The sequence below is a fragment of the Vipera ursinii genome (genome assembly GCF_947247035.1).
Source record: "Vipera ursinii genome assembly, chromosome: 1".
In the NCBI taxonomy this organism is placed as follows: domain Eukaryota; kingdom Metazoa; phylum Chordata; class Lepidosauria; order Squamata; family Viperidae; genus Vipera; species Vipera ursinii.
Genome location: NC_139512.1, coordinates 295,987,406 through 296,275,763, shown reverse-complemented (window position 1 = coordinate 296,275,763; position 288,358 = coordinate 295,987,406). Strand labels below are relative to the sequence as shown.

Genomic DNA, 288,358 nt, shown 5'->3' with positions numbered 1-288,358 from the left:
ATAAAACTGCTATCTCACAGTGATAGGTATCCCAATAGTACTGATACCAGGCAATGAAGCTTTAATTCAGGGACATAAAAGGGAAAACTTCTTCATATAGTACAATATATAGTTACTGAACAGGATTCTACTGGTCAATCATTTAACATTTTATTTTAATATTCTTGGTTTTAACTCTGTCATCTTTTTATTGTAAACCACAACAAAGAGGCAGCAGTAATTGGAGGAGTATTAAGTCTGAGAAATCAATCCTTCTGTAACAGTTGAAATTACAAAAGTCACTATCACAAGATGAAGTGACGGCCACAAACCTGGATGAATTTAAGGGGAAGAAATAATGTAATGGAAACAATAAAAAAAATCTCATTGGCTATTAGCCATGATGGCTACATTGTTGGAGAATGTGAATTAGTGTTAGCAGTGTTGGGCTTTTCATAGGCAACTGACTAAAATAAAAGCCTAATGTTGCACAAATCCTTCTAAATATCCCCGAAGTACATGTAGTAGAATACAACTTCTCTTTCAAACCCTCTTAAACTAAGCAAATGTTGCCTGCTAAATTGTTTGTCACTATGCTACACCTGGGAAACTCAATTTTGTTTTTCTTCATTCAGGCATAAATTACCCAGATCCCCTGAAAAAAATTGTTAGCTGAAGACCAATTATGGTCAAGACTTGAGAGCATGTTATACAAGAGAAGTGTATAAAAATAACAGAAATGATGGACTGGGGTCAACAAGTTGCAAATTTAGAAGTTTGGTTGTATAGGGTGTGTGTGTGTGGGGGGGGTGTTTCTGCCTTGCATTTGAAAAGGACTTCTTTCACCCAGCCCAAAATAATTTCAGAGTTTTCATTTAATTATACCATGTCATAACAAGCTGTTGCTGTATCAGAGAAATGTGGATGCTGATAATTATGGGAAGGCTGGTGTTCAGCAGGAAAAGCATACGTTTTGCCTGCAAAAGATACAAATCCAATTACCTGAAATATCCAAAGGAGGCTGAAAAAAATAGCTCATAAATGATAGAAAGTCATTGCAAATCAGTCTGTTATAGCAATCTTGAGCCTGATAGCACAATGGATTAATCTGATATAAGGATAAGCATTTCAATATTAGCAGGTCATTGTATTGGGAGATTAACAAGGCAAGGCAGTAGTTGTAGTACTATATATAACTTTGGATGATCAGCTTGCTCTGAAAGGATCAATGTGTCCTGTGATATTCTGACACCCACATCTTACACATATACATTAGTGGTTTCTATTGCTTGCCTGACTTGAAGCTGGACTACTGGGTTACCATTGCTAGTGCAAGTTCAGGTTTCACAGGTTGGATGTCTCTGGTATCACAGGCTCAGGAATTTCCAATTATATAGTCAATTCAGCCACTCATGAATTGGCACCCCAGGCTGTGGCTCTGCTCAGATCACTGCTGGACTCTTGAATTCACGACAACATGGCACATTCCTATGGATATGAATTTCTATACTGTACAACTAGAATAGTAAAGTATATACTATTCTTGGCTCACTGCTTTCCAACTTTTTTCAATTTTAGATTTTTGCATTCTGTTTCCATCATAATACTCACAATCTGTGCACAGGGCATCAAAAGGTTTATTGCTGTAACAGAATAATCATGGGTCTAATTATGCTGTTTTTATTACTTGAAATATTAAGTATGAAGTGAAAATTCCCAATCTGGCACCAATATACAAAAATAATATCACTGCTGGTAATGTAAATTGCCCTTACATTGCTTGAGGCCAAATGGATTTAATACAGTCTAGGTTCATAATCTTTGACTCCTCATCCCTGAAAAATTTACAATTTCTCAGTAGGAGTTAAAACTCATGAAATATGTTTCATAACAACCCAAAACAAAAGAATGGCAAACTCCACTCATAAGAAACTTTTTCTCTCTGTGCAATCCATTAAGCGTAACAAGGAGGCACAAACTCAAAGAGTAAATGGGATTTTTAAAAGAAAAGAAAAATCTCCCAGAGTACAGAATCTTCATCCTTAACTTTGATGATAAATTGGGAAAGAGGGGGTTGGCTTTGAAGAGCAACTCTTGTTGCTAAGGGTGTAGACCTTTATCACTGTGACAACATGTGAGCAGGCATGCAGCAGCATCTACTGTTCATCAGAGAGTAAAACAACTCTCTTAAAGAGCATGTATAATACCATCCTCCTTTCAAAAAACATCCATCTTTCAGATCTCCACCTTCTTGTGGCAACCAGCAGATCACAAGCTTAAGAACTGTAATTAGAAAAAGGTGATGCTGCTGAGTGCCTCCCCCCCTTCTATGGATCCATGTGGTTTTTTTGGTCAGGCTTTCTTGTGGTGTGGGGAGTTTCAAAACATTCATTTCAGTCTTCTGGACCCAAGAAGAAATCTTGTTGGCTAGCCTTCTTCAATCTAGTGGTTCCTGTCCTGAAATCAGTCAGGCTACAACTCCCTTCCTTCCTAACTAGCCCTTTCTAGCAGATCAGAATTGCAATCCCACATCTGAAGTCTATCCGGGTTTCAGGCCCGGATACAGCACGGAGACAGCATTGGTCGCGCTGGTGAATGATCTCTGGCGGGCTCGGGACAGGGGTTGTTCCTCTGTCCTGGTCCTATTAGATCTCTCAGCGGCTTTTGATACCATCGACCATGGTATCCTACTGCGGCGTCTCAGGGAGTTGGGAGTGGGAGGCACCATTTTACGGTGGTTCTCCTCCTATCTCCTGGGCCGTTCGCAGTCGGTGTTGACGGGAAGGCAGAGATCCGCCCCGAGGCCTCTCGTTTGTGGAGTTCCTCAGGGGTCGGTTCTCTCACCCCTCCTGTTCAACATCTATATGAAGCTGCTGGGTGAGATCATTTGTGGTTTTGGGGTGAGTTATCATCAGTACGCTGATGATACCCAACTTTTTCTTTCCACCCCGAACCAACCCAGCGATGCCCTTGCCGTGATGTCCCGTTGCCTGGAGGCGGTCCAGGTCTGGATGGGGAGAAACAGGCTTCATCTCAATCCCGCCAAGACTGAGTGGCTGTGCATATCGGCATCTCGGGCAAACCAGACTATTCCACTTCTAACGATGGGGGGTGAGGTGTTAACCCCCGTTGATAGGGCTCGCAACTTGGGTGTCCTCCTGGATTCACGACTCAATTTTGAAGACCATATAGGAGCCGTGACCAGGGGGGCTTTTGCCCAGGTTCGCCTGGTGCGCCAGTTGCAACCCTACCTGGACCGAGATGCCCTACGCACAGTCACTCATGCGCTCGTGACCTCCCGTTTAGACTACTGCAACGCTCTCTACATGGGGCTGCCCTTGAGGACCACTCGGAGGCTTCAGCTGGTGCAGAATGCAGCCGCGCAAGTTGTGATGGGGGTTTCCCAATACTCCCATGTAACACCTCTACTCCGCAAGCTGCATTGGCTCCCAGTTGCCCTCCGGGTAAGATTCAAGGTGCTGGTGATGACCTATAAAGCCCTAAATGGCTTGGGTCTGGGTTATCTGAGGGAACACCTGCTGCCGGCATCAAGCTCCCTTCGTCCAGTGCGCTCCCACAGGGAGGGTCTTCTCAGGGTACCGCCGGTAAGAGATTGCCGGCAGACAACACCCAGGGATAGGGCCTTCTCAGTGGGTGCGCCTGCCCTTTGGAACCAGCTGCCAGTGGAGCTTAGGACTGCCCCCGACCTCCGTTCATTCCGCCGGGACCTGATGACCTGACTCTTCGAGCTCTCTGGCCCAGGCTGAGAATTTTAATTTTAATTTTAATTTTAACTGGGGTTTTATTTGTTCAGGGATGGATATAATTTTTTTAACTGTTTTTAACTTTTGTATTTTTTGTTTTAACCACCCTGAGTCCTTCGGGAAAGGGCGGTATATAAATATAATAAAATAAAAAATAAAATATATATGGAGGTGTTGACTTTTATAGAAAAACAGTTTGTTGAATCAGAATAAACTTGGGGAGTTTCTGCCTTTAGTGGTTTTCCATAACAACTGTTTCAGATTTATTACAAGCTGCATTAAATCAACAGGTGGGGAACTAGGAACCACCAATAACACTCTCATCAACACTGACAGGGCAAGTCACTTGTAGATAAACAGAAACCTAAACCCACACAATTCTACAATGATGATGTTACCTAACTGGATAATAAAATGTCTGCAGGAAAACAACCAAGCTCAGAGAGCACTGAATACCCCACAATTCAACCCTGAGCTACAAAAATTCCCCGTAGCCCAAGCTTCCTTTAATCAATGTGGTGGGTCTCCTATTTTTAATTGCAGTAATAACCAGTGGTGAGATTCAGCCAGTCTAAACCACTTTGGCAGAACCGGTAGCTAATTTTTTGTTGCCCAGGCCCAGAATGGACTTCCGGAAGCGGCATCCACACAGAGAACCGGTTTTTCACATATTTGAATCCCACCACTGGTAATAACCTATACATTTTTGAAATTGTTCCTTTTGATTATCCTAAATAATGGAGTATTAAATTCTCAAAAACTAGTATAAAGCTGTATTGATGAAGCACTAATATTTCTATTGCCCAGAACAGATTTAAACTGATACCAAAAAGCCATAGCAGCTTACTATCTATTTGTCAATAAGTGAAAAAACAGGTTCAGATAATTGCCAACTCAGTAAGTCTGTTGGTGACATACAACTTTTGTATGAATAGAAAGTAAAATAGTAAGGAAAGAACAATGTGCAGCTTGAAGAAAACTTTTAACTGACATATCACATTCTAAAAGAGGTTCATCAACCCACCTTAATCCAAGGCCTAGGAGAAAAACCACTCACTGGAGCACAGATATCTGGAGGAATGCTGTTCAGTACACTACAGACAAATACAGTAACAGAGAAGAGCCACTTCTGGGATCCCATCAGATGTTCTATGATTCATGTGGCTCAGAACACGTCAATTCAGATCAAAGAAGATGAACAGCGATTATTGAGATAGACAAGCCCTCAGATACCCAGCCTTGTGCCATGAAAGTCTTTATAGGCGGTTGTTATGTACTGGGTTCGTTGTTTAATGACGAAGACGAGGCGAGTGAGTTCAGCAAAGATCATCATTTATTGCTTGCAGGATCTGAACTGGGAAACAGCGCTGCGAATGCAGCAATTTATACCCTGGCCTCTAGGCGGCGGCCAACAGGTTTAAAGCAACCTATTGCCGCCCTACAGGCAGCCAATGGCGGTGCTGGAGATGGGTTGTCTGAGGAGCTGGGAGCCATTAGCCAGCTTCCCTGCTCAAGCAACCTTTCAGCAATTACCCACGTGGTGTTCCCTTAACAAAACAAGGCCAATACATTACACCCCTCCCCCCTAGAATGCACATACATTATAGCAACAAAAGAAAGTAATTACAGCAATACAGTTTACAAAAGGTTTAACAATAGTGTAAGTTAACTTGTTTCCATCCTAGTTAATACAGGTGATTCCTAGCTAGCAGCGCAATAAAGGTACATACAACATTATAGCTTCATTATTTCAGGACAAACTCTTGAAGATAAGCAGGAGGTTTGCGAGTCCTTGTGGAATGCCTGGGGGACCCAGGCACTTCCTGGCCTACCAGCTTGCCCACCGGGCTGGGTAGACCAGTGTCTCTCAGTTCAAGTGATTCAGGTTGGCTCGGCAATCTCTGGCTGGCCCTTCCAGGTTGGCCCACCCCAGAGTCAGTTTGTTCTGCTGAGTTAGCACAGCGGCTGTAGTACTCAGGTTGGCTTTCTCCATCAGGGGACCCATGTTGCACTTCCGGGCTTTCCTCCCCTATGGCCATCTCCCCATTGTTCTGGCTGTTTTGGCACTCAGAGTCTATGCATGGACCGGCCTGGCTGCCAGTTTGCAGCCTGAGGCAAGGACCTGTGACGAAGTCGTTGCTTTGTGGCCATTCTGGAAAACGTTTCCTAAGCTGATCGATATGGCGATGGACAACTCACCCGCCCTCTAGGCCCACTTCATATGAGAGAGGGCCTGACGTTTTAGTGATTTTTCCTAGCACCCACAAGTTCCCGTGCCTGTAGTTCCTGGCCCACACCCTGTCACCCACTTGCAGCTCCCTCAGGGGTTTTGGGCGAGAGGCCTCTGCTGCCACTCAGTCTAGGTGCAACCTGTCCAGTTTCGTGATTAGTCGCCTCCCCCAGCACAGCTCTGCTGGGCTTTTCCCTGTAGCCGTGCATGGTGTGGAATGTTGGCAAAGCAAGAAGTCGGCCAGTCTGTGGTGCCAGTCCCCAGTCACTATATGCCTCAGTGACTCTTTTGTGGTGTGAACCATAGGTTCGGCTTGACCATTAGTGGATGGGTAAAACAGGGCCGATGTCGCATGCCTAATGAGGTTTGCTCTCAGGAATGCCTGAAATTCTGCCACAGTAAATTGGGCCCCGTTATCGGACACTACAACGTCCAGCAGCCCGTGCATGGCAAAGAGTTTCCTAAGCACATGTATGGTCCTAGCAGTAGTCATGTTTGTAATGGGTATAACTTCTAGCCATTTAGAGTGGTTGTCAACCACTATAAGAAAGAGCTGTCCCTGAAAGGGCCCAGCGAAGTCTATGTGAATTCTAGACCAGAGAGTGTGGGTCTCCTCCCACCTGTGAACTGGAGCGTGTGGCATTTCAGGCCTTGATTGCTGGCATGTGTAACAGCCATGCACCTGGGCCTCAATGGCTTTATCTAATCCTGGCCACCATAAATAGCTTCTAGCCAAAGCTTTCATGTGAACAATACCCGGATGACCTTCATGCAGTGATTGCAAAACCCTGTCTCTTAGTGAGGTAGGAACTATGACCCTGTTCCCCCAAAGAATACAACTCTTGTGAGCTGATAGCTCATGTCTCCTTGTAAAATAGCTCTTAAACTCAGGACCTGGGCTTTTATCCAGCCACCCTGTGTGTACCCACGATAGCACTCTACTTAGTGTCTTGTCTGCTGCCGTTTCTGCAGCTATGTCCCCTGCGTGGAGGAGAAACTCTGGCAAGTCCTGAATGGACAAAACACGGGCTGCTGGGGCTGGATCTGGTTCAATTTGTGGCAGTGGAAGCCTGCTCAGGCCATCTGCATGGCCCATATCCTTGCCGGGTTTGTGAATGAGCTTAAACGTATAAGCCGATAAAAAAATGGACCATCTAAGCATTCTAGGGGATAATATGTGGGGTGTCTACCTGTCTGTAGTGAATAACCCCAATAGCGGTTTATGGTCTGTGAAGACCATGAAGTCCCTGCCGTATAAGTAGTTGTGGAATTTTTTAACTCCAGCTACTATTGCCAATGCCTCTTTGTCAATTTGAGCATAATTACACTCAGCGGAGGATGGTGTCCTTGAATAAAAAGCAATTGGAACTTGAGTTCCAACTTTCTCTAAGTGACTTAAGACTGCACCCACCCTGTATGGGGATGCGTCACATGCTAAGCAGACTGGTTTATACTCTTTGAAATGAGTGATAGTGGAACTGACCGACAGAAGTGACTTCAATTCCTGGAAACTCTTTTCGTGAATACTAGTCCACTTCCATGAAGCATTTTTATCTAAGAGCCTGTGAAGCGGCTCCGCCACTGAGGCCTTGTTAGGAAGGAACACGTGGTAAAAATTGAGGAGGCCCAGGAATGCCTGCAACTCTCCTTTTGTTTTAGGGCTAGGTGCCATCTGAATGGCTTTTACTTTGGACTCAGCAGGGTGGATACCATCAGCATCAATGCAAAACCCCAAGAATTCAGTTGAAGGGACTCCAATACTGCACTTATTCTTTTTAAGCTTGAGGCTTGCTTCTCGCAGCCTTTGCAGGACAGCTCTGAGCCTCCTTGCTAGCACCTCAGTGGATTCTCCAGCGATGAGCATGTTATCAAAATAGGGGCTAACCTCCGGAATGCCCTTGAGTGTACGTTCCATGACGCCCTGAAAAATTCCCGGGGCTACACTGACCCCAAATTGCAGGCACTTTACTTTAAACACACACACCCCTGTGGGTTACAATTGTCTGAGCTGCAGCCATGGCCTCATCAACAGGAAGTTGCTGATAGGCCTGAGCCAAATCTAATTTCACACAAATGGTGCCACCCTGCAAGGATGCCAGGATGTGACTTACTACTGGTACTGGATATGCATGTTGTTTGAGTGCCTGGTTAATTGTGCATTTATAATCTGCACAGATTCTGACCTCCCCATTGGCTTTTAGTGGTGTTACAATTGGGGTTTCCCACTCACCCCCATCTACTGGTTGCAAAACGCACTGTTCACCTAATTTATCTAATTCAGTGTCTATTTTGTGTTTAAGGGCAAATGGGACCCTATGAGGCTTAATCCTGACTGGTACTACGTTTGGGTCTAGTTTGAATGCTATTGGCAGGCCCATGTATGTTTCCAGAGCTGAATCAAATACATCTGCGAATTCCTTGCATACTGTCGCTAGACTCATGACTTGTGTCCGGTTGATTCCGGTTACTTGGATGCCTAGCGCATCAAACCAATTGAGCCCAATTAGGCTCATTCTCTAGCCCCCTCCTACGACAACATCCAGGTGCCATGAAAACCCCTTAAATTTAATGGCTAGTGTGGCTTCACCCTTGACTGCGACTCTGGCATTCTGAAAATCAATTAGTACAATGTCAGAAGGCCTCAGCTTGCCCCATTTCCTACTGCAACTACAAACAAAATTAAATGTTTCAAGGGAAATAATAGAAACAGCGGAGCCTGTGTCCAGTTCCATTTTGCAGGGGACCCCTTGCAGCTCCACCTGGAGTCTATACTTGGGCTTAATCGGACAGTGAGCCCCGGTACAGCAAATGCTTCTGCGGCTGGAGCAAAACCCCATGCTGTACTGCCCCGGGGTCCCGGTACCTCTCCTGGTTGGATCTTCCAACTGGTGATTCAATGGCTGGTCCCTCTGGCGACCTCTGCAGACAGATGCGATGTGGCCTGTCTTCCCACAGGCCCAACACGTGGCTGTCCAGAACCTACAGTCCAAGCATTGGTGGCGGCTGCCACAACCTGGACATCTAAGGAAGGGATCTGCCTTGTAAGTGGCCTCATGTTGCTTGTTGCTGCGACGCTGTTGGTCAGGTTGTCTGTGTAGGTTGTCGACTTCTGTGTCATCTTCGGGGTCTTCTGTTTGTTCGGCGTCTTCATGGTGGATGGCTTCTTCATGTTATGCAGTTTTGGCAGGCCGAATGGCTCGTACAGCCCCACCTGTGGCTTCATCTGCCATGACTTCCTTCTGTGCGTCTGAAAACGACAGAAGCTCTTTGGTGAAGAGTTTCTGCTGTAGCTCTCGGTTGCGGAGACCACAGACAAGCCGGTCTCGCAGTCTCTCCTCGACATTGGAGAACTGGCACAGGTGTGCGGCCTGCCTCAAGGCCGCGATGTACTTGGACGCGGTTTCATCTGGTTGCTGTATTCTTTGCTTGAAAGCATAGCGCCAAGCGATCACTGACAGCTTGGGCTGGAAATGTTCTCTGAGCTTCTTCTTCAAGTCCGCAAAGGATACGGACTCCAACGGCATTGGTGCAAACAGGTTCTCTGCTAAGTCGAACATTGCTGGGCCACACACACAGCCTTCAGTCCATCCTCGGTGACCTGGTTCGCTCAAAGGTAGTTCTCGACCCTGGACAGGTACAAGGGCCATTCTTCTGGCTGCTTAATGTTGAATTCTCTCAGCTTTCTGACCTTGGCCATTTCTGCTGGTCTTCGTGGCTGGTGCTCGGCGTCTTCGAATCCTGCTCCTCCATTGCCCAGGAACTGGTTCTCTGGGCGCATGGTCACTAGCATGGCTGTGCTAGCCGACCGTAGAGGGGGGGAATTGCTTTTCCCACCAGGCGTGCGCTGCCTCTCCCCTAGTGACCTTCAGCTCAGTTGAAGGAGCAGGATCCCACCTTCGTTGCCAGTGTTACGTACTGGGTTCGTTGCTTAATGACGAAGACGAGGCGAGTGAGTTCAGCAAAGATCATCGTTTATTGCTTGCAGGATCTGAACTGGGAAACAGGGCTGCGAATGCAGCAATTTATACCCTGGCCTCTAGGCGGCGGCCAATAGGTTTAAAGCAACCTATTGCTGCCCTAGAGGCAACCAATAGCGGTGCTGGAGACAGATTGTCTGAGGAGCTGGGAGCTATTAGCCAGCTTCCCTGCTCAAGCAACCTTTCAGCAATTACCCACGTGGTGTTCCCTTAACAAAACAAGCCCAATACATTACAGTGGTAACCAGCAATTTGAATTGTACCCAAAAGTCAATCAGTGTAGTTCATGGAGAAGTAGTGTTACTTGGGAATCAAGCCCATGCCACTATATTTCAGACCAGATGCAGTCTTCAAGGGTAACCCCATGTATATTATGTTCTCTATATTGCTCTAAAATGGCAAGAAAAATCAGGCTCTAGCAGACAATGCTTCAAACCACGGTTATGCATAAACTACTTCCATATCCTTTAGATCAGTGGTGGCGAACCTATGGCACATGTGCCAGAAGTGGCACTCAGAGCCCTCTCTGTTGGCACGCGCGCCACTGCTGCCAGCAGCAGGTCCATCAGGCTGCCCCACCCAACACAAAGGAGGCGAAGTGGCTGACTATCAAGCTCAAGTAGAGGTGGTAGAGCAGAGGACACCAACCATTGTCAATTGGCGGACTGGAAGAAAAGGGAGGGGAAAGCATTTTACATGTGTGCATGCACACATGGGGCTGCAAGCACGCATGTGCTGCAGATGGGATGGGGCTAGTGCCTCTGTGATACTCCCTAGTCCTGCCCCATTCTTGCGTGGTGCAGCACCTTGTATCTGCACCCCGTGGCGCAGCAGTGGCCGTTTTTACACCTTGCAGCACGATGGCCCATTGTTGTGCTCCTGAGGCGGCACTCAGAGGGGCCTCCCTGCCACCCCCCGAGGGGACCACAATGCTGAAACTTTCCAATAAATAAGTGGGTTTCGGATTGTGGTTTGGGCACTCGGTCTCTAAAAGGTTCGCTATCACTGCTTTAGATAGTATATCCAAGTAATGCCTTTTTTCCAGATAAATAGCATCTGAATACTGGTTTTCCCAGAACAGTCCTGAGAATTGGAAACAATTTGCCTCTTGGATTTTGGTTTGGAACAGGTATAGTGCCATAATAATGGAAGCAAACCTCAATATAAGGACATGGGTTTTTTTTTCTTGCATCCTACATATATTGCTATGCCTCTCTCAATCAGAGATATAAAGGATGTAATTGCTATGCTGGTCCAACAGGATTAGAGAGATGTTATCTCTTATTGAACCTGACATCTCCTCAAACCCCAGCTTCCAAGTAGGGCAGCTTTTAAAGGATCCTTCATGGGAGAGAACAGCCGCATCTTATATTGCCTTTGAAAACTGTTTATTTACAAACGTACAGACTGAGAAGGAAAGGGAGAGAGGGCCCGCAAATTGAAATGATGCCCAAAACATATGAGGCCCCAGAATGCAGTAAAAGATGGTTCTATCAAGCCACTGCATCCACATCAAACAAATGTAAGGATACTCGCTAAAAGAGAGCTATGCAAAGCAATATAATACCTATTGTTCTAATAAGTATGCATAGGAAGGCATCTCAAAGCCTCCCATTCTGTATTTGAGTCTATCCCTTTGCCTTCACACACTCTCACCCTTCAACACATTTAGCTAAACCTGTAGATTGAATATGGATAATGACTGACAACATTGAATGCCATTGATGTCATGTGGTGCAGACTCAATACAACTTGAAGTGTTACTGCTTATAGCTATAAATCTCCTTCAACAGAAACAACAATGACCCTTGATTCTGTTCCCGTATTTAAGCAACAATATATGTCATGAAATTAACTGAATCAGAAAATATCACAGCGAGTACTGGGATTTGTAGTTCAGTATCACCTGCAAAGCCAAAGTACTGTTATCCCTAAAATTGTTTTTAAAAACCTGGATGGCAACATCTGTGGCAGCTACCAAACAGAAGCATTCAACAAATATTTTACAGTCTTTTCTAGATCCAAAAGCTGGCAAGCAGGGCTGTCCAAGAGTTGTTGATGCCTAGAACAAAAGACAGGTCTCGCATTGCTAGTGTTTTGGCAGACAAACTTCCTTTCTATATTGAAAGGATGTAGAAAAAAGTTTCATACCAAATGGTAGGATAGCTCACAGAGCACAGGTTGTCTGTATGTCCTTCTCTTCCAACTTTCTGTTGCCTACTGAGATGAGTGTTTCACACAGCCTAATGATAGGACCAGGACTGCTGGTAGGTCTAAAGTTCAAGCATCCAGAAACCAAAGATTTTCACTGGGGATCTATTTTTTTTTTCTTATTTCCTGGAAATTCTATTTTATGTCTGGCTAGAAAATGTGGCCGTACATAAGTGTTTTGAGCACATAGATATAAATTTATTGTTACTTCCCTATCTTTGAGTCCATAGTGAGTCCGTAGGGATGTGGAGACTAGATCTGTTCTTCCATATGCATCCATTCCCAGTTGTCCCCTAAGTTACTGTAACTTGGCCATGGAGATTTGGAAGCTACATTCAAGAAAAGTCAGAAGGAATGAAGCATAGAAAAGGCATCAGTCTCTCTTTTGCAATCAAAGAATTACAAATCCTCTGTCATAATTTGGCTATACTTCTGTGGCTCTTCATGACCTCTCCCTTCATATGACACAGGATGAAAACCAACATTGCAAGGTCCTAAAAACTTTGCTTCCTTGTCACTCCTGAAAAACTTCCCCCATACCGTTTCATAAAGAGATGAATGATATTTGACCTGCATTATTTGCCCTGAAGGTGTTGTCCTTGTTCTCTCACTCTTTCTCAGTGTACAGTTTTCATGACCAAATATTATTATGAGAAAACTATTGTTTTAACCAGTGCTTTTTTTGTAAAAGAAAAAGGTGCCGGAACTCACACATGTCATATACAACCCACCTTGCCTACCCTACAAGGTTCCATCCAAAAAGGTGCCGGAACTCCGTTCTGAGCGTTCTATGAGAAAAAAAGCCCTGGTTTTAACTATCCTAATCTTGATTGTCATGGAAATATTCTTATGAACCTATCTAGTTTGCCATTGCCTTCCTTCCTAGTATTAATCTACTTCTTTGGTACACTGAGCAACTTCATCTATCCTTTGTGCCTAAGAAAGTAAAATCATTTGCCACCTTCACGTCTTTTCTGGCAAGTTTTAATTCATTTAAAATCCTGGTAGACATTATCTTTGTCTTCTTAATATTTAAGATTAACCAATTTATTTTCACTTTCCTTTTTATTTTGTTAGTAAACTCTTTTAAGTCTTCTTATTTTAGCTACAAAGGGACATCACAGATTCCAATAAAGGAGAATATTTGTAGCTCAGGGTTGAAATGAGGAGTCTTTGGTGCTCTCTGGTGCTACCACTGATGATGTTACCTAGTTTAGGTAGTAAAACATCTGCAAGAAAACAGCCAAGGTCAGAGAGCACCAAGGTCCCCTTATATCACAAGTTGCTTAGGTTTCAGCCTCCAGTTTTTATTTTAGTTACCATGTTTTTCAGATGTATTTGCTCTGCAGAAATAGTGTGCATCCTTGTCACCTTACTGTTTCTTAATTGTGAAACATTCTCAGAAGAATAATCACGTATTTTGCACACTCATCAGTCCTAATACATTGTATGTTCTGGCATATTCCACACAAAGACATTGTTGCAATTAATAAACAACAGTAAAAATCCTTCTTGTATTCTCTTGCTGTTTTCATTATCCATGATATGTTAATATCATATTTCATGCCCCTCTGTCTTTACTGAACTATCTGCATCTGCCATTAGTCTTGGCTTTATTTTTCTTTGCAACTCACTTTGTATGAGGAAGTAATGCAGTGGTTATTAATATGCATATTCTCTTGTATCCCTCTTCATAAATAAATATATATACACCAATCTTTTCCAGTCTCTGGCCCCATCTTATTTCACATTTGTTTACACAGAGCTGTTAGCATTTTAACAGCTTCTTCTGCAGCATTAAATAATTCAAGGTATATTTCTTCTGCACCTGGTGCTTTTCTAGTGAAGTCAATCCAGGAATATATTCTTTTTTAAAAAATGCTTCCATCATACTATAATCCCATTTGTAAAGGAAATTACTGTAGTCTTTCCATTTTTAATTAACTTTAATTTGCCTCTGTCAGATCTTTTCCTTGGTTATTCTTGAACAGTCTAATTTTAATATCAATTTTCCAGGGATTTCTCTGGCCTACTTAAAATCTATCCTTCATAATTCTTTGTTGTTTGTGGTTTTGCTGTTGACATTCTTGGCTTGAATACTTTGTAGATCAAGCAACAAATGTATGTTTTTGCAAATATCTGTGTGTTTTATGCTGGTCTTTAACCATAATAAATATTTGATTTGAATTGAATTAATATCTCTGTGTTAAGAAAATGAACCAGAAATGGATTTGCTCAGCTTTTTGTGAAGGAAGAAGAGCCCAATATAGTAATTAATAATTATTCTATTAATAATTAACTTATGGAGCACTCAGGGAGATAGATTCAACAATTGGCAAGGTTAAACAGTATGATGAGGAGTGGTTGTTTATAATTGTCTGCATACAAATTTTGGCTGGCTCACTGTTGGACAATGTTTGACTAAAGGTAGTCTCTATAAGCTCCAAAGTCAGAAACATATGGATAACAACAAGCTGAATATACTTTTGGATCTACAGATGATAAGAACAAAATGTAAGAAATTTGGGTTGATGGTGCTGCTATATGTCTATATATCTGGCACATTATTTTCTTATTCTTTTGGAAAAGCAGTTTGTTTCCAATTGTTGCATTTCTAAAACATTTCAAAATTCCCTGGGAACATCTCCTAATCTTGCTCCATAATCTTAAAACAGAAATTACAACAAGTCACAAAATTGCTGCTTATACATAAGGCCCTTTCATTTTTAACTAATTGCAGATAAGCAATTCCTCAACAGCATTGGTTCATTCAAAAGAGCCTTGGTGGAGCAGTGGGCTAATGCCTCCTTAAGTAACACCAGCTGCCTGCAATTAGTGCAGGTACGCATCCCACCAGGCTCAAGCTTGACTCAGCCTTCCATCCTTCCGAGGTAGGTAAAATGAGGACCCAGATTTAATTTAATTTAATTTAATAATTTGATTTCTATACCGCCCTTCCCCCGAAGGACTCAGGGCGGTGAACAGGGCAATACACAATAAAAATCAGATACAAAAATTAAAAAACCATTAAAAAACCATTAAACATCATGCCCATAAAATCAATACATATTAAGTTAAAAACTAATTTTAAAAACCCAACCCCATCCCGTCAGACCAGGCCAGCTTGTTCGAAAAAGAATGTTTTAAGATCGCGCCGGAAGGAGCGAAGGTCGGGGGCCGTCCGGAGCTCAACCGGTAAGCTGTTCCAAAGGTCTGGCGCGCCCACAGAGAATGCTCTTGTTGTTGGGGGCAATTAAGCTGACTTTGTAATAATGCCACTTGGGGGGGGGTGTGAAAGCCCTAATAAGCAGGCATATACATAGAATGAAGGCTACTGCTAAACTTGTAAGCCGCCCTGAGTCTTCGGAGAAGGGCGGGATATAAATGGAATTAAAATAAAAATAAAAAAAAAATTCTATTATGGAAGCAAATAATAATTTTAGTTGATGAATAGATCAAATTTGTAACTATTGTTTTTGTTTTGTTTTGTTTTGTTTTAATTTAGATTTTATTAATTCAATTTTATTAACTCAATATTTCAGTATGGCTCAATCACCTAAAATTTGACTCATAAAGATTGTAAAAGATACAGTTGGTGCTCTCTCTCTCTCTCTCTCTCCCTCTCTCTCTCTCTCTCTCCCTCCCTCCCTCCCTCTCTTTTCTTTTCTTTAGATTGTGTTTGTGTTCTGTTACATATGACCCAGAGTGAAAGGAAAGGAAAGCTTTTTAGAATTATTTAGGGTTATAAAAAGAATTTGTCCTGGAAAAATTCGTTTTCTATGTCTGTATGATATTGAAAAATAAGCTGCATAGATAGAATTTCCGTTAGGCTTCCTGATGAAAGGAAACAGGAAAAACAGATATCTTTTCCCAAATATTTTTTTCTACATACTTAGCTGCTCTACGTATCTTATCAAAAGAACACAATGAATTATAATATATTACTGTCAAACAATTATAATAGATGGATAGTAAAGTTCCAATTAAAAAGGTTAACTGCCTGAAAATTGATTTAAATAAAAAACTAATGCCATCCACCATCTCTTTCTGAATTTCCAATCCAGGAAGCAAGAGTCAACAAAACAAGCAAGGAGATGGCATGCAGCAGGGGTCCCCAACCTTTCTGGGGGAGAAAGTATGGCTGTGTGTGAGTGGCAAGTGCGCACACAAGTGAAGGCAGCTCCACTTCCACCACTCATGCAAATGGAGCTCGGTGCACATTCACCCACCTCTTGCACTGCCTGGTTCCGAACAGTTGGGGACCACTGGCATACAGGCATATGAAATCTGACACCATTTTCACCTAATGCTGAGAAATGCATTCAGTCTAGAGGTGCAATCTTAAGACTGGCATCTCACTTAATGTTTGAAGAACATTATTGATTAATTTTATTTTTTCCAGTTTCCTGATGACAAAATTTTGGAAGAGAATCTGAAAGCTTGCCTAATCTTCCTTCCTCGAACAATTGGTATTTCAGAGAATTTCTACTTGATTCTAATCATTTCCATCTTAATCATTTTTTAACATATAAGAACTGTTTTATGATTCAGCTTTAGTGTTTTGTATTTATATCCTGAAGTGATACAGGCTATTCAAATTTCTCTGGATTCTATCATTTCATTTTGCTACTTGTGGTACATCAAGTTTTAGTCCATTAAAAATGGGATATACCAATGTCTAGACTTCTAAATACAAATGCTAGAATAAATGTTTTGAGAAGTTGGGCATAATATCTCCAAGAGTTCTAGAACATATAATGAGCAAAAGGAGCCATGTTTCATTTATCATGGCCAGATATAAATCTTCATTGTAAGAGGCAAAAATACCTTCTCAAAGAACTATGTATAAAATAATGAGGAAAAAAATATTGTATAAGTATCTGATATGAAATAGTCTTTGCATCTCCAATTTAAATTCCTCTGTGCCCCCCACATAAGTTATTCTAGAGCAGGGGTGTCAAACTGCCGGCCCACAGGCCGGATGCGTCATGCGGAAGCCGCGCCCACCCCATTGCCAGCAATGGCAAAACTGTCCCGATACATTGCGCGATGTCACGTGACATCACGAGTTTGACATGTCTGTTTTAAAGTCACCTCTGCATATGGAAGCTTTGACCAGCCAGAATCAATGTGTTTTTCTGAGACAAGTATAATTAAATATCATCGTTCACATTGTAGAAACAGATAACTTTTTAACATTTGGTGATGCGTTTATCCAGCAGCAAGTTGGCATCACCTTCAATACAGACAGTGCCGTAGCGTGGGTTGTCAGCACCCGGGGCAAGGCAACCGGAAGTGGAAATAGAGGGGCGGGCGGGCGGTGACGTCACGGCACTGCTGAAAAGATGCACCCCGCAGCGGCGTAGACTTTCCAAGAAGAGTCGCGTGCATGCGGGATGCTTCCGGGTCCCTCTCGAGGGTGGCTGGGCGGGGCTCCGACCTGCAAGAGCCGCTGCATTCAAGCTCGCACGTGAGCCCCGCTAAATAAAGCCACGCATGCGCACAAAGCTAGGCCGGCCGGCCAGCGGGTCCGTCTTCGCTCGGCCAAACCTGCCAGGGCGCCTGCGGGGCGCTTGCGGTTGGCCTGAGCCTGGGCGGAGAGTTGGCCGCTTCTATTTATTTTATTCAGTTTATGTGGCCGCCCATCTCACCTGCCGGACTCATTTCGCTTTGCAAGAAAGAGCAGCTCGAGAGCGGAGCCAAGCCAACTCTGTGCAGCCCTTGGGGCTCCCTGAGCAGCTCAGTGCGAGCACGCCCCCCCCAGATGTTGCACCCGGTGCGGCCGGCCCCCCCTGCACCCCCCACGCTACGCCACTGAATACAGACAAGATCAATTATGGTGACATTTTTAATTTCCTAAAAATGGGAGTTACTGCAGCTTAAAGAAGCAGAAACAATTGAATTGCAATTCTGCCAGGGCTGAACTTTTTTTCCTGTTTATAGCTTAAAAAACCAACAGGAAGAGATGTTGTGATGTAGATTTTTGAAGAAAAAAGTACTAAAATAAAATGAAAGAAAAAAAAGGCCCTTGATGCTTTCTAATAGCAAGAAAACCGCATAGGTTCCAGATTTAGATTGGGTTTACAAAACACTATCAAAGTAACTTGTCATAAAATTCTATAGACAGTTGTGATGTCAGATCCACTGATCCCTCTGGGACCTTAATCTGCAAAATATGAACCCTTTTACAACCTTCAATCTCTTTTCTAATAGTAGAATATTGCTTCTAATCCTTTCTGCTCTTAGGTCCTAAAATATATTGCATCTGTTACTCCTACCCCATTTGGTATTGTTCTTGCAAAGAATATTGGAGTCTTGAAATAATTCAATATGAGGATGACAACAGACATTGAGGTGACCATAGACATAATGGAAATGTCACAGCTCCTCTTTATCCAAGGTTTGAAGCCACTTTCATTACATACCATGGGTTCCATGACAGATCAACTACCTTAATACTCTCTGCCTAATAATCCTAACCACTCCCTCATGTATGGGATGCCCCCACAAATGGGATGGCCCCCATCTTTCAAGAATATTTTAAAAACTTAAGGTAACATATTTATACTCAGTCAACTGTACTTTTGTCCTTCTTCTTCTCTAAAGGAATTACAAACATTAGGAGCTGTCAGTTTGCTCTGGGAAATATTGGTTCATGGAATCATGGATGCAAGCACATTAGTTGGCCTCTGCAGATAATTCCATTCCTATCTATTCATAGGTAGATAGAAATAGATATATAGGTATGCCAACCATAAAATTAGCTTTACAAAAAGCTCTCTTCTGAACAGAAGAAATACACCTCTTTCAGTAAAAGTGCCTCCAACATTCCCATGGTGGTCATTTATTGTAAACTATGTTGAATATGATTATGCAAATGAGGTTAGTCTCCTTGTTTGGAACAAACATTTTCAAGGATTTCGGGCTGCAAAATGTGATGTTTGTTTTATTTCGTGAACCGTGTACAGGAAGCCATTTTGCTTTTTGATATACAAAAACAGAAATAAGGTTATAATGCAAGGGAAGAAGAAAGCGGATTACGTGACTTGATCCTTAATGAGTCCCAGTAGGACTCTAGTGTTGCATAGTGTTATTTTGTTTCTGATTTTTGTTGCTGCAGAACTTGAGTATAGCAGTATTTTGTTGCAAAGACACTCCCATTACTGTGCATGCCACTGCACAACTCAGGATGGGAGGCAGCTGGATTTCTACATGCATTCCTACACCACACATATCTCATCAGAGCCTTTCCACTTTTCTCAACGCAGTGATTACTGGGAGCATAGACAAAGGTGACTCATTTACTTCTATGAGCGCTTTTTAAAAAATCAAATCAGAATGCTGAAATTTCAAAATGTTTCAAGTACAGCACAAGGGCTGATGGTCTAATATTGGGATTACTTTGATTTATGACAAAGGAAAAAGCTGTTATTAGCAAAGAAACTTGTAAGAATGAAATTTTGTGAAACTGGCTGATGCTGGGTAATTAATACCTATTCAAGGAATTCAGAGATAACCTTGAAGAAGGCAGGCAGCGACAGGTAAGGGAAAGTAAGAAGCAACTCAGTCCAGAGAAAGAGGAAGGCATAAGAAAGAAACTCAAAATGACCCTTTCTTGATTCTGTTTGAAATGAACCTTTATTGTCAAAGTACAACTATGTGTACATTGAGATTAGCTGAGCCTCCCTCTGTGCTCCCACCCCCCAACACACAGTGACAACAAACCCTCCATCTTACTACACCATGTGAACCAACCCTTTGGTATAAGAGGTGGCAGAGAGAAACTCTGGCAGGCTTTCAAGATTCTATTAAGCCCTACAATAATAATGTAGCATTCCTGTAATCCTAACATCATCTGTTTCCTGATCTTATTTCAAAAGGCTGACAATGTCTAAGGAAACATCCAAGCAAGGTAGCTGATAAATTAACCCAACAATGAGAAGCCTAAATAAGTAGAATTCTGTTTTTTGTTTTCCAAGGCCGCTTCTCCCATATCATCCTTCTACATAAAGATTCAGCTGGCAGGAAAATAGACCAACCCGTTAGAATTCCAGCAGGGCCATTAGGAACATGGGTTTGGTTGCTTAAGTGACTCAGTTTGCCAAGTAGAAAACTCAGGATACCATCAATTGAGCGTTTTCCTCAATTGGACAAAGCAACAGCCAGTCTCCCCAAAGGGGCTGGTTTCCACTTATCCTTCACATGCTCTAAAATTGAGGATAAGTGCTCATTAAGGCAGAAAGAAGAAAGGAGAAAGATCAGACAGGGCCTGCCTATGAACATCCAAATAGGAAGCCCAGATTTCTCTCTTTAATCATGCTCTGTGCAATGGGGGGAAAAAAGAATCCCCCAAGCGTTTATTCAAAGAAGTAATAAGTTTATCCAATTTAGCTACTTCCTCATTAAAAACCTTCCCCATGTTCAAGACTGCATGGCTACAAAGCTACTTCTTGTGTTTCAGAACTTATCGTTTGCTTTACTGGCTTTGTTTGGGAAGATCCAAAGTAATTTCCTTTCTATTTTCCTAAAGCTGAAATGAAGAGAAAAGTTTTGGGTTGAAGGGCTAAGAACTCCCTTATTATGTCAGAAAGTTCAGCCTGAACGTTAACAGCTTATTGTAATTGTCCTTCCCAGATCTGCCAAGGAAGTTTTGAATTATGCCTTCTTATTTGTAACAAGCATCTTTTAGAAAACTGTGTTGTTCGATGCATCTTTCCCCTGAATCACTAATTTCCAGAATTAGTGTCAAAAAGTAGAGAGGGAAGCTAGATTGTACACATGTAGGAGAAAAGATACTTGTTTGCCAGGATATCTGTTCTATCTTGGTCAACTAAGCAGCACAATCACAGGTCATTCAAGGCAGTGGATGCTCTTAGATCATTATGAATCATTATCACTGAATAAACTGGTGGGAGAGAAGAAAAAGTGATCAAAGTAAACTGTTGAAAGTAAAAAGCTCTCCTCAACCTTTTCTTTGAAAAATATCTTTACAAATGTATTTTTATTTAATCTTTAGTAGGCTACTGTGGGTCTAGGACAACTCACTGTGGCCAGGTCGATGCAGCTAGGTGGGTGAGTCAGGGTGGGCATAGACAAATGTGCACAGATGGATCTGCACAAAACAAGTTGCCCAAGACAATTAGAAGTGGGGACAACTTAGCGACCCACCAGCTCCTCCTTTCCCCGAACTTCTGGCAGCCGAGCACGGAACCTCAAAGGGAGAGGAAACTGTGAAGGTTCTGAGCCAACATGGGACCTCTAGGTGGCTGGGGAGGTAGCCCCACTCAATGCATCCCCTCAGGAAGTAGGCAGGCAGAGAAGACAAGGTGGGCCAGGTCAGGTGAGGAGGAGGAAGAAGACAATAGGGAAGTTGTTCTTGGGACCAGTGGATCGACCACTGCCAGTCTCCAGTGCAGGCTCTAGGAGCTTTTGCAAATTTCTCTCACTTTGATGCTGCAGCGCAAGGGTGGGGATGAAATGACACCCAGCCCCACGCTTGACTGCCAGCAGTTCAGGGAGGGGAGGAGCTGGTGGGACACTGAGTTGTCCCCATGTCCAGTTGGCCAGGGCAACTTGTTCCGTGCCAACTGTCTGTCCCCACCTAACTATAGGACTGCCTATAATAGCTTGGATCACACATCCCACTAAGGGAAAATCAAATCAGTTGCATTAGGGCAGACGTGTCAAACACAAGGCCCGGGGGCCAGATCCGGCCCACGAAGTGGTTTCATGTGGCCCGCGAAGCCATCCTGGAAACAATGAGGGAACGGCCCCCACTGCCTTGGCCCTGGCCCAGAGACCCTCCTTCTGCCAGAGACCCTCAGATCTGTCCACTCCAGCCCAGGCCCCCATAGGCACCCTTGATGCGAACAATGTAGAGCTGGCCATGCCTACCCAGTAGGCCATATGCACTCTAGCCACGCCCACCCAGTAGGCCACACCCACCCAGGCCACACCCACCCAGCCCCCTGAGGGCAACCGCAATGCTGATGCGGCCCTCAATGAAATTGAGTTTGACACCCCTGCATTAGGGCTTAGCAGTAGCAGCTCTTCAATGGGTGAACTTTACAGGGAAAAGAAAGAAGGGGGGGAATCTGTCCACTTTCCCCATGTCACTGAATCATTTTATAAAAAGTAATCATGTACCTTCATTAGTTATAGGTTACATAAATTTTTAAAAAGTATTAAGTGGTTGACTCTCTTGATGTAAAGAAGATCTATTTCCTTGATAATTTTTAAGTGGGGTTTTTTTCTGCAACTCTATTAATCCATTTTCAGGGTACGATGCCCATATCTATTAGACTGGACATTTCAAAGGCAGCAGTTCCATCTAAGCCTGCAACACTGTTTTTCATTCAGTTCCTTCCCGAATAATCTTCTGCATGCAACATCACTGGATATAGTTAACATTTTTATTAGGGCAAGGACTCTTGAATAGAGCTGGTCATTCAATGGTGGTGTTGCATTTATCGGTTGGGAGGTTGCGAGAATCAAGAAACTTATTAAAAAGCACACACAGGAAGATTCAATGCTAAAAGGTTAAAGCTTCATTTACAGATAGTGAGCATGAGGAAATGGAAAGTAAATGGGTTGCTGAAATGTTTTACATTCGTACTCATCACAGGCAAGGGGAGTCACCATTTTAATGAACAGAGATGTATCATCTCACTTATAGAGCTTTCTAACTGATGATAAAGAACCATGCATTAAGGCCTGCAGGATTAAACAGCCTGCAGATACAGATTATCTATTGTCATGCACCAAATGAGAACAAATTGTCCTTAAAAGTCATTCTTACATGGATAAATCAGCAAAAATGCTGAAGAATACTTGGCAAGAGCAGGAAGGGAGGTGAAATCCAGGTGTGTCTTTTAACTTCTTACTTAGAGGGTTATTCACAGTTCCCCAGAATAGGAACCTGCACAGTCTCTTTGGGAAGAAGTGTTGTGATTCAGGGTCAGCCTGTGGGTTCGGCAGTTGGGTCGGATGACTCAGAGGAGGAGGAGGAGGGAGGTGTTGAAGAACTTGCTGATGATGGCTTTGAGGCTCCGCAGAGCCCCCAGCCAGGACTCTCCTACCTGGTGGAGACCCAGCTGTGTGAGCCTGACAGCGTGGATGAAGATGACCCACAGCTGGCCCTGTTCAAGGACGCCCGACGCAGGAGGCAGTAAAGTAGGAGTAAACAGAGGAAAGCAATGGGGCTCCTCGGAAGGAGGCACAGAGAAGCCACGCCCTGAACTCTATATAAGGGGAATGTGTGGGAGGGCTGGTTTGCTGAAGGCAACCGCTTGGATTGTTCCTGCTTCTTAGCTCGTGTTTTATGGTTGGTGTCTTGTCTTGCTCTTGTTTTATGTGAATAAATTTGGCAGGCTTTATTCCAGCCTCTTGCCGTTTGTAAAGGGGTTGTCCCTGCTTTTGCTGCAGGGCCGGTAGCAGGCTGGTACAGAACAAGAAGCAGATAATTTACCATGGACATCTATGTTCATATTTATATTGCTGGATATTTGTAGAGTTACACATTTTCATTAATAATCTTCATCATTTTAATGAGTATAATCCTAGATGGGAAAGGGTCTATTGATTATGGCTTGAAGCAGTTCCAGGGGAGAGAACCACAAACAATTGGAGAAGGCCCATTGTGCTTTCATGGTTTGGTCCTGAGTTTAAATTTTCCAGCATCATTGGGATGTGCATTAAAATGATTTCACCTCAAGGCAGAATACAAACATATCCATGGTGAGTACTTCAGGTCAGAAAATAATTGCACATTGATATAATAGATAGCTGATAGCTATTTGCAAAAATGGTACCACTGCTATCTATCATAAGACAAAGAGCATTAAATTTGCTTGGGCTGTCATGTGAGAAGGCCACTAGAGGGCAAAGGGACTTTACACATATAGAGTCAGCCTTGCCAGAGGGCCAAATAGGTAATATTTTCACCCCAAAACCTCTGTTCTACTAAGATATCTCTAACTCTACCATCATCAGCCTAGTGCCATTCAAAATTGTGAAGACTTCTAGTCCCAAAAAATCTCAGCCAGCAAATAGCAATGTAACTTGAGGGCATAAAGTTGGAAAGTCAAAATTAGAGCACTGAACTAAGAAGAACTGGATTCAAATCACAGCTCAGGAAGTTTAGTAGATGGCAGATAACTTATGCGGATAAAAGGAAGAAAAAGATCAATCATGAACCCTGAGCAGTTTGAGGGAAGGACAGGAGATGAATCTATGAAAAAATCTAGACAGTGGCCAACAGATGTTTGGAAAAGTATACAAATATAAATGGTTAAAACAGATGTATGATTTGTAAGAAAACAAAGACAAGGGATGAAAAAAGACTACAAATGCCCACAAGAGCCATGGTGGCACAGTGGTTAGAATGCAGTATTGCAGGCTAATTCTGCTGACTGCCAGAAGTTCAATCCTGCCTGGCTCAAGATTGACTCAGCTTTCCATCCTTCTGAGATCAGTAAAATGAGGACCCGTTGGTTGGGGGCAATAAGCTAAACTCTGTAAATGCATAAAGAGGGCTGCACTATGAAGCAGTATATAAATCTAAGTGCTGTTGCTATTGCTATTTTTTTGCCCTAGCATTTACCCACAATGCACGGTTCACATTTTTTTAGATCAACCAAATGTTGATCCATTAATTAAGACAGGAACTAACCAACCAGCTTGTCATCTGAGCCTGATGTCATGGGCTGGGAGAGAGTGACAGTCCAAAGTAACCCAACTGGCTTTCATTCCTAAGGCAGGACAAGAACTCATGGTCTCCTGGTTTCTAACTTGGCACTTTAGCCTCTAGACCAAACTGGCTCTGTAACTAAAAATGCCTACATGTTTATTATTTTATGATTTGTACAAGGGATTTTTAGAAACAACCCAGTGGAGTAGAAGAAATCTATACCCACATGGCATTTAAAAATGTAGAAAACAAGTCCCTGTTTCCTAATGGCCCTATGACCGTATTCTGTTCTTCCACTTTCCACTACTTATGAGCTCCTTCAAGCTCCCTTTAAATGAGCTCAATTGTCTCATATTAATCATTCCTAATTTTTCACTTGACTATGTCACAATGAATGCCTTGGAAGAAAACAAATGCCATGTTCAGATCTGTTCATTACAGGCAATAAGATGAAGCATTCTCAGAGGTTGGACTGCTAAACCCAAATTAGAAGGAAACAATCAGTTTCCAAATGGCACATCCAAAACAACAGTGTATGCATGCTCTCATTACTGCCAGCTACTATTTCATAGAATGTCTAGGTAAGGCAGCAATGTCATTGTGTCTATCTTCTTCGATATTACTATGTGGTTTTAAAAATAGATCCTAATTCTTTAATACTGATGTCCACTCTGTAATTATCTGATTAATCCAACAGAGTGGTCATTTGCAAATCAAAAACAAAAACATTCAGAGGTTGGTCATAAAAGAATGGTATAATGATTATGATAAACGCTCCAGCAATATTAAATCTCAATATTATCAACTAGAATAGAAATAGAATGTGGAAAACCATGTATATCAGACCATTTAAGAAATCAGACATGTGAAAATGAATGCACATATATTCCTGTACACAAATATATAGAGAATTCAGGTTAATGCATAAACAAAGATCACAGCCACAAGTCATGCCAGAACTGAACCTCAGATCATTTACACATAAAGTAGATGTATATTGTACTATGTTGTGTTTTGTTATGTTACATTATTATGTATTTATTTGAACGAGCCGGCCTGGTCTGATGTTATTGTATTAATGTATTGAATTGGGCTGTAATATTTAATTTTTGTATGTTGTATTTTATTGTATTGCCCTGTACACCGCCCTGAGTCCTTCGGGAGAAGGGCGGTATAGAAATTAAATTATTATTATTATTATTATTATTATTATTATTATTATTATTATTATTATTATTATTATGTTTTGGCAAATCATAGGCATCTTCTGGTACTCTATGAATAACACCTTTTAAAAGCAACCTATCACTTGCTATATAACACTGTCCTTGCAAAAGCATTGCTGAGGCTTCCTGTATGCCATCTCATCTTATGAACCATCAGCCTTGTCTTCTTCCATTTACCTCATCTACAATTATCATCGTTTCTACAGATGTATTAGCCTGTATGATATGCTCATGTATGATTGTTTTCATTTGATAATAATCCTTCCACCCAACAAGCATTTAAGTTTGATTTCCTCCAATCACGAACAGTATCAAGATTGATTCACCTTTTCACCTAGATTTTCTCTTTTGCTCATGTCTTGACAATGGAATGCAAAGGTGGGAGGGGTAATGTCTAGGCAAATGAGTGTCAAGCTGCTTGAAGGAGAAGTGGACTGTTTCCATAACAAGAAGAAATATTATTATTGGACAATGTGAATACCCCGTGGGTGGGGGTGAGGGAATTTATCATTTCACTAAGCAAGCCTTTGAGCAGCAAAACCAGAGCTGGTTTTGTTTTCATCTGTGCCAATGTAATTTTTCAGTAAAGTATTACACTCTTGGTAAAATCATGTCCCAGGAGTTTCTTTTTCTGGAAATGCCACTGGACAGTTGATGAACAGTTGGTCCTTTGCACTGTCTAAAGCAGGGGTCTTCAAACTCGGTCCTTTTATGACTCATGGACTTCAAATTCCAGAATTCCTCAGCCAGTGTGCCTGGCTGAGGAATTCTGGGAATTGAAGTCCATGAGTCATAAAAGGGCTGAGTTTGAAGACCCCTGGTCTAAAGAATGTGAAGTCATGTCGTCCATCACAATGAGTCACTCTTTTTCCTTTCACTTTTGTCCAGAGTTCATCCCATATATCCATACAACATAGGAGAGAGAAACCAGTAAGTGGGCCTTTCTAATTTTTGTCCTAATTAAAATGTCACTATCTTTCGAGTTTATGTAGGTCACAAATGCCTTTTTGCCCATCAATATTCTTCTCTGAATCTCTATTGCACTCCTACTATATTTATCCATTCTGAAGCATAGAAAACTGAAGCTGTCAACCACATCTGTCATCTCAATGTTTATCTTAAATTCCTTTAGTTTTCCAGTAGACATGATCTTTGTTTCCTTGATGTTCAAAGAAAAATCCAGCCTCTTCACTCTCCTACTTTTCTTTTAGAATGATTATTCTTAGGTCAACACTATAATCAAATAGATTACATCTTATGTAGCAACAAATGGAAAAGTTCTCTGCTGACCTGAAAAATACGGCCAAGTAAGAGCCATGATTTGGGTTACTGAAAAAATGTGTTAGCAAGAAAAATATCATTTTCTGCACCGAAGGTTATCAGCCATTGTCTGTAGGTTCTTGCTGCATATTTTCTAAACGTTTACAGTTTCTTTTCCAACTTCTGCATCAAAGTTGCCAATGATTATTAGAACTTCTTTGGTGTTTGATTCCTCACTTGTTATAATCTTCTATAGAATTCGTCAGCCTCTTTTTCTGCATCATCATTGGTACATTCTCTGAGTTTCACATGATTGAATACTAATGGAGGTTGTATTATAGATGCAGTAATATGTTTTGAAACAATCATTACCACTTCATTCTATGGGTTTCATTTCCAGAAGAGAGTATTTTGAATTCATCTGACTGGAAATGTTCATTTTTGCCCATTTTAGTTCATTTATTTCAAGAATTTCAATCCTAACTTACAATATTTCCACTTTAACAATATCCTGTATTCCCTGGTTCATGCTGTGGATATTCCATATTCCCACAGTAAGTGTCAAGCTGTTTTTGGGTTTTGAGTACATCAGCAATGAGATATAGGGAAGGCTTTGGCTCAACAACAGCATACTGTTAAAACCTACATGATAATTTTTTTTTTCAAAAGAGACTTGTGTGTCATTTCTTAGCAACATGACATTCTTGTTTGCCATTGTTTTCTTCCTCATAATACCACTGCTGATGTTGCTACAGCCTTACGTGGGGCTGTTTGGTCATAGGCCCAGACAGAGTTTTCAATCTTGGCCCTATTTCAATACTGACTGTGGTCCATACTCGCCCTGCCATAGTGCTGTCCTTAGCTTTCTATGGCATTTTATAGAATTGCTCTTTTTCCCCATGGTTCACCGCATGCTACTGACTTAAGGTCCACAATTGCTTACTCATCAGAATATATCCCACTTATGTTTGCTGCTAACTTACATATTTTCAGGCTCTCTCATTATCTGAATGCACCTGGGATACTCAAACTAGGAATCTGGTTCAGAAGATATACTGTACCATTGTCTATTGTACATGTCAAAAATGGTTCAGCGATTCTTTGTGCTCCTATACCAGAGGTCAGCAACCTGAAACAGTGAAAGAGCCACTCGGAACCGGTTCCCTCACAAAAGGAAAAACTGGGAGCTGCAAACAATGTGTGCGCATGCACATACATGCGTGCATGCGTATAACAGGGTTTGACTGAAGAGTGGAGCCAAGGTGAGATATGCACCTACCCTCCATATTTGAATTGATTGGTTGAACTTTTTTAGTCCCACTTTTTTTTTGGGACTACACATAGCAGAGGACTGGGAGCCGCAGGAAATGGCTGAAAGAGCCGTATGCGGCTCCAGAACCGTGGGTTGCAGACCTGTGTCCTATACCCTAATAGTTATCCTCCACTTAAAACACATGGTCTTTCAAGCACGGATATGTAACAACCATCATCAGTGGTTATTAGACTAATTGTGGAAAAGTATGGAATGAAATCAAAAGAGATTTAGCTGGATGAGCTACATTAAAAATGTCTATGCTTGGTAGAATTTCAGTTATGAAAATGAATGTCCTTCAAAGGCTGCTGTTTTTATTTTAAACTATAACAATCAGAGCAATTGATATACTTTTTAGACAGTGGCAAAAATATATTTCTAAGTTTGTGCTGCAAGGCAAAAATCAAGAATTAAATACAAATTACTTGGAGATGTCAAGAAGAGAGGAAAGTTGGCCTTGCCTGACCTGAAATTATATTTTGAAGCATGTTGCTTGGTTTGGATAAACGACTGGATAATTTTAAAAAATAAAAAGCTATTGAAGCTAGGGGTCATGAATTGAGATTTGGGTGGCATGGTAACCTATGGTATGAGAAATTAAAAATGAATGTAGCATTTAAGAATCATTTTGTAAGATGTGCCATACTGAAAGAGTTTGGAGGGTATATAAAATAAGATTATTTCCTAACCTTTATGGGTGTATCCTCAAGAAACTTTTTTTAGAATGGAAATGATTGTTAAATAACCATGTATGAAATATGCTGATTTGCCAGTTCATGATGATATGGACTTTACAAGAGAAGAACTGGCAAGAAGGGTTATAATTGCTATTGGTTTATATATATGCAATTGTCAGAAAGATTTAAACTGGATAAAAAAATATTTGCTGCTGCAGATCAAAAAATGGAGTTTGAAGAACAATGTTGTACTAATAATGAACTAGTTATTGCAAACGTTTATAAAATATTATCATAGTTTATTGTTGAAGATAAATATGTGAAAGATTATGTGATTAAATGGTCTAAAAACTTGGTTTATAATATTATGCTTGATCAGTGGGAATATATGTGGACACAAGGTTTGAAGTTTACATTGAATTAAAATTTAAAAAAAAATTATAAAATGATGTAGCCGTGGCATATACCACTGATGAATTGTAAAAGATGTATAAGGAAATCTCAAAAAAGTGTTGGAAATTTAATCAATCTAAAGATACTTTTTACCATCTTTAGAACGGTAAGAAATTTTGGAATCAGATATCTATGTTGGTTTTGAACCCTGAAGATTTTCTTTTAGGAATGTCAGATAAACAAGTAGAGAAAAAGCATGGGGACACTGTATTTGTAAATGACATTGGCAGCTAGGTTGCTGTATACCCAAAGAAGAATATATACCCACAATGGAAGTAAGAAATTTGAAATTAATGGAGCTAGCCAAGATGGTGAAATTGATTGCTTTGCTTAGAGAAAATAATTTGACTAAATTTCTTGTGACTTAGAGACCATTGTTAGATTTCTTATAAGGCAAGGTGGAAAAAAATCATTGTTTGACTTTGGCATTTGAAAATCAGACTGGCTTGTACTATTGAAATATTGTAGCTTGTAAATATAAGGTGATTCACATTTGATTATTTACCATATTAGATAAAATGAAGAATATTTTCTGAATATTAGTTTTTTTAGTATGTTTATTAGTATTTCAAGATATTTTATAGATTGGTGTTATTTGTTTAAATTTGTAGACGGGTGGTTGTATTGTTGTTATCTCTGTACTAAAAGGAAATTGAAGGTCATTTTTGTTATAAATTAGCCTTATGTATAATTTTTGGTCACTTTTAATTTGTTCTGTTTTTCTTTTCTTTTTTCTTTTCCTTTTATGTTAGATAACATTTCAGTATTTGAGTTTGAAATGTAATAAAATATTATTAAAAAAAATTAGATGGTGGCTAGACTGCGTTCTACATTGGGGATGGGTGGTGGTGAAGAAACCTGGCAAAATAACACACCTATAAGCTGTACAGTTAGATTTGATACTGCTAGTGTAACAACTCCAGGAGTCATATCTGTCCCTGTTAACTTCATCCTTGTAAGTCAATTTAGTAGACCATTGGCTTTAAAAAGCTCTGCCCAATATAATTCACATTCATTCCTCGTTAGCATGGGCATCATTATTTTGTCCGTTTAGGTCAAGGTTACAGAACCGTTACAAGATGCAGACTTAAATTCATTGGTGCCATATAATTTTAAAGCCATAAGCAAAATGATACGTTTTGATAGCATTTTGCACTCCATGAAGCCCTTCCATTGGAACATCTCATCAGGCGTTGCTATTGTTAATTACAGTACAGCTCATCCGTGGTGAGTACAAGCCTCTCATGGCAGCCTTTTTACTGTAATTATAATTCCTTAGTGGAGGGGAAATTGGGGAAGGAGCTGATCTCTGGTTTCTTCTTCTCCTCTAAGCATGCCCTACTGGGAATCTATGAGAAAGTTTTAAATGAATACAAGGTTCCTTGCACTTTTGTTTCTTGAAAAAGAGGAGAATTGCTTCCATTCACAATTACAGGAACAGCTATAATCATATTGAACTCCATAGGAATAGCAATATTACCCCACAGCAACAAAAAAAGTTGGTTTTTGTTACAAGACATTTACTGTGGAATACAAGACAAACCATCCGTCTTTCCATATATATTATAGGCTAATGCCATTTCCCTTCTCCTCATGATCCTTAGCAGAGGCCCAGTGAAGCCTCTCCCTCTTCAGCTGAACTATGGAACAGCCTGCTACTTTGGTGAGTGGAGAAGAATAAAGGGAGCCACACACTGCAAAGAAAGCTTCACCCTGCTCCCCAACCCACCATAGGGCCCCCTCCTTCCAGGGAGGAAGAAGACTCATGCATCAACCACTGGTGCCCCCCCCCAGTCAGCCCTACCTCACCAGCAAGCATCCAAGTCCTCCCACCCCATCGCTCCCTTGCCACCCACCATGATGAAGTGATTTCAAATTTAAGACTTGCTTGCTGCCTCTCAATTGGGCACAGGGACCAGAGGGAGGAGGGAGGAGGATAGGAATATGTCCTTTCCATTTTCCCTTGTACCATGCAACCTACGGGTTTCTGGGAATTGTAGTCAGAAATCATGATCTTGTGACTGTGGCTTTCTGTGGCAATGCTGGGCAATCACAATTTTATAAATACAATTGGTGTGAAGATTCTTGAAATTGCAATTACATAGGAATAATGGATCCCAGATTTAGAATGCATTCTTTAAATTAACAGATTTGAGGCAACTTGATTCAAACATTTTTATACTATGATGAATTATTTGAAGGTTACAGACACATGAGGGTTTGAGTAGTATATAGATTCCATGACGTAGAAACCACTTCCTCAGCTGTAAGACGTATTGTGCTAAATTACATGTATTTATAAGCAATTATGACCAGTGAGATCACATATCTAAACCGTATACCCATACCTGTAAATTAGCATAACATTTTGTGCAGTCCATGAAAGCTTTTAACATAATTAATGCATTAGCCTTTAAGATACCACAAGATGGTTTGCTGTGTTCTTCTGTTAGGATGCTTGCAAACTAATTATTACGCCGCAAATTAACTGATTAAATGTTAAGCTCTGCTTTTTGATCCAAGGATAAAAGCAGCATTGGCAAAATGAAGATTGTTGTTTGCTCTGTTTGCTGTAGTCCTGGAGATAAAGAACTGTAATATGTTTGAAAATATACTCAGCTATTAGACCCAGCTAACATGCTTTTTGCTAATGGCAATTGGTTCTCTCTATATATGGTGCTGTATAGGGTGGAATGTGACCCCCATAGGGTGGAATGTGACTCATATTTATATCACTCAATTGGAAGAAGTTATTTGTATTCCCAGCTTCCTGCCCTGTAATCAGTTCCCTATGCAGTTCCCTTCGGTGGCATATAGCCATTTTTATCCATTGGAACAATGGTGAAAATTCATCTATCTGGTGGGTAACTGGGTTTTAGCTTGGCACTAAGCATAGAAGGGACGTGGTGGCTTAGTGGGTTAGGACGCTGAGCTTGTTGATCAGAAGGTTGGCAGTTTGGCGGGTCGAATCCCGAGTGCCGCGTAACAGAGTGAGCGCCTGTTACTCATCCCAGCTTCTGCCAACCTAGCAGTTCGAAAGCACGTAAAAATGCAAGTAGAAAAATAGGGACCACTACGGTGGGAAGGTAACAGCGTTCCGTGCGCCTTTGGCGTCTAGTCATGCTGGCCACATGACCACGGAGACGTCCTTGGACAAACGCTGGCTCTTCGGCTTTGAAACGGAGATGAGCACTGGCCCCTAGAGTCGGAAATGACTAGCACGCATGTGTGGGGGAAACTTTACCTTTACCCTTACCTTTACCTTAAGCATAGAAGACTGCAAACGTATCTCTGACTGGTAGAAGCAGCTTTTCGAACTAGGGGATACTTGATACTGTTTTCAGAGTGCTTCTTATCTTCTCAAACTGGGTATGCTTCTCAACCAACTGTTTTACAGCAGGACGCTATAGATCTCTCTTATTCTTTCATTGCAAAGAAATTGACCTGCGTGACTACTTCTGAAACAGCTAACCACTTGGGGAAATGGAAAGTGCAAAACATTAAATGCGTCAAATACAGTGTTTGAACCATCCCCAGCATTGTTTACAAATAACATTAAACATTCTACAAGCTTCTATTCTTGCAATCAGATGCTTCTAGTGTAAATAATGCCCAATTATCTTTCAGGCTATTTCCTCCCCCATTCCCTTAGAGTCTTTAAGGCAATGTTTCTCAACCTTACCACATTTAAGCACACTGACTGGGGAAGTTGGGGACTTGAAGTCCACACATCTTAAAGTTACTGAGGTTCAGCAGCACTGGGCTAAAGAATTGAAATAGGATGATGAAAGCTTTGGATTATATCAACTGTCAACCATGGGGATTTAATGGAAGACTTTTGTCCAGTCATTTTTTTTATCACAGTCTACTTAACAAGTTTGTTGTCATAGTGATAAAATGAGGGATGAATCCCCATTTAAGCTGCCTTGAGCTCTTTAAGGCAATATATTCATTCTAACAAATGAAATAAATTCCATAGTGACATTAACTTACATTCATTTCTTACTACAGAGATTCTCATACTGTGCAATCCCACAATCTTTTCAAATAATAAAAGGAGTTTATCCGATGCCCTAACCTCATGAATAAAAATAATGGTTTTATTTAGGGGGTAGAGATAAGCAAAAAATAACCTGCCACATACTTTTAGAAATAAAACTACCACTTATTTTTGATCATTAAATTTTAATAACTTTATTAATTTTTAATAAAGGAGGAGGCCCTCTACATGAAGCCGCTGGGTGAGATCATTCGTGGCTTTGGAGTTGGGTATCATCAGTATGCTGATGATACCCAACTTTTCTTTTCGACCCCAAACCACCCCAGTGATGCCCTCAACGTGATGTCCCGTTGCCTGGAGGCGGTTCGGGTCTGGATGGGGAGGAACAGACTCCAGCTCAACCCCGACAAGACTGAGTGGCTTTGCATACCTTCATCCCGGGTTTACTCGGACATTCCACCTCTGGCTATGGGGGGTGAACTATTACCCCCCGTAGATAGGGCTCGCAACTTGGGGGTCCTCCTAGATTCACGGCTCACCCTGGAAGATCATATAGGAGCTGTGACTAGGGGGGCCTTCGCACAGGTTCGCCTGGTGCGTCAGTTGCGGCCCTATCTTAGCCGGGATGATCTATGCACCGTCACTCATGCGCTCGTGTCCTCTCGTCTGGACTACTGCAACGCTCTCTACATGGGGTTGCCCTTGAGGACCACCCGGAAGCTCCAACTGGTACAGAATGCAGCCGCGAGGGTGGTGTTGGGAGTCTCCCGATACTCCCACGTTACGCCTCTGCTCCGTGAGCTGCATTGGTTGCCGGTTGTCTTCCGGGTGCGATTCAAGGTACTGGTAACGGTGTTCAAAGCACTCCATGGCATGGGGCCGGAGTACCTCAGGGAACATCTGCTGCCGGCATCAAGCTCCCTGCGCCCTGTGCGTTCCCACAGAGAGGGCCTCCTCAGGGTGCCACCGATCAGAGAATGTCGATTGGTGGCCCCCAGGGGGAGATCCTTCTCTGTGGGCGCTCCGGAGCTGTGGAATCAGCTACCGGTAGAGCTCCGGATGGCGCCCGATCTCCGCTCCTTTCATCGCGATCTTAAGACATTTCTGTTTGTACAAGCTGGCCTAGCCTGATGGGGATTGCTGGGGTTGTTTTATTTTTGGACTTTTAACTTTTCTTGGGGTTTTTAGCACTGTATTTTTATTGTTTTTAACTAGGGCAATTGTTTAATCTTTTTTTTAATGTTTGTATTTGCTATTTTATTCTGCCCTGTGAACCGCCCTGAGTCCTCAGGGAGAAGGGCGGTATATAAATGTTATTAAATTAAATTAAAATTAAATTAAATTAAATAGAAAGATAAAACAAAAACTAATAATCAAGAAAAAGAATAGTTTGCAATTCTCAAACAGTAACACAACTGCCTACAGCAGCAGGGATATCTGCAAACTATGGTCAAAAAAGATGAACTAGTGGCCATGATAGTGCAACTGAAAGTTTGCTTCACTTTTTTAAACCATAGCTTAGCCTATTCAGGCTTTTACAAGCAAAACAAGGATTAAAGCCCCAACTAAAATTTGATAGCATATTCATTCTGCTCAGGGGAGGGGTAGGCAACCTTGGCTCTTTTATTTAATTTAATTTAATTTATTAATATTTCTATACCGCCCTTCTCCCGAAGGACTCAGAGCGGTGAACAGGGCAAGAATAAAAACACAGAATTACAAAAGTTAAAAAATGATTAAATACATGCCCACTAAAAACAATTAATACATAGTAAAACCCCAATAAAATGACAGTAAAAACCCCACCAATCCCCCATCAGGCCAGGCCGGCTTGTTCGAACAAGTATGTTTTTAGATCGCGGCGAAAGGAGCGAAGATCGGGCGCCGTCCAGAGCTCAACCGGTAACTGATTCCATAGTTCCGGGGCGCCCACAGAGAAGGATCTCCCCCTGGGGGGCCACCAATCGACATTCTCTGACCGGTGGCACCCTGAGGAGGCCCTCTCTGTGGGAACGCACAGGGCGGAGGGAAGTTGATGCCGGCAGCAGGTGTTCCCTAAGGTACTCCGGACCCCTGCCATGTAGGGCTTTAAACACCATTACTAGTACCTTGAATCTCACCCGGAAGACAACTGGTAACCAATGCAGCTCACGGAGTTGAAGTCCACGAGTCATAAAAGAACCAAGGTTAACTACCCCTGGCCTATGTAAACTTCATCAGCTTCTTTAAAAGTTTTTTCCCCACCCTTCCAATACCTTGTGCATCTCGGGGAAGGAGTCTTTACTCACATATTTTAAGTTCCTGCTTTACTCCTACTCTGCATTCTCTGTTGTGCTTCGCTCTTACTTCTTTTCCTTTCCTCCTTCCAATATAAAAAGTTGATCTGTAAGCATGTTTGGGCAGAATGCTTAATGATTCTACAAAATTTCAAATGATCTGATGTTGTATATGCATTATAAATTCTAGTAATGTGTATGTATATGTATTATAAAATCCAGTAATGGTTTATAATAATGCATAGAAATTAGAAACAAAATTTCCCAGTGCTGGAAAACAACCTAACAGTATAAACAATATAAACATGGTCTTGGCAATCCATCAGCAGAGCCCACCTTTCTTTGGAATTTTGCTGTTATACTTGATACATTTCCCACCATTTCTACCCAAGATAGTCCAAGTCTCTATTGATCTCTATTGCAATATACAGAATAACAGAATTGAAAGGGACCTTGGAGGTCTTCTAGTTCAACTCCCTGCTCAAGCAAGAAACCCTATACCATTTCAGATAAATGGTTGTTCAGTCTCTTCTTAAAATCATCCAGTGTTGGAGCATTCACAACTTCTTGAGACAAATGATACCCTGATTGTTCTAATTGTCTGTAAATTTCTGCTTCTGGTTGGTTCTTTCTTTGATTAGTCTCCATCCATTGCTTCTTGTTCTGCCTTCAGGTGCTTTGGAGAATAGGTTGACCACCTCTTCTTTGGGGCAGCCCCTTAGAAATTAGAACACTCTTATCATGTCACCTCTAGTCCTTTTTTTTTCATTAAACTACACCTACCCAATTTCTGCAACTGTTCTTCATATGTTTTAGCTTTCCGTCCTCTAATCATCTTTGTGGGCTATTCTCTTCACTCTTTCTGGAGTCTTAACATCTTTTTTATATTGTGGTCACCCAATATTCCAAATATGGTACAAGGACATTCCAGGGATATCAGGCTGCATAAAGTCACAGTCCATATTTGATAGTGCCCATATTAGTAACAATGTCAGGGGAGAAGATAAAAAAATAAGATCCCTCCCTGCTGATCTAAATGGGAAGAGAGTGCAGCATGGGAGATGTGTGTATGTGTGCGTGTTTAAGTTCACTGAAAAACAGAGACATGCAACAAAAGTGCATACCTTATTCACTAAGGCCCTTCCCTCCCCTCCCACACATTCACTCAGACTTCTGTATTCTGGTGTTTACGTAGGCCGGGCAAGCAAGCCTGCAATCACATGGCCAAATCAGATGGTTCTCAATTACCGCAGGTTTGCCTAATGCAACCCAAAGTTCAGTTCATGCAAGTCTAAGGCAAGCACAACTGAGGCTAGCACATGGACAATTCTGGTTGGAGTTTTAGACACTGAGGCCTTTGAACTATGGTGCTGGAGAAGACTCCTGCGAGTCCCTTGGACTGCAAGGCGATCAAACCGGTCAGTCCTAGAGGAGATCAATCCTGACTGCTCTTTAGATGGCCAGATACTGAAGCTAAAACTCAAATACTTTGGCCACCTAATGAGAAGGAAGGACTCACTGGAGAAGAACCTAATGCTGGGAAAGATCGAGGGCAAGAGAAGAAGGGGACGACAGAGAATGAGGTGGCTGGATGGAGTCACTGAAGCAGTAGGCGTGAGCTTAAATGGACTCCAGAAGATGGTAGAAGACAGGAAGGCCTGGAGGAATGTTGTCCATAGGGTCGCGATGAGTCGGACACGACTTCGCAGCTAACAACAACAACAACTCTTCCTGTTGCTAAATGGAGAAAAATAAGATTCTGTGAGAGGAAAACAGTAATATGCAAGCAAAGAAGTTCACTCTCAAGGAATTTAAAGATACTGTACCTTATGAGCTGTAGAAGTCATGAAGCAAAAAATTATGAATGCTGATCCTAACCTTGATGGAAGCATGAAAATTCTCTGAGATATGGGAAAGCACTCTGCATATGTATGAAGTTTTAAATAAAGAATAGTTCATTCTACCTGTGCTAAAATATTTTGAGAAACAATAAAGATGTTTTTATCAGTGTAAATTGTTAGATTTATTTTTATTTTTATTTTGCTTTTTGTAACTACTTTGTGACTTTGTCAACCATATATTTAAATTATAAGAATATTCTTTTTTATCTTTTACTTAGTACTTCATTAATATACATATAAAATTATGTTTAAATTTGGTGGCTGGGTTACTCAATAGTTCAATAACAAAATCTTTAGTACAAATCTCAAGTTACAACACCAAATATTTCTTCTCTTTTTCCCTTAACATTTATTGTCTCGTATTTAAGCTAATACAGTTCTTATTATATCAACTCAGTAAAAACATCATTATTACATTTAACAATAAATTTTAGCTTATATGTATCTTAATTATTACATTCGATCTTCATAAATGATCCATATCCTGTTATTAATTTCCCCCAATTTTTAGTTTCCCATCAATATTCCAATTTAACCTTTGATATTTATAATTTTCAGGCTTTAGGTAACCAAGATTTCTCTTATCTTAATTCATAACAGAATCTAATATCCAAAATACACATTTTATCTATTTGAATATAATCTAAAAGTTATTTATTTCCCACCATATTAAATCATCTACTTAATAATGCAATATCCCCTTTAATAAATCAAAACCATTATATATATTATCTGGGTTAATCAATAAATCAAACATATTCATAATAATTATTTTCTTTCTTTTAGATCTAATTTTTAAATATTAAACAGATAAAATCCTTATTTTCAACTAATTTCCAAATATTTTAAATCTAATGACCAGAATTCCCCTTATCTCAACTTCTCCCTTTAACCCTCTAATTAATAATATGAAATTCCCTCTAATAAATCAAAACCCAATTTTCTTCAGCCTTATTCTGGCTTTCTTCCTTTGCCAACTAGGCTTCCATATCAATGCTTTTAAGTGTTAATGCTGCAAACATTGGCATGTTTTTGCACTAACAATATAAGAGACAGCCTTTTGCTTTAACTGTTTGGTTTTGAATCACTAAAGCACAGGAAGAATGCAGCCCAGATGTTTTGACAAGATAAGGGATAGCCGCTTCAGAAGGGAAGTGAAACTTTGTGTGTTAAATTAATTGGTAAATGTGATTCATGATGTGTAAATAAGGAATGGAAATTCTGTATGATGTGGTGTGTCAAGGGGAGGAGAATTCAGTTTCTGGCATCCACCCATGAGTGCCGATGCTCCATTTTCATTATTATAGACTTTTTTGAAATAAACAATTATGCAGTGTACTTTGATCTGTCTTATTAATCGGAACCATGACATCTAGATCATCAAATAGATCTCCCTCTATTATTATATATGTTATTTAAAACAAAGGAGACCATTTAATTGCCATTTTTTGGAAGGACTAGCCCATTTGTATTCATTAAGTTGTCTCCCTATTATTCCAATTCCCCAGGATTGCCTTAATATGTTTATCTTTCAATCTGTTCTTATTTTTTCTCAAATTTCTTCTGATTTATATAGAAAGTATTTTCCATTTTCAGTGTTGTCACTCCCTTTTCTGCATTTCCCATTACCCGTATTTGTTGTTCAATTGAGTCCTTTGTCTTAATATTTTATTGTTCCACTTCTTCTGAATCTTCTGTGTTATTAGTTCTTTGGTTGTAGTCAAACTTTGGGTTTGTGTATCTAAGCTGGTGTCTTGATCTTTTATGTTAGGTCTTATTTTATCACAAGCTGAAGGAATGGCTTCATGTATTGCTTTGAACATGGAAAGGATCTTGTCCTGGTCTTCATCCATCTCTTTCACATGTCTGTAAATAGTCTTTATAGTAGAAATCATTTCTCAAGCAAGATTTTAGAGTCCAAGGTATTTCATCATCTCATATAGTAACCAATATTCCTCAAATAAAGAGATAGGAAGGCACATATATAACTCCCCAAATATAACTCTGAAAGTCAGTAAAGGGTTACATTCACAGTTCAAGTAGGCCAGTTATGTTGCCCAGTTGTTCTCTTACAGCTGAGTTTCTCACAGGTGGTACCAAGGTCAGAAGAGTCTTATCTGAGGTCTGTGCTTCAAGCCAAGTCTCTTTTAGGAAATAATAAGTTGTAATACCAAACTTTGCCACAAGATGTCACCGATGCAATTTAAGGTTTTTTAAGTCCAAAATTTTTGTAATCCTTTTTCCAATTTTATTTCTTTTTTGTAGATAAAAGCAAAAGTCTCAAATAAAAATAGGAAAATTTTTGGTACCCAAGTTTCAGAAACATATAAATCCAATTAGATCAAAGTTGTTCTTTTAGAGCTTTAATTCCTCTGGGTAGTCAGTCGCCGCTATTCTTAGAAGGTGGGATAGAAATTCCCTTCCATCTCTCCTCACAGGAGGAAAGTTACTTCAGGCAGCTTTTACAGGAAAAGAAAGTACTTAGGGTAAAGAGAAGATCAGATCTCACCCAATTTCATCCACGCTGCTTTCAAAGTGCTTGGTGGTAAGTTTGACTTCAGCTATCTGCAGCCATGTGACGGGCCATATTACTATGGCCGGTCTTTCCTCCGCCATAGGCTGCCCTGGATCAAGCGGAAGGGCTGCTGCCCTCCTGCAATCAAGCGGGGATCCCCTCCTTGCTCATCGCCCCTACAAGGCAATTTTCAACCTTTTCACTCCCACAGCGGAGCAAAACTGAACACAGAAGACGGAGCTCACCTTCCAATGGCCACAGCGGCAAACCGGAAGTCATGTTTAAATTTTCTCATTGCCTAATTCCACCAAGTCGAAACCATTTACCCCATCTTCCATAAAAATATCACTTTGATTAGGGTAAATCTGAGTGTTTACTGGCTGGATGCCCTTCCTGATTCCTACGTGGAGTTTGCAGCAGATATTTTCTCTTTGCACCCTGATAGAGAAACATCTGTCACTGCCTAGGATTGAACTCTCAACCTTCCAAGTAGGAGGCAAGTGTCCTCACCTCTAGGCCATCATGCTGCTGAGCAGAATCAGAGTAGCCAAATATTATACCCATATTGCAAATATAGCTAAGAGTATTTCATCTGAATCCAACTAATAAGTCCTTGGTAGAAGTGTCATTTGATCCAAACAGTTCTCAGCTCCAAGAATATTAAGCCACAATACCCATCCACATCTACAAGATGACAGTAAATATGCAGAAAAAATATTTGTTGTTAATTATCAGAGACAATAGCTGATATGCCAAAAATTCACACCTTTCCTAAAGAGTCAGGCTTTTCACAGCTGTGGAATGTGTCAAAGGGCTTTGTTTGAACCTAAGTCTGAAATACCCCTCCCCTTTGCTTTGTTTTAATCTGAACTTTTAACTTAGAAAATACCAAGTGTTAGGTCTCAACCAGTATGAATGAATAGAGCCTTGAGCAATAGCACTTAGATTTATATACTGCCCCACAGTGCTTTACAGCATTATCTGGGCAGTCGGGCAACCGCCAACAATCTGGGCCCTCATTTTACCACCCTCAGAAGGATGGAAGTCTAAGTCAATCTTGAGCCGGTCAGGATCAAACTCCAGGCTGTGGAGTTTAACATACAGCAAAGATGTGATAAATGAATTAATTATTTAATATTTAAAACTTACACTGCTACTTTTAACCCAATGAAAGTAAATAAAAGCTTACCTCTTTCTTCTGAAGAGATACAGGGAAGCAGGGAAAAGAACAGAGAACTAAAAAATCTGTGTAAAATGTTAACCTGTTCAAGCAAAAAAAAATAAGTTGCCTCAAAAACAAACCTTATTCTGAAAAGGGAGGGGTAAAGAGAAGGGAAGGCAAAGATGATTGCCTTTTGATATCAAAGGCTACTGTGGAATGCATGGCAATTGTTTTTAGTTACTTCATTTCTCTGCTTACTTCTGTTCTTGACATCTTTGCTTTTCTAACGATGCTTTGATATTCCAGTCTTTATCCCCCACAGTAACCTCTTGAATGTGGAGGTAAATTTGCCTGCTACTTAATGAGTCAGCCCCCTCAATAATAGCCCTACACTTCTACCTCACTTTCCCTCTCTGCCAAATGGAGCTATTTCATATTTTGACAGGAAATCAATTCATTTCTACACCATTGTGCAAAATGAAAAGTATAGGGCTTTGAAAAGGAACATTTTTGATCCTTGGCATCAGCCAATGTACTCATGAATTTTGTACCTTAAGAACATAAAACTGGTGTGCTTTTTTCTTTCAAAAATATTGTTTGTCTACTGTTGTAAAGTATGTTTGAACTTTCTAAAAATAATTACTGTTTAAAAAAAAAGACAACTCCTATGGGGAAGAAGAGAATGACAAAGCCTGAATCTAATTCAAACGCAAGAGAGTGATTCCCTAGAGAGAAATGAGTACAACAGAGTCACTAATGGAGTTTCATTGTTTTCCCACTGCAGGGGATTAACATAGAGAATGTACTTTGTTGTGGACTGATTTAATTTGACCCTGTTTAGAGAAAATTTGTTAAAGCATGATGCACATAAAAGGTAAGGTAAAGGTTCCCCCGCACATGCGTGCTAGTCGTTTCCGACTCTAGGGGCCGGTGCTCATCTCCGTTTCAAAGCCGAAGAGCCAGCGCTTGTCCGAGGACGTCTCCGTGGTCATGTGGCCGGCATGACTAGACGCCAAAGGCGCACGGAACGCTGTTACCTTCCCACCGTAGTGGTCCCTATTTGTCTACTTGCATTTTTACGTGCTTTCGAACTGCTAGGTTGGCAGAAGCTGGGACGAGTAACAGGCGCTCACTCTGTTACGCGGCGCTCGGGATTCGACCCACCAAACCCACCGACCTTCCGATCGACAAGCTCAGCGTCCTAACCCACTGAGCCACTGCGTCCCTTTATGATGCACATTACCATTTCCAAATCTGGTGCCCTGAAGTCCCATGCCCTCAAATCATTGTTCATGCTGCCTAACAACAACAGATGTTCTAATTCTGCACATTTGGCAATTTTTAATACCACTTGCATCTTCTTCTGCAGATATGAATGTGTATTGGGGTATCCAGTTCACTGAGAGGTCTTCTCCAACCTGAGAACTTTTCAACATTTTGCATGATCATACTCATCAATAACAATGTTGGTTGAGGAGATGGAACTTGGATTCTTAACACATCTAGATGTTGGCCCATTGGGCTCCTTAATAGAACAGTGAAATTAAAAAAGAAAGTATATTTTAATAGCAAATGAGAAGGAATCCAACTTGCAGCAATTAACATCCAACATTCAGGAATGGAGTGTGTGTTTGTGAATGTCTCTGTGTAGCATACAGTATTTTAAGCTGAGATAGTCTATCCTATAATTACCTAGCTGTGTTGAAGTCCTTTCCCATACTTGAAATGGGCCTTGAATCATCAACTATCATGTATAGTAAAAAAAAGTATAATAATAATAATAATAATAATAATAATAATAATAATAATAATAATAATAATAATAATAATAAAGTTGGAAGGGACCTTGGAGGTCATCTAGTCCAACCCCCTGCTAAGGCAGGAAACCCTATACCATTTCAGACAAATGGCTGTCCAGTCTCTTCTTAAAAATGTCCAGTGTTGGAGCATTCACCACTTCTGGAGGCAGGTTGTTCCACTGGTTAGTTGTTCTAACTGTCAGGAAGTTTCTCCTTAGTTCTAGGTTGCTTCTCTCCTTGACTAGTTTCCATCCGTTGCTTCTTGTCCTGCTTTCAGGTGCTTTGGAGAATAGCTTGGCTCCCTCTTCTTTGTGGCAGCGCCTGAGATATTGGAACACTGCTATGAATGAATGCACATGACATGCCACATGCCAGAAATATACTGCTCAAAAAAATAAAGGGAACACAAGATAAGACATCCTACTACGGTATTTTTTTTATCTTTTTTTTTTTTATTGAAAAGTTTTAAAATACAATTTTCCTTTAAAAAACCCCCCTTCCCCCTCCCTCCTCCCCTCCCTACCTCCCCCCTATCTCCCCCCCTCCCCCTCTCCCTCCTACCTCCCCTGCCCCCCCTCTACTTCCCCTCCTCCCCCCCTCCCCCCCCCACTTCCCAGAGCAAAATACAAGGTATATATCTAAAAAGCAATCATAAACAATCATATACTAACAATTATAAACTCTAAAATCCATCACTCTCTAGCTTATATAGAGTAAGCCAATCCTTAACAATACTAAATATGTATAAAGAACTAAAATAAAAAAAACTAGCATCATTCCCATCTATGTTCTTCCACAATTCACTATTACCTAGACATATTCTCACTAACACACCACAAGCACCTATCCCTATTAACCTCTCTAGCCAAAATAGGCTATAATAGATAATTCTTACACAAATTAACCCGCATTAACCCACAAAACTTTCTTCCTCTTCCTCTGTAGTTAATTGTCCATTAATTCCAAATTGAAAATTCTGTTACCATACATAACGTCCCAAAACTCTTAAAAACCCAACTACCACTTGGCTATAAGTATATTGTGGAAGTTCCATAGATTTCTACTGGTCTTATTTTTTAGTCTTTTTTGAGCGTTTTAAGGCAGCACGCGTCACCCTCTGTTCTCTAAGATCATCCAAAAGAGTTGCAGCTTGATCTCCTCCTGTACCCTTCTCGTCCATCTGTCCATCTTCATCCTCTTGACATTCTCCTTCTCCAGATCCCTCTACAGCTTCCAGAAGTGTTGATGGGGTTGCTTTTAAAACATTGTTGTAAAAATCATGCGCTTGCTTCACAGTACCCAAACAGTACCTTTTGCCATCATACATGAAGCTCAACCCAGCTGGGATCTCCCATCTGAACCTTATATCTCTTTGCTTGAGCTCTTGCACAAGAAATATAAAGTCCTTCCTTCTCTTTAAAATCTTTGGAGGAATTTCTTTTAGAACCAAAACTTCTTGACCAGCAATCACAACTTTAGTATCATAGGCAGCTTGTATAACTTCATCTCTAATTTCCCTTTTTACAAAATAAACCACCACATCTCTAGGCAACTTTCTCTGCTTAGCAATCCACGAATTCACACGAAACACTTTGTCCATGCCTTGTTTTATTTCAGATGCTGGATGGTTCAATACCCCCTCAAGAGCCTCAGAAACCAGCTGCTTTAAATCTTCCTTAATATTCTCTTTTAGGCCTCTAATTCTAACAGCAAACTGCATCTGGTAAAATTGAGCCAAACTCTGTTCGCTATCCATTTTGTCTTTTAAATCTTCAATTTCCAATACTTTTGCTTCTAATATAGCATTCTTTTGAGTCAAATCTCCCACTTGATCATCCAGCACCTCCACACATTTAGCTACTTTATGCACTGAGGACAAAATGTCTACCTTCATCTCTCTAAGTTTCTGTTCCATCCTTTCTTCCATTCTCTGCTCCAATTTCCCCAATTTCTCCTCCATCTGTGCAAATTTAACACCCATTGACTCCAAAATTAACTAGGTATGTTTTTCAAGATCCTTCGATGTCACTACATCAGGAGAATGCAACGCCTGCAGTAATGATTGTTGTTGCACCGGAGAATTTCCAGCACTCCGAAAAGTTCTAGGGGGAGGTTTAGCCGCCATCTTTTACTTACAATTGTGACGCACTTTCACTTTAAGTTTTAAGCAAAGTCCATCAAGCTTGAGAGTAAAACAAAATAATCCTCTTCATCTCTTTATCTTTCCTTCTTGTACTGCTCTGCCTGCTCTTTTCCTTTCATAGTCTCTCCTTCAAGCAGGGATGGTCGCAGACGCCTGGCTCTGCTCCATGAAATCCGGAGCAGAGACGCTGGCCAGCTGGGAGCAGCCCAGGCTACGGGGGAGTTCAATCCTTCAGCCGCCCAAGCTCCAAGCTCAGGCAGCCCCGGAGAACTCTACCCCTACCTGGGGGCTCACCCCCTCCTCTTCTCCCGAGGAGGGGGCTTCAATTTCGCCCGAACAGCTGATCGGCGCTGTTTCGGGCGAAAAAACAACAGCTGAGCCGCGGGCAGCCCGGGAGGGCTGTCTCCGTCGCCGCGGAGCCACCGGAAGTCCATCCTACTACGGTATTAAATACAGTACATTGTGTTGTTTAAGTGTTCCCTTTATTTTTTTGAGCAGTATATATCTGAAAAATGCAGTGAAGACAATACATACTGCTTTAAGACTTTCATAAAACCAATGCAATACACCAAAATACTTGAAAAATATTAATTTGGTTCATTTCAATGTTTTAAGACAGGGGTCTTCAAACTTGACCCTTTTATGACTTGTGGACTTCAACTCCCAGAATTCCTCAGCCAGAGTGGCTGGCTGAGGAATTCTGGGAGTTGAAGTCCACAAGAGCCTTGGTGGAGCAGTGGGCTAATGCCTCCTTAAGTAACACCAGCTGCCTGCAATTAGTGCAGGTTCGCATCCCACCAGGCTCAAGGTTGACTCAGCCTTCCATCCTTCCGAGGTAGGTAAAATGAGGACCCAGATTGTTGGGGGCAATTAAGCTGACTTTGTAATAATGCCGCTTGGGGGTGTGTGTGAAAGCCCTAATAAGCAGGCATATACATAGAATGAAGGCTACTGCTAAGCTTGTAAGCCGCCCTGAGTCTTCGGAGAAGGGTGGGATATAAATGGAATAAAAATAAAAATAAAAAATAAAAAGTCATAAAAGGGCCAAGTTTGAAGATCCATGTTTTAAGAGTTGCATGAAACAGTCCATACAACAGTATTTCTTTGACCCAAGATTAAAAATGAAAAAGATTTTTTTTCCAGAGTAGAATATGTTAAGAGGCCTTTTGGAGCCCACCAGAAAATCCTAGATCTCAGGCTAGGAAGTTAATGCGCTTGATCTGACAAGAGCTCCCTCCATTCAGATTCATTAAATGCTGAGGGTGTTTGTAAGAGAGATGCTTTGAAGGCCAACATCTTCCGTTCTGACCCACAGTTAATTGATATGTGTAAAAGCAAAATTGCACCTGGGAAATCAGCCATAGAAGAAGGATTTAGTTTCATGCAAAAGCCTCTCATCCTATCTAAGACAAGGTGAGAAAAGCACTCACAAAATCAAAATGTCTTCACTGGGCTGCTATTCCAAGCTCGTTCTGTTGCTGGTTGTCAGTCTGTAGAATGCTCTTAACAAGATATTTGTGTCTACTGTTCATGATTCTGGCATCTACTTAAGGGCTGCAGCAGAAATCATGAAAAAGACAGCTTTCAATCATTTAAAAGCCAATTCTACAACTTAGTATACTGTATTTAACATTAAAGATGGATCCTTTTTTAAGGGTAAATAATTAAAGCAGGGTTAGATTCAGTTGCTTTATTCACAGACATCAGTCCGGCTAGTTTTGTGACAGGAATTGAAGATCACCTTGGTGTTTCCTCCCTTGAAAGCAGATGCACTTCTCACTTATAGCTTAGGTGGCTATGTTGTCTTAACATGGCTATTAACATCCAGCAGAGAATAGTTAATGCTTCTTTATATGAGGGCATTGTACTCACCATCATAAAGACAGTAAAGGTGTGGGGCTCTTTTAGATCAGGGGTGTCAAACTGCCAGCCCATGGGCCGAATGCGTCACAACAAAACCACGCCCACCCCATTGCCAGCAATGGGGAAAAAGCTCCAATATGTCGTGCAATGTCATGTGACGTCACGAGTTTGACATGTCTGTTTTAGATAGCACCTATCATATTCACTGTTTGCTTATTTTGAATCTGCAGATGGGTTTACATAAATACTAAGTCTACATTCAAATTTTCAGAAATAGTCCAAGTGTGACTTTGTACCATGTAGATGTTGTGTCAGCTTTTGTTCACTTCGGCCAGGGGTGTCAAACTGCCAGCCCACAGGCCGGTTGCATCACATGGAGGCCACGCCCACCAGCTCCGGCAACGCAAAAAAAAGTTGTGATACATCGCGACACGTCACATGACATGGTGAGTTCAACACCTGTGACTTAGGGATTCATTGAAACAGACCTCTTGACTTGGGAGCACCTAAAGATTTGTATGCAACTGCATTTCTTTCGCAGACAAGCATTGGGCAGGAGAGAATCCAGCTGTGTGTAGGCTCAAAAGAGGCCAATTATCTAGATCAGAGGTCTCAAATTCAAATCATCACAAGTACTGCATAAGGACTAGTTAATTAGCCTGAGTGAGTACAGCAACGCTGAAGCCTTGTCATAGATTAATATATAAGTCCCCAGTAAATCACATGAACAAAATTAAGAGTATCATGGTATGCACTAATTTTGAAAAAAAAAATGTTAGTAGGAAGCAGAGGTACTTATGAAACCAGGCTATGAAACTCTCATTTTGCTTTGGCCACTTAGCTGACAGTAATATCCATTAACCAGAACATCAATATTTGGTTTAATTAGTGGGTTGTAATAAATGTAATCTATTGTAAATGTAATTTTTTTTTCAAGATGATATCCAGGATGATAATCTCAGAAACCCATTCCACTAAGAACTGCTCAAATCCATTTTCTTCTCTGTCCTTGCTGAGCAAAGAGAGATTTCTTTGGTTGTGTTCTAGTCTGTTTCATTCCTCTTCTCTCTCTCTTTGCACAACAGAGTCTTCCTTTCCATCTTTACCTAGCAGGAATATCTTACTGACTTGCTATGTTTCCCATTCTTTGACTAGTAGAGGGAGTTTCCCAGGAGGACGGCCAAACACAGCCTTCCTCTTTATCTGCCAGCACCCTCATTTCCTTAGCCTAGCTTCCCGGCCCTTTTCCTTGGCAAAGCCTTGTCTTCCAACTGCTATGCCTACAGGGAGCCCAGAACCACCACAGAGGGCATGGACTATGAGTGTGTGAGAGATTCCTAAAGAGTGGTGCTGCTTACTTAGCATGAGAAGTCTTGTGCACTGACTATGCAGCCCAGCAATCAGTTTCCAGAAATCAACCGGTCTATATAGCATTCAGTGAGTTGGCTTGCTGGATAGCATACTCAATACTTACACAAAATATTAGGGTGAACCATAGAAAATGACTTGGAAGGCTTAAAATAGTTCAACAAAAAAAACAACATAACACAGTGTCAGCCTTGCAGAGCAAACCAGATAGGAAATACCATCAGGTAAGCTAATTCTACATCATTGTTAAGCCACATTGACAGAATCTTGCAAATCTGAAAGCATAATTCTTCCCGTCTTCTTCATAGCCCCAGAAACTAGGGAGGATCTTTTCTGAGCCTCTTATTTATTTATTTATTTTATTTTATTGGATTGATATACCGCCCTTTCCCGAAGGACTCATGGCGGTTTACAAGGTAATTAAAACATTGATACAAAAATTAAAAAGAATTAAAAAGAATTAAATTTAATCCCTGAAAAAATATAAAACCCCAATTAAAAACTCTCAGCCTGGGCCAGAGAGCTCGAAGAGCCAGGTCTTCAGGTCCCGGCGAAATGAACAAAGGTCGGGGGCGGTCCTGAGCTCCATGGGCAGCTGGTTCAAGAGGGCAGGCGCACCCACTGTCCACATCATCAGGGGAAACAGGATCGAACTCAGTCCAGATGGCATGCTCAAGACCGTCCGATTCCTCCACGTAAGACTCTGCCCGGAGTCCAAACTGGCCCGGATCTGAGCGATTTTGTCCATCAGATGATGACTAAATTCCTCGGCCTGCCCCTGCAAGGGCTCATCTCTCACCTCCTGATTAAGGAGGGAGCGAGTCACCCTAAACAGGGCGGCCAGGCGATTATCTGCGGACGCGATGAGGGCAGCGTCGTAATTAGCCCTCGCCGTCCTCATCGCAGCAAGATAAGACCTTATAAAGGTTTTTAGCTGCAATCGGTCAGATTCGGAACGGCTGGACCTCCAACCGCTCTCTAGACCCCGTCTCCGACACTTCATCTCCTGGAGCTCCACAGAAAACCATGGAGCCCAACGGGATCTGCGCCAGGTCAGAGGTCGCAAGGGTACAACACAGTTGAGTGCCTCAGTGGCCGCCTTTTCCCAGGCATCAACCAAGGCATCAACTGGGCTGTGAGTGAGGGCGATGGGTATAGACCCAAGCGCCATCTGGAACCTTCAGGGTCCATTAGGCGCCTGGGGCAGAACCATCTGGTCGGTTCCGCAGCCCAGCGGCAGGGGGTGGCATAACAGAAGACCAGCCGCAGGAGATGATGGTCGGACCATGACAGGGGAACAACGACCGGTGAACCCCCTCCCAAATCATCCAACCACTGTCCAGACAGGAACACCAGGTCGAGAGTGTGACCCCCCACATGAGTCGGGCCTTGAATTACCTGGGTCAGGTCCATGGCCGTCATGGACGCCATGAACTCCCGGGCTAACTCCGACGACCCTCCCAGGGACGGCAGGTTGAAGTCACCCAGCACTATAAGCCTGGGGAACTCCACCGCCAACCCTGAGAGGGTGTTGAGCAGCTCAGGCAGAGCTGTTGCCACACAGCTGGGCGCCAGGTATGTGAGCAACAAGCCCATCTGAACCCGAGGGCCACATCTCAGGAGGAGGGACTCACTCCTGCCAATCTGGACAATGGTGGTCTCCTGCGGACATAAGGTCTCCATAATAACCACCGCCACCCCACCACCCCTACCCTGAGCCCATGGCCGGTGTAGCACACGGAAACCTGGGGGGCATAACTCGATCAGAGGGACCCCTCCCTCCGAGCCCAACCAGGTTTCCATAATGCATGCCAGATCCGCACGTTCCTCCTCGATCAGGTCACAAATGAGGGGAGCGTTATTAACAACGGATCTGGCATTAAGGTAAACCAGCCTGAGCTCAGGGACCTGATCACCCTCACCCCCGGGCAAAAGGGTGCTAACTGGAGGGTCGGAGCGCATCACCGCTCACAGACAGCGGGGGCGCAATCCCGGATGTCGATACGGCCCTCCATGCACACACCTGCTGCCATTCCCTATCATCGTGGGGATTTGAAACCCCACCCCAACACATCCAGAACCAGCAACCTCTACCCCAAACCCCGTGCCGCCAGGACCCCTAACCGGCCCAGACTGAGTGCCAGTTAATAATTCCCTCCCCACCCTCACCCTCCCTAACCTTTTAAAATAACCGGCTAAAAAGTAAATCAGAGGCCTCTTAATGCGTTTCTGCTCGAGGCCCCTATCTAAGCCCAACCACCTCTTGGGGTCCCAACAATTGGGCCCATCATTAAGGGGAGTGCAGGAGAGGGCGGGAGGTCGAACCCAGGAGGAAGAAAGCCCCCTGAGGGCATACAAATCGGCTCCAGAGTAATGCAGGTAAACCATACAAAAGTAAAAATGTCCGCATAGGGCTGATGTTAATAATGGGTGGATCGATGATATTGATGGTATTAAGTCCGGTAGGTGTACCACAGTCCATTAGTCCAGCTCAGCTCTCACCTGAAGTGGTACTCTTGCCCCGCCCACTATTCAGCTGCCTCTGTACTGTCTCTTATTTGACTATTCCTTTGGCAGCATCACTTTGCCCAGTCTCCCAAGGTCATTCCCACATCTCCTTCTATGTGCTTTCAAAAGAATTTGTTTAAACAGCCCTATGAAACTTAAGGAGTGAATCCCCTTCTGTCCTTTGGAGAGACTTGCTGATTATTGATTTGGCTACCCAACATTCAAAAATGCAACTCGCGGAAATGTACAGCAATAATTAGAATAACATAAAAACATGAAAGCAAGCAAAACAAACATAGCACACAGTTGGGGCACCACACCCAACATTACATCTTGAGGAATGAGTTTATCAGTGTCCTGGTCCCAACTCACAAAGGCACATCTAGATCTTCAAAAGCTTCAAAAGGTTAACAGGGTCAGTCCCAGTTGAATCTCAGAGAGGAGATCTCTATCCTCATCTATCCTCATAGATCCAGCATCTCCTCTGAGGATTCCAGAAACTGGATCTTCTCAAGAGAATCTGCATTTTCCAAAGCAACCATTTAAAGGTAACAGACTACTATCAGCCCTTTGAGCCCAGGCCAGGAAAGAGATGCTACAAATCCAACTAGAACTCTACTTTATTGATATTGGCTTTTGTAATAGAATCTTGACAGACTTAATGAATTTTCCCCTCCCTCCTTCTGATATTAGGGTGAATTTCATCCAGCCTTGAAGTATGCTTTTGGCTGTGTACGTAATCATTGCTGCCTCTGCTTAGGAGCCCCAAGGTCATCTCCAAGGTCATCTCCGTGGCTTTCCACAGCTACTCATCCCCTTGCCAGACAGTCCAAATTCCTCTCCCTTTGGATTGCTTTCACTGTCTCTGTTCCTTCTTCCTGGTATGGGTGGCTAAGTCCATTTCTCCTCTCCCTGCCTTTCCCCCTGGCCCCTCTGGCATTAATCCCCAGCCAATCCACTGGGTGGTTCCTCATGACAATCCTGCCAGTCATTCCCATTCTTCATTGTTTGAATACTCACCGAAACTCTTACCTTCTTGCAGATTTCTCCTTTTTTGTCAGCAATTTTGTCTTTCTGGTTCCCCTCCTAACTGGCTCTCTACTTTTACATTTTTATATATTTATATTTATATTTTATATTTATATTTTTTATTCTTTAAGAAGAGACTGGACAGTCACTTGTCTGAGATGGTATAGGTTCTCCTGCTTGAGCAGGGGGCTGGACTAGAAGACCTCCAAGGTCCCTTCCAGCTGTATTCTATTCTGTTCTGTTCTGTTCTATATCCCTTTCTTCCTTTCATTGCTTTCCCTTCTTGATTTTCATTTCTTCATTTTACAGCTGTTTTTCTAATTAGCGTTCATATTTCCTGATGAGAACATTGAGTCACACTCACATTGCAAATCTCTCTGCAGTAAACACTCTGTTTCTTCTTCCAGTCTTTCCTCCTGTTTGCTTTGTTCCAACTCAAGAATAATAGCAGCAATCTTCTAGTTATAATCCCCTATATTAATTAGTCCTAGCCTTAATTGAAACCATGGGCTAAAAATTTTATCAGCATGTGGATGAGACTCTGCTCTGTCTCTCCTTTCTGTCTGAATCAAGGGATACTGTTACCTTAAGGCTGTAAGGGACTTGATGAGGGCAAACAAACTAAAGTTAAATCCAGATAATATGAGGAAACTATGGATAGATCTAGCCTGGGAAACAAGTGGAAAGAACAGATGCATAGCTTGGGGGTTTCCTTTAATTCCAATATATCACAAGAGGTTTTAAAGACAATGGGAGGCCATGTACAATTTTGGCTGCTGCACCAATTTTGAGCCTACCTGGATCATGACAATCTAGTCTTAGTGATCTATGTCCTCAAAACTTCTTTGATTGGATTACTACAATACACTCAACAGCTACTTTTGTATATTGTGCAGAAGCTATAATGTGTATAGAACATAATTGCTCAATTAAATGGAGCAGCCTAATGGAAACTATATAACACCAGTCCTGAAAGAAATTTGCATTAAACAATTGGTCCAGTTTGATGTATTGATGTTAATCTGCAAATCCCTAAATAGCTTAGACTCAAGTAAAAATAATAATAAAAAAACAAATTAAAAATGAAAAGATGGCTAAACTAGAGAATAATATTAGATTCAATCATTGCGTTCTGATTGTACAATCAGTAGCTTGCACATACCCCTAAAGTTCAGGCAACAGTATTTTAATTTGCAAGATACCCTTAATTAAAATTCCTTGATTAAAATTGCATAGAATAATGTGAATATATTTAGGATATGTTTAGGATAAAACTAGGCTTTGGTTGCATTTGTGAAATGCGACCAGAATACTGTATGTCAAAACAGGGCAATAGTTTTGTTAACATTAGCAAGGAATGCTGCAGGCATGGATATAAACAAAATCCACATTCTGTGTCTTATTAAAAAGTATTAGATGAATGCCTTGATTGACCAAAAGCAGAAATTAATACCTATGGGACCATATGATGTCAAGCACAGCATAAAGAAAATATGACTTGGAAAGTAAATGGCATGCAACATGAATTAACAAACGAAATGAAAAAACAAAACAAAACTAGGTAAATTGTGTGTATCTATAAAACTATGAAAAAAAAGAAATATATAGACGGAAATGGAAATGGTTTCATCTTATAGGTATCCATAGATTAGTGAAAGATGCATATCCTGCTATAATGATTGGCGATAATGGAAGATGAGTTACGGGGAAAATAATTGTACAACATTCTAAATAAATGGGATCTGGGGAATTTCGTTGTTGGTGATGATGGTGGCATGAATGGTTGGGTGGAAATGAAACAAGAGGGTCAGAAAAATGGTTTGGACCATTCTGAAACTCAAGAATGACTTAGAATGGTAAATATTTGATGGGGATCTATTTAGAAAAAGTTCTGTTCAGACCTAAGCTAGTATTACAAAAATTAATATAAATATAAAACATGATTGGCTGTTAATTATAGATCAAAATAATTAATGAAGGATACCGCGGTGATGAGGTATTCTGAATGGGAGACAGATCATTTATTTGCAAGTGGAAATAGCAAAAATTGTTGGGAGAAAAACCAGGCATGAAAAAGAAAGAAATGAAAGTGACTGCAAGAAGCATGAATTCTGTACGATAAAGTATTAGAAGATAGAGTAATTTCCCAACAGAATGAATAGAAAGTGGATTTAAGAAAAGATGTGGAAACTTTTCAAACAGCATGAAAACAATTATGTTACAGAGTGCTACAGAAATGTAGGGTGTTTCACTAATAAGAAGTATAAAAAAGGATCTTCGAAGAATAACAAAATGAAAGAGATTATGGCTGAAAATGCATATAAAAGAATTATTTCTGTGAAAAAATGAGATGAGAGAAAGTTATTGCATAATGTGTATAGAAGAAAAAAGATAGTTGCAAAAAAATGTAGCTCAAACAAGGAATGGTTAAGATTAAAAGAGGCAAAGAAAATGCAGGTTGATTTTGACAAGGATGAAAATTGTTTTGAAAAAGAATGAAGAAAGCTAAACATGATGCCTCCAGCACAGTAAACAGAAGTAAAAAATGAAAGTGATGAAATTATTTGGGATGAATCTGAAATTGGGGAATGCTGGGAGGGAATATTTTAAAGATTTATATGGGAAGAATAGCAATATGTCAAAGAGTGGAATATAAAAGAACGTTAGAAATGCTAGCATCCAATAAAAATAATGAAAAGAAATTATACATGCTATGAGAATGTTGAAAAATAGTAAAGCTGCAGTCATAAATGACAAAACTGGAGAAAGATTAAAATATGCTTGCAAAGTGGTTGTGTGACTTCTTTAATGTGTGTTCGATGGATGCATCTGTACCAAATTATTGGAATGCTGTTAGCATTCTCCAATACAAAGGGAAGATAGTAAGAGTGATATAAAAATTATAGAGGTATTTGTTGTTTAAGTACTGTATGCTTAAAGGAAGTAATTGTCAGAGTTCTGATTGAAAAAAGAGAAGTACCATTAAGAACAATTTGGGAAGTAGAGTGAGGAAAAAGTCAAATGTTTGTTCTTTCAGCAGGTTGTGAAGAAAGATATTGAGGTGAGAATTTTATTGTATATTTGTAGATTTAGGGAATACGTATGATAAAATGAACTGCCTTGAATTATGGAATACTCTGTGCAAGTAACGAATTGAAGGTGAGAGGTGGATATGCCAGGAAAAACATAAAAGAAAGTTAAATGCAGTGGGATTCAAATACTTAAAAAGTGTTTCTTTTTATAGCGATAAAAAGAGATGGAATCAAGAATAACTATCATAATCTGTACATATACTGTATAAGTTTAGAGCTGGTTTATGCTAAAATTTTGAGTCTTTTAAAAATGTTCTTAGTCTGTGGTAAAGACCAACAGCTTTCTTGTCTTATCACCTAAGATTAGTAAGGACAGAAAAATCATTCAGAGCAGTATACAGTACAATGTAGACATGCTTGAGACTGAGACATCAAAAGTGCTTTGCTATTCTCTTGAGTTGCTTTATCAGAAGTCTGAATACATTGGGGAGTTGGGGAATGCCAAATACTGTTTTGCTTTAAATGCTAATCTATTCCCAGAATCCATGCATGTAACCAATTATAGTCCTAAGTGTCTTTCCTCATTTATACTTAGGTATGGGTCAAGCATGGCATGCCGGTATTTTTTTTCTTCTGTGCTATCATGACATTCATCTCATCCCAAGGTCATGAATGTGACCATCCAAAAATCTATCTTAAAATACTTAAAATAGTATTTTCCTCCTTATTCTAACATTGTCAAAGAGAGCTACAAGGTGTGGAAATTCTGTTAGGCTTTCTAATCCATTAATTTAGAAGAAGTCAAATGAAACAAGCATTTGAGGCAAGGTAGGGATCAGCAATAAAGACAGCAAATTTCACATCAATATATTTTCTTTGTGGATGGTGCTTAACATTTCAACTCAGCAGTGAGCAAAGGCCTTAAAAGAAACAATCTGACATGCAAAAAAATATATATCCATCTGAGAGTGACTTTTAGACAAATGGGAAAGAGCTTCCAACATCTCCTAGGCTTATCTAGCTATCATTGTATAACAATAATGAAGACAAGTTTTCTATCAGAATTTCAATGCTAGCAGATGATGTTAGAAATTGTTACAAGTCACTGAGAACAAATAATCCATGAATTGCCATGACACATGTAGTCATGCTGGTCTCCATTCCTAGATTTATTTGGAGACAAATTAATGGTCCAGTTAAAAATCACAGTACGTTTTTCTGATTAATAAAAAAATATTAGCCATGAATGTATTTATTGTCTTTCGTTTGGCTGTTTGGTGAAATCATATTTTGCTTTGGCCCTGCTGTATACAAAAAGCTTCTAAAGTTTGCATATAAGTTATCAAAAATCTTAAATTTTGAACATGATGAAAGAAGAATTGCCAAAGACATAAAATGATCCTTATACCAAAGATTGCTGCTCTTTGCATAATTTATATCAAGATGCTAGTTTTCCTTATGTTACTGGTTTTAGAGACTGAATGTCTAGCTTGAGTTTAGACAACTGGCAGAGCACTTTAATCTCCTCTGTAAACTCATGGAGAGAGAATAGGAAGGGGATGACTTTATTAGCAGAGAGCAGCTCTGGCAGCAAGGCAGCATCCCAGCATGGTTTCTGGAAAATATAAGCTTTCAAATTGCTTGTTCCACGGAAGAGATAGGAGGAGATTTGAACTGATCTGAAGTTTTCTTTTTCTCCAAAGTGTCTCTGACTGGGATCCAAATAATTGGTTTAAATGGGAGGCCATTTATCAAAATTCAGGATCCACTAGGAAAAAAAATAGATCACCTTCACCTTTTCCACAGTGTCCAGAAGAAAGCCACTGAGGTCCCTACATCTGCTTTAAAGCTTTGCCTTGCATTTTAAAATTGTTTCATTTTATAGCCTTTAGGAACTCACAAATGAAGGCAAATATTCATGTTCCAGGATAATCCAGTCTGGGTCGGTCACCAGGACTAGAGGTTTACTTTTCCAAACTTTTGGACACGTGCTGGAGCCCATCTTCAGGGAATTCCTCTCTAGCAGTGTGTGCTTTGATGTCCAGATAAGTGCCTATGGGGTAAGAGTAAAATAGGCAATATATTTAAATAAATACATAATACAGATTCACAGCTTTGAAATCTGTCCTGGGTTGCCCAAGGCAATCAAATTTCAGCACCGAGGGATTGTTTTTTCAACCACTGTGCTTAAACAAGCATGCTGTATGTTGCAGCTGGATTGGAAGAACATAAACTGCTCTTATTTTCAAGTTGTCTTTGATTGGAGTGGGGAAACAAGTCTTTCTAATGCTGAATCCTGCAATAAAGCAACTCCCGTTTTGAAAGAGAAGGTATTTCATCTACAAAAATAATACCATAAAGCATGTCGATTACAGGCAGTATAAAGCAAGGGAAACCTCTAAAATATGCAAATGTAAGTAGAAACTACACAGATACTGGGAAATCAATCTCATGGTGAAAATTAGCTGTGCCCTCTGTTGCAGGCAAAAGTGCACAAAAGGCCACAAATGCATCAGGACAGAGGAAGAAAACCCTTTTTGTCTTCATGGGCAAACTGGGGCTCCAGAAGAAGACTCACATTTGCCATTTATCTTTCATGGATCAAGAGAGCAGAAGCAAGAGGAGAGGTCACCAAAAAAAGGCACACCGGTCTACGCAAAAGCAGAAGAAATCAGGGGGCACATCTTCTCTTCCCCAGACAACTTTATCTGCCCATGCTGTTCCCGATGAGTGTCCGCAACAATTGAAAGGGAGTATTTCAATCAGAAAACCATTTCTTTTAAGGGCTGCTTTTAGGAATGAGTTGGAACAGCAGCCTGCAATCTGCTTCCTAAGGCAAAATAATAATGAATCCAGCCTGAGCCAAGGAAATCGGCAGGAAAGAAAGCAAGTGCATCCCACCAGCACAGTCTGGGGTCAGAAAACCATCATACAGCTGACCGAAGTGCCAAGCAATTCAAATTTTAAGGTTCTCTACAGTAATATTAACTATGCCTCAATTTCTCACTCCCATCCCCTGACAATTATCTACTGAGGAAATATTGTCTGATCTGTGAATTGCATTCTAAGCACAATTGACAATGCTGCCTGAACTCCAGATACTGGTTTCTGTGGGCTTTTTTTTTACTTTGTTCATATTTTATTTTATATTTGGGTGGCTTCTTTATATTTTAGGAACTGTCATTCATAAATGACCAGCTTAATGAATAGAAAAGAGAACCAGTAAAAACTCAAAAAGCTGCATGGAGACAATGTGGGCTTTTTGTCTGGAATGCAAATACATTGACTGATGATATAAGAGACAGCTGATATATTGGACCTTAAAAGATGACAAGCCATCTGAGAGCAGCTAGATACAACAAAAATTTTGAGACCTATGCAACAGAATAGAAAAGTTTCCATCTGCAATCATGGTGTGCATCAATCCATTTTCTCTATTTTGTTTCACTTTCATTTTGGACTATTCAAAACTATTGATGTCTGAATCAATAGGGATAAGAAAGAATAGTTAACTCATGTTCCACATTTTGTATGATTCTCTATATATGTATGATTTGTCTACCAATAAAATACTATTGTGTCATATCTGGATGTTGGTCAGATACTTTGATACTTTGAAGCCACAGGAACCTTGGGAGGAAGTGATCATGCAATATTGGAATTCAACATTATGGAAGCACAAGCAATAGAACACAGTCAAACTAGAGTCTTGGACTTTAAGAAAGCTAATTTCAATAAACTTAGAAAGGGCTTGGGAAGGATTCCATAAAGGAGAACCCTCAAGGATAAAACAACTTAAAAAGCTTGGGAAATTTTGAAAAGTGAGATAATAAAAGCCCAGTCTAGCACAATACCAATGAAGAGGAAAAATAACAGCTCTCAAAAGAAACCAGCATGGCTGCATAAAGAGTTCTCTGACAAATTGAAAGATAAAAAGGACAAGTATAGAAAATGGAAAGAGGGGCACATAACTAAGTCAGATTATCAGCAAATAGCCTGAGCCTGCAAAAATGAAGTGAGGAAAGCTAAGGCTCAAAATGAACTAAGGCTTGCGACTAAAGTCAACAATAACAAAAAAAAGCTTCTTTCAACATGTAAAAAAACCAGAAAAAAGTGAAGGAAATGATTGGTCCATTAGTGGGTGAAAGTGGCAAGAAGGTGACAAGCAAGAGGGAGAAAGCAGAACTATTTAACTCATTTTTTGCATCTGTCTTTACACAAAAAGAAAAAAAACAGACCAACCTATCAAAAATAGTGCTATAAAAAACAGAATAGAAACACAGGTTAAGATAGGCAAGAAAATGGTAAATGAGCACCTGTCCAGCCTAGATGAGTTCAAATCACCAGGACCAGATGGATTACACCCCAAGGTTCTCAAGGAATAGGTAGATGTGAGCTCAGAACCACTGAACTATATTTTTCAAAGATCCTGGAGCACTGGGGAACTACCAGAGGACTGGAAAAGAGCTGATGTAGTTCCCATCTTCAAAAAAGGAACAAAAATGGATCCAGGAAATTACAGACTTATCAGCCTGACCTAAATACCTAGGAAGATTCTGGAAAAGATAATAAAACAATGAATCAGCGAGCACCTAGAGGCAAACAAAGTCATTACTAAAAGCCAACATGGGTTTGTCGAAAACAGATCATGCCAGACAAATCTTATTGCATTCTTTGACCAAGTGACAAAATTAGTGGATCAGAGGAATGCTGTGGATATAATTTACTTGGACTTCAGTAAGGCATTTGATAACGTAGATCACAACCTACTACTTGATAAGATAGAAAAATGTGGGTTAGACAGCATCACCACCAGATGGATTCGTAGCTGGCTGACCAGCCATACTCAGCGTGTGGTCCTCAATGGAACCATATCTACATGGAGGGAAATGTGTAGTGGGGTGCCCCAGGGCTCTGTTCTGGGCCCAGTGCTCTTCAGCATCTTCATCAACGATTTGGATGAGGGGATAAATGGGGAACTCATCAAATTTGCAGACGACACCAAGCTGGCAGGAATATCCAACATTCCAGAAGACAGGCTTAAGATACAGGAGGATCTGGACAGACTTGAACACTGGGCACTATCTAGTTTCAGGGTTTGGTTGCCTCACAAGGAAATATTAGGTGACTGAGGATGTTTCTGTAAGGTATGATCGATTATCACCAAATAGTGGGCTCCCCTTTACTTGAGAGGCCCCAAGGGCTAGTTCTTGAGGATTAATTTATTGGCTAATGGAAATTAAGACTAGTTAATTAACTCAAGGGCCATGATATTGCAGCCTTTTCCATCCTTCAATGAACATGTTGTCAACATCCAGCTCGAGAATCCAAATAAAACTCCAGTTTCATTCCGTTTCTGAAAGGTTTACTGTTTATTGGATACACTGCATTATGTCAAAGTGAAACTAACTCTGAGGTTCCAACACCAATTCATAGACTTAAAAATAATTTTCTCAGCCAAACCCCCAGTGTCTTATGTAGTGCATATCAGCAAGTTCACTTTGTTATGGGAACTGTCTGTTTTAAATCCACACCTTTTCTGGTGTCCTTGACAAGGCTTCAGGCTCCCACAGTCTTCAGCTGAATCAAAGAAATTTTGTTTCTTCTTCTTACCCACTTGAAAGTAACACCTCCGCCCCTTAATCTAAAGGCAAATTGAAACATAGAGGCTCATAGCTGCCAAAGTTTCCTCCCTAACACATGTCTTTAGTGAATCAAAAATGAAGAACTTCATGGTCTTTGCTGTCAAAAGGAATAACCTTTTTGCCCTTTCACTTCGGCCATGGAATTGGCTACATGATGATGAGGTTATTGTTATCACTACAGCTGGATATGTAAAGAATGGCTCTTGTAAAAAAGAAAGAAAGAATTACTGTTCTATGTATAAGTGTTGAAACTCCTGACAGAATTATCTTCTGCCCTGCGTCTATCATAGGCAGGGCAGAAGATCTATCTAACTATCTAACAAAATGAAATTCAATTGTGAAAAAAGTAAGGTTCTGCATTTAGGCAGGAAAAATCAAATGCACAGGTATAGTATAGGTGGTACCTTGCTCGATAGTAGTAACTGTAAGAGGGATCTCGGAGTCCTAGTGGACAATCACTGAAATATGAGCCAGCAGTGTGCTGCAGCTGCCAAAAAAGCCAACACAGTGCTAGGCTGCATTAACAGAGGAATAGAATCAAGATCACGTGAAGTACTAATACCAGTTTACAATGCCTTGGTAATGCCACACTTGGAATACTGCATCCAGTTTTGGTCACCACGATGTAAAAAAGATGTTGAGACTCTAGAACAGGGGTGTCAAACTCAATTTCATTGAGGGCTGCATCAGCCTCAAGGGGCCGGGTGGGTGTGGCCTGGGTGGGCGTGGCCTACTGGGTGGGCATGGCTAGAGTGTGTATGGCCTACTGGGTGGGCGTGGGTGTGGCTAGCTCTACATCATTCGCATCAAGGGTGCCTATGGGGGCCTGGGCATGAGTGGGACAGATCTGAGGGTCTCTGGCAGGAGGAGGGTCTCTGGGTCAGGGCCAAGGCAGTGGGGGCCGTTCCCTCACTGTTTCCAGGATGGCTTCGCAGGCCACATGAAACCACTTCGTGGGCCGCATCCGGCCCCCGGGCCTTGTGTTTGACATGTCTGCTCTAGAAAGAGTACAGAGAAGAGCAACAAAGATGATTAGGGGACTGGAGACTAAAACATATAAGGAACGGCTGCTGGAATTGGGTATGTCTAGTTTAATGAAGAGAAGGATGAGGGGGGACATGATAGCAGTGTTCCAATATCTCAGGGGCTGCCACAAAGAGAAGGGAGTCAAGCTATTCTCCAAAGCACCCAAAGGCAGGACAAGAAGCAACGGGTGGAAACTAATCAAGGAGAGAAGCAACCTAGAACTAAGGAGAAACTTCCTGACAGTTAGAACAATTAACCAGTGGAACCACCTGCCTCCAGAAGCTGTGAATGCTCCAACACTGGAAGTTTTTAAGAAGAAACTAGACAGCCATTTGTCCGAAATGGTATAGGGTTTCCTGCCTGAGCAGGGGGTTGGACTAGATGACCTCCAAGGTCCCTTCCAACTTCATCATCATCATCATCATCATCATCATCATCATCATCATCATCATCATCATCATCATTATTAAAATATTATTAATATTATTAATATTTTAATTGCCCCAATATCCAACGCCTATTGACTCCTATTGGACATAGGTAGAGCTTGTCTTTTCATCATTTCTCCACTTTAAATGACAGGTCCTTATACAAATTGCCTTTGACTTCTAAGAAACAGTGAATTTTGTCACACCCAAGGTCTGTGTATATATTTTTTTCTAACTGTATACACATCAGAAGCTATACTTCCTTTATGGTAGCATTATGTTTGAAATTATATGATATACTCCAGTTTAATGACAAAACAGCCAAAGTTCACTTTGCAGAAAAGTCCAAGGTGAGACTTGCAAAATGTTGGTGTTAATTAATATAATTACTTAGAATAAAGGTCTTACTGCAATCCTTGCCTTAATCTCTTCAATCACTTGTGTGTTAATAACTGAAACCTTCAGCAAGAGTGATCTGTTCCTTTCTTGGCAGCCAGCTGCAGGTAGAGAAAAAATGCAATGCAATAGAGAAAAAAAAATTGAGGGTGTCAGAATAGTGTGCTCAGCTATTTTCTGCCACAGGCGGAAAAGCAGGCAATAACTTTCAAAAATATGTATAGTAAATATTTTTCTGACCCTTGCCTAAATTTGCTTCAGCCCACTCTTGGCATGAACCATGGCCTGTAGCTCCCAACCTACTATACACAAAGGAGGGTGGCCCTCAAAAGCACTAAAATCGGCTGTCCCTGATATTGCATTGTCAACATTGCCTAAGATAGTACAGTCCATTGAAAAGGCTGAAACACATAAATGCCACATAATATGAACCTACCAGAAAGTTAAAGCAAGATTAAAAGAATAACAAAAGTCATAATCAATTGGGTTTTCAAAGACCTTAGAGACAAATCAAAAAATAATCTGTCACTCTGATCTGGGGAGACACTGATGCCACACAGCTAGAAAAAGTAACACAATCAAGTCTCCCACAGTGATCTAAGAAAACTAGGATATTTATACAGGAATGGGTGATCCATACAGTATACTGGAACCAGCCCATACCGCTCAGTCTAGCTAGCCCTAAAGTGTTATCCCTATCCCACAGAAACAGTTTAATTTCATATGTTCCAATTTACCACTGAAGGAGGCAAAACAGATGGTGTATACAGTTTGCAATTGTCAAGTCTAATATACGAGGCATAAATCATAAAAAAATTAAATCAATTACGTTCCATTGAAATCAACATGATTTAAAGTGTTTAAGCGTGCCTAAGTAGCTCTGACTTCAATGGAGCCAAACTGTATCTTATATTCTCTGAATAATATTTCATGCATAGGCTGGGGGGGGAGGGAGGGTGTCAAAATCAGCACAATGACAGAGCGTTGCAATGAAAGCCCCATACTTTTAATCCCCTCTGTGGATTCATATGGTTTTATAGCTTCTCCTTAAATTGGAATGTGTACAACATAGTCACAAGTTTCCCAGACTTTGAATTATATAAACACAAAGCTTTGCAAAGGTACAGTATGTCCAAATAACTGCAGGAATTAGAAATAATTGCTTGTCATTGAACTTCAACAATCCTGTTCTAGAAGTAAATGTTTGAGGGGGGGAACATCTGTTGGGGATTCAGTGTGAAATTCAGTGTTTCAGTGGTTGAAAAGTCCAGCTTGATACAGCCAAACTCAAACTCAACCCAGCACTATTTTTCATTGGAGATGAGATGCCAATTTGCCGTATCCTATTTTCTTCTCCTATTTCAAACTCACTTTCCAGTTCTATTTGTGCAGCAGGAAACTGCAGCACCTGCAGAACTGTGCCTAGGTTGGTAAATAATGCATACAGTCCTTGCCGCTATGCAGACAGACAAAGACAGGTACTGTATCAAAGAGTAATATTGTATTGCAAATTGAAGCATAAGAGCAGTAATTTAGTGCCCTGCAGGCAATCAGGATTCAGACAGTCCCATTGTCCTGCAATCTGTGCTGACTAGCAAGGTGACTGGAGATATAGCACACTGCTTGACCTTTGGCTTGTCTCCAACCTAAGTGAAGCTATAAAAAATTCAAGAGACTATGCTGTCTCCCAGCAAATGGGTGCTAGAATAGATTTTAGTTAGCATACCTGCATGGAGAGGATGAGATAAGGAACATCCACGCAGTATGCAGTATCCATTAGATCCCTCATCTATCAACTTATTGATCTATTTCTACCCAAAGCTTATTCTGGTAAGCACAATGAGGTCATAAAAGAACTGATCAAAAATTGGGTTAGCTAGATAGTGGCTGAACTTGGGTTGGCTAATGATTTGCATATTTTATTTTGTAATAGTTGCAGGCTGAAGGGAAAGTACGCAAGGATTCATTAGGTCTCTGAGAAGGTGCTAGGGGAGGGATTTTCTCCATTCATTTATAACTCTGTTTGTGTCCCTGAGCAAGGTGGATTTCAACTTTGTGGTCCGTAGGACATTAAGATGCATTGTCAGTTTCCCATTTTCAAGCACGTTTGTCACTGTTGATCATTCTGGGTTGTAGGCGTCTAGAGCTAGAAAAATGATATCGGGGGAAATATACAATTTCAGGCTCCCCACTAACTTCTTCATCATAGGCAGCTGGAAGCAGTGAACCAGGCATTCCCACAGAGCTCAGCAAAGGCCTGGAAGTATGTAATTACTTGGCCCTATTTAGAAAATATAAAATCATCACTGATTGCAGAGAGGTTTGCACTGATAGAAGCCTGGGTGTGCTGAGGCTTCCCCTTTCTTCATTCTCCTGTTTTCTCTTTGCCTCTCACAAAATGCTTAAGGGTTTGGTTCACACAGGCTGTAGTAGAAACCCTGTCTGGACTATATCACTTCAAACCTCAGGTGCAGGATCACAGGGTTTGTTACTTTGTGGTCGGCAAAAACTACATACAAAACTAAGATATGATGGTTAAGCTACAGCTTTATTTCTCAGATTCCCATTTGTTAATGCTCAGGAATGTGTGTGACCTGGTTAGTTGCCATTCATATGAGCTGAAAATTTAAAGCATTAATATTTAAAAAAGGAATCAACACTACTGATGTTTTACATGTGATATACAAGAGTTTGGTATATTTGGAATAAATAGACTAAACTGGTACTGTTATCAGACAGGCCTGCACTTGTCAGCTCTGTATGGAAGGGGGAAATTGAATTTTAGCCTTCAACAGTGCAGAGCTTGGAACACATTTCTGAGACTGTCTGTTAATAGCCACAAAAGAATGATCAATTTTAAGCAACTCTGGGTAACCCTCTGAAACTCTGAACCTTACTCCAAGCCTCTTCATACCCGATATCCAACCTCTTCTTTTGAACCAACTATAAAAGTTATTGCAAATTTATTAAGCTTAGAGAGGCCTGCAACTTTAGACCCTCCGCATATGGCACAAGTGAAGTTGAATGTAATTTTCTCCTGCATTTTTAATGCTGAAGTGACTCAAGTACCCCAAGGGATCCTTACTCTGTTTCTAGCCAAAGAATATTATTTACATTACTCACATTTGTAATTCTCGCAGAAAAGCCATATTGAACAGAACATTCATACATCATTTTAACAGCCGGTTCCTCTCAGTTTCTCTTTTTCATTATGACCATTTGGAGATTGAAAGTATTTCTAAAGGTGCTGACATAGTTGTTGTGAAAGATCCAGATGTTTCTTCCCAGCAGCTGAAATTAATATTCACCGTCCATAAATAAATTTGAGTTACAGACAGAGCCAAAGGCATAATAATTATAAGCCTTTCTTTTCCATTTTTTTCCTGAAATGATTACATCTCATATTGCCCCCAATGTACGGAAAGCATCTCTGTCATATACCTTTTCAAGTGTTTGAGTTCCAGTCCCCATCACAAACTCCAAGGATGAAAGAGACAAAACTTCATCAAAATGAGAGGTGTTGACAACTGTGATGAACATCAGCCCTGTCTACAGAAATACATCTTAAGAGAATTGCTCACTTTGTGGAACCAGGCAGCCTCATAGTGGGTGTGTGAATTAATTTAATTCTAATTAATTCTCTAATCTCAAGCTGTTCCTAAAACCTGCACACAGTTGTCAAGTTAGAAGCACAGAAGGTGACATAGAGGCAAACAGGGACCGAGTTCAAGGACTTCTGTAAATTCATCTCAGCCAGATAATGGGTTTGGGAGACAGTGCTGTCCAGTTTTGTACCATCTAACCTGGAGGACTCCTGCTGTCATTTTCTGCCATTTCCATAGTCACAGCATCCATTTAATGTTTTCTGTGTGGCCATGGGTAAAACATATTGCAAAGGTAAGCATATTTTATATCCAACTCTGCCAAAAAGCAAAACAAAAAGCCATTATTGGACTCATTCCGTCATATCTATGAATAGGGCTAACTGCCTGTAGGTGATGGCAGGTGATTAATTCAAAATGGCTAATATATTGAACTGATTGTATGTGTATGTATATATTACATTGGCCTCCCATATGACTTCAAAGGGTTCAGGACCCAACAACATTTGCCCAAATTATTCACATAGCTCCATGAGGTAGCTAATCTTGAGACCCAGTGATAGGCTTAGAGTCACCCAAGTAAGCTTCAATATTAAAAAAAAATAAAATCTGACCCTGGGTTCCTTCCTTCCTGTTCCAATTGAGTACCATATTGATTATTGCCCTCCTTTAGTGCAAAAAATATCCTACTAGTAGCCAGCCAGCCTGCACTGAAATACATACATGCTTTGTCACCATACAATACATTCAGTAGATATGCATCTAGAAACTAGAAAAGAATCCTCAAGTACAACATTCCAGCCACCTTATTAAGATCTCTTCAGTAGACTGATGCAGTAAGAAGTTGGATCAGATCACTTAATGCTTCTTCTCAATGCACACACCTGTTTTACTATTCCTACTAAAACTCCTAAATTTGCGTATTGAGCATATTATCCCCATTCATTTCTCTACCACTATTTTTCTGCTAAAATTCTATTGGCATTAATTCAATGGTTTCATTATTAGAGGAACAGCAACTGCCTCATATATCCCTATCAAAATATTCTTTGTTTGAGAAGAGAACTGCAGAGCTAATGCATAGGATCAGACCATTTCTCCAACTGTGATGTATGATGGGTGGATACATGATAGACAGACAGACAGATACCTGCCTCAGTTCTCTGAAGAAAAGTGAGGCATTGCAGGGACAGTTTTAAAGAAGCTACTTTCTTTGATTTCCAAATGACCATCCAATTGTTGGGCGTAGTATTTCATTTCCTACCACCAGCAATCACAGGATCACATTGCTCCATGGCCTTTTCTGCTACTGAGGCATTGTTTTGCAAACAAATGGAAACACAAAACATTCTTCCACAAAACATGAATATAGGCTGTTTTCCCCAAGCTATACTGTGACAATTAAATGATGAAATGATCCATCAGAAGATGGCAACACTAGACACTTCCATCCAGATGATGTTCCATATTTCTATGAATAAACAGCCAAACATCAATTGACTGAAGAAGCAAGACATTAACAGCAGTGAAACCAAGAAATAAATGCTAAAAAAACAGTGCTTACCCTTACAAAACTGCCTCATAGGACATTTTACTAATTGCTACACCAACATGCTTTTCCAGGATTGTAATTCTTTTTTTTTATTTATTTAAAAAGTTTTACAATACATTTTGACTTTAATCCCCCCCTTCCCCCACCCCTATCCAGCCCTCCCTATCCCTCTCCCCCATTCCCTCCTCCCCCCCCCGACTTCCCAGAGCTAAATACAGGGTATAAAATCGAAAAACAAAGGTAAACACCCCTATGTTATCAACAATAAACTATAAATTCTATCTCCCTCTAGCTCACATAAAATGAATACAAAGAATATTAATATTACAAATAAAGTAAAAAAGAAAAAAAGGAAAACAGAAAAAGAACTTTACTCAGAATAAATTTTCTTAATCCCAGTCCTTATTCATATTAATTTCAAAAAAAAAAAGAAAAGAAAAAAAAACTTTCACCTACTATTTGCATTCTCCCACCTTTCTCTAATTTCCAAACAAATTCTCCGTTACGCGCCAAAAGCGCCTATCTCTGTTAACCTAATAATCTCCGACCAAACTAAACTATGATCAAAAATAGTTCTTGCATGTATCACGCCAAATGTCTCGCAGTTCCTAATCATCCTTGAGTTCAAATAAAAAGAGTATAAAAAGAAGGTTTAGGCAGTCTCTAAGACAACTTATTGTTAATTAGGAGCTTGCGTACCCATTCTTAGTTCAACACATACTTTAAGTCCATAACCCTAATATACTTTTCTAGCAAGCAAATAACATCAATCTTAAATTGTGTAAAATATAAAAAAAAAACTTTCTTTCTCCTCTATAATAATTTTACTCCATTGACATTCTAATTTAAAAATTTAATCAGCAATCTTAACGCCCCAAAACTTTTGGAGCACATCTGTCATGAACCCCAAAACTTCTTTAGACTGCTCCCCTCCCCCATCTTCACTATAAGCACGCTTTGGAGATTCCATAACTTTCTGCTGGTCTTGCTCTTGCTCTCGTCTCGCTCTTCTTAGGGCGGCACGCGTCTTCTTCTGGCCTCCTGCAGCATCCGATGAGACTGTAACTTGATCCCCTCCAACACCATTGTCCTCTGTCTGTCTATCTGCAACATCTTGAAGCTTTCCCACTCCGTATCCTTTTGCAGCTTCCAAAAATGATAGGGGGGTTGCTTTTAACACATTACTATAAAAATCACGTGCCTGAGCCACAGTAACCAAACGATATCTTTTACCTTCGTGCGTCGCCACCAATCCAACTGGAATCTCCCATCTAAACTTAATATCACGTTTCTTAAGTTCCTGTACTAGAAATGCAAAATCTTTCCTTCTCCTTAGGATCTTCGGAGGGATCTCTTTTAAAACCAAAACTTCTTGCTCAGCCACTATCAATTTAGTATCATAAGCAGCTTGAATGACTTCATCTCTAATTACTCTCTTTGTAAAGTAGACCACCACATCTCTGGGTAACTTCCTCTGTCTTGCAATCCATGAATTTACACGAAAAACTTTGTCCATATTTCCCTCAATTTCAGATGCTGGCTGGCCCAGTACCCCTTCCAGAGCCTCAGAGATCAGCTGCTTTAAATCTTCTTTACCATTCTCCTTTAAACCCCTGATTCTAATAGCATACTGCATCTGATGATACTGAACAAGGCTCAATTCTCCGTCCATTTTATCCCTTATATTTTCATTTTCTAATACCTTTGCTTCTAATATAGAGTTCTTTTGACTGAGATCCTCCACTTTTACATCCAGCTGTTGCACACATTCAGCTACGGATTCAACCATAGACAAGATGTCCACCCTCATTGCTCTCAACTTCTCTTCCATCTTCTTCTCCAATTTCTCCATTTTCTCCTCCATTTTCTCCTCCAGCTTTTTCAACTTTTCATCCATCATATCAGACATCAATTGTGCATGCTTTCCAAGAGCATCTTGTAAATCCTTAAGCGTCAATACCGGGGGAGATGCAGGAGGAAGCAAAGCTTGCAATGAGGTCTCTTGCACCAGGGAAGACCCCGCATTCCGAAGAGCTTTAGAAGTTTTAGCCGCCATCTTCCCCCACTTTCACTTATTGCGCACTTTCACTTTAAAGCTATAAAATCCATTGAGCTAGAGAGTAAAAATAAAGAGTCCACTTCACCTTGACCTCCTGTACCGCTCTGCCTGCATCTTGATAATCAAAAGTATTTCCTTTTGGCAGGGGTGGTTGCTAACGCCTGGCTCTGCTCCAAAAATCCCAGAGCAGAGGCGCTGCGCAGCTCGGAGCAACCCAGGCTTCGGGGGGGCTCATCCTTCAGCCGCCCAAGCTCTCAGCTCAGGCGGCCCCAGAGAGCTCAACCCCTACCTGGGGCCTCACCCCCTCCACTTCTCCCGAGGAGGGGGCTTCAAATCCATCTAAACAGCTGATCGGCGCTGTTTACGATGGAAAAACACAGCTGCGGAGCGGGCAGCCCGAAAATGGCTGTCTTCGGCGTCGCGTCGCCACCGGAAGTCCGTAATTCTGTCTACATTCAGTAAAATTGCCACAAACCAGACCACAAGCAAGAAAAGAGCATAACATAGATAATAGAATACAACACTTTTGCAATATCATTGCCAGATTTATCCATAGGTGACTTCACAATTTTTTTTTCAAATATGAAGAAAAATATTAAGGATAAGGAGTCCTGGAGTAGCTTATTTCTATTTTTAATAAGATTAATTATCAGATTGTTTTTCTTTCTTTTTTAAAATGAACTCTGGTTCTACAAAGTCAAAGATCAAGCAGAATATTCTCCTCAAATTGGTGCTGGGATGGGGTGGGGGTATCCTTTGTCTCTTGTTCACATCTTTCCTTAAATTTATTTAACTAGCTCCAATTATCTTGGGTAAAATTCCAGCCACTGAAAGAGCCTATGGTCAATACCTAAGGGACTGTAGTTAACATTGTTAAATACAGGGTTTTAAGCTATTGCATGGGACAATAGCTTGATTCTTATTCAAGAATCAAGGCAAAAAGTGACTGGTATTCTGTAGTACAAGAGCAAGAAAAGACAAAACCTCCGCCTTATTTATCAGTGTATCATTTGGATGAGCGGCCAATTGAACATTAAATCATATATTTGTAACACAGGAACCATGTTATTCTCCAGGAGACATTCATTAGGGGAAATATGGGCTAGATCAGTACAGTAGACCTTTCCCAACATGGTGCCCTAAGTGATAGTTGAAAAAGTATGATGAAAATTACAATCCAAAATGTTTATAGAGCAATAAATGGTAAAAAATAACCAAATGAAATCTTTCCAAGGTCAGTAAAATGAGGACCCGGATTGTTGGGGGCAATATGCTGATTCTGTAAACTGCTTAGAAAGTACAGTACTGTACAGTACTGCACTATGGGGTGATATATAAGTCTAAGTGGCATTGCTATTGCATTACAAAATGCCATACATGTGGGCTAACTTCACCTCAAAGAGGATGGTGTTCAAGTGGGGGAAAACTAGTGTAGATCCACAGCACAAAAGACTATTCTCTTGGGACATATTAGATGGAATTCTCTAACTTATATTTCTTGTTTACAACTCAAGCAAAGTTATTTTAAAAAGGAACTTCTTAGCAGATGGGATCCGTAACATGCCTGTCGTGCTAGACCTGATAATCTGGACTCATGCCACAAAGGGCATTAAAATTAAAAACTACCACCTTAAATTGTATCCAGAAGCAAACTGGTAACCAATGCAGCACAGAGAACAAAAAAAAATTCTTTCTTCTAGAAACACTTATAAGTGCCCATATTGCTGCATTTCCCACTGGCAGAAATTTCCAGATACTATTCAAGGACAGCCCATGTAGCGTACATTACAGTAGTTCATTTGAAAAATGGCCAGAGCATGAGTAACTGTGAATAGAATGTCACAATCCAAGAATGGGCAGAACTGATGCACAACACAAAGTTTCACAAAAGCCTTCCTGGCCATTACTGTTCCTTCAGCAAGAGTCATGAGTCCAGAAGGATCCACAGATTGTATACTAGGTCTGTTTGGGGGCAACGTAACCTCATCCAGTGCCAACAATGGTAGAATCCCAGAATCAGAAAGTCCGTGTCAGCTGCAAACAGCCAGATCCACACATGTAGAATCCAAGCTAAATACTTAATTGTATTCTGCCTATAATACAGGAATCTCTTCAGTCTGCTTGCTTTCCTTTTGGTAGATAAGGTTCCAAAGAACTTAAGCTGAGTCCATCTTAGATCTCTTGCATCTGCACAACAATTCAAGGCTGAATCCCTGCTTGATTCCTCCTCCCTGCCTAGCTGGGTATTTCCCAAAACCACAAAACCACACAGTCTTACTAGGTTTCAGCTGAAGTCTGTTGTTCCTCATCCAGACCCCCATAGCCTCCAGGTATTGGAACAGGATATCATCAGCATCAGATAGTTCCCCAGGAGTGATGAGGTATAGCTGAAGTACCATCAGTATATTAATGATTCCTCATCCCATATGAGAGATTAACTCCTCCAGCTATTTCATATAGATGTTAAGGAGGGGTGAAGTGAGCATTATACCTTGTGATATCACACATAATAAGGGCCAAGGGTGGGACCTCTCACTCCTGATCAACATTGACTGGTATTAGCCCCATAGGAAATAAATGAACAACCAAATACAGCGCCACCCACTCCTAATCCACAAAGCCAATACAAAAGGATAACATGATTAATGATACTGAAAGCTACCAAGAAGCCAAGAATCAGAATGGCTGTACCACCCCCATCGTGCTCCACGTGAGATCATCCAAAAACATGAGCAATGTTCTTTCTGTCCCATGTTTACTATTTAGGCCTGAATCCTGGCTAAAAGGGGTCAACATAATTCACTTTATCCAGAATTCATTGTAGCTGCTATATGAGTACTTTCTTTCAACCTTTCCTAAAAAAATGGGAGGTTGGATACTGGTTGATTATCAGTATGGTGGGATCAAACAATGGCTTCTTTAGGAGGAAGGGTCAGACCAATGCCTTCTTAAGAGATAAAGGGACAACCTCTTCTCTCCAGAATGAATTCACCACTACACTAACCCACTACATATCACCCCTAGGATAGCATTAGCTAACCAAGGGCAGGTGGCTATACTCACAGTCATAAGGATCCTGTCCATTTCCTCAGGCCAAATAGGTTCAAACTGCTCCCATATAACTGGATGACTGTGCTCCAGACATCTTTATGGGTCTTGCTCCAAGCCTGGCACTGGGAACAAATTTGAACAATTTTGTCCAACAAGTGCTCTGAAAATTCTTCCATGTGGCCTTGTAGGGAAATCTCCCAGTTCCCCACCCTTGCTCAAAAAGGTTCATGTCCCTCAGAAAAATGGGTGACAATCCACTGATGCTATAAGATGTACAAAATGTTGTCACTTCACTACCCTAACTGCAACAAAGCATCCTTCATTGACTTCCAGCAGCACTCTAGACATCTTTTCCCAGTTTCATCTCTCTCATCTCTTCTGTAAATCACAGAGAGTGCCAGGATCCAGAGGAAGGGAAAGATCACATGGGTGCAATCTGATCCAAGGCCTCTTGTTCCAAGTGATGACTAAAGGCCTTCACCAGACCATGCAGCAGACGATCAGGAACAACCCCCAGTTGCCTCTGGAACCTTTACAGGTCCATCAATTCTTGAGGGCGGACCAATTAATAATAATTTATTAGGTACAGCACACAATATATTCCATTCTGTCTTGAAGGAATACCAGTTATTCCGTTTTTTTCAGCCTCATCCTGTCAAGAAGAGGACAATGCTAACATGTATGCTTTAAGTAGTGAGAGTACAGAAGCTCCATCACCGCTGAATCAATACTGACTTTTCTAAGGCAGCAATTTGTTTCTACAGAACTGATTGATGGTTTGCCCTATTAAAAACTACGACCTAAACAAGAGTAGCATCTGAAGCAAAACTCTTTCTTCATATATATGCTTTAATATAATTGTTGGAATCCCAGTTTGGTTTTAGCGTAGAACCTGGTGAATTTCCCCAAAATAGCTAGATTGAAATAATGCTCCTGGTTCTCATAATTTATTAAACAGACAGCAGGCAAAAAATGGGACCTCTGCACCTGCTCTATATCCAATCCAACTTGAAGAGATCTAAAAATCCTACTCTTCAATGGGATTCTTAAACAAGCATGGAAAGAATCACAACTGTAGGTCATTTTCAGCTGCAAACTTGTTCATTCGTTCATGTCCTATTCTAAGATAAATATAATGGTCCAAGTCACAATCTTGATTCCTGATTTTTTATGAATAGGAGCAGAGATTTATGGAAGGAAAATTTTGATGCATTGTACAATACACATAAAGCCAGAAACATGGCACAGCATTATTCATTTAAACAGTGTATTTCAAAAAGTCAGTGTTTCATGAACCTGAATCCAAGAAGCTGTTTGGCAAATTAGTTAGAACAGTTTTATGATTTGCACAAAGTTACACTCTGTTGTAAATCCAATATATATGAGAAACCTTTTAGTGAGTGAACTAATAGGCCTTATGTATTATTGTTATGTTCACTGAGAGGAGCAGACGAAAAAGAAAGAGTGAAATGAAACAAAGAGCAAAAGAGCAAATGAGACACTATCTTAAATACATCTTTTAATTTAGGTATGCACTTTTAAGAATGTGAATAACACTGCGAAGGGGGTATTCCTAGGAACATAGAAGCAAGAAGGATGAATTGCTTCATACTTTTTTCAACAGCCTGGCTTGGATCTTGAAAATCTTTCAGAACCGGTATTAGCTGGAACATCCATCATCACAGCTAGTGGGCTAGTTTTCCTTGATGCAGTCTCAGAGTGATTTTTCTTAAGAACACAAGGGAGGAAAGAATGGAATTTCTCTCCAGTAATATTCACCCTCTCCAGCTGATGTTACTGCATTAAAAAATGCTTTTACTAAGCAAGGATTCATTAACCATCTCAGCTACTTTGCAATTAACATCTCAGCTTATCTAAACATTGTTTGGATTTTCATTTCTGAACCATTTCCGCTTCTATTTTTATTTATTTTTTATTTTATTTTAATCCCATTTATATCCCGCCCTTCTCCGAAGACTCAGGGCAGCTTACAATCTAAGCACAAATCAAATGTGCTTAGCAATAGCCTTCATTCTATGTATATGCCTGCTTATTGGGGCTTTCAGCCCCATCTCAAGCGGCATTTTTACAAAGTCAGCTTATTGCCCCCAACAATCTGGGTCCTCATTTTACCTACCTCGGAAGGATGGAAGGCTGAGTCAACCTTGAGCCTGGTGGGATGCGAACCTGCAATAATTGCAGGCAGCTGGTGTTACTTAAGGAGGCATTAGCCCACTGCTCCACCAAGGCTCAAAGCTCAAGGCTCTATGAAAGGAAAATAATGCTATGAAGAGGGGGAAATGTCTATTAGAAATGAGGACTAGATTGATATAGAGCAAAAAAAGAAAGAAAGAAAGTTGATAAGCAAAACAGCCTCAAGGTCAACAGTTATGCTGATCTAAGATGAGAACAGTTGTACTGCCATGCCATGCATTTTGTGGAAGCCAGCCTGAGGAAGGCAGATTATAAGTAGTCCTTGACTTATGATTGTCTGCCATATGAAGTTATAGCAGACCCAAAAAAGGGGATTTACGACCCAGATCCAAAGTTCTGGTGGTCAGGTTTCCTCCTTAGTCATATGATCAAACTTAGGGATACAGCAACATGGCAACATTTACGGCTGTTTGCAGCATCATGTGGTGATGTGACCATGTTTTATGCCACTTCTGCAAAACAAAACAAAAACCCTAATACTTCCAGTTTTTAACAAAACTGTGCCCTAGCCAATCATTAATGACCGCAGCAATTGCTTAACAACCATCACAAAAAAAGTCATAAAATTGGGTCAAACACAGGACAATCATCCCAACATATAACCATAATGAGCAGGCTCTGTTACAATCATATGTTAAGGATTATCTGTAATAGGATCTAGGAAATAAAGAAAAAGGATTCAAATGCAAGGCAAAGCACATAAGATTTATTATAATGAAAAATTCTATGGAACGGAGAGAAAGAGGTTATTTGTAGAAGGGTGTCTTGCATAAAGACAAAACTCCCCAAGGTGCATTTTTAAAAACACCAATAAATGCATGAGAGTGGTGCTCAGTAATGTATTTACATATTAATGAGATGTTAATCAGAATTATGTTTCAATAGCTTTTCTGATTATATGAAAGCAATATTTTGATTCACTTTCACTTTGCCAAAACATCCATCCCTTTTTTTCTTAAGGAGTACCATTGCTTTATTTTCATTTCAGGCTATTTTGCCCCATCTGTTATAACAGATTATTAAGTTCTGCCCAAGAACACAAGATGGTTGTCTTTTAGTGGCAGCTTGTGTTGTTTTGGATAGATTTCCCAGTGTACCCAAAGGTACTTACCTGTCTAGTTTAATTATAAGACCCATAATTTTGAGAGTTTCTAGGCTGCTAGAAATATAAGAAATCTGTAGAAAGATGCTGGTTTTTTAATAAATATTCGATTAAAATTCTGTGTTGCATTGGTTGCAGGGGAGAGATGCATGCAGTATGCATATTAAAGGCAAGAAGCTGAAAAAACAAAGATGAAGATGTTTTTCATTTTTTAAAAAAAAATGCAAACTTGTTTCCTGTAAGAAGGAAACAAGTTTGCATTATTTTTTTAAAAAAATGTTTGGAGTTTATTTTCAATCCCAATCTCACTTTGTTCTCTTACTGTTTACTTGGTTCACATCGCTGCAATGTTAATAAAATCTAACAGGACTGAAATTATTGTATTGTATAGCTGACCCACCAGTGGTCCTAACATTTCATCCATACTGATCCAGATTAAGACTTGAATGCTCTATAGAATAATTTATATCTTTCATGCTGCTGTTTTACTTCCTTGTCTTACTATCATGACACAAAGTCTTAGATTTGTGGAATATTGGGATATATCCTGAAAGAAGGATCTCGGAGACCTAGTGGACAATCACTTAAATATGAGCCAGCAGTATACTGCAGCTGCCAAAAGAGCCAACACAATGCTAGGCTGCATTAACAGAGGGATAGAATCAAGATCATATGAAGTGTTAATACCACTTTATAACGCCTTGGTAAGGCCACACTTGAAATACTGCATCCAGTTGGGGTCACCATGATGTAAAAAAGATGTTGAGATTCTAGAAAGAGTACAGAGAAGAGCAACAAAGATAATCAGGGGACTGGAGGCTAAAACATATAAGGAACAGTTGCTGGAATTGGGTATGTCTAATCTAATGAAGAGAAGGATGAGGGGTGACATGAAAGCAGTGTTCCAATCTCTCAGGGGTTGCTACAAAGAATAGGGAATCAAGCTATTCTCCAAAGCACCTGAAGGCAGGGCAAGAAGCAATGGATGGAAACTAATCAAGAAGAGAAGCAACCTAGAACTAAGGAGAAATTTCCTGACAATTAGAACAATTAATCAGTGGAACAACTACCTCCACAAGTTGTGAATGTTCCAACACTGGAAGTTTTTAAGAAGAGACTGGACAGCCATTTGTCTGAAATGGTATAGGGTTTCCTGCCTGAGCAGGGGATTGGACTAGAAGACTTCCAAGATCCCTTCCAAGTTTATTGTTATTGTTGTTGTTGTTGTTATGAATGTGGAAATTACCTTTGGAGACAGGAGGAAGAGACACAGACTAGTCAACAGTCAGATAAGCAACAGCTGATTTTGGAGAAGGAATGTGGATGTAGAACCTACCTAGTTTCCTGGACTGTGAAAGCAATAAAGGAGTTATGTATTTTCAGACTTGCAGGATCCTGTTAACATAACCTTATAATAAATATAGAGCAAGTACTTCTGGGTGTGCTTTTTGTATAGCAAGATTAACAGATACTGACCTTTATTATCTTATAAAGGTAAAAGGTAAAGGTTCCCTCGCACATGCATGATAGTTGTTTCCAACTCTAGGGGCTGGTGCTCATCTCCATTTCAAAGCCGAAGAGCCAGCGCTTGTCGGAGGACGTCTCCGTGGTCATGTGGTCAGCATGACTAGACGCCAAAGGCGCACAGAACGCTGTTACCTTCCCACTGTAGTGGTCCCTATTTTTCTATTTGCATTTTTATGTGCTTTTGAACTGCTAGGTTGGCAGAAGCTGGGACGAGAAACAGGCGCTCACTCTGTTACGTGGCACTCGGGATTCAACCTGCCAAACTACCCAAATCCAGATTTCATTCATTCTCTACATATATTGTGAATCCATCAATGCATCACCAAGTATTTGAAATTTTATTTATTTATTTATTTATGAAATATATTTGTTGCCCATTTCATATCCAGTGACTCTGGCCGGCTTACAACAAAAGCATTAAAGCATTAAAAAACATTAAAATCATCAATCGTAGAAACACAGTAGACAAAAATATTAACAAAGTCATTAACACCAGATAGCAAAGGAAGAAGCCGGACACATTTGAGGGGGGGAAGGAGGGATTAAGTTTTAATTAGTCAACCACTTCCAGTATGAAGCTCCCCCATTGGGTCTCCAAGTCATCTGACAGAGCTAGCTCTTCAGGCCTTTACAGAAGGCCAAAAGAGCGGGAGCCAATCTCACCTCAGGGGATAAGGTGTTCCAGAGGGCAGCAGCCACAGCAGAGAAGGCTCTTCTCCTTGATCCGCCAGCTGAAATTCCTGGCTGACAGGATCCACAATATGCCACTTCTGAAAGCACAGGTGGGGCAAGCCAGTCCCATCAGGGTGAGATGGTTCCTTAAGTAGCCTGCACCCAGGGCATGCAGGGCTTGAAGCTGATGAGCCCACACCTTGATTTGCACTCCGAAGAAACCAACAACTAGTGCAGCTCATGATGCAGTGGTATAACACAGGCCATTCTAGGGGCCCTAAGAACTGCCTGCACTGCCACACTCTGCTGCAGCTTCCAAGTGCTCTTCAAGGGTGGCCCCATTGTAGTGTGCATTGCAATAGTTCAGATGTGAAATGACCAGGGCTTGCGCGAACAAGCACATTAATATCAATATCTATAGCTCTGCATGCATATGAAATCTATTTATAGCACAGACAATCCTATTACTACTGAATGAAGGAATCCAAAAGAGAGCACGCATTACCTTTCTGGGTGCTTTAGTTCCATCATCAAATTGCTCTTGTGAATTCCCCCCCCCCAATATTCAGGTTGATATGTGCATTCCTATAATGTCAATCTATTATTTTATGTCCTTCTGCGTGACAGCTTTTTAAATATTTGAAGAATTTTATCATATTGCTCCTCAAACTTCTCCTCTAAACCTAAACAGGTTGAGTACCCCCAATCTCTAGCTTCTGGTCTCCTGATCATCTTGTTACCCTTCTCTTGTACTTGAACTCAAGTCCTTTCTAAAATATACTGCTCAAAAAAATAAAGGGAACACTTAAACAACACAATGTACTGTATTTAATAGTAGGATATCTTATTTTCTGTTCCCTTTTTTTCTGAGCAGTATATAAATGTCCAGAATTATACTCAGTAAAGAAATTTGACTGATTTAGAACAAAATTAACTTTTTATCTACATTCTGTCAGGCACTTCAAATATATATCTATAGAACACCACTGATCAGTTTTTAAAAATATGTTTTCTATATTACAGGCTTATCATGCATACAACAAATGCTTGCATTTTAAAAAGTACATTTTTGTGGTTCATACCGGATGTTATTTCTTTTTTATGTTTGCGGCATCACAACATCATCAAACAAATTGTGTAATTTTCATACTTGCATCAGACATCACGATGCAATTGTTGTAAATTTCATAATTGCATAATTTGCCCTATGACATCATGATGGCTATATCGTCATTTCAATATCAGTGTACTTGTGGCAAATATCTATAGGGTCACACCTTGTTCTCCTGGAATTTAAACCTAGCCTAGCCAGCTAGACTTTGAATCAGGTAGTCTCAAGTGTGTTGATTGTAAGAATGAGTGGAAAGTCAGAGAGTGAAGAATAGAAGTTGTAAATGTACAGACTTGGTTGTTTGAACAGGCCGGCCTGGGCTGAGGGATTGGATTTTAGTGTTTAATTTTTTTAAAAAAATTTAAATTTTAGATTGTATTTATTACTTAGGGCTATTGATTTAATCTTATTTTAATTTTTATACCTTGTGTGTTGTTAGTGTTTTAATTGCCCTGTACACCGCCCCGAGTCCTTGGAGAGGGGCGGTATATAAATCCAGGGCTTTTTTTCTCATAGAACGCTCAGAATGGAGTTCCGGCACCTTTTTTGGATGGAACCTTGTAGGGTAGGCAAGGCGGGTTGTATGACATGTGTGAGTTCCGGCACCGTTTCCTTTTACAAAAAAAGCACTGTATAAATCTAATAAAATAAAATAAATCTGTTCTGTTGTCTTTGGATAAAAAAGAACAAATAACACTGGAGGTGTCATTAAGACTCTTTTTACAATCCTTTTCACAATCCTTAGTGTGACCCTCAAAGTCTCACTTTGCTGTTGTAGTAATGAAAGAAAACACCACTTGATAACACTGAATCACCTGCAAAGTATGTAAACCCAGCTGACGTGAGTGGTTTCTTCTTTTCTCTAAAAGGAACCAAAAGCACTCTGGGCACTTTCTACATTAGTTTGAAAGCAGTTGCTGACCTTTGCCGTCTCCCAACTTTGGTCGTGTTGGAAAGCTGAGCTGATTTATTTCTCAATAGCTGCAGTTCATGTCAAGCTACAACCAAATCTATTTTTGTTGTTTTGAGATGCTCTGTGGATCTTCTTCAAAATGCTGCAAAGTATATGGGGAGGGAGAACACTGGCAGTGGTTGGAAGTGCCTGCTGTCTTTGGGAAAAACATCAGACGTTTCAACATCTCCAATTGTCAAAAGGACAAAATGCAGTCATTTTCTAACTCTAGATCAGACATGTCAAACTCGCAACGTCACATGACGTCGCGTGACGTATCAGAACGTTTCCCCCATTGCCAGCAATGGGATGGGCGCGGTTTCGTCGTGACGCGTCCAGCCCACAGGCTGGCAGTTTGACACCCCTGCTCTAGATCATGGATTTCTGGGTTGCATTGACTGAAAAGGAATTGTCTTGGGCTACATAATATAGTAAACTATATTATAAAACATAATATAGTTTTATAATATAAATTCACATAATAATGTTAAAAGTTTATGATTTTGTGCAGCCTCATGATGAGCTGTCCAGAGTGAATTGAAGCCTAAAGGCCGAAGGTTGGACACCCCCCTCCCCACTGCTTAGATGGTTTCAAGACTGGAATTCAATGATAATTTAAACAAAAACCTCAGAAAAAAACCAAAGCCCAAACTCTAATATTTACAAACCTTTTTAATAAGGGCAGAGACAAGGAACCTGCATCATTAATTGTTACTAGAGGTTGCGAACTAAGAGAAAAGTAAATTTTTCTTCTACATTTGCATAAAAAAATAGCTTGGTTGCTTTATAAGAATGAAAACACAGCACCATTCATTTTGAGATTGGAAAACTGTTATAAATATTACAGCAATAAGACAGAATAAATATTTTTAAAATTAAAGAAATGGCCTTTAATTTCCAACAATTAAAATTTAACATCATTAGATTAAATTTCTGTCTATTATTAAGACAAAGGAAATAATACCATTAACTGTATCTCTTCTATCTTTTACAAAGGATTAGTAAAATGGGTACATTGCAGCTGTGTTCACAAAATTCTAATTATTACTCAGGGCTTGTTGTAGTGATTTCTTCATATATTTGTATGTCTTATACCTAAATGTTATCTAGCCTTAAATGAATAATGAACTCAATCACTGGCTGCCTGGAAAATGGATCCAATTAACAAAACATACTGCCCATCTTGCTTCATCAAAAAAAACCCCAGTCCTGCAAAACTGATGAACTTGGTTGTTTGATTTGATTGGCTTGAAACCAAGCCTTAGAGATTTTCTTTCTGAATTAAGTTGGTTTGCCCAAAAGAAGTAACAGAACATGGTAGGGACAGAAATAAAACATAGAAACCATGGAGATAGCTACTAGATGATAAGATTACCAGATAAGAAGGCATTAGGAAAGAAATACCTTCCATGCATAGTTCTGGAAAAGATGACATAGCTGCAAGAAACTCTAGTCATCAATGGTATTGAAAAGGGGCACATACAGTGCATTCAGAAAGTATTCAGACCCCCTTCATTTTTGTCAATTTTGTTATGCTGCAGCCTGATTCTACGGTTGTTGAAATTCATTTTTTTACTTATTAATCTACACTCAGTACCCAATAATAACAAAATAAAAACAGAATTTTAGAAATGTCTGTAAATTTATTAAAAAGAAAAAACTGAAATATCACATTGGCATAAGTATTCAGACCCCTTGCAACAACACATGAAATTTAGTTCTGGTGCCTCCCATTTCTCTTTATCATTGCTGACATGTCCTACACCTTGGAATCCACCTGTGGTAAACTAAATTGATTGGACATGATGTCATGTCCATAACGGTCCTGGCCTCCTCTAACACCAACACAGGAAAAAGAATGCAGGTAACCGAGAAACAGGAAGGCAAACCAAAACAGATGCTGAAATGTAAACAAAGTTAGCACTGGGAGTGGTTTGCTCCCAGTGCTACCTAAATACCCCTCCCCTGCTGCTCCACCCTTCCCTTCCCGGCAGACCAGCATCCTGTTAGTTAGGGTACTGAGTGTAGTTTAATGAGAAAAATAATTAAATTCAACAACAGCATAACAATATTGACAAAAGTGAAGGGGGTCTGATACTTTCTGGATGCACTATATAATCAGAAGCACAAACCAAAGAAGAAATGAAATAGTCAAAATAAAAATAAAATTCAAGTGTAGTGCATTGGTGGTTTTTTTTCCACTGCGCATGCCCATGATGGCGGACGTGCTGGGCTGAGCTCCGTGAGGAGTTTCAGCTCTAGTCGCAGTCTGGGGAGCCCTAGGGAGGTATTTTTTTTTAGCTTCCGTGATAGGGCTGGGATAGACAGATTGCCCTACCGCCACTGTTTTCCATTGCATTGTTGCCCTCCGTATCGGCAAAATGGGGCTTGGGAGCCGTGCGACCTGTTGAGAGGCCGCGGCCGAGGCCTGAAGAGCCGCGGCTTGAAATGCCCCAATCAGCTGATTTTCTGGGCGGATAGAGCCGCGGCTTGGAGCGGCTGGAAGAACTGCAGCAGGGGGGTGAGTTGAAGTGCTGCGGTTTGTTCCAGCATGGAGATCTTGTGGCCTGGAGCGCTTGTGCGTGACGGTCCTTGCTACTGACTGCCGGGCAGCGCACACCATCTTCGCATCGCCCATGTCCCGAGAGGCCAGCCAGACCAAGATCAGGCCCTGGTGGAAGATCAGTGGGGGATTTCTACCTGCCCCCCACCTGTCCTAAGGCAGCCATCGGAGACCGGCAAGGAGGAGACCCGGGTGGCCGCCGGTCAAGACTTGCTGCCTTTGAGGAACCTGAGACAGTTTTGGCTGCCTGCCAGGTTCGTGGCTGGGTGGGCGGCGTGCTGGCCTGTTTTTGGCTAGCATTGGCCTGCCAATCGCGCCCTGGAGTTGTGGCTTCCATGGCCCTCCCCTTTGTGGTGGGGTGTGCCGGACTCATGACTGTCGGCATGGCATTGGCCAGGGCCGGGCCCACTTGTTGCCTATATGGAGAAGGACTTTGTTTGCAGCCGGGACATCTGCCACCTGTGTCATCAAATGGCCTTTGTGCCCGTTGGACATATTTTCACTGCTTAGTGCACCCTGTCTCCTGTGACCCCAAGGACTCAGAAGGACCCGGGGTGATGAGTCGCTGTGAGAGGGCGGCTTAGACTTACCACCTGGTACCCTCCCTGGAGGTGAAAGATCCGCGAGGGTATGCTTTTTCCCCGGGGTTTGGATTCCATTCCACTTCCCAGATCAGACCTGTGGCAGTGGTGAGAGGATGGCTGCTGACCTGTTTTGGAGGTATCCAGCTCAAGTGAGAGTGGAGCTGGACTGGTGGATTTGGACTTAAATATTCCTTCTGATTTTATACCATCTTTATTTAACATCTGACTCCCTTCTGCTGGACCCACATGGTCAATCTATGGCTCGCCTACATTATATATGCACAGACTTGTGCGCCCTCAGGGGTGCCCCCCCCTTCCTGGGTGCAACCCGCCTTTCTCTCTACTCCTCTTCTTGATGACGGGCTCAATTGTTGGGACCCTGAGAGATGGTTGGGCATGGATTGGGGTCTCTGGTCTAAATCTAGGAAGAGGCCCCTGGTTTGTTTTTTATCGAAATATTTTAAGGGGTTAGGGAGGAGGGTTGGATCGCGGTTTGGGTTGGAATTTGGGGGGCTTCCACCAACCGATTTTTAGTCCAGGCCCGGGACAGGTCGCGGTGGGATGGGGCTTGGGTTGGGTGCCCCCAGGTCTCTGGAGTGGGGGGTGGGGTTGCAGATCCCCACAACAATTGGGAATGGCAGCAGGCGGCTGCACGGGGGGCCGTATCAACATCTGGGAGCGCGCCCCCGCTATCTTCAAGTGGTGGTACACTCCGACCCTCCGGATTTAACCCGTGTTTCCAGGAGCGGGGGTGAGCAGGCCCCTCAGCTCAGGCTGGTGTATTTTAATGCCAGGTCAGTAGTTAACAAGGCTCCTCTCATTCGAGAGTTGGTTGAAGAGGAGCATGCGGATCTGGCTTGCATTACGGAGACCTGGTTGGGCCCAGAGGGAGGTGTCCCTCTGACCGAACTTTGCCCACCAGGTTTCCGTGTGCTTCACCGGCCTCGGGCTCAGGGTAGGGGCAGGGGTGTTGCAGTGGTTGTGAGGGAGACCTTATGCCCATGGGAGGCTACCATTGTCCAGATACTCGGGTGTGAGTCACTCCTCCTGAGATGTGGCCCTGGGGCTCAGTTGGGTCTGTTGCTGGCGTACCTCTCGCCCACCTGCGTAGCAGCAGCCCTGCCCGAGCTCCTCAACATCCTCTCGGGGTTGGCAGTTGAGTTCCCCAGACTTATGGTTCTGAGGGACTTCAACCTGCCGTCCCTGGGGAGCTCGTCAGAGTTGGCTCGGGAGTTCATGGCCTCCATGCTGGCCATGGACCTGACCCAAGTAATTCAGGGCCTGACTCATGGGGGGGTGTCACACACTCGACCTTATCTTTCTATCTGGACGGTGGCTAGATGATCTGGGAGGGGGATTTCCAGCTATTATACCCCTGTCATGAACCAATCATCATCTCCTGCGGCTGGCCTTCCGTTTCGCCACCCTCCATTGCTAGGTTGCGTAACTGACCAGGTGGTTCTGCCCCAGGCACCTAATGGACCCTGAACGGTTCCAGGTGGCGCTTGGGTCTGTGCCTGCGATTTTCGCTCATAGCCCGGTTGATGCCTTAGTGGAAGCCTGGGAAAGGGCAGCCACAGAGGCACTCGACCTCATTGTGCCCATGTGGCCCCTGACCCAGCGCAGATCCCGGTGGGCTCCATGGTTTTCCGTGGAGCTCCGGGAGATGAAGCATCGGAGACAGAGCCTAGAGAGCTGTTGGAGATCCAGCCGGTCTGAATCTGACCGATTGCGGCTAAGAACCTTTACGAGGTCTTATCTCGCAGTGATGGAGGCGGCGAAGTCCAACTACTTCGCTGCCCTCATCGCGTCTGCAGATAATGGCCCGGCCGCACTGTTTAGGGTGACTCGCTCACTCCTTAATCAGGAGGTGAGGGAGGAGTCCTTGCAGGGTTGTGCCAAGGAGTTTAGTCAGCATCTGGTGGACAAAATCACTCAGATTCAGGCCGGTCTGGACTCCAACTGGGCAGAGTCTGACGGGGGGAGACGAGTGGTCTTAGGAATGTTATCTGGGAAGAATTCAACCCTGTGACTCTGGAAGAGGTGGACAGGATCATGGGGAGGCTGAGTTCCACCACGTGTTTACTGGACCCGTACCCCTCCTGGCTGGTGTATGCAGCTCGGGAGGGGACACGAGGCTGGCTCCAGGCAGTAATAACTGCTTCTTTGAGGGACGGTAGCTTCCCTGCCGCCTTGAAGGAGGCGGTGGTGAGGCCCCTCCTCAAAAAGCCTGCCCTGGACCCAGCTATTTTGAACAACTATCGTCCGGCCTCCAACCTTCGCTTTCTTGAGAACGTTGTTGAGAGCATGGTGGCACATCAGCTCCCTCTGTTCCTGGAGGAAACTGACTATCTGGACCCGTACCAATCGGGTTTTAGGACCGGGTACAGCACGGAGATGGCATTGGTCGTGCTGGTGAATGATCTCTGGCGGGCTCAGGACAGAGGTTGTTCCTCTGTCCTAGTCCTATTAGACCTGTCAGCAGCTTTTGATACCATCGACCATGGTATCTTACTGCGGCGCCTCAGGGGGTTGGGAGTGGGTGGCACTGTTTTACAGTGGTTCCCCTCCTACCTCCTGGGTTGTTCAAAGATGGTGTTGGCAGGAGGGCAGAGGTTGGCCTCAAGGCCTCTCATTTGTGGAGTTCCTCAGGGGTCAGTCCTCTCGCCCCTCCTTTTCAATATCTATATGAAGCCACTGGGTGAGATCATTCGTGCTTTTGGGGTGGGGTATCATCAGTATGCTGATGATACCCAGCTTTTCATCTCCACCCCAAATCAACCCAGTGATGCCCTCAACGTGATGTCCCATTGCCTGGAGGCGGTTCGGGTCTGGATGGGGAGGAACAGGCTTCAACTTAATCCCGATAAGACCGAGTGGTTGTACATACCGGCATCTCGGGTAATCCAGCCTATTCCATCTTTAAGTATGGGGGGTGAGGTGTTACCCCCCATAGATAGGGCTCGCAACTTGGGCGTCCTCCTTGACTCACAGCTCAGTTTGGAAGATCACATAGGAGCTGTGACCAGGGCAGCTTTTGCCCAGGTTCGCCTGGTGCGCCATTGCGGCCCTATCTGGACCAAGATGCCCTACATACAGTCACTCATGCGCTCGTGACCTCTCAAATAGACTACTGCAATGCTCTTTACATGGGGCTGCCCTTGAGGACCACTCGGAGGCTCCAGCTGGTGCAGAATGCGGTCGCGCAAGTTGTTATGGGGGTCTCCCAATACTCCCATGTAACACCTCTTCTCTGCAAGCTGCATTGGCTCCCAGTTGCCCTCCGGATGAGATTCAAGGTGCTGGTGATGACCTACAAAGCCCTAAATGACATGGGTCTGCATTATTTACGGGAGCACCTTCTGCCAGCATCAACTTCCCATCATCCTGTGCGCTCCCACAGAGAGGGCCTCCTCAGGGTGCTATCGGTCAGGGAGTGCCAGCTGGCGGCCCCCAGGGGGAGAGCATTCTCTGTGGGCGCGCCTGCCCTCTGGAATCAGCTCCCTGTTGAGCTCCGGATGGCTCCCGACCTTCGCTCTTTTCACCGTGACCTGAAAGCCTGGTTATTTGAGCTTGCCAGCCTGGACTGAGGGATTGGAATTTTAAATTTTAGAATCTGATTTACTTGGTTTGGGGCTAAATTTAATTTAATTTATTTTTAACTTTGTATGCCATGTTTTAATTGCCCTGTACACCGCCCCAAGTCCTTTGGGAGAAGGGTGGTATATAAATCTAATAAATAAATAATAAATAAAAGTGAAGGGGGTCTGATACTTTCTGGATGCACTATATAATCAGAAGCACAAACCAAAGAAGAAATGAAATAGTCAAAAATAAGTGTAGTGCATTGGTGTTTATGGAATAAGAAAACTTAGGTAGTCTGGAATTTAGCTACTTTAAATCAGATGTTACCTGATATGTAATTTAAGGAATGAATATATATGAATGAAGGATGACCACACAAAAATGGATATTAAAAAAGAACATTGCTAAATATGTGCTTCATTACAGCCTGATAAATGCCAAGTGTTTGTACTTTCTACAAACACATTACAAGAATTCTATAAGAAAGTGCATGAAATGTTAGATGCAACATCAAGAAAGGACACAGTATTATAGATGATTGAAATGCAGAAATTGGAAACATTAAGATTTAAATTGAATAAATACAGTGATGAAGGAGATAATAGAGTTTTATGAAGAGTATGCTTTATTGCCAACACCTGTTTCAAGCAACATAAATGCAGACTCTATACCTGGACATCACTAGATGGACAATTTTGGAATAAAATGGAGTACATAACAGGAAAAAGTAGGAATCATCCAGTCTAATCAGCCAGGACATTTCCAGGTGCTGTTGTCAATATGATTAGCAATTGTCAAAGACACATATCAGAAACTTCAAGAAAATAGGTGTGCACACTAGATATGACTTATGAAATATCAGAATATAAAATAAGCATCCAAACAGACTCAGTGTGCTTAGCTTATAAAAGGAAATCTAAATAGCTATGGAAAGAAATGAATCTCATCATGAAAAGCAAATTGTGAAAAAAATATTTTCAAGTTTTTATGGAAAAAATATCCAAGTAAGTCGCAGAACAAATAATTATTAGAATTTGGGCAAAAAAGAATATGAAAACTCTTGAGCAAAAATAAGAATATATATTGAGTTGTAAAGATAAGCTAGCACAAGGAAAGATATATCAATCAGTTTTACAAACAACATACAGGAGAAAAACAAAATGAGACATGTTTTTAAGAAGATTAGAGAAATCAGAGTAAAATGTAAAGTTAAGACAGAAATAATCAAGAGTTTTCTCAGAGGAGGTCTGAGAGTATACAGAAACCTTTTACGAAATGGCAGATACATTTGTGGAATAAAATGTATTCCTGAATCAACTCCAGTCAAAAGTTTAGAATAAAAGAAAAATATACCAGCTATTACATGGGAAAGCAGATAAAATACAAATTGAAGACTTCAAACATGAAAAAAGAGGCAGTTAAAGTGTTAACAGCTGTATGTCGACAAATATAAAACAGGTTTATGGTCCAAAGATTGGAAATGCTTGTTACAAAAGAAGGCAAATGCAAGAGAAAATGTAAATTACCAAACTACTACATTAATTGTTCATGCAAACCTATTTTGAATTGTGAGAAGTTGCTTATAGGAATGTCTGATCTCAGTGGCGTCTCCCTGTCATGTTAGATCCAGAGGGAAAGGCATGTTCCAGTTCCTATTCACAAGACAGTGTCACCCAACAAGACCCAACAGAAGAGCCTTTTCTATCATGGGAGAATATTATCAGAATAGCTTTTGGAACATTGCTCCCCTGGAAATCAGACTTGTCCGGATCCTGTGGCCTTTCACAAGGCATTAAAATTTTGATTTTTCCTGCTTCCGGTTCCGGAATTTCAGTGCTCCCAGACGTGCGAGGGATTCGCTCCTTGTGTCGCCTGGATTTCTTCATCAAGGGGGCCCTGTAAAGGGGTTGAAAGTTGCCCTGGAGGGGCGATGAGTGGGGGAGAGGTCTCTCCAGTTGGCGGTAGAAGAGCGGCGGCCCTCCCGTTGGCTTGGAGCTACTCTCCAAACCGAAGAAGAAAGGATCGGCCACTCCCATGGCCCATCATTTAGCCATTTCCTGCCAAAGCCAAAAGCACAACAAAGCACTTGAATGCACTTGAAAACTGGGTGAGAATTGCCTTCTTGTTTTCCTAATTGTCTACTTTCCCTGTCAAAAGCTAATTGAATTTGCTTCCCCCTGCGAGGAGAGAGGGAAGGGATTTTTTCCCCACCCTCCTCAAGAGCAGCCTTTGTCTACATTGGGAGAGAAAAGAATCAGCCTTCTACTAAATTATACTGATTTATTGGACTTACTGACTTTCTACTTTTGGCCCAAAGTTCCTATATTTACAGAAATGGACTATTCTACCTATTAGTCTAAAAAAGGGGACAAAAAAAGAAATAAATAAAAAGATACTGTCTTCTGAAGTACTCTGAGGAGAGGATTTTTAGTGAATACTATTGGCAAACAAGCTTGCTTACCTTGGCATTAAGATAAAAACCTGAAACACCTGGAGATGAATTTGGCTTAGACTTGTGGAGGTGGAATCTTTTTTTTAAAAAAAATAGCCTCCACCAAGGACTATTTATAATTATTACAAAATGGAGAAGGATCAGCCACAAACCTTGCTTGATTATAACCTCATACTTGAAACAATCTACAGAGTCACTGAGATGTCTATCTCCAGATTTAATAATTTACATGCTAACCTTAAGTCACAAATTGAAACCCAGACTGCAACTAAAGAATTTACACTTTAGAATATAACAAAATTGGAAGATATTACTAATTGAGACAGGATTATAAGCAACAACTATCCAAAGAACCGACAACTTTAAAAGTACAAGGAACTATCACCTATCAAATAACCTTAAGGACCAACAACATACTATGGGAAAACTTAATGTGCAAGATAGTGATGCTAACATAGAGGACGTGGAAGATCAACAAAGACAGTTTCCTGAAAGCCTGGATAGCCAAGCATTAATTACAAAATTGGATAAGACTCTCTATTTAAAGCAGATGAACCCAGATGGAAGAGGAATCCAGACCGAACTGAAGATAAAGTTTTTAGAGCAAATACAGAGACTAGAACTAACAGGGCAACAACATAATGATTACAAATGGTTTGGTTTTTGTGGACCACTGATGGCTAGATGGCCTCCTTCGATTCAAATAATATGTATTGGGGTGAAGGGAGACCTAGCTGGCAATTCAAAGGCCTTGGTCTGGAAACCTGATTGGCAAAAAAAAGGCAGAGTTAGATTTAAAAAATGAGTTCTCAGAGAACCATTAAAGGTTATCCTTTTAGTAATCAGTGACCTATCAGGATCTAAAATAGAAAATGTTTATGAGATAGAATTAGAATGTGTTTATGTATCTATTAGGCTTATTCTAGACAATTTGTGCACTGACATAATGGAAATTTGGTTTATAGATCCCATGTTTGATGTTAAAAGACGTTTAATTATTCTATTTAAGAATTAAGAATTAGCTAAAATTTAAAACAGAATCTGATTGTGTATAAATAGTTGTAGATTGATAAACATAGGCTGTGGTCCTGTCAGTAACGTGTGATGTATTAGGATGTGAAACAGACAATGTTTATTAGGTAGAACATAGCTACTCAGCCACTGTGTACATGTTAAATGCTATAGTTTTTGCTGTAATGAAATAAGGGAAATTTGGGTTGTGAATATTATTTGGGATGTTAAAGGCTAAATTTGAATAATATAATTAAAATTAAAATTAGGTAAACTTTTATAACAGGACATAAATATATCTCAATGAAATTGAATTGACAAATTTTTCAACTGACCATGCTATCTCTAGAAATTTATTAGTTTAAACTGGTTGTATGAAATGTTAAGGGAAATTGAGAAGGATGTTTTGATAATGTAACCTGAATTATGTACTGAAAACTCTGTTACTGAATCTCTGATTACCCAGTCATCATGATACTTTCTAAATATGTAGATTTTAACTGAAAAACCAATAAAACTTGTTTTTTTAAAAAATTTGATTTTCCCATCAAGCCTGAGTCCCTGATAATATGGTTGAATTCATTGTCTGGTTTATATTGATTGTAAAGTGTTTGGTTATTCTCAATTATTTTATGCTCTCTAGTGTCATTTTTTAAATCACTGCTTGGGTTTTATCTTGTTCTTCTTTTGTTTTAATTGTTAGCTGACTAGAGTCATATATATGAGATGGGTGGCTATCTATATTTTTTAAAATGAATGAATAATATTTTACAAAGACTATAGCCATTTATGATGAGCAAAGTTTCAGCAAGCAGATTTCAGAAAAGCCAAACCTGCGGGAGATCAGACAATTAATACAAGATGGATAATGAAGAAAGCAAGAGAATACAAGAAGGATTTCTATCTTTGCTTCATTGACTGTAGCAAAGCCTTTGAACATGTGACCATGCCTGCCAAATGGAATACAATAAGAATAAAAGATGTGCCAGAATTTCTGATGTTTCCTCTGAAAAATGTTTACAAGTGCTAAATGTGCAAAAATGAATTCAGAATAAGGAAGAGAATAAGCCAAGTTTTGTAATTCACCTAATCCAACCCTCTGCTCAGCATTAAAAAAATAATCAATAAACCATGCCCTACATGAAAATCTTCAGCAAGTGTGATAGGATTAAGTGAATGGTCTTCAAAATTTAATATTGAAAGAAAAATTTAAAATTTGAATCTGCTGTGCAATGGAAACTTACTGAGTAGCCAAACAAGCTTGCCAAAAAAACTACAATGGATTGGAACCAGGAATGAGTAGCATAAAGGAAGGATGTAAGATAAACAGGTAGGCAAAAATTAGCTGGGTCTCCAGAGTGAGAAAAGGAAGAATACAAGCTATGGAAAATCAGCTGAATGGAATAACAGGAAAACTAGCTGAATGAGATAATAGGAAAGGCATACTGAACTGAAAAACAGGAAAGAACCTATTGTTCTAAGGAGCCATAAAATATCCACAGAGCTCAAAACAACCATATGAATGTCTAATATTTTATATTATTAATGTACATGGGATTTGATTTAGTATGTTTAAGGAATGTATTAGGAAATATGTAGGAGGTGGTCAGAAAGAGTGTAACCTCATGGTACCTCAGCCAATGGGGAACGTGGCGGTCAGGACAGGGTTGTATAAAGAAGGGAATATTTTGGGTTGAAAGTTTGGAGAGAACCAAGCTTTGATAGCTTCTCTCACCACTTATTTCAATAAATGAAACAATAGGCCTTCACTGTGCTTGGCTGGTTATTGGTCAGGCAGGTTTGCCTCTGGTCACAAAGAAAAGTAGCCAGGAGCGCATAACAAGGGGGAATCCACTACTGGTCAAGGCAGTCTGTTCAGTCCTTGACTGATCTTATTGTCAGCAAATTCTTCCTACTATTCAAACTAAATATCCTTTATTTTAATTTCTACCCATTTGTATTTGTCTTCCTCTTGGGTGCTAAACAGAACACATCCACTCCCTTTGCATCTCACACCCTTTTAGGAATTTGTAGACCACTATCATATCACCTCCTTTGTAAAATAAACATGCCCTGTTCTTTTAAAAATTGTTTATACAGTTTGATTTCTAAACCCCTCACCTTTCTAGCAGCTCTCCTCTGAACCTAATCTAGCTTCCCCATGTCCATAAAAAAGAAGAAATTATAAACTTAAAAAATTCCATGCTTGGGATATGAAAAAAGAAAAGGAAATACAACCTGATCTCATTTACATTAGCACAGTATTTCTCAACTTTGGTAATATGAACATATGTGGACTTCAGCTTCCAGAATTCCAGAGATTACCTTGTATAAGCCAGGATATTGTTACCAACATTACCCCTGGCCAGTTGAGGATCACTGCATAACATCATTCTTTACAAATCACTATACCACTTTTTTTCAAGATCCATTGCTCATTCCACCCATTAATGATCTGTCTCTCAAATGCAGAACTTCTCATTTCCCCCATAATCTTCATTAACTCATAGTTTTTGAATTATTATTTTTCCATGTGTGTATAAATTGATATACTTAAATAGAACTTTTTCTAAGCATCTATTCATAAAAATCACCATTTTCATGATTCTCAAATCTCCAAATAGCCCAATCGCCTTTTGTATTCCCTCATTTTGTTCCCACTCATTCATATCACCTAACAGATCACGTTATTTGTCCATAATTCATCCCTGTTTCTTTCATTATCACTATATACCGCACTGCAACACACAAGTATCATCAACCTATGAATCCTATTTTCATATCCAATATTAATTTATACCTTCTGACATGTATTTTGGTCCTTTTCATCTTAATTAAATCTACACATTCACTTTCCAATATATATTCATCAATTACACCATAACAACAGACAGCTTTCATTCAATTCTATTATAGGTTCCACTCCCTCTTTCTCATAGTTTCTCATAACAATGTTTGCTTCTTTCATGAATTTGTTAATCCATGCTCTTTACCATGTACTTCTCTTAAATTTAAGTTTTTATCTTCCATAAGCTATAATTGTCCCCAGATAGACTTAGATATTGATTCTCTTTTGTCTGTGGTTTTGCCGAATCAAGGTTTTTACATAATACATTTGGATAAGAGAGATGTGGACTTGGTTACCAACTTTATTCTTACTATGGCCATATGCAGCATTCCCTACTAACATTATATATTTGACAATATTGGCCAGTTTAAGTATATTGTGGCCCAGTTTAAGTATATTTTAACCCATATGCCACAAGCACAGGCAAAGTTTGTTTTACAACCAAAGTCCAGTTTTAATCCAACTATGCTCCAGAAAAACATCTACTTCTGCTTCATTGACTATGCTAAAGCCTTTGATTGTGTGGATCATAACAAACTGTGGCAAGTCCTTAAAGAGATGGGCATACCAGACCATCTTATTTGTCTCTTGAGAAACCTATATGCGGGCCAAGAAGCAACAGTGAGAACTGGACACGGAACCACTGATTGGTTCAAAATTGGGAAAGGAGTCCGGCAAGGCTGTATGCTGTCGCCTTGCCTATTTAATTTATATGCAGAGCACATCATGAGAAAGGTAGGGCTAGATGAATCAAAAGTTGGAATTAAGATTGCCGGAAGAAACATCAACAACCTAAGATATGCAGATGATACCACTCTAATGGCAGAAAGTGAAGAAGAACTAAAGAGCCTCTTGTTGCGGGTGAAGAAGGAGAGTGCAAAACTTGGGTTGAAACTAAACATTAAGAAAACCAAGATCATGGCATCTGGCCCTCTCAATTCCTGGCAAATAGATGGGGAAGAAATGGAGGTAGTGACAGATTTTATTTTCCTGGGCTCCAAGATCACTGCAGATGGGGACTGTAGTCAAGAAATTAAAAGACGCTTGCTCCTCGGGAGGAAAGCCATGGCAAATCTAGACAGCACACTAAAAAGCAGAGACATGACCCTGTCAACAAAAGTGCGTATAGTCAAGGCTATGGTCTTTCCAGTTGCAATGTATGGCAGTGAAAGTTGGACCATAAGAAAGGCTGAGCGCCAAAGAATTGAAGCCTTTGAACTATGGTGCTGGAGAAGACTCCTGCGAGTCCCTTAGACTGCAAGGCGATCAAACCGGTCAGTCCTAGAGGAGATCAACCCTGACTGCTCTTTAGAAGGCCAGATCCTGAAGCTAAAACTCAAATACTTTGGCCACCTAATGAGAAGGAAGGACTCACTGGAGAAGAGCCTAATGCTGGGAAAGATTGAGGGCAATAGAAGAAGGGGACGACAGAGAATGAGGTGGCTGGATGGAGTCATTGAAGCAGTAGGCGTGAGCTTAAATGGACTCCAGAAGATGGTAGAGGACAGGAAGGCCTGGAGGAGCATTGTCCATGGGGTCGCGATGGGTCGGACACGACTTCGCAACTAACAACAACAACAACAATGCTCATTATAATCTATGCAAATTGGGATCCTAATCTAGATATTAACTTGCAAACCAAGATACTGTTACCAGTATCCCCCAATAGATAATTTTTAGTTTTCCTGACTAGAGATAGTTAATCAAAGTTGAAACAGTGAACTTGATGGAGCAAAGCAATAGTGGGTCTCCAAAAGGTCTAGTTTTCACTTATCTCTCCTAATTATAAAACTGCAGATAAACACTCAAGGAAGAAGGAAAAACAAAGAAAAAGACAAACAATGATGACCTGCAAACACACTTTTCTGCAAAAAGGCCAAATAATAGATTTCCAATGCATTTGAGCTAGAATCCAAGAGCATTTTCAAGATTATGTAACTAGTTTAACTAAATTGATTGTGTTGATTTTATTTTGAAAGCTCTGTATATGACTATTTCTTTGTGTTTTCTTAAATTCTATTTTACTAATGCCTAGAGATTTATTTTCAATGGCTTAATGCAAGAATTAAAACTTCCATACATACAAGACGCCTAATGTTTCAAGTTTAACAGGAGATTTGTTAAATCCTGGACTGCTGGGTGTTAGGCAGAAAAATCCAGACAACTGCCCTTTCTAGTTTCCTGGGTTGACAGGCTATAAGACCTTTAGAGAGGCTTCCCGGCTGCGAAGACTAGAGGTTGTCAGGTGAGTCAGCCTGACTGGTGACAACATATCATAAGAATATTTTACTGAACAACCTTTGAGAAAAGGTGTCTTTCAGTGGGGTCTCAAATTATCTGCCCTCTTGGTTTGTAATAGTTGTCTATTTTCATGACAACAAACACCAGAATTACAAAAATTATTTTTCCAGTGATAATATAACTGGGTGACCAAATAGCTGAAGATGCAATGTTTACCTGTTGCACAATTAGAAAGGAGACAAATAGGGGGAAAGGGGAAACACACTGATAGTTTGTTTGGTATCCAAAAATTACAATGAAAAATATGAAATTGCTTTTTCCAACACCAGAAAGACTAGGGGTTTTTTTCCGTTGCAGGAAAGTGCTAGAATTTTCAATTTGTAAGTGATTCAGGTCTTGTCAATTCAGGCAACAGCAGAACCAGCCAGAAGTACTAATCAAAGTCATAGATTGTAGCTTGTTAACTGTGGTTAATGCATATTGTACTAATAAAGCCCTGTGCCATGGAGAGAAACTGTTCAAAAAAAAAGAGAGAGCATAAATATTACACAAAAACCTGAACAATACAGTCCTTGATTTTAAGGCTGTCTGTCAGATGGTGGACATGAGGACAAAAAGATTGTCAGAGGTAACCCTAGTCAAACCTGAAAGAGCAAAAGGAACAAGAGATATGCCTTCAAAATTTAGGAGATAGTTATTAAGTTACCATCTAAAAGAACAGCCAATCAATCAGACCTGGATTAAATATAGAAGCTGTTTCCTTAAGAACAACAGCATAAGCCCAACAAGAGGCCCCTGATTAAGTTCTTAGTTAAGTTTTTTGTGGGGTTAGGGAGGGGGGAGGGAGGAGACTATGGTTGCGCGGGAAAGGCACGCCTTCCAGCCACCATAACGCATGCCAGGCCCACGGCCGTTCGCGACGGCGTACAACGAGGACCAGTCGCCGATAACACCCAGTGGCGTACTGACAAACGTCCCATCCCTAGGATGGTGGGGAATGGCAGAAGGTGCACAGACAGAGGGCCGTATCGTCACCGGGAGTGTCATCTCCGCTCTGTACAGGCGGTGAGACGCTCCGACCCTCTGTTCTCCCCCGGAGGACCCGGGAGCAAAGGTGCGCACCCTCCCATGCTAAGGCTGGTCTACCTGAATGCAAGGTCCGCAGCTAACAAAGCTCACCTCATTCGTGACCTAGTGGAGAGTGAGCATGCGGACCTGGCCTGCATCACGGAAACCTGGCTGGGCCCAGAGGGGGGTGTTCCTCTGGTTGACCTCTGCCCGCCAGGTTTCCAGGTACTGCACCAGCCCCGGGCTCATGGGAGGGGCGGGGGAGTGGCAGTTATCATCAGGGAATCCCTTAGCCCGCGAGAGACCACCATCCCTCAGATGGTCGGGTGTGAGTCTCTCCTACTGAGATTCGGCCCAGGGGCGCAGTTGGGTCTGCTGCTGGCGTACCTACCACCTAATCGTGCAGCGGCGGCCCTACCCAAGCTACTCGATGTCCTCTCAGGGTTGGTGGTTGAATTCCCAAGACTCATGGTCTTGGGCGACTTTAATCTACCGTCCCTGGGAGGATCGTCCGAACTGGCTCGGGAGTTCATGGCTTCCATGACGGCCATGGACCTGTTGCAAATAATTTCTGGGCCGACTCATGAGAGAGGCCACAACCCAGACTTGGTGTTCTTGTCTGGACGGTGGCGTGATGATGTCGGTGGGGGTGCCACAACTATTACGCCCCTGTCATGGACCGATCACCACCTCCTGCGGCTAGACTTCCCCCTTGCCACCCCCCACCGTGGGTGCACGGTGCCAGTCAGATGGTACCGCCCTAGGCGCCTAATGGACCCTGATAAGTTCCAGGCAGCGCTTAGGGACTCGCATGCACCCCCTGCTCACAGCTCGGCGGAAGCCTTAGTGGAAGCCTGGGAAAAGGCAGCCACGGAGGCTCTGGACCGAGTTGTACCCTTGCGGCCTCTGACCCGGCGCAGATCCCAGCGAGCCCCATGGTTCACCGAGGAGCTCCGGGAGATGAAGCGTCGGAGACGGGGCCTAGAGAGCCGTTGGAGGTCCAGTCGATCCGAATCCGACCGATTGCGACTAAGAATCCTCACCAGGTCTTATCTCGCTGCGATAAGGGTGGCAAAATCCAACTACTTTTCCACCCTCATCGCGTCCGCAGATAATCGCCCGGCTGCCTTGTTCAGGGTGACTCGCTCCCTATTAAACCAAGAGGTGAGGGAGGAACCCTTGCAGGGTCGAGCCGAGGAATTTGGTCAATATCTGCTGGATAAAATCGCTCGGATTCGAACTGGTCTGGACTCCAACTGGGCTGAGATGGAAGAACAAGACATGGACAGTCTTGTCGACGTCATCTGGGAAGAATTTGATCCTGTAACTCCTAAGGAAGTGGACAGGATTATGAGAAGGTTGAGCTCCTCCACATGCTTACTGGACCCGTGCCCTTCCTGGCTGGCCTATGCAGCTCGAGAGGCGACACGAGGCTGGTTCCTAGCGGTCATCTCTGCTTCTCTGAGTGAGGGTCACTTCCCCACCGCCTTGAAGGAGGCGGTGGTGAGACCTCTCCTCAAGAAGCCCACCTTGGACCCATCCTCTTTGAATAACTTTCGTCCAGTCTCCAATCTTCGCTTCCTTGCGAAGGTTGTTGAGAGCGTGGTGGCGCACCAACTTCCTCAGATCCTGGATGAAGCGGTTTATCTAGACCCGTACCAATCGGGTTTCAGGCCGGGCTACAGCACGGAGACGGCATTGGTCACTCTGATGAATGATCTCTGGAGAGCCCGGGACAGGGGCCATTCCTCTGTCCTAGTCTTATTAGACCTCTCGGCGGCTTTCGATACCATCGACCATGGTATCTTGCTGCGACGCCTCAGGGGCCTGGGAGTGGCAGGCACGGTTCTGCGTTGGTTCTCCTCCTTTCTCCAGGGTCGCTCGCAGTCGGTGCTGACAGGGGGACAGAGGTCGACCCCGAGGCCTCTCGCTTGCGGAGTCCCTCAGGGGTCGGTCCTCTCGCCTCTCCTGTTCAACATCTACATGAAACCGCTGGGTGAGATCATTCGCAGTTTTGGAGTAGGGTACCATCAGTATGCTGATGACACCCAGCTTTTCATCTCAACTCCTAACAATATCAGTGATGCCCTAGACGTGATGTCCCGCTGCCTGAAAGCGGTCCGGGAATGGATGGGGAGAAACAGGCTTCAACTGAACCCGGACAAGACTGAATGGCTGTACGTACCGGCAAGCCAGGAGATTCAGAACGTCCCACTGCTTAACATTGGGGACAAGTTACTTCCCCCTGTTGATAGGGCCCGCAACCTGGGTGTCCTCCTAGACTCGCAGCTCTCCCTGGAAGACCACATTGGAGCTGTGACCAAGGGGGCCTTCTCCCGGGTTCGACTAGTTCGCCAACTACGGCCTTATCTGGACCTGGATTCCTTACGTACAGTCACCCATGCCCTTGTGACATCTCGCCTAGACTATTGTAACGCTCTCTACATGGGGCTGCCCTTGAGATCCACTCGGAAGCTCCAACTGGTGCAAAGTGCGGCGGCACGGACACTCTTGGGAGCCTCCTGATACTCCCATATCACACCTCTCCTCCGTGCGCTGCACTGGCTTCCGGTTGCCTTCCGTGTGAAGTTCAAGGTGCTAACAATGACATTCAAAGCCCTACATGGCATGGGTCCGGACTACCTACGGGAGCACCTTCTGCCGATGTCAGCACCCCACCGTCCTGTGCGCTCCCACAGAGAGGGCCTCCTCAGGGTGCCACCGCTCAAGGAATGTCGGCTGGTGGCCCCCAGGGGGAGGGCATTCTCAGTGGGTGCGCCAGCCCTCTGGAACACCTTACCAACCGAAATCCGGATGGCCCCTGACCTCCGTACCTTCCGTCGCGACTTAAAAACTTTCCTGTTCCAGCAGGCTGGCCTGGCATGATAACGTTAATTGGGGTCCCAGTTTGTGTTCATTAGTGTTTCTTATTATTTTATTGTTGGTCTGTATACCTTCCTTCCTCTGTACACCGCCCCGAGTCCCTCGGGAGAAGGGCGGTTTATAAAAACTAATAAATAAATAAATAAATAAATAAATAAATAATGCCTGTAGATGGAGGACTAGAAAAGATGTTTACATTGGGAGGCTGAGAGGTGTAGAAGTCAACAGATAAGGAAATAAAAAAAAATTATTGGAATGCCCATGAAAGAATTGTAAGTACAGATACTCCAATATACGATCACAAACGAGTCCAAATTTTCTGTTGCTAAGTGAGAAATTTATTAAGCAATTTTGCCCCATTTCACAATCTTTCTTGCCACAGTTTTTAAGTGAATCCTCGTAGTTATAAAGTTAGTAACACCGTTGGAAAGTGAATCTGATTTCCCCGCTGACTTTGCTTGTCAGGTTACAAAAGGTGATCACATGATCCCGGGACACTGCAACTGTCAAAAATGGTTCAGTTGCCAAGCATCTGAATTTTGATCATGTGACCTTGGGGATGCTGCAATGGTCATAAGTCACTTGTAATTTTGAGCTGTCACTAAATTAACCATTGTAAGTCGACAACTACCTGTAATTGCCAGAGACAGATCAAGACAGCAATTCACCACACTATAGTTAACCAAGAACTAAACTTCACATGGATGACCCTATGTGTCACATCTTAAGTGTGTTTGGACTGTTTGGCTAGGAAATGTGTCTTTCAAATTCTGTCGATTTTTGTCTTACATGGATAACAGAATGTGATTCTTTATCGGTTTTTTTGGTCTTGCTGGGGGGGGTCACAGTTCTTACACAATGTCATTTATCTCTAATACATTTGTCTCAGACATTATTTCATTTTAATGGATCTTCTGGTCACGTTGCCCCATTTTTTCACATCATTCCTTCCTTGTTTTTAAAAAACATATATTTGGGAAGAACTCACAAGGAATACGTTTCTGGCGATCTAACTAATCACATTTGAAAAATTCTTTTGCAGGCTATATAAAATCCTGATGGTTACCCTGTATTTCACAACTTTAAGGACAGACGACAATAGTTCAGTAACATTTTATAATTATAGCTTGGTAAAAGAGCACCGCACGAGCCTTTTAAAAGCTTTCCAATGAATGTTAAGATCGATCCACGAACGAGACTCTTGAGGCAATTGGAAATTGAAGGAGCCGCCATCTAAATAATAATAATAATAATAATAATAATAATAATAATAATAATAATAATAATAATAATAATAATAACAACAACAACAACAACAACAACAACAACAACGCATTCCGCACATACACACAAACCGGTGGGTTTTGGAATGATTTTATTTTAAAGCGACTTCAATGCCAAAAAAAAAAAATCGGCTACACGACATCGACGATTGCCTAAGAAGCGTCGCAATCGCTTTTTCTTGAAATCTTGTCGCTTCGGGACAGTCAGAAAGCCGTCGCGAGGCCACGCCCCCTCGAACACAGCGGGGGCGCGGTCGGAAGAGAGGGCAAGCGCCGCCCGTGACAAAGATGGCCGCGGCAGTTGTCGAAGCCGAGGCTCTCTTAACCCGACGGGTTGCTACGTCAGCACCTGGCGTCTGAAAAGATCTGGCGAGAGAGGAGCGCCGTCCGCATGAGCCAACTCGGGCCGCGCGGAGGGAGGAAAATGGTTGAGAAACCAGAGGGTTTGAGCATAGCTCAGCAGGTGAGGAGGGCGGCACGCTGCCTTAAGCAACCAGAAGACCATCCTGGGGAGGCCTGGAGCAAGGAAGGAGGACCTGGCTGCGGTCCTGTTCAGGGGTCAAGTGAGAGAAGGTGAATTGTGTACCCGAAGGCTGGAAGGACAACAGAGATCCTGTGAAGTAACTGCGGTGTGTGTGTGTGTGTGTGTTGCAGTATATTGGCTGTATATGTGTACAAGCTGAGGAAGCCCTCAGGTTAAGGCACTTTGGTGGAGCCTTGGTGGAGCAGTGGGCTAATGCCTCCTTAAGTCAGCGTTTCCCAACCTTAGGAACTTGAAGATGCGTGGACTTCAACTCCCAGAATTCCCCAGCCAGCATAGCTGGCTGGGGAATTCTGGGAGTTGAAGTCCACGCATCTTCAAGTTCCTAAGGTTGGGAAACGCTGCCTTAAGTAACCCCAGCTGCCTGCAATTAGTGCAGGTTCACATCCCACCAGGCTCAAGGTTGACTCAGCCTTCCATCCTTCCGAGGTAGGTAAAATGAGGACCCAGATTGTTGGGGGCAATAAGCTGACTTTGTAATAATGCCGCTTGGGGTGTGTGTGTGAAAGCCCTAACGAGCAGGCATATACATAGAATGAAGGCTACTGCTAAGCTTGTAAGCCGCCCTGAGTCTTCGGAGAAGGGCGGGATATAAATGTAGTTAAAAAAAAACACTTTTGCAGATGAGCAGATTGAAGAATAACGGAATTTTAGGCCCCCGCCGCTCCCCACCCCCAAAGGCAGGAGCTTGGGAAAGAAGGGTGGATTGAAACAACAACAACAAAAAAAAACAGGACTAAACAACACTCCTCCTTCTGGACTCAGCCAGCAAAACACACTTAATGCGTTCACATAGCAACAACCCATGTCCAGGAAAGTCAGCCATTCCTTCACACAACACGCTGAGACAGTTCCTGGATTTCCTAGAACACGCTCCTGTTTTAATTTATTCTAGCGTAGCCGTATGTAATAAAACAGAATTCGTATAGGGCAGCGAGTAATATCTTCCAGTTTCGTCTGCCATTTGAAATATTGATGGAGGTATTATCTTTTGTTTTGAAATGGATAGTTACTTTTTAAATAACACGTTCAAAACAGTTTATAAAAAAAGTTTGCAACACAGTAAAAACGGTTTAAAGCCATCATATGAAGAATAAAAGATGGATTCCATTTATTCCAACAGGAATAGGCAATTAATCAATTTTATGGATTTAGGTTGCCTAATCTGTGGCTTCCTGTGATTTTTTGCTCACTTTATCCCCAGCCAGGATAACCGTTTGTCATGCTTGTGGTTGAACAACATTTAATGGGCCATTTCATTTTCTACATATTTGTAGTCATTATAAACCGGAGATTTGTGCTCCTTTGTGGGAGCACAAAGGGAGGCTCAGCTAATCTCAATGTATACATAGTTGTACTTTGACAATAGAGATTCATTCATTCATTCATTATAATTCAGTGCAATGGCTTGGATGTAAACTTAATGGGGGTTATTTTTGTTTAAAAACAAAATTACAGAAGATATAACATCCTTCCTTATCAGTTTGTGACTTTCTAAAGATTGCTTCCTGCATTACTGTATTACTTTAATTGATGTGCTGAAATGGAAGAATAAAAAACTTCCTTGGTTTAAAAAAAATTGCACAGTGTAGGAATTAGCCATTTTGGGTGAGAATCAAGAAGTCTACTTTAGTTCTGATAAAGATGCAGTGTTACTTATTGGACATACTGGCAAGCCACTTTGGAAAAGCTGCAGATGAATTCCTGTAAGCTAGAGGTGATGAACCTTAAGAGGACCATAATTGATATTTGCAGTAGCATGGATAACAGAATGAACTATTCAGTTTAAGATTGTAGCAGGGGAGAGGTATCTTTTTTTTTAATTTCACGTTAAGCCTTTCTGAAAATCGTCAAAAAAAATAACTAGGTCCTTTCTGTCTGATCTCCCAGTTTGTTTCTATTCCATAAGGAGAATTATAGTCCATTTCACCAATTTTGGGTAGTAAAATAGGGATTAAATGTTAGCTTATGGGAATTAGCATGGCTTGTAAAATTATTTCATTAGTTACCATTTTTATATAAATTTATATTTTATCCAGTTTTGAAAAAGTTTAGGTTAGAACCCATGCATATATTGCTCTTTTTGTTATTGCTCTTTTTGTTATTGTTATTTGTAATGTGCAATTTTATTATTATTTTTTTTGTTTGGTCTGGGAAGATTATTTGATTATAGGACTTTATATGGGTGTGTATAAGGGAACTAGGGGCGTGGTGGCTCAGTGGGTTAGGACGCTGAGCTTGTCGATCAGAAGGTCGGCAGTTTGGCGGGTCGAATCCCGAGTGCCATGTAGCAGAGTGAGCGCCTGTTACTCGTCCCAGCTTCTACCAACCTAGCAGTTCGAAAGCACGTCAAAATGCAAGTAGAAAAATAGGGACCACTACGGTGGGAAGGTAACAGCGTTCCGTGCTCCTTTGGCGTCTAGTCATGCCAGCCACATGACCACGGAGACGTCCTCGGACAAGCGCTGGCTCTTCGGCTTTGAAACGGAGATGAGCACCGCCCCCTAGAGTCGGAAACGACTAGCACACACGTGTGGGGGAACCTTTACCTTTATAAGGGAATTAACAAGAGCTTTCTTGGCATTCTTCCTCAACTAGTTAGACCATTTGCTTTTATTTCCATATTTCCTTTGTATACTCAGATATTAAATATTTCCTCATGTCTGTGACAAGGATGGAAATAAAATGTGGATTCCTATGCATTAGTATTTGTTGTGTGGGGGCAGAGTCAATATCAAAATTAACTCCCTTGTGACAAAACATGTGGGGCTCTTTGTACACACTGTTACTCTTTTTTCCTTGCTATGTTTGTTTTGATCACCATTTCTTCCTCCAACCCTGGCTTAGAATTCAGGGGGTAAAAAAGATTTTTTAAATCAGATGTTTCTGCTTTTTCCACACTTCCAACCACCATTCCCACTACTGACATTTGCAGTGTCAAGAGTCAACTCACTGGCATTCCTATCCTGTGTTGTAAAATCTTCACCTGGCTGCTGCGTTTCTTTTGAGCTTTTAAAAACTTGCCTCAAAGAGAAGCAGTGATATGTTGATTTAATCAAAAGAACTTGCTGATCTGAGCAGAGTTACCAAATGTTCACAAATGGAAAATCCTGGAATGAGAATGTAAGGTTTCAAGCTTCACTAATGAAGGTGACAGCCTGTTTTGCAGAAGCTTTAGTTCTCAATAATACAAGCAAATGTTTTCCTTTGTTGCATAGAAATCTTGCTTAAATCATTGTATAAACTGTTTTTTTTATGAAATGTCCCCCACCCCACCCGTCACCACCACCCCCCCGTATTATGCTGATACAGTAGTATGAATTCTAATTCCTATAGCAGTTTGCACATACTAGTAAAAAGGATGTCTATATGAACAATTTATTAAATACATCTTAAATATTAAGAGTGGAATCTATATACCGGTAAACAAAAAGCTTTTAAGAATCTGAACGTGTCTAATCAATTCCCAATGAACTATCAGAGTAATTCTTAGTTCATGCATCCAGAAAATTATATCTCACAGCAATCCCAGGATCATCATTCCCCCTAATAGCAAACTTGATAACTTCATTGAATTAGAATGTTGGTTTGAAATATAAAAAAATAAATCCTTTTTAAACAGCTCCTTAACCAACTGCCAACCTTTTCTAATCTAATATTCTCAGTATGTTCGAACTGCAGCTATCATCATCCCCAGACACAATATTCAGTGGTAGATGATAGCTTGGGAAACTGTCTTCCAATGTAATGGAATTCTGGGAGTTGTAGCCACATCATTCCTGGAATCAATCTAATGGGGCAATGTTAGTACCCCTGATTAAATTCAGAAGAGGAGTTTTGGAATATGCAGAAACACAAATGAAACACCTTTCTACAACTCATTGAAAGAGCTGTATCTTTTTCATGAATTGTGGGGATGCAGTAATAATTTATGCAGCCATAAATTATTCTTCAACTAATGTATTCATCAAGGTATCATTTGATGTCTACATCAGAGGGATTCTTCTGCTTTCAAGGGACTCCCACTCACTCTTTAATACCAGTGTATGTTTGCACTGACCTAAAAAAAATACATTACTTTTTCCTGAGTAATGTTGCCCAGTTGTAGTGGACATCAATTTTTATAAAACCCAAACCACCATATATATTAGCCCCACTGATGGGAAATTGTGGTGCAGTCAATGTGAAGGGTGCCAGTTTGGCATCATTAATTCAAATTATGCTGTTATTTGGGGGGGGGGGGAGAAACAAAGATTGTTTTGGAAAAGCTATGATCCTTATTTGCTCATTAACAATACTTTGGAGAAAGTTAGTACTAAATATAGTGAAATGTATTTCACTGAAAAGTCAGTGAAACAAAAATACAAGTAATAAAATTGAAAGGGGCTAACACTTAAACACTAACATGTACAGTCAAGCACGAAGCGAGATTTTGAGACTGTTACATATTGGCAATATAGCATTTTGCCTCAAAATACATAATTATATTGGGATCTTCAAGTGAGAACAACATTTAGCAGTGTTCTCTATTGTTACTAGATCTACCTAGGGCTCTGTTGAGTAGAGAAGTACAGCATACATTTCTCAGCAGATGGTTTCAATTAGAATAAGTAAAGGAAAGAAAAAAAAAGGTTTTAAATATACATAAAATTAAAAATCTGAATTTGTAGTAGGGACCCATTTACCTCCCTGCTTTTACTTCTGGTTTGGTTTTTGTTTTTCTGTTACCTCTTCGCTGAATTTTAAATTATTGCCTTCTTAGAGTAGTCATATCTTCTTTTGTACTCTATAAATAAACACTGTGTGTTACATAAATAGTAATAGTTGACATTCTCAACTTTTGCCACAATTTGTCTATAAAGATGAGAATATGTTTATTTCAAATGTTTATACTGATTTTCATTGTAAGGTACTATCTGTATTAATACTTCACTGCAGTCAAAGTCAACTGGATTGTGACTTCCATAATACTGAGGAAGTATTGTGACATTGTTCACATGACATGGATAACAGAAGGTTAAATAAGCATCTCAGATAAACTCCCCAATGGAATTAAATCAACCATTTAAACCTGAGGGGATTGAATTTATCTCCAAACATACCTGTTGCTGTTTGAAGTTAAATTATCTCCTGCCAGCAGGAGGATTGGACTATACCAGGGGTAGGCAACCTCGGCTCTTTTATGACTCATGGACTTCAACTCCCAGAATTCCTGAGTCAGAGTTGAAGTCCATGAGTTATAAAAAGGCCAGGTTTGAAGACCCCTGTACTAGAGGGTTGACTGCCCCTTCCAATGACCTTGACTAGAAAAAGGCTGCGAACAGGAGGACTCTCATAAGTGCTCCACCTCAATGGTGGTTGTTTTCATTTCTACTCTTTCCAATAGCAATATAGGGAAAGAGTGAAAGAGTGAGAGGAAAAAAGTAGGAGGTTTATGGCTATACCAAACGTGTCCATTCTGCACCCAACCTCAATTTTGACACTACCAATGTCCCTAGGGGAAGACTTCTTTTTCATAGTCTGAGAGGAATAAAAATGACTAGGATATCTACAATTTTTTCCTGTTCAAACACAAAGATGAATTTACTGTCTAGGTAAGATTAGCAGGGTCACCTGTATGTTTAAACATGTAAGTTGCAGTGTCCTACAAAGGCAAACTTTCTCCCTTGTGAAACTGGATCAAAATCTTGTAAAATCTGATATATTATTGCTTGTTTCAACTCTCCAATAGTTCAGAAGAGAGTAAACATATTAATTTATAAGTCCTGTACTTGTTGTGTGATTATCACCTTTGATGTACATCAGGCATGTCAAACTGCCGGCCCATGGGCTGGACATATCATCCAAAAAATGCACCCATCCCATTGCCGGCAATGGGGAAAAAAATGCAATACGTCGCACAACGTCATGTGACATCACGAGTTTGACATGCCTGATGTACATAGTCAAATGAACATGCATTGTGTTCTGCGGAACTTCTGACTTGTTATTGATCCAATCTAAAATTGCTGCCCTTCAACAAGGAGATTATAAATCCCCAATTCTTTCCTAGGGTATTTTGCTTTAGAGTGTTAAATATATGTGATTGTTATAACAGTATTTGATATTTTAAGTTAGTTCAGTTGTCCTACAGTCCTAGCAAAAAGTAATACGTTTGAATGAAATACATTAATGACGGTACAGAACTAAATCTTCACTATCCTGTACAGATAACTTCTTTTCCATATGCTTGTTTTACAACTATGAATTCCACAAGAAACACAAAGCTATGTTTTTAGTAAAAAAAATCTTCCTTTTTGAAGGAACTGGTTTAATAATACATTACTGGTGTATAACTGATGTATTGGTGTATAAGTCACGAAGGTATATGTTGGAGGGGATTTGTGTTTTGTTTTATTTTGGGGCATTCAAGTCAGTCTTGACTCCTGGTGACTGAACAGGTCCCTGCAGTTTTCTGGGTAAGATTTTGCACATCAGTGGTTTGCCACTGCCTTTTTCACAGGGCTGTGACAGAATGACTAGTCCAATATCACCTAGTTGCCTTAGTTCCTAAGGTGGAACTAGAATTCACTGTCTCTCAGTTTGTAGCCTGATGTTTTAACCACTACACCAAGCTGGCTCTTCTGTATTAGAGGGTTTTTTCCCCTACTGGCTTTGAACAGATCCTTTGTCTTGATTTTATATGAAAGCAAATTCTTGATATCAGGCTTTGTCTATAGATAGTGATCATTTGTTTATCTAATGTATTACCAAAATCCTATGTATATGAAGACATGCATTCGTAAAGGTAAAGGTTCCCTCGCACATGTGTGCTAGTCGTTTCCGACTCTAGGGGCCGGTGCTCATCTCCGTTTCAAAGCCGAAGAGCCAGCACTTGTCCGAGGACATCTCCGTGGTCATGTGGCCAGCATGACTAGACGCCAAAGGCGCACGGAATGCTGTTACCTTCCAACCGTAGTGGTCCCTATTTTTCTACTTGCATTTTTACGTGCTTTGGAACTGCTAGGTTGGCAGAAGCTGGGACAAGTAACAGGCGCTCACTCTGCTACGCGGCACTCGGGATTCGACCCTCCAAACTGCCGATCTTCTGATCAACAAGCTCAGCGTCCTAACCCACTGAGCCACCGCGTCCCTTATGCATTCATAAAAGACATCAAAATGAAGGGTGAAAAAAGAACAGCATAACAGAAGTAAGAATAAAATCATAATAGTAATGTAAATAAGACTCTAGAAAGAGTACAGAGAAGAGCAACTAAGAAGATTAGGAGACTGGAGGCTAAAATATATTTAAAACATGGTGGCTGGAATTGAGTATGTCTAGTTTAATGAAAAGACTAGCGGTGACATGATAGCAATGTTCCAATATCTCAGGGGTTGCCATAAAGTCCTTCGGGAGAAGGGCAGTATAAAAATTTAATAAATATAAATATAAAGAAGAAGGAGTCAAGCTATTCTCCAAAGCATTTGAAGGCAGGACAAGAAGCAACGGACGGAAATTAACCAAGGAGAGAAGCAACCTAGAACTAAGGAGAAACTTCCTGACAGTTAGAACAATTAATCAGCGGGATGACTCACTTCCAGAAGTTGTGAATGCTGAACACTGGAAGCTTTTAAGAAGAAACTGGACAACCACTTGTTTGAAATAGTATAGGGTTTCCTGCTAGAGCAGGAACCTCGAAGGTCCCTTCCAACTCTTGTTATTCTGTTATACCAGCATGTGGGCAGCTGCATTCTGCACCAATTGCAGCTTCCAAGGAGTCTTCCAAGATATTATTTATTATTATTTATTTGATCCTACCTTTATTATTTTTTAAAATAACTGAAGGTGACAAACATATCTAACACACCTTCCTCTTTCTGTTTTCCTCACAGTAACACCCTATGAGGTAGATTGGGCTGAGAGAGAGTGCAAAGTCACCAGCTGGCTTTCTTGACTCAGGTATCCCCAGGTAGAGCACATTGCAGTGGTCTGGCTTAGTGATGAGGTTATATTGGTTTAAGTGAGAAACAGAAGTGTGACAAATGTTACTCCTTCTCACTTTATCTTGTGCCTTTCCAGTGCTTTTCCAACATCCAAACAATTTATACGTTATGATAGACTTGTTAACAATGGGAGCATGAGGGGAAGCTGCCAGCAAAGGACATGGGCAAATATACTTGAGAGAGAAGCAGTTTCATTTCTCTTTTCAGAGGGTCAGAAGGTATGTAGCCTCATTATTTAATACCTTTGATGGTCAGAAAATGTGTGATGTAGCTAAATGTCAGGTTCTTCATTAAAGAACGTATAAAGGCAAGGGTGGATGCAATTTCTTTCATTTATTTATTCTTTTATTACTTTTAAAATAGTGACAGAGGAATTGGGGGGGAAACCCACAAAGATTTAAAAAAAACACATGCATTGTCAAAGAAAACAATGTTTTAAGTGGAAAAAAGAAAACAAAAAAGATGTATCATTTTAGCTGTAGTTACAATTCTGCGTATGGTTATTTAATGCAATTAGTCAAGTACATATATATATATATATATATATATATATATATATATATATATACATACATACATACATATATACATACATATACATACATATACATACATATATATACATATATACATACATATATACATACATATATACATACATATATATATACATATATATATACATATATATACATATGCCGGCTGGCGACCCCCAGGGGGAGAGCCTTCTCTGTGGGCACGCGCCGACCCTCTGGAATGAATTGCCCCCGGAGCTGCGGACGACCCCTGACTTTCGGTCCTTCCGCCGTGACCTGAAGACGTGGTTGTTCCAACAAGCGGGCCTGGACTGACTACGGTTTTAATTAGCTTTTTACTGGTTTTTAAATTGTCATATAATTATTGTATTTATTGTTTACTTCTTTTTAAATTTTCTATTTTATGTTTTAAATTTTTATTGTTATGCGCTGCCCTGAGTCCTTAGGGAGAAGGGCGGCATATAAATTTAATTACCGTAAATAAATGAATGAATGAATGAATGAATGAATGAATGAATGAATGAATGAATGAATGAATGGCTCAGCAAAACATGGAACCGAAGAAGACAGTCACATTGCTAGGACCTTGAAATCAGAGAGGACGACTATGTGCCTGGGGGTCAGTAGACTTGTAGTCCACTGGAGGGTGTCAGTTTAAGAAGAAAAAAATCTTCACCTTTTCTTTGGATCTCACACCTCCTCCTAAGTAGCTCATACAGACGATGGGAATTAAGTACATATTAAATTAAATCCATATGAATTCTCATAATAGCCACAGAAACAGCATGTATCTGAGAACAACATCTGCTCTCAGAACAGGAAAATTTGTGGCAGCATGGTCAAATTTGTGCAGAAAGGGTCTTTAAAGATCTATTAGATATGATGACACTCAGGGCTGGTTGCTAAGCAGCAAGAACAGCAGGAGTAGTTCTTTCCTTTATGTTTGTGTGCTTTCCATAAGTATTTGATTATTTGGGCAAGAAGGATGCTGGACTAGCTGAACCTTTGGTATTATCCTGAATAATTTTTCTTTGTACTCTTATTTGCCTTTTGCAGCAAAAGCAGAGGCCGGTGGCAACTTGAAGTTTTCTGCTCCTACCATTATTGTTGCTAAACACCAGTACTTTACATAATAACATTTCAACTGATCTATTTTGTCATCAGCTACTAGATCTACAAGGAAAGACAGTACCTTTTTTTTCCTGTAGCAGCTTGCTCTTCTTGGCATAAATTAGTCCCCCACCTCTGTTTTTCTCTCCTGTCCCTTGCCTGAGGCTAACTTCGCTTGCTTTCCCAAAGCAGAGTGTGAGAATTGCTAATTAGCCCAGAATTAACCCATAAAGTGATTAATCAGGGATCAGTAGAATTGATTCTCAAATATTACTTGTGGAAGGGATACATGCTGTGGTAGGAAATGTCTTTCACTTCTCCCAATTCCGTATTATCTCATCGGGCTAATGGGAGAGGCAGACCAGGTGAACAATCCCACTTTCCCTTGACTTTTGGGGGCAAAGGTGAGGCAGCATATGCAATGAAAAAGGGAATTGGAAAGGAAGCCGGCATGAAGTTTGTCGGCCATTTTTATTATCTTCTCATCATGCCAAGTGCCCTGTCTAATCCTCCTGAAAGGGAGAGAGAACACCTCATCCGGTGTTCGGACTGTAGCATCTCTGAATAAGAGCGCAGGACTCAATAAAAGGGAAAGAGTGAAATATTTGTATGAGTGGGTGTACTCTGCATGGCTAGATGGACAGTAGTTTGTAAGTTGATAAGATATTCTCCTAGCCAGCAAAGACCATATTCTTTGTACCCAGAATGACAAAACAGTGGTTTACCTTGGGCTCCGAACCGGTGAGAATCCCCAGGGCCCTTGTCCCTTTGGCGTGACTTTCTTTCCCTCCTCAAAACCTTGATTGCCTAGGCAGCCTGCTTCAGCTGTTCCTCTCCCTCTCTTGTCTTTCCACTTTACTGAAAAATAAATTAGCAGACTAATTAGATGACTATCTTAAGCAGCCAGCAGTTGCTTCCTGCCACAACTCCAGCTGAATACAAGATGATCACAGCAGTTAAAAGTATCCACTTGAGACTTAGAATTGCCCAAGTTAATTTGCCTGCTCCACCTGGGGCAAGTCTCTGGGCCTCTTCCAATGTCAGCTTTTTATTTTGAAGATGTAAAAAAAAGCAGTAAAGGTAGTATAAATGATGTCTTATTTCAGGGGGTGGGGGAATCCAAGCAGCTGGGGAAAAAAGCATATCAACATTTCACAGGTTGGGCCACCTGTATATTATTTTAATGACTGTGATTATATTCCATACCTATATGTTGTAACGTATATATTAACAATAACATGGGAGATTTCTCATTAATTGCTTGTAGGAAAATATGTGCATATTATCAGCTTCAAGAAGCAGAAGTATTTATTTTGCTTCAAAAACTGTGGACTGAGAAACTGAAGGTACAAATTGTTCTGAGTGTTTTAGTCCCCAAACATCTGGAGAGCAGAAGTAAAACTAAAAAAACTGATGTAGATCCAGATGTGCATCCATATCAGCTATGAGTTATTTTATGCTTTAATACCCTTAGCCAGGTTGAGACTTGTTATCTGAAGGGATAGTTTTTCTCTGTTTCCATTACTGGGGATACATGCATTATATAAAACAGCCCTTGGAATGCAAATAGTCTTTTTGGTCCTATCATTTGGCCCTTAGATTTAATTTCCAAATTTGAGAAAGGGGTTATGTAGCACAAGTAGGTAGTCCTTGACTTGCCACCATTTAGCAACTGCTCAAATTAATGACAATGCTGAAGAAATGATTTACAAACAGTCCTCACATTTATGACTGCCACAGCATCCCTGTGATCATCTAATCAAAATCTGGGCACAGCATAGAACAGGGCTTTACAACCAGTGGTACGTGTACCGCCTGTGGTACATTGGCACCTGGCAGGTGGTACGTGACCATCCTAGAAAAGTGGTAGCGGGGGAGGGGGATGAGCTGAACCGGTGGCAGCACCGCACAAGTCTGAGCGAGAGATGGCTGGAGCTGCAGGGCTGTCAGGGCTCAGCGGAAGCACCAGGATCAGCACCAGACTCCAGCTGGAGCTCAGCGCTGATCCCGGTGCTTTTGCTGAGCCCAGAAGAAGTGCCGATCATCTGGAATGTTGCAGCATCTCCAGGGTCTTGTGATTTACATTCAGATGCTTGGCAACAGATTCATATTTATGATGGTCACAGTGTCCCAGGGTCATGTGAAGGGACCAAAACCTGCTGCAACCACCCAGCAGAGGGGGAAAAAAATAAAAACCAGACACCCACCCCCTGCCCCACCCCTGCTGCCAATCCTCAACAGAAATGCTCACAACAATGAAAACCTCACACAGGAGGAAGAGGCCCACCTGGTGGGCAGGCAGGTGTCTTGCTTGGCTGTGGCTTGGGGGGCACTTTTCAGTGCCATTGTAACTTCAAAGTCACTAAGCGAACTGTTGTAAGTTGAGGACTACCTGTACTTCATCACTTTTTTCCTCTTTTTTTGTCATCAAGTTCTTGACACCTTGCTAGGCGACTTGTGGTACTCGGATGTTGCCATATCCTAAAAGTGGTACAGTGGGTGAAAAGGTTGCTATCAAGTGATCACCATTCGTAATCCAGCTTCCAACAAGCAAAGTCAGTGGAAAAGCCAGGTTCACTTAACAACTCTGCAATTCAATAATCATGACAAAAAAGGTGATAAAATTGGGCTTAGTTCACTTAACAACCACCTCGCTTAACAAAAGGAAGCTCTGTTCTCAGTTGTGGTCCTAAGTCAAGGACTACCTGTATGTAGCTTACCTGAAAAGATTACTGATCTTGTACCACTTTCTTCTCTAAGTAATTATCTTACTTATTGTTCGTTTCCATAGCTAATGGCAATAGGCACTCAGCAGTCTCTACACAAGGTCACTGGAAGCCTGGAGGTTCCCTTTTTTCCCATCCGTAGCAATTTAGCCTTCGTTAGCTCAGAACTAGTAATGTGTGATGTTCCTTAATTAGTTGATATGCTTTGACTCACAATTTATGTATATGCACTTTGATTCACAATTTCTGTAAACCCTTGCCATTGGTCAAATAAGTTATGAGTCATGAGAATTGGACTAAACAGTTATGGCAGAGGCAGCCACTGCTCAAACTTGAACTACCTGATAATTTAGTCAGCAGAAGAAATTTGTTCAGTTGCTGGTATATAAAACTAAAGCTGGGGAACTGGGCATTTTAATGTTAATCCCAGCTTATTTCTATTTGAAATTTGGCCCAAATTCAATTTCAGTTCTGAAAGCCTATGCCTGGATTCAGTGACTCTTGGAATGTTTAATTACAGGGATTGAAATCTTATCATTGATGCTGGATTGATCCCAATCTCTTTTCAGTCATGGTGGAGTTTCAACTAGAAAACCAATTTAACTTATTTAAATACTGCTGGTCCTCTATTATTTTTATTTTTATTTTATTTTATTTTATTTTTTTTATTACATTTATATCCCGCCCTTCTCCGAAGACTCAGGGCGGCTTACAAGCTTAGCAATAGCCTTCATTCTATGTATATGCCTGCTTGTTAAGGCTTTCACACACACCCCAGGCGGCATTATTACAAAGTCAGCTTATTGCCCCCAACAATCTGGGTCCTCATTTTACCTACCTCGGAAGGATGAAAGGCTGAGTCAACCTTGAGCCTGGTGGGACGCGAACCTGCACTAATTGCAGGCAGCTGGTGTTACTTAAGGAGGCATTAGCCCGCTGCTCCACCAAGGCTCTTTGTATTATGATCATTTGAGACCAGAATTTCTGTTGCTAAGCAGAGTGGTTGTTAAGTGAGTCGTGCCCAATTTTATGACTTTTTTAAAAAAAATTCCATTTATATCCCGCCCTTCTCCGAAGACTCAGGGCGGCTTACAAGCTTAGCAGTAGCCTTCATTCTATGTATATGCCTGCTTATTAGGGCTTTCACACACACCCCAAGCGGCATATTACAAAGTCAGCTTAATTGCCCCAACAATCTGGGTCCTCATTTTACCTACCTCGGAAGGATGGAAGGCTGAGTCAACCTTGAGCCTGGTGGGATGCGAACCTGCACTAATTGCAGGCAGCTGGTGTTACTTAAGGAGGCATTAGCCCACTGCTCCACCTGCACTAATTGCAGGCAGCTGGTATTACTTAAGGAGGCATTAGCCCACTGCTCCACTGCCATAGTTAAGCCAATCACTGCTACTAAATGAATCTTGTGATCATTGAACAAATCTGGCTTCCCCCATTGTCTTTCCTTGTCAGACTTGGGAAGGTGATAAATGGTGATCACGTGACTACAGGACGCTGCAACCGTCATAAATACATGGTGGTTGCCAAGCCCACAAATTTTGATCACATGATTGTGGAGATGCTGTGGTGGGCATTAAATGCGAGGAATGGTTGTACAAAACTTTTTTGAGAGCTGTTGTAACTTCAAACAGTAATTGAATGCTTGCAAGTTGGATTATCTGTAACCACTATTTTTATTTGTTCCTCCTGTCTGAAAATCAGAAGTTGTGTCTCTGGAATATTTCACAGAATTTGTAATAAAATTACCCCACACGAACAGATGAACAATAAGTATTGGAAGTGCAGTTTGAAGTACAGGTGGTGGAACAGAAGGTTATGGGCTCACTCAGAATTGTTTGCCTTATTGGTAATGATGGTTCCAATCCAGAGGTTTTGTCTGTTTTGCTCAGAAAATTTGGTCATGAGAATTTTAATTGCAGCAAATCCTCCAGCTAAACTGCAAGAGATGCGCTCTCTGGTCAAGTGCTGCTGTTTAATAGAATGGACCTCAATGAAATGTCTTGTCATTCTTACTTGTCTGTGTATTTCAGGTAGAGAGCCTAGAAGACAAGTTGACCGTTTGCAGGCAAGCCTTGGAAGAGGTGGATTTTAAGCTACGCAGAGAAGAACTAACATCTGCACGAAGGTACTATTAGAATTTGTTCTGGGTCTCTTCTACCTGCATATATCTGTGGCTTTCACAATATATTGGTTTGATTATTGCGTGCTGTTCTGGATCAAACAGTGATAAAAATGAGCTCATTTGTTTTAAAAAGGAGTATATTGAATTTTTATTTTTTATTTATTTATTTTAATCCCATTTATATCCCGCCCTTCTCCGAAGACTCAGGGCGGCTTACAATTTAAGCACAAACCAATGTGCTTAGCAATAGCCTTCATTCTATGCATATGCCTGCTTATTAGGCTTTGGGCCCCCCCAAGCGGCATTATTACAAAGTCAGCTTATTGCCCCCAACAATCTGGGTCCTCATTTTACCTACCTCGGAAGGATGGAAGGCTGAGTCAACCTTGAGCCTGGTGGGATGCGAACCTGCACTAATTGCAGGCAGCTGGTGTTACTTAAGGAGGCATTAGCCCACTGCGCCACCAAGGCTCCTATATATAGAGGACAAGGCAGAAATACTTCATTGAATTCTCTTTATTGGGAGATGCTGCATTGTATTTTGAATTTCTGATAGTTCATTTAAATATTTCTGTGGAGAATGATTTTGCTTTGACTGGACGCTTCGCAGATTGGATAAGAACTTTGCACAAATACTGTATTATATTCCACACTTTCCCAACGCATGATTTGTGCTCTGGCTGTGTAGTGTTCACTGTTCAGTTCTAATGAGCTGATAGCCAGATCTTGGTGAATTCAGCCTTTTTGTAAGTTCTGATATATTAAAAGGGGATATAATTTTTTGTCTTCCTCTAAAATTTCTTACACGCATTGGGGATTTGTGCAGCTTCAGCTTGGTTGTTCCCTGAATATATCAAGCTGCAGAACAAAGTTGTTGCCAAGCTCTAGGCCAATCTGTAAACAGTTGCTCCTGAGCATTAAGCTGCAGTGTCAGACTGAACTCTAAGCAGGGATCAAGCTTCTTATTGTGGCTCTTGGTTCTATGCAGCTGGATGTCACCATGGTTATCGCTTGTTGCTGCTGATGTTGCCCATCTGTTGCTCCCCATTTCATTATTATTATTATTATTATTATTATTATTATTATTATTATTATTATTATTATTATTATTATTATTATTATTATTTATTAAATTTATATACCACCCTATTCCCGTAGGACTCAGGGCGGTTTACAGGGAAAATTAAAAGCATAAAATACAAAAATTAAAATCAGTTAAAACAATTAATTATTTCAAGTCCCCAAAATTTAAAACTAAAACCCAATTAAAAATTAAAACCCCTCAGTCTGGGCCAGACAGCTCAAAGAGCCAAGTTTTCAGGTCCCGGCGAAATGAACGAAGGTCGGGGGCAGCCCTAAGTTCCGTGGGAAGTTGGTTCCATAGGGCCGGCGCGCCCACAGAGAACGCTCTTCCCCTGGGAATAAGTCGCCGGCATTCCTTAACCGGCGGTACCCTGAGAAGGCCCTCCCTGTGGGAGCGCACAGGATGATGGGAAGTTGATGCCATTGCTAATCCCATTGCTATCTTTTCTTCTGTTGACCGTCTGACCCATATAGTCTCTAGGTTAACTTTCCTTTTTCTATGCTGAGGGTATAGATGGGGCAAGATGGGATGTCGGCCTATTCTTGAAAAAGCTGGGGTGTGGCTAAACTAGCCAGCTATGCATGCTATTATGCCTGTCAAAAGACCTGGATGTGGCCAGTTAGTTGGCCGAGATCCAGTTAATGAATGCCTGTCAGTGGGTTTTTGCCAGTTAGCTCACCAGCAAAGCTCCTTCATTTGGCTTTCTGGCAAAGCCAGGACAGGACTAATTCTCACATCCTTTTCTCCTGAGGGATGTGAGGAGGGAGGCAGAAATTAGCTCAACTTAGCTTTGGGAAGGTCAGGAGAGGGCTACTTTAGTGCTGTTCTTCCCAATGCAGAGGAGCACTTCCAACCATGCTACTCTTTCCCTCAGTTTCCTTTCTAAACCATATGTTTGCTGCTGAGATGTTTTCCTCTCATTAATACTTAGAAGCCATTTAGAGTAGCTTCTGCCCTCCAGCTGCCTAGAATTTCATATTTTGCAGCACTTTATTTCCTCTAAGTGTGATAAAAAAAATCTTAATTATATTACATAAATTGTAGAGTTAAAGTAAGATAATCCAAAGCTAGAACTTCCCTGATAGATATTTTTCCTTTTCAAAAACCTTTTCCTTGTATAAAAATTTCCCTTGAGATTCCCCCGAAATTAACATTTCTATACCATGAGCCCACTAAGCATAATTTTGCCTTCTAAATCAGCAGAAAACAATTTGCCTTTCATCCATACAAGGTATCTAGAGATTGCTTATTGAGGCTCCTATTCCCCTAAATCAGGGGTCTGCAACCTTGACAACTTTGTGGACTTCAGCTTCCAGAATTCAACTATGCTAGCTGAGGAATTCTGGGAGCTGAAGTCCACAAGTCTTAAAGTTGTCAAGGTTGCAGACCCCTGACCTAAATAAACAAGCCCAATTACTCCTTTTCTATTTAGGGATAATTTTCCACCCTGTCTGTTACCTTCCTCTGAACCTGTGCTAATTTATTTACAATATATCTGTCCTGAAGTACCCCAAACTGAACAAACGCTTCATTGACATTTATGCTACCACAGAATAAAGTGGGGCTCTACTTTTAAAGAAGAAAAGCTATAAAAGTAAATTAATTGGTCCTCAGTAATTTTAGAGATTTAAAGTCCTGTCAGTCCAAGCAGAAGCTATTCTGTTCATAGTTATTCCTTGGCTTTTTATTGTACCAGTAGCATCTTGTCACCTCAGAGTCACTTTCTGGTGTCAATCTAGAACTAAGGAGAAACTTCCTGACAGAACAATTAACCAGTGGAACAACCTTCCTCCAGAACATCATCATCATCATCATCATCATCATCATCATCATCATTATTATTATTATTATTATTATTATTATTATTATTATTATTATTAATTATTATTATTCAGCACAAGAAAACAGCTGCTGACACTGTGGAATTCCTCTCCACAAAGTATTACTATTAAAGGATGTGACATGATGTAATTGCCCATTATCATTCAGATTTCAGGACAGAAAATGGCTTTTGGCAATAGCAAACATTGAAAGGTAGCTGCACCATGATGAAATATTCTGTGGGATTGGACTAAAGGCTTTATTCTGCTCCACTTTCTGGATTGTGGGAAACTCATAAATACCATATCAAAGAACTAAACTTTCTCTGTTTATGTTCCTCAGCAATTTTATTCAGGGGCATTTGGTGTTACTGAAAACAGTACACAGCCATCACAAATAATTTAGTCTTCCTATGACACCTACCCTAGGAGAAGGCATATGGATTACAAAGTTGGGGTTCCATTTCTTCTAATTCTCAAATTACTCTTCATCTCTACTTCTCAAGATTTTTTTATATAGAGAGGTAGTCCTCAACTTACAATCACAATTGAGCCCAAAATTTATGTTGCTAACTGAGAAATTTGTTAAGTGCGTTTTGCTCCATTTTACGACTTTTCTTGCTGCATTTGTTAAGTGAATCACTGCAGTTGTTAAATAGTATCACCGTTAAGTGAATCTGGCTTCTCCATTGACTTTGCTTGTCAGGTCACCAAAGGTGATCACATGATCCTGGGACACTGCAACCGTCATGAATGTGAAGCAGTTGTCAAGCATCCGAATGTAAAACACATGACCCTGGGGATGCTGCCATGGTTGTAAGTATGAAAAATGGTCATAAGTCACTTTTTCAGTGCCATTGTAACTTTGAACGGTCACTGCATGAACTGTTGTAAGTTGAGGACTACCTGTATTAGACACTCAGTAATTGTAGAATTGTCTCAATTTGACTGGGTTTTTTTTCTTCCAATACACTTCTAAGAACCCTGCTTTTGCTTTTCCAATATAACTTTATCCTGCGCTTCACCCTTAATTCACTCTGTGATCTAGTTTGGCACCATTTTCACTCTGGCTCTTGTTTCATTCTCTAGGGATAAAATGTATTGTACTTACTGCCTTTCCTAACTATACTAGAGAGCTTACTGGGAACTGACAAACAAACTGCTAGTGTATATTTATTTCCAGCTACACCAATGCTGCTGTGTTATTATGTGTTATTATGTGTTATCTGTGTTATAATGGAGCTGTTGATAGATTACTTTCAGATGTTTTGTTTTGTTCTCATGCTTTAAACTATGGATTAATTTTGTGCTAACAATATAAATCTTGGATTAATTCCTTTCTTGTTTAAAATTGAGTTTTTTTTTAATTTAGCTACAAGTTTTATAAAAAATGAAGCAGGATTAAAATGTGTATAGATTTCACCCAGCATGCACAAAAAAGGATTCCAAGCTGAATGTTCCATATTGTAAAGGCAGTCAAGAGTTTAAAAGTGAGAGAAAAAGATCAAATTTTTTCTTTGAGAGAATTTCATGATCCCATTTCCATGGCTTTTCTAAAAACTCTTTTTAAGGGGATGAACAAACTTGGTTTTAATTGTTACATATAGCAAGTACTGTAACAACTCACAAGTCATTTATGTCACTTCCAAATCAGAGAAGGAACCATAAGACTGATTTTAAAAAGTGTGCAGGAAAATTAACATAGCAAATTGAAAGCATGTTCAAAGGAACACTTAGTCACCTCCTAGCAAACAAGTAATATAACTAGGTTGTATCTCATCTGCTGCTGTAGGAGCTAACTAGATCTTTGTGGGCCAGAGACCTTTATTTTTTTTCCCCTAAGTCTGTCTTTCCCACTTCCTTGCAGAGAGTCACTGGAAAAAGAGAAAAGCATGCTAGAAACCAAAGCTGAAATTTATGGTAAGAAATATATAAATTTTCCTGTTATGGTGCCCTTCGGGTAGCTTGGATGTCACCCACCAGAATTTCCAGCCAAGAATTGCTGGAAGATACCACATTTGGGAAGTAATTAAGGTAATTTCCTCTGAAACTGAAAAAAATGCATTCAAAGTTATCTGAGGTAGAAACAGAGTTTTTTAAATAGTATTATTATAAAAAGTTTTTAAAAGTTTACAAATTCCTTGATACGTTAGATACGTTAGAAGTCTCATACTTTGTGACAATGGTCATAATTTGCCTGTCTACACTTCTGTGGAGTTACATTTTCAAAAGAAGAACTGCAAGTAAATAAAAAACTACAATCCAGAAAGGTGCAGAAGACACCATTAAAATGATTTTTTTACACATCTGGAAGGTTCAAGAGGTCCCTCCATTTAATTTGTAGGTGCAGAGGCAGATAAGGAGGTTTGGCAGCATTTATAGCACAAGTCAATGAAGAAATGAGAGAAGATGTTTCTGCCTATTCTAGCAGAAAACAACTGTTATAAGTTGCTATAACTGAAATACCTACGTAACCTCTGATGTTCACTGGCCTTGCTGTGTATCCCATCATTAAGAGGAGATTCTTGATCTAGGACCTTTTCTATAGCATTGCTCCACTTATGGGGCTCCCTCACCAAAAAACTCAAGCTCATTTTAATCCAGGCAGAATGTAAGTCTGTTTCATTTACACTGAGCTGTTATAAATGTTAAAAGTCAAGAGCATCGATGGAGATTTTTAAAAATGGCTTTATTACATTTTAAATCTGCCCAGAGCAAAGTACAAAACAAAGAATATTTAAATAAATATAAATAAAATGCATGTCTCCTGACCTAGAAAATTGGACTCTCAGGACTACTTAGATTTAAATGTGCAGCAATTTATCATTTGGGTTTCTTTAAAGAGAATACACTATGTTTTGTACCCCAGTAGCAAAATTTGGAGATCATCTGTTCTTATTTGTTTACATGCAATATTTGCATACTGCTGAGTCTCTGTGGACTTTCAAAGGCTTACAAGAATACATAGACAATTTATAATCACTAAAAGCAAGATTCAAAATCTGTCCCAGTATTCCAACAAATGATCACCATTTGTTTGAAAATCCTCAATAACATCACTTAAGATTACATATTAAAACATTTCCATATACTCTGTTTTGACTGTGCTTCTAAATATAATCAGGGAGAATGCCATCAGTATCTCTGTGGATAGAGTGTTTCATAGGAATGGGACATAATGCTGATAAATGCCATGCTCAAGATTATGCTGAGGGGAGAGGGCCCTCAGCATCCCAGCTCAAGATAAAATATATCTGAAGGTGCTAAGCCAGAAAGATCTGCATGGGTTAAAACCAACACTTTGAAGCATATTGGAGCCGTTGTAGTGCCCATAAAACCTCAATGCTTCTATATGCAGCACTGAAAACTGTCATCCAGCAGCATGTGGGACTTGCATTTTGCATCAATTGCAGCTTCCAGGTGGCCTTCAAAAGCAGCTCCAGGCAGCATTACACTCTAGAGGTGATAATAGCCTCCAGATACTGCCTGCACTTCATGCTCCCGAAAGAGACTTTTCGTCTCCCCCTGTCTGTCTGACAAAGTGCTACATAAACAAAATGGGCCAAGCACTTCACAATACTTCCTACAGCTGTCTGAACAGGTATAAACCCTCTTATTTTAGATTTGAAAATGACCAAGCTACTGAAATTAAATGACACTTGGAGGAGAATACCTATTAAGTGTGTTGAAAGAAAAGTCTTCATCGTGGTTCAGTCCTAGCCGGGACTAAACAACATGGCGACTGCTTTAGAAAGAAGGTTGCAGTTTATTGAAGAGGAGAGCCAGACAGAAAGATGGCTCTGGAAGAAAAGAGTGAGCACATGTAGGGAGTGGGTTTTTATATCCTCTGGAGTTTTTCCTGTGGCATGAACTTTGCCCTGAATCTGAGTGTGCCTTTCTGGTATTCTGATGGTGGTGGGTTAATCCCATTATGTCCCAAGGGTCATATCCTGCTTCCCTGGCCGATGACTGTTAGATTTTTGGTGTTGATTCTAGGGTTCTTTCTTCCTAATCCCAGTTTCCTGATTCCAATCTTTCTGACAAGATTATCACATCTGCAATTCTGCAGACTTGGTTTCTATTTGGGATAGAGAGACTGGGGGGGGGTCGGGGTTCTGCATTTAAATCCTTTAGGGAAACATATTCTGTCTTTTAAATATTTCCAAAAATATTTCTTTCTCTGGGAGGCGGGGGCTGACTTCCCACAAGTGTTATGATATTCAAAACAGGTGCTTTTTATCTGTCTTCTCATTTATTTGTTTTTTCCCCTTTTTTATACTGCTCCAGGGCAGACTTAAAATACATTTCTGGGTACTTGTGCAAAACAAATGTAATTTGACACTTCGGTTATTTGAAATAATGTGTGCCACCAGATGTACTTGACCTCTTCTGTAGTGAAGTGATTTTAGTTCCGTATCAGAAATAAGTACACATGCTCTAAAATACAAGTGAAAAGAACTGTTGGTTTTAATAAAGCTTTCTACAAGCTAAGGGCATTAACCTATCTGGAGAAAACAGGCTACATTAAGTTCACTGCAAAGAAAATCTGCATTGGGTCTTCCTTATAATAAAGGGAGTGTAAAATTGTCTGTCTTGTCTTGGCACTCCTTTTGTCCATCAAAGGGAAGCGGTTGTTTAGTGGTACCTTTGGGGAAACTAGTTTGTGCAGGATACACTTCTATCAGCTTTGATTTGTCCAGCACAAGAACCATTAGTAGAAGAAATGATGACGCTTCCCAATTCTGGATGCCCTGTGGTGAGAAGACGCTTGCATTTACATTAGATTCTGCATAAAACATTAAAAAGCATAACTCGAGTAGCCTCCTGATAAAAGAAGAACACGAATCTTCCAAAATTGTGTTCATGTTTTCATTTGTGGAAACTCCAGATAAAAAGGAAGCCATTAGGGTATAAAGCTTTTTGGTTGAAGAGGAGCTATCTTTTTTTTTACAAGTTGTGGCTCCCCAGATGGGTAAATTTAGTGCATTCCTCATCACAGCATGCTGTGTGGCATTGCTGAGAATTCTACTTCAATTGCACGGTGGGAGGGGGGGGAGCTGTGGGTTCCCAGCTCCTGATTAAACTAAAACTTTAGTTTGTATCAGACTATATCTTACAATCTCCTGGCCCAGAAAGGAACACAGTATCTTAGGATCAAGAGGTGATTGGAGACAGTTGAGTAATTGGCTGCGACAGCAGCGAGCGGTACAAAGATAAAGTCAATACAGCCTAATTGGGAAGAAACAGAAAAGTCTCAGAACTCCTGGAAAGGAATTCACAGTCCAGTAGTTGATAGTGAAGAATCAAAATATCTCCCTCCCTGCAAAGTGTCTCTCTCTCTCTAGCAGGAAATTATCAAAGAACAGCATTAGACTCCCCGAACTAAGTTCAAAAGCATTAGCAGGGAACAGCGCTGACACAAGGCGTCATCATGCCAGGGATTTTTATATTTTATTTTTGCATTTCAGAAAGGCCCAGACTAGTTAACGTTGCCTAACGCTGGAAAGAATACTCAAAAGGTTAAACCGGTTTTTAACTTACGTGTGTAGGTGATTGGACATACATACACCATATTGGTCAGGCGTTTATCATTGTACGCCCATTGTTTAAATCAGCAATTTTAATTGTAAAACACATTGCTAATTGAGCAATGGATACATTTTCACAGGAACCAAGTATTGAAGATTAGGCAAAGAAAAATGAGGGTTTGTACTTTTTTTTTAAAAGGTGACAGGCAGCAAATTCCTTTCCAGACTTGCCTTTTTTTCCTTCCTCCATAGATGCAAGACTGGTCTAATACCTTTGACAGCGTAAATACTGCCTTAATTCTTGCTTTTCTTTGCTGCATGGAAAGGTCCTAATGGATAATTGTTTTCCTACCATCTGTCCTTGGCTGTTTAGGTTGCACTGCCACCTGCTGGAATATTGAAAATTTCAGTATATTTTTCATGTATTTGAAAATATTTTTCAATACATAAGATTATATCTTAGAATCTGAAAGTAGCACCCAGGTTTGTAAATGTCTGTAGCCTCCATGAAAATGCATTAGTGATTAAAAATCTGAATTATAAAATCTGGGGCATTTTAACTGCCTCATCTTGTATAAGATTTTAAACAATATTGCTGGTTGTTAGCAATATTTTTCTAGGTCCCAAATAACTTTACTTTCAAGATTTTCTAACTGTAGTTCAACTGTACTTTTTAAAATCATTTTGTACGGTTCTTCCACATATTCATGGTTCTTTTTATCTGTCTACAGTACAATTTTACCATCTTTGTTTTTTATTATGCCCATATTTATATAAAATCTTCCTTCCACTGCTTGTTTCGTGTGCAACTTTGTCTCTTTTTGCTCATCTGTGGAACTTAGTACTTAGGAAGGCAAGTAGCACTGGCCCTTATTGAAGCTACTCAATTAATAGTAAATACATATTATATGAAGACTTATTTTTTAAAAAAAAAAACTAAGAAAATTAATAACCTCCTTGCTACAATATTATCTAGGAATGGTTCTGGGTTGGATTTCCCCCCCCCCCTAACAATTAATTTGCAGTATTTTCATGCCCACAATCAATACTACATTGCGAAAGAGTCAGCATTCAAAAGCGCAGAGAACAAGGAGAAAAAATCCCATAATAAATCTGGAGCTGCCATTCAGCCAAGGGCTAGAGACCTTTTGCCCATGTTTTAATGCACTGAGCTCTTCACACTAAAGCTGCCTCCCTTAGGGAGCTGGCAAATATAAAGGGACATCTGCCTGAGCTGTTATATTAACACCCAAGACTTCCCATTAAAATCATACTCCTCTGGCAGTCCCACGTTGAACTGCACTGACCTCTGCTGCCACTGCAGTCAGTAACAATGATTCTGTTGTCAAATAAGCCGTCCCCAAACTTTGACCTCTTCCAGAAATTACAAAACCACTGAAATGGTCTCTGAATGGGCTTGATTGCTGTATAGCAGCAGAAAATAAGATATATGAAAATGGTATGGTGCAGAGGTTGAACAGCCTTTGACTTTATTTTAAAGCAGCTTTTTATTACATTTGTATGTCACCCTTACCCTGAGGAACTACGAATATACAGAATGGCATTTAGCACCATACTATAAAATGGGATTTCTTTTTCCCCTGTGGGAAGTCCTCATATACCTAGATTATATAGATCAGCCTGCACAAATTCAGTTGACCACTGTCTACAATGATTCCTTTGGAAGCAACTTTTTTTCTCCATTCAAGGTGTTTTGTGCCACATAAGTACGTAAAATGCCTATGTATGAATGAGATCAGATCAAAAGTCATGTTTGTTTAGCAGTCTCAGGCTAATCTATTGGTAAACCTAAAACTCTTGGCTCAAAGGTTTAAATGCTTTAATTTTGAGGAGGAGCACCTTAATCATTGATTATACTTTATTCTACTCCCAACCCCTAAGTTGCTGCCCTAAAAATACATTTTTAAACATTTGAAATTTCAACCCTGTGAATATTATGTAAAGTCAATCAGAGCAATCCTACCATCATGGGGTTTTTTAAATCGTTTAGTGGGTTAAATTAAAATACTACGTTTTATATTCTTTTTTTTTTAAAAAAAAATTGGTCTACTTAATCTTAAAAGCATTAAGCAAAAGCAACAAGTATTGTCAGTATTCCAGCTTTAATTATATAAAGATACTTTCGAACATCTTGAGATTTCCTTTCATGAAATACAGTGGATTAACCTTGTTCATCTTTTGAGAGCAGTATGGAGATACCAGGCAGACACACAGTACATATAAAGTAAACTAAAAGCTCACAGATTTCATGCTGAGCCCTATTCAGGTTGTTATGAGTCAAGTGCCATGGAAAAATTTACCCATGTGCAAAATACATGACAGAAAAAGAAAAATGTAATAGGCAATTATAATACGGGGGGGAAAAGAATAGAAAATTACAATGATACTCCAAAGACAAGTGAAACGTTACTTAAGAAATGTTAAAATGGCCTTTGTTCTACAAGTTCTACAACTGCAACTGATGAGGTCCCTTCCTCTCTTCCCCCCCTCCCCCCCCCCAAAATCATGCTTCTTTTACTGTCCTCTCTGGTGCTTAAGAAAGACCTAAAATCCTAATGCTGTCCAGTTTAATAATACTACAAAAGGCTTAAGACAGAGAACCTTGATATTTAAAACAAATTACATTTTATTTTGAGAAGTCTATAGTGTCTTTACGATGTGTTTTTTTTTTTTTTTTTTTTTTTTTTTTTTTTTTTTTGCAGAGAAAGAGCTCAAAATGCTTCGTCACGAGAATCGGAAGACTGTAGTGCTCTCAGCAGCCATCATCCTCTTAGTGTTTGTTATTTACACCTGCTGGTCCATGTAACATTTAGGTGCTGAAATCTAATGACTAGACAGTGATGATTCTACCTCCCTTCCCAAATTGTGCCAAGGGTGAGATCAGCTTTCCATACCAATGTGCTCTGCAGCTTGGATCATCTTAAGGTAGACCTCACAAAGAACATCGATAGAAAATTAACCAAGGACAAAAGGCGGGCTTAGTTGGACCTTCCAGCTGATGGCTACGGATGGGACTCTGAGGGCAGATTAATTGCACCCCGATTATGGAATAGCCTTCAAAGGGATTGAGCTGGGGCCACTGCAATTTTTTTTAACGGCAGGCAATATATATATCTTTATAGAGGCTTCTATGTCTTTCATTAAGTCCTTTTAATCATGTTAACATGTTTTTAATTCATAGATCTTTTTGTAATCTTAGCTGACTACCAATTGTATTTTGTGAGCCAGTTGACTACTTTTATCAAACTGTATTAATTTTTTAAGACAAGAGGTTAATGTAGTTTTGCCTTCTTTGAAAAAAAAACATCAATCCAAGTGATTACTAATATTTGCATTTTGAACTGAAATAAAATATGGAAATTTAAAAATAAATGTGCTTCCCTTTTCCCCCCAAAAAAACCTTTTTCCTTTCCATTTTCCCAGCCAGGTCTCCCCTGTCAATTTTTTATCAGGAACACTTTGTAATTCTCCTTCCTTTCCTGACTTTTTAAGTTTTTCACCTTGCTCGAGTTAATTGGCTTGACATTTTCCTGACTGCAACAATGCCTCAAGTTCAGTACCTATTAGCAGTACCTATTAGCACCTCCGTTGTTGAAGGAAGAAGGCATTCTAATGCTGTCAAGCTGCTTTGTTTTGCTTTGGAAATACAGTCATGGTTCCTTTTAGTTTCTGCTTCAAAAATGCACTCAAGCCTCACTCCTTTTGTTTTCTACTTCGGCAATATAACCATTTTGTGTCTGTGATTCAGTTACAGTACATCTTTCTGTCCAAAGAAGTATATAAATCACTTTTGAACTTTGGTATTTTAAGTAAGAAGACAGAAATGCTGCTCTTACTTCCTTGCAAATAAATAAATTGCCTGTTTGTGTCTGTTGATTTAAATCCTTTTTCCTTAACATAATTTAAATATTAGGACTCTGCACATTTTAGAAATGACTTGCAAAAAGTACTTCAAACCAGATGTGATCCGAGCCCTTCTCTATACATTAAAGCACCTTATTTTTCAATCTTCTGCATAAACCTAAAAAAGATACTACAGCCTTAAGGAGTCAACTCATCAATAGTGACTATCACTCTTCAAGCAGCCTCCCCAGCAATGTAGTCAAGCATTTTGAAGATAAAACCTTATTTTGCCCAAATATCAGTTATACAAAGCGAAAGAACTATTTCCGAAAGTCTGTTAAAACTAGCAAAGCACCCATTTCAAGTGCTAAATGTGCCCTACTCTTCAGTTACTGATAGTCTATTCATGCATGCCCAAGTGGTATGCATAAGCAGACTTTCAGATAACTTTGAAGGAGCCATGTGAGGCTTCCAAAGGACATGGTACTTCAAGGTTTTGAGTAGAGCTGCTTTGGACATAGTTGAGTGGGCATTTATTTCAAATCTATATATACCCCAACTGTATACTCACAAGGGCCACAAAAATAATTGTTCTAATTTCACTGATCATCTGACCCTTTTCTGCAATCACTTAACAAATTATAAAGCTAGATAGGAAAAAACATGTTGATGTATTTATATATTGCAAATAAAAAGGGCATATTTAAGTTTTATCCAGAAGAGCCCATTTTCTGTGCAGTGTTCTTTCAACTGCATTTCCTAAAATTTGACTCCTACAGATTGGTTACGCAGAAGCTGCCTGTTTTCTGATGGGGTTTTGGCTCTATAAGGGAAACACATATTTTTTACCCCAAATTTAAGCTTTTAAAACAGTTTTTCTGTTTCTTCCTAATGTTATCCCCAGTTCCACCCTATGAAGCAGGTTGGGCTGAAACAATGGCAGACCTAAAGTCATGCGGGGAGCTCCAGAGTCAGATGGTGCCAAAACGTGTTCTTCCTGAGCCAGGGATTTATCACAAAGAGCTGGAATATTTAAGCCAAAAAGAAAACACATTTCTAAATTATAAGGATTGTATTGGCAATGCAGACAAAAACAGACAAGAAATTATCACAACTGGTACATGGGTTCAAAGAACACTAAACATTTCTTTCAGCAAAACATTTTTATCTCCTTCCCCTCACCTCAACCCTTCACATACCAGTAGGAGAACAAAAACCAGTTGAACCATCCACTGATCAAATCTAACTTTCTCTTTGTACTCTGGACATTTGGGCTCTGAATCAACATGAAGTCATTTTTCAGGACTGCTATAAATTTTTCTTTAAGGTTTCTAGGCACACACACTTTTAAGATTTTTAAATCCCTTAAATAGTTTCCCTAGAAGGCCACAAACCAAGGCCTTTAGTTACAGCTAAAGTGAATAAAGTAAAAGCAGATAATTTGTGTACCACTGAGACTCCATATACAACCTTATCTGCCAATCGCTCTTTAATAACAGACTAAAATCAGTCTTGCAATGAAATCTTCCTTCTGAAATATTCTAACCTGCGATGAGCTTCTTAACTAGAAATATAACCTGAAAAATTGATAACACCTTTTGTATGTAAAGCAAAATGACTCTTTAACCAATTGCTTGCATCATGATAGGAAAAAAATGACAAAGCCTCATCAAATTATTTTAAAACCAACGCTATGAACTGCAGATGTCAGAAATTTAATCATCATCATTTCCTATTGCAAATAAACACTCAGTTTGCTGTTTTATCTTTTAATCTGCTCAGGCCAACAATCATATTGTATGGGAAGGCAATTTGTTTTGAAACATGGCCCATTCTTGCCAAAAGAATCCTAAAACTAAATCTTTTGTTTTGGAACTCTCAAAAGAGATTTAGCAAATCTAAAACCCGATTTTCCAATATTAAGTGCTTTTGTATACTTCAGCCTTTGAGAGAAATGGGGAGCTTTAAACTTCCATTCTTCCTGATAATATTTTTTTTCAATAGAGGAATCTAGAAACAAGATGGCATGAGATGGTGGCAATTGAACTACATAACTGATATTGTTAAAATGCAGTAATAACCTATACTATTCTTGAAGTGACTGTGAAAACTAGAATTATTTATTTTAGCTAAGATTAAGATTTACTGGCAGTGGGCAAGCATTCTGAATTCAAAATATTTTGAGTTCAAAACAGTGATTTCAACCATTCTAAAAGTGTTCTGAGTTTGAAATATCCCATTATAAGCATAAAACTTGAGGCAAAATTGTTTTGAAACTTGAACAGTTCCAGTAAGGTTAGAACAATCATTCTAAACTAAGAACAATTCTTTTAATCTCAAAGCTTCTTGAATTCAAATATTTTTCCCATTTCTACAGCATGTAGAATTTAAAATTTCTCCTGCGCTAGTCAACTTCAATGGAGATAAAATCTATACAGAAACTTCTACTTTCCTACGTCAAATCTGGTTTTGACCATTTTCTTTAGGAGCTGAGACCTGGCTGATGCCTTCACTTACAGGACAGTCACATTTATTTAAGACACAGCCCAGGCACCACTCACTCAATTACAAAGTCAATATCTTCCTACCAATGTGTGCAAAGATTCAGTTTTAAATTTCTGCAGGCCAAAAGATGATCTCTTTAGAAGTATGCAGCTTTTTACATCTAATCTATATAGTTCCTCTAAAGCCAATTCTCTAAATTGAAAATCTTTACTTTCTGAAGGGAAAGTATTGGGTATAGAATTCAGAGGAAAAAATACTTGGGACTGGCATATTTGAAGGTGGAGAGTGAAAAAAGCATAATATATTTACTTGCATAGAAGCATAAAACTCCAACGTTGATGAGAGTCACATGTTATGTAGACAGCAAGCGTACCTAAGTTATTAATTCAAAAACTACCTGTCTGGTTCCTTCCTGCTAAGACCTGACCTCTCAAAATATCTAGGCTGCACCCACAAGCCAAATTACAAAAAACCAAATACGCTTCCCAGTGAATTCACAGAGAAAGGAACAAGAAGGATTACTAAAAGTATATTCATTTTTCTGTCCTCCTTTAAGTAGTTCTGTCAAAAGCTGTCTGGCCTCCCATTTTACAAAATGCCACCTGTTCAGTGCATCCTCTTCTTTTGTTGCCTACTAGTAGAGCTCAGAGGTCCGGGTGAGGGGGGAAGCCCTAGAAGATCCAGTGATGATCCATTCAGAAGAACGTGCACTGCTCCAGTCTTTATGTGGCCAGGAAGCAGGTACTTATATACTGCACTGTTTCCAATCCAAAGCTTTCTCCTATTTCTCTTGGACTGAGTCCTTATCATCCAATCGAACCATTTTGAAAACTGTTTTTCTCCATGGCTCCCTGCTGAATATTCCACGCCTGGGTCATTCCCCACACCCTGCGATACGATGAGAGAGTAATCACTGGGTAAAATGTTGTCTGATGAAGGACAGAACAGTTTCTTTTGATAGTTTCTCTGAATCTTCTTTGTTCGGAGAGTCGTGCATTTTGACACCATCATCCCATTCCCAGAAGAGGCGACCGAAGTAACAGATGCTGCATGCAAAAAAAAGACACAAAACAGTAAAAATATTTGGCCCAACCAATGGAATGACAATGCTTTTATTTCATTGGTAGATTAATATCCATCCTTTCCAACAGGACCATCATCCAATTTATCCCAACAACGACTATAAAGAACAGATTGGGCTGAAAGATAATGAATGGCATGAAGTCACCCCTGGAAGCTTCATTTACTATGGGTCTCCCTGGTCCTAATCTAACAGCTAAAATACCACTGGCATTGATTGCAAGTATAAAGACACCCCCCCCCCCAATCACGAACATTTCTAATTTCTCAAAAGTACCAGGGCAAATGCATCATGGACTATCAAGTTAAATCAGAGGGGCCCACTCTTGCAGGGCCTACGGACAAACTCTTTGAGGAAAATATAAGCACAATTACTTAAGGACTATTATGAGAGTTGGCTCACTTACAGAACTATTGTTACCGTAAACAGGATAAGCAAATGGTAACGCTAAGTATGATTAGCCTGAAATATAAAAATGCTCATCTGAAACCTGATGTTCTGATCCAAAAGAATGCCTGCCAATTTCTCAGAAGATGAAACGCTCCTTCTGCAAACAGCACTCTATTTTTACACTAGCCAATTCAAATTTATTTCTCCCTCTGCCAGGGCCTTTCCAGCATCTCCAAAGGAAATGTTCAGGCGGTCCACAGTCTTACTTTCTAGTGCTTCACACAATTAGATTGACTTGAGTCAATAATATATTTTGTGGCATTATCTTTACATTTCCCCATGAAAGTCCAGTTAGCAGGGGAGGGAGGGGAAATCTGCCCTCAACTGCAAAGTGGAAATGTCTATTTTAAGCTGGATTTGCCAACTTAGAGCAGTCAGTATCTAATCAAATGTGGATAAATTTTTGTCTTTGCTCTGTCAAGCACCTTAATTAAATGTCTAACTTCACCTAGATCAAATATTCTGCAATCAGAAGGACTGCTACTACAAAGGCACCCTAACTAGACATAGAAGATAAAATACCAGAAACTGTTTTATTTTTATATCAAGTCAGAACATAGATGGATGGGATGATAGCCCAAACATAGAAATCGAGAATGTTAAAGGAGCTGGCAAAGGAAATGAAGCAAACTCACAAGAATATATAAAAATGGTTCACACAGAAAGATCTGACAAAATAAATGCAGTCAGAACTATAAAAAAAAGGTAAAGGTTCCCCCGCACATGCGTGCTAGTCGTTTCCGACTCTAGGGGCCGGTGCTCATCTCTGTTTCAAAGCCGAAGAGCCAGCGCTTGTCCGAGGACGTCTCCGTGGTCATGTGGCCAGCATGACTAGACGCCAAAGGCGCACGGAACGCTGTTACCTTCCCACCGGAGTGGTCCCTATTTTTCTACTTGCATTTTGACGTGCTTTCGAACTGCTAGGTTGGCAGAAGCTGGGACGAGTAACAGGCGCTCACTCTGCTACGCGGCACTCGGGATTCGACCTGCCAAACTGCCGACCTTCTGATCGACAAGCTCAGCATCCTAACCCACTGAGCCACTGCGTCGGAACTATAGCAATGTGTAAATGCAGAAGTTTGATACATACTTAAACATGTGTGTGCTCATGCATGCACACCTGTCCCGTATTTTAAACCATCTTACTGAATAAGTGCTCCAGACCTCAGATTCTCTTGACTTGAGACTACTGTCAAATTGATAAAAACCAAGCACCTCATAGCAAGAAATTACAGCCAGGCCCAACAATTACTAGTATTTAATATTCACAGTCTATTTATTTACAGTATTTTAAAGAGATTGATTATTGGATTCAAAACATTGTGTCAAGAACATATATCAGTGTCTAATTATAAACACACTAAAGCTCACATGATAATGAAATGCATCCATTACTAAAATCAAACTCAGAATAATTCAAAAAGCTTCCTTTTATTAACAAAGTACTATCAGAAAAAGTATTCAGTGTGATGATAAAATAAAGAGGAAAGTTTGTACAAAACATTATTTACTGTACTTAGCAAAGAAAAGAGGCTCAAAGGATTCACAATATCTTGTCAAAATTCATCACTAAAAGAGGAGGAAAGCTATAAACAAATCAGGGATTTCACAAATCTTGGCAGTCTTGGATGTGAGAACTACATGCACCTTCATTAAAAAGAGAAACTAAAGTAAGAATGAAATATTTACTATGCTACCCTTCCATCCATCCAGTTACCCCTTTAAATGTTTTTTCCCAATATTCTTTTAATTTAAAAAATGGGATGCTGCAATACTGCAAAGATAAACATTAATATTTAGGATCATGTTTCTTGGAAAAAGTGCATCTGAATCTGTAAATAAAAGGGGGGGCAGCTGCATCTCACTGTTCTGTTTGAAAGCACACCCATCTGCACACTTTCTACATAACAAAAAGCATGATGAAAACCTAGAAGTGATAGCAGGAAACAAGATGGTACATAAGTGAAAGTTTTATGACTATCCATAATCATGATGGCAAACTATCTCCACTCCCACTCCAAATAATAGCAATTTTAGAAGCGCGCCCTCACCACATGAAGTGTTAATACCACTTTACAATGCCACTTTACAATATGAGCCAGCAGTGTACTGCAGCTGCCAAAACAGCCAACACAGTGCTAGGCTGCATTAACAGAGGGATAGAATCAAGATCATGTGAAGTGTTAATACCACTTTATAACGCCTTGGTAAGGCTACACTTGGAATACTGCATCCAGTTTTGGTCACCATGATGTTGAGTCTCTAGAAAGAGTACAGAGAAGAGCAACAAAGATGATTAGGGGACTGGAGGCTAAAACATATAGGGAACGGTTGCTGGAATTGGGTATGTCTAGTTTAATGAAGAGAAGGGTGAGGGGGGACATGATAGCAGTGTTCCAATATCTCAGGGGCTGCCACAAAGAAAAGGGAGCCAAGCTATTCTCCAAAGCACCTGAGGGCAGGACAAGAAGCAACGGATGGAAACTAATCAAGGAGAGAAGCAACCTAGAACTAAGAAGAAATTTCCTGACAGTTAGAACAATTAATCAGTGGAACAACCTGCCTGCAGAAGCTGTAAATGCTCCAACACTGGACGTTTTTAAGAAGAGACTGGACAACAATTTGTCTGAAATGATATAGGATTTCCTGCCTGAGCAGGGTGGGGTTGGACTAGAGGACCTCCAAGGTCCCAACATTATTGTTATTGTTGTTGCTGTTGTTGTTATTTTATTATTGTTGTTGTTGTCATGTTCTCAAGATGTCAAAAGTGTAAATATCAACTAAAAGATTTCTTGTCCCTGGCATGGCATACAAAGTGGGCAGAATGGCAAAGACTGGTTGGAAAGAGATGAGAAAAATTGCAAATTAGGCGCTAGTAAAATTGTTTGAACTATTTTGAGAAAATGGAGAAAAAAAGTTCTTACATTCTTACAGAAATTCACATGAGAGATTCAGGAAGAAGCCCCAAGTTACAGAGTAAGGAAATGGAAGAAAGATAATACAGAGAAACAGAGAAAGTTTCATCAGAAAGCTATGAATGAGAGAAGCATCTCTGAGAAATAAATTTGTACATCTCTAGCCTTCCTTTATGACACAAAAGCTTGGCAGAGGAAAGTGAATGGTTGAGCACACTTCTTACAGAAAGCAGTTGGAAATTTAAAGGAAGTCCACAAGATCAAAGACTGTCTTCTCAAAAGAACCTCAGGCAAGTAAATCGAAACAAGTTTTTCCAAAAATATAAAACAGAAAGGTTGTGAAGGAAAGTGATCACAGCTGACTGAGGGCTACAGAAGCTTCACAAATTTAAGATCATAAAGGATGAGTTTGGTTGTTGGAATGTTCACATCTTTGATAGAATTGTGTCCTCTCAAGTACTGATCAGGGGAAGAGATTTTTCTAAAAAAAAGTCTCTCCCAACGAAATGATGAATTAAGCTTAATCAAGCTGGGAAAGACACATCCCATATCCATTTCCAAAATATAGACTGAATTTATTTAGGCCAAGCTGTAAAACAATCTGTACTTCACAATGTTGTCTGCAAAATATCTTTAATGTGTCATCAGATGCAGAAAGTCATTTACAACTACAAAAAAAGTTCAGACATCCAAGATGGTTCTCTGATAGGAAGAATTATTGTAATTCAAGCCTAGGAAAGAAGCAAGGAAAGAGCTATGAATTAAAATATAATGTAATCCCATTATAAATTATAAACAAAATAAAAATGGAGCTTATTTATAAATGATATAAAGTAACTAAAACAGTTGATGCAAATGCAAATAGCAAATGCGATAGATGGTAAAATATGTAACAAACTAGATCTGGACTTGTAAGCCAAAGAAATTTGCTACAGTTCATTTAAGAAATTAGAAATGAACAATAATGAACTGCCTTCTTAGTTCTCCCTTAGTCTGAGGACTTCAAATTCACAACTCACTCCCTTTGACCAGCAGGTTAGTTGCAGGACCCAGGACAGAAACAAACCTTTCTGCTTGGAATAATGAATTACTAATGCATGTCTCTACTTTTGGCTTATATAATGTAAATATTTTTATTTGCTAAAGATATAAGCATCCAAAATTCCCAACCACTGCCAGAAGTGCTGATACAACTGTCTTCTCTTGGACTATTCCTACACTTGGAAACCAATTTCTGGTTTCCCATTCTTTAAATGAAAATCTAAATTACGTTTAATGTGCAATTTTTGTGAGAAATAAATTACCCAATCCCCATGTGAATTCTGCTTCACCTTTTTTTTCCTGTCATAAAAGGAGGAAAGCTGACAAGAATGCAGGATCCAAGTAGGCATCTGTACCGGAATCTAAAATATCTCGCCAGGATTTATCAGACCAAACAAATTTGGTCGACAAGGAATACAATGCCTTGGAAAGCCATATTGGTTCAGAATTGTCTAATGGGTTTTTATTTGCTTTCATTGTTTTTAAAAATTAGTACACACATTACAGAACAGAAGGGAAAATAAAATAAATAAAAAGTTCTAATGTGACGCTGCATCTAGCTTCCCCCTCCTGGATGAATTGCTACTATTTGCAAATTCAATACTCACTGAAATGGTGCTACAGACTCTGGAGGCAGTTCGTATGTGGCTTTCTGTGTTGCCTTATTGTAGAAAAACTTTCTGTTACAGGTTTTGCTGCGTGCCATTGTCCAGGGCTCTTTGAAGGAAACCAAGAAGATTAAATCAAAAACAAAAGAGAACTATTATATCAGATTTTGCATGACTAGAAATTGATTTACCGCTGACAGTCCGAACGATGTACAATCCAAAAGGTACAAAATGCCTGTCATCACGACCGGTGTAGGATAGCCGTGGAATTCCACCTGAGCTCTTGATAACCTTCATTTCTAACCTAAGTTACCAAACATATGAAGAGAGAGAGAGAAAGAAAGAATGAGAAACAATCATAGAAGCTCTGAGAGTCAATATGACTTGCTAGCAGGTAAAGAGGACTTGGACAAAGAGATCTAGTTTAAATTCTTGTTCAATACAAATTCAGTGTTGGCCAAATCAATACAATACCGTAGCTCTCTATCAGAAATAGTGATTTATCTCAGACAGATGCTGTAAAAATGAAGAAATTATAAGATGTTTGGATCACAATTTTTGTATGAAGCTTGGTACCCATTTTTTAAAAATGTAGAATTCTACTCTCCTCCAAGAATTAAGAGCCATGGTGGCACAGTGGTTAGAGTGCAGTACTGCAGGTTACTTCTGCTGACTGCCAGCTGCCAGCAGTTTGGCAATTCGATTGGCTCAAGGTGGACGCAGGCTTCCATCCTTCCGAGGTCGGTAAAATGAAGACCCAGATTGTTGGGGACAATATGCTGACTCTGTAAACTGCTTAGAGAGGGCTGTAAAGCACTGTGAAGCGGTATGTAAGTCTAAGTGCTAATGCTATTACTATTACTATTGGAGTCCTGCCCATAACATTATGGTACACCTTCCAACTTCAACATGAAATCCTGTGATAAATATGGCTGCTGGCTGGGTATTCTGAAGCCTCAAGAACTGCAGAGCTAATAGAAATAATTTGAAGTGTGCAGTTTGAGGAAATAAGTTTCTCATCCATTTCCAGAGGTTGGTAGAACCTTGAGGCCATTACATTCATCGGAGGTTGGCGAAATGCCCGCAAAGGCTTTGAATGAGGTATTGAGGGACTCAGAATATTATAAAGCATAATAAGCATAAAAACTATGAGGGGAACTAAGGTCAAATTCTTCCATGAATCTCTGCCATAAAGGAAATTCATAGCTTACAAGATGTAAAGTGATGAGGAATGTTGATGAAACATTTTTTAGCCCTAACTATGACTGCATACAGGTTACACTGTATGCAGCCTTTTTCCAATAGGTAAGCATCTATCCCACTCTTGTTTTAGGCAAAAGTGATATCGTCATATCAAACTGCGGTTGGTTTTTTTTTAACCGTATTGATTTGGCAACAAGGAATACGTGATTTTCCTTCCAATATACAGTCTATACATTTTCTTTTTTCTACAGGCTGATCAATTAGAACTTAATAATACTGCTTTCCCAAACAGAAGCAGAATTCTGAGTTTTCAATCTGCAAATTAAACTATTTTTTTAAAAAAAATCTGAGAACTTACCTGAGAAAGATCTTTTCCATATCCTCTAGCCTGTACACTTCCTTCACTCTGTGGAAGAAAATTAGTAAGCTGGATATGTAGGCTCCAATCAATAACTGTATCTAGACTTCCTATAAGCTCCTTATAGAAAGAGCTGGGAAGAAGCTACGGAACGTTTGCTGAGTATTTTCAATACCTTGCCCTTTAAGCATATGATGACCCCACAGAAAATGAGAAACTGTGGCCTTTGTGATTAAGGAGAAAAGACTCAAAAAGACTAAAAAAACAATATATAGTATACCACAAAGAGTAATTGCATATAGTTTTTAAATATTGTTTCACTCTCAAGATCATTACAGAATTGAATCTATAGATCTAAAACATGGTTGGACTGCGACAACACCCATCATCCATTTGGTAATTCCAGATAGCAAAGTCAAACAATTCTGCTGAGCGTGAAACCAACTTAACCTTGCCCCCAATGGCTGCTAAATCAGAAAAATGCAGAATTATTTGTGTAGAGAAAATTAAAGCTGGCTTTTTGAAAGTCTGTTCCAGAGTTATACAATATATGCTAAATAAAAATCATAAACGGGCTTGCTTTTGGGGGAGATGCCTTGGAGTCAGTGTGGACTGCACAAGTGCCTTGACGCATCCCTGTAGCGTCCTTGGCAAAGATTTTTCAGAAGTAGTTTGCCACTGCCTGCTTCCTAGGGCTGAGAGAGAGGGACTGGCCAGAAGTCACACAGTTGACTTTGTGCCTAAGGTGGGACTAAAACTCACCCCGTTTCTAGCCTGATGTTTTAACCTCTACACCAAATATGCTTTTTCTTCCAGGAGTAAAATGTTTATTTCCAATGTGAGAAAATCCTCCCAAAGTGCTGGAAAAGCCTTCTCGGAAGGCCAACCCCATCTGTACCCTTTGTCATTGTCCAATGGTAATAGAGTATGTCAAAATTCTACTCATTATACGTCATCCTCGTAACCTCAAAGCCAAGAAAAATCCAAGAGGACTTGTTCACCTGATGGGGCTCATATCTGGGCGGCTCGGTTTAGAGACAGCTTTCACAAACTTTTCTGCCAGCTGAATTCTGCAATCAAAAAGAGAGATTTATACATGGCAGAGTATTGGAAACAACTATTAGTAGAATTTATATGAGAATTTTCTGCAGTGTCTGCTGGGCAGATATTCCCAAAACAAACATTAAAAAATGATTGGATTTAATAATTCAAGCCTCTTTTGCAGAAAGGTGATTAGTTGTTACCTAGTCTTCTTTCCTACAGGCATGTCTCCTTTGATAAAATGGACAAAAAGAAAACACAAAGGTTTGCTACAAATACTGATCTGAAGAATTGTCTTGAACAAAGCAGATGAAAAGTCAAAAGGAGCCCCACTATCCCACAAATATATTTATGCAACAGTCTACCCTAACTCTACTTACCGCTGATTGAAATGCTGTTCTCTAACATCACTGCCATTCAGCACCAAAGCATCCAGGATGTGAATGGCATTGATTTTTCGCTGGGCTTTGCCCTAGAAAGAAAGGGAATTAGGAACATCTCAGAGTGCTACTCTTTGCAAAAGAAAAAGAAAAAGAAAAAAAGGCATGTCTGCATATAGCAGTAGTCCTCATGAGTGACCACAGTTTATTAATCTAAAATTTAATATTTTTCAGTTTGGACCAATATGCAGATTTTCAGGCAGAGTGATAGACTTTAGTTCAACTGGAAGATACTCAGAATAGAATGCAGTAAGTTAGGATCAGAAATTCAGTCATTAAGTGAAACCGTAACAATGCTTAATCTTACTTCAGGGTTTTTTTTCTTTACAAACCTGCAAAAGTCATAAATGCAAGGATTGGTCATAAAGTTATTTCTCATCACTGTCATAACTGCGAACAGTTGCTGTATGAGCCAGTTGCTAAGTGAGGTCTACTTGCATTCAATCTCATTGTTTATTTCAGTAAGATTAAATAGCGGAAATTTTAATCAAAAGATGCCCCTATCAATTTCTCCCCCACTACCTTCTATAAACCTTGAGGTGGAAAGTAATTTTAATCTTCTGACTGGCTTTTATATTTTTTTTTTCCTTTTTATTGATGTTTTATTTTATGGTGTGGCTTTGGATTTACAGAAAAGCTTAAGAGTCAATGAAGTTATTTCTCTAGAATTATCATGCCTGCAAATGCAAAACCACTCTGTCTTGGAAGTATGCAATCTGAATCTTTTCAGCCTCCAGCCACTGGGTCAACACTTCAACCACCTCACCTCTTTGGCCCAGGGATAAGAAACATTACGGAGTTTTTCTCTGAGACTCCCTCTGCTTTTCAACTATGCGGTGCTTATTTTAGGGATTATACTACAGGCCTTAAGTTTTTGATGTTTTTCCTACATCAAAAAAGTGGAAATACTGTATTTTTTGCTATGGTGGCCACAGTTAGTCTGCTTTCAGCCAACGTTTCTCAACCTCAGCAACTGTTACATATGTGGATTTCAGCTCCCTTAGTTGCCTGCTAGCACGCTGGAATTGCAGTCTATGCATCTTAAAGCTGCTGAGTTTGAGAAACTCCTAGCCAAACATAAGAGATCTTTTTTTCCGTCAAGGGCTAGATCTCCTGAGGGACACTTTACTGAGAGCTGCACAGTGGTTATAAATGGGGCCAGCAGAAATATTGGTTAGGGACTATGCCTTTGCTCTCTTCTCCTCTATCTTTTCATCCATCACACTATTCAGGGAAGGAAAGGAGCCAAAAACATTTTCGAAAGAAAAATTTCTGAAGGTCATCAACCTCTCCTTTCAGCTCAGGAACAATTTCCACAGAAAGAAGTGTATCCCGTGGCAGTTCTATCTTCAAGTCCAGTTTGGTCCAGCGATCTGATTGGCGACCAAGCCATGTGTATATCTGAAACTTCTGCATATAAGCAAAAAAGGAGGCAGACAGATTAGAGACAGAAGCAGTGCGCTGAAGAAACCACATGCTCTCAAACAGTTTGTAGTATTAACAGGTGAGAGAAATGTGCATCCAAACTAGGAAGATGTTTTAAGAAGGATATGAAACAGATATTATTAGGAAAGAGGATAAACAGTTTTCAGTTTACTTAACAAGCCTCTCTTAACTATTCCCAAAAATGTGAGACTTAATTTCACATAAGAAATATTAATTATTGCAACCAAACGTTGATGAAATGAGCAGATGTATTTCATCAATTTATGAAACAAAATTTTCATTTATCTCCACAATGACAAGGAGAATCCACTGGTCAAACTATCTTTTCATTCATTTTGGCTGTCTTTGAGTCAGTGTTGACTCCTGGTGACCCGTTGGACAACCAGAAAGAAAAAAATAAAAAATCTAAACAAATTCCATCTTACAAATTCCATCTTACTTAAAATATACTATTTCACCTACTGATAATTAACCAATATATTTAATTATCACATACCCCTAATGACAGAAGGAACCTCTGCTCACTTCCCGATACCATGCATCTGTAATCCAGCACTGGTCGAATTTTGTCCAAAGTTTTTGAGTTGAGAGGAGTTGGTTTATAACTAAAGATCTCTATGTTAGTACCCTAAAGCAAAATTGAAAGAGACAGAAAGAAAGATAATTCCACGGTTTATTTCAATATGGTGACCTCCAGAGATCTGATCTGTAACTTTCATCAATCACGTCTACTGAGCAAGCTGGCCAAGCATAATGAGAGCATCTGAAAACGACTTAAGTGGAGGAAAGTAAAAGGCTAAATCTGTTGTGATTCAGGGTCAGCCTGTGGGTTCAGCAGTTGGGTCGGACGACTCAGAGGAGGAGGGGGGTGTTTAAGAGCTTGCTGAGGGGGTTGGAGAGCTTGCTGAGGGGGTTGGAGAGCTTGCTGATGAGAGCCCTCAGCCAGGCCCCTCCCACCTGGTCACGACGGAAACCCAGCTGTGTGAGCCTGACAGTGTGGATGACGATGACCCACAGCTGGCCCTGTTCAAGGACGCCCGACGCAGGAGGCAGTCAATCAGGAGTAAACAGAGGAAGGCAATGGGGCACCTCGGAAGGAGGCAGAGAGAAGCCACGCCCTGAACTATATAAAAGGGGAATGCGTGGGAGGGCTGGTTTGCTGAAGGCAACCGCTTGAATAGTTCCTGTTTCATAGCTCCTGTTTCATGGTTGGTGTCTTGTTTTGCTCTGTTTTATGTTAATAAATTTGGCAGGCTTAATTCCAGCCTCTTGCCATTTGTAAAGGGGTTGTCCCTGCCTTTTCTGCAGGGCCGGTAGCAGGCTGGTACAGAACAAAATCTATGACTGGCATTAAAATACATCACTATGCTTTATGTACTGAGATAACACAATGTGCTACATTCAGAACCTATCAGCACGATAAATGTGTATCAGCCTGCCTATCTTAGCATCAAATAACTTCCATTAAGCTTGTTCTTTCTATATATCCCCTTTCCTATAGTTTTAGAAAAGGTCCAACCAATCGCACCTGACCATGGTGTCTAACTGAAAGCCTTTCACAGTGCCTTTCAAGCAGCAGCTTTACTGTTAACCAAAGAACAGCTGACCATTAAGTCTTGCCAGGTTATTTTTTTTTAATCTTTGCTTTCTACGATGGCACCACACAGGGCATGAATGCCCTCTGAACACCTCAACCCAGAAAGTGGGGCAGAAAATCTTACTTGAGTTAGTTCGTAGAATTTCGTCAAGGGATCAGAAGAGGATGGAGCAATTCGAGCTTGGTCTGGAATCTAGAAAGATTAGTTAGTTAGTTTAAAATTATAAATTACCTACATTTCCATGACTTTTATATTATGTAAGGGGGGGGAAAGCAAAGCATTTTACTATAAAGAAAAAAAACATTAGACAATTTTATCCTTGTAGATGCTATTGTTGAATCAAAAAAATTCCTTTTCCACATATATTTTTATCTTCTCAATCCTCCTTCCTCATGAATCCCACACAAAGAACAGTGGGAATTTTCTGTTATAATAAGCTACCTGCGTGGCCTTTGTCCATGCCTGCAAATTATCCAAAAGAATTAGGCAGTTCATTTAAACGTGAATGAGAATGAGAGTTCCTTTTCAAATCAATAAAATACCTTTCATGCAATACACCGCTAGCCTATAAAACATGCGGCAATAAAAATCCCCCAAATCCAAGATCCATGTAGAGAAACCATCCTGCAATGAAACTATTAGTTCCCTTCAACTATTAGTAGTAAACTATATTTAATTCTGCTGCATTATTTACTCTGTAATTTCAGTGAATATTTATTATATTTGGGGGGGGAAATACCCCGTAGAAAATATTTCAAACCTAAAATGTTTCAGAGATCTTTGCAAATTCTCAGCTAGCAATCTCAATTTGGAGCTATCATAACAATATCAAGATATTTTTTCTTACTCTGAGTTAATTAGTTGAGAAAACATTGTATTGTGATTCCTTGCTTATAATTGCATTTTTTCTAGATCAATGACAGGTTTTTTTTAAATCAGGTGACAAAACTGTTGCCATAATAACTGCATCATTCAGGATGGCAAAATATGTGCTGTGATTACAGTTGTGGGGTAAGTTAGATGGCAATTTTATTTTCGCTTCCTTTCTCCTAAAAACAAGGGATATATATTCCATGTCTCTCCATCATCTTTTTGGTCAGCTGGGCCAGCCAGCAGTTTTTCTTCTTCAACAATGAGTGCCGACCACCCATCCAGAGCTCCAGGAGCAAGAAATAGCAATCTCTGCAGCCTGTGCTTTTTGTATACAGAACTGGGTCTCTCTTACTCTCACAGAGACTAGCAGAGCAAGCTGCCATCTGAAGAAGAAGCAGGATTATCGATTCAGAGATGAAATGCTATAATTTTAACTTCCCAAGTCTTCTCTAGAGTGATAGGAGTAAAAGAAGAGTAACTCGCAAAAGGATGAGACTTTGCCTGTAAAATAGTAACTTCCAGCAGTGTTTCAGACATATATGTTTAATATTTTTTAACTTTTGTATTCTTGTATTTTTTATATCTCTGCTCTGTTCATCGCCCTGAGTCCTTCGGGAGAAGGGCGGTATATAAATAAAATTATATTATTATTATTATTATTATTATTAAGGAGGATTGCGTCAGCTGGATGAAGCTGACAATAGAACTAGTTTAAACAAATAATAGTGCCAGACTAGGTCAATTTGAACCTGCAATGTTATTAACAATTGACGTCATCTGGTTGCGAAGAGTCATCCTGAGCCTAGCTCTTGACCTTCTAAAGACAAAAGAATCCGTTCTGATAGAAAATATATGATGTTCTTATTTGGAATGCAGAAGCCTAGTTCTTAGGTTAAGAAAGTTGACAACCACAAAATACAGTGGGTGTAATATTTTGCTTCTTTGTCTTACTCACCCCCCAAAGTCGGAGGCACTCTTTTCGGATATCAGCCTGACGTGCTTCATTCAAAGTCCTAAAAGAATATATAAGTGTCTGTATCTTCCACCAAAAAAGATAGTTCAGGTTCTTTTTATCCCATCTACTCAATGATAACTTATTACTATCCATTCATCTAGTCACTGAGTCACATTGCTTGAGTTGGGTGACCTTATGAGTAATAAATAATACATAAAAAAACAGCACAGGTGTCCTCAACTTACAACTGGTTGCTTAGCAACCATTTGACGTTACAGCTGACCTACCTTGGGCTATTTATGACTCAGATTCAAACTTCCAACAGTTACCACCACCACCACCACCTCCCCACAGCTACATGACTGAACTTCGGACACTTGACAACACAGCCACTTTTTACCACCATCATGACTTACGACCATGATGGACAGACTCCATTATGGTCATAATTTGATGACTACCTGTAGTTTTTGAAACCCAATGCTGCCTCACATATAAACCTGTTTCCCTATTAGTATGGCATTCTTGCTTTTGAAAAAATTCAATCTATAGTAGCTCAAATAAGAAAAAGCCAACCTACCATATTACAGATTTGGGCCATAAAAAACACTGCTTCTACTGAAGGAAAATCAATAGGACAAATTTAGTGACAACACACTAGGTAGGGCCCAGTGACTTGAAAGACAATAAAATCCTACTAATTTAAATCAGTCCCACTGTAATCATACTATGGCTAAATTTGTACCTTACCACTACAAATGAAAATTATATTCATGTGACTAACTACGCATCTCAAATAATCCACACATTAATTTCCAGTAAAATCCTTAACTATAGTTTTGTAGAACACTTTGAAAATATCAAATCTACTTACGTGTCTTGAACAAAGGCATGAATTTTGGCCAGGGCTTTAATCTGAACAGCACAGAGTCTGCAAGAGAAAACAGGTCTATTCTAAAGCATTCAGAAGAACCTGTTAAATGAAAGTCTTATGAATCAAAATATGGATAAAAAAAATAAGAGGCATAACAAAAATAAAACATTTACTGTACATTTGTACCACATTATAACAAAACACACCACACTGATACTGTTAGAAATTGAGGAGCATTTCATTTACACTTTTTGCCCATGACAATTTTTCATTGGGTGAAATAAAAGAAAACCGAAAATTAATAGCCAGGTTTCTAGTGATTACTGGAGTTCTTATCACAACAGGGATACCTGCACCTCCAAAGAGCTGAAGCCAATGCTTTAGGCAGCAAAATAGTAGCACCTCTCTGTTATTTATTAACGCAGAACCTTTCTTTGGGCTGTCACAGAAGCAAGAAAGAAGACTTGGTGACTTTAACGCAGAAAACTAGAAAAACAAAGGGTCTACTCTCACGAGTACAGACGGGTGTTTGAAGCATTTCTTTCCAATCATTTTCAAGTGTGCACACGGGACACAATCAGCCTCCCAAAAACTTGGGTTAGCCTAGCCTCAGTAAGGAATCGGATATAATATTCTATTTCACAACTTGCCTTTTGCCAAACATACACAATGACTTAGGCTTCTTTAGCTTAAGAAAAAAATGAGTCTTGGAAAAGCGATATCTTGCCTATGATATCAGAATGGAAGACTAAATTTGGAGAAAATGCTGCAACTGAGAGTATATATGCACAACAGAAGTTTAACTAATTCAAGCAGGAGTGACTCCCTTATAGACAATATATTATAAAGCAAGGCAGATCTGGATACCTGGAACGTGTTTTTCAGGGCTCCAATAGAAACTAACAACATCTACTAATGCTTGGTGTAAAGTTCTACTATCTAATCTGTGGCCAGCGATTAGGGATACAAACAGAAGGGGATGGGAGAATAATTAAAAAGTGTTTTATCTTTTTTCACTGTGTTTTAAAATTCAGACATAGAGTCTTCTTCATATCATATTTCTTTTTTAACTTTCTTTGCATTTTATTACTTGCTTTTTGTATCTTATAAAGTATGTTGTTATGTAAACTTATTAAATTTAAAAAGATATTCAGTGAAGTAACTGATAATTTTCAGACAGCAAAAATACTTGGTAAAATCAATGGCAAAAAGAGTGCCACTGTGCAGACAAAATCCTTTATTTTTTCCTGCAGATAGTTTTTTTTTCTCTCAATGTATTAACCCACCTTTTATTTGAGTGGATCATATAGTCATAGAAATCATGATCGCCTCTGATGACTTCCAAAGGAACAACAAGATTAACATCTTGTTCAGAGTTGCGTAGCTGGTTGATTTTGATGTTCACTGTGAAAAGATAGTCTCTCACTTCTTCAATTCCAGCTTTTAAGCCACGGCATATTACATACCTGTAAAGGCACAAAAGACTTTTTTCCTTGTTTTTTGTGGGTGTTTTTTTTACACAATGGTTAATACTTTTTTGCTAGATTATAAGCTAAACCCATGCATATATGCTTCTGAAGAAACATAGATCATGCTATTAGAAACGTACAGTATTTCCTGTAGTCTAGAGTTTTTGAAGGACAATGAACCCAGAATCATCTAATGCTTTCTCTGACCTTGCTATTTTTCCAAACTATCTGCAACTGACAGGGGAAAAAAACTGCATGAACTAACAGTGGGTTCTGATCAATTGTAGATTGTGGTTATTTTGTCCCATTCATACTTTAATATGCCACCAAATATTAAGCTATCATAGATGATTGAAACATTTCCTACATGATTACTAATATATATCATTTTTAAAAAGTTTGGTGGCAAATAAAAAAAATAGTCTTACCCAGTGTCCCTTGTCTCCCCCTCAACTACCTTGCATAGTTCCTTCTCTTTCTCTGATTCCAAGAATGGAAAATTCACAGCCAAAACCAGTCATAAAACATGTGTCAAGATTACAACTACAGCCGATCTTTTATCACTGTTTCCTCATTCAAAAAGATTGCCTTCACAGTTCTCACATCTCACCTTTCTGAATTTGCAGGACGGCTTGTCACAGGTTTGAAAATTGACAGACGTTCAAAACAGCAATACAACAAATACACAAGGCCAACACTGAACGGTGTGAATAAGTCAAAGGTTTTGCAGAGAAAGTGCCCTCCTGGAGGAAAAAAAAACAATGAAAAGAGAAAAACACATACTATTTTTATATTCCATCTTTCCATCAAGAAATTGAGTTTATCTTTCTGAAACCTAAATGAAATCAAGACAAGAATGCTCTGGCTGTAGCTCCCTAATGAGTTTGGGCTCATCAAAGAACTGAGTGTATGTTTTCTCATTCTGTCCCAGGCTTTATTAGATATCCATCTGCTACATAATTTATCATAGCAATAAAACCTTACCCACAGACATCTTGAAAAATTAAATTGTGAAGATTTTGATGAGCTGGTGGTAGTCAAGGCCATTGCACAAATCCAATTGTGTCCTTTTTTGTTTCATGCAACCCTGGTTCAGGCATATCTTGTTCAGCTCTCATTTGGATTACTGCAATGCACTCTACATGGGGCTACTCTTTTAACACATTCAGAAGCTACAAGTTGTCCAGGTTGCAATGGCATAAGTACTTATGGACACATCACAATACATCCAATTTAACACTATTACTATAAAGGCCTCTACAAGAATATCTACATTTTAGAAACAGCAATTCACAATGACAAAAAAAAATAAAATACAAACAAAAACAGCCCAAACTGGAGAACCTTGTCACTTACAGTCCAAAGTTTGCACAAATACTTTCAAAGGAAAGGCTTCATAAATAGAGAAAGACAAAAGAGACTGGAGAATATCTACCACCAAAATCACAGAGGAGGATAAAATACAGAGGTAAGCCAAAATGGGACGGCACCTGTCCGTATAACAGAGAGTCCTGTGAGGAACTGACAAAGAGTCAGCTGCTTGCTTAAGATCTCTTGGATGTTTTCCTGCCCTTCTACTGAGAAGCCCTGAAACACACAAAGTTAAATACGTAATTGTTTAATATATCATCTATACAATAAAAAATAATGGCTCTTCAGTGTTTTTTTTTAGCTCTATCTTCCAACCAATCCACTATCAGAACTAATCTTTTCTTCTCTGGAGTGCCCTGTTTGCACCTTGGCCGACTGAGCAAAACATTTCTGCAACTTTCTCACCTCCCAACACCAACCACAGTAGAATGTGCTTGTCGCCTTTCTGCTTCCCTTCCCTTGTTTATTTTAGCACCAAATTACAACTGAGAGATGTAGATTAGGGATCGAGGGAGAGAACAGAAAATAAAAGCAGTAGTGAAGTATCTCCTCTCTGGTTATAAGCTGATGGGCATCATCTGTCTAAAGGATCACGTCTTCCCTTTCACCTCATTTTTCTGTATAATCCTATTACTGGACATTCCGGGAGTTGCTGCCCTTATGTAGATGGGGGTTATTTTATAGTAATTTTTAAGGAACCACTGCTAGTCTGTTGTAATACACTATCGGTTTTCAATAATGTCCAGTTCAATGACCAAGGTTATTCTGGCAGAGGACAACAGCACTCAGCTCTTGTACACTTGAGGTATATATGGAAAGGAAAAGGATGGAGTTCAGATTCATCTTACCTCCAGTGTCTTTTGGAACTTGGACATTAATGGGGAGATGATCATTGACTTTCATTGAGTTTCAAAGGCTCTTGACTCCAGAGTTTGCCGTGTTATTAAATATAGACATATTTCTCTGGAATATATTAAGAGCCTTGGTGGAGCAGTGGGCTAATGCCTCCTTAAGTAACACCAGCTGCTTGCAATTATTGCAGGTTCGCATCCCACCAGGCTCAAGGTTGACTCAGCCTTCCATCCTTCCGAGGTAGGTAAAATGAGGACCCAGATTGTTGGGGGCAATAAGCTGACTTTGTAATAATGCCGCTGGGGGGGGGGGCGAAAGCCCTAATAATAAGCAGGCATATATAGAGAATGAAGGCTACTGCTAAGCACATTTGATTTGTGCTTAGATTGTAAGCCGTCCTGAGTCTTCGGAGAAGGGCGGGATATAAATGGGATTAAAATGAAAAATAAATAAAATGAAAAATATATTGACTATGCATAGTTAAGTCCATATAATACTAGGAATCAAGTTCAATTCAAGATATTTTATAACTATTGCAGCTAGATAAACTTTGTCAACTATATCTCAGACCTTTCACAAAATGTACTTGTCTTGACCAAAAAACTCTCAAAGTGTTTTGCTTCACTTAGGACATAAAAATGTGTTTTGTCAACTGCCAATAGAGGCTCGGCATCTATCTACGTTCGTCAAGATCAGCAATATAATTACATCAAAGCTTACCTTTCTCAAGAACATCTGTAACATAAGTTGGTGACATTCAGTGAACATATTATGTTTATTTACATTTTTCATTTCAACACAGTTCATTAATCCAGTTCCAGGATAAAACAGAATGACCCAGGATGTTGTTTCAAAGGAAAGCATTATGGTTATTTGCCTAATTTGGCTGCATGTCACAGAATGCTATGAAAGGTAAGCTGAAGTTAATGCCCACAGGATAAAAGAAAAGGAGGGGGGAAAAACGTACCCCATCAGCCATTAAGAAATGCACCCCCTTCTGATCTGTATTGTCCAGCACAAATTGCTGAAAGGCAGAAATGTTCTCAGGACGGGTGATGTCACCATCTCCCTCAACACCTCCTTCACCTAAGTGGGAAAACAAGGATTTTGATTTTATTTATTTATTTATTTATTTTTGGGACTTTGAATCACATATATTAATACCATACTTCCCAAAGAATCATTTTTTAAAAAACCTGCTGTTTTAAAAAACAATTACCCACCTTTCAACAGAAAATATTTTAGAATGTTGATTAATAAAAGGAAGCCATTTTTTTATCCTAATACTGCCACTTTTTCCATAATAATAATAATAATAATAATAATAATAATAATTATTATTATTATTATTATTATTATTATTATTATTAAATTTATATAACGCCCTTCTCCCGAAGGACTCAGGGCGGTGTACAGGGCAATACAAGAAAATACAACATACAAAAATTAAAAAAATATTAAATATTACAGCCCAATTCAATACATTAAAACAATAACATTAAAATACCCCTAAACCCATCAGACCAGGCCGGCTTCTTCAAATAAATATGTTTTTAGGTCACGTCGGAAGGAGCGAAGGTCGGGAGCCATCCGGAGCTCCACTGGTAAACGGTTCCACAGGTCTGGCGCGCCCACAGAGAACGCCCTCCCCCTGGGGGCCGCCAGTCGACACGCTTTGACCGACGGCACCCTAAGGAGGCCCTCTCTGTGGGAGCGCACTGGACGAAGGGTAGTTGATGCCGGCCGCAGGTGCTCCCGTAAGTAACCCGGACCCATGCCATTTAGGGCTTTATAGGTCGTAACCAGCACCTTGAATCTTACCCGGAGGACAACCGGAAGCCAATGCAGCTCGCAGAGTAGAGGTGTTACATGGGAGTATCGGGACACCCCCACAACTCGCGCGGCCGCATTCTGCACCGGTTGGAGCCTCCGAGTAGTCTTCAAGGGCCGCCCCATGTAGAGAGCATTGCAGTAGTCCAAACGGGAGGTCACGAGCGCATGAGTGACTGTGCGCAAGGCATCCTGGTCCAGATAGGGCCGCAACTGGCGCACCAGGCGAACCTGGGCGAAGGCCCCCCTAGTCACAGCTCCTATATGATCTTCCAAAGATAGCTGTGAGTCTAGGAGGACACCCAAGTTGCGAGCCCTATCTACGGGGGGGGGGTAATATCTCACCCCCCATAGTTAACGGTGGAACAGTCTGAATTTCCCGAGACACCGGCACACACAGCCACTCAGTCTTGTCAGGGTTGAGCCGAAGCCTGTTCCTCCCTATCCAGACCCGAACCGCCTCCAGGCATCGGGACATCACATCGAGGGCATCACTGGGGTGGTTTGGGGTAGAAATAAAAAGCTGGGTATCATCCGCATATTGATGATACCCAACCCCAAAACCATGAATGATCTCACCCAGCGGCTTCATATAGATGTTGAACAGGAGGCGAGAGGACCGACCCCTGAGGGACTCCACAAATGAGAGGCCTCGAGGCCGACCTCTGCCCTCCTGCCAACACCGACTGCAAACGTCCCAGGAGGTAGGAGAACCACCGTAAAACGGTGCCTCCCACTCCCAATCTCCGAAGACGCCGCAGTAAGATACCATGGTCGATGGTATCAAAAGCCGCTGAGAGGTCTAACAGGACTAGGACAGAGGAGCAACCCCTGTCCCGAGCCCGCCAGAGATCATTCACCAGCGCGACCAATGCAACCATTCTTAGATAATTAACGTTCTTGCAGAAAACCATGCATCTATTGAGGATTTTTTTTAAAAAAAACGAAAACAATTTTGTGTGCTTACCATAGTAAGGCTCAAAAAGCTCACTAGATGCAGCATAGAAATCCTCCAATTTGAAATCATTTGGTCCTTTTAAGGTCATTCCAAAACCTTTTGCATGCCACTTCTTCCTCCAGAGGACATATTCTGAGAAACCACCAGGGCCAGCACATACATCAGCAAAATACAACAGTTCAGCACCACGTTCTTTAATTAGTGGTTTCTGCAAACAGAAAGGATAGAAATTTAATCACCGCAACTAAATCAATCTCCCAAGTAAATAATTGCATCAATCTGTTAAATTGCTTAGCTTCTGAGGTGCTTAATCAACTACCATTTTAATAAAGCTCAAAGGATTTTCCTACTCACTTTTCCCATTCAGAGAAGCCACCAGAGATACACAAATAAATGAAAACCCTCACCCCATGAGAATCCTTTGGGTTTGTAAACATGTGGTCGAAGACATAATCTATGTTTCCCATCTTCATTGCAGCTCTGTAAGTGTAAGATGGGCATTTGTTAAGAGTTTGCCCTTCACTGACCAAATATGTCGTAATGCGTAGTCTATTCTCTGACCTGTTTAGGAAGAAGGCTCCACGGATCATCTCGTAAGGATTGGATCTTGTACGAGCTCGGCGCATCTCCTCTCCATCCAGCACATCAAAAACACTCTGCAGGAAGAAATTAGAAAATCTAATCTAAGTGTGAAGGACAGCTAAACAGAACATTTTGCAGTTCCATACTTAGAACTTTATTTTATTTTACTTTACAGAACCCAATTATGGGGAGCAATTAGCAATGCAACATTCATTCTTTAATCAGAATGTAAGCTTCATTAAGTAGACAAGGCCAAAAAAAAATTCAACTCCAGATGATTGCTAAAAATACTTTGTTGAGATTGGCTACAATAACATAATAAAAGAAGAGAGCACGAGGGTATACATGTAGGCAAGGAAGACCAGGGCCGGAAGTGGGGAGGAGCTACGAAAGACAGGATGGGTCTGATATGTGAGCGGAAGGGTATGCTTGTGAGTGTGCTAGGAACAAAAATGGCCCAATGTATCACGCTGCCAATTTTCCTGTGCAACCTCAAAGCAGGAAGGTTTTTTTTCCTTAGCCGGATCTCAACAACTTTCAGAGGTGACCCTACTTGACAGTGGAGGCCTACAAAATGGCAGGTGGTTACACATATACCTCAAGTTTGATACACAACTACCAAAAATCCTGGATGATTAGACCCAGGATCTTATAAATCCAAAATGTCCTGTCACAGCTTTTCTGTGTGCCAGGTGTAGCGTTTCCTCTCGTAATTCCACCAAAGGCAAATAAAGGTGACCATGATAATGCAAGAAGCCATCCTCAGACTTAAAATAGTGGAATATTGGACTGGTCCAGGTTGCACTGGTGTTCTACAGCTGAGCCTGAGTGAAATGATTTCTTCCCGGCAGGTTTGAAATAAGTGCTGTCAGGGAGGTGACTCCAGGGTGGTTGCAAAGTTTTCTAGCTGCAAGACTGTGGCTGTGAATGGCATCTGCTCCATCATTTGAGAGTCTGGATGAGGCATCTTCCTGTTTGTGTGGGGGCTGGGACACACAGATCACAAAATAAAAGCATGAGAATAAGACAGACCATCAAACCTGGCAATGATTGAGTTTCCAGGCTGTGCATAGTTGCTCCGGGCTCTTGTGGTTGGGTCATATATTACTGGATACTTTGTGCCTTTAGGTGCTGCTTCCAAACCTTGAAAACACCATCACTGATTTCAACTGCAGCTAACCTTTTTAAGTAAAAGGAGCAGAGCAAAGGTGATTGATCTGGTGCTGTGCCCTGCAAGGGCAATGTTAGGAGCAGGCACTATAAAGATAGTGCTTTATACTGTCTTTTTACTGGAGTCTGGGTGCTGAAGAAGTATGGATACAAACATCTCTGGTTGTTGGAAAACCTCATTGGAATGGCTTTTCATTTCCCAGTAGCCCAGGGAAAGAAATAATGATATGCGAGAAAGCAGAAATAAACTGGTAACAGAAGTTTGCAAAAATCTATGAACCACTGCACATCTTCTTTGTTACTTGAGAGCTTTGTTACTGATTACTTGAACCTTCACAGGATCTATGCCCAGACTTCAGGTGAAAATGAAACAGCCCAGGAGTTCTATCTTGGCAAGATCAAATGTGCACTTTCCAGCTTGGAGTACAGACAATGCTTTTGGAGACACTACAGGATGAATTTGACACATAGTCCTGTGGTACCCTGGAGTAGATCAAGATGTTGTCCAAGCAAATAATCACTAACTGAAGATTTCATGAAAAGCTGGAAGACCATCAGGATTTACAGAGTGTGAATGGCATGACCAAGTATTTGAAATGGCTACAACTGATCTGGAAGGTGATAATCGCCTTTCTTGATCTAGATCACACAGTACACTCCATGAAGATCCAGTATGGCGGTGACAGTGGCAGAGAATAATTATTCTATGAGATCCAAGATCAGCAGAAGAGAACATTGGTTGCACCCAGTTATGTGATTTAGGTATAGCGAGTCATTACAAAGATGAAGCCTCCCTTGCAAATTTATTCTTCAAAAATAGGACAGAGACTCCTGCTGAGGAGGTAAAATGACAAGAATGCATTCACAGAGATCCATTGTCTCTAGAAAAGTACATATAGACAACATTTAGGATAGTTGTTCCAGGGACAAAATTTATTGTGCTGTCATAGAAGCAGTGTAGGGAAAGATTGTCAGTCTGCTTGTCACTGGATACATCATGGAACCCCACATTCCGGGCCAGTGGCAGTTTGGACAAGACTGAATGGTGCTTGAGTGGCCTGCGCGTTTCCACATTATAACATCTTAATGATATCCCTGCTCTATGATTACCTGATGCAGCTAGCAGTTATGATTGTTAATATGGCGATGTGCCTAGTGGGCACAATGGTCAGTGTGACACCAACACACCAAGCCAACTCTAGGCACATTGCCATATTAGCAATCACAACTGCTAGATGCATCAAGTGATCATAAGAGAATTGGGTTCTTTTAGTGACATTTTGTCAGCCAGACTGCATGGTGTTCATGTGGAGGAATAGGACTGGAAGCAAATGTTCATGGTTCAGTTTCAGAAACAAGGATGAATGCCGGAGCACTTGGCAACCAGGATACAGGCGCAGTGCATCCAGCTATGCACAGGGCTTTCTGAGGAGCTGGAGTCAAGCATACACCAGAGGTGTGCTTTAGGGTGTGTAGCTGACAACCAGGAGATGAAGATCAGGGTGTGAAAATGGGACACATGCAGACCAAATGAAGAGAACAAGATGAAGAAACAGGAGTGGAGTTGCTGGGAAGAAGACATGGAATGTGCATTTACGTGCCAGGGAAAATTCTAGCTAAAAAAGTATACTTGCCTGTGAATTTCTAGTTTCTGTAAATTAATAAGGCTATCTCATGGGAACATTACAAGGGAGAGAATCTCCCCCCCCTAGAAACACAGAATATCAGGTAGAAGCTACACATATCCTTCTAACCAAACTACTTTTCCAGTGAATCTGGTTTGAAACCCGAGGAATCCCTCAGGTAAGATTGTAGGCACGATTGCAAGCCTATCCCTCTACTCCTAGAATTAAAACGCTTTGCAAGTGAAACTAAGCACAGCTTTCCATATTGGAGAAGAACAGGAATTTATGGCTAAGTGCAACATTCTGCTTCTCCCCTCAAATGCAGGAGATTTGCTACTTGAGGATGTGAAAAAGCAATATACTCCTTTTTCCTGGGTGGACGAAAGGGGCCATATCCATAACCAAGTTTCATTCTGGCAATTAAAGCACTGGCCTGACAAAATTATCGGCTAAGAATCTTTCTATTTTGTATCATTTGGTAAAACAATGAAAGGAAAAATATGTTACGCTGCCAATATTTTCTAAAGGGAAACTCTCCCCAATGGTTGCACCCACTGGACAGAGAAGGACGACTTGTACGAGTTGAAATATTCTTATGTCCAATTCTCATTGGTGGGAGAGAAGGCCAAATGCTAACTGGAATGGTATGCCTCAATTTGGATTTGTTAAGAGCAGGGGTAGGCAACCTCGGCTCTTTTATGACTCATGGACTTCAACTCCGACTTCTTTTATGACTCATGGACTTCAATTCCCAGAATTCCTGAGTCAGCTATACTATGCTGGCTCAGGAATTCTGGGAGTTGAAGTCCATGAGTCATAAAAGAGCCGAGGTTGCCTACCCCTGGTTAAGAGTATATTCTAGAGCACAGCTTATTATAGCCTGAATGGTTAGGAATGGCCCTGTCACAGAATGATCAGAGTTTGATGAAGAGGAAATCAGTTTTTGGATTATAGGGATGTGCCTGGATGCATTAATTCACACTTCCCCACTCGTGACAGCATTTTTCTACAATGGCTCTGTTTTCTAGGGCTGAGCTCCAATAATACTTATTAGATACACTTATTGGACTCAAGATGCTTATTTGCCAGGCAAGAACTCAATTACTATTCAATTGCTTGAACAAGGTTTTCTTTTTCCTTGCTGCCACCCTCTCTAAGACAGTGTCTCCAACCTTTCTGGCTTGGGGGCCCCAGCGGCCGGAAAGAGGGGATGGTTCTTTGTAAGCGGTGGGCATGTGCACATGCAGCTCCATTTGTGCTTGCACAAATGGGAGATTTGCTCGCACGGCCCGGTTCCGAACAGGCCGTGATCTGGGGGTTGGGGGCCCCTGCTCCAGGAGACCCACTGCCGTGCTTTCTCTCCTTCTCTTTTGAATGTGGGCTCTTGTTCAGTGCAGGATCCCTGTAAGAGTCTGTCTCTGATGTCAAAGCAGGGAGTCAACTGAAGCTTCTGAAAATAAACGGGGAACTGGCCTCCACCACAAAAGGATGAACATCAAGTGAATATCAGGAATTCATATAAATCAAATCAGTATCAGACAACGTCAGTGCTTCGTATAAAAACTGGTGCTTTGCAGTCATTTTTCCTATGACTGGACTCAATAACATTGCATAAATATAGATTGCAATTTCACAATCACCCAACAACAAACTCTTCCTTAGCAGCACCCACTTCAATATTATCAGAGCGCCATCCTCAAAAGAGATTTCACTGAATGTGTTCTTCTGTAGAAGTCAAACTAGCTTCGTTCGAACAGGATAAGACTATTCTTGTATTCTGTTTGCTAGGGGGAAACGGGGGGGGGGGGAAACTAAGCTGAAATATACACAAGTTTAAGACTGTTCATCTAAAGCAACTCATCCAAAGTTCAGTCTGAGAGGAAACAAATAAGGGAGTCACTTAAGCCTCCATGTTACTGGAAGCTACTCTATTCTAACTAAATCTGTCACAACCATCAGCCCTCAGATTTTTCTGCCTTTGCACTGCACTGGTATTTCTCCTTCTACTGACAGGCCTGTTGTGGTTCCAGCAGATAAAATTCACCTTGCATTGGAGCATGCTGTGTAGGAGTTCTTTTCCACAGAATTCCGTTTCATCATCAATCACCAATTTCCTCTATAAAACAAAACGTGGGGGAAATGAATCAACATGTGCAAAAGCATTTGTCTTAAGATCAAGGGCTATGTAATGATCCCAGCTCAAAAAGAGAAAATGCGATTCAGAACCACGAAGGACCTGCAAACTGCATTTGGTGGTACCTCTTATATCAAACGTCTCTCTCTCTTCCTAGGATTGCTGGCAACAGCAGCCTAAGCCCTCCTTTAACGAGTTGCTGACTGGTGCAATTTGCATGAATCATTATTTCCTATTTGAATCTGAATCATTACACAGCCGTAATAAGATCATCACCTTTTTTTAGAAAGATGTATTCTTAATAAAATTTAAGAATGAACCAAAACTGTGAAGGCAGAACAATTTACAATGTAAAACCCATTAAGACAATGTGCACATTTTAGGTAGTGGGGCGGGGGCGGGGGGGGGGGAGAAATAGGAGTCCTTGAAATAAGAAATGTTCAGCCATTGAGCATGAGGAAAGGAAGCCCTAGCTCACCCTGACATAGTTTCACAACCACATCATCAGCAATGCATTGTTCCCGATTTTGGAACACCTGACCAAAAAGAGACACTTAATCTACATAAACACTTTTACTATAAAAACCATCATGGGGAGCCCAAACTGTTGCTTATCACATACAAATGTGTCCAAAAAAGTAAAGCAGGCAGGAAGAAAGGAATCTTATGATACTCTAAAAATTATCTTTGCTAACTGAAAATGTCCACGTGTGAAAATGAAACTGACACTTAAATGTTTATTTTTAAAATATATCTTATTAGTACTTCACAACAACAGAATGACTTACAGCAGCTGAACTGGAATAGTTATTCCCGCTGCAAAGTCCCTTCCCCTGATAAGGTCTCAAAAATCTACTCCATGGAATTCGGAGAGCAACATGGACAATTTATTAAGACTTTACATGAAATTGAGATTCCCCTAATATACATACGCAGGCTAATAAAATATTCATTTTATGGCTTCCGGTTTGCCGAGCCAGCCAGCATGGACGTCTGGAGGATGGCTCTCGTCTTCCACGTCCAGTTTCGCATCGCTGGGGGGTCCTAAAAGGGCCGAAGAGTCGCCCTGGAGGGGCGACCAGAAAAAAGGGGCTTTTGCAGAAACGTGGGGGAGCCGCAAACCCCCCCCCATTAGTGCCTGCATTCCCTTCATACCGGTGGATGAAAGACTTGGCCATAGTAGGCTGCAGACAGCCGAAGTCAAATTTACCATCAGGCAACATTAAAGCAGTGTGGAAGAGACAGGAGTAAGATTCCTCTCTTATACCTTAATCTTTTTTTCCCATCTAAATAAGCTGCTAAGTACCTTCCCCCCTGTGGAGAGGAAGGGGGGAATTCAACCCTCCCTTCAAACAAGCGGCGATCAAGCTCAGGGGTGGTTTTTTTTAAAATGTTGAAAAAAGAAACGGACTAAAAGAAAAGAACTTTCAAAGTACTTGGGGGACACCCAGTGGCTAAATCTAAAATTGCAATCTGATTTTTTTAAAAAAAATTAAGAAAACATTTAAGAAAAATAAGATAAGATTAACCTTGAACACCAGATGTAAAACTCCACCATGGAAGAGTTTCAAAAACAAATCTATGCTATGTGGGAAATATCCTACCAAACCTATCAGTTCCTTTCTGCAGCTGGCGATGAAATAAGAGCTTTTGGAAAAGAATTAGAAAGTATCTCGAAGAAACAAACTCAAATTGTGACTACAACCAATATTTTATCGGGACAGAACTTAACAGAAGAATCAAATACATTGGCAGAAGAAGTAACTACTCAACAAACACAGATTTTCGAAGACAAAAATGAGAAACAGATGGAACAAAATTTATTCAGCCCAGCACAATTATATCAAGAGGCAAAAATAATGAGAAGATTTGGCGTTGTTAACAGACCCCTCAATCCTTCAAAAATGGAGACTGGAGGGCTACTTATATATGATACAACAATACAAGAATGCTTTGAGGACCCTGAGGCAAAGAAGCGAAAAATGACATGGCAAAGGAAGAAAGCAAGAATAAGATTGAAAAAATATGGACATACTGAAGAGGCCTGAAATAGATAACACCAAAATAGATAGAATTGTACTTGAGAGATTGCTTTGATGAGTAGATAAAAATATTGACTAATTAAAAAAAATAGATGTATGAATACTAACATTGAAATATTGAACTCTTTAAATGAAATGGATTAAGATGTATATATAATGATAACTTTATTGTCACTTTGAATGTACACCAATCGGCATACATCAACATGAAATTTCGTTGCATACAGCTCTCAAAGGGTCACCACCTCCAATATATATATAATATGTGTGTGTGTGTGTGTGTGTGTGTGTGTGTTAAGAATGATACAATGTAACTAATACACTTGGATGTAGTAACATGAAAGGATGTGTTAAATGTTGAAACAGAGAAATTTTGGTTAATTTTTAATATGTGGAAATTATAAATGAGAAATAAGAATATTATATTGTCCTCCTCCTCTTCCTCCTCCCTGCAACTGGTATTCTAATGACTACCATTCTCATATTGTACTACTAACGTCGATATGAAAATGAGATAAATAATAAGTATATTTATATTACTAGGTATTGGAGAAAATTGTGTAAAGGGAAAGGAGGTTATTTACAAACATGAAAATGAGAAACTTTAAACGTTTAATCTTATTATTAATGTAAAATTAAAGCTGGAAAAATATATAAGGTGTTTTGATATCTTAAGGATGGAATGTTAAAATATAAAATATACTAAGGTATTGATAAATATAAGAAAACTATTAAATGACTGATGGATAGCAATGAGAAGTATGTTAATTTAGATAAGAGATAATATGTATTAAAGGAGAAAGGGAATATTAGTTACAACAACTTGGAGATCTGTAATTATATGTATTTGTCTGAAATGGAACTATTGTAACCCAGATACCACATTGCTTTTTAAAGATATTATTGTAATAGTGGAAAATTAATAAATAAATAAAAAATATTCATTTTATACCAGGGGTGTCAAACTCAATTTCATTGAGGGCCGCATCAGCATTGCGGTTGCCCTCAGGAGGCCGGGTGGGTGTGGCCTGGGTGGGTGTGGCCTGCTGGGTGGGCGTGGCTAAAGTGCGTATGGCCTACTGGGTGGGCATGGCCAGCTCTATATCGTTCGCATCAAGGGTGCCTATGGGGGCCTGGGCAGGAGTGGGACAGATCTGAGGGTCTCTGGCAGGAGGAGGGTGCCTGGGCCAGAGCTAGGGCAGTGGGGGTCGTTCCCTCAGTTTCCAGGATGGCTTCGCGGGCCGCATAAAACCACTTCACGGGCCGGATCTGGCCCCCGGGCCTTGTGTTTGACATGTCTGTTTTATACCAAGATAAATGCATAGACATAGACAATGCTAATAGTCCATATCTACATCTCCCAGACTTTTGGGGGGTTGGACAACATATAATTTTAACACATCATTTTCATTATTATTATCATCACCGTTGTCACTATCATTTATTTCTATTAATAGGAAATATGGTATACAGATATGGGAATAAAGAGTCTACCTTAACTGTATTTTTCAGTACATGAACAATGATAGATCCAATCACTGCAAGTAGCAGCCATGGCATATTTGCAGTCTGAGCAATATGCAGAAAGCAAGCTTATATAAACTCCCCTAAGAATACAGTATCTCAGTGATTGTCAGTACATCATTTAAAAATATGCCAATATCCAACGGAGGGGAAAAAACTATTCATCTCTCTGCTTACATACATTCTCAGCTACACTGCCACTTTTTAGAACATGTAAATATTGAAGAGCAGTGGTCTATGCCAGACAAATGTTATTCTATAAAATGCGGATATCATTGGAGCAAATGTGATTTCCTATTGCTGCGTTTAAACACCTTGTCAAGTTATTCAAGCTTTCACAAATACAGTAATCAGAGGAGTGAAGCGGCAGTATTATATAATTTGAAATTGACAGACAAGGCCAGCCAGCTACACACTCAAGTGTATCAACCTGCTTATTTCACAAGGAGTATGAGCTCACAAGGGCCTCCCAAGCACAATGCATGAATATGTATCTGTCACAAAAATATCCACAAAGCTTCTTTGGCACATAGGAAAATAAAACAGTTCTGATTATAGGTACTTTTCATAAAATAACGCTAAAGAATGATGACAGTTGCTATCCAGGCCTTATAGATTCTCAGTCCTATGGCTACAAAGTTCACTTGGCAAACATGGGCTAGATATAAAATAAAAATGGAACTATGTATGACACCCTGAAAGAGCAGAATTAAAACTTGGGGGGAGGGGAGGAGAGAAACCTTCAGTAGAAATTCATTTAAATAGGATTCCATTAAAATCATGTACTAAAATGTGAAGTTTAGGTCTCACCAGTAACTGTAATAAAAGATTAAAAAGCTCAAGATATTTTAATTATATTTACAGTTATTAAATTTATTTTTAATATGCTTTCATAGTTTCAGTTCAATTATATTTAATAAAACTTTGACTCACTTGGTGTAGTTTAAGACTATTACAATAATTTTCCACCTGAAGTATCTTTTTTAGTATACTTCGGCACCTTTCTGAATTTAGCTAGAACTTTTTCACTCTTAACCAACTCAGCATTTAATTTAATTTTCTTTGTTTACCTAAAGAAATTTACATTTACGTTCATGCTGTTATCATTGACAAAAATTAATAAAAATTATCCATCACTCTTTTATTCCTAGGGCTACCTAGCCGAACAATTACATTTATTTACAGTATCTCTTGAGTAGTTTTTTTTAAAAAAAATCACTGAACCAGAACATAAATATTTTAGTACTTGTGTATTATAAGTGTTCTATTTATTTTGCAGTCCCTGCTTAAGCATCTTCATAATACACTAACATATTTTCTCTTTCTTAGACCTTTTTTATTACTTCTGATTTATAGATCTCTTCATCTAGAATATTTTTGCTTTCTTTTTTAGATCTGTTCACTGTAGATGTCAGTAATAAAGATTTGGTGGTGATTATTTCCCTTGTTGTGCAACCTGAATACCTTTCCTATTGTCATCCAATCCTTCAATTCTTCAGCATCTGGAATTTCCGTGGTACATTCTGGGCACCAGTCCACTTGCTCATAAGCACTAGCCTGTGAACAAGAGAAAGAAGATTTCAAGAGAGTCGTAAGTATAATAAATCTAGCTCAGTGTACATCCATAGATCAGAAAACCAACCTCAATTCAATGTTTACTAGAATGCTTGGAGAGAATCTTGCTATTATTATAGGTATCAAAACATTATCTTCATCCAAGAAGAGAAATCAGTATCTGATTTCAGACAGTAAATCCTCAAATGAGGATTTTTAAAATGAACCTTACTCGAGTCACTAGCCCAGCAGTTCCCAACCAGGGGTGCGAGGCGATATTCCAGGGGGTGCGAAAACCTGGGTTTTCAAAATTATGGTGTATATGCATAATTCGTTTCCGTTATTTTGAACATTTGTAAGGGCTGCCAGAATGTATCAGAAGCATTCTGGGGGTGTGGGGTATGAGGACCCAGATTGTTGGGGGCAATTAAGCTGACTTTGTAATAATGCCGCTTGGGGTGCGTGTGAAAGCCCTAACAAGCAGGCATATACATAGAATGAAGGCTACTGCTAAGTTTGTAAGCCGCCCTGAGTCTTCGGAGAAGGGCGGGATATAAATGGAATTAAAATAAAATAAAATAAATAAATAAAAGGTTGGGAGTCGCTGCACTAGTGCAAAGGAAAGTATCTATCAGACCTCTTCACAATGGGACATTCTGAGAACAGAATATCAGAAGGAGGTTTAAAGGAAATGTAATTACCTCTGGCTCATCTTGCCAGTTGATGTTCATCTCTCCATCAAATCCTTTCAGAATGAGCCCCAATCCACGCCTTCCTTTTTGTTGTGAGGCCTCCACAATCTCTTGCCTTCCCTGGCCATATTTACCAAGACCTTCACCTTCTCGAAAGCCCATCTTAGCCTACAAGGTAGTAGAAAAGGTGTTTTATATCCTTCTGCTACTTTCAACAAAAAGCACTGGTCTGTCTGATTAAAAATATTTTTACAAACGATTTCCAGATTCTCCTTTCATATCTTCAACTTAATCAAGAGGAAAATTATATCTAGAAGCAGAAAAAAGCAAATAATAAAATAAACCTATTACAAATAAGCAACCTGCAGAGAACACAGCAGTTATTTCTTACTATACTTGTGAGGCATCTTCATTTCACTGTGTTCGGTTATCTTCCTTCAATGCTGAATTTCTTCTTGAACATAATAACATCGTTATCAAAAGAGATGGCAATACAACTTCCATATGCCAAATCACACATAAAGACAAAATGCCGATTTTGTGGAAGGGAAGATAAAGGCCCACATCCTATATAAAATCCAGAACTGTCTTCTAAATACACACCCACATTCAACTAAACCCTTACAAATACAAATCTATTTCAAAACGTCATCAAGAAATAATTAAAACAGATAATGCTATGGTCCAGAAAGATAAAAAGCAGGGGGATGTTCCACTTTAGGTGAGTTTATTGCATTCTTTTTTGTTGCCTATTGGCCAACTTTAGTTTTGATTAAAATATATTTTTCTTCCTATATTAAAGCTTTTTCATATCTTGGGCTGTAACAGTCAAACCTCAGTGAAATAAGCTAATCCTAATATTTTGACATCAAATAATGTAGCTCAAATGTTTTTGCGGATTATGAAAACTGAGATTAAGGGGTTAATTTAAATCATAGTCATTTCAATAATAAAATTTTCCAGATTCAATTTCTGTGATTCAAAATTTTTGAGGAAATTAAGAAGAAGAAGAAGAAGAAGAAGAAGAAGAAGAAGAAGAAGAAGAAGAAGAAGAAGAAGAAGAAGAAGAAGAAGAAGAAGTTGAAGTTGGAAGGGACCTTGGAGGTCATCTAGTCCAACCCCCTGCTCAGGCAGGAAACCTTATACCATTTCAGGCAAATGGCTGTCCAGTCTCTTCTTAAAAACGTCCAGTGTTGGAGCATTTACAGCTTCTGCAGGCAGGTTGTTCCACTGGTTAATTGTTCTAACTGTCAGGAAGTTTCTCTTTAGTTCTAGGTTGCTTCTCTCCTTGACTAGTTTCCATCCGTTGCTTCTTGTCCTGCTTTCAGGTGCTTTGGAGAATAGCTTGACTCCCTCTTCTTTGTGGCAGCCCCTGAGATATTGGAACACTGCTATCATGTCATCCCTCACTCTTCTCTTCGTTAAACTACACATACCCAATTCCAGCAACCGTTCCCTATATGTTTTAGCCTCTAGCCCCCTAATCATCTTTGTTGCTCTTCTCTGTACCCTTTCTAGAGTCTCGACATCTTTTTTACATCGTGGTGACCAAAACTGGATGCAGTATTCCAGGTGTGGCCTTACCAAAGCATTGTAAAGTGGTATTAGTACTTCATGTGATCTTGATTCTATCCCTCTGTTAATGCAGCCTAGCACTGTGTTGGCTTTTTTGGCAGCTGCAGCACACTGCTGGCTCATATTGAAGTGATTGTCTACTAGGACTCCGAGATCCCTCTCACAGTTACTACTATTGAGCAAAGTACCACCTATACTATACCTGTGCATTTGATTTTTCCGGCCTAAATGTAGAACCTTACTTTTTTCACCACTGAACTTCATTTTGTTAGATAGCGCCCAGTGTTCGAGTCTGTCCAGATCCTTCTGTATTTTAAGCCTATCTTCTGGAGTATTGGCTATTCCTGCCAGCTTGGTGTCGTCTGCAAATTTGATGAGTTCCCCATCTATCCCCTCATCCAAATCGTTAATGAAGATATTGAAGAGCACTGGGCCCAGAACAGAGCCCTGGGGCACCCAACTACACACTTCCTTCCATGTAGATGCAGTTCCATTGAGGACCACACGCTGAGTACGGCCTGTCAGCCAGCTGCGAATCCATCTGGTGGTGATGCTATCTAACCCACATTTTTCTATCTTATCAAGTAGTAGGTTGTGATCTACTTTATCAAATGCCTTACTGAAGTCCAAGTAAATTATATCTACAGCATTCCTCTGGTCCACTAATTTTGTCACTTGGTCAAAGAATGTAATAAGATTTGTCTGGCATGATCTGTTTTTGACAAACCCATGTTGACTTTTAGTGATGACTTTGTTTGCATCAAGGTGTTCGCTGATTTGTTGTTTGATTCAAAATCTCTCCTTAAAAATCATCTATGTTAATAAAAGATTATTTTGGCAAGGTTGTAATCAAACCAGTACATAGGATGTCAATCTGCTACATGTTTATCATCTCCTATGATAATTTTTGAGGAAACTGGAAAAATTACAAAACAGTATTTAATAACTAATATTAGTGTAGCTTTATTGCTTTATTGCTTTATTGCCCATATATCTGAAGGCAATAGCAAAACCTAAATTCTTATGTATATGTGTGCTGTTACCTGCCAGATTTACTGTAGTAAAACACTGGAAATCTGAATTACTTCCTTGAATCAATATTTTTAAAATTTAGGAAATAAAAAATTAAGTAATTTGTTTCTGTATACTTTGTTTCTATAAAACTGTATAGCTGCTTTTAGATATATTCTTACATTGATTAATGCTAATCTTTTAAAAAAAAAAAAATACAATTGCGTAAGAATATTAAAAACACAAAAAATATACACACTACAAAAATACATCCACACTTCCATAAAAAAAATATGAGAATAGGGGAAGTGGGTGGGTTTGGGGTGGGAGGGATTTGGGGATATATTGTAAAATTTTGTTTTTGTAAAACTCTTTAATAAAAAAAAATGAGAATTTACCTTTCAAAAGAAAATCCCAACACAAACATAGCACACTCCTATCCCTTTATCACAGGCATGTCAAACTGCCGGCCCGCGGGCCAGATGCGTCACACCTAAACCACACCCATCCCATTACCGGCAATGGGGAAAAAGTCGCAATACGTCAGGCAACATCATGTGACGTCACGAGTTTGACATGCCTGCTTTACCAGAAGGATATCACACCTTAGGTCACAATGATAAAACAAAACAAAACAGAACAAAAATAATGGCATATTTCTCCACATTAAAAAAGCTCAATCCACAAAATCCCCATAGACAAATTATACCATAAAGAGAAAATATTCACAATGACTAGTAAAACTGTCATTTACAGTTAACGTAAACTCTTTGATAGCAACTAATTACCAAGAGATAAAAATAAAAAATTTCTCATCTCCAAAGACTTGTTCTGGTTTATTTAAAAAACGATGACTGAACAAATCCCAATTTGCATAAAACATCCAAATAAAGTTGTTTCCCATGAATGGGTAAACCATAGCTTCTTAAACATAGGGATTATATCTTTTAGGAAATTCAAGGCTCATTTTCTACCAATTACCAACACTCAGAAGTAATGGGAAGAACACAACATTCTGCTTAACACACTAAAATATTTGTTAGGAAGTATAGTACATGTAGTACAAAAAGATTATATTTTGTAATGTTTGAAAGATCACATTGGACTTTCTGATAAAACAGACGTTCTGCACTTCATTACGGTTTTTGATGCTTGCCTAAAAGGAAATATCCTACATTTCAAAAAGGTCATGTAAATCTACATATTTTCATGCACCACATACGTACATATGTAACAAAGTATTACATAGATATTCATATTCATAGAAATACATTGCCAAAGAGCAATAAGGTCCCAAATAAGAAATTTCATTTACATTTAAAGATTCACTGAACTAGGAATGATCTATAGTTCTATCACTCCGATTGTTCTGTGCTAAATTTAGTTTCTAAAAAACAATAATTTCAATTAATATATTAAAACCATATGGGTAAACTCAGTTCATGTCTAATCTATGCCTAGAATACTAATAAATGTATAGAGTTGAATACGTACTGATAAATAATGTATGTAGCACAAAAATGTTCGAGATGACCACATAATTTTCTCCTAGGAGCTACTGAAAATCATACCCAAAATTATCTTTCTCCTAAGCCTTCAATTATGCTTTGCTTTTAAAAACTTTTTTTAATGTGCATACTTTGGTTATAGGCATCCTCTTAAAGGGTGACATACAATCTGTGTAAAACACAACGCAGTATAATCTACGATACTTAAAAAACATAACTGTTTTCAAAAATTAATTTAAATACTATAAAACCACCCAACCAATTAAGCAAGTCAATTTAAATTATCTGAAAATTAGCACAGAAAAAAATATGAAAGGGAAGTCACCCAGTTTGCTGAACCAAAACAGAAAATTTTGAGGTTCCTAGAAATTCCAATTGTTCTTCAAGCATAATGGAGCTAGAAGCTTATTCCACAGAGATTGCACTAAACCTCAAAATGCTTGAAAGTGGGGGGGAAAAGCCCATATTAAGCTGCTAGTTCCTGGAAATAAACAGAAAAGGGTAACTACAAGGTCCTGAATAATAGTAGCTTAAACTATTTTAGCCCTAATGCTCTGCCAGTAACACGTTTATGGTAGCTGAAGACATAAGAAACCCAGACTGTTGGGGGCAATAAGCTGACTTTGTAATAATGCCGCTTGGGGGGGGGAAAGCCCTAATAAGCAGGCATATACATAGAATGAAGGCTATTGCTAAGCACATTGGTTTGTGCTTAAATTGTAAGCCGCCCTGAGTCTTCGGAGAAGGGCGGGATATAAATGGGATTAAAATAAATAAAATAAATAAATAAATAAGAAAACAACGGAAAGACCAGTAACGTACAACTAAATGACAGAAGATTAAGGAAACTCCTCTATTACATTATTGTGAGATCCCAAGAATTTGAAGAGATGTTTTAGTAGTGTTGAAAATCAGGATCCAAAGATACCCTAACAAATAAAGATGATAAACTCTAGTTGTATTCTCAGGACCAAGCTGACAGATTCTACACAACAACAGGCATTCTGACCCACCATGAGCTTCTGGGACACACTGTTGTACATAGAGTAGCGGGAAGATGTGCCCTCCACAAGGGAATCTGCATTGAATTTATTGCTGAAAGTGCCAAGAGTAGGCCGCTTCCCGCTGTTCTCACTATCAGATTCACTGCTGCTTGTGGTGGAAGAATCTGAAAACCAAACAGAATAAATAGAAGCTTCAGTAGTCGGTGCTACAACAACATATATTGGTTGTGATCTAGGAACACAGGCTAACTTTTATCAAATTGGACTACCTACTTCAAAACTGTCTCAATATTGAGAGCAGTTCTCTGAGATTTTAGCTTTCTATTTCTAGCTAAAATGTCACATTCTGAAGTTGACATCAACTGCGTTCACATTAGGCGTCCTAATACAGAGCTGTGGAATCTGGAACATGTACATCTTAGGATAAATCTTTTCTGTTTCCAAACACATGAAGACTGAAAACAATCAATAGGAAGGATCTTTTTGAATAGAGAGAATGTGAGAAAGTGACCCTCTAGCTGCGGCCTCTTTCTGAAACAGGATCACATAACAACTAATTTCTGTAGGGTAACTGCAATCCATTATAATAAACTGTTACTAAAAATTAGTTGATTATAAAATCACATCAAGTAATATATTGATAATGTATGGATTGTATGGTAGTACATGTGTTTGAGTGCTCTCACTTTTAATCCTTCTGCTAGACAGAGTAGCTGAACCAACCAAGTTTAGCATTGGTTTCATTCATGGTTTAGCATTATGTGAAAATCTAACAAGCCGTGATTAGTTATGACCTGACATTTTAGGAGAGAAGGAGTAAACAAATTAAGATTTCTGGTTCACAAGGCTATCCTGATTAGGTTTCACCTTTTCATTACTAGTACAGGTTAAGCAGAAACAACTGAGCGACATAAATTAGCATTCTTACCGAGTCAGAATTCTAGCTACTTACAAACACTCCCATTCCCTCCTATTCCTCTGATTTTTCTCCCAAATCAACTTACCATTCATATTTCTCATTATAATGGCTTAGTGGTTTCATGTAGATGTTTAACAACCACAAGTATTACTAATGAATACACTTCAGGCATCTCAAAAGCTAAGAGGAGTACCATAGAATACAATAGCAAACAGAATGGGAAACCACTGATATGTCAAAGAGAACTTACTCATTTCCAAGCATCCCCACTTAGGGTGTTGATGTCTATTAGTCTAAATGTTTTTAATAATTTAAATACTTTAAAATGTTGTCTCCTCAAAACCATCCAATCCATACACAAAGAGCAAATAACATCCCTGCTCCTAGTCTAAATATTAAGATCAGTTAATGTGTGTTGAGAAGAAGGCTGTCTTGATGGCAGCTCCTAACTCCAGGCTGTTTTCAGCAACTAAACAGTGAGAGAAGTAGGACAAAAGACTACCATTTCAACTGACCATTAAACATGAACTTTGCTTTAAATGTCTGTACTTTTAATGTCTTTGCAACTTACTTACTTTATATTACTGATTAGACAACTCGTGACCTGTCAGTTATTGTGTATTTCCTTATCTAAAGAGAATCAGAATGACCAAAGGCCAAAAAAAACCCCAATGGGACCTGGAACAACTTCTGACTTCCTGCTGGCTTTCCCATTGACTTTCTTATAGAAATTTGGCAGGGAATGTTGGATAAGACAAGCACATGACTATGACTGACGACAGCGGCACAAGCATGCAGCAGCACTGAAGCCGATATATTTTGCCAACTTTCAATCCCATAGAAGTCATAGATACTAGATTCTGGATGCATTCTATAAATTAGCCCGTTTGAGGTATGCCGTTTCAAAATTGTTGCCCTGTGAGGCACTATTTCATCCAATTGAAGGTTATAAACAATCAAACAGACACAAGGGTTTTAGCTGTATATCGATTCTTTTTCATTGTTCTCTTGTGCACAGCACTGGGGTTCTTTGGAGCAAAAAGTGATACAATAACAGCAATATTATCCACCAAAGTAGCTTCCATTCCCAAATCCATCTTGAAAGTCACACTGGAATGAAAATAGATAGATAAATCCTTTCCAGACAGCTTGACATTTATAAACAACTATTCATTCTGAGTCTGGCTTAAAATTACAAACCAGGTATCAAACTAGTTTTTCCAAGTCATAGGATTTGTCTCCAACTCTTTCAAAGCCAATAGGATATTATCCCTCACTTATTTATTTATTTATTTATTTATTTATTTATTTGTTTGTTTGTTTGTTTGTTTTTATAAACCGCCCTTCTCCCGAGGGACTCGGGGCGGTGTACAGAATAAGGTAGGTATACAGATTGAACAATAGTGAAAAAAAACAATAGTAAAAACAAACTGGGACCCCAATTAGAGCTATCAGGCCAGGCCAGACTGCTGGAACAGGTAAGTTTTTAAGTCGCGCCGGAAGGTGCGGAGGTCGGGGGCCATCCGGATTTCGGTTGGCAAGCTGTTCCAGAGGGCTGGCGCACCCACTGAGAATGCCCTCCCCCTGGGGGCCACCAGCCGACATTCCTTGAGCGGTGGCACCCTGAGGAGGCCCTCTCTGTGGGAGCGCACAGGACGGTGGGGTGCTGACATTGGCAGAAGGTGCTCCCGTAGGTAGTCCGGACCCATGCCATGTAGGGCTTTGTATGTCATTGTTAGCACCTTGAACTTCACACGGAAGGCAACTGGAAGCCAGTGCAGCGCACGGAGGAGAGGTGTGATATGGGAGTATCGGGAGGCTCCCAAGAGTGTCCGTGCCGCTGCACTTTGCACCAGTTGAAGCTTCCGAGTGGATCTCAAGGGCAGCCCCATGTAGAGAGCGTTACACTAGTCTAGGCGAGAGGTCCCAAGGGCATGGGTGACTGTACGTAAGGCATCCAGGTCCAGATAAGGCCGTAATTGGCGAACTAGTCGAACCCGGGAGAAGGCCCCCTTGGTCACAGCTCCTATGTGATCTTCCAGGGAGAGCTGCGAGTCTAGGAGGACACCCAGGTTGCGGGCCCTATCAACAGGGGGTAGTAACTTGTCCCCGATGTTAAGGGATGGGATGTTCTGAGTATCCTGGCTTGCCAGTACGTACAGTCATTCAGTCTTGTCCGGGTTCAGTTGAAGCCTGTTCCTCCCCATCCATTCCCAGACCGCTTTCAGGCAGCGGGACATCACGTCGAGGGCATCACTGATGTTGTTTGGAGTTGAGATGAAAAGCTGGGTGTCATCAGCATACTGATGGTACCCTACTCCAAAGCTGCGAATGATCTCGCCCAGCGGTTTCATATAGATGTTGAACAGGAGAGGCGAGAGGACCGACCCCTGAGGGACTCCGCAAGCGAGAGGCCTCGGGGTCGACCTCTGTCCCCCTGCCAGCACCGACTGCGAGTGACCCTGGAGAAAGGAGGAGAACCAACGCAGAACCGTGCCTCCCACTCCCAGTCCCCTGAGGCGTCGCAGCAAGATACCATGGTCGATGGTATCGAAAGCCGCCGAGAGGTCTAACAAGACTAGGACAGAGGAATGGCCCCTGTCCCGGGCTCTCCAGAGATCATTTATCAGAGCGACCAATGCCGTCTCCGTGCTGTAGCCCGGCCTGAAGCCCGATTGGTACGGGTCTAGATAAACCGCTTCATCCAGGATCTGAGGAAGTTGGTGCGCCACCACGCTCTCAACAACCTTCGCAAGGAAGCGAAGATTGGAGACTGGACGAAAGTTATTCAATGAGGATGGGTCCAAGGTGGGCTTCTTGAGGAGAGGTCTCACCACCGCCTCCTTCAAGGCGGTGGGGAAGTGACCCTCACTCAGAGAAGCGGAGATGACCGCCAGGAACCAGCCTCGTGTCCCCTCTCGAGCTCCATAAGCCAGCCAGGAAGGGCACGGGTCCAGTAAGCATGTGGAGGAGCTCAACCTCCTCATAATCCTGTCCACTTCCTTAGGAGTCACAGGACCAAATTCCTCCCAGATGACGTCGACAAGACTGTCCATGCCTTGTTCTTCCAGCTCAGCCCAGTTGGAGTCCAGGCCGGTTCGAATCCGAGCAATTTTATCCAGCAGATATTGACCGAATTCCTCGGCTCGACCCTGCAAGGGTTCCTCCCTCACCTCTTGGTTCAGTAGGGAGCGAGTCACCCTGAACAAGGCAGCCGGGCGATTATCTGCGGACGCGATGAGGGTGGAAAAGTAGTTGGATTTTGCCACCCTTATCGCAGCGAGATAAGACCTGGTGAGGATTCTTAATCGCAATCGGTCGGATTCGGATCGACTGGATCTCCAACGGCTCTCTAGGTCCCGTCTCCGACGCTTCATCTCCCGGAGCTCCGCGGTAAACCATGGCGCTCGCTGGGATCTGCGCCGGGTCAGAGGCCGCAAGGGTACAACTCGGTCCAGAGCCTCCGTGGCTGCCTTTTCCCAGGCTTCCACTAAGGCATCCGCCGAGCTGTAAGCAGGGAGTGCATGTGTGTCCCCAAGCGCTGCCTGGAACCTATCAGCGTCCATTAGGCGCCTAGGGCGGTACCATCTGGTTGGCACCGCGCACCCACGGCGGGGGGTGGCAAAGGGGAAGTCTAGCCGCAGGAGGTGATGATCGGTCCATGACAGGGGCGTAACAGTCGTGGCACCCCCACCGATATCATCGCGCCACCGTCCAGACAAGAACACCAAGTCTGGGGTGTGGCCTCTCTCATGAGTCGGTCCAGAAATTATTTGCGACAGGTCCATGGCCGCCATGGAAGCCATGAACTCCCGAGCCAGATCGGACGATCCTCCCAGGGACGGTAGGTTAAAGTCGCCCAAGACCATGAGTTTTGGGAATTCAACCACCAACCCTGAGAGGACATCGAGTAGCTCGGGCAGGGCTGCCGCTGCACGATTAGGTGGTAGGTATGCCAGCAGCAGGCCCAACTGCGCCCCCGGGCCGTATCTCAGTAGGAGAGACTCACACCCGACCATCTGAGGGACGGTGGTCTCTCGCGGGCTAAGGGATTCCCTGATGATAACTGCCACATTTATCATCTAGTTTTACAATCTATTCGTATAGATTACAGTCTATACAGACACTCTTAACTGGCTACTAAATTCAAACTGCACAAGGATCCAAAGAATACGTAGCTGGCCTCATTTTTCCATACATTTGTCAATATCCTTAGACTGCACAAGCTAGAAACATTCTATTCTAGTCTGAAGGGAGTTGATTCCAGAGAAGCAAAAAAGACAGCGAAATTTAAGGTTTGTGTGGGAGAAAAAGAGTTAACACAGCTCTTCCTTAGGAATTCTCAGAGTGTATGTTTAAAGTAATCTACTTTAGTTTGGCAAGATTTCTGTATACAGGCAAGGAACAATAAAGGAAACTGCTTAGAAGAACCTCAACATGTCTTGATTTTTGGAATCTGACAGGCTTCCTTCTCTTCTCTGTGCAGTTAGTGTGACTGGATGCTGAATGTTCTTTGACTACTCAAACTACATACACCAAGATCTTGCTGGGCTGGGCTAAAATCATCAATATTCCATTACCATCTGATTCACAATCCTGATACTTCATAGTGTTTTTATTACAGTCTTCTCATTAATAATAATTCAACTAAGAACAGTGGGGAGACTGCTATAAATTCAATGCAACAAAGTTAGATAAATGTTTGAGCATGGGAGTTTTAAAATTATAACTTGGTGGAGCCTTGGTGGAGCAGTGGGTTAATGCCTCCTTAACACCAGCTGCCTGCATTTAGTGCAGGTTCGAGTCCCACCAGGCTCAAGGTTGACTCAGCCTTCCATCCTTCCGAAGTAGGTAAAATGAGAACCCAGATTGTTGGGGGCAATTAAGCTGACTTTGTAATAATGCCGCTTGGTGTGTGTGTGTGTGAAAGCCCTAATAAGCAGGCATATACATAGAATGAAGGCTACTGCTAAGCTTGTAAGCCGCCCTGAGTCTTCGGAGAAGGGTGGGATATAAATGGAATTAAAATAAATAAAATAAAATAAAATAAAATAAATAACTGCATTCTCCATCATACAATGTTCTCCAAGGTGACTGAAAGCTTCAGGAATTTATATAGTGATTGCTTCAGAAAGTACCTTGAGCAGCATGGTTAATATTAAGTTGGGTTTCATCGTCTGATGTGGAACTGAGAGTCAGGCCCAACTCTTCTATCCTTTTTTTCTGCCTTTTCTGTGGGCTGCTATATTCAGGGTCTGTTCTTCTCTTCATCTTTAACTGTAAGAAAACAGAGTATATTTCATCAACAAATTCATATACATAATTCTAAGGCAATAGAATATTCTAGTTTCCAATCTTTTTGTAAATATTTTACATAGAAAATTGGAGTGCCTCTGTGCATTTTAAACAACACTCATCTAAAAGAAAAAGAGTAGGAAAGAAAAAATAAAGCTCTACCCACTGTTTTTTTATAAAAAAACTAAAGAAAACATGTCTGAATAGGTTCTACAATTACCTTCCAAAACATTTTACGTTACCTTTTTGCACGTTATTTTTTAAAAAAATATTTCACTTATTTCAATATAATACTATTTCTCCAAAGTATTTTTAAAAAGTAAAAATGTTAAAATATTAAGCCTAGTCAAATGCCACTACCTTGTTTATTTCTAAATCATAATCATTTTCATTTTACTGAACTCAATGTTTTATATGTTAAGACCCTTTAAAATTCATTAGAGTATGATTTTTACTGGAAAGCATAAATATTTCATAATTTTCCAAAAAAATGGTAAATTAAGGGAGCATGTGATATCAAAACTAAATTTGATGTAAAATTCAGGTAGGTTTGGAAACTATTTTGGATAATCTAAGAAGTGATTTGGTAAATTTGGTAAATTTCTAACATCAGATTATAACATTTAGAATTTTTCCATTTTTGTTTCTGCTAAATTTGTTGATTTTAAAAAAATCTTTTTCAAACCAGATAGAATTTAATTGTAACAGTAGTTTTTGCCTTTTTATGATTTATAAACTGAATCATACTGTTATAGCTGTTACTTAAATTGTTTTACTTTAAAACTGAATCCAGCTTTCAAACTGATATACCTTAATACCATTTTCCCCCTATTTTTATTGTTTCTTTCTCTGATGATACTGAATCTTAATTAAAAAAATAAAATAAAAAGTATATTTGAGACTAAAATCATAAATATTTTTATGTTGAGCCCCATTTATACAATGGAATTGACTGCTGAATCAAGATTTGTACAAGGTTAGGGACGGGCCATATATTTAAAACCAGGAAAATAAGAGGGATAATAAACATACAACCAGTTTAGCTGGTATTTATATATTAAAAGCATGTATCAAAAAACCCCTATAGTTTCTTTACAGCTGCCTGTTGCAGCTGGATACTTATAGTTAAGTGAAGAATTCTTACATTGTTAATCTTTTGATAATAATGATATCTAGAAAAAGTATACTATCTCCTATATTATATACATTCCTTAATGAAAGTGAGGTGAAACAAACTACATTGTATTTTATTAACAAAGGTCAGTTCTATCATATTTATCCACACAGTTACATAGACACTTAAAAGGAAAAAATATGAAAATCAATGTTCTCATAACAGATCAATTTCCTTTACTGTGAGAATCAGATGAACAGCTGCCAATTACAAAATATACTCTGGTCAATTCAGAGAATGGCTCAAAGTTTGACTCCTCTGTAGTCCAATTTTATACAACAAATTCAAGTCTCATTTCATTCAAAAGGCCTTATTCCAGTACAATATAATGGAAAAAAATCAGCAAAAGAGCACTGACTTTTAATAACTTTGGAACATATAAAAATTTGCTAGAATACATTGCTAGATTTTCTAGTATGATGGAATATAATACCAGAACTTTGTTCTGATGTTGTTTGGCCTCAATGCCATGCCTATAACCTACCAATAGAAACAGGAAAAAAAGCGTGAACTGGATGGGCAGTCACTTTTTAAAGTATAAGGTATTCAGAATGATAAAGATAGCATTTTAATTTGGGTATTGGTTCTTGAGGGGCAGAAATATTTAACAAAACTTTGCAGAAGAGGGAAGGAATGCCTTTACAGAAGACAAGAGACATTAAAAAAAAATAAGCATGTAAACTTTACACACAGAGAGCAAAAAAAATGGAATAGGGAAGCTCCATGGGAAACTTCGGGAGCAAAAGGTGGTTGAAAAAAAATGTAAGTCACCCAGGGAAATTCAAAATGGGGAACCTTGATAGCAGGTGAAGCCCAAAGACGAACACCGCTGAGTCCCAAATAACCCATTTTCTTGAAAATAGGTTTAGATCCCAGGCTAACTCCTCGGAGAGGCCCCAAAAGCTCAAGTGAAGGCGAAGAGAGAAAGGCGAAGCAATGAAGGCAAGCTAAGGGAGGCGTGAGAGACGGCCAGCGAGCGACATGCGGGTGACTGCGATGGGAAAAGGTCATCAACAGGCTTATAACGGGCATAGAAGCAGGCAGGGAAGAGCGAGCGAGCAGCGTGGGATCCTCTCGTGTGGCGGGAACGCCAAGAGCGAACCGACAAGCCCCCTGGAAGAGCAAGAGGCGCGACCGGAGGAGGTGGCCGTCCACCGCGAGCCCCCAGCTTCCTTGGCTCGCTCGCTTTCCGTCCCCGGGCCCTTGCCTGCTACACTCACAAGGGGGAAGGGGTTCTGCTTCGGGCCGGAACAAAAGAGGAGAAGGGAAGAGCAGGGCTCGGAGCTGTACACAGCTGCGGCTGGGCTTGGCAGGAGGAACGGCAGCCCGACCCTCTCCAATTCTACTCCGCCACAGTTCACTTTCGTTTCCCGGCAGCTCCTCTCGGGGGCGGGTTCTTCCTCCTAGCAGGCGCGAACTGATGACGCAAAAAAAGGACGAGTGAAAGGAAAGTTTTGGTGCGGCTGCGCCTGGGACTGGCGCCCCTACTGGCGGGCGGTTAGAACTGAGCGACGAACAGCCCGAGCTTTATTCCAATTCCCGAAGGCAGCCGAGTTGCAAGTGTGCGAGCGGAACTAAGAGCTTAAAGCTTTATTTCGCAAGGTACCGGTATACTGTCAATTTTTGCAGCCTACGAATGAGGCAAGTTAGGGCATCTTCTCTGTTTTCCAACAGCTACTAATGCTTTCCCCGTGAGTGAGGCATTAATTTTAAACCTGGGGATTTAGATGTAACTATACAGTGAGGGGGAAAAAATCATTTGATTCCCCTACTGATTTTGTACTTTGCCCACTGACAAAGAAATTATTCAGCCTATACTTTTAATTGTATGTTTACTTTAACAGTGAGAGACAGAATAACAACAAAAAAACAGAAAAACGCATTTCAAAAATGTTATAAATTGATTTGCATTTTAATGAATGAAATAAGCATTTGATCCTCCAACAATTAGCAAGATTTCTGGCTCTCAGGTGTCTTTTATACAGGTAATGAGCCGAGATTAGGTGCACTCTCTTAAAGGGAGTGCTCCTAATCTCAGCTTGTTATCTGTATAAAAGACAACTGTCCACAGAAGCAATCAATCAATCAATCAGATTCCAAACTTTTCTCCATGGTCAAGACCAAAGAGCTGTCCAAGGATGTCAGGAACAAGATTGTAGACCTAAACAAGGCTGGAATGGGCTACAAGGCTATCACCAAGCAGCTTGATGAGAAGGTGACAACAGTTGGTGCGATTATTCGCAAATGGAAGAAACACAAAATAACTGTCAATCTCCCTTAGTCTGGGGCTCCATGCAAGATCTCACCTCGTGGAGTTTCAGTGATCATGAGAACTGTGAGGAATCAGCCCAGAACTACACGGGAGGATCTTGTCAATGATCTCAAGGCAGCTGGGACCATAGTCACCAAGAAAACAATTGGTAACACACTAAGCCATGAAAGACTGAAATTCTGTAGTGCCCGCAAGGTCCCCCCACTCAAGAAAGCACATCTATAGGCCCGTCTGAAGTTTGCTATGAACATCTGAATTATTCAGAGGAGAACTTGGTGAAAGTGTTGTGGTCAGATGAGACCAAAATTGAGCTCTTTGGCATCAACTCAATATGCTGTTTGAAGGAGGAAGAATGCTGCTATGATGACCCCCTCCCAAGAACGCTATCCCCACCTTCAAACATGGAGGTGGAAACATTATGGTTTGGGGGTGTTTTCCTGCTAAGGGGACAGGACTTCACTGCATCATGACAGATAGGACCGTGTATCATCAAATCTTGGGTGAGAATCTCCTTCCCTTCTATCCTGGATAGGTATTCCAGTATGGCAATGACCCAAAACACACAGCTAAGGCAACAAAGGAGTGGTTCAAGAAGCAGCACATTAAGGTCCTGGAGTGGCCTAGCCAGTCTCCAGACCTTCATCTCATAGAAAATCTGTGGAGAGAGCTGAAGGTTCAAGCTGCCAAACATCAGCCTCAAAACCTTATTGACTTGGAGAGGATCTGCAAAGAGGAGTGGGACAAGTCCCTCCTGAGATGTGTGCAAACCTGGTGGCCATCTACAAAAAATGTCTGACCTTTGATTGCCAACAATCACAATAAGGTGGCTTGTGTACACCCACCTTGAGAGCAATCCCGCTGCTGCGCCTCCACTTTCAACTCGGAGCCGAGGATCCACGGATGGCCTCTTAAGTGGGGAGGACGAGCTTTGCTGCTGCTGCTGGGCTACGTCTGGGCTACACCCTGCCACTGCCTCCCAAACCACCTTTGCCACTGGGGAAAGCAGCGGTGGGGCACTCCATGCGGTAGGGGAAGCAGCAGTGGCAGTGGAGCGCTCCATTGGGTGGGGGGAAGCAGTGGTGGGAGGGTGTTCCATGTGGGGGGGAAAGCAGCAGCAGCAGCAATGGAGCACTCCATTGGGGGATGGGGGGAAGCAGTGGCGGCGGGGCGCTCCATGCGGGGGGGAAGCAGAAGGGTTTTGTGGCTCCTGGTGTTTTTGGTGGGAAACAGTTCCAAATGGCTCTTTGAGTGTTTAAGGTTCCCGACCCCTTTTCTAGGCCATCAACCCCTTTTATTTATATTGCCAAAATTTAGCAATCATTTCTTGAGTTGCCAAAAATCAGTGAAAGATTCCTGTCATTTAAAAATGTATATGAAAAGACATACAGTACTCTCAGAACAATAGCAATGTAATATTCAAAGAATACTTACCTTAGTACCCAATTGTATTTTCATTTTAAAAAAAATCCCTGTGATACAGCCCTGCCTGCTTACATGATCATCCTTGCCCTGCAATCCTTGGCCGAACAAAACACTAAAACACCTTGGAAATAGTTCTTATATTACTTTGAAAACATTTTACACTTTCAAACATCTGGACATTTTACAGTGTGATTTTTAATTTTTCCTTTGTTGCTTTTCTATTGTATTGATTTTGATTGCAGTACACCTTTTTATGACTATTCCTTCTACTTTTAAAGTGAACTCTAAACTGCTCTGGAATAAGATTTTCTTGACCACAAGAATAAAACAAAATTAATTAAAGTGCTATGAAGCAACTAAAGTTTGCAGAATATAACATAGTTTATATAAGCAAAGATATTAAGGAAAGTTCAATCAGAAATACAAACCATATTAATTTCGAATAGAGGACATGGAGAAAACTAAAAATTAAGGAAAAAAAGTCAATGTTGGATGCATTCTACAAAAAAACTGGATTACTGCACCTATTTAATTTAAATTATCTGGAAGTTGAATTACCTGGGTAATCTCAAAAAACTAAGCTGGATTTATCATTTGGATCTGAATGGGAAACCTCAAGAAATATGAGGACTATAGGCCAGCCTGAAAAGTCAGAAAAATAACATGGAAGGCAGTTCAAACATTTTGTCAAGTAAACTATATATACATGTCTGTCACAAGGAATCAGTCCTAGCTCAAAGGACTTGCTAAAAAAAAACTTAAGGAAGAGTAGCTGGATTAAGTAATTCTCCTTCCCTGGATAACTTGCTGTGTAGATGCAAAGTTTAACTATTTCCTCCATTTTTCAGTGTTTAAAGATACAATTTATGATTTTATTGTCTTATTAGTGTTCACATAAATCTAGCAGAGCCAGAATTCAGTGAAGTTGTCACATGGGTTTTCATCTGTCTTTTCCCATTTCCTTATTATTTGCATTGTACCTTTTTTTTTACATTAAACATGCATGCAGCCATCCCCACTGCTAAGAACTGAATGGAAATGCAATATCAGTAGCAAAATACATCTGGTTGACCATTATGAGGTATTCTAAATTGGAAAAGTCCTTTGTACAGCACATTTTTTCTATCTTCAGTATTTGCATTAAGAAAGGAATTCTTGCCTTACTTTGGGACATAATGGTCAGAGAGAAAAACGTAAGAGAAAAAGTATAGAATACTTAGTGGTAAAGTTGTTCAGAAACAGCAGACCCTATTCTTGGAATATGATGGTAGAAAAAAATAGCCTTCTCAAATTTGATTGATGAACTTTCTTCTAAAAAATTTGTTTGCAGAACACTCTTATGATAGCTGATCAAGAACTAGTACTAAAAACCATTATAAAAATAATTGAACTGAAGAAGCTTCTTGAATGAGAAGCAAAATGTCAAGGAAAAACAAAGTCCAGTTACTTCTTGAAAAAGCACCTCCGAGCAAATACAATATTTTTGCTCATTTAATTAGGTTTTCTATTTTTGCAGAAATATTAAAAATTCAAAAAGCTACACAAACTTTTAAATACTACTTTGTCGACATATTGACATTTTATCTTCAAACAGTACAGGTGATGTACTTGAACGAAAAAAACTATTAAAAATTTGACTGTATATTTATTCCACAAAAACGTTAAAATTTCATTCTGTGGAAAAAGCACACCTTTGGCTCCATTACCTGGTTCTGCCCCCATTTGCAGAAACAACCTCAAATATGTATTTCTTATAACTGCCTAGCCCAGGGGTCAGCAACCTGAAACAGTGAAAGAGCCACTCGGAACCGGTTCCCTCACAAAAGGAAAAACTGGGAGCCGCAAAAAATGTGTATGCATGCGCGTAGATGCGCGCATGCGCAGAACAGGGTTTGACTGAAGAGTGGAGCCAAGGCGAGATATGCACCTACCCTGCATATTTGAATTGATTGGTTGAACTTTTTTAGTCCCACCTTTTTTTTTTTGGACTGCACATGGCAGAGGACTGGGAGCCGCAGGAGACGGCTGAAAGAGCCACATGTGGCTCCGCTCTGAAATCAGCTGAGAGGAATTTTCTTCCCACTCCTCCATGTAGAACTTTTTGAGCTGTGCAAAGTTCGAGGGGTGCACAACTATTGCATGCACAACCATTCCAAACTGCCCCCACAGGACCTCAATGGGATCTAGGTCCAGCTTTTGAGCCCTCTATTTTTCCCCCTCAGCTATTCCTTCACATGTTCATTGTCATGTTGCAAGGTTCACTTTTGACTGAGGTTCAAGCTTCAAACAGATGGTCTCACATTATCCTTAAATGCCCACAGATGGAATGAAGAATTCATAGTGGATTCTATGATAAACTACCCAGACCTTGATGCAGCAAATCACCCAATTTAAACATTTCCACATATCATGGTTTACAGTTGTTTTATCAGGTTCTTCTGGTGATAGATTAGGTTTTCACTAAACGTGTTTTCTGGTACTGTGGCCAAATAATTATCTTTGTCTCTTCTGTCCAGAGCACATTGTTTCAAATCCTGGTCTTTGCCTAGGTGTTCATGAACAAACTTTACTCTTGCCCCAATATTCTTTCTGAACAGCAAAAGTCTCCTCCTGATACACCTTCCATATAGATCTAATTTATGCAGCTTCTAATTGTAGACATGCCCTTTGACATCAGCAGGAGCGACAGCTACTTCTAGATCACACGATGAAATCCTGGGGTTCTCAGAAACTTCTTTCAGCAACTTGTGTTCCGCTCTCGGGCTGAACTTGCTGGGACAACCTGGTCCGGGTAAATTGGCAGTTGTTTGAAATCTTCTCTATTTGTAGATCTTCTGTACAATGAAATGATTAATGCCCAATTTTTTGGGGCAAGCTTTGTAAATCTCCTCCCAGGGTCACAGACAATTATTATCTTCTTTCTGAAGGCCTCAGAAATATCTTTTGATATAAGCATGTGTATACCACACACTTCAGCAACTAAGAGCAAAGCAAACTAAATGCCTTAGGTTTGAATAAGACAGGTTCCTCCCAAACCTTCTCTGACAATATTCTAATCATTTGCAGCAGATCTGGTGCACCTGAAACTAATTTTAGGTATTTGAGGTGATAAATGTAGCATACTTACTTTATTAATATTGTTAAAATTAAGATCAATTATCTATATTGAAATACGTTGAAAAAGACAAACATTTCAATGGGGGTGTACTTAACTTTTTTCACATGACCGTAACTCCACCAGTAAATTCTGGGCTAAGTAGTCTGAATAGGACCTTGTCACATACAAGTTTTGCTGCAGTAATGTATTGATAACTATTAAGGCTTCTTACAATTACTTGTAATGATACTTAACATTTACATTTGCAAAGTCCAGTTATTAAAGTGTTAAATTAATCATTCCTGTCAAAACCAAAATAGGTAAACTGAACTGACTGTACAAAAATTCATAAACAGAGAAATAAAAGATAATTTCTTTTTTATATCTTGCACCTTAATAAATAAACAAACAATGTCTTCAAGTAATATCAAGTAAAACAAAAGGCAGAATCAATTGCTTGATGGTCTGAATGCAAAGCCTGGAACGTGGATGTTGTACACTTATGACCGTAAAATTGTAGAACACTGGTATTGTGTGATCTTCCATTTGTTCAGAAATGCACCTTCTTCACTCTGCTTTTCCAGGTGGTTTTCTTCACTTTAATCTCAAGGAAGTTACTTTCCCCTCCCATAAAGTTTTGGATTAATTTTATTCTATACTGGCAACAGAAATTGAGGAAACAGATTTATATCCTTTTATGAAAAACACATGAACTTTAACTATTACCTTCAACGTGTTTTAAAGTTACAACTGAGGCTAGCATTCTTATTCTGCTTATGAACCATTAGACATATATATCATAGTATACAATTCAGTTGACCAACATTGTTAAAGTTACTGAGAGAAAATTCAAGCTTGTGATATTCAAGCTTGTGCATTCTCACCCACAATTTTTATTCAAGCTATGAAAACCTTTGGAAAAATCTGCTTCGTAACATACAGAAGCATGTATGAAGCACTACTCTTCTAATCAATAAACAGCTATGTTTTGCCAGGTTCACGCATTTGCTCTGGAAGCTATTCCTGCTTTTTTCACTTGAGTGTAGAAAAGAAAGAGCATGAATTTGGAGAAAAATACACTAGCAGTTTGGTTGATTCAAACAGGAGTCTTTCATTACGTGTTCCTTTATGCTGTGAAGCATCTTTCAAATAGGTTTGCATAGCCCTAGTTTTCATAGCAAGAACAGACATGGTTTAATCTCCATGAGTCCAGTGTGACAAATGAGTCATACAACTGAAAATTTGGACTTTTGGAAGTAAAGATACCCATGTATGCAATGAAGAAAAGAACAGGATCCTGCAAAGCTCCTTTAATCCACAATTTAAAATTCCACATCTTCTTTGTTCCAAATACCCTTTTTCCTCACAGAAACTATCCTGAGGAGATTTCAAAAAGCTGCACGCGTGCAGAGCAGACTTTCATATCACATGGGGACTATCGGAGTCATCCTCGTAATCATCGCTTTCAGAGCTGCTTGTGAAAATGCTACTGAGGGAATGCATAGATGGAAAGCTGCTGCTCTCACTATCTAATGTTGAGGTAAGACTGCTGCTCTCGCTGTCTGAAGAAGAGGCAAGACTACTGCTTTCACTGTCTGATGGTGGGCTTGGTGGAACAACCTGCTTTCCTGCAATTAAACAGACAAAAATACGGCAATTAGTTTATACAGTGTTTGTATGACTTAAAGGTAAAGGTAAAGGTTCCCCCGCACATGCGTGCTAGTCGTTTCCGACTCTGTGGGCCGGTGCTCATCTCCGTTTCAAAGCCGAAGAGCCAGCGCTTGTCCGAGGACCTCTCCGTGGTCATGTGGCCGGCATGACTAGACGCCAAAGGCGCACGGAACGCTGTTACCTTCCCACCGTAGTGGTCCCTATTTTTCTACTTGCATTTTTACGTGCTTTCGAACTGCTAGGTTGGCAGAAGCTGGGACGAGTAACAGGCGCTCACTCTGCTACGTGGCACTCGGGATTTGACCCGCCAAACTGCCGACCTTCTGATCGACAAGCTCAGCGTCCTAACCCACTGAGTGGGTTGTATGACTTAGGATGGTACAGATACCTTAATATATTAAAGTTATCTAATTTAAATATTTTTCAAATAAATCTCTTGTCACAAGATTACATACAAAAATATCTAGTGAAGGCTTGGACAAGGCTATTTCACCATCAGCTGTCTTAATGTTGTGGAGATACCAACTGGATAACTTTCATAGTCACAGGCCAATGGTTCTCAGCCTTTTCTTCACCAAGGATCCCCTTTAAATACCTTTTGTGGCCATGGACTATTGTCATGGACCCCCAAGACTTAAGATTTAAATCGTAACATTTCTTCAAGCCTTCACAGACCCCTTGTGACGACATGGCAGCCCCACAGAGGTCGGCGGACCAGAGGTTGAGAACCATTGGTCGTAGGCAGTTAAATGTGGAGGAGGAGGTGGGCCCTACCATGATTTCAAGTCAGATATAAACATACAGAGTAGAAGTCTATTAATCTCATGAATAAACATATTCAGATATGCACAGGTTTCATGTTTCTATGCAGATACATATGGTTTTACTCTAATATTTTATTACCTACAGTTGATAACATTTTATAACCTAATGAATCTATCAGAATTTATAGTTCCACTGCATTTGTGCTAGTTTTGCTGCCCTAAACTAGTAATGTTTGATCAAGAATTTTTTGAAGTTTTTCTTTTAACTGCACAAGGACAAAGTTTGAAAACTCTGCTGCTAATATAAGGCAAGAAAATTAGAACCATTTTTCTTTCATAAAAGTCAACTATTGTCAAATCTCGGGGCTTTTTTCAAGCAATATAATATTTATTCTTGCACCTACATCAGGAACCATCTTCAGTAACCTCACAGACAGTGAATGATCTTCAGACACTAGGTTGGGGTTCACTGCCCTACACCGATGTGTTTAATTTATTCTGAACACAAAATCTGCAAATTACTATGCTACCTTAAGAACTGATTCATAATACTCCAACAGTAATTATTGTTACTGACTTCTTAGTACATTTTAGAACGATTTTCCCACAAGTGTAAGAAAAAGTCTCATTTATATATGTATCCTATTTAATGGCACAACTATTCCAAGGAGAATATTAAGAAGAGGAGAGAGATCAGTTATTACAAAAAGGTGCCTACCCATTATCTCATCACTATATATCAGAAAAGTGGAGCAATATAAAATGATCACTAAATTTTAGCTGCAAACTACATTCCAGAACAGACACACCATTTCTTTACTTGCAAAGTGATACTTTAATCAGCTGATCCTGAGGACCTGGTTTACTTTGAAACCCAAGCTTATTTGGAGCCCAAGCAAAGCAGAACTGTATCTGGTCAGTCCTTGCAATGGAAGACCATATCTTCTATATCCATAATGGAAGAAAGTGAGATACAAACTACATACATACATGCTAGTATTAAACAATATGGATTAAATAGGGGGTTAACCTATTTCATACTTTTCTTAAACATCCTGGTAAGCTAGGCAACTTTACAATTTGTAAAATATGCGGCAAATTTGTTGTATTGTTCTCTTTTCAAATTTGAGCTCAATTCAATCCTAAAACTATAGCAGAGTTGCAGATAGAGATTTAATCATGAATAAAATAATTAAGTTAAAGAAGTATGTTCAGCTTGTTATTGATACATTTCTAAATTACTTCCTAAAATAAGCAGCTGACAAAAAAGATGCAATTGCTAGGAATGGAAGACCCACCTCTCACCTTTTCTCTCTTGAATAAGGGACAGGCGACGGCACTTTGTCTCATCGTCCAAGTTTTCCACCATCCTGTCAATACAGTTGTCCAGAACTAGTGACCGAGTCTTGGATAATATTGTCCCTCTACATATTGGACACTCCACCTTACGTTTCATCCATTCATCAATGCAATATGAGCAGAAGCTATGTGCACAATTTAGAGTGACAGCCTATAAAAACAAGAATGAAAGCAAAGTGCCACTTTATGGAAAGTCGTCTTTTGCTCATCACAGTTTATCCTAGGGAAGAATTAACTGTATAAAAGAAAACTCTTAAATATGAACCCAGCACTTTCCAGGGTTATTCTGCATATTTCCACTGTCCAGTATAACAGATTTTGTTAATATTTCTTACGTAGTACTATCTACATTTATATTAGATTAATATTTTGTATCATTCACAGACATTTGGGTAAAAAAACAAGACTTCAAATAAAAAAATATAAAAACACTACTATATAGTATTAAACCAATTCTGGTTTAGTTAATTTACATCCCAGGAGAGTCTAGAAGTGGTGGGGTCCTGGATCAGGCACAACAGGCTTTGCCTCAATCCAAGCAAGACTAAGTAGGACTATGTTTTTGGACCTTATGGTTCCAGGGATCTTCCATCTTTGAGTTTGGATGGGTGGCATTGGCCAGACAGATCCACTGGCCAATCTAGAGTCCTCCTGCACTCATGGCTCCTGCTTAAAGAACAGATGGCAGCCGTGGCTAGCAAGACATTTGCACTTAGGGTTGCGTGTTAGTTGTTCCTGTTCCTGGACTAGGGGACCCTATTCACAGCCACTCATGCTCTTTGCAAACTCCAGATCAGACTGTCGCAATTCCCTTTACAAGGAGCTGCTCTTGAAGAGCATTTGGATGCTTCAACTTCAACTTCAATTAGGGCAAAATGCAGCAACGTGGGCAGTTCCAGTCATTCGGCCCATGTAATACCACTGCTCCACAAGCTGCACTGGCTTCTGGTGTGCTTCCAGGCGCAACTGAAGATGCTGATTGTCACCTTTGAAGCCCCTCATGGCTTCTGTTACCTGTGGAACCATCTCTCCCTAATTGTTTCTACCTGTCCTCCCAGAGCTGGCAGGAAGGGCATACTATTAACTGGCTGGGCCCCTGAAGGAGAGCCTTCTCTGCTGTGACATGTGCCCTTTGGAGCATCCTCCTCTTTGAGATTAGATTAGCCAAATCCTTGTAGAACTTTTAAACTTGGCTTTCTGCCCAGGCCTGGGACTCTTAGAGTGGGTGAAAGCCCATCTCCTGGTTATGTGATGATAGGTTAGATTATGCCTTGCTGCTATGTGTTTTTGTTTTTATTTGTTTTCACACTGCATTTTTTTTAGTTGTTTAAGCTGCTTCGAGTCATATAAAAGTGAGATGGGTGGCTATATAAGTTGAATAAATAAATAGCCATTCCCCTCACAAACATGACTCTGGATGATTAACAGATTGAAACAATATCTAACCAACAAGGTAAAACCAATAATCAAAAATAAAAGAAACATAACATGGCATCCAAGAAGGCCAATAACCAACCCACCTGGGCTCAGCTAATCTTCTGTCTCCATGCCTGGGAAACAGACAGGTCTCAAAGGGGCAACAGCCTCCGTTTGAAGACCTCCAATAAAGCAGAACTCACCACTTAGTTTGGAACCACTTCCAAAGGCTCATCGGATATTACCTCCTAATGTCTAGCTTTAATTTACTTCCTTGGATTGAATGCCGCTTGAGGTGGGCCTGGGCTCGAGACCAGTCCTTGGCAGAAGTCATTGGACAGCTCTCATCACTGATATGCTTTTTGTGTGAGGCACCTCACACAGGTTAAGTCTGAAGTGTTGCTATTCTCTCATCCTTCAGACCCCAAAATTATATACTGTATTAATATGTTAAGTTCTAAGTCATAAAATGTCAGCATCGGAAAGAACCTTAGAAATCATTTAGTCCACCATGTTGCCTAGTACACGAACTAGTACATGTCGCTGACAGATAACCATTCAGGCTGAGTCCCAACCTTTCCAGTAAGGTTTACCACCACCCAAGGAAACTCTTTTTGATGTTCAACCAAAATTTACTCTTTTTTTAAAACTGAAATCCACTTGTCCTGTTTTCTGGAACAATTCTGCCTCGACAGACAGCTATTATGTCCCACACATTCTTCTCTTTATAAACCAGAACTTGGGGGGGGGGGGGGCGGGGGAGAATCCAAAATAATTAATACTGAGGAGAAAACGGGTATCTCAGCCAAGTCATTAAAAGCTCAAAAGAACTCTTCTAGAAGGATTATACAGGTAAGTATGATTACAAGAGGGGGTAGCACTGGGGACATGGAGATTCAACAATTTGTATGCCACCACCTGAAAACACACCCTCACAAATATCCATGTGTCTAATCTGGAAAAATGGGGCTAAGCAAAAGGAGGCATGTCAGAAAAACCTTTATCTATTTCTGATATTCTCATTTTTGCCTAAACTGATTTTTTCACTGACTGTTGCTAAATAGATTTGATATGCTCCAGTAGTTCTGTTCTACATTTTTAAAAAACTTTTTCTGTGAGATCTTTTGTATCTTATTTAAGCTTTCCTCACGGGGAAGCTTTAAGCTTTAATCTCCTCTCATATTTTCATGAAAATATGAAGAACAAACTGGTACTTTGCTCCGAAATTTTCTCCTTTACACAAAAGAATAATATTTATTTTTACCTCAATAAAGTGTTCAGAGCAAATTGTACACTGCAGCTCATTCTCCAATACATCGTTCATATGGCTCAGTGCCTCCTCTTTTTGTGCTCTTGCTTTCTCCTTCTCTTCCTATAGCCAAGACAGAACACAAAGACACTAGGAATGCAATCGCTGAAGCTAGGAAATGGAAAGCATGCTTCATAAGATGAAGTACCCTTTATTCAAAATATAAATTTTGCCTACATGATTAAATAGTTAAAATACTTTTTTCAGTCCACTACCATATTTAAACATAAGAAGGAGAAATGAAGGCAGTTCACACTATCAGTGGAAAGCAAGACAGGAGCTTCCTTAAGAAACCATATAGACATTTAAAAGAGGATTTGTAGAATGTCTGCACTATCCATTTTTCCATATGTTCATGGGGTCTGTTCATACCTTGGTTTCTTTCAATTCCCTATCCTTGGCTTTAATTATTTCTTCAAAATCTTTCTTATTACGGTTCAGTTCTTCCATCAGAGCCTGATGCTAAAAATTAGAAGCAAACAAAAACAGTATCAGCAGTATGCTGATTCAAATTAAAAACAGTATGCTGCATTCAAATTAATATCTCTGAAATTGATTGCCATGGAAATGCAGTTCTTCTGAATGTGCTCCATAAAATGTGCAAATAATCACCAATACAAGATTATCAAACTATCAAACACTAAAAAAGTAGAAGCCTATGGCAACAAAGAGCTATTAACTTTAAAAATACACACACACAGAGAAAAAGATGAAAACGGTATTGCGGTGTTGTGCTGCAATCTCCATTCCTTTTGTATATGCATGTAATGTCAGAAGACACACACAAAAGGCTAGGTCCTACATCACAGCATTGTTTTCACCATTCTGCCCTCTTTGCCCCCAACCCTGCAGATGCTGCTGTATGGGTATCTATAATGCAGATACACATATACATTAAAGAAATAGACTGTATACGTTCGGTACTTAAGTAAATTGCCTTCAGTACTGTCTCCTCCTGTTGCTGCCTCATTAGGTTGGACTAAGCCCCTCCACCCTCACAAATCCCTTCTGAAACCAATCACCCTAAAGGAAAAAAGGAAGAAGCAGAAAGCAAAGCAAGCGACCATCATTAGCACCATTACTTCTTCTTTAAATATGTTTTTCTTTATTTAAAAAGTTTTTATTTTAATAACTTGGTACTGTTCTGGCATTAAAAGTACTGGGACATGGTGGCTGAAGGATAGTATAAAATGTTGTTGAAAGATTAACCAATAAAATTTAAATTGCGAGCAAGAACAATTTCCTGAAAATGAACTGGAATATTCTAAGTGGCCATATTATATACATTTTGGTAATGTAGTTAGCCATGTCATTGCAATACTTTTGGGCAATTATTTTCCTCATAACGGTGAATGTCTTATTAGTAGTTGGCTACCTTTATCTCATAGAAGCCCACACTATAATGACTTGCATTACACCAAGATACAAAACTAATGTCCTAGCAATTTATCAGTGGTCACACCTCGGTTATCTCTGAATTATATAAACTTCGGGGGAAATATAAACTTGATAGGAAACCCATCAGGACGCAATACAGAGATGAGAAACAAACAAATATAAAATAAAACCAAACAGAATGAATGATGGAAAAGTATCAAGCAGGCTGTCAAACAATGGAAAATTGACAGCTTGTAGTATTAAAATTGTCAACACAGAATTATAGATGTCAGGAACTACTAGCTTCTTTAGTAGAGGAAGATAATTGGTCTGGAGATCAGGAAGATGTAGCAGTTACAACTACAGAGTAATTAAACAACCTGCAGTCCCTCACTAGAGAAACTCTTAAGTGACTGAAGCTTCACAACTGAATTTGTGGCAAACCAAAGGTTTTAAACTCTGTTCTCAATTTTTGACCAACAAGGTAAAGCCAATAATTATGTGGTGGAGATAGATGAATATTTTTATGAAAATAAGGCAAAAAATTCTTTTAAAAAAGATACAAATAGCATAGGAATGGCAAATCCAGTTAGATTGGCCCAGGAAAAAGATGGAATTGGCCACAAAGAAAGTAAAATCCTGAGTGAACATAGAGGTGATAAACAGAAAATAAAACAGAGCAGAATAAAACTAATTCCATGGAGAAATGAAGAGACTTCTATGAACCTAATAACTAAGCTTTCTGATTTAAGTGATAAAAACATAAAAATCTCTTAAAATTACCTGTAGTATAACCTGAGCTAGTTGGTCTTTCAGTCTTTCTTCTCCGTGTTCTTTGTTTGCTCTCTAAATAATAACAGGACATGAGTCACGAGCAGAAGAAAAAAAATTAATGTCAATTTGCTGGATATCATGTACAAAGGTTTTTCTTCACACATTTAGAAAATGCAACAGAAGAAAATTACTGGTTGTGAAAACTGAAATTTTAAAATAAAAATAAATCCTGAAAAATTATCTTTATTTTTGTCAAAGGTATATCCTGCTAAACACTATACTGTACTTTTAACATGAATTCGTCTACTGCTGAATGTTCAAAATGCTTTTTTTTTCTCTACTAGGGCTGTCTCTCTCTCTCTTTTCCACCCACCGAACAACAAATTTAAAGAAACAGATAAGGCTGTGAAACATCAATGGTTTTTATCATACTAGAAGAAGAAAAATACCTTCAGCTAAAAACACTTGAACCTAGTAGCTGCTATTGATTTTTTTTCTATATTAATATATGTTACCTTTTCCAAGAGTATTTTTAAAGTATTGTTTATTGAAAACTTGCAAGTTAAAATATCTTACAAAATATCTTCCCCAAGAAATAACAGGTATAATTACTCTGGAGAACTAGAGCCAGTAATCAGAATATAATATTCCATAAATATTTTAGATATTTTCCATTAAATGAAATTACTCTTTTATCTTAAAGGTTCTTTATAATTGAAAACTATATTTTAAACATTCGTTATGCTGTTTTATTCTTGAAAAACACCCCAGGGAACTACATCATTTCCCATACTGGCACACATTAGTCCCTCAAATTCCAATTTCTAAAAATAAACATATGAGGAATTCCCTAGAATCATCAAGACTGAAATTTGCAAAACCTATGGAGAGAGGAAACCTTTTCAGATTTTCAGGTTCTGTGGAGAAAGGAGAGGATGACTGAAATTGTATGACAGTGACTAAAAATCTGAAAAGATTTGCCAATATTAAAAAGGCAGACCTTTCCCTTCTCCCTCTGGTCATTCATGTTAGGGATGATCACTTTTTAGGAAGCCAAAGGATGTATTTACTCTTTCTTTGAATGAAGGGCTAGTAAGGTAAAGGTAAATGTTCCCCCACACATGCGTGCTAGTCATTTCCAACTCTAGGGTCCGGTGCTCATCTCCATTTCAAAGCCAAAGAGCCAGCGCTTGTCTGAGGACGTCTCCGTGGTCATATGGCCGGCATGACTAGACGCCAAAGGCGCACGGAACGCTGTTACCTTCCCACCGGAGTGGTCCCTATTTTTCTACTTGCATTTTTACGTGCTTTCGAACTGCTAAGTTGGCAGAAGCTGGGACGAGTAACAGGCACTCACTCTGTTATGCGGCACTCGGGATTTGACCCGCCAAACTGCCGACCTTCTGATCGACAAGCTCAGCGTCCTAACCCACTGAACATAAAATAGGCTTAAAAAGTTAAAAAGTATATAAGATGTAACTAATTTTTAAAAAAACATTACCTTTTTCAGGTCCACAAATCTTACTTTATTAAAATTAATACTGTACACCCCCCCCCAAATATTGGCATTTTCCAAGTTATACAAGTACATTGCAGTGCCCCCCCTTAGTTTAGGTCCATCCTAAAACTTTTGACTATTTTAAAAGATAAACAAAAGCTTATCGTGGTTATACCTACCTGTAGTTCCTCACAGAAAGTTTTCTCTAACTGTTCTACTTGGTGCTGCTGCTGCTGCTGCTCGGTACATAACTGTTCTTGCAGTTGTTGTAGCTCCCGCTCCAACACCTGAATCTCTTCTAGAGCAAGTTTGGGGTTTTCTTTTACAGTCAAGACGGCTGTCTGCTTCTCCTGCACTTTGGCTTTGAGCTTGGTCATGTCTTCCAGAGATTTTATGACTTGTTCCAAATTGTTCCAAGACTCTGCCAGACTTGGGTTTTTTTGTTCCTTAGAAATGAGAAACGCTTGATCGGGTTGAACTGAGTTGCAATGGTTTTTCTTCTTCTCCTTCTTGCTTGGTTTTGATGAGAACAGCACTAGGGTTTCCATGTTTTCCAACGGTGCTTTAGACAGGTCAGTACCGCCTTCCTGAGGTTTCCCCAAAGCGTCATTATCAGAGGATACTCGGTCTCTCTTGGATCTAGAATGGGAAGGCCCTTCGGCTCCAGAGGTCTCCGATTCCTCCAAGCTAATTTTACGTTTAGTTCTGTCCTTTACTTTCTCTGTCATCTGCTCATTTTTCAGTGCTAAAAATGGGCTAATCATCTTCCTTTCTTCCTTTATTACTGTATACTCGTATTCAGCAGTTTCTTTGTGTTTTAAAGGCACACCCAATTGGATGAAGTCCCCCTCTTGTAAAATATAGGCCCTTGAAGGTTCAACACGTTCACAGTTCAGCCAGACACCATTTAGACTCTGTAGAAATTTTTTAAAAAACATATATTTTTTTTAAAAAAAAGAGCTATGGAGAATTTATGGGGAAAAATACAGAAAAAAAAATTAGAAGAAAAAAAATAATGATCCAAACTAAAAGTGATCCCAGTGGATAAGCAGATTTAAGATGGCTATTAAGGGATTTATTTATTTTTATTTTTATTTATTTAATAAAGTTATCTATTTAGCCTGGCCTCTAATTAGCTAATAACCAGATAGAAATCTTATATAATACTGTTTACCAAACTCCTGCATGGGTCTATGACAATTTGCCACAGCTAACTCACCACGGCCAACTTGGTGAATTGGCAGCACCGAGTTGGCCATGGCGAGTTGTCCCATTCCCTACTTTACACCTTTGCTAGAAGCAAAAGTACCTAAACAGAAATCTGCTACCATGATTAAAATTTCAAAAAAAATCTAGCATCCAATTCTGATTGTGTAACGTGAGATTTTCTAAGAGCTATTGCTTTTGATTTCTTGGGAATCTTAACTACTTGGTCAAGCAAATCATGCTGGAACACTCCCACTCCAATGAGTGCGGCTTCAGAAGAATGCAGTGTTATGTAGGCATCTTCACTGCAAGACAAAATACAGTTAATTTACAAATTTGATTCTTTACTTAGGTGCTGCAAATATGTAGAAGTGACCTGTCTACCGTAACATCACACTTACAGAGATTGCTTTGAAAATACAGTATTGGAGAGGTATGGGCGGAGGTGCACGCGCAAACCTCCAAACGGGCCGCGGCAGCTTTCCCAACAAGCGGCGCCGCTGCCCGTTCCGAGAGGTGCGCGCACACCTCTCCGAACGAGCGGAGGTGCACGCGTACCTCTCCGAACGAGCGAAGGTGCGCGCGCACCTCTCCGAACGAGCCTGAGGTGCGCGCGCACCTCCACGCGAACGGGCAGCGGCGCCGCTCTTTGGGAAAGCTGCCGCGGCATGTTTACAGGCTGTCGAAGGCGGCAGCTCTGCAAACGGGCCGCGGCAGCTCTTCCAACAAGCGGCGCCGCTGCCCGTTCCGAGAGGTGCGCGCGCACCTCTCGGAACGGGCAGTGGTGCCGCTTGTTGGGAAAGCTGCCGCGGCCCGTTTGCAGAGCTGCCGCCTTCCTCCGAAAGCGGTAGCTCTGCAAACGGGCTGTCGCCGTCGCGCAACCGGTTCCATCATACATTTAAAGAATGGCAACTGCGCATCCGTGCATGCGCAAGAAAAAACATTTTGCGCATGCGCAAAACATTTTTTGCACATGCGCGTGCATGGACGCACGCACACGGCTCCCACTTTTTTGTGTGTGTGATGGAACCGGTTCCCAGTGGCTCTTTTCCTTTTTCAGGTTGCCGACCCCTGCCTTAGACACTCCCTAAAAGCAAGATAAATGCCAACCAAAAGGAAAGAAAAGTAATCAGTAGAAAATATGCTATGATGATGATCCTGGACAAGCAAATGGCTGGCAGAGCACTTAGCCATTTGTGATATCTGGGGCAAGGCAGAGTCTGAACTGGAAAACAGAGCTATCGCCTTCTACAGGAACCAACATCTCATCTTTCTATCTCTGCTTTTAGTAGGGGGGGGGGAGAAGAGGAAGGTATCCATACCAAAATGTCCAAGCTCTGAGATGGGAAAAACTACTGAGTTATTGAGATTTATTTAAAGGATTATACTCAATAATACATGACATAGGGTAAGAATTATCTCTTGTGCATTGGACCTTCCCATTTCCCCTGCATTGTTCCCTAAAATCTTTAAAACAACGGGGTCTCCTGAACAACATGAAACTAATCATGTGTCAGCTGGGGGATATGATCCAACCAAGCAAAGAAATTAAGTGATAAGGGGCCTTCCATTTTCATCAACCTTTAACTATTGTCCATTAAATATCTTCATCAATTCTTCAGGTAAGAAGTGAGCTATGAATAGCCCTTCAGAGGTTAACAGACTGGAGTAGCCACAAACCTTTATCATTGACCGTACTAGCTAAAGTTGATTAAATTTGAAATGCCCTTATCATCTTGCAAATCCCCAATCCAGATGATAAATTTAAAGTATACTGTAAAACATAATACTCTTGCATTCTGGATGACATTTTCACAAACAAAGATCCTGAATCTGTTTTATTTATTATAGCAGGCGAGTTTCCAAAAACTGCCTACAAAATAAATATATATTTCTATCATTAAAACTTATGGCTTTCCAAGTCATTTTTTTCAAACTGGTTTTCACATTTGCCTCTTTCACTTCTTCTGATTAATTTACCTTGTTATCCATCACGGTCCACTGGCCACTGGCATTTTGCTTGAAAACACAATGGTTCCGAGAGATCATCAGTGGACAGGATTTTGATGTCAGCTGGTAAGTGACACCACCTCCTCGACCTACAGTTACCTAAACAAAGAAATAGACAAAGTGTGTTTTAAATTGTAATCTAATGAATTATTATAAGCCAGAAGTGGAAAGCAGCATATGGGATATTTTCACTTCATTTACAGGGGACATGGCAAGTAATACAATTATACCACCAAAGTGAGCAGAATCATTTTTTTCAGTCCTTTTGCTGAGCAATATTTAAGTGTAATATATATATATATATATATATATATATATATATGTTTCAAATGTTAACTCTTTAGATTACCTTGCTAGGCCCCAAACATGGGGCAAATCTTTATTTCCTGTTTTCAGCCTATCTTGAAGGCTATCGAACAGGCAGTAGTCACACCGGACAATTCCTATATTTGTGTAAATTACTAACAAAGAATTAAAGGGAAACTGAAATGCATTTCTGACTCATTCGAATCTCAGAAGGGTATGGCTGGCTGATGACGACTAATGAGTCAGAAATGCATTTCAGTTTCCCTTTAATTCTTTGTTAGTAATTTACACACACACATATATATATATATATATATATATATATATATATATATATATATATATATATATATATATATATGTATTTGCCAAAGCACTTTTTTAAAAATCACACATTTACAAATTATTTTTAGTTTAATTATAATAATAGTTTAGAAGAACTTAAAAAGGTAATTATATACATAAAAACAAAATCTTTATTTAGCTAAATGGAATGCCAAAAGAGGTATTCTTTGTATATTTCTTTTCTGCTGTGGCTCCTGCCCTTTGGAATATCTTACCCTCCTGAGGTGAGATTGGCTCCCACCCTCCTAACTTTTCATCAGAGCCTTAAACCCTGGTTTGCCAGATGGCCTGGGGTCCCAATGGGGGAGTTTACATTGGAGATGGTTGACTAATTAAAAGGTAATCCAACCTTACCCCTACCCCCTTATATCCAGCTCCCTCCTTTTCCATCTTGTGTTAATGATTGTATTTTGTCTGTTCTTTCATTTTATATTCAATGTTTTTTTTAAAAAAAATAATGTTTATTAAGCTGTAAGCCACCCAGAGTCGTTTGAAACAAATAAATTAAATAAAATAAATAAATAAATAAATAAATACATATATACACGTATAAAATTATTTTTAGTCAAATAAAATAAGCAGGTTTATCCCATTTGAAGCAGTTATTTGCGCTCCTTCATAGCCAGTATACAAAAACTGACTATACTGAGATTTGTGTATGTGGACGCGCACGTGCTTAAGTCTCTCATGAATATGAAAGCCTAACTTCCTGGAGAAGATTCTAATGTTGGGAAAGTTGGAAGGAAAGAGATTATAGTGATCAGCAGTAAAGTGGATGGATTCGGTTCCAGTGATGATGGGGACACCACTAGAAAACCTGAAGGTTCAGATTAGGATCCCATATTCCTATACTTATGCATTAATCTTTCCGTATGCTAAATATGAAACCTTTTGGTATCATTTCAAATTGTGATTTTTGTCCTGGAAGATTCAGGTAGTCCTCAAATTACGGCCACAATTGAGCTTAAAATTTCCATTGCTAAGCAAGACAGTTATTTACGACCTTTTTGCCACCGTTATTAAATGAATCTGGCTGCCCCATTGACTTTGCTTGTCAGAAGGTGCAAAAACTGACCACATGACCCCAGGACACGACAACCATCATAAATAAATTCCAGCTGCCAAGCATCCAAATTTTGATCATGTGACTATGGGGATGTTGCAATGGTCGTTAAGTGTGAAAAACGGTCATAAGTCACTTTTTTAGTGCCATTCTAACTTCGAACAGTCAGTAAATGAATGGTTATAAATTGAGGACTACCTGTATTAGCAAATCCTCCTATCTTAGTATAATAGGCATGCAAGAAACACCCCCATCATCCCATCTTCTAGGTCATTTATAAAGATACAGGGAAGCACAATTTCCCTTCATAGATGAATATTTTTGTGAACCATTTGTGAACACTCTTTAGAGGCAGCTGTCCTACCATCTGTAAATCCATTGGACAGCAGTGCCATCCACCCCACATTTTCTCATCCTGCCCACAAGGATGCAACTTGAGTATAGTAACATATTTTCTTGCAAAAAAATAAAAAATAAAGGGCAAACCTAAAAAAAAGGAAGGCAAATCTGAAAGAAGTTCATGAGGATAAAAAAAATACAATTGCTTATATTTAAAACTTTGCTTTACAAGAGAAAATCCAAGCTCAAAACCAGGAAACCGGTTAAATCAATTTAAAAGGCAGCTCTCCCAAATAAAAGAGAGCTGTCCTTAATAATAAAGAGCATTACGGTCACTGTAACTATGAAAGAAGACCTTCCCAAATGTTTGCTGAAGTCAAGGATGCCGCATCTGTATTGGCGTTTTCAAAAGGTGGCAACTTCCAAGTTGTGAACTTCAACTTCCATGCATGCCGGCTAGGGAAATTTGGGAGCTGAAAGTCCACACATCTTAAAGTTGCCAAGTTTCAAAAACACTTTATTTACAGCATCTCCTCAATGCTCTACTGACCAGGGGTCTTCAAACTTGGCCCTTTTGTGACTGGTGGACTTCAACTCCCAGAATTCCTCAGCCAGCATGACTGGCTGAGGAATTCTGGGAGTTGAAGTCCACCAGTCACAAAAGGGCCAAGTTTGAAGACCCCTGCAGTCTACTCCGAACTAATCACTGTCATAAAAATAGGTTAGTCTGGCACAGGTTCCCCCCCCCCCACCAAGAACCTCTCGCTTAACGCAGCAAGGTGAGTTTTCACGTAGTGATCCTCAATGCAGACCCCTTAATTAAAAAAAAAAAGCTGGCAGGTTCCTTGGGAGCACAGAGCACCCCACGGGTGTAATTCCTAAATAGCCACCAGGGGGCGCCGGGGGCTCTTTCTCCCTCTTTCGCCGTCCCTCCCTCGACCCTCAAGGCCCGGTCGAGAGAGAAGGTCCTCGGCCCCTCTTACCTCGCTCCCGTCCTCCAGCAGCAGCCATCCTTCATTCGTGCCAACTCGCCTGAGGCACCAAACTCGCCCCAGCCATCCTGAGGGACGAGAAATCCGGTCGTCGCCGCCAAAACACTCCGCCATCTTTCATGGCCCGCGCCGCCACTTACAGGCAGAAGCAATCGCTCGATTTGAGCAGAGCGGACATGCTCCTCCTAAGGTCGGGCAAAGAAATCCAACGTCTCGCAGCCTTCAGCCGCCCCCCACAAAGATGGTACCTACCCCCCCTCCCCAAGGCGGCAAAAGTAGCAGGCGGGACTAATCGATACCGGAGACCAGCCGCAGGGCGCTGCTGTTGCGTTTAGCTGATTCGTCAGTTGTATCACAAACCCAATTTTGACTTCTGCAGGGCTGGTTGGGCGCTGCGTTTGACGGGGAAAGGGGCGTTGGTGCCCCAACTGCTGGTTTGGGGGGGTACAGTAACGCTTTGCAAATCATCGCAAACTTTTTTTACTTTCACCTTCTCGAGTGGGTTTAAGAATTGTCGCCTTTTTATTTCCTTTTGTGCTGAAGTTAGCGAGTAGAACAGGGGTCTTCAAACTTGGCCCTTTTATGACTTGTGGACTTCAACTCCCAGAATTCCTCAGCCAGCCATGCTGGCTGAGGAATTCTGGGAGTTGAAGTCCACAAGTCATAAAAGGGCCAAGTTTGAAGACCCCTGGAGTAGAATGTCTGCAAGAAAGCGCTTTGTCCTCCGGGCACCTATGAAAACCAAGACTCCGAGGAATTCAGCTGGGATGAAAGGAAGTTTATTTAGCCCAAATCACCCCCCTTCCAAGGGTACCCAAATTCTTTGAGTGACACGTTTTACAATTTCATTATAAGCTTACCTTCACGTAATAGTTTAACTTAATTTTCACCGATTAAGCACCTATGTTCATTAAATTCAAAAGCACTCAACAAATTGGGGGGGGGGGTGTTGGTTTGGGGGTTTCTTTATTTTAGCTAGCGAAATACCGCAGTTGAATATTTGACATCAGTTAAACATGTTTGTGGGAAGTTAGCCCCCCCCCCCAGAGAAGGAAATATTAAAAGGGCAGAAAAAATATATTTCCTCAAAGGATCTTGAAGAGGCAGGAAAGCATGCCCAGTTTTCTTAATAGCCCCAGGTCTCCCTTCCCCAAGCAGGGACCAGCTCTATAGAGATGCAGATGGAAATCCAGGGCTCCAGAAGGTATAAAAACCCACTCCCTACATGTGCTCAGTCCTTTTTCTGCTAGAACCATCTTCTGTCTGGCTTTCCTCTTCAATAAACTGTAACCTTCTTCCTAAAGCAGTCGCCATGTTGTTTATCCCCGGCTTGGACCAGTGGCGTAGCGTGGGGGGTGCAGGGGGGGCCGGCCGCACCGGGTGACACATCTGGGGGGGCGCGCTCACACTCGCAGCTCTCTGCCCCTGCCTGGCTCACTCACTTACTGCAGTGCTGGCTGTGCGAATCCGATCCGAGCCGCCGGGTCGCCGCCCACTGTGGAGGGGGGGGTGCCAGGCGTGCGGTGCGGTGCGGAGAGAGAGCGAGGGACTATCTGGGGGAGGGACAGTGCAGCGGCCGGGTGCTTGCCCCGGGTGCTGACAACCCACGCTACGCCACTGGCTTGGACTGAACCATGATGAAGACTTTTCCTTCAGCATGTCTTTGCATAAAAACAATGTTTTTGAAATAGATATCTATTCCTTATTTTGAAATGCTATGCCTGTATGGAAAGCTTTATAGGAAACAGAAAAAAAACCCTCAAACTTCCTTGAACGGCCAAATAAGTTACCCAGACTTAATACACACACCAAAGAAAAAAGATCTATAAACTCTAACAGAGTTAATTAAACCTGATTCTCCCAGGAACCCCACATTCATCAGAATAAACATCACATGACATGAACACATTCAAACACTACACTTTCACAAAAGATCACTTTTTCTATAAAAATGTGTGATTTCTATACCCCATTTGAAGCTACCTTTCAGGAGCAGATTCCTTGCTTCTAAATATACCAAATCCTTTCCATGCAGGGACACCCCAATTCGGATCAGGATCCTCAAATTCTTTGCACATCTATCATACTGTAACTAGCAGCTGGTAATTTTAGAAGAACCACTTATTTGTGTGAAAGATAATGGGTATGTTCATGCTGTTCTCTAAATCCTGGTTTTTCTTGTCTATACAGAACCGAATAAAATACCACTGGCTAAGTTTCGAAGAATAAACCATAAACAAAAATGTATTGGTTGGGTTTCTACTTTCTATAGCATGTGAAGCCATAGCCAACCAAACCACATTTTGATTTAGTGGTTATAGGTCTCATCAAGAATTTATTTATTTATTTATTTGTTTGTTTTTATAAACCGCCCTTCTCCCGAGGGACTCGGGGCGGTGTACAGAGTAAGGTAGGCAACATAATGAACAGTACTGAAAAACAATAAACAAAACAAAACAAACTGCGACCCCAATTAGAGCTATCAGGCCAGGCCGGACTGCTGGAATAGGTGAGTCTTCAAGTCGCGCCGGAAGGTGCGGAGGTCGGGGGCCATCCGGATTTCAGTTGGTAAGCAGTTCCAGAGGGCTGGCACACCCACTGAGAATGCCCTCCCCCTGGGGGCCACCAGCCGACATTCCTTGAGCGGTGGCACCCTGAGGAGGCCCTCTCTGTGGGAGCGCACAGGGCGGTGGGGTGTTGACATTGGCAGAAGGTGCTCCCGTAGGTAGTCCGGACCCATGCCATGTAGGGCTTTGTATGTCATTGTTAGCACCTTGAACTTCACCCGGAAGGCAACTGGAAGCCAGTGCAGCGCACGGAGGAGAGGTGTGATATGGGAGTATCGGGAAGCTCCCAAAAGTGTCCGTGCCGCTGCACTTTGCACCAGTTGAAGCTTCCGAGTGGATCTCAAGGGCAGCCCCATGTAGAGAGTGTTACAGTAGTCTAGGCGAGAGGTCACAAGGGCATGGGTGACTGTACGTAAGGCATCCAGGTCCAGATAAGGCCGTAGTTGACGCACCAATTTAAATATAGAATTGACAAAAAAGAACAAAATATCTGAATAATTGGAGCTTTCTGTTAGCATTTTAATTGACTAAGCAGTACAGTTCTACTTCAACAGGGCCTCCTTCCAATAATGAGGAGAAAGTAGGGTAGAATAGAATAGAATAGAATAGAATAGAATAGAATAGAATAGAATAGAATAGAATAGAATAGAATAGAATAGAATAGAATAGCACTGAGACTTATATACTGCTTCACAGTGCTTTACGCCTAAGTGGTTTACAACAGGGGTCCCCAACCTCGGCCATGGCCCACTAGTGAGCCATTTGCAACCACGCTGCAGAAATGGTGGGTGTGCATGCCCACGTGCATACCCACTTGCGTGAGCAGCAGATGAGCATGTGCACATGCCCTCCATTTCTGTGAGCAGTGGGCATGCTTGCACAACACTTGCACAAATGGAACTGCGCGTGCCTGTGCCTGAACTTGTCGATCACTCACATGAAACCATCTCCTTCCCCAGCTGGTCCGCAAAGCTGGAAAAGTTGGGGAATTCTGGTTTAAAGATTCAGTACATCACCCCCAATAATCTAGGTCCTCATTTTACTGACCTCGGAAGGATGGAAGGCTGAGTCAAGTTAAGGTGGTGAGACTCAAACTGCTGAACTGCTGGCAATCAGCAGAATTAGCCTGCAATACTGCATTCCAACCACTGCACGAACACAGAATAGGACAAAGAGAAGAGAATTCTCAATCTGTGGTCCATGGGCTTCTGGGGGGGCATGATGTCATCACAGGAGGTCCACGAAGGCTTGAAGAAATGTTATGATTTAAATCTTGAGTTAAGTCTTGGAATCCGTGGCCATGGTCCACGGTCACAAAAGGTATTTAAAGGGTGCTCATGGTGAAGAAAAGGTTGAGAAGTACTGGAATAGAACAGAATAAAATATTTTATTGGCAATGTGTGATTGGACACAAAAGGAATTTGTCTCTGGTACATAAATGCTCAGTGTATGTACAAACAACATAATCATAAGATACCAATCGAAAGTAGTAGAAAAGATGAGAAGGATAATAGTAATACAACACTACTACTACATGGGTAAATATCTTTAGACGTAAGACAGTACTGTGGTAATTAGATGTTCAGCAAAGTGATGGCACAAGGGGAAAAAACTCTAGTTGTTTTGGCATGCAACGTCATTTGCATTAACAGAGATATAAAATTAAGATCACGTGAAATGTTAATACCACTTTATAACACCTTGGTAAGACCACACTTGGAATAGTGCATCCAATTTTTGTTGCCATGATGTAAAAAAGATGTTGAGACTTTAGAAAGAGTATAGAGAAGAGCAACAAAGATAATCAGGGGACTGGAGGCTAAAACATATAAGGAACAGTTGCTGGAATTGGATATGTGTAGTTTAATGAAGAGAAGGACTAGGGGTGATATAGCAACAACAACAACAACAACAACAAAACAACAACAAAACAACAACAACAACAACAACAACAACAACAATAATAATAATAATAATAATAATAATAATAATAATAATAATAATAATAATGTTGGAAGGGACCTTGAAGGTCTTCTAGTCCAACCCCCTGCTCAGGCAGGAAACACTATACCATTTTAGGCAAATGGTTGTCCAGTCTCTTCTTTAAAACTTACAGTGTTGGAGCATTCACCACTTCTGGAGGCAGGTTATTTCACTGGTTAATCTCACTGTCAGGAAGTTTCTCCTTAGTTCTAGGTTGCTTCTCTCTTTGGTTAGTTTCCATCCGTTGCTTCTTCTCCTGCCTTCAGGTGCTTTGGAGAATAGACAGGTTTCACCTAATCTGTACTAGTACCTTTGGTTTTTCCTGCCTAGGTGTAAAACCTTGCTTTTTCACATTAAATTTCATGTTGTTGGATTGGGCTCATTGTTCCAAGTCTGTCAAGATCTTGGATCCTGAGCTTGTGTTCTGGGGTGTTGGCAATCCCTGCCACCTTGGTGTCATCTGCAAATGTGATGAGTTCCCCTTCTGTTCCCTCATCTAAGTCATTTATGAAGATATTGAAGAGTACTGGGCCTTGTGGTACTCCAATGCTTACTTCCCTCCATATAGATGTAGTACCATTAAGTACTCAGTGAGTACGGTTTGTCAGCCAATTACAAATCCGTCTGGTGGTGATGGTGTCTATTCCACATTCTTCTAGTTTACTAAGAAGTAGGTTGTGGTCTCCTTTGTCGAATGCCTTGCTGAAATCTAAGTATACTATGTCCATAGCATTTCGCTGATCTACTAATTTAGTCACTTTGTCAAAGAATGAAATAAGATTGATTTGGCATGATCTGTTTTTAACAAACCTGTGCTGGATACTAGTTATAACTTTGTTTCTAGATGTTCTCAGACCTGTTTTTGATTATCTTTTCCAGTATCTTCCCAGGTATTAATGTTAGGCTGATTGGTCTATAGTTTCCTGGGGCTGTTTTTTTTTTTTTTTTTTTGAAGATGGGAACCACATCAGCTCTTTTCCAATCCTCTGGCAGTTTCCCGGTCTCCAGGATTTTTTAAAGATATGGTACAATGGTTCTGAGATAACATCTGCCAGCTTCTTCAGAACTCTGGGATGTAATCCAAATCCCGGTGATTTATATTCATCAAGATCAGATAGGTGTTCTCTTACCATTTCCTTATTTTAAATTTTAATTCTAGTCTGTCTTTTACAGTTATGTTTTTGGTAGGTTGGGTTATAGTTTCTTTTTGCATGAAGACTGATGCAAAGAATGAGTTAAGCAGCTCTGCTTTCTCTCTACTGCCTGTTACTTCCTTGCCATCTTCTCTCTTTAGTGAACCAACTGTTTCCTTGACCTTGTTATTTATACGTTGAAAGAAAGCTTTGACATATATTTTCCATCAGCTCAATTAGAAAATATTTTTGAAAGTATCTCTGAAACTTAAGATGGAGGTGAAAAACATGAAAAAAAGACTGGAATATACATTCTTTAAAAAACACATTTCCACTCAATCTCTTACATTTCAAAATCTGTATGCCACTGCTTTCACAATCTTATTTAGTTGTCTCATATCTTCTGAACAGAAATTACTACTTGAGCCAGCTTAGCCTAGTGGTTCCTTCACAACCTGTACAACGTTTTTCAACTGCTAGTTCTTAGCAGTTTGAGTCCCACGGGCGCTGTCTGGCTTTTTGGTCTCCTCATCTTAATCAAAATATATTTTTGAAATTATCTCCTGAAAACTAAGACCAGGAGAAAAAAACAATGGTAGGAAAAAATACTGCCAAAAAACATTCTGATCAAACTCTTACATCACCTGAGAATATTTATCCCACAGTCTGTAAAATACTTGTTGAATCATCTCTTATATCTTTTGAAATTGTCACCTGAGCCAACCTAGCCTAGCAGTTCCTTCACAATGTGGATAAATATTTATCATTTGTTAATTCTTAGCAATTCAAATCCTGAGGGTGCTATCTGGGTTTTTTTTTATTATAACACATTTTTCAAAATGCCTTCTTAAACCAGAAAGAGTTTAAAAATCAGAAAAATGGCTGGAACATACTTTCAAAATCATGTTTCCAGTCCAGCTTTTTCGTCCTTTGTGAATCTCCACCTCTTTACTCTATTACGGTAGTTTACAATCTTGTTGAGTCATCTCTTATATCTTCTGAAGAGGAATTAGCTCTTGAGCCAGCTTAGCCTAGCGGTTCCTTCGCAAACCAAGTATTTGTCACTCAATTGCTAGTTTATAACAGTTCGAGTCCCGTGGGCGCTGCCTGGCTTTTTGATTCCAACACATTTTTTAAAATGCCTCCTAAAACTAAAGAGAATAAAAATTAGAATGTAAAAGAGCTGGAGCATACACTAAAATATTTTTTCTGGTCCAGCTTTTTCGTCCTTTGTGAGTCTCCACCTCTTTACTCTATTACGGTAGTTTACAATCTTGTTGAGTCATCTCTTATATCTTCTGAAGAGGAATTAGCTCTTGAGCCAGCTTAGCCTAGCGGTTCCTTCGCAAACTGAGTAGTTGTCATTCAACTGCTAGTTTATAGCAGTTCGAGTCCCGCAGGCGCTGTCTGGCTTTTTGATTCCAACACATTTTTTAAAATGCCTCCTAAAACTAAAGAGAATAAAAATAAGAATGTAAAAGAGCTGGAGCATACACTAAAATATTTTTTCTGGTCCAGCTTTTAAGTCATTTGTGAATCTTTACATCTTTACCCTATTGTCTGCATAATGCTTGCTGAGTCATTTCTGAACAGGAAGTGCCACTTGAGCCAGCTTAGCCCAGCGGTTCCTTCACAATTAAGTTAATTTGTGCTTCAACTGTTACCGTAGTTCCTAGCAGTTCAAGTCACTGTGGGTGCTGTCTGCCTTTTTAATCTGCTCAATTTGAAGAAACAACATTTTAATATACCTCCAAAAAATCTGAGACAGCTTTAAAATCAGAATGACAATAGCCTGAAACACACATTCAAAAAGTAGAATTTCCAGCTCAGCATTTACATTCTTCCAGAAAAGTCTTTGTTCAATCAGTTCAATCTTTTGAATCAATATAGACCTTTGAAGCAGCGCAAGTGGTTTCTTTGCATTTCTACTCTGTATTTAAATTGCATCCATGCAATAAAAAGGATGCAACTTTTTTTTAAATGGTTCAGTTTCCACAGGTGCTCTCTGGCCTTTGATGCCTCAATTTGACTAAAGCACATTTGGCAATATACTTATTAAAATCCAAAAAAGCATAAAAATTCAAATGGTATACAAAGGAACCATACTTTAAAAATAAAATTAATGACTCTCCAACTTTTACATCATCTCAGTCTTTACCTTTTGTTTCTATACTCCTCAATTAGTCATCTTTTGTAACTTTTAAAGAGAAAGTATGTTGTAGCCTACAGCATTTCTTTTGCAGGAAAATGAAGGGTTTTTTTGTTTAGTCGGAATATAATTAAAATACTAGTTCTTAATAATTCAGGTCTGGGGAGTGCTGTCTGTAGTTTTTAATATCCTCAACATTATTAGAAGTTTTTTTTCTATCCTCTAAACCTCTGTCTATTGGATTTCAAAGCTAAAATAATAGTGTTTGTCATTCTACCAAGACGAAGAATCAAGGGTGTTTTAACTTTTTAGCCAAAGCAAAGGACTTTTAAAAAACACAACTAGAGGATGGGAACTGATGCAACTCTGCAGAAAACTTTTATTTGTGCATGTTTGTTGATCAATATTTGCAGGATCCCAAACAGCTGCTCTTCCACTGTTTTTGCTCACCACCTCCCCCCTCCTTCCGCTGACAAGATCTAGAAGAGAGGACGTGCTCCGGGATCCTTCTATTAAACAATGTCATCTTGTGGAACTCAGAAATCGCACCTTTTTTATGACAGTGCATGCCCTGAGGACCAGCCTCCCGCAGACAGGTAACAAAATGAGCCACAACCTTGCATTGGAGGGATCTGTTTGAATATACTTATAATCCCTTTAAAACAGGGGTTCCTAATTTTCTTGCCATCACACTTCCCTTTAGTGTAACCTTAATGTACACACCTGCCCTAAAAATCCAAACGCCAAAATGAACACAAATGAACAACGCAAACGGAACTTTGGGAGAAGTAGATTCTTTGTATATGTAATTAAAAGGTTGAATGTGGACTCTGTCTGCACCTCCCCAAGGACGGCAATGTAAGAAACCCTGCTTTACAAAGAGATCACTGTAGTTTCAAAAAAATGTGAAAGCAATTCCACACTCTCCGCAACATTGAGCTCGATCTCTTATGCATTCATACACAGAGCGACGGTGTCACTTCCCAAGCTTTGCCTCCTCCTCCTCCTCCTCTTCCTCCGATTCCCACAGTTCTGCCCTCAGCTAAGATGGCGGCGAGAGTCAAGGGCTGCGTGAGATGCTTTCTCCGGTTGCCCTACAACTGGCATTACAGCTCTTTCCAATCTCGTTCGACTGCCTCCTTGTCCTCCGCGCACGTGCGCCAGATGTTCCTCCAGTTCTTCCAGGAGCGGCACGAGCATCAAGTCGTTCCCTCGGCTTCTGTGAGGCCGCGAAACGATCCCGGGCTGCTGTTCGTGAATGCGGGAATGAACCAGGTACGTTCCCAAAATAGGGCGCGGAAGGAAGAGGCATCGCGGAATGGTTCCGCCGTTGCCCTTGACGGCTGTAATCGGATGTTATCTCGTTCCCTCTTTTTTTTTGGACTTTTTTTTCCTGATGTAAATGCCGCTGCTACGGTGCCGTCGTTTTACATCTTTCTCGCTGCTAAAAGGAAATGCTCATTTGCTCGTAAAGCTGCATTGCATTTTACAACATTTTAGACTTCTAGAATATTTTTCTGGAAATGTAAAACGGAGAAAAAATGTTCAGCTGAAGGAAAATGTGCAGTCAGAATAAGAAGCATCACAATGCAACTGAGAACTGCCGTTGGGATATTTCAAAATACTGGTTTTTTTCTCTAGCACGTTTTTTGTTGAGAACTTGATTCAATTAAATATTTTAGATAAAAATAAAGTCAGCTTAATATGCCATTATGCATTAATTACACTGTTATTAACATTATTTAACATTGCTTAATATAAGTTCTGCATTTCAAGAGCATCATTGGTACCAGCTTAATGAATAGCTAAGTTAATGGATTGGATCCAGAGAGTTGCTGGTTTAAGTTCCCACTTGATATTATCACTGTTAAGCTAAAATAATGTCCTGTACTCCAATATTCTGAGCACATTGTGTGCATATGTGAGACTGACAGACAACATATTTGCATGACATGTTAACTCATGTAGTTTGGCTTGTATTGTCATTCAGACATACACTAGAGCAGGGGTAGGCAACCTCGGCTCTTTTATGACTCGTGGACTTCAACTCCCAGAATTCCTGAGGATTCTGGGAGTTGAAGTCCACGAGTCATAAAAGAGCCGAGGTTGCCTACCCCAGCACTAGAGGCTGAAATACATTTGAGAACTTTACCAAATGGCCCAGTGTGTATCCAGATCTGAACTATCGATGGATTTATAAATATGGAGCCATTTCTGCTCTAAAAAAGGTAGAGTGGGGGAATAAACACAGAGCAGCATCTTTCAATTTGTTTTCCTACATCCATGGGTTTGTAGGAACATTATTTTGAAAAGAAAGGAATTGGGAAAAGAGTGATCTTCTTACATCCTGTGCATCAAATGATTATTTGATCACTGAAGACATTGTTTAAATTGATTCCAGGAACTCACTGATACCATAAAAGAAAAAGTATCTAGAATAGTAGAACTTTCAAAATGTGACTGGCTGGGTTTGCTGTACTCACTGGGAAATGTTTGCTAGCTGACCATGGTTATGGGAGCTTGGTTTACTGAGTGATAAGAGGATGTGCCTTCTCATTATAGCAATCCTTCTCTTACTATGAGCCAAATATCTCCTGTGTGAAATTTAGTTTCTTTTCGTCTTTGAATTTCCAGTTCAAACCCATCTTCCTGGGCACAGCAGATCCTCAGAGTGAGCTTAAACGTTACCGCCGAATTGTGAACACCCAGAAGTGTGTGCGGGCAGGTGGAAAGCACAATGATTTAGAGGATGTGGGTCGAGATGTTTATCATCATACTTTCTTTGAAATGCTTGGGAACTGGTCCTTTGGTGATTATTTCAAAGTAAGGCATTGCTACACATGCTTTAAAAATGGCCTATTTGTAATTAAATTAATTTGTAACTAAATGTGATCCAAAAGTGATCCAGAATTATCTTTTTTCTTTGTGACATATTTGTTTCTAAACTGCACCATAAATTGGAACAGTAAAGCAATTGTTATAATGTTTATGGTTTCTCAGTACAAAGGATTTTCTGTGTGTGAAAATAATATTTTTGAGAATGAACTTAGTTGAGCATTCTATTGTGATTTGTGCATATAAGGCACTTTATGCAAACATAAGGCATAAGTCAAGTCAAGGAAACTCTCTAATTGCAAAGTGAATAGGTTTCGCAGTTGCTTGCATTCATATTGACTTGATGAGTCTTCTGTGCTCCCACTTCTGATCTAAATAATTTAAACCAGTTGTCTCCAACCTGTGGATTGCAATGTGTTGGAGTGTAACATCCATCATTTTTAGATAGCATGGCTTTGCTGATTAGACATGGTAAGGGTTGTATTCCACGACAACCTGAGGACACTAGTCTGGGAATACATTATTTAAACAACTGTATGGAAATAAACAGCCAAAAGGGCCTTATTGAATTTTAGTCTGCCATTAATGACAATAATTGTTTATCTGTCTATTGCATCTTCAAGAAATTTAGGGTATCCTGTACAACACTTAGAAAAGAGAGTAATCTATCCAAGGTTATCCAGTTGGGAAAAGACCTCACCAGATCACTTTAGTCCCATATTTTCATTTTATTTCCTCACCAGGTTGTCCTTGATTTGTGCTACAAGCAGCTAATATCATTCTTTATAATCTGTTCCCTCTGGAGCATCTGCAGTTATTTTCTTACCAAACATTTAACTATGATTTTTCATTGCTTCATTATTTTAGGAGGAAGCATGTAAGATGGCATGGGAGCTCCTGACACAGGTCTATGAAATTCCAAAGGACCAGCTTTATGTCACTTACTTTGAAGGTGATGTTTCACTTGGTCTAACTGCTGATGAAGAGTGTAGGGATATATGGCTTACACTTGGGTAAGTAATTTTTAAGAAAAGAAATGAATGTAAATAAATGATAGAAACTTTGAGGTTTTTTTACTATGGTCCAAAAGCAAACAACAATATACATGTTCAAATTATATAAATCATATAAATAACCTAAACAATAATTTACATTAAGTGAGAACAAGGTGGCTTCTAGAAGCTATTTCTATGACAGATATTTTGCCAATGTCTTAGAAGTATTAACAGATGAATCATTAAGTGGTGCAAGCAGCTAAAGAGTGTCATGATGGAGGCTATTAATTCTATACAACAATGTGTATGCAGTTGATAGTAAAGTACCACAAATAAGATTCAGTTTCCGAATAAAAATGTATGGCATTCAAATGGAGGGCGGAATATATACTCATTGTTATCCTAATGGGTAACATCAATTTGACCACTACGAAGTCTTTTATGTGAGGCATGCACATTATACAAATATTTGGGGATCATATTTGACAAAAAATAAGGATTTCAAGAATTTTGTTTGCATAAACAAGGTTAAATATCTATATATCTATCTATATCTGTCTATCTGTGTGTGTGTGTGTGTGTGTGCATGTGCGTGTGCAACTGGGCACCATATAACAACTGGCTCAAAACTTTGGCCTTAAAAAGTTTGATTGCCACTGGAACAGACTTATGAGCATTAGAGATTACATACATAATCACTGAAAAAAATGTACTATGAGATTTGTATTCAGCTCTCATGTTTCGTTAATTCTGAACATAGGAAGATTGAAAGCAGATACCTAATATCTCAAGGTTTAACCTGTAATACCCAATATTTTAAGATTTTAATGAATCTTCCATTAATGTTCCATCTGGAAGGAATCTTAAAAGTGTTTTCTCAAAAGCACCAGAACCTTCATTTTCAAGTAGTTAATTTCCAGGAATTCTTTGGAGTAATAAAATGAAAACACTTGGAGGCATGTTTGCAAACCACTGCAATATGGAAATAATTGCAGCAGCATTTATGATATGGAAACTGGACAGTGGGCTAGGAAAGAAGCATTGGTCAGTGCATTACCTGGAATAATTAATAGCTTTGTTTTATGTTTCACATGCTTTTGTTTGACTTTTACCCCCAATTTGCTCAAGCATTGCATAATCCTGATCCCTAGTCATGCCAAGAAGAGTAAAACTATTGTGTGCAGCAAGCATGGACTGAGTACCGTAACATCTTGTTCAGTAGCATTCATCAGTAGAGCCCACGATTGTAAAGTGGAGGAGGAATGGATTGCATGTACCATATTGTGCCACAAAATGGTTTATTCGGCTAAGCATGTTTTGTGAAACCAGCCTCTGGTTTATAAAGCACGTGTGATTTAGCAGAACGAATGAACCATGTGTCAAGGTTCCAACTAATGAAACCACATAAAGCAGAACTCTGGGGCTTAAAGTTCCCTCAATACACATGTTTTTTGGATAGATAATAACCGGCACAGTCCAAAATGAAACCAACTCTGAAATTTCCCTAGAGATTTGAAGTGACTAAAAGCAACACTCCCCTCTCCTCTACTATGCTATAAATCATGCTACCCAATGAAAGCAGTTGGTGGGCTTCTCAAGTCGTCTTTGCTCCTCCTTCCTGCACCTGCGGGAATGACCTTGGTTTCCACGGGACTGCTCGGTGTTTTGTCTAGTAGTAGCAATACTACTTCCTCCCTCTTCCCCCCATTTATGTGGTAACTTGGAACGAAAAAGATGGCTTCAGCCAGGTTCGTTTCAGAAGTTGACACCATGTCTTAAGTTACCAGTAGACTTCACCTACGCACAGCAAAGTGGGCAGTCTGGAAACGGAGATTTCCCATTTTGACATTTCTGAGTTCCAGCCTATGAAGTTCATAGATCCAGGCATTTGGAGAAGAAAAGGGAAAATACAGATTTACTGTTTCCACTTACCGGCTATTCTGCTTGTTTGCTTGTTCTTTTTTATGATCGTTCTTTGCTTGTTTTTCAGCGTGCCCCCTAGCCATGTTCTTCCTTTTCACCTAAAAGATAACTTCTGGGAGATGGGGGACACTGGTCCCTGTGGGCCCTGCACAGAAATCCATTATGATCATATAGGGGGTGGAAGAAATGCAGCAGCACTCGTGAATCAGGGCTGTCCTGATGTGGTGGAGATCTGGAACCTCGTTTTCATACAGTACAACAGGTATGATATAATGTTACCGTTGGAGCTTTATATAAATGCCATAACTTAACTTCTTAGCAAAATTTTGCATGGCATAGAATATGCATAGTTGGTTTTAAGATGGCAGCCATACAAATTTTTAAAATAAATAAATGTTCACAGGCTTTATACCAATCAGTATTTTTTATCAGTCCAATTATTTATATTATATATTCTCCTTGTCATCCCCCCAATTATATTGTAGTTTATCAGCTGGAGGGCTGCACCAATTTTATGTGGCGTGGCAAGATCTCTGCAAGGCTTCAAGTGTCCATTTTGCCCATTATCTCCCCATCATCTACAAAATAATTTTAAAAAACCTGTTTCTTTTTCACCTTATCACTTTGTGTATTGCCTCTGGTGAGTGTACTTTCTGCATTAATATTCTGATATTGTCAGAGCTTATCAACCTTCAGCCCAAACCCCACATCACAGCTTGTGTCCTGGTTTCAAAAGCCTTCAATGAGAAATAATAATAAATAATAAACCTTTATTGTCAAAGTACAACATGTGTACATTGAGATTAGCTGAGCCTTCCCCCCTGCTCTCTCCTCCCAACACACAGTGACAACAAACCCTCCATCCCACCACACCATGTGAACCAACTACACCACACACCGGCCTCCCAAGTCAATTCTGCATAAGATTATGTCCCATTTAAAAGCCTAACAGCCCACAGATAAAAACTATTTTTCAGCCTGTTGGTACGGCTGGCTATATTCCTATATCTCCTACCGGACGGTAGGAGAGTAAAGAGATACCGTCCAGGGTGTGAGTCATCCCTGAGAATCTTCCTCACTCTTCCAAGGCAACGAGCCCTTGCGATGTCATCCAGTGGTGTCAGGGGACAGCCCACAATGTCTTGTGCTGTGCTCACTACCCTCTGTAATGCTTTCCTATCCGCGGCTGTCAGACCAGCATACCAAACCACAATACCATACGAGAGGACGCTCTCTATATTAGACCGGTAAAATCAGCCCAGATCTCTAGCGAGAGTAACATCTCTCTTTCCTGCAGTCAGCTTCTTGGATGAGAAAGAAGAGGGTGTCAGAAAGCAAAAGAAATTAAGAGAGAAAAGGATAGCGTAAAGCACTGGAAACAACATCTAAGAAATTGTGTCTTTACTCATTTATGGTTCTGGCTTTGCCTTTGCTCACCCAACAGATTATTTAATTTAATTTAATTTAATTTATTAATATTTCTATACCGCCCTTCTCCCGAAGGACTCAGGGCGGTGAACAGGGCAAGAATAAAAACACAGAATTACAAAAGTTAAAAAATGATTAAATACATGCCCACTAAAAAACAATTAATACATAGTAAAACCCCAGTAAAATACAATAAAAACCCTACCAATCCCCCATCAGGCCAGGCCGGCTTGTTCGAAGAAGTATGTTTTTAGATCGCGGCGAAAGGAGCGAAGATCGGGCGCCGTCTGGAGCTCAACCAGTAACTGATTCCATAGTTCCGGGGCGCCCACAGAGAAGGATCTCCCCCTGGGGGCCACCAATCGACATTCTCTGACCGGTGGCACCCTGAGGAGGCCCTCTCTGTGGGAACGCACAGGGCGGAGGGAAGTTGATGCCGGCAGCAGGTGTTCCCTAAGGTACTCCGGACCCCTGCCATGTAGGGCTTTAAACACCATTACTAGTACCTTGAATCTCACCCGGAAGACAACTGGTAACCAATGCAGCTCACGGAGCAGAGGTGTAACATGGGAGTATCGGGAGACTCCCAACACAACTCTCGCGGCTGCATTCTGTACCAGTTGGAGCCTCCGGGTGGTCCTCAAGGGAAGCCCCATGTAGAGAGCGTTGCAGTAGTCTAGACGAGAGGTCACGAGCGCGTGAGTGACCGTGCATAAATCATCCCGGCTTAGATAGGGCCGCAACTGGCGCACCAGGCGAACCTGGGCGAAAGCCCCCCTAGTCACAGCCACTATGTGATCTTCCAAGGTGAGCCGTGAATCTAGGAGGACTCCCAAGTTGCGAGCCCTATCTACGGGGGGTAATAGTTCACCCCCCATAGAGAGAGATGGAATATCCGAATAGACCCGGGATGAAGGTATGCAAAGCCATTCAGTCTTGTCGGGGTTGAGTTGAAGTCTGTTCCTCCCCATCCAGACCCGAACCGCCTCCAGGCAACGGGACATCACGTTGAGGGCATCACTGGGGTGGTTTGGGGTCGAAAGAAAAAGCTGGGTATCATCAGCGTACTGATGATACCCAACTCCAAAACCACGAATGATCTCACCCAGCGGTTTCATGTAGATGTTGAACAGGAGAGGCGAGAGGACCGACCCCTGAGGAACTCCACAAACGAGAGACCTCGCGGTCGACCTCTGCCCTCTTGTCAACACCGACTGTGAACGTCCCTGGAGATAGGAGGAGAACCACTGTAAGACCGTGCCTCCCACTCCCAATCCCCTGAGACGCCGCAGCAAGATACCATGGTCGATGGTATCGAAAGCCGCTGAGAGGTCTAATAGGACTAGAACAGAGGAATGTCCCCTGTCCCGAGCCCTCCAGAGATCATTCACCAGCGCAACCAATGCCGTCTCCGTGCTGTACCCGGGCCTGAAACCCGATTGGTACGGGTCTAGATAATCCGCTTCATCCAGGACCAGAGGGAGCTGATGCGCCACCACACTCTCAACAACCTTCGCAAGGAAGCGAAGGTTGGAGACCGGACGAAAGTTGTTCAATACAGCTGGGTCCAAGGCAGGCCTCTTGAGGAGAGGCCTCACCACCGCCTCTTTCAAGACGGCAGGGAAGCTACCCTCACTCAAAGAAGCCGATATAACTGCCTGGAACCAGCTGCGTGTCCTCTCTCGGGCTGCATAGACCAGCCAGGAAGGGCACGGGTCCAATAAACATGTGGTGGAGCTCAGCCTCCCCATAATCCTGTCCACTTCCTCCGGAGTCACAGAATCAAACTCCTCCCATGAGTTTGATAGAATGATAGCAAAGGATTGCCCATCCTAATTTATGATGGACAAGAACCTTTGTATAATCTCCACTGATCTTGGTCATCTAGTCTGTCCTCATCAGTCTTCCTGGTGCCTTTCTCCAACTTCAGTTTAATCCCTTGCAGCATTGTCATTCCCCTCCCTTCAGCAGAACAAGTCTTGGCCTCTAATTAATGTTTATCATTTTTCCTTGTTTGGTAACTGATACATTTCTAGAGAGGCCAACGGGAGTTTGCGCCATCTGCCTCAGCATCATGTGGACACCGGAATGGGCTTAGAAAGGTTGATGACTGTTCTTCAGAACAAACGCTCCAATTATGACACTGACCTCTTCACCCCAATCCTGGATGCCATCCATAAGGTGACAATCAGCCTGGCGTAGTTCTACTGAGACTTTGAAGTTTTGTATGTATAATTGTATACGGTACCTCCCTAATAAGCCCCAGTTAAGAACTATGAAGGACTATGATTGTATTGATTTGAAACGTAGCTATACATTCTCATGGACCTCACTGCTCTGCCTCAATACCCCTTTCCTGACCCTCATTGTGCCTCTCGCACACCCTTGTGCACCTGTCGAAACTTGTGCTATATCTCTTGCACACCCTCATACACCTGCCCAGGTCTGCAGCACCCGCTCAAACACCCTCATGCACTCTTCCTGACTTGCACCACTTCTCTCACACTCTTGTGCACCCTCCCTCACCTGTGCCATGCCTCTTGTGCACACTTCCTGAGCCATGATGAGCTCCTTGCGCATCTGACCCATACCGTGCTTCTTGCACACCCATACTGCATCTCTTGTGCACCCCCCTCACACCCTGTCCTCAAACCTTTCACACACCTTCCCCAACCCTCTTCTACACTTCCACAAGAATGCAGTGTTCTTGTGTGACTTTTTCCAGTGTCTTCTATTATCTTTCAGGGCTGCGGTGGACCTGGTTACCAAGGCTTGGTTGGCGAGACTGACCCAGGGGGAATGAACATGGCATACAGAGTAGTGGCAGATCACGTGCGTGCTTTATCTGTATGCATTGCGGATGGGATTTTCCCAGGCATGGCTGGTGCCGAGTAAGGAAAAAGTCCAATAATGAGGGGAAGAAAGGTTGGGAATGGGTGATTAGAGAATATTCGGGTTGATGTTTTCAGAGAGAAAGTTACACGGAGAGAGGAAGCAGGATGGGGCAAATGGAAGCCACAATTGTGAATGATTTCAAAAGATTAGTGGAGGAAAGACGACTGCAGCAGGCACAAAATGCATGCATAAAGTATACAATAGATGAAGCATACCAAGGGTATAGTTGTAAAACCAACAAGGAGAATCTCGGTGGGAATTTTAACAAGTATTCAGGCTTTTTCTGAAAAAGTAAAATTGCCTACTCAGAATGCTAATTTCTTTTTTAAACATTTCTTCCCTGCAGGCTTGTTCTGCGTCATATCTTGCGCAGGGCTGTGCGATTTTCTTCTGAGGTTCTCCATGCTCCACCCGGGTTCTTGGCGAGTTTGGTTCCTGTTGTAGTAGAAATTCTGGTAACTTGGAATTTGATTTCGTAGGGAAGATAGCTTCCTTTTCCGATGCTCTACTGGTTGCCTTATCAAATGGCACTACCTTGTGGCATCAGATGATGAAACCCTGAGCTGCTAGAAATATGGGAGATACACAGCAGAATGAAACAGCAGATTTTTTAATGCAGGTGTTAAAGCTACCTAGTTATCCTACACATGGTCTCAATATTAGAAGAAATAGTAAGTGACCCAGCAGTTCTTCTACTATTCCAATGTGATACATCACATCACATCTGCTAAATGGAAAATATGCAGAATATAGTCTAGTAACAGAATTATCAAAAAAAACAACCTTGGAATCAGGAAAGAGTTACGTTTGCAGAATTGCATGTTTCGTGACTGAAAGACAGCTCTCATGGAAGTTTTTCTGGCCAATAATATGAAGAGCCTGACAGGCCTTTTGTGATATTTGTGTTAAGTCAACCCATCTGATGCTGTTTGTCACATTAAGGGTTAGGGTCGGGGTTTTAACATGTTTTTAATTATTGTTATATTGGGCGTAATATAATATTTAATTGCTTTTAACTTTTGTACTTCGTTTTTATATTTATTGCGCTGTACACCGCCCTGAGTCCTTTGGGAGAAGGGCGGTATAAAAATTTAATAAATTTAATAAATAAATAATTCTATTCAGATATTTTATTTTTGCATAGAATTGGGGATGGGGGCGGGAGGGTAATCTGTTATATTACATAATTCCTGATATGAGACTTAACAAAACCCAGTTTTTTTTCCTGATTTCAGAAGACTTCCACATAATGTAAATTAAGGATGGGGAGAAATGAGAGTTGCACTAGTCATGACCTGTAATGAGTTGATTTTTCCTTTACAGGGAGATGCTTATCCAGAACTAAAGAGGGATCCAGACAAGGTAAGCAGCTACTCCTGCTGCACTCATGTGTTTGATCTCTAATTGTTACACATGGCTTGAAATAGTGGAACTTCTTCCTTAGCCATTCCCTCTCAATGAGCATACTATACCAACTTCCAGTTTCTGAATATGTTTTTTTTTGCCATCTCATTTTGAATAGTGGAAGAACGGAGGTGGGATTGGACTTCACTGCTGTCTCCTGAGCAATTGTGCTAATACAGCATGCACTTTAAAGGTCAATCCAACAGTTTGCCTCTGTGCCACACATGAGCAAATGCAAGCAGGAAATTTCCCCTTCTGATATGAATGAAATTATAAGCCAGCATCCCATCTAGAACCAGAGATCTAAGGCAAAATGTGCTGTCTCTGTTTTGCCTCTTTTGTTTCGAAAGATATATTCCTCTTTTCCAGTATTTTTTTTTAACCCAGTGAATAGTCCACGCAATAACTTACATGTACTGTATACTGTCTGGGGAAAGAAAGTTCCAGTTAATTTTCTAAAACCTTTCCTGAGAAAGGTTTCATTTAAAAACCATTAAAAAATCAGGGTTTTTTTGATACATAACTCGATTGCACAAAGTTTGACTATTGATAGAAAAGACATTAGAAAAATATTACTAAACTTTAAAAGATTATCCTGCTGATGAATGCAAATAACACCCCTCGTTAAAGGGATGCTGCTGCAGCTAATAGATTGGGAAACCTTTGTTATGACGATTTGAAACTTGGGAGAAGGGGTTCAGTCCCTAACTATTTCATCAAATGTGACACTAAGAACAAAGTGTCAAGTGCAAAGAAAAATGAGCACATACTGTATTGTAATGATGTTCATTCTATCTTCATCCAGCTTTGTGGCCCCAGTTCCAAAAAGGTTTCCATGACAAATACCTATGTTGCCATAGTTAATTATGGTTGATGGTGGTCTTTTGTGAACTAAATGCATCTGAAAACCTAGATCAATGTTGTCAGGGGAGGATTATTACTCCCTATCAGAGGGCGATGAACCGTGGTTCATTTGCATGGTGAATATCAAAGAAAGAAATCCGAGGCATATTCTACTGTAAAACTTTTAATGAGCAAACAAAACAAGACCTAACTGACTACATTCTCTCACCAGGCAGAAGACAAAGTAAAAGTGAGAATACTTTTTCTAGACATGCGCACTTAGTAGGACAAAACAGAGTAAAACCATAACATGGCTGAACATGTGACATTCACTATGGTTACATGATAAGATACCGTATTTTCCGGCGTATAAGACGACTTTTTAACCCATGAAAATCTTCTCAAAAGTTGGGGGTCGTCTTATACGCCGAGTCGTCTTATACGCCAGAAAATACTATTCACCTCTCTGATCTTTTCTGCTGGATGGCGGGATCGCTGGGTGAATGGAGGTAGGCGATGGCGACCCGTGGTTAAGCGGCCAACAGTGAATGGGTGATGGAGGGCAAACTCTCATCAGATCATGGGGCGGCTGCTGCAGCTGCCGCCATTGCTCTCTCTAGGACTGGCCATGCTGGCACTTCCAATGCTGGCTGTCAGGTCCCCGACGAGAGGAGGGGCAGGCAGTCCCCAGAGGCGCGCCGCTCAACAGTAGGAAGGGAGCACCTTTGCTCCCGCCGAGGCACCGCCTGACCCGCGCCGACCAGAAGAATCGCTTGCCCGGTCACGGAGTGCGGAACTGAGAGCAGCAGCGCACCAAGCGAGAGAGCTCAGAGGAAAGAAGGCGAGGCACCCATTTGGCGGGGAAGGAGCAAAGCTGGGCAAATCACAGAGCAGGCGGAGCAAGGAAACGTTACAGGGGAAAAGGGGGCGGGATTTAAAAGGCGAGGCGGGCAGGACGTGGAGACGTTATGTTAGAAGTAACGAAGGAGCCTCCAGGCGCTTTCTGGATCGGATTGTGCGAACTGAGGGTGCCGCTACAGTCCTCGTGTTTCCCAGGGTTGCCTGTAGCCCCAGATTCTTTAGCTCCCCACTTTCCTTAATTCGGGCGAATTTTGTGCTCCATGGAGAAACATTAATACGCAAATGCCGTTTGTTTAACCATGCAAAACTCAGGGGAAACCTTGGTATTTGGGAACGGAAAGGCTTAAGACTTTTCATTTCTGTTTTATGCACGGGCTGGGAGGGTCACGAAGTTTACCTCTTTTATTTTAGCAACATCGTGGCACTTATAAAAAAAGGGTACTAACACTAAACAAGTTGTTAATATGCAGATTGTGTACCAGGAAGTGAAATATTGAGTTATTAGCCCAAACCCTATAATTTAACAGAAAAAGTAGGGGGTCGTCTTATACGCCGGGTCGTCTTATATGCCAGAAAATACGGTAGTAACACAGTTGCAGAGAGCAGGGGAAAATGTACAGACAGAAATGAACAAAGCTGGCAAAAAAAAACCCGCAGTGACAAATGTCAACAGGGTGTGCAATCTGGATTTTATTTTCTAGAGCAGATGCCGTTTTTTTCTTTTACATATTTCTTACTCTGCCCTTTTCTCCACTTGGATCATAGGATTGCAGGGAGAGTAGAATTCCTACATCTTCTGCTTAGTGAGCAAGATACCTTGAAGAGTTTGGCTATTCAACTTTTTAATTCGGCTTTGAATCTTTTATTCAACCCTTGTAATAAATTGCTTTTTAAGCAATAGGTTTACTTATTTCCTGTGCCTATTCAGTTTGCCTCTTTTATCTCCCTGCAGATTATGAATATCATCAATGAAAATGAGGCAGCATTCTTCTCTTCTCTCTTACAAGGCCGCCGAGTTATAAACCGAACCCTCCAGAAGTTGAATCATTCCAAAGTCTTCCCAGGCAAGGGTCTCATTTCCCCACAACCAACCACTGCTATCTGCCAAAGTAAAACGTACAGTGTAATGAGATAGATGCCTTGTTTGTAAAACCCTCCAGCCTGCCTTTGCCTTGTCCCTTCGTTTTGACCATGCTTGCATGAAAGAGTGATATTCTGGCTGATTAATGGGAATTCATGTGCAACTTTCCAATGCCTTATCTCTGTAATCACAGTCAGTGGTTATCCTATGGTTGTTGTTTTTTTTTTACAATTTCAGATCCTAGTTAAAAGGTAAAGGTTCCCCCGCACATGCGTGCTAGTCGTTTCCAACTCTAGGGGGCGGTGCTCATCTCCATTTCAAAGTTGAAGAGCCAGCGCTTGTCCAAGGACGTCTCCGTGGTCATGTGGCCGGCATAACTAGACGCCAAAGGCACACGGAACGCTGTTACCTTCCCACCGTAGTGGTCCCTATTTTTCTACTTGCATTTTTACGTGCTTTTGAACTGCTAGGTTGGCAGAAGCTGGGACGAGTAACAGGCGCTCACTCTGTTACGCGGCACTCGGGATTCGACCCGTCAAACTGCCGACCTTCTGATCAACAAGCTCAGCGTCCTAACCCACTGAGCCACCACATCCCCCTAGTTAGGAAGCAGCAAAGATGGCAGATGCTGCATTATAGGATGACATGCTTAACCATAGGAAAGTTGCTGAAGTTGCTCATATTCTTGCCCGCAGGCGAGGTAGCTTGGTCTCTCTATAGAAATTTGGGGTTCCCCCTGGATCTCATTAAACTGATGCTTGAAGAAAAAGGAGTACAGCTAGACATTGCTACTTTTGATCATCTGGCTCAGGAACATGCTGAAGTAAGCGTCACATATGTCTTTATGAATCATCCTAACTGATCTATTTATTTCCTCTGACCAATGCCTTTAAAAATGGTACATAAGGCAAGAATAGGCAACCATGGCTTTCTAGCCATAGCTAAAAGGGAGCTCCCAACAGCCCCTATGGTAAATGGTGAAGAATATTGGGAGTTTAGCAACATCTGGAAGACTACGAAGAGTTCACTCCAATTGTTTGAGCGTCTCTGAAGAAGTCCCTCTGTTAGCTGTAATAAATCATAGCCCATCATAACAGATTAAATATATTGTCTTAATTTTGATTTGTTTGTTTTTTTTTCAAATGGAATAGCCTTATTTTTTTCCCCTAAAAGGTGTGCAGGTGCAAACTGACTTGGAGTAAGATTTCATAATAAGCATTTAATTCCATCTCCCCAACCCTTGATTTAAAAGGCAGTGAAAATTCTCAGAAACTTAAAACTTAATCCTAGATTGGGATAGCCTATACAGGTTTTATTAAATTGATGTGGCTCATTCTTTTGTTTTCTCTCTCTCTGCATCTTTCCTTCCATCTCCATACCTGTGCAGCACAATGCTAAGTTGCAACAGCAACAGCAACCACAGAGTCCTGGGAAGCAGCTGGATGTGCTTTCATTGGCCCAGTTGCAGGAGCGGAATGTGCCTATTACTGATGATTCCCCCAAGTATGACTATAAACGTGGACAAGATGGGAAATATGGTAAGAATCAACCATCCTTTGTGAAGACAAGACTTAGTTTATTTTCTAGTAGGGGAATAAATGTTTTTGTTAGGATAGGATAACTGGGCTCATTACCTGATTTGAAAAGTCAATAGTAGCATAATTGTGAGTTTTACAAAAACACACTCAGGCAGCCATTTCTTATTTTATCATTGCATCTATATGCTGCATGCTTGCAAGCTTCAGCTAAATAAAGTAATATTGGATAATGGCAGGGGAGTTCTAGTTGAGGGGTGAGGTAGCTGTATCTCTGCTTCCTGAACTTAGTAAGGTCAGTAGAAGATCATCAGTTGTCATGGTGACTTCAACAAAACAGTGACGCTGACATATTTTTGTTTGCTTTTTATATTCATTTTTTCTCAGTTGACATAGTATAAGCGGGAGAATGGCAGCAGCAGACTTTAGGGAAACAAATTGTTCTGTTTCCACCCTTAAAATCTACCTCAAATTATGGAATGAAATAATTGTTTTTCAGGCTAATTCTTTTCAATGAGGTTTTAAGGATGGAAGAGGGGATGATTTGCATCCCTAAGACTACCTAGCCATGTTCCATCTAAAATCTGCCTCACAGTGAAAAAACAGCCCGTCACCTCTCCCTCTGAGACAACAATTTGAAACCATTTGGAAGCAGACCGGGAGCTTCACTATAGGAGTGAGAGGCCTTCAGAAGGCTTCCCACTGCTCATCCCTCTCCCACACTGAGGCTTCCTGCCTGCCTCCAAATGGATATAGGCTGTGTGATCCTCATACTAAGAAAATCACATAGTCTGTATTTTACTATTTTGGTACTAGCTTCTGGCAATTGATGCCAAGGCAGTAGGAGACTCTGCTTTATCCACTCCTTGTAGAGGAAGCACCTCCTCTCACCAAATGAGCTCTATATACCTAAATCCCATTTGTTGCCCTTGGAAACCATGGAGAATATTAGCTTCCTTTCTCCATGTTGTTTTTTGCACGTAGGATTCTGTGAGGGAAGAGAGGAGAAGCAGCATTTTGGCCTTTTGCCTAAGCAGCAACATATCTTCACTTGGGTCTTATTCACCAATTACCATGACAGTTGGCTGGTAGGGGGATGGGACAATTGTACTCCAGCTCATCCAGAGGATAGAGGCCTATTTTTAGCAACTTGCAGCAAGTTCCATGATGTCTATTTCATTCATAAAAGGAGAAATCTTGAAGAAGTATTGCCAGCCAAAGTAGACATTTTTAGGCTAAATAATCCAGTAACCCCCAAGTTAGTATAATGTTGTTTCCTATATTCTGTCCTCTTTTGTAGAGCAATGAGAGTTTAGCTCTTCTGAATTTGGAACTGTGGAATTGGACTTGAAGGAAGAAAATCTATTATAGCACATGTATTGAATGGATACATATTTAAATTCATTTAATGCAGTTAAAGCCAGTAATACATCATTGTCATTACCTATGTGGGGAACTGCGAGTGATATCGCCGCAGTCGTTAATCTTTGTATTTCTTAGATTTTTCACATACCCAGCTTCATCTGTTTGGTGGAAGCTGAAAATTTTTGTTACGGCTCCAGCAGTACCTTACAGAAACTGGCAAGATCTCTCATGAGATGGCACTGTTGTTGTTCAGTTGCTAAGCTGTGTTTGACGCTTCACAGACCCCATGGACCACAGCATGCCTGACCCCACTGTCTCCCAGAGTTTGCCCAAAGAGAAGGGCAAACTCCCTTTTTACATACTTCCACATATAATAATATCATTTTAATATGTTTACGTTCTTGGGTACTGCGAGTACTGATGCCATGTGACTATCCAAAATTGGCTTTTGAGTAATTTAGGTGAGCATTGGTCAGATCAATGCTACATGATTGGCTGATTGTCTTGTTCGCCAGGTGGCTCGACTGAATAGGCCACCTTATAGAAATGGAGTCTGTGACCTTTTTCTTGCTCTCTGCAGTGTTAAAGCCATGCCAAGCCACTGTCTTAGCACTATATAGAGATCAGACTCTTCGAGAGGAAATTTCAGGAAAACAGCACTGTGGGGTCCTATTAGACAAGACTTGTTTCTACGCTGAACAGGGTGGTCAGGCATCTGATCAAGGCTATATGTTGTGTGGCAGACAGCAGGTAAGCTTTTTCCTACTCGGAACTGAAATTATTCCCTGATGACTCTGGGGATAAGCTTCCTTGAAATGCGTAAGCCATCTGGGTTGCAGTCTCCAAGCTATAGCACCAGTTTATTCCTTATCCACATCTGTTTGCTTTTCTTTCAGTCGCTGTAGCAAATCTAAGCGAAAAGGAAGGGGGAAAACTGACTACTTGTACTAAATGCAGAAGGTTTACCTCTACTGATCTTAATCTATACTTCTCCCAATGTTAATTTAAGATCGTAGTTGATTGATAAATAGCAATTTGTTAATGACTAAGGTAATTGAATGTCCTATAGAAGAAGAACCTGCTTCACAAAAATCATGAAGGGTCTGTGTTAACAGTTGTGTCTTTTTCCTTATTTTGAGGATGTACTTTTCCCTGTTGAATCAGTTCAAGTATTTGGTGGCTATGTAATCCATGAAGTCTTCGTTTCAGAAACCCTGAAGGTTGGGGACCGAGTACAACTCTTTGTGGATGAGGTAACAATCTGTGCTGGGCAGTGCCATAAAATTCCTGGGTCAACAGTATGTTTATAAGTATGCCATACTAAGATTGTATTGGGTGGAAAGTTAGGAAAACATTTTGCACCCTGGGCATGACAAACATTTCAAAGGACTAAGATGTAGGATATTCTATGTTAGTTTGTACCTTTGTTGATTTTTCCCTAACGCTATTTTCCTTTCAACCAACTCACAAAGATTAACAAATATACAGGGAGTGCAGAATTATTAGGCAAATGAGTATTTTGACCACATCATCCTCTTTATGCATGTTGTCTTACTCCAAGCTGTATAGGCTCGAAAGCCTACTACCAATTAAGCATATTAGGTGATGTGCATCTCTGTAATGAGAAGGGGTGTGGTCTAATGACATCAACACCCTGTATCAGGTGTGCATAATTATTAGGCAACTTCCTTTCCTTTGGCAAAATGGGTCAAAAGAAGGACTTGACAGGCTCAGAAAAGTAAAAAATAGTGAGATATCTTGCAGAGGGATGCAGCACTCTTAAAATTGCAAAGCTTCTGAAGCGTGATCATCGAACAATCAAGCGTTTCATTCAAAATAGTCAACAGGGTCGCAAGAAGCGTGTGGAGAAACCAAGGCGCAAAATAACTGCCCATGAACTGAGAAAAGTCAAGCGTGCAGCTGCCAAGATGCCACTTGCCACCAGTTTGGCCATGTTTCAGAGCTGCAACATCACTGGAGTGCCCAAAAGCACAAGGTGTGCAATACTCAGAGACATGGCCAAGGTAAGAAAGGCTGAAAGACGACCACCACTGAACAAGACACACAAGCTGAAACGTCAAGACTGGGCCAAGAAATATCTCAAGACTGATTTTTCTAAGGTTTTATGGACTGATGAAATGAGAGTGAGTCTTGATGGGCCAGATGGATGGGCCTGTGGCTGGATTGGTAAAGGGCAGAGAGCTCCAGTCCGACTCAGACGCCAGCAAGGTGGAGGTGGAGTACTGGTTTGGGCTGGTATCATCAAAGATGAGCTTGTGGGGCCTTTTCGGGTTGAGGATAGAGTCAAGCTCAACTCCCAGTCCTACTGCCAGTTTCTGGAAGACACCTTCTTCAAGCAGTGGTACAGGAAGAAGTCTGCATCCTTCAAGAAAAACATGATTTTCATGCAGGACAATGCTCCATCACACGCGTCCAAGTACTCCACAGCGTGGCTGGCAAGAAAGGGTATAAAAGAAGGAAATCTAATGACATGGCCTCCTTGTTCACCTGATCTGAACCCCATTGAGAACCTGTTGTCCATCATCAAATGTGAGATTTACAAGGAGGGAAAACAGTACACCTCTCTGAACAGTGTCTGGGAGGCTGTGGTTGCTGCTGCACGCAATGTTGATGGTGAACAGATCAAAACACTGACAGAATCCATGGATGGCAGGCTTTTGAGTGTCCTTGCAAAGAAAGGTGGCTATATTGGTCACTGATTTGTTTTTGTTATGTTTTTGAATGTCAGAAATGTATATTTGTGAATGTTGAGATGTTATATTGGTTTCACTGGTAAAAATAAATAATTGAAATGGGTATATATTTGTTTTTTGTTAAGTTGCCTAATAATTATGCACAGTAATAGTCACCTGCACACACAGATATCCCCCTAAAATAGCTATAACTAAAAACAAACTAAAAACTACTTCCAAAAATATTCAGCTTTGATATTAATGAGTTTTTTGGGTTCATTGAGAACATGGTTGTTGTTCAATAATAAAATTAATCCTCAAAAATACAACTTGCCTAATAATTCTGCACTCCCTGTACATGTTGCAGCTTAGCACAAGACAGTCTCTTACATTCAGGATTCAGAGAGAAAAAAGCCTGCAGATTCCCTAACGATTCTCAACTACATGACCCATTGAAATAAGTGGAGGGTAACATTTGCACATAGAGATTTTTTTTAGCAGAGTAACTTTGTTATGGTAAGGCAAATTCCATCAACCAAATTCCATTTGGCTGCTTAGGGACGTGGTGGCTCAGTGGGTTAGGACGCTGAGCTTTGGTGGGTTTGGTGGGTCGAATCCCGAGTGCCGCGTAACAAAGTGAGTGCATGTTACTCGTCCCAGCTTCTGCCAACCTAGCAGTTCGAAAGCACATAAAAAATGCAAGTAGAAAAATAGGGACCACTACGGTGGGAAGGTAACAGCGTTCCGTGCATCTTTGGCGTCTAGTCATGCCAGCCACATGACCACGGAGACGTCCTCGGACAAGTGCTGGCTCTTCGGCTTTGAAATGGAGATGAGCACCGGCCCCTAGAGTTGGAAATGACTAGCACGCATGTGCGGGGGAACCTTTACCTTTACCTTTAACAAAGTTATTTTGAGAGACCTTGGCAAAGTTTATTTCAAGCAAATTATTACTCAAGTATTATACCAATCGTAAGCAGCTAATGCTTCAAAATGGGCTGGTGAGCCAATGTGAGAGATGCTCAGTTTTTAATGATAATGCATAGTTCTAATTAAGCCATTGTACCCTTAGGAGGAACTTTTTGATAGTATAAATTGTGTGTGCTAGTAACTCACATCAGGACATTCATCACATAGAATGATTTAGGACAAGATTGTTTTTTCTATTTCTCTTTTAATTTAATGATTTAATAATTGTTTAATTATAAGAAGCAGTATTTGGAGTATCGAGTTTTAGCACTATGCTGCACTGAATATCTTAGAAATCAAGTATGGTGACTTTCAGATACACAAAAGATTTGTAGAGGAATAATGTACAGTTTGTTTTGGATGAGAAGAGAGCTATGTAGTTGGTATTCACTAAACACAATGTAAAGGAATGTAGAGATTATCTTGAAGAAGGAATGGATGAGCCTTTAAAGGGAGAAGAAATGGCAATTCATTCCTAAAAAGGTGAAAGGCATAAGAAAGAAACTAAAAATAACCATGCTTTGATTCTGTTTGGTTTAGAACAAACAGACAAACCAAGATTTCAAGATTCTGTCATTATCTCCTATAATATAGAGTAGTGTTCGTGGAATCCTTTCAGTGTCTATTTCTTGACCTGACCTACCCTACCTCAAAGGGCTTATGAAACAAGTATGTTTTTTAGAATATTAATTAAATTAATTAAAGGTAACCTGGTATCTTCAGATATCACTGAACTACTGGTCACGGCATCCTTCATTGCCCTTTTAATTGGAGCTGCTAGGGCTTGTTCAGCAACATCTGTAGGGCCAGTAGTTCTTAACTAGTTAATTCAAGAATATTAGAGAAGGAAGGGCTATAGAAGTTACAAACGTGGACATTATAAAGACACACTTAATTTGTTTTAATCTGTGGTATCTGCAGAGGAAAAAAGAGTCTTGGATAACAAGGCTGAAAAAGAAAAAACTCTGCTGAGAACTTTCCTACACAGTATAATTGGTGCTTTGGTAGGTGAATTAAGAATCAGTATAGCTTTGTATATACAGTCATGTGTTCAAAATGATTTCATTATGCATTCAAAACTCATTTTTATTGCTGATATGTTCATCTTGTTTATAATGTTTTACAACAACAGCAGACCCTTATCCAGTGCATTGCCTTTGCTTTCAGGCTCAGAGGCTAGCCTCCATGAGGAACCACACAGCTACCCACTTGTTAAACTTTGCACTCCGCCATGTCTTGGGAGACTGCACAGAACAGCAGGGATCCAGTGTGACTGCTGAACATCTGCGATTTTTTGTCAACACCAAGGTGCCTGGTATCCCCAAACCACTCCACATTTAGAGCAGGGAGAATTAAGAAAACCTGGAACACACCTAGAGTTGAGCTGCAAAAGTTAGTTCAACACCTACTATCTTGTCCCCTAACATATGAATGAGACAGCCTTTAGATTTCAGTCGCTGTTAGCAGTCCTGGTATTGAAACGGTATTTTTATTTTTATTTATTAAATTTGTTTGCTGGCCATCTTGCCACAAGTATTCTCCTTAATCCTGACCAAGGACTGCCACAGGACATATAGATTCTGTTGGATTTGGTCATTCTTTACCATGGGGGGAAATTTGGTTAATGAGCAATTCCATATAGGTAATAAAGGAGAGACAGAATTGGTAGTGGGAAGAGTGAATGTCTTGCAATACAGATTTTTGTCAGTTCAAGGATGGAGAGCATCCCAGCATTGAAGAAAAGCCCTAAAATAACAGATGGAGGGAATTGTAGGTTAGGCAGATCCAAATTCAATGTATAAATGGAGGTGGAATGGTGTAAGCAATTTAGTTTTGGAACATTTAACTATAGATTTATATTTTAATATGTAACAATGCACAAGACAACTCATCAGTTGCCATGTAATCCTGATTGCTATTGTGACTTCTTGGTGTTTTCACACTAAAAGCCTAATAATGTAAGTTTTGATAGCATTCTCTTACACAGAATTTGTATATGTTGGCAAACAAATCTTACGTAGTTTGGTTCAAGGACTATTGATTCCAGTTTTTAGATGAGAACAGCGAAGCTTAAAAATCTAGCCAGTGTTAACTCCTGAAACTGAATCTTGGAAACTAATCATCCACTCTTTTGGAATCTACAATACGCTAAACTTCACATTGTGTAATGCTGCATCTTTCTGACGAAGTATATTTTTCTTCATCAGGATCCCATAAAAACAGAGAATCTGCAAGAGGTAGAAAGTGTGGTCCAAGAGATGGTCAAAAGGAATGAAACTGTCTTTACAGGAAAAGCTCCCCTTAATCAGACCAGTGATGTTCTAGGACTCCGGAAACTGGATACGGTAATTTGGGGGATGGCAGTGACTAAAAGAAAAAATCTGAAATAGCTGAAAATCACATCTATAGCGACCCCAGCCAGGATAGGCATTTTGTTCTGGAGACATTTGGAGTCATTTCTGGGTAAATATTTACGTTCTTGAATGTATTTTTAATTGAAATGTCTAACAATTACAAATATTACGCATTTTAAAGGTGACTCCAAAATTACTACATGCTTCTTCTCTCCATTTGTTTTGCAATTTGATGCATATAATTTCTCCAAGAACTTTTTACTAAATTCTACTGTGAATTATACGGTCCTTTGAAATTAAAATTCTGATCTATAAAGAACTGTTAGATGGTTTTTATATCTCTAATTTAATGGGGCTTTTTTACCTCAGGATAGATAGATAGATCAAAGGATGTGTCTGTGAGTGTTGGTGATTAATTTTTTGGTACATTTGAAAGAAAATGTTATTAAAAACCCTAGAAAAACATTGAATACATTTTAGAGCTTTATATCGTGCTCTTCCATGATTAAACTAGGTTTGTAACAGAGAATATAATCATATTTCATCTGAACAGTTATATTTCCTGCATGATCAGGACTTGCAGTTATGCAAAATTCTCAATTATGCCTTGCCTGTAACTTTTTTCAGCTAAACACATTCATTGTCTTCTTTCATATTCAGTATACAAAGTTGGGGAAAGCATGTGTGACCCCTCTCTATGTCTGTTAGTATAGAACTCTCAAATGGACATAAGTGCTGCAAAATATACTGTAATTGGTTAAATTTCAAAGTAAATTGGATTTAAAAACATCTGAAATAGCCAGTATTGTGTATAATTCTGTATGCTTTCTCTATAGTTACGCTACCTGGCTCCTGCTTCTGAATCCCATCTCCATCTAATATTTGTTCCTTCCCTCTTTGTTTTAATTCCCAGCCACAAAATTGTGAGCATTCTGGAAAAAGGAACCTTTGAAATTTATGGAATTTGAGAATCTCAGAAACTGGTAGCCAAGCATTTGGCTGACTATTATTGAAAATATGTCAGGTTCAACCAATTTCCACTTGTTTCTGTTAGTAATATCTTTCTCATCCAGCAGCAATTGTTCAGGAGCGTTAGCGTTCATAGTACATGATCTAAGCCCTGTCCTTTTGTGTATGTGATGCTGACACAAACAAAGGTGGCAGGGCGTGGATTGTGCTGCTGTAATGCCGCCTTTAAGAAATATGGACAAATGAGTGGAGATAGTGTGTTCAGATCTTCCCACAGATTGGTCTTCAGCACCTTCTCAAGGGTGCTGCCATCTTGCACATAATTATGTCCATGTGATAGTTGTAGCTCACCAACTGTACAGCCAATAATTGCCACGCCATGTGGTCTTCTCTGAAATCTTTCAGGTGTATCCCGATCTGGTTCGTATAGTGTCAGTAGGTGTCCCAGTTGAAAAAGTCTTGGCTGAGGGTTCCAGGCATGCAGTGAATACCTCTGTGGAACTGTGCTGTGGAGTGTAAGCATCTCTGTCCTGTTTCTTTTAAATTGGGTTGTTTTGCACATGCCTTGAAATTGTGCGTGGAAAATACTAATCTGCTTCCCAGTTTCAGTAGGAAGAAGGTCTGCATAATGTCTGCAGTCTGCCACAGCACTCTCTCCTGCAATATAACTGCCAAGGGTCTGGGATGGCAGCTCCCTCATGCACACTGCATTTCTAATGAGGCTGTTACCTTACATTAGCAATATAAAATGATACACTGAAGGATAGTTTAAAAATACTGTCCACATACAGATTTTTGTTCTTATTTTTCTTCTTGCTCCTTGGTTATTTATGATTGCAAGCACTGTTCAGCACAGATGAACTATTTACTGACCTAAGCTGGTAGGTGGTTTGGCACTAGAAGGTGGGAGATACCCTCTTTTAGCCATGGCTCACACAAGGGGAGATTGGAGGCTGTCTTGTCACTGCCATTTACTGTTTCTTTAATAGGCTTATTCCAAAGGTCTTTATATGTTCTGAAGTGGGCTTTAGATTTTTTGACTCCTTTCAAAACACAAAAGTCTATTTGCTGCTCCTTCTCTCTCCTCCAGACACCTTCTGCAAACAGGAGATGTACAAGATTTCACCATCATCTCAGAGCGGCAGATGGTTAAAGGAATCAGCCATATTGTTGCAGTGACAGGAGAGCAAGCCAGACAAGTAAGACCTCGGTGAAATAGCTGCTAGACCTTTACGAAGATAGAGATGCCGGTGCTGTTTAAACAGACCCCAGGATCTGCTGTCCTTCTCTCTCTCTTTGATCTGCACTGTCAGGAGATGGGTGCCCTTTCCAATATTCACCTGTTGCCTCCAGTCTCATGCTGGAGGCAAGCACTGTGCTCCTCTCTTTCCACCTCTGTTCAAATGCTGCAATTCAGAATCACTTAAACAAGTTTGCAGTATTGCAGTTGAGCTAATTCCAAGCCCTGATTTGATTTGTCCTCTTCTGCTGACTTATAATCTGTTGGGTAACCTGCAATTGGTGTTGGAGAATATCTAAGTAGATCAGTTTCAAATTCAAGATGGAATAAGATTTCTGACATGATACTAATATCATCATAACCATTCTATGCAGATAGAATAATTGTTAGGGTCAGTTCCTCTCCACTTTGTCCAAGCTTTGTCTTTCTTTTTTCTTTTTAATCCCATTTATATCCCGCCCCTCTCTGAAGACTCAGGGCGGCTTACAATCTAAAGCACAACTCAATGTGTTTAGCAATAGCCTTCATTCTATGTATATGCCTGCTTATTAGGGCTTTCGGGGGGCCCCAAGCGGCATTTTTACAAAGTCAGCTTTCTCCATACTTGAGGAGGGTAAAGATAAAATAGCATGAAGTGGGACTTCCGGTTTTGCACCATAGCGCACGGCTGATGGATTCAGGAGCTCTGCACCTCACGGCTAGTTTCGCCCTGCCAGGGGACCCTATATGGTTCTAAAGTCGCAACAAAGAAAGAGGGGTGCCCCAATGATCATGGAATGACGGTGGTCGCCCCGCTCAATCTGGGGGAAGCCCTCTAACCCAACAGGAGAAAGGCTGGCCACACCTTAGTGACCAGCCCAAGCTACTTGCAACCGAAGTCCAAAGGCACTAACCAGAACAATGGTGAACAACATGCTTGAAACTGAGTGAGGAATTTGATTTTCTCTCTCCTATTTTGTATCTGATTTCCTGGAAAAGATTCCCAAGAAAAGATTCCTCCCAAAGTAAGAAGAGAGGGGACTACATCCCCATGCTCCCATAGATGGAAGCGGCAAATTAAACTTATGGGAAACAAAAATATATTCAAATGAGGTTAAAAATACTACAGTTTGGATAAATTTGAAAACTAAGAAAACTGTTATAATTCCATACCTGAAAAAGTATTGATGAAATAATAACAACAACAACAACTCTTTGCTTTAAAGGCTGGAAAATGAACAGCTACTGACACCTAGTGGAGGATTAGAGAAAACTATAGCTGCATTGACTCAGAATTTGGCAAGACGCCCAGAAATAGCAAAAAGCAGCTGGGAACAAAGCACTGGGCTATCTACTACAGAGTGAAATTATACATATTTAGAAACTACTTTATTTGTCTTTTTATCTCCAACAATATCTACAAAAATACAACCTGGCAAGCTAAACCTACTGATTTGGAAAGTGACCCTGCAAAAAAAGATTAGAATTAGATTTAAGAGATATGATTCAACTTGCCAGATGGAATACTATATGACTAAACACTTGTTTGAATACGGTTAAAAAATATAAAGTTTGGATATAAAGAGGCCCTATAGTAAGATTGCTAGATGGTGTACTATGTGATTAAATATTTGTTTGAACATGGTTAAAAGAATAGACAAAGCTCGGACATAAAGGGGCCCTATAGTAAGAGGGATAAGAAATATAAGTAGTATAATACTTTTATAATATATGAAATGTAAAAATATTGAGACAGTGTATTTGAATGAAAAGTTTGGATATTCAAAAGTAATGAATTTTGAGAAAATTAAGATACAGGAAATTAAGATACTAACAGGAAATTAAGCTTAAATAAGTCTTGAAAACAGGTCATATAATGATTTACGATGACTTCTATAAATACAATTGAAACATAAACTGATTAGAAAAGATGTTATATGTTGATGTTATATGTACAAATACTAGAAAAATGTTTATACCCAACTCTATATATTGAAAGTATTAAGAATTATATTTGTTTAATGCAGACAAAAGGAGAATATTACTGGAAGAAGAGAGGACCAAGGAAATATCAACTAACATATCGATCAATTATAGAAATTAATTATTATTGATTGTTTTTAAATATATGAACCCAGACAACACATTGTTCACTATGCACTAAAGATTGTTATTGTACAAAATTAATAAAATATATTAAAAAAAATAAAACAGCACGAAGTGGAGCTGTAGAAGGTACAATCTTCTGCCCATTTTGTCCATGTCAATAGGTTTTTACATAAGGGGTGGTAAAAATAGGGCAAGACAATAGGTTTTTAATAATAAAGACTATCTCTTTTCTTCAGTTGTCATCTCTCCCATTCAGCTTTATCCCAAATTCCTGAGGCTTTTAGTCTGTGGAAGTGCTTATTTTAGTTTAACTGTAACTCTCCCACCAACATACATACCTCTAAGAGCAATCTCCTTTCCTGATCTCATTAATTTCACCCCCTCCTTAGAATGCATTTTAAGTGTTATGTGTTTTCTGGCTTTTTTCTCATCACCAACAAGCAACCCACCGTAGGCTATCATGAATAGCAGCGCTTTTTCCAGGGATCCAGCAAACAAGGTAAATAAAGTGATATCTCTGTTTTTATAGGCTCAGGATATTGGCCAGTTCTTGGCCACAGAGGTGGATTCACTTGCTACCCGAGTGAAAGTGGGAGGAGCCTCAGTCAGTGAAGCGCGCCGAATCTCCAAGGAAGTTGGTCATCTGACTGATGTGAGTAGGGCCCGCCTACTCAGAAGAATTCAAAAGAATTCATGGGAGGGTTTTTTTTAATGCTGCCACATGACCTTATTCTCACATTAAGCTCCTAGTTGTCAGCTAAGCTTATATTATCTGATACTTGTTGAATGAATGGAAATATTATATTATAGTATATTATTTGAGGGTAGGATATCTGATTTTAGGTCTGGATCCTTTGATAATTTAAATGTTTATTGAAGATTGCCCTTTCCCCCTACCCCTATATGAGGTCAATATACTCAGCATAGATATATTTGTAATTAACCTGGAGGAGCCCTGGTGGTTAAAGTGCAGCACTGCAGAAAAATTCTGCCCACAGACGAGTTCAATCCTGATGGGGCTCAAGGTTGACTCAGCCTTCCATTTTTCCGAGGTCAGTAAAATGAGGACCCAGACTGTTGGGGAAAATATGCAAATAATGCTTAGATTGCAATTTGTCCGATGAGTGCTGTAGAGCGCTATGGGGCAGTTGTTGTTAGCTGCGAAGTCGTGTCCGACCCATCGCGACCCTATGGACAATGTTCCTCCAGGCCTTCCTGTCCTCTACCATCTTCTGGAGTCCATTTAAGCTCACGCCTACAGCTTCAGTGACTCCATCCAGCCACCTCATTCTCTGTCGTCCCCTTCTTCTATTGCCCTCGATCTTTCCCAGCATTAGGCTCTTCTCCAGTGAGTCCTTCCTTCTCATTAGGTGGCCAAAGTATTTGAGTTTTAGCTTCAGGATCTGGCCTTCTAAAGAGCAGTCAGGGTTTATCTCCTCTAGGACTGACCGGTTTGATCGCCTTGCAGTCCAAGGGACTCGCAGGAGTCTTCTCCAGCACCATAGTTCAAAGGCCTCAATTCTTTGGCGCTCAGCCTTTCTTATGGTCCAACTTTCACTGCCATACATTGCAACTGGGAAGACCATAGCCTTGACTATACGCACTTTTGTTGACAGGGTGATGTCTCTGCTTTTTAGTGTGCTGTCTAGATTTGCCATGGCTTTCCTCCCCAGGAGCAAGCGTCTTTTAATTTCTTGGCTACAGTCCCCATCTGCAGTGATCTTGGAGCCCAGGAAAATAAAATCTGTCACTACCTCCATTTCTTCCCCATCTATTTGCCAGGAATTGAGAGGGCCAGATGCCATGATCTTGGTTTTCTTAATGTTAAGTTTCAACCCAAGTTTTGCACTCTCCTTCTTCACCCGCAACAAGAGGCTCTTTAGTTCTTCTTCACTTTCTGCCATTAGAGTGGTATCATCTGCGTATCTTAGGTTGTTGATATTTCTTCCGGCAATCTTAATTCCAACTTTTGATTCATCTAGCCCTGCCTTTCTCATGATGTGCTCTGCATATAAGTTAAATAGGCAGGGTGACAGTATACAGCCTTGCCGGACTCCTTTCCCAATTTTGAACCAATCAGTGGTTCCGTGTCCAGTTCTCACTGTTGCTTCTTGACCCGCATATAGGTTTCTCAAGAGACAAATAAGATGGTCTGGTACTCCCATCTCTTTAAGAACTTGCCACAGTTTGTTATGATCCACACAATCAAAGGCTTTAGCATAGTCAATGAAGCAGAAGTAGATGTTTTTCTGGAACTCCCTAGCTTTCTCCATGATCCAGCGTATGTTGGCAATTTGATCTCTAGTTCCTCTGCCTCTTCGAAATCCTGCCTGTACTTCTGGTAGTTCTCGATCCACATACTGCTGAAGTCTAGCTTGTAGGATTTTAAGCATGACTTTACTAGCATGAGAAATGAGTGCAATGGTGCGATAGTTTGAACATTCTTTGGCACTGCCTTTCTTTGGAATTGGAATGTAAACTGATCTTTTCCAATCCTGTGGCCACTGTTGAGTTTTCCAAATTTGCTGGCAAATTGAGTGTAGCACTTTTACTGCACTGTCTTTTAAGATTTTGAATAGCTCAGCTGGAATACTGTCACCTCCACTAGCTTTGTTGTTGCTCAGCTTTTCTAAGGCCCACTTCACTTCACATTCTAGGATGTCTGGCTCGAGGTCAGTGACCAACTCATTGTGATTATCTGGGACATTAAGCTCATTCTTGTATAGTTCTTCTGTGTAATTTTGCCACCTCTTCTTAATCTCTTCTGCCTCTGTTAGGTCCCTGCCATTTTGGTCCTTTATCATGCCCATTTTTGCATTAAACGTTCCCTTCATCTCTCCAATTTTCTTGAAAAGATCTCTGGTCCTCCCTATTCTATTGTTTTCTTCTATTTCTTTGCACTGTTCATTTAAGAAGGCATTCTTATCTCTTCTAGCTATTCTCTGGAATTCTGCATTCAATTGGGCATATCTATGTTTTTCTCCCTTGCCTTTTGCTTCCCTCCTTTCCTCAGCTATTTGCAAAGCTTCCTCAGACAGCCATTTTGCTTTCTTGCATTTCTTTTTCTTTGGGATGGTTTTGGTTGCTACCTGTTGTACAATGTCGCGAACCTCTGTCCATAGTTCTTCAGGCACTCTGTCTATCAGATCTAATTCCTTAAATCTATTTGTCACCTCTACTGTATATTCAACAGGGATATGATTTAATTCATACCTGAGTGGCCTAGTGCTTTTCCCTACTTTCTTCAGTTTAAGCTTAAACTTTGCAAGGAGAAGCTCATGATCTGAGCCACAGTCAGCTCCTGGTCTTGTTTTTACTGACTGTATAGAGCTTCTCCATCTTTGGCTGCAGAGCATATAGTCAATCTGATTTCTGTGTTGACCGTCTGGTGATGTCCATGTGTAGAGCCGTCTCTTGGGTTGTTGGAAAAGAGTGTTTGCTATGACCATCGTATTCTCTTGACAAAATTCTATCAGCCTGTGCCCTGCTTCATTTTGTACTCCAAGGCCAAACTTGCCTGTTATTCCAGTTATCTTTTGGCTTCCTACTTTAGCATTCCAATCCCCCATGATGATAAGGACATCATTTTTTGGTGTTAGTTCTATAAGGTGCTGTAGGGCTTCATAGAACTGGTCAATTTCATCCTCTTCAGCACTGGTGGTTGGGGCATAGACTTGGACTACTGTGATATTGAATGGTTTGCCTTGGATTCGAACTGAGATCATTCTGTCATTTTGAGGATTGTATCCCAGTATTGCTTTTCCTACTCTTTTATTGACTATCAAGGCTACTCCATTTCTTCTGAGGGATTCTTGCCCGCAGTAGTATACCTGATGGTCATCTGAATTAAATTCACCCATTCCTGTCCATTTTAGTTCGCTGATACCTAAGATGTCGATGTTCAGTCTTGTCATCTCTTGTTTGACCACGTCCAGCTTTCCTTGATTCATGGATCTTACATTCCAGGTTCCTATGGAGAAAAAATCTTTACAGCATCGGACTTTCCTTTCACCACCAGACACATCCACAGCTGAGCGTCCTTTCGGCTTTGGCCCAGTCGCTTCATTCTTTCTGGCGCTACTAGTACTAGCCCTCTGCTCTTCCCCAGTAGCATATTGGACGCCTTCCGACCTGAGGGGCTCATCTTCCAGCGTCATATCGTTTTGCCTTTTGGTACTGTCCATAGGGTTTTCATGGCAAAGATACTGGAGTGGGTTGCCATTTCCTTCTCCAGTGGATCACGTTTTGTCAGAACTCTCGGCTATGACCTGTCCGTCTTGGGTGGCCCTGCACGGCATAGCTCATAGCTTCATTGAATTACGCAAGCCCCTTCGCCACGACAAGGCAGTAATCCATGAAGGGGATGGGGCAGTATAAAAGTGTAAATGTTATTGCTATTGCTAACCTGCTTCAAGGCCTTCATTTTTCTCTTTGACCATCATCATTGATTTCAGTAAAATGACTGGCCAGTAACATGCATGGATCAACATGGGGGATCTCTGGCACAAACAGGACCCACTAAAGAATGACATTTTTTAATATCAACGTACTGCACATCATGCTGAAATGTTTAAGAGTAAAATTAAGATTCATTCACTCAAATGAACTGTCCTTATAACTACAGAATTAAAAAAATTATTCTGCCTTCAGCTGCATTGCTGGAAAATCCTTTCTTCCATCTGAAAAAGAATCTGTGAAATGGAAAGGCATAATGGAAAACTGATCTGTTTTACAGAGGGTGGATACTACCAAGATGCCTCAGTGGCAGAAAAGAAAATTGCAGGCTTCTCTCAAAACACTGCAGCAAGCAGCCAATAATGCACATAGGAAAATGGAAAAGAGACTGGTAAGGATCCAGCAGTTCTTCATTTTGGCAGGCATGACAAAATTTCATAGCTACAAAAATTTAAATTAAGCAAAGAGGCCTAATCAACTAATAGTCTTAATAAAAACTAAATGACAGTTAAATCCTGTTGTGACAAATTCTGAGCTGGAGGTTTATTGTGTTGACTTCAGAATGACAAATATTGTAATTAATTACATATATGTGTAGAAATACGTTTTAAATAAATGAATATATAAAGAAGTGTAGTAAGTGGCATCATTCCGAAATGAAGTCACATTCTTCTATGATATATAAACTGTCATATACTTTGAATAACTAAGGGGATTGATTGATCCAGGAGAAACTCCGTGGCAGAATTCAAAGCATTCTCCACCATTGGTCATGTTGGCTGGAACCTCTGAGATTTGCAGTTAACCAATAGCTGCTACATAGAAGCAGAAGGAAAAAAATGTTGGTGAGATACTTGTTGTGAGTAATCTAATAGAACAAATTCTGAGCCTGGTTATCAGGATGTTCAGCTTATGAGAGTTTTGTGAGACAAGAGTTTAAGAACAGGTTAACAAGTCTTTTTTGAATAAAGCATCCTCAACTTTAGAGATTAGGAGTCCTCTTTTTATACTTAAATCTCATGATTTGTTTGTAAAGCAAAAACCAATGAGCTTTCCATGATTATCTGACTTAAAAGAATATTAGTGAGGAAATAGATCACTGCTGAACTACACTAATCTGTTCTGGTGTAATATGGAACTTCCTACCGTTAATTTTATATGTACCATTTTATTTTATACATACATAGTCCAAGGACTTATGCTCTTGCAGTGGGATTTCCTGTTTGCTTTATATTTGCTATTTTTACAGCACGCCACTGATATTTCATTGACAGTATCACCTCTCTTCTGTACATTTTATGTCAGTTACCCAACCATTATTGACGCATTTTGTACATTCTTTCCCAAGGCTGCAGAGAAGGTGCAGGACTTGCTGACAAAGTATTCCAATGAGCCAGTCATTATTGACACTATTCCTGCTGAGACACCCTATGTGAGTTTTAAGCAATTGTGGATTTCTCTTTGAAAGCAGCATACCAGCCCTTGGCCATGGTGAAGTTGTTTTGGCAGTCAGCAGATTAAACTGGCTTCCTCAAGTGTTAAGCAGCTTAGAGCAGAGGAAGGATTACGTCTGAACTGCTCAAATAGTGTGAGTGGGCTGGTTGGTTCTGAACCCTTTAATGATTAGTTTCCTCCTCCTTTTACAATTCTTGTGTTATGTAAACTGAAAACCTCCCTATTCACCAATTCTCATTTCTCTGTCTCCGTCCAGGGTATATTGCACTGCTTTATAACATGATACAATTTAAAATATTGAAGAGTTCTGCTTCTTAAATTCCTTGATGAAAACAAGTAATTTTTTGAAGGTGGAGTTTTATTTTTATCTTTTGTTTTTATCCTAGATCTTGATGAAAGCAGTCAATCAACTGTGTAACAAAGTACCAGGGGCTTCTGTGATGTTGCTTAGCTCACAAGTACCAGGCCAGGTGTTTTGCGCTTGCCAGGTATCCAAGGTAGGTGGGATTCCCTGGGATTCTGAAGTTTCCAGTATTCTGAAAGGATAGAGGCAAAATCTTCATGTTCGTTGAATGAGAACAAATTTTGAAATGTGTCTTTTCATTTAGAAAAGTTTACAAAATTTTCTCTTAATGTCATGGTTTTTACTGATCATTAAGATCAGTAAAAACCATGACATTAAGAGAAAATTATGGTTTTCATTTTTTGAAATGGCCCAGTAAAGTACTAGAATTTTTGTTTGGTGTCGAGGTTAACACATCAGGCTAGAAACCATGAGGCTGTATGTTCTAGTCCTGCCCAAGGCACAAAGCCAGCTGAATGACTTGGGCCATCCCCTCTCTCAGCCCTAGGAAGGAGGCAATGGCAAACTACTTCCAAAATTGTACCAAGAAAACTGCAGAGACCTATCCAAGCAGTTGCCAGGAGTCAACCCTAACCCTAACATCCTTACAGTAAAATTTCATCACCATTGTGCATAAGCAATTTTATAAAAATGAATTAGTGCATCTGTAGCATTCAGGTTATAAGCCAGACAAACATTTCAGTTTTTCATTCCACGAAAATGATCTCAGCCCAAAGTTTCAGTCTTCCACTTTTAGTTACATGCGGGAAATCACATGTTGGAGATGATTGTTGTTATGCACTTATATGGTGATGGAATTTAGCCAAACAAGTCAGAGATGCTAATTAAGGCAGGGCTAACATAAGAAAAGTTGATCAGAAGAAATGACAGATATTAAAGGAATGGTAGGCACTCTCAATATGCTGTCACTGAAACTATAGGAAATGAAATTATTATTTCTTAAATAGCTTGCCCGTTGCTCATATAAAATATATTATGCAAAGAATGTCCTCTTCAATGTTCTAAACCAGGGGTCCCCAACTTGTGGGCTGTGGCCTGCTGGCCACTGGACAAGCTGGCCAGTGCGTGCGTGTGTGCACATACACACGCCCCACTTGAGGTAGCGCCACAGCCATGCCGTGTGAAAACAGGTCACCGTCGCACCGCAGGGCATGAAAATGGTACACCGTCACGCAGGGTGCGAAAATGACACCGCTGCGCCGCGGGGCACAAAAATGGGATGCCATGTCATGGAACAAAAATGACACCACTGCACCGCACAGCGCAAAAACATGATACCACTGCACCACAGGATGCAAAAATGGGCTGCCGCTGCGCTGCGGGTGTAAAAATGGACAGCGATGTGCCACGCAAGAACGGAGTAGGGCTAGCGACTATTGTGCAAGTGCTAGCCCTGCCCTGTTTGCATCATAGGCATGCTTGTGGCCCCACGCATGCACACGTAAAATGCTTCCCCCTCCCTTTCCCTCCGGTCCACCAACCAAGAAAGGTTGATGACCTTTCTTCTAAACAAGCACATTAATTTACAATATTTTAGTTATCAATTTGTACTACTTTCAGAAATATCTGAAATCTGATCTTTGAGCACACTAATATGTGAAAAAATATCAGTGGTAGATGATTTATATCAGGTTTTTCTCTTGGTGACTAATTAAATTGCTTTAATATACCAGTAGTCATTGACTTACTACTTACTACCACAACTGTTTGACGGTACGACAGTGCTGAAAAAAGCAACTTATGACAGAGCGTTCCTGCAGTCACATGATCACATCCATTCATTTGGCAATTAGCATATATTTACGAAGACTGCAGCATTCCGGGGTCACATGAGCATCATTTGTGGCCTTCCAAGGGGGCTTCCAACAAATTCAATGGGAAAAGTCGAAATTGCTTAATGACCCCCCCTCACGATCCACTTAAGAACCATGGCAAAAATAATAATAAAATCAAGTGTGAATTAATGACCTCATCACTTAGCAACAGAAATTCCGGTGCTAAATGTGGATGTAAGCTGAGGTCTACCTTAAATCAGCTCACTTTTGATTTTCCTTAATGTCTAACAAAGATTGCAAATTGTCAAATTGTTCTCACTTCCATATAACAAAATGGACAAAAGTGGCTTCTTATGCAGTCTCCATTTAATTCAACAATCTTTTCTTGCCACAGACCACATATGACTAATAGCTTTTCCACCAGTATCTTAAAATTTCTCCTTCCATTATTCATCTTAATAAACATTCTACTAAAGTATACAAATTCAGAGAGCCAGATTGGCGTAGTGGCTAAGGCCCCAAGCTGGAAATTAGGAGACTAAGCTCTTGGGCCAGTTACTCTCTCAACCTTAGGAAGGAGACAGTGGCAAACCACTTCACACACACACACACACACACATTTCAGAAGTGGTTTGCCATTGTGTATTTATATATGTATATGTATGTATATACTGTGCGTGTGTGTGTGTTTGTGTATCACACACAGAGAGACACAGACAGAGACAGAGTATATCTCCTGCCTAATATATATATCTTGCCTAAGGCTGAGAGAGAGTAACTTGCACAAGTACTTAGTGTTCCAGTCACACACACATCTCCTTCCTTTACTTTTTTTACTTTGTAGATATAATTTGCAATTATTCACTCAATTTTTTCCATATTCCTGACTAACAGCTCTATTTTGGTTTTTATTACCTTAATTTTCAGAACTCTATTCCTTGTTGCTTCATACAACCTAATATTCATGAGAAGTAATGTAGGGTCTCAACTAACAATAAAATATCATCTACGTACAAAAGTACATGTAGTCCATAATTCAGGACTATTCATATTATCATACACTTTCTCTAAACCAGTTAATGCATAGTGCACTTCTTTTTTCACATGAATGCATTTCTCGGTTGCCTGCTGTAGAGCAAAAATTCGATTGTCATTCTCAGCCGTTCATCTATGTTTTATTAATTTGTTCCCCTTCTTAGAGTTCATTATCAAAGGCTTCGGCAGCTGACTGGGCTCTCGCTGTCTGTACTCAAATGGGAGGCAAAGCAGAAGGTTCTGGAGTTGTAGCTAAAGGCATGGCGAAGACTGGCGATGTACAGATGGTACTGGCAGCAGCCCAGGAATATGCAAAGAATGTATTTTGATGCTTGATTGTGAGGAATCTGGATGTTCACTTGAATGGTTGTGAATCCGTATCAACTTTGTACATTATGGTCCTGCAACCCAGCGGATTCTTCTGGATTATTGGATTGGTAGAATGAGCTGCTTTGGCTAGCCGATGTATATAAAATAACTTCTTTCGTGAAATACAATTTGCATATGATGTTAAGAAGAACAACAAAGATTATCCTTTGACCAGGCACACAAGCACAAGGCAAGCCAACCATGCCGGTAAATATAATCAACCTCTCAGAATAGCCGCTAAGAAAGAAATAACTATATTTCTTTGATAATAAAAGTTATAAGGTTGTTGGATGCAAGATGATGTTTTTTTATTTAGTAAAACAAAAAGTATGCTGTCTCATTGGAACCATTTTCCCCGACTATGCAATGGAACAAATTATTTCCAGGGAAGTATGCTCTCTAGTCTTTTCTCTGGCTGGTTGTACAAATTTTGCAAATAAGAAATACTTCGAAGGGAGCTTTTGCTGTTTAAAGTGCTAAATACAAATAATCAGGGCTTTTTTGTCATAGAACGCTCAGAACGGAGTTCCAGCACCTTTTTTGAATGGAACATTGTAGGGTAGGCAAGGTGGGTTGTATTGCATGTGTGAGTTCCGGCACCTTTTTCTTTTACAAAAAAAGCACTGCAAATAATAATTCTGTTGCAAACCACTCTGAGCTTGTTACATCCAGATTTATCATCTACTTGTAATTCTCTGCTAATCATGCCTGGATTAATTTTAAATGGATCACGTTTACCACTTTTTTTCAAATCAATTTTTTATCCTACCCTTATCCTTTTTATAGTGCTGTGAAATCCAAGACTATAACCTTACAATAATTTTTTGGGAACAATGGGTGGCAAACTGGTGGTTTTCAGAAAAACAATTGTAGCAAACCAATTGATGGACAAAAATAACAAATTTGGGCTGGCCCTTCATAAAGTCTCATAGTAGGAGACCCTTTTAAATCTTAATTGCAGAACTATTCTCTTGTCATTTGATGGAAAGTATCAGCTGAGACTTTCCCATAGACTCAGGGTCTAGCCAGTAAGTGTTTTTTATTAAAAAAAAAAAGACTGTTACTGGAAATTCATAGTAGGACGTAATGAATCTTTCCTGGAAAAAGCACAACCTCTTATTTTTAGATTCCAATCTTCCTAAAAGTGTTCCTGATGATATTTTGGCAATCAGAGGATTTTGAGTTTTCTTAACTAAAGTTCCTGTTAAATCACCCCTGTCAACAACAGAGAAGGAAAATACATACACGTCTGTGTGTTCTTAATTACAATCAAGCACTGTCCTAATACATGGTTAACTAGCAAACATACAGAATATGTTGGGAACTATATTCCTTGCTTCAATCAGCACTGGTACATTGGAAGTGAAGGAAACTCAAATCCATTTGGTTTGTTCATGCTTCTGAACACAGCAGAGCTAATGTTCAGAATGTCTTTGTTTGGATTCTGAGAAGCAAAAAAAATGTTTGCATTAGTGTAATCTTCCATCAGTGTCATCAATATGATACTCTTCAAAAAGAAAACAATTTTCACATAAAAGCTATGTCTATCATGTCCCTATTTATTTATTGAATTTATTTGCTGTCCATCTTGTAACGAAATGACTCATGCGCACCACTTTAAATGCACAGTTGTAAGCCAAAATGCTAGTTTAGCCACATTCTCTATGTTCCAGCTAAACAGCATGTCAGTGGTGTTCTGCTGATTTCTCAATTAAACTATGACTCAGAATTTCAAGAAATTTCTACAGTATTAGCATTACAAATCCTTTATCTCATTTTTAAAGTATATTATTTCACACTTTTTAAAGACTTTCATCAAATCTAATATTAATAACTTCGTGAGTAAATAATAGTGTTTGTACAGTATAATTGGTCTATTAGCAACAAATGTTTTTGCAACAGGCCTTAAGCTGCCTACAAGAAAAAATAAAAACTTACTGTAATTATCAGTAGAGGAGCATGTGTTAATTGTTCTTCAGTTTGCTGGCCCTTATCCATAATACCTAGCCATTTCCGTGTAATTTTTTCTAGTGATGCAATTAATAGTTTTGTTTTAGACAAGCAGTACTTTGAATGCTGTCCTCACTACCCAGGAACATCATTTCTTGCCAAATAGAGAAAATGCAATGCTCAAATCACTTTAGTAATGAAAAAACCCTGTTCCTTTAGATGTGATAACACTACTATTTTCATCCTCTCTGACCTAGTATTTTATGGGAGTTGGACTTCAACAACTTCAGAGGATATACTTTCCATAATCTTATATCAGCCAGAAATTGATATAAAATGGGTGGCTATATTTTAAATAAATAAACAAACGTATTTTAAAGCTCTGCCACCACTACCACCAATTCTAAATTATTTAATTTTGCGTAGGAGCAAAGAGTACAAGGCCACATACACACCTGTACTATAAGGCCTTCGCTGATGGAGAAAGAGTATATAAAACCATCCTGCGACCTGCTTCCATTGCCTTCTTTAGGCTGCTGGAGTGGTGGCAGCTGAAGAGGGCGTGGCGATTCATTGAGCCTGGCCTGTCTCTTCTGCAGCAACAGCTGATTTCTCAGCACTAGACAAAACAAAAATATCAGTTATAAAGCTTTTTTTTAAACCTACATGGAAAACATTTTACCTACCAGTATGTTAAACAAAGTTTCATTGAGGAGACTTGAAATATACCTGTAAGTCCTCCCTCAACTAATCCTCCCAAGAAAGCAGAACTCTTGAAACAGCCATTATCTCAAAAGGAACTTTTATTGAAAGGTAGTGATAGCAGGAAAGCAAGGCAAGATCTAGTATTTTCCCACGTGAAACAATACATCAAAGCGTCCCTTGCAGATCCCACCCCAACAGCCAAATGTCCAGTTTGATTTCATCCATGCCTCAGGTGCAAAGTTTTTATGGGACCCAAATTGATAAGCGCAGTTCCCATGCACCATTCTCAGATTTTCGTTTTCATCTGGGCCTCTTGATCTCCTTCCCTTGGTGCGGAGATAAGACAGATGACCCAGGGCACATTGCACATACCAACCTTCCCCCTCCCAGAAGAATAGCAGATCATCCTCCTCCCCCCTCCCAACAGACTGGCAGACCAGAAAGTAAAAAGAGAAATCATATAACAAATGAGGGTCTGACAATACCATCAGAATGTTGATGGAAACGCTAAAAGGAAGTGATAATGGATAAAAGTTGGAAAGTACAATAAGGCTTTATTTCCTGTACAGGGATGTGGAAGCTAGATTTTTTGCTCTTTGGTTAGGTTATTGAGAAATGTAAACATAAACAAGTTTACTGAGATTTCTTGATTTAGAGAAAGTATAAGGAAAATTGAAGTGGCCTGAATTATGCAATACTTGGCATGTTTATGTAGGTGGGTGCTACTGCTGGATAGAGCAGTATATGATGGAAATAATATGTGAGACTAAATGCAATCCCTAATGAATTGTTCAGCACTGTCTCCTTGGTTGTTCAGTATATTTATGGATATGTTTGCAAGGAATACTTGTGGCGAAGATAGATGTTATGTTGGCTGGGGATTTAAATATATATGTACTCTTTATTTGCAGGTAAGGCTAAGTATCAAACTGATCTGCAGTGAATGTTAGCTTCTACAATTCAAGAAGGACTGCAGATTTTAAGGTTAATGTGATGCTTTAGTTGTGGCAGGAAAATGGAGAGAAAAATTCTAAATTAAACATACTGTAGTATGGTTTATTCAGAAAGGGGACAGCACAATTGCTATGCGTTTATGTCTTTTCTCAGATTTTCAAATGCCAACAGACCTACCTGGAGCTCTTTGTGCACTTGCCACAGATCTCTTGAGCCAGTGTTTTTGAAAGGCAGCCCAGTATGGCATTAGTATGCTGGAGACTGAATCCTTCAGACTGTCAAATAAACTCAGAGGTGGAATCTCCTTCTGGAGGGCCTGCTCAGCTGCCCGGATAGCTCTGCCCAGCCTCTTATTATCCACTGCCACCTGCGAGGCAAGCCAAAGACATTTAGCATTCTGCACGACAAGATGATCCCTGGAACTATAGCTCCTTCTACCTTTTCTTCTCCAGTCGCACAATAAGACCCAGACATAATTATCTGGAGGTCAACTATATGATCTTCCGTTATTTTCCGGCAATTTTGATCTCTGTTGGGATGGAATCTGGTTTCACTGTTAGAATTGCGGCACTAAAGCAGCAGTAAATGATCAGCCAGGACATTCTCTAATGGGAGGTAGATGATGGCATTTTATCATTTTGGAATTGCTTCTTTGGGAGGGAATACTGACTACTAGATTGTTAGGCTTCTCAGGGCTTCCTAGTATATTTTTTCTGAAATTCTTAATGCTATTGTTTTGACTCCTTGTCCCTTTTGACTTTGTACAAACTCCTGGGCAAGTTATCGTATCAGTGATGATAGTTTCTTTCACAGATGCTTATGTGACTACCATTTATTTGTAAAAAAAAGAAAAGAAAAAATGTATATTACCTCCATTCCTTTAACTGCTCAGGGCAGTCTGCAAGCAACAGTTAAATATCACAATATATCACACATTAAATAAAATGTCTAATAAATCTGTTTTGAGGCCAACCCTAAACTGTAGGATGGCTTCCCCCGTTTCAATTAAATCCCAAGGAAGATATGATGAAACCTATTTTTCAATTGAGCATTTTCTATATTGGTGTACTATTCTCTGCTCTTGAGATGTTGGAGAATTTCACTTTTCTTTTGGAAATTTTTCAAGAAAATATTCTCTGCCAACAAATTTTGCGGAGCATTTTAAAGATCATAATGTCCATCCATGGTAATAATTTAATAATAATAATAATAATAATAATAATAATAATAATAATAATAATAATAATAATAATAATAATAATAATAAATAATAATAATAAAGTTGGAAGGTACCTTGGAGGTCTTCTAGTCCAATCCCCTGCTCAGGCAGGAAACCCTATACCATTCCAGACAAACGGCTGTCCAGTCTCTTCTTAAAAACTTCCAGTGTTGGAGCATTCACAACTTCTGGAGGCAGGCTGTTCCACTGGTTAATTGTTCTAACTGTCAGGAAGTTTCTCCTTAGTTCTAGGTTGCTTCTCTCCTTGATTAGTTTCCACCCATTGCTTCTTGTCCTGCCTTTGGGCGCTTTGGAGAATAGCTTGAGTCCCTCCTCTTTGTGGCAGCCCCTGAGATATTGGAACACTGCTATCATGTCACCCCTCGTCCTTCATTAAACTAGACATACCCAATTCCAGCAACCTTTCCTTATATGTTTTAGCCTCCAGGCCCCTAATCATCTTTGTTGCTCTTCTCTGTACTCTTTCTAGAGTCTCAGCATCCTTTTTACATCGGTGATCAAAACTGGATGATTATTTCTCTGTAACACAGTGTAACAATCAAGACGATTGTCCCTGACCATAAGATAGTATGAGCACTCTTACATGGAAGTGAGATAATCATATACATACATCAGGTTAATTGGTAAGAAATGATTAGCAAAAATACAGGGAAACTATTTTACATTTGTTTCCCTGTATTTTTACTAATCAATTCTTACCAGCCAACCTATTAAATAGGCCATTCCACCTGGGGAATAAAAATACCATTGATATTGTGAACTCTTACCTGTAGCCGAGGCTCAATCTGAGAAGCAAGGAAACAGTCACGTATCACAAGAACCTTTTTCTTCAGAAGAGCCATGTCAGGCCAGTCATGATGAGCATTTCTAAATTTCTGCACTTCCAGTAGAAAATGCAAGCCACTCTCCAGCACAGGTGTGCCATATACCTGGAGGTGTTTAATGAAATGGAGCATCTCCACAGTGGGCCAGCCTTCTGCAGCCTCTTTTAGAGACTGCCAGAAAGAGTCTTTGTCTTCCCTTGTCGCTTTTGCTGTGGCTGCTGATGCATCTTGTGCCTCCTTGTTCCTTAAATGCCTAAGAGCTACTTTTCCAGCTATCACATTTAGGAATGGTTCCAGCTTGCACCAGCGTTCGTCTGGAATCTGAGAAGGCACCAGTCCATATTTCTTCAACCCTTCACTCATCTCATCCCAAAATTGCTCAAAAGTAGGTACAACCAGGGAACGTAATAAAAGCTGGATTTCATTCCAGGTGATGTCAGTAATTTCTCCCCGGGCCACTTCTTCCTTTATTCTTTTCTTCAGTTCTTTGGGGAAGGGGATATTGGATCTCAAAACCCCCAGCTTGTTCCACATATCTAGAAATCTGACTGCACAACTTAGCTGTTTTTCATGTGCTGGGACATCCAAGCAGGCCTCCACTTCCTGTAGCAGTCCTAAAACCATCTGAAGCTCTATATTCTGCATTTTACAAGCTGCCTTTTTGTACACATTTAAGAGAACAGGGTTGCTAAGAAAATCTGGCACATTTTGAGGGGTGGGTGAGTCCTGAAGAACTGGTGATTTTTCCCTACTTCCCTGGTCTGTACTGCTTATGCTGGAAGATTTGGAAACCACCCCTGTAGGAGATTTGGAAACCACCTTCTTTTTACCCCTTTTCCTGTGTAACCCTCTTTCTTTTGAGCCATGAATATAGGAGTTTGGTTTCTGCTTCTTTATCCTGTAGGCAGAATGGCATATAAATAAAGGCTAGTACAGCACTTCTCACAGAATTTCCTCTTACAGAAAGAATACAAACGTTCAGTTAAAATATTACCACTGAATGAAACATTATTGATGTACAAAGAAAACATTTATGTTTAAGAATAAATAGCACAAATGTCCCAAATGCAATAAATTAATCTGCAAAATGAATTCTGGCTTCAAAGCTTGTAAATTTCACATATTATTTGGCAAAGGGTGAAACAGCAGCTGAAGGCAAAGAAGAACAAGGCTAAGAAATCAGTCTGGGCAGAGAGGCGGAAGCTGGGATGTATGTAAGCCCTATTCTTTCAACCCTGGAAGCCAAGGTCAAAACCAATTTCATTTGCAAATTCCTTTCCTCTACAACCATGTGGGCTACAAATTACCATAAAACATACCGGTATGTCAAAACTGGAACAATTAAATTCTGGATTGTGCTAATTGTTTGTTGTACTTTAGTTTCCACTTTGTACTAATAATTGAGTTATTGCAAAGAACAAACCTTTGAACTTCCAAATCTTGGTCTAATTGCTGTATTTTTCTCGCTGCATTATCTCAATGTCCACTTCCTTCAACAACTTATTCATACTTTTAGAAATTAACTCCCAACTACTGATTTACTTTCGAGGCAACAGTACAATCTTACAACCATCTCCATAGAAATCCTCCTGAGTTAAATTACACTTTCAAGTAAGTCTATACAATAAACCACAATATTTAAAAAATCTATTTTGAAATATTGATATAATTTGGAGATATGACACCATAGGGGCACCCAGGCTACCAAAGTGACCTTTTGTTTCCACAAAGGTTTTGAATACCTCCCACTTCTGTCCTGATTGCTTTTATGGTCTTTGCTTTCAGAATTTTGGACATCCAAATGAGATATTGGTACACAGTATCTGTAAGAAAGAAAAGTTAGCTAAGAATATATTTTAAGTTATGATGGGATGGTTTACAAATTATTTGCAATAAGCTTTCTTTTGGCCAAAGGGATAATGGATGTCTCATGTAATTGGTTAGATTCATGAACTCTTAAAATCTCCATTAACACAGCAAAAACAACATTTAGATTTGGGCATTGTCTGCACAATATTACATAAAGACTCAGTTTATAGTGTTGCAGGTGCATAATCTTTGAAATATCTTATCGTCAGAAAATGCATGCATTTTATTTTCAGAAAATTCAGAATAGGACATCTTGGGACTCACTCAAGGAAAGTTGTGACTTCATGGCGAACATAATGCAGCCACAGCCCACCCAAAATAGGCAGCACATATTGAATTATGGGTTCAAAAGCAGAAAATGTCAGGTCTCCACTGCCAGTAGAAAGTATTCTCTCAAGGTGCTGGATGTATTCTAGCATACTGGAACTAAGCTCTGCAGAGAAAGGAGAATCAGAACACAAGGTTGGCTGAAGACCCCCACCTTCAAAGAGTTTGTTCATAGGCCAAGTGCCCCCAAATAATTAGTAAGTGAATCCATTGGAAAATCTGATAAAAGCTGAACATAAAAAGTGAGCAAAATGTAGTTATGAAATAGGATATCAATGTCTATGGTTCACACCATAGCAGTATACAAGTAGGCTTTAATGGTGTTTCCAAACACTAAGCAAACACTAGGCAAGAGAAGAAGGGGACGACAGAGAATGAGGTGGCTGGATGGAGAATGAGGTGGCTGGATGGAGTCACTGAAGCAGTAGGCGTGAGCCTAAATGGACTCCAGAAGATGGTAGAGGACAGGAAGGCCTGGAGGAACGTTGTCCATGGGGTCGCGATGGGTCGGACACGACTTCGCAACTAACAACAACAAAGCAATCTGTTTAATCAGGATACCAGTGGGACAGAATTAAGGTTACCAAGAATAACAATGGATTACTGTAGAAATATTACCAGTCTCTACAGCCAAGGTATCCTGTAACCAATCCACAGAAAGGTCCTCCCAACAATGAAATACATCTCTTACTTTCTTCAATCATAAAACACCCATATTATCAATGATATTCAATTTTATTCCAGTCTATTATAGGAGCCACATATTAAGTCAACATTGCCCATCTATCTGTTTCTCTTTCTGTCTCAACTTCAAAAATGCAAGATGGTATGGCATTAAGAACATAGATTCCATGTTCTAAAGACATCTGCCCCCATGTTCAAGCACCTACATTCTGGATAGTGATTCTTTTCAATTTGATAGGCTTTTGCAATGATGGACTGGAATGATTACATCAGATTCCTTCATATTTGCCCTTCCAATATAGCTCACCTGAATTGCATTCTGTATAAGTGGCCAGAAACAGATGAAAAATCTGCCAGGCTATATTCTGTATTTCAGATGGGCTTGCTTGGTTCTCCTGTGCATTTTCATAACATTTTAGCTTCTTCCACAGCAACAGATGATTAATCTTTTGTCGATCCTCAAACCTGGGGGGGGGGGGGTAACATGAAAGATACTTCAGCATAAGGTGAACTGTAGGACTTCTGCCAAATAAAAAAGGGATGTAAAAGCCAGCTGATCAGCATAAGCATCATGATTTTTTTCAGATTCTCACAATCAAATATCCACCTGTGGGTTGTAAATAAAGCACAATAATGAAATATGGGACTCTGAAAGCAGCTGAGAAACTCACCGAGTCAAGTAGTGAAGGAAACCATCCCCATCTCCCAGGTCACACATCAATACCTCGAGAAATCGAATGGTTGTCAGTGTTTCAAAGGAGTCTTTAAGGGAGCCCAACAGTCTGTTTGACCCAGTTCCTTTTCTGTTTTTCCTAAATAATGAAAACAAAACTGAATTTTCAGGATCTTTCTGCTACAGAGGACACGAGATCAGAACTGCATTCATATTTTCCTAAACCACTCTGAGACCTGTTTACGAGTAAAGTAGAATTATCAGTCTTGGTTTCATTAAAACCAAAAAGTTTGTTGTCATTCCGCAAAAGAAGCAACCTTGATCCTTTAGAGCAGGTGTGTCCACCCTTGGCAACTTTTAAGACTTGTGGACTTCAAGTCCCAGAATTCCCCAGCCAGCACAGGAGTTGAATTCCAAAAGAGTATCATTTCTTTCTTGGTTTATTTCTATACTGATTTTCCTCCTGGAGAAATGGTTAACAATAAAACAGCTATAGGTGAAACCATCATGCCACTGTCAAAGTTTAGGGAAACATAAATTTTCTTGACAGCTGCCACAGCATTGTAAAAAAAAAAATTAAACAGTGTTTATATAGCTTCCTCTCTGCATTTCTATTAACAGTTGGAGAGGGCAGCAAGCTTTTCATTTGTCAGTTACTGAATGCTGAGGTTTTTCTGCCAAGAATTTGACCATTGTGATATTATTTTCATTTGCATTGAATATTATTATTATTTATTCATTCCATTTACTTTCCAAATTTCTACCAAGCAGCATAAGTAGCACTTCCTCCCCCTGGGTTTTGGGATTGTTCTTTTGCACAGCATCAACCTTGTGAAGCAGACTTCAATAAGAAATAATGGTCAGCACAAAATTAGCCAGTGAACTTCCTCAGGGAAGGATGCTTAAGGATAAAACTGCATCACATTACAACAAAGGCTTGGTAATGTGTGCACACCCACACAAAATCATTTTAATAAACACACAAACGTAGGTATTACAGATCCTGAGTAATTAAGGGCAATTAGTTGATTATTTATTTTAATCATAAATACATTAGTTGATTAAGCTTCAAGGGGAAGAAAGCCATAAGGATTTAGGATTACAGTAAAATAAACGTCAGTATCAAAAATAAAACAGACTAGCACTTCTGTTTTATGGACCAGTACTCACATCGTTCTCCAGTCTTTGTTTCTTTTCATAGAGTTCACCATGTCCTTTTGATCACCCATAGAAGGAAGCACTGTGCCCGTAGGCAAAGGAAATGGGAAGCCACTACTCCAGAAAAGCTCTTCTTCAATAGGCACCTCTGAACTGGGTTCAGACCTATAAAAGTATTAAATTAAACTGACAAGGTATTTTAGATTAAATCAATATGTATAGTTTTGGTTGAATGAAGAAAATTGAGTGAGGTGGTGGGTCTTTACTGAACTCCACCGCAGAGTAATCAAGAACAAAACATGGGTGTAACTGTGTATTATATAGTCAAAGGCCATTTTAAAAATGTTCTATTTAGAACATAAGAATATTTTTTATCTATCCCTACTGTCCAGCTCAAAAGCACAGGGATCCCTCCGAGCACAAACCTGAACTGCCTGATTCTCTGATAGTGAATTAGAAATCGGGGAACCCAGTAAGAACGCAATCGTCTTAAGGCATCGTATTGTTTCCTGCTCAAGGAAGCAAAAGCCGTCTCCTCTTCCCCTATATTTTCCTCGAGCTGTTCCTAGAGATAGAGAAAACATATAGTATGCATACAATAGAAATATGTTTTGTGGGAATATATATATATATATATCTATATCTATCTATATCTATCTATATATCAATATCTATCTATCTATCTACTATATCTATCTATCTATCTATCTATCTATCTATCTATCTATCTGTATGTATTGATGGTCGTGATTGCTGCCACTTCTGAAATTACTCGAGTAAGTAAAGTATTCTGCACATATGACTTTGTAGAAGAAGAATCAGCCTGGGTGGACCCTCAGCTATTTAAAAAGGCTAATCTACTACGCTATTATATCATGGGATTAATATTATATTTCATATAATCTTTATATAAAAATGATAATATCTACAAATTTTAACGATCCTCTAAACACTGTGTTAAATTGATTCCCACTGTCTATTAGTAACCCTTTACGTAAATGTCAAAAGTCCCTACTATAAAGTGAAAAACAAGTCCTCTGATAGCCATATAGTAAAGGTGGAAGACATTCCCAAGAAATAGAAGGATTCCAGGATTATTCTGATTCATGAAGAAACTTTCCCAGGACAGAACCTACAATTCAGTTATGAAAAGCATTTCTGCACAAAAAGGCTACAGGAGGCAAAGAACAAACCCCTGAACGCTGCTTTCTTAGCTGGCTTAGCTAGGTTTCTGATTACTTAAGCTATAACCTGGACAAAGAGATTTGCATTCCAGCTGTATTACTCACTTGAAAAGCAGGAGGGATGGCCAGCCTATACTTGGCTTGAATATCCCTGCCAAAAGAAGAGCAGCAGTATAAACTACACTTGCGTTGGAATATTTCTCTGCTTGCTACTGTATAAGTATATTTTATTTTTTAAAAAGAGGACAAGCAGTATTTCATACACGATACCAGCACTGCACATTACATTCTGATCACGTAGCATAGCTTATAAGATTATTCCCTCTACTCTTAAAAAAGGTAAGAATCTGCCACAACCTCACATCCCACAAGATCTGCAGTTTGTGAAGATCATTTAGTGCGCCTCACCCGCCACCATTTCCTCCAAATTTATTTGTTCCTATATTTCAGGCTTCTCAAATAGCCCAAGAAATAAAAGAACAAGCTGGATGTTTTGTATTCCAGAGCAAAACCCAGCTGCAATACATCACCCTGGTACATAAAAAAAAATGTGAGCCCAGATTGTGGCTATCCTCTTCTTAGAAGCTCAAACCAACAGAAACGGAGATAAGGAATAATATTTCTCCTCTTTGTGCCTTCTCACTGTTTCACATGGAGAAAGCAGACAAATAAGCAGTAACAACCAGGAGCTGCAGCAAGGCCAGAATGGAGTAATAGAGGAGGCATTAATAGATACTCATTAATACCAACTCACAATGCTGGTCTCTGTGGAGAAACTAGAGTTTATAAAAACCCATGTTTCTTGGTTTTAGTCAATTAGTTTAAATCATGATAAAAGTAATCCCTGAAGACTGAGAAAGATATTCAAGGTCACATTGCTGGGCTTCCAAATGGTCTGCTATTCACTTCTCATAATTAAGAAAGGCAGAAAAAATTATACAAGCAGGGTTTTTTCCCCTCAAATTTTAATGGAATGTAGTTTTGCTTTTAGGTCTATACCATCGGTTGGCAAAAAGTGACTACAAGCGCAGTCTTGACCGTACATGGTGTTTGCAAAACTCAGGTTAGAATTTAAATGATAAAATTTTTAAAAAGCAATCTTCTTAGACTTGCTCAATTTTTATTTAGATTAAAATCCTGCAAGACCTCACAAGAAGAATTGGCTTTTATTTGCAAGAATTGGCTTTTATTTAAGAAAACTCATTGGTGTGCCTACCTAAAAAGTTTGCCTTCCTACTATCAAATGTTGCCATGAAGGCAATTTGCTTTCTGCTAAGCTGTTTATTTCATTTTATTATGCTTTAAAATATTACAATTACAATGAACATTTTTAAAATGTTATTAATACATATTATATATAAACTATAGTTATAATTATATTATTATTATAACTCCACACGCTTTAATTAGCTGAGCTGAAAAACTACAGGTATGGTCCATGGCATCTTCACTCTTGCTCTACACTAGGGGTGCTCAACCTTGGCAACTTTACAACTTGTGAACTTCAACTCCCAGAATTCCTTATGTCCATGATTAACATTACCCATCACTATTAGTTTGAGAAACAGTGGCGTAGCGTGGGTTGTCAGCACCCGGGGCAAGGCAAGTAATTTGCGCCCCCTAACCCGTGGATTTTAGCACTCGAGTCTGCCGCAGGGAGCCCCGCATCCTGGGCGTCTGCCGCACCCCCCACCCACGCCTCCCCCGGGAAAAGGGGGAAGGTCCGGCATCCCCTCCCTCACGTGCGGCAGAAGCGCTGGGACCCGAGGCCGTGCCAGGAGGCGGGCGGCGCAGCGGAGCCTCCGCTTCGGAGCCGGCGGGGGGGCGGCTGGGGGCGCCGCCGTCCCTTTCTTACCTCTGATGCCTGGACGAGAGCGGGACCCGCCAGCGCAGCTGCCCGTCTCGCTCAGGCATGCACCGCGGCTGGCCGGGGCTTCTGCCGGGGGCGCATCCGGGCACGGGGAGCGAGGGAGGGGGCCGGCACGACGCCCCGTGAGCTTGGCAGCCGTTGGCCGGAGCTGCGGCTGAGCCTGGAGCCGCACCAGCCCGCACCTGCTGCCCCGGGAGAGCTCGGCTCGCTCCTCTGACCCCCCTCCCGCCACCGCTGCCCCCTCAGCCACGTGCACCGGGCCGCCACCGCGGGGGCCACTTTAGCGCGGAGAGGGGGAGGCCGGTCCCCGTTCGGCCCGCCAGCCCCGAGAGAGCCCCGCGCGAGCGCCTCGCCAGCCACTGAACTCTGGCTTTTGAGCAGGAGCGACCTTGCCCTGCTTGCCCTTGCCCGGCACCAGGAGCAGCCGCCGCCGACCGCCCCACTTTTCGCAAGCCCCGCTACACCGCCGCCACCTGCCGCAGGGTGAGGGAGTCGGGGCCGCACTGGCGGGCGCTTCTCTGGCAGTGGGGCATGCTGGTGCCCTGCACTGCGCTCCGTCTGCGGGGGCCGCCCTGGGAAAGGTGGAAGTGCAGCTGTGGTCTGGGATGGCTCCGAGCCCTGTCTGGCCGGCTTTGTGCCTCCGTCCCCCAAGAGTAGCTGGTTGTGAGTTGCTGCTTCCCCGAGTGCGCCTCAGCCCCGGATCCCCCCCCGCGGGACTCCAGCCGCGCGAATGGCGCTTCGGCGCGTCTTCCATCCCTCCTGAGTGCGAGCGCGCCCCCCCCAGATGTTGCGCCCGGTGCGGCCGGCCCCCCCTGCACCCCCCACGCTACGCCACTGTTGAGAAATATACTAGAATGGCATTCTCACCGAAAGGCACTGGAAAAGAACAGATGTGTTTCCTGTGGTGAAACTGTGGCCTCCAAGTGCCTGGTGAAATCCATGACATCTTCACAATCAATCCAGAAGCTTAACAGGTGACTTCCTAACGTGTTATGGAGGAATTCCATAAAGTCCTCCATACCAGCTCTCTGCAATGTAAAAAAGAGGAAGGAAAAGAACCATGTGATTGGAGGCACCCAAAGAAGGAAATCTCAGCCACAGCTATTGTACATATCTGAAGATAGGCAGAATAACTTAAACATGTTTTTAAAAACCTCTTATGGTACCTTTATTTTTAATTTATTTTTAATTTTTAAATTTATTTTTATCCTTTATTATTTCTATAAATAACTCAAGGCAACAAAAAGGTCTAGGAGACTGGAGTTCACCTGGAGCAATTGCCTGTTATTGGGAAAGATGTGTGCCACATTGTGTACAGTATATCTGGTCCTTGAAAGGCAAAGAGTTCCCCAAAGCACCATTTAAAGTAAATCTCTGTTTAGTTAAGTGTTTCAGCAGGATGCAATGATACCCACAGTTCCTAGGATGTCTTCTTTTAGTTGCTGCAAAGCAGCACTTCCAGAACCAGAAGCAAAACACTTGCCCTGTTGCTCTTCCTTTGAAATATTTGTTTCTGCCAGGTCAAATTGCAAAACCTGCCGGCGTCCTGAGAATGGCTTCTCATAATTACTGGAGGAAAATATGAATCAGAAAGTTAAAAATACATAACTGACAGGGATAACCTTTTTTTTGCAGATTATAACTATGACATATCACTCTTTCTATGGACCAGCAGCATGATGTCATGATTCAACCCTGACATGTTGGAGTGACTATGGTTTCCCCTCCCCTGCCCCGGACCAGATGATTTTTTTTATCTTTGACTTTGGAAAAGGTGGCACTTCCCTGCACTGAGCTGGTGCACAATTTGGGTGTGCTCCTGGAATCACAGCTCCTGCTCCAGGAGTAGGTAGCAGCTGTGGCTAGGGGGTCCTTTGCTCAGATTCATCTGGTGCACCAGTTGTGCCCTTTTCTGGATTGGGAGTCCAGTCACTCAAACCTGGGTCATCTCCCGGTTGGATTACTGCAACATGCTCTACCTGGGGCTGCCCTTGAAGACTACCTGGAAACTTTTAACTCTTCCAGAATGTGGCAGTGCAGACAGTAATGGGGACACCTCATGTAATACCTCTGTTGCATGAGCTGCACAGGCTTCCAGTTTCTTTCCAGGGATAGTTCATGGTGCTGGTCATCATTTTAGAAAGCCCTATATGGCTCAGAGCCAGGCCACTTGTGGGACCAAATTTCCCTAAGGACCTGTCCTATCAGGGCAGATAGGGTGGGCACACTCCCGCTTCCCTCTTCCAAATATTTTCATCTAAGGAGAGCTAGGAAGTGTGCCTTTTCCATGGCAGCCCCTGCCCTATGGAACATCTTGCCCCCTGAAGTTCAGCACTCCCCCACTCTTTTAACCTTAGCTCTTCCCCCAAAAGTTGGTGGATTAGATAATGATATGTTTGCATGGATTGGTGCCAGGTTTTCGTTATTGTTTTTTAGTGTTTTAATTGTGTTTTATGGTTTTTTAAAATGAATTTATTGGGAGCCTTCCAATGTTGTCTCAAAGATGGGTGGCTATATGTTTTCCAAGAGAGATGGGTGGTTAGTAAATATGAAAAATAGATGATTGATTGATTGATTGATTGATTGATTGATGATAGATAAGACAGAGATAATTTCCCATAAAACAGAAAATTGATGCTTTTTTCAGATTGTGTATTTAGCCTAAGAATATTTTACACTATATTCTCAATGGAATATTATCTAGAGCTATGTAACTGATGCTGAAAAGGCTGAATATTATCTCCCATGAAAGTAAAGTCACCAATTACATAGATGGTGAGAGCATATTAGGGAAGTCAGATAAATATAAGCCAAATATAAACATAAACCAAAAAGCAGCAGTCTGTTATTTCTAGTTACATAGCAAAATCAGCACTCTTAAAATCATTTAGCAGTCTTAAGAACGATGAGTTGTAGCACCATTTATCATGGCCACCTCACACGTATTAAATTTTTAAGTACCAACCATGAGATAAGAAAATATAAGTATCATGGCATTCTTAACAATCAGACTCACCTATTGTTATGAAACTCAATGACCTCTTGATTAGATTCAGTTCTGCTCAGATGAACTGAAGATATCACTTTTTCACTAGCATTTGTCCAACTACTTCCTACAATACAGACGTATATTAGAACCAAGATCAAACATCTGATCTATATAAAAGGAAAAAGATACTCCAGTTCTTTACAAAGAGGTAGAAGATCAGCCTGAGTTCTATAAAATTGAAAATGACTTTGCAGACTAGGGGAGTTTTGTTGTCAAGTGATACACTGGCCGTCCCAAAAAAGCTATGCTTATGTATTTGGAAGCATGTGTACATATAATGCCCTTTATTATGTAAGGATGAGACTGCAATGAACACCACAGCAATAAGAAATAGTAAGAAACAAATTAAAGGCATGGGATTAGAAAAACAAAGCTAAAACTAATTTACTGCAACACAATTCACTAAATCTCTCCCTACCTTTCTATACTTCCAAGCTCTTCCTTTATTCTATTAAGTCCAAATCATACATTGTCTTTTGTTCTTTAAATCTCACCTCTCTCTTTTGGAGGATTTAATCAACTCCATCCAACCAGGACATTCTTGATCTTCTTTCTTTAAACTCATTAACTTCCTTCCTGGATTTATTTTGGTATTTGATCCTAATTCATTATATTTGACCAAACCTTCTTAATATATTTCTTTCACATGATCACTTACTACTGTACTGTACAATTGTTTGAAACACTGCTGATACCTCAGTGTTTCTAAGGAAAAGGCATTGAGGTATCAGCAGTACCTCATAATATAAATCCTATTCTCCTTACAATTTACCATTACTGTATTCTGGGAGCATTTAATTCAGGACTTTAATAAAATGAGAAGAAACTTGCTGGATCTGTATCCTTTTCTCTAAATGGGAAGCCTGGCTGTGAATACCATAGCATCTGGCTGCCCACTTTCCATAGCAACATGGTCTCTGTTTTAAGAAGAGCCTCCAATATTTTCAAAGTTGCTATAGCATTCTCACCATTTCTCTTTTCCATACCAGTATCTGGTCTGAGACTTGAGAGCTGGAGTCTGCTTGGATATTCTTCAAATTGGGATTGGCCAAAGCTCAAAATATCAGAGAGCTCCAGGAAAACATCAAGGGACATTTGGCCAGATGATTTTGCAAAACGGCCTGCAGAAAAGCATAAAGGAACAGAGTCCCCAAAAATGTTTTAAGAGTAAACTATTGGATAACCTGTATAAATCAGAAAGGAATGTAATAACTTAATGAGATGGTAGAAAGGTTAGACCTTGCAGCTTTCCATGTCCTCCCAAAATCTGTTTTGAAATGTCCTACAATCACTTAGATCGTATTTTGCATTGGTAGTAAACTTTGTTTACTTAATAGAGTCCCATTATGTTTTAGCAAAATATCTTGAACTAGCTGAAATGTAATGTTTAGTTTTTAGCTTTTAATTAGAAACAATCCATTTTGCAAGCCATCGTCCAACTCTTCAACTAGCATGGACAATCAACAATAAACTAAATGGACCCCAGGCTCTACTGCATCATTTTCTCCATTTTCCAGTTTTTTTCAGGATTTGAGCTAATCTACTACAAACAATAATAAAGTTGAAATCACATTATCACCCCATTGGCTTCCTAGAGCAAAGAATATCAGTTAACTTAGTATTCTGACACATGACATATTTATTCCTGGTCCGAAAAAGGCCTTCCTTGTCTTCTCTAAGCTTAAAATTATATGCAATGAAAAATAACAGACCATGTAAAAAAGATGCAGACAGAGACTAATCCTCAAAGCAATCTGCAGTGCAATGCAGATTATCAGCATAAAGTGTTGCCTGTGCACAATATAACAAAAGTTACACTTCTGGTCCCATGGCTGCTTCTTGTCTTGCAGCTGCTTATCATATCTGTTCCAAAAGAGAATTGAGTATGGATTCTTTATGGTCAATAATAACAAGACCCATCATATACACTGCAGTACATGAGTAAAGTTCCCTTTAAGTCAGCTTGAGTGCTGGTGACTACAATGACACATCCATTTTATTTCCTCAACAACATATGGCAACGTATAATCCATGTCTTCTTCAAGGTTTTCTTTCAGTTTCCCAGTCTAGATTACAAGAGTGGAATTTCTTGATGCTCTCCTATTCAAGTACTAACTAGGACTGACCCATCTTATCTCTTTCAAGATCTGCTGGGTGATGTCACCTGTAGAGATCTGTAATATCAGAGGTAAGAATGCAATCTCATTGGATTCAAAACCACGGGTGTATTCATATTAGAATAAGTTAACATTTATTAATGAACCAGGTATCAGTATATTAAGAACAATATATTTTCATTTGCAGTACAGTGACCTAGCAGTTAAGATGCTGGACTTGTCGAGAGAAGGTTGGCAGTTCAAGACCCAAGTATCACATGACAGGGTGAGCTCCCGTTACTTGCCCCAGCTTCTGCCTGCCTACCAGTTCAAAAGCACGCAAATACAAGTAGATAAATAGGTACCACTTCGGTGGGAAGATAACAGCATTCTGTGCACCTTGGGGTGTGTCTGTGTATGTGTGTATATAGTATACTTTTAAATTAGTACCTAATGCCATAATCATCCCTGTGTCTGTGAATGGACATGTATGAAAGATGGAGTATGAGAGAGCTGAATTCTCTCAAGTCAGGTCAAAAGTGCTTGCTCAGGAAGACCTCTGTGTATGCAGCATGTGGAAAAGTAACACTATGAAGAATTCAAAGTCACAGGTTATAGTTCCCCAAAAAATTGATCTTCCCATATGAAATGAATGAAGCAATAACACTGAAGGACTAAAAAGTACCAAGGTCAGACCAGCAAAAAAAGGACCAAGGTAGGATCATTTCCCCACCTTTCTTTTGGAATTCAAAGACAGCATGGTCATCTAGACTTCCAGTTAGGAAAATAGGTATGGTTAGATATATATGAGAGAGAGTGGCTTTTAGAGAGTCAGAAAATGAATAAAAGGCTAAACTTTAATTTGATTTTATATGCCTGAAAACACTAAGTCCTGAGTGTGGCAATCAGGCTTCTTTAGCTAAAGACTATCCATAGTGCTTTGCAAGAAATTAGGAAGTAATTTAGATAGGTTGGCGAGATCCTCTTTAGATGTTGTAGGATTAGTTTACAGGCTGACTTACCTAGATAGGCTGGGGTGCTACGTGTTTGACTGGGACGTCTGAGCAAAACATCCCTGCGCACACCAGGTGATTCCCGATTTGTTGATGGAAAACTGGGGATGCTGGAAACAGCAGTACTATCAGACTGACGACTGTAACCACGAATGGCATAGCGATCCACTGGATAGTTCTCATCCAGCGGACATACTAGCAGTTTTGCTAATTTGTATTCCAAGTAATAGACAGTCCTAATAAGAGATAGGCAGTAAAGAAAGTTTCAAACAGAGAGCAATTCAAAGCAAAGACTCTGGGTCCTGAGGCATCCTTCTAAGTCTTCTTTTCAAAATTCAAACTGCATTTTAGGTAGTCCTGAGAAAATCTATTCATTTTCAGCTGCAGTCCCTGCCTTTCCATCCCAGATGCTTCAGAGGAAGTTGTGATTACTTATGTTCAGATAGCATAAACAATTATTATAACGAAGATTTGAGTTGCGATGTCCAATACTTTTCTGAAGCCAATAATGCTGCCCACTAAGTGAGAGTTCAGTTTCAACACTACAGTCATTTTTATTGTTCAAGCTCTGAATAAGCCATGGCTGAATAAATAGATGCTATTGTTGTTTCCCTGGGAAGCAACTGATCAGTAAAATAAGTAGATTACCTACCTATCAGGTAGTATTTAAGGTTTCTTATTCACTCCATTTTTGTTGTATGCAAAGACTTACACAAAGGATACTTCAGCTCATCCACAAATACTCTGGGACTTAAGAACTCAATGGAAAGTCAGTAACAGAGACTCTGACCCAACAGGCTAAGACATGCATAAAGATCTAGTACTTAACCTTTGAAATGGGAGAAAGCGCTCCTGAGCTAACCAGCTTAGGGCCCTTTCTCTCTCTGCATCGGTTGCTCCATAGCATGAAGAACTTGGTTTGTCTGCCAAATGCCTGGGGGATTCCAAGAGGACGCCATCTAGCTCCTGCAGCCTTCCTGTAAGTCGGTTATACTGCAGTCTAAGAGGAAAAACCTACAGTATGTAAAACACAGTTTAAAAAATTAGTTTGAAAGGCAACCTCAATGTATACATGGTTGTACTTGGACAATAAAGGTTCGTTCATTCATTCACATTTCAGCTACAAAGATAAATGGAAAAAAGTATTCTGCTATCTGTACATCTGTACTTCTAAGACAAGTGCAAATGAAAACATAGCCATAGCTGTTTTTAAAGCAATAAAATAGATCATTCAGTGGAAGAATAAATCTGGTTTTCACAGTAGTGCTACATTATTTATTTAAGACATTTATATAAACGCTCATTTTATACCGAACTCTGGGTGACTCCCAATCAAGAGAACGTTAATGATAACATCATTTCTAGTCTAGCCAGTTATTCTCAGAGTCACCTCTGATAGGCGGCAAATGAATTTAATGTTTTTTAAAAAAATATTTATCTATTCCAGCAATTCACAGTAATCAGTGCCCTTATTAAGCCCAACTCATTTTTCGCAAAATAAGTAGAGAGAAAAAAAAGGTGTCGATGTTGACACCGCTCTTCTAACATTATGCCTACACCATTAAATAAGGTTTTTCCTTGAAAGGTGTACAGTCTCAGAATGAATATTACTCCCAAATTAATTTACAGCTTGAGAGGAATTTCACTTTATATATCTGGAAAATGTTTTCAGAAAATAAATTTTGTTTCAAAAATTTCTGTGTTCTTTGAGTCTGAGAAAAATGCAATTAATAAGGGAGAATTTGATTTTCCCAATTAAAAGCTGTATCATCAAGCTTACTTACTATCAAGTATTAAATACTAGCAGCCAACCATTAGTGTTAATTTTACAATTTGGGCAACTTTGAAAATACATACATTATATAGCAATTTTTGGTTGGATAGACAGTATTAGGATTTACATTTACTAAAGCTCTAGTATCTCTGGAATCAATTACATCAGTTAGAAAATTATGGAATGAAAAAATCTAAAAAAAGATTTTCCCATGCTAAATTGACTTTCTGGGGAAATCCAAGTTTAAAAATTGGGAAGAAGGATAATATGGAAAATTGGATGTAAGTGAGTGTATTGACTTTGGACCAACAGTATTTTCAACTTCTGAGACACCTGAGATACTAGAAAAACTTGTAAAATTCTCTAAAACAAAAAAAACCCTACTAATAGTTTTTATAGATATATGTTATCAATAAATCAGTTTAATATGCAGATATTAAGAAACATCCTGTGGTAAGATGGCTGGCCAATAAATTTTATAAATAAAATAAAAATAAAAGAATAAAAAATAAAATAAAATAATTAAAAATAAAAATATAAAATAAAACAAAGTATAAAATAAATGGAAGAATTAGAAGTTCTTATATTACCTAGACAATGGAAGTCTATTCTACCTTCTATAGCAGACATGTCAAACACAAGGCTCGGGGGTCAGATCCGGCCCGCGAAGTGGTTTCATGTGGCCCGCAAAACCATCCTGGAAATAGTGAGGGACCGGCCCCTGCTGCATCGGCCCCGCCCCCTGGGTGCACGCTAGGGAGATATCACCCTTTGTGAGGAATGAAGAAATGCACCATCGCCTGGAAGTGGCCAGCACATGGCCCTGCCTTCTTCGGGCAGGCTAGGGGCTGGGCAGCGTTGTGCTTCTCTTCAGATTTGTCACTTCCAGACGATGGTGCATTTCTTTATTCCTCATGAAGGATGACACTTCCCCAGCTGCATTTCTTGCCTGTTTTTCTCCCTCCCTTATCTCAAAATTTTCCCCATCACTCTGTTCGAAGGAAGGAAGGAAGGAAGGAAGGAAGGAAGGAAGGAAGGAAGGAAGAGGGAGGGTCTGAGGGAAGTCCTGTCTTAGTCCTTCCCTGCTGCCCTTTCACCATCCCCTTACCCCCTCCTCCTGGCCTAACCTGGGTGGTCTCCCATCCTATTGCTAAGGAAGCTTTGGATACAAAGCCAGGTCTCCTCACATGGAGAGGAAGTGGGCCTCCCTCTTGACGTTGCCCTCATACCCATCATGAGCAAGCTGGCTAAGGAGAGCAAGCACAGCAGCTGGGCACCCCCTTGGGGAAGTGGGGGTAGGCTTAGTGCTGCGGGTGCTTGAGGGCTAGGCTGGGCATTTGACCTCCGTACCACCGTCCAGCCTCCCTGCTTGCATGGCCTGAGAGGAACAGTGAGGCTCCTCCAGGGGACCATGCCTTGGCATTTGCCCCAGTCCCATCTCCTTCTGCCAGAGACCCTCAGATTTGTCCCACTCCTGCCCAGGCCCCCATAGGCACCATTGACGCAAACAATGTATAGCTGGCCATACCCACCCAGTAGGTCACACATGCTCCAGCCATGCCCACCCAGTAGGCCACGCCCACCCACCCCCTCAAGGGTAACCGCAATGCTGATGTGGCCCTCAATGAAATTGAGTTTGACACCCCTGGTCTAAAAGAAGTAAGAAGAGCAATCTCCTTAGATCACGTAGATCCTTCTGACCAAAAACAATATTCTAAGCTCAGATAGCAGCAGGCAAAGTAGTAAATTCTACTCACAGGAAGAGCCAGGAAAGCATTAAAAAAATCCAGAAAGATGTCATCATAAGTCAACAGTTCTTCCAGAAGCTCATATCCTAAAATAATCAAACAAATCAAAGTCATATGAACAGAAATTTTAAGTTTACAGACTGCAAGGATTCCCACAACTTTGCAAGTATTATTGATGTCCATAAAAAATGTCCCATCTGAAAGGTTGTAGAGATGATTTAATCAAAGCTGGCTCTAGCCAATGTTCAGGGCACTTTAACCTAAACATTAAGCATTCTCTAATATAAAATTGCAGAAATAAATTATGCATTTATCAGTTTTAAATGGCAAAAACTACTTGGAAGGATTTATGCTTGTTTGTAAGATCCATCTATCCAAAAACAACTTAACCCTATGTTACAATTAATTTAACCCAATTATTTCGGTTCACAGAACACTCTGAGATGTAAACTAACCACATAAACTGACTACCACAGTAGTTTAAAATGTAGTTGCTAAGTATGTGCAGTCTGTTTTGAAAATCAGGAAGTTTGCAGGCATTATGTAGAATAAATAACCTCTTTGCTTCCTTCTGGGGCCAACTAGAACGACGGAACGGAAGAATCTGGACATGAGGAATTTGTTCCACCTCTACCAAGCGCATAAAGGTGGCGGCTGTGTGTTAAAATTACATTTTGATTTTAGGTACATTACGCGTCTTTCCAACATTTCTATATCTGTTAAGAAGTTTTAAGAGAGTAACTTCAAAAAAATAGAGAAACTTTTTTAAAACTGAGATAAACATTTTGAATACTACCACGAGGAAAGGGAGAATAATAGAGCAACCCCTCGGTCTCACTAAGCAAAAGGGGGGGGGAAAGTAGGGGGGGGAATCCAGTAAATAGTAACAAGCGCTGCAGCTGTGCATGGAGAAAGTGAGTGGATGATCCCTCTCTATAGCAACAGAACTATTCGCTTTCAAATAGCACGGCGGATTTGGCCAGGCGTACAGCGTCTGTTTCGTGCCTTCCTTCCTCCGAGGTTACCCACTGAATTTCGTGCCCGGGCCAAGATTCAAAAAGAAAAGTTTTCCCGCGTCTAACCAGCTGACCGCGCTGGTTCACTTTAACACACACTAGGAGACGGCTCAATTCCTCTCATTTGCCTGTATTCGACCTTTGGTCTGCAGGGCGTTGAGGGGTTACACAGAGAGAGAAAGATATAGATAGATAGATAGACAGATAGATAGATAGATAGATAGATAGATAGATAGATAGATAGATAGATAGATAGATAGATAGATAGACAGACAGACAGACAGACAGACAGACAGATATATATATTAGCAATTTGAATAATTTACACAAATAATGAGCTGTCATAAGTTGACTATATCATGTGGATAAGCCTTGAGTCAGGCCAAAACAGGAATGAAAGAGTTAATTAGCAAGGTGCATTCAAAAAGCCTTGACAAATACTCTCTCTCTCTCTCTCTCTCTCTCTCTCTCTATATATATATATATATATATATATATATATATATATAGAGAGAGAGAGAGAGAGAGAGAGAGAGAGAGAGAGAGAGAGAGAGAGAGAGAGAGAGAGAGAGAGAGAGAGAGAGAGAGAGAGAGAGAGAAAATCTGGCTAGAAAGTTGGGGAGACTTTTTTGGGGAGACTTTTTCGGCTTCGGCTTTCTTTCCATTCCTTCCCCGCGCCAAGTCGAGAATCGGCCCCGCGCTCTGTCTCCCGCCTCAGCGAAGTTCGGCTTCCAGACGGCCGCGCGAGGACGCGCGAACCCCGCCAAGCGCGCCTTGGTCGTCAAGAGCCCGCAGGTGAGGGGAGGGGAGAAAGACCCCGGATGAAGACGCCGCAGAGCCTCGGAGAACGCAGCGGAGAGAAAGGAGTTTGCTGTTGCCTTGCGATGCAAAGGGGGGGGAGGGGGGAGTCTTCGTAGCAAACTGGGGTCTCCCCCCTCCCTCCTCGAAAAGGGGAGTTTGCCACGGAACCATTTCCCGGGATCTAGAAAAGAACGCTTTTCTTTTTGCTGTCCCTAGTTTTCTTCAAAGTCAAACACACACACACGCACATACCGCCAGAACCCATTTCGAGTGCTTATATATTTGCAAACCAGAGCCCCTTTCACAAGCCATTTCTTTTGCATAGTAAAGAGTAATGGAATGATAGAAGGGTCTGCTCCGCTTTTATGGTGCAGTTCCCTATTTCCTTTGTTTAAGAAATTATTGAGAGAAATACCCGATTTCCCGCCCATCCAGGGAACAAATGTAACCTCAGAGGGAGCCCAACTCAGAGGGGTCAAAAAAGAAAAGCTGAATCGTTTTTTTGTTAGGCAGAAAGAACTGTGATAGGAGAAGGAACTGGAACGTGCAAATCGCCAAGAGTTCACATTTGGAGTTAAACAATAAATAAGGGAAGTTCAAGACAGACGTGACAACTTAGCTTGGCGTGTTGTGTGAACCATGCTCCTGTATTTAGTTTATAATTCAGTGGCCAAGCAGGATGCTCAAATACAACCAATGTAAGAACAAAATAATACAGAGAGACTTCAGCTGTAATGCCATGAAGCCTGATCAGCGGAGTGTGCATTTTTATGCATTAATTTTTGGTCTTGAAAACACCGCATTTTGGAAAGTAACCATCTTCTACCCACAGCAGCAGAAAAATTTGGAGCCCTCTCCATTTGATACGGTATCTGTGATTATTTGCCGTTGGTAAATGGTCATTCAAAAAGCCAACTAAGTCATCTGTATTGTGGGAACCTAGCTGAAAAGTTCAGGAGGAAATAAAACAATTCTAGTTCTTAAAAATATGCATGTCCTCCTCTTCTTTCAATCAAAGGGGTCTTCTGCACAGCAGCCTTAAGCTATTTGTCTCCTGTGCTGAAAATGAAAATTGAAAATGAAATGAACCAGCTGCAAAGGAATTAACTGCTTTTCTAATTTTTTCTCCATTTGACAAAGATGCTGGCCAAGTGTTCTGTTCAGATGGCAAGTTACTGTGAAACAAGCACCAACCACTTTTCTTTCTATGGTTTCCTTTGGGAAGGTTTTTATATGTGGCCCTCTCTGTTGACCCTCCATCTTACTTGATATTTATCTATCCAAAGCCTCCAACATGAAACTGGGGGGAAAGGAAAAAAAAAGGAACAGTTTTATTTTGTACTTGAGCTACAAAGGCAAACTGGCAGGTCTTTTTCAAGTTCACCTGGTTAAAAAAAAAGAGGTCCAAGTTTCAAGGTCCACTGATGAATTTGTAAACAAAAGCACTATTGTCTGGGCTGCTACACATCCTCTTCATGTCCTGTTTTCCTTGTTACCTTCTGGGAGGAGGCTTCGTGGTATCTGAAGCAGAACATCCAGATTCAGTCAGAGTTTTCTTCCATACAGTGTAAACCTTGTGAACTCTCAAGCTTCCTCTTTCCGCTGTGTATTCAAGATGGACAGTGATTAATATTTATATGTATTTATATGTAAGGGTGCAGGTACATACATGTGTATATAGCACGTCTATATGTGTGTTACATATGTACGCTTTTTTTTTTTTATTAAATTTATTATTTAAAAACATTGGACACAGTACCAGCGAGCTGACAAACCTTTTTGTCTACAATGTTTAAATATATATATATACATGTATATATGTACATCAAAAATACACTTACATACACTTAGATTACAAATCGGTGAAATACCACAATATTTAAAACAGTGAGCTAGTCTGTAAAACCTAATAGAGACCTTTCTTTTTATCCATCCAAAGATACAATTTGTTCCAAATTCTATAATAGTCTGATTGATCTTTATTCTTTAATTCCAAAGTTAATTTGTCCATTTCAGCGCAATCCCAAATTTTCCTAATAACCTCTTTTTGTCCTGGGATCTCATTCTTTTTCCATTTTTGCGCAAATGATATTCTAGCTGCTGTGATAATATGGATCGTTAAGTATAGCACATCTTTAGGATATTTCTCTTTCGTGATTCCCAACAAGAAAAGTTCTGGACTAAACTCCAGATCTTGTTTCAAAATTTCTTTCAGCCAAATCCAAATCATTCTCCAAAATTTTTGTGTTTTACTGCAAGACCACCACGTGTGGAAGTATGTGCCTATCTCTTCAGAACACTTCCAACATTTGGGAGATGCTGTTGTGTACATTTTTGCTAAGCGGGCTGGGGGAAGATGCCATCGGTAACACATTTTAAATAAATTTTCTTTATACGATGAGGCCAGTGTTATCCTTTTATTCCTATCCCAAATTGTTTGCCAAGTATCTAGGTCGATGTTATGTCCTAAATTGTTAGCCCAGGTCAACATGGGGTCTTTCACTTGCTCTTCAAACAGCTTATATCCCAAAAGTAATTTATAAAAATTCCTTATTTGTTTAGAGTCCGGTCCCAATAATATTTTGTCCAATGCTGTTTCAGAGGTATATATCCCCCATTCATTTTTATCCTTCCTAAATCTCGATTGGATTTGTAAGTAGGCCCACCAATCGAGTTTTATACCTTGTAATTCTAGTTCATTCCTAAGTTTCAATTCCCCCTCCTCATTCAGAATATCCTTGTATGAGATTATGTTACCCAAATCAAACAGATTTGGGTAAACTATCGCTTCAAGGGTGGATAGCCAGACCGGTATTTTAGTGTAATTGTGAGATCTAATTTTTTTCCAAGTATTGAGTAGCGCTTGCCTGATCCGGTGTCTTTGAAAATGCGAGAAAAGACCTTGTTTCTCCGTCCATAGGAAAGCATGCCAGCCATATTGCAAATCGTGACCCTCTAAAGTTAATAGTCTTCTATTTCTCAAGATTACCCATTCTCTAATCCAGCTCAGGGCCGCGGCGTGGTAATATAATTCCCAGTCTGGCAATCCAAAACCCCCATTTTCCTTCGTGTCTTGTAAATATTTCAATTTAATTCTTGGTTTTTTCCCCTGCCAAATAAAATTTAGTGATAATTTATCCAAATTTCGAAAAAATTTAGAGTCGAGTTGAATTGGGATATTCTGAAACAGAAACAGGATTTTAGGCAGAATATTCATCTTAATGACAGCGATTCTTCCCAATAATGAGAGTTTTAGGTTTCCCCATCTTTCCAGGTCACCTTTTATTTGGTTCACTACATTATCATAATTATCCTTTTTGAGTGAAGTGCATCTAGCCGTAATGTTAATCCCTAGATATTTTATTTTCTTGACTATTTCTATATCCGTGATTTCGGCCAGATTACCTTTTTGTTTATTGGTCATATTTTTAACAATCATCTTGGTCTTATTTCTATTTATTCGCAGTCCGGCAACCTCACCATATTTAGATAATTCTTCCAATAGCTTTGGTCCCGTCTGACATGGATCCTCCATAATAAAAACTAGATCGTCCGCGAAAGCTTGCAATTTAAAGGTTTCCTTTTTAATGGTTAATCCTTTTATCTTTGGGTCGTTTCTTATAGTTCTCGTTAATACTTCAAGAGTCAATATAAACAGCAACGGTGATAAGGGGCAGCCTTGCCGTGTTCCTTTTTGAATTTGAAACTTGCTAGATGCTTCCCCATTAAAAATTATTTTTGCTTCCTGATTGTCATAAATTGCCCTAATTATATTTATAAATTTTTCTCCCATATTCATAAAGCTAAGCTGTTGGCACAAAAAAGACCATTTAACATTGTCAAATGCCTTTTGGGCGTCTAAGAAAAGTAATGCCATCTGTTGTTCGCTATGTAATTCATAGTACTCCAATGTATCTAATATTATTCTAATGTTGTGCTTAGTGTGTCTCTTAGCGAGAAAACCATTTTGATCTGCGTGTATGAAATCATTCAGAAATCGTTTCAATCGTTCCGCTATAATTGATGTAAATATCTTGTAGTCCGAGTTAAGAAGTGATATGGGTCTGTAATTTTGGATTAATGTATGGTCTGTATTATCTTTCGGAATAAGGGTTATGTTTGCCTCTAGCCAAGATTTAGGCGTCCTTGCGCCTTCTAATACTGCGTTAAATACCTCCACTAGGGGTTGAGCTAGGATATTTTGTAATTCTTTATAAATCTCTGATGGAAGACCGTCGGGTCCCGATGCTTTATTATTCTTTTGTGCATTAATAGCTTTTATCACCTCAGATAGTCGAATTTCCTCGTTTAACATATTTCTGGTATCTTCTGTGACCTTAGGTAGTTTGGCTCTTTGAAAATATTCCTCCATTTTCTCCACACTTGCCTGGCTATCTTCTTTATATAAACGTTCATAAAATTCCTGGGCTATAATTTTTTTTTTTTTCCTCCTGGTGGAATATTCTCCCTTCCTCATCTCGTAGTTCGTGAATCCAGTTTTTCCCCTTTTGTTTTCCCAATTTGTATGCGAGCCACCGGCCCGGTTTATTTGCATTTTCAAAAAAATTTTGTTTCGTGTTTCTCAATTGTTGTGCCAATTTCTCTTTGTCTAGGATGTTAAGTTTGTGTTTAATCAGATCCATAGATTGCTTGATATTCTCTTTTTGTGGATCTTGTTGGAGTGTAACTTCTAAGCTCTTATATTCCTCTTCTAATCTTTCCCGTTGTTGTCTTTTCCCCTTATTTTTATATACCATATATGCCCTCGCTACCCCTCTCATCATTGCCTTAGCTGTATCCCAATTGTTTTGTACTGAGGTGTCTATAGCTTTATTTTCCTTAAAGAAAAAACTTAGTTCTCTCTCCATCTTAGATTTGAATTCGTCTTCTTTTAAAATTGCTCTTTGAAGCGTCCATCTGGGTATTTTTTTGGAACCTTTCCAGATAAGTTTAATAGGATTGTGATCTGCCCAAGTACCTGTCGCTATATGTACCTCGTCTATTTCTGAACTAATTTCTTTCGTCATCCATACCATGTCTATTCTAGACCATGAGTTATGTCGGTTGGAGTAATATGTATATTGTCTAGCCTTACGATTTCTTTCCCTCCAGACATCTTGGATATTTAGTTCCTCAGCCAAGTTAAGAAAAGATCTCGGTAGAGTTCTTCTCTTCTTTTTCCTAAGCGTCTTTCCCATATAATCCAAATTTATATCTAGGATAGCATTAAAATCTCCTATTAAACAAATCTCCTCATAATCAATGCTACATATCTTATTGTGAAGTGTTTTGAAAAATTGTTCTTGGTTATGGTTTGGGGCATATATCTCTACCATCATGACCTTCCTGTGATTTATTATAACCTCGACTATCAGTATTCTACCCTCTTTATCGTTATAAATTTGTTTTGCAGTCAATTTTGGGTTTACATATAGTGCCACTCCTCTCTTTTTCTTGTGTCGGTCTAAGGAAACGAATAGGTTCCCTATTCTTGGTTGTACTAACAAATATTTTTGTTGTTCCTTTATATGGACTTCTTGTATTGCCACGATATCCAATTGTTGGTGAATAAGCCTATTAAAAAATTTCCGCCTTTTCACTGGCGAATTCAATCCATTAATATTCACAGACATAATACTACACTCACCTCCCTTCATCTTACTTATTTCTGGTTTTTGTGGATCTCGTGGTTCGGGGCTCTCTCTCTTCCTTGTCTCTAGTTCCATGTTTCTCTGTTAACTCACCGGATTTGTTCCTTCTATCCTCTGTAGCTAAGATCTTCCCATCCATTGCCACACGTATTGTATCTCTTTCTTTTACCTCCCTTCCATCTTGATCTTCTAAATCTACTTCCTCTTGGCTATGGAAGTGGCGTTTGTAAAAATCTTCTGCCTTCTCTATCGTGTCCAGTCTATGCCTTCTATCCTGCCACGTAACTAGAATACCCTCTGGAGTTAGCCATCTAAAGTTTACATTTTCTCTTATTAGTTTGGATGTTAAGAATTGATAGCCGCGTCTCAGATCCCTCATCCTTTTAGGTATCTGTTTAAGGATGGTGATTGGTTGGCCCCGAAATTCTAATGGTTCCTCTCTAGATCTATGCAGAAGCTCATCCCGAATTGATTTTTTAACTAACCTTACATGTACTTCTTTTGGGAGATTGTGCCTTCTCGCATAATTAGTTTGGACCCTGTATGTTTCATCAATTTCCGCCAGCATTTCCTCCTTCCCTACACCGAGTGCCTTTGCCATCAGTTCTGCCATCATGACCAACAGATCTTCCCCTCTTTTTTCTTGAACGTTCTGGAAGCGTAGATAATGAGCAGCCTTTTCTGCTTCCAAAAAAATGACTGTTGTTTCTAATTCCTTATTAGCCTGAAGGAGTGTTTCATTTAAATCATCTACTCTCTTTTCCTCTTTTTCCATTCTAGCTTCCATATCTTGAAGTCTTTGTTCATTTTTGACTAATTGCTGTTGAATCCCTTCAAATTTATCATCTATCGCTTGGATTTTCCCCTTTAATTCACCAGTGTCGTTTCTTATTTGGCCTATTTCTCTCTTCATCTCCTCGTGGTTTTTGGCCATTGCCTCGTGTAGGTTTTGCAAAAGGGCATGTAAATCTTTAAAGGAATTCGAGTTAGATCTTTCCCTTTGCAGCATATCCTCTATAGATTTCTGATTGGAGGGACTTGAGGCCATCCCCTGTCCCTGTGCTGCTGCCTTTTTGCCAGCGCTAGGCTTAGTTGCTCCCGAGATACTTGTCATGTTTCCCCAATTATAACAGCGTTTTATCAATGTATAATACCCTGAGTCTTATATAAACCTTTTAACTCTATGACAAAAGATATATAAAACAGTTACCACCAGATACTTATTACCAACTAAGCAATTTATATAATAGAATTCTATAGTATGAATATATTCAAAGTCACGTTCTTCTTCTTTTTTTTTTTTCCCCGTTTCCGGCGCAGAAATTGGCACCTTTTCCGTCTTCCTCTGCTGTCAAAGACCAGTAGGTGTCCCACTAAACAAACCTCCAGTTACTAAATTGCTATATCAAATGGCCGCCCTTGACAAGTAGAGTAGAATTTCAAAAGTTTCAAAAGTTCACAAATTCAAAATTTACCAGGATAGACCAGACTAGACCAAGCTGGTCGCTTTCCACGCCCGACAATCCAGAGTTCCAAAGCTCAGACTTTGACCTGTTGTAGCTTTTCTCCAGCTAGAATACAGTCATATAGTCTTCGGCTTTCTGTCCCTTGCTGTTTTTGCCAAACGCCTCCCTCAAGACTTCTATCGCCGCTTATTCCCTCTCCGTGAGGCTCCCACTTCGAACCAGTACCTCTTTCACAAGCGCTTCCTATTTAATATTCGGATACACTCTCCGTCAGCTCCGCTCTACCGTTGTCCCGCTGCTTACGTGCTAGCTCCGTCCCTCTGTCAGATCTTCATGTCGGCCATTACTGGCCTCCTTCTCCCCGGTTCGCTCGCATCAGACTTTCTCCGGATCTTCAACACGAACTGCCGCTCATGAAGGTTCTCCGGGCTGCCTGCAACTTCGGATGTCCCTACAGGACCTCCTGAAGCTCCGAAAAGCCCCCGCGAACACTGGGTGAGAGGTTGTGCAAGGAGAGAGCTCCGTTCACACAGCCGCCCGCTCTGACAGTTGGCTCCGCCCCCCCATATGTACGCTTTTGAGAGCAGGCAACAATTTCATTTTTAATGTGTGCCAGTGTGCCCACAGTAAAAAATGACAATAAAGGTTAGCTAATCTAACAACAAAATATAGTAGCTTTACATCATCCATCGGTGAGCAACAGATGAAGATTCTGTTCAGGATGGACTGAGGCAAGTTGAAGACAACATTATACACTTGTGTCTTGAGAAAATGTGGGCTGTCCTTGCACTTGAGCAAGCAGGACATGTGAATGAGTCCCCAAAAAAGATGATAGGCAAACATGCATGATGAATGAATGGTTGGAGTTCAAGATATGTTAGTATCAGATCACACAGATCTGGCTGAAAATGTACCCTTAAGGACCCATTCCTGTGCTTTCCTGTATAGTAAGAACTGTAGGAGTGATTTCAAGAAGAGTGTAAAGGAGCATGATGGATCACTCAGGTCTATGGAAAAGAGATGCTGTAGTAAAAGCAGAGACAGCTTTGACAGGAGTGCTCAACTGTAGACACATTTCACACATTTTAGTAAAAAAACAGAATCTGGTTGGTTTAACCTTAATATGAAAGACCCTGGACTCTGTAATTTATAAGCCAGAATTTATGGTAGGGATGATATTCCGTGGCATTCTTAAATCCTCCCAGCAACTGCTGTTTAATATGAGACAGGATGTCTTGAACTGATAGGGATAGCTTTAATTTTATATGAATTTTGCTAAAACCTAGGGTTGCCAATAAATGTTTCAATATAATAAAAATATCCATCTATATCTGTGTGAAAAAAAGAGTGACAGATCAGTGGAAGCAGGGATTAAGGTAAGGCATACTCCAAAAATAATTGCAAAAAGGGGCTTTTGGACTTTTTTAAAAAAAAATCCCATTTATATCCCGCCCTTCTCCGAAGACTCAGGGCGGCTTACAATCTAAGAAGCACAAATCAATGTGCTTAGCAATAGCCTTCATTCTATGTATATGCCTGCTTATTAGGGCTCTCGGCCACCCCGCAGGGCATTTGCACATTGCCCTTGCTATATATTAAAGCAGTCCAATTTTTTCACAGATGCCAGGCTCATCATATTTATTGTCCAAATATATAATCCATTTCTGCAAGGGAAAATAAGGAATCATGTAAAGTCATGATTACCACAAAAGTACACCCCTTACAACTCTTACAAAGAAAAGCTGAAATAAAAACAAAACTAATAAGCAGAAATCAGTTTCTTTTCAAGACAGTGGCTTCCATAAAATCCCAAACCAAGAAAAAAACCCACAAATAAAAGCAAGAGCAAGACCAGGTACACCGTCTAGGGAGAAGATTTTACATGGAAAGTAAAACAAAGTACTTTGGAAATATCACACCATAGACAAATGTGATACAGGTGTAGAATGTGGAAATGCTTAGAATCCGGAAAGAGTTTCAGTCAAAATTAATCTTTTACAAAACATCACACAATTCATGTAGCGAAAAGATCATCATATACACGTTCAGACCGAATGGAGGAGAAGCCTTAAAGTAAAGGGAAGCTTTAAAGAAAAACTAATTCACAGAAGAGAGAATCCATACAAGCAACTGAAATGTGGAAGGATTGTGCAGCAAGAAATGACACAAAAGAGGCCATATAAATGCATGGCAAGATCAGCTTCAGTCAGAGCACAGCACTTGCTAGGCATGAAAGGAAGTCAGAGTAAGAGACCATTTGAGCCCTCAGAATGGGAAACAGATTGTGGCAGAGCTCAGAATTCATCTGCAGATTTATTCAAGGAAGCCCAACTGGATGCTTGCAGCATAGATACAGCATTAGATGGAACTTGTTTATAAGACGGAGAGCTCACACGGGAGAAAAATCATGTAAGTTGCTGAAATTATGGCAAGGATTTATGTGTCACAACTGAAAAAAATATGACTGATCTCACTGAACAAAGAAAGTATGTAGAAGTTTAGAATGTGAACAGAATTTGTTTCTATATGAGAGGGTGCTTTGACTATCATGACTTAATGATGGAAATTCCTGGCTCCCTCATAATTGTAATTCAAGGACTACCTTTATAGTTGCCAAGAAAATTGCATGGATGCATCCATAAAGCTTGACTCAGGAACTGAGTTGAATGACAACAATCTAGTAATTACTTTGACAATTGTGTAACTAATATTCAATGAGACAATAAAATATGGGATTTTGTTATATTCTTTGTTATTCTTGTTTATTCAAGCACATCCTTATTTTCATCTAGAAGCAGGCAACCTTTTGGTACCCTGAAACACCACATCATTTTTGAGGCAAAAATATCTAAATATACAGGCCAAGTAGATAAAGCCCCCATCGTGCCTGTGAACCCTACTGGGATTTTCCCTTTTTGTTTTGGTTTGAATTTAGGCGGAAACGTAGGTTATTATTTGTTTTTAAACTGTGGTCAGGCTATGATTTCCCTCTGATTCCATCTCAAAATGGCCAGATCACACTTCACCCACACCCATACCCCTATTCTGTAGCAATCAGAAGTTTGCAAAAAAAAAGGAGAGAGAGATGAAACATACTTATCAGAAAATGTAGCTGCCAAGTCAATTGTTTTCCAAAGGCTTTTTAAAGGGAAACAACAACAACTAAGTTGGGAGGGACCTTGGAGGTCATCTAGTCCAACCCCCTGCTCAGGTAGGAAACCCTATACCATTTCAGACAAATGGCTGTACAGTCTCTTCTTAAAATGACCCATCTCTTCTTAAAACATGGCCAATTGCTCCACAGCTCTCCACTGCTATTCTCTAGGTTTGACTTTTTCCCCAAAGGGGCACCAAAAGGATGTCTACACCTCTAGCAACAACCAGCTAATCTTGACTAATCTCTGCAAGGCTAAGCAGAGTCAACTAATACTTGAATAACAGACCACCAGGTCAACTCAAAGCTATTAGCTAAATTGGAAAGGCTAAAGGAAAGTCACAGAAGGCTGGCAGCAATTTTTTTCAAGAAAAAACATGAATATGCTCCATTAGAAAATTCTTAACTGTTATACCAAACAGTACTGAAAAGAGAAATTGCAACATATTCCTTTGGGCTACAGGTCTTGTGTCTTGCATTTTGAAGATCTGTAGGTACGTATCCTTGACTCACAGCATTATTGAGACAAAATTATGCTAACCTGTCCCTGGAGACTTTGCTCTGGAACTTTCTTCTGTTTCATGCATTTCCAGGAGGATGATATCCACAATTTCTTAACTGTATTTCTTCCTCTCCTGTTTCCTTCCTTACTTCTAACAGAAGCTTAGTTTACAGGCTAAGTATATACAGTTGGCCACAACTGAGTCACTGGGTGGGGCAAGCTAAGTTTCTCAATCTCACCTGGCATTTATTTGTCCCCAGGTAGAGCATAAGTTCCTCCTCCTATCAAACAGCAATTGTAAACGAAGTGACAGCTTAATGGGTGGCAGAGCTCCACTTACTTTTTTGCTTCTGGGTATTGTTTAACAAGTCTACAAAATACTCTTAGAATACAGTGATTCTCTAGCCAGATCTACACAGAAAGGCAATCTGCTTTTATTTCAAACAAAGGTCATCAATATTGCTCACCGTAACTAGAGTTTCTAAGTTTGTTGCCTAGAATACCTTTATATAAGCTCGTTGGATGTGATGCAGTTCTTTCCACAACAAGAAATATATTGAATGTTGTTTTGATGACAGATTTTATCTAAAGAGCCTGTTAATAGAGTGTCTTGGCAAACATTTGTAAGGATTTTTTTATCAGCCATATCAAAGCAGTTTTTCCAAATTATGACTTTCTTGTGGAACAACTATTAAGTTATTTTTGGAAGCATCCCCATATGAGTATAGGATTACAATTTAGGAAGTGTCTTTGTCTTTTTGGGGCATGAGGCATTAAACTATTGAAATGCATTCTTGGAACCAGTTCCCAGATAACTTTATTCTCATCTGATACTATTTCATTATTCCCCAGCTGGGTATGCTGCACATACTTACTCAAAAGCAGTCGACTCTCTTTTTACTTTTTTTGGATTTTGTATTTGAAGTTTGGAAGTAAAATGACAATTTTATTTAAAAAACTTTGTCCATAAATGGCTGTTCTTCAAGGAAATTTCTCCTACTGCAGACTCCAGTAAAATAACTAGTAAATTTAACTTTTACATTATGAATAGAATAGAATAGAATAGAATAGAATAGAATAGAATAGAATAGAATAGAATAGAATAGAATAGAATAGAATAGAATAGAATAGAAGAGTTGGAAGGGACCTTGGAGGTCATCTAGTCCAACCCACTGCTCAGGCAGGAAACCCTATACCATTTCAGACAAATGACTGTCCAGTCTCTTTTTAAAAACTTCCAGTGTTGGAGCATTCACAACTTCTGGAAGTAAGTTGTTATCTGTAGAAGCATAATAATGCTGTTGTGCTGTTTTTATTAGCTTAAAGAAACATAAAAATATAGTTCCATTATCCTGTTCTTATAAAACAAGTATTTCACTCCAGAGTTAGATTATCTACATATTTATTAAAAGAAACATCTCCTTGTTCTCTTTTGGGAAAATACATATTGAAACATCACCAGTAGGTGGCATTCTTGAATTCTCAGTATAAGGTTTACCACGACTTTTATTAATGTAGAATCTTTAAAAGGGCGTTTTTATCCTGAATATTGCAGTTTGATAGGTAATGTTGAAGTTTTGGGCACAGTCCACAATGCATCACTGTATCTGTTACTGAAAGCTATGTTTCAATGTGACCCAAATGCAAGGAATAGTCCAAAGATGTTCATTGTTAGCTGATTAAAGATTCAGTTTTAAAAATGGCTTTTGACGCCTTGGTTTTTTTTTAAAAAAGTGTGATATGTCAATTACCGGTACATTCTTTTTTCCAGGTTCATTTTTTCCTCTCAAGATTAAATTCAGAATTTGTCATTACCCTTGTATCCATGGATTCTCTGAATATTTTATCCTAAATCAATAATGATTTTAGATTTATTTTCATATACATAAGCACGTTTACTTTTTCTAAGCATATCACCATTCTCACTCATTCTTGAATCTTGAAATGGCTTTATCACTAGGACCATTTAGTACAGCATAGCATGCAAACATCACCAAACTATGAATTTCCTACTTTCATACACACCCACAACAGTCTAAATAAGATGCAACATACATTTTAGCCTTACTCCAGTTTCTGAATGCATTCATCAATTTCACAAAATCATATCACCTTTGTTCTGATCTATTACATCCTTTATTTTTTACCTTAGTTTTACATACACCTAACATAATTAATTTTTTTATTTCATTTATTAATTCATATTATTTACATTGAAACAAACATTCCATGTTTCAGTTTTCCATAATTCCAAAAGAATTTGGTTGTTTCAAGTAAAAACAAATCCAGTTCCAATAACAGAATTGATACATTTCTTGTGACATTTCTGCCAAATCATACTAAAGATGTAACATACATTTTAGCCTTACTCCAGTTTCTGAATGCATTCATCAATTTCACAAAATCATATCACCTTTGTTCTGATCTATTACATCCTTTATTTTTACCTTAGTTTTACATACACCTAACATAATTAATTTTTTTATTTCATTTATTAATTCATATTATTTACATTGAAACAAACATTCCATGTTTCAGTTTTCCATAATTCCAAAAGAATTTGGTTGTTTCAAGTAAAAACAAATCCAGTTCCAATAACAGAATTGATACATTTCTTGTGACATTTCTGCCAAATCATACTAAAAACAAAACTATTCAAAATAATCTTTACCTAAAATACAAAAAAGTTCAAACAGGAAAAAAAATTCTATCAATCCCACATATTTTGATGCTTCTGGAATGAATTAAATTAATTAAATATGTGCATTTCATATTCTTAGGATAAAGTTTCTGAAGAACTTCACCTGGGAAAATAGATCTAACAATATAATAATAGAAGACTATAAGGCACGTGTATTTGGCTTTAGAAATTAAGGTTGTATTTTAGTCAAGAGGAATAACTTAATGGGTAAAATAAACATAGTTCCCTATTTTCTACCAGACTGTGTAATATGTAACTATTGCATAATTAGAGTTACTAATTTGCATATCCCAAAGCCCTTCATCTCTTCTAACAATCTGATAATTTACACTTTATGCTCAGTTATGCCTTACACTTTAGCATATTTGGGATACCAGCAAATTATGGGTTTTGTGTTGTGTTAACTATGGTTAACAACCCACAATGTATGATATGCGAGTCCCATCAGTGCAAGATACATAGTAACTGTATTATGAAGGGTGCTACCTTTCTCAAGTTCTCTGCTTCAACAAGGTCTGACATCTATTTTACAATAACAGCAGCAACAGCAATAGTAATAGTACTTTGACTGATATACTGCTCCGTAGTGTTTTACAGCACTTTCTGAGCAGTTTACAGTGTCAGCGTATTGCCCCCAACAATCTGGGTACTCATTTTACTGATCTTGGAAGGATGGAAAGCTGAATCAAACTTTGAGCCAGTCAGGTTCAAATTGCTGGCAGTAGGCAGTGTTAGCCTGCAATACTGCATTCTAACCACTGTGCCACCACAGCTCTTATTTACATTTTACAATACTTACATATTGCCCAGCTCACATAACTCCAAATGATAAGAATATAGAATATTGCATTTAGAAGATCTACAAACTCTTTTGTGAAAAACAAATGTTGGGAACCACCTAAGATCAAAACTTGCCAAGCTATTTTCCCTCTTGTTTTGAAAAGATAAATGCCTTTTGGAGAGGAGATCTTCAAAACGTCTTAATAATTATTTTAGCAATGATTTCATGCAGCTTCACCTAATCGCTTAAAAAGCAAGTTAGGTAAGAAATTAACTTTAGGAGAATGAACAATTGGGTAATAGTTGTTATTTGTAACCAAGAATAAAGCTTAGAAGATTCTTCTAGAATCTAGATTATTTCAGCCTATGTGCCATTCTAAATCTTTCAGCATCAAAATATGTCTGAGTTACAGGGCTGGTTATATTTAAGATTACACATATCTCATATACATGGATTATTTCCACCAGGTTTGAAAAATGCTTTCCACTGAATGTGTTGTCTCAATTGCCCATTTCCTTATATTTCAGATGGCCTTTTCTCCCTCTTCTTTCTTCTCAGCCAATTCACAATTCACAGCTAACTCATTAACTCAAATATCATTGGATCTTACAAAAAAATGGGGGGGAGGACTGGAGAGCTCCTTGAACTTTAGAAAAGGCAAGCACTTTGATTCCCTTTCTTCGCTTGAGGATACTTTCTCCCTCACCCAACTTTGTAACCCTTCTCTCTGTCCCTGAGTTTATTTATAAACTTCATCAATAATTGAGAGACTGCCTGCATGTGCATCTCTTGATGTGGTCCCTGACATTTCCCCATCTTAAGATGCTTACTTGGGTTAGCAAAGCATTTAATTTTCTCCCTTTGACTTGTAAGGAACATTAGAATCAACAGCCTGGAATAAATCAAGAAGTCATCCATAATTGTACTGGAAAGCAACTTATTCTCTGTGGCTCACTGACCCACCTTCCTCTGAACATTGAACAAGCAGGTTAAAAGTTCAGCATTGTTTCCAGATCCCCACTGCAGAAAAATATATTGTTATACTTTATTCCTCTCTGACTTAGCTGAGTATTTCCGATTCTATGAAATACATCTAATACCAAGTACTTCCGATTCTATAAAATGAATCTAATACCAACGTATACCTGGTGTGAAATCTATTTTATGGAATAACAGGTAAAACTTTGAAATTGTTGACTGCAAGAAATGCCCCTGTATTCACTCCTTAGTAGCCATTCAGTGTCCTTACACACCAATGGGTCACAATAATTTTCACAGGACATTTTCAGAAAACACTCGCAACAAATCTGTCTAGCTCTTGGTCTACTGCAGTGATGGTGAACCTTTTACAGACCGAGTGCTCAAACCACAACCCAAAACCCACTTATGTATCTTCGGGTGCTGGGGGAGGGGGTTGGGTGGGCATGGCCATTTGGGTGGGCGTGGCCCATTGGATGGGCATGGCCCATTGGGTGGGCATGGCTGCAGTGGTAACAGCAGACTGGGTGGGACTAAAAAGTTCAATCAATCAATTCCAACTTTGCGAGATCTTTTTTTCCCGCAAGAAGTTGAAATTGATTGATTAATTGATTGAACTTTTTTTTTTGCACACAGCGGCGGAGGCCTAAAGCAAAAAGATTTTATAAAACCCAGCTGAAGGCCTAGGACTGGGGTGATGGCATTCGTGCCCACAGAGAGGGCTCTGCGTGCCATAGGTTCGCCAGCACGGGTCTACTGGATACCATCTTTCTGCCAAAGCACTCAAGGAAGTTTACTGGCTGAAACGAAGCAACTGTTACAATGAAAGATTTATCTCATAAACCTCTTCAGAAGCAGAGACATTGTTTCTGATCTTCTGACCATCTTCCACGAGACCAACAAGCAGCGGCAACAAGGCTCCAGAGAGGTTGAAGCAAATAACAAGCCGGGTGATGATATCATAATAACAACATGCTCAGGGGAACGGAAAACCAGTTCACTGAGCATTACATGAATGATCAAAACAGCTTTGCAAATCCCTGGAAAAGGAAGGCTGACGATGAGCCCAAACACTTGCTGCCTCTTGTTTGCCTAAGGATTTGAGACTAAGGGGCAAGGAATGAGTGAAATAATATTGATTTTGCATCTTTTGGGCCGCCCTCAAAATCTGGACAGACTTTCTGAAGATTTTGGGAAAGATTTTGAGTCCTTAAGAAAGCACTCCAAGTTGCCTGTCAAGAAAAAAGGAGAAGGAAAGTAGGAATGATCCATAAAGCAAATATGCAGAATGTAGAAATATTAGATTTCAGTTCCTATAATCGGGTCAGGTGGGGATTATATGAGTCAAAGAACATCCCATTTTATGGCATTAGATGGAATAACAGAATAACAGGGTTGGAAGGGACCTTGGAGGTCTTCTAGTCCAACCTTCTTGCTCAAGCAGGAAACCCTATACCATTTCAGACAAATAGTTATTCAATCTCTTCTTTAAAAACCCAGTGTTGGAGCACTCACAACTTCTGGAGGCAAGTCATTCCACTGATTAATTGTTCTAGCTGTCATGAAATTTCTCCTTAATTCTAGGTTGGTTCCTTCTTGATTAGTTTTCATCCATTGCTTCTTGTCCTGCCTTCAGGTGCTTTGGAGAATAGCTTGACCCCCTCTTCTTTGTGGCAACCCCTGAGATATTGGAAAACTGCTATCGTGTCGTCCCATGGAGAGATGGAGAAAAGGCTATCTTGCCAAGTCAACTATATTCAGAGATAGGACATGCCCAAGCTAAACTCCATTCACATGTACAGCTGAATTTATTATCCAATACTTATCAAGAAGTGGACAATTTGTAATACCAGAGTCTTGATTCTAGTTGTTGTTTTTTTCCTTTCATTTTACCGGATCTCAGAAAGGAGATTAGTTTTCTTATTTCCTTTGTTGGAGATTGCATCATTTCTCTGCACCTATGAGCTGTTTTGACCTTGGATCAAATGTCTAGTGATACAGAAAAGGTCTTTACCTCCATCCCATATGAGCTGTGGGGGCACAGTGGTTAGAATGCAGTATTGCAGGCTAATTCTGCTGATTGCCAGCAGTTCAATTCTCACCGGTTGACTCAGCCTTCCATCCTTCTGAGGTCGGTAAAATGAGGACCCAGATTGTTGGAGGCAATATGCTGATCCTGTAAACCACTTAGAGAGGGCTGTAAAAGCACTGTGAAGCGGTATAGAAGTCTAAGTGCTAGTGTCAACACTGCTAACATGACAGCTAGTGTTAGTACTATCCCTGGTCTATTTCTCACTGGCCTATGGTTAGCTAAACGATTGCCTGTGTATAAGAGTCTCTTCCCCCATCTCTGTCATTCTCTTTCTCAGGCTTCTCTCTCTCCAAAAGATAGAAGCTATTTCTTAATATACCTATTTGGTCTAGTGGTTGGAATCAGGCTAAAAAGCAAGAAAACTGTGGGTTCTGGTCTCACAATAGCCATGAAAGCCAGTTGGGTGATCTTAGGCTAATTACTCTCCGCGGAACTCGCCTCAGAGGGTTGTTGCTGTGGAGAAAATAGGAGAAGGAAAGTTTGTTGGATATGCTCGCCACCTTGAGCTATTCATAAAATAAAGGCAGAGTAGAAATAAATAAATAAAATAAAATACAAGCATTTTACTTCAGAATTCACTGATAGCTGAGCTAAACCCGTGTTCTGCATCTAGGACAATTACAGCTATTTTTACTTTCCTTATGTTCTGGAGTATATCCTCTAACGGGGGCTTCTGCTGCATTCAAGCCTCCCACAACATTGCTGGTGTTAAAGCCTAACTGTTGGCTCTGCAAAGGGCAGAAGCTGAGATCGGGTTAAAACTGCTGCAGAAAATGAATCCGTCAGAATGAGTCGCTTTGTCATGACAACGAGGAGAGGTTGTAGGGATCATCATCCTTTGCTATTGATGACTATTATGGGTGAAAGGGCACCAAAGGACAGGTCAACCTAACAATCTTCTTTGTACAGGTATACAGGCTGTTGTTTCCTATCTATTTCATAATTAGATCTGCTGATTGGAAAGTTCATGGACTGGAGCCAATATAGTTCGCAGAATGCAGAGGAAAATCCACCAAACGTCCTTCTTTTTTTCACAGAAGGTAGATGTCTAAAAATTAGTTACTTCTGAAACTCCAACTATAACTTGTTCCCACAGATGTAGAAGAGATAATGCCCATGTTTAATGTCCTTGAAAGGATATCTCTAAATGATGCCCATATATATTTTTATTTATTTATTTTTATTTTTATTCCATTTATATCCTGCCCTTCTCCGAAGACTCAGGGCGGCTTACAAGCTTAGCAGTAGCCTTCATTCTATGTATATGCCTGCTTATTAGGGCTTTCACACACACCCCAAGCGGCATTATTACAAAGTCAGCTTAATTGCCCCCAACAATCTGGGTCCTCATTTTACCTACCTGGGAAGGATGGAAGGCTGAGTCAACCTTGAGCCTGGTGGGACTCGAACCTGCACTAATTGCAGGCAGCTGGGGTTACTTAAGGAGGCATCGGCCCACTGCTCCACCAAGGCTTCTTTTTCCAAAGATGATGTCTAATTGATTTGAGACTTGGCACTTCTTTATCTGAGAAATACAATCTGTGTTGTATTGAGCTATGCTACTGTTAGTCAATGAAGAAATAACCTCAAGAATATATTGCAATGCTACATTTTTCAACAGAGAATAAATTCAAGATATTACCCTAACTGCTCACCCATCTCAGGCAAGAAGATCCCATGGTACTGAGACATCTGATAGGCTATATTAACTTCTCTATCAGCTTGAAACACCAGAACTGACTGGAACTGAAACAAAATAAGATGGAAGACGCTGTTGTGATTCAGGGTCAGCCTGTGGGTTCGGCAGTTGGGTCGGACGACTCAGAGGAGGAGGGGAGTGTTGAAGACCTTGCTGAGGGGGTTGAAGATCTTGCCGATGAT

The 288,358-nt window shown here is 40.3% G+C and overlaps 4 protein-coding genes across 5 annotated transcripts; 2 read left to right on the top strand and 2 right to left on the bottom strand.

Annotated features, from left to right (window-relative positions):
• Positions 1-101,509: 101,509 nt before the first annotated feature.
• Positions 101,510-128,582, top strand: CCDC167 (coiled-coil domain containing 167). The gene is made up of 4 exons (XM_083349354.1): positions 101,510-101,691; positions 116,170-116,264; positions 121,033-121,085; positions 127,417-128,582. The coding sequence occupies exons 1-4, from the start codon at positions 101,620-101,622 to the stop codon at positions 127,518-127,520; spliced, it is 324 nt and encodes a 107-aa protein (XP_083205480.1). The 5' UTR covers positions 101,510-101,619; the 3' UTR covers positions 127,521-128,582.
• On the bottom strand, positions 123,647-177,622 carry CMTR1 (cap methyltransferase 1). Its single transcript, XM_083349337.1, has 25 exons — positions 177,455-177,622; positions 174,904-175,042; positions 168,856-169,010; positions 163,758-163,916; positions 162,967-163,059; positions 157,847-157,918; positions 152,987-153,081; positions 152,833-152,905; positions 152,435-152,633; positions 150,605-150,723; positions 148,905-149,001; positions 148,025-148,157; positions 147,232-147,411; positions 145,946-146,002; positions 145,072-145,129; positions 143,367-143,435; positions 142,142-142,273; positions 141,487-141,609; positions 140,140-140,231; positions 139,720-139,788; positions 138,719-138,766; positions 137,349-137,461; positions 137,158-137,266; positions 129,503-132,108; positions 123,647-124,394 (listed from the first exon to the last, which is right to left on the bottom strand). The coding sequence occupies exons 2-24, from the start codon at positions 175,034-175,036 to the stop codon at positions 131,973-131,975; spliced, it is 2,514 nt and encodes an 837-aa protein (XP_083205463.1). The 5' UTR covers positions 175,037-175,042; positions 177,455-177,622; the 3' UTR covers positions 123,647-124,394; positions 129,503-131,972.
• A 5,180-nt stretch (positions 177,623-182,802) lies between these two features.
• Positions 182,803-199,582, bottom strand: RNF8 (ring finger protein 8). Of its 2 annotated transcripts, none has more exons than XM_083349343.1 (8): positions 199,446-199,582; positions 196,380-196,508; positions 193,373-194,107; positions 191,705-191,767; positions 189,917-190,006; positions 189,500-189,607; positions 186,766-186,970; positions 182,803-184,653 (listed from the first exon to the last, which is right to left on the bottom strand). In XM_083349343.1, exons 1-8 carry the CDS (start codon positions 199,566-199,568, stop codon positions 184,445-184,447), a joined length of 1,662 nt encoding a protein of 553 aa, XP_083205469.1. In that variant the 5' UTR covers positions 199,569-199,582; the 3' UTR covers positions 182,803-184,444. The 2 variants fall into 2 exon arrangements, with proteins under 2 accessions (XP_083205469.1, XP_083205470.1); XM_083349344.1 differs by having other exon boundaries at positions 184,469-184,653; positions 186,759-186,970.
• Positions 199,583-207,841: 8,259 nt separating this feature from the next.
• On the top strand, positions 207,842-246,071 carry AARS2 (alanyl-tRNA synthetase 2, mitochondrial). Its single transcript, XM_083352605.1, is given in 24 exon segments — positions 207,842-208,145; positions 208,149-208,200; positions 208,203-208,561; positions 209,921-210,109; positions 210,989-211,134; positions 213,107-213,301; positions 216,504-216,648; positions 217,213-217,358; positions 217,709-217,817; positions 218,686-218,724; positions 221,423-221,534; positions 222,247-222,374; positions 222,939-223,089; positions 225,032-225,201; positions 225,591-225,704; positions 229,281-229,421; positions 230,321-230,458; positions 231,842-231,951; positions 232,527-232,635; positions 235,294-235,416; positions 239,500-239,610; positions 240,568-240,651; positions 241,061-241,171; positions 244,013-246,071. Coding segments are annotated over 24 exon segments (3,258 nt in total). The 5' UTR covers positions 207,842-208,034; the 3' UTR covers positions 244,178-246,071.
• Positions 246,072-288,358: the final 42,287 nt, after the last annotated feature.

Coding starts and splice junctions, on each gene's coding strand:
- CCDC167 (XM_083349354.1), top strand. CDS start 101,620: ATGAGCCAACTCGGGCCGCGCGGAGGGAGGAAAATGGTTGAGAAACCA. Junction 101,692..116,169: donor GTTTGAGCATAGCTCAGCAG/GTGAGGAGGGCG, acceptor TGTGTATTTCAG/GTAGAGAGCCTAGAAGACAA. Junction 121,086..127,416: donor AACCAAAGCTGAAATTTATG/GTAAGAAATATA, acceptor TTTTTTTTGCAG/AGAAAGAGCTCAAAATGCTT.
- CMTR1 (XM_083349337.1), bottom strand. CDS start 175,036: ATGAAGAGAAGAACAGACCCTGAATATAGCAGCCCACAGAAAAGGCAG. Junction 163,917..168,855: donor GTGTGTCCCAGAAGCTCATG/GTGGGTCAGAAT, acceptor ACTACCTTGTAG/GCTAAGATGGGCTTTCGAGA. Junction 138,767..139,719: donor CCAGATATGAGCCCCATCAG/GTGAACAAGTCC, acceptor TTTCTTCCACAG/AGTGAAGGAAGTGTACAGGC.
- RNF8 (XM_083349343.1), bottom strand. CDS start 199,568: ATGGCGGAGTGTTTTGGCGGCGACGACCGGATTTCTCGTCCCTCAGGA. Junction 189,608..189,916: donor GGGAATTGAAAGAAACCAAG/GTATGAACAGAC, acceptor TCTTGGCTATAG/GAAGAGAAGGAGAAAGCAAG. Junction 186,971..189,499: donor GCTCTGAACACTTTATTGAG/GTAAAAATAAAT, acceptor TTGTTTTTATAG/GCTGTCACTCTAAATTGTGC.